The 264,029-nt window shown below is 47.0% G+C and overlaps 13 protein-coding genes across 26 annotated transcripts; 8 read left to right on the forward strand and 5 right to left on the reverse strand.

The window, feature by feature from the left end:
* Nucleotides 1–3,297: 3,297 nt before the first annotated feature.
* On the reverse strand, nucleotides 3,298–31,284 carry RRP12 (ribosomal RNA processing 12 homolog). The gene is made up of 34 exons (XM_054581301.1): nucleotides 31,093–31,284; nucleotides 30,323–30,552; nucleotides 29,081–29,164; nucleotides 27,630–27,706; nucleotides 26,964–27,069; nucleotides 26,704–26,820; nucleotides 25,451–25,589; nucleotides 25,222–25,349; nucleotides 24,024–24,122; nucleotides 23,343–23,434; nucleotides 21,544–21,655; nucleotides 21,210–21,307; nucleotides 19,834–19,948; nucleotides 18,693–18,835; nucleotides 18,338–18,459; nucleotides 17,383–17,447; nucleotides 17,129–17,291; nucleotides 16,561–16,715; nucleotides 16,229–16,296; nucleotides 15,610–15,703; nucleotides 14,183–14,341; nucleotides 13,961–14,041; nucleotides 13,636–13,741; nucleotides 13,334–13,441; nucleotides 12,752–12,909; nucleotides 11,231–11,322; nucleotides 10,895–11,059; nucleotides 10,602–10,774; nucleotides 10,227–10,361; nucleotides 7,390–7,439; nucleotides 5,329–5,401; nucleotides 4,486–4,553; nucleotides 4,105–4,187; nucleotides 3,298–3,751 (listed from the first exon to the last, which is right to left on the reverse strand). Exons 1-34 carry the CDS (start codon nucleotides 31,229–31,231, stop codon nucleotides 3,649–3,651), a joined length of 3,900 nt encoding a protein of 1,299 aa, XP_054437276.1. The 5' UTR covers nucleotides 31,232–31,284; the 3' UTR covers nucleotides 3,298–3,648.
* Nucleotides 31,285–44,998: 13,714 nt separating this feature from the next.
* Nucleotides 44,999–52,072, forward strand: PGAM1 (phosphoglycerate mutase 1). Its single transcript, XM_054581302.1, has 4 exons — nucleotides 44,999–45,208; nucleotides 48,880–49,154; nucleotides 49,709–49,889; nucleotides 50,902–52,072. Exons 1-4 carry the CDS (start codon nucleotides 45,070–45,072, stop codon nucleotides 51,069–51,071), a joined length of 765 nt encoding a protein of 254 aa, XP_054437277.1. The 5' UTR covers nucleotides 44,999–45,069; the 3' UTR covers nucleotides 51,072–52,072.
* Nucleotides 52,073–55,237: 3,165 nt separating this feature from the next.
* On the reverse strand, nucleotides 55,238–62,177 carry EXOSC1 (exosome component 1). 2 transcript variants are annotated; one of them, XM_054581708.1, is made up of 8 exons: nucleotides 62,116–62,177; nucleotides 61,892–62,007; nucleotides 60,009–60,083; nucleotides 58,932–59,020; nucleotides 58,133–58,166; nucleotides 57,673–57,723; nucleotides 57,457–57,541; nucleotides 55,238–57,116 (listed from the first exon to the last, which is right to left on the reverse strand). In XM_054581708.1, exons 1-8 carry the CDS (start codon nucleotides 62,144–62,146, stop codon nucleotides 57,010–57,012), a joined length of 588 nt encoding a protein of 195 aa, XP_054437683.1. In that variant the 5' UTR covers nucleotides 62,147–62,177; the 3' UTR covers nucleotides 55,238–57,009. The 2 variants fall into 2 exon arrangements, with proteins under 2 accessions (XP_054437683.1, XP_054437684.1); XM_054581709.1 differs by lacking the exons at nucleotides 60,009–60,083; nucleotides 61,892–62,007; nucleotides 62,116–62,177 and having other exon boundaries at nucleotides 58,126–58,166; nucleotides 58,932–58,977.
* Nucleotides 62,178–62,348: 171 nt separating this feature from the next.
* On the forward strand, nucleotides 62,349–78,938 carry ZDHHC16 (zinc finger DHHC-type palmitoyltransferase 16). Of its 8 annotated transcripts, none has more exons than XM_054581309.1 (11): nucleotides 62,349–62,530; nucleotides 65,967–66,214; nucleotides 66,376–66,570; nucleotides 66,718–66,806; nucleotides 67,195–67,223; nucleotides 67,858–67,991; nucleotides 68,129–68,176; nucleotides 69,033–69,118; nucleotides 69,773–69,896; nucleotides 70,108–70,178; nucleotides 78,683–78,938. In XM_054581309.1, exons 2-11 carry the CDS (start codon nucleotides 65,972–65,974, stop codon nucleotides 78,732–78,734), a joined length of 1,071 nt encoding a protein of 356 aa, XP_054437284.1. In that variant the 5' UTR covers nucleotides 62,349–62,530; nucleotides 65,967–65,971; the 3' UTR covers nucleotides 78,735–78,938. The 8 variants fall into 8 exon arrangements, with proteins under 8 accessions (XP_054437284.1, XP_054437281.1, XP_054437280.1 ...); XM_054581306.1 differs by lacking the exon at nucleotides 78,683–78,938 and adding an exon at nucleotides 70,992–71,547 and having other exon boundaries at nucleotides 62,349–62,811; XM_054581305.1 differs by lacking the exon at nucleotides 78,683–78,938 and adding an exon at nucleotides 70,992–71,547.
* Nucleotides 71,811–104,235, reverse strand: MMS19 (MMS19 homolog, cytosolic iron-sulfur assembly component). 2 transcript variants are annotated; one of them, XM_054581304.1, is made up of 32 exons: nucleotides 104,101–104,167; nucleotides 91,801–91,849; nucleotides 91,516–91,650; nucleotides 89,754–89,814; nucleotides 88,819–88,904; nucleotides 88,360–88,434; nucleotides 87,881–87,950; nucleotides 87,381–87,509; nucleotides 87,231–87,292; nucleotides 81,799–81,885; nucleotides 81,283–81,357; nucleotides 80,798–80,875; nucleotides 80,127–80,265; nucleotides 79,721–79,875; nucleotides 79,050–79,128; nucleotides 78,688–78,813; nucleotides 78,414–78,495; nucleotides 78,046–78,143; nucleotides 77,792–77,941; nucleotides 76,731–76,886; nucleotides 75,808–75,907; nucleotides 75,238–75,340; nucleotides 75,028–75,096; nucleotides 74,683–74,809; nucleotides 74,132–74,232; nucleotides 73,933–73,989; nucleotides 73,601–73,787; nucleotides 73,294–73,376; nucleotides 73,004–73,168; nucleotides 72,668–72,727; nucleotides 72,278–72,378; nucleotides 71,811–72,199 (listed from the first exon to the last, which is right to left on the reverse strand). In XM_054581304.1, exons 7-32 carry the CDS (start codon nucleotides 87,897–87,899, stop codon nucleotides 72,172–72,174), a joined length of 2,616 nt encoding a protein of 871 aa, XP_054437279.1. In that variant the 5' UTR covers nucleotides 87,900–87,950; nucleotides 88,360–88,434; nucleotides 88,819–88,904; nucleotides 89,754–89,814; nucleotides 91,516–91,650; nucleotides 91,801–91,849; nucleotides 104,101–104,167; the 3' UTR covers nucleotides 71,811–72,171. The 2 variants fall into 2 exon arrangements, with proteins under 2 accessions (XP_054437279.1, XP_054437278.1); XM_054581303.1 differs by lacking the exon at nucleotides 91,516–91,650 and having other exon boundaries at nucleotides 89,714–89,814; nucleotides 104,101–104,235.
* A 395-nt stretch (nucleotides 104,236–104,630) lies between these two features.
* Nucleotides 104,631–156,627, forward strand: UBTD1 (ubiquitin domain containing 1). The gene is made up of 3 exons (XM_054581314.1): nucleotides 104,631–105,150; nucleotides 152,695–152,922; nucleotides 155,563–156,627. The coding sequence occupies exons 1-3, from the start codon at nucleotides 105,081–105,083 to the stop codon at nucleotides 155,946–155,948; spliced, it is 684 nt and encodes a 227-aa protein (XP_054437289.1). The 5' UTR covers nucleotides 104,631–105,080; the 3' UTR covers nucleotides 155,949–156,627.
* Nucleotides 156,628–158,074: 1,447 nt separating this feature from the next.
* Nucleotides 158,075–166,440, forward strand: ANKRD2 (ankyrin repeat domain 2). Its single transcript, XM_054581710.1, is given in 11 exon segments — nucleotides 158,075–158,167; nucleotides 158,169–158,258; nucleotides 161,459–161,563; nucleotides 161,877–162,035; nucleotides 162,133–162,240; nucleotides 163,713–163,811; nucleotides 164,154–164,252; nucleotides 165,086–165,184; nucleotides 165,291–165,389; nucleotides 166,222–166,347; nucleotides 166,349–166,440. Coding segments are annotated over 11 exon segments (1,086 nt in total). The 5' UTR covers nucleotides 158,075–158,089; the 3' UTR covers nucleotides 166,373–166,440.
* A 437-nt stretch (nucleotides 166,441–166,877) lies between these two features.
* HOGA1 (4-hydroxy-2-oxoglutarate aldolase 1) lies at nucleotides 166,878–187,753 on the forward strand. Of its 2 annotated transcripts, XM_054581711.1 has the most exons (7): nucleotides 166,878–167,410; nucleotides 178,736–178,864; nucleotides 179,063–179,190; nucleotides 179,618–179,752; nucleotides 179,994–180,090; nucleotides 181,936–182,069; nucleotides 186,828–187,753. In XM_054581711.1, the coding sequence occupies exons 1-7, from the start codon at nucleotides 167,200–167,202 to the stop codon at nucleotides 186,975–186,977; spliced, it is 984 nt and encodes a 327-aa protein (XP_054437686.1). In that variant the 5' UTR covers nucleotides 166,878–167,199; the 3' UTR covers nucleotides 186,978–187,753. The 2 variants fall into 2 exon arrangements, with proteins under 2 accessions (XP_054437686.1, XP_054437687.1); XM_054581712.1 differs by lacking the exon at nucleotides 181,936–182,069.
* On the forward strand, nucleotides 170,928–172,140 carry CUNH10orf62 (chromosome unknown C10orf62 homolog). The gene is made up of 2 exons (XM_054581701.1): nucleotides 170,928–171,070; nucleotides 171,363–172,140. The coding sequence occupies exons 1-2, from the start codon at nucleotides 170,928–170,930 to the stop codon at nucleotides 172,138–172,140; spliced, it is 921 nt and encodes a 306-aa protein (XP_054437676.1).
* Nucleotides 187,754–188,953: 1,200 nt separating the features above from the next.
* Nucleotides 188,954–199,064, reverse strand: MORN4 (MORN repeat containing 4). 2 transcript variants are annotated; one of them, XM_054581713.1, is made up of 6 exons: nucleotides 198,931–199,056; nucleotides 192,905–193,008; nucleotides 192,675–192,767; nucleotides 191,050–191,164; nucleotides 190,516–190,625; nucleotides 188,954–190,270 (listed from the first exon to the last, which is right to left on the reverse strand). In XM_054581713.1, the coding sequence occupies exons 3-6, from the start codon at nucleotides 192,739–192,741 to the stop codon at nucleotides 190,122–190,124; spliced, it is 441 nt and encodes a 146-aa protein (XP_054437688.1). In that variant the 5' UTR covers nucleotides 192,742–192,767; nucleotides 192,905–193,008; nucleotides 198,931–199,056; the 3' UTR covers nucleotides 188,954–190,121. The 2 variants fall into 2 exon arrangements, with proteins under 2 accessions (XP_054437688.1, XP_054437689.1); XM_054581714.1 differs by lacking the exon at nucleotides 192,905–193,008 and having other exon boundaries at nucleotides 198,931–199,064.
* A 4,357-nt stretch (nucleotides 199,065–203,421) lies between these two features.
* On the forward strand, nucleotides 203,422–228,863 carry PI4K2A (phosphatidylinositol 4-kinase type 2 alpha). The gene is made up of 9 exons (XM_054581315.1): nucleotides 203,422–203,894; nucleotides 209,288–209,488; nucleotides 213,403–213,534; nucleotides 214,173–214,326; nucleotides 219,662–219,723; nucleotides 221,163–221,262; nucleotides 221,985–222,118; nucleotides 222,631–222,690; nucleotides 226,433–228,863. Exons 1-9 carry the CDS (start codon nucleotides 203,460–203,462, stop codon nucleotides 226,592–226,594), a joined length of 1,440 nt encoding a protein of 479 aa, XP_054437290.1. The 5' UTR covers nucleotides 203,422–203,459; the 3' UTR covers nucleotides 226,595–228,863.
* A 1,101-nt stretch (nucleotides 228,864–229,964) lies between these two features.
* Nucleotides 229,965–236,863, reverse strand: AVPI1 (arginine vasopressin induced 1). 2 transcript variants are annotated; one of them, XM_054581316.1, is made up of 4 exons: nucleotides 236,769–236,863; nucleotides 236,397–236,645; nucleotides 231,499–231,795; nucleotides 229,965–230,543 (listed from the first exon to the last, which is right to left on the reverse strand). In XM_054581316.1, the coding sequence occupies exons 3-4, from the start codon at nucleotides 231,783–231,785 to the stop codon at nucleotides 230,396–230,398; spliced, it is 435 nt and encodes a 144-aa protein (XP_054437291.1). In that variant the 5' UTR covers nucleotides 231,786–231,795; nucleotides 236,397–236,645; nucleotides 236,769–236,863; the 3' UTR covers nucleotides 229,965–230,395. The 2 variants fall into 2 exon arrangements, with proteins under 2 accessions (XP_054437291.1, XP_054437292.1); XM_054581317.1 differs by lacking the exon at nucleotides 236,397–236,645 and having other exon boundaries at nucleotides 236,769–236,856.
* A 16,118-nt stretch (nucleotides 236,864–252,981) lies between these two features.
* MARVELD1 (MARVEL domain containing 1) lies at nucleotides 252,982–257,424 on the forward strand. Of its 2 annotated transcripts, XM_054581319.1 has the most exons (3): nucleotides 252,982–255,003; nucleotides 256,563–256,712; nucleotides 256,872–257,424. In XM_054581319.1, the coding sequence occupies exon 1, from the start codon at nucleotides 253,011–253,013 to the stop codon at nucleotides 253,530–253,532; it is 522 nt and encodes a 173-aa protein (XP_054437294.1). In that variant the 5' UTR covers nucleotides 252,982–253,010; the 3' UTR covers nucleotides 253,533–255,003; nucleotides 256,563–256,712; nucleotides 256,872–257,424. The 2 variants fall into 2 exon arrangements, with proteins under 2 accessions (XP_054437294.1, XP_054437293.1); XM_054581318.1 differs by having other exon boundaries at nucleotides 256,563–257,424.
* Nucleotides 257,425–264,029: the final 6,605 nt, after the last annotated feature.

Genomic DNA, 264,029 nt, shown 5'->3' on the forward strand with positions numbered 1-264,029 from the left:
TGCCCTGTTTCATGGTCCCTAAAGACTCAAATTTTGACTTTCTCTGCAGGGGACAGTAGGTAAAAAGCAGTCACCACGACACCAAGTCTTGGGCCCCTTGGCAGTTTTACTTGTCATTACAAATTAATAAATTACCATTTTACTAAACCTCCCAGGAGTTACTTTTTTTCCTTTCTGAAAGCGACCAACTCTGATTTTAGACTGGCAAAGCTGGTATCCAGACCGACCCCAAAATGATTATGTAGCCTGCATAGATGGTGGCAGGTGATCCCACCCTCCGCCCACATTCTTAATACCTACTACTAATTGACCACAGCCTTAAAATCCTGTTCTAGGCCCTTTCATGAGCAATCAATGAGATTCGGAGTGGGAGAAAACCTCCTGCCGCCGCAGCCACGGCCCTGCGTAACTCGGCTAGCCTCGAACAGGTTGGTAAATGTTTTTCATGGTGATAGCTATACTAAGTATGATTTTGGGAAATGGCAAGCCAGCTTACATCACCCCAAATCCAGGTTGTTTTCTGGAGTAGTTATCTATCTATTCATAATGCTGTCTACCAAAAATAGAACAAAGAGCAGCCATCATGTCATTTTCTAAATATTGCTTTGCACATGTTCCCGCATCTAGTGATGGCATTAAACTCCTGTGTACATCAAGGAGGAACATACTTATGGACTCAAAGATCCTTTGTAAATAACTGAGCCAGGTCCACAAGACAGATGCTTAAGCTGGCCCACTGAAAACAATCTTTGTGAAGTGTATGCACTGGTAAGGTAAAAAACTTTGTGAGAGTCAAATACAAATTTAGAATATAAACTTGTATTTTAACTCTTATTTCTTTGCATTAAAAAAGAAGAGCCCTGTGTATAGAAAAATAAAATATGGATGAAATATACCAGGGTTAACAGAATTTGGTGGAAGGATCCTAACTCACTTTTACTTTTGTTTTGTCTAATGTTCTGTGAATCTTTATTACTTCTATAGTGAAATATACAATACATTCTAACTTTCTAAGTTACCCTTTGAAGAAGCGTATGTAACCAAGAAGAATGAAAATTAGGGACTACTTGCATGTCTTATATCATTTTCTTACATGTTGCAAATAATACAGAAAAAACATGATCAAGTATGTGGACTGAGGCAGGCCTGCAAATAAGACAGTAGACTAATATGACAGCTCCTGCCAGGAATGAACTGTGAGGAGTTACCTGGGGTAGTGTTGGCTTAACCTGACCCACCTGTGTCCAGACATGTTGTGAGCAAGTTGCCCTCGCAAATCCCCAGTGTAGACCAAATCCTCCACCATCACAAGAGCTGCTGTTTTGGTGCAGCCAGGTGGGGTATTCTGTCTTCCATTTCTCAGAATGAGTAGAAGATGGACGCCAGAAAAGAAAGCCTGAAGAGGTCTCGAGTCTGATATTGTCACAAGCACCAGGAAATTCACGTGGTAAATCTGGATCTTGGTGGAGGCCCTTAGCCATTGTAGCTGCCCTGCAATGAAATGAGCCTTGCGTGGAACACTCCCGATTCCCCTTCACCCACTCTGCTGAAACAAAAGCAGCACTGCCTTTCGTAAGAGATGTTTCAAACGCCTGAAGTTTATGGGACAGATTCTTTTCTCTGCATCATGATTTGCATTTGAAATCTACTTCCAAAATTGAGTTCAGAACATCACTAACAGCAACCTTTCTCTGTCACCTGCCTCTCCTACCTTTGAAAGAAAACAAAGCTTCTTAGAAAATTTGCTATGATAAGCAAGTTGGCTTCAAACTTTTTTTTTTTAAGGCATCAGTGCTGGGCAACCGAAGGACCCATGGACATGAGCAGTGTGAGGATCAACTATGCAATTAGGAGGGTGGGCTGGGTAAAGGCGTAAAAATGTGAAGGGGGGAATGGGACATCTATAATAACATAAACTATAAAAAAAAAAATACTGTGCGATTGCCTCATACCCGTACCTACTTACATGAAGCTCCTATTACCTGTGGTTTTATCTCCTGAGAAAAGTTGTAAAGGGCTGGCTCTGACTGGTGTGGCTCAGTGGGTTCAGTGTCATTCCGCAAACCAAAGGGTCTTGAGTTTGGTTCCTGGTCAGGGCACACGCCTGGGTTGTGCGCCAGATTCCTGGTTGGGAGCACAAGAGGCCACCAACTGATGTTTCTCTCCCCCTTTCTCCCTCCTTTCTCTCTAGAAGTAGATAAATCTTAAAAAAGATTGTAAAGGGCTGGATAGGCTTAATTTGACCCACTGTGTGTCCAGAAGTGTGACAATGGGGGGCAGAGTTAAACCACTTTTGCAAATCTTTAATATCACCTCTTTTGACCACCTTTCTTGCTTGCTGTCCAACTTTCAGACTGTGAACAAGGAATGTAAATAGCGCCACCTCTGGGCGAAGTGTGGTTCCTTTAAGCTTCTGGCCCAAAATCAGCAGGAAGAAATGTCCTTATTTGGGGACATGGATTAAGACAAGACTTGAGTGCCCTCAGAGGATGAGTGGGCTGGTGCACAGGGGCCTGCAGGGAGCATTATTAGAGCCAAGGGCATTAAACCAGAATGGAAGCCATTAAGGAATGTTTATGTGGTCTCATCTCAAACAGGGAGACTGACTGAGGAAAGCGATCCATCAAATGCCAGGGGACAAAGCCTAATGCCTCATATTCTGGGACAGGCATGGCCCTGGGTTCTTTGCCTCTTGATGCCTGCTGGGAAAGCACACACAAGGGGGAACCCTGGGCCAATGGACAAGTGATCCAAGGAGCAAGACAGGTCTGCACCACTCCCTTCTCTGCTCCAGGCCCACAAAGCCTGGGCAGTAGGACTCACACGGCTCTTTGTACTACAACTTGATCCATCTGTCAGGAAAAAGAGAATGCGAGGATCAGACAGGTGGGTATTCAGGCTGTGCTTGGCAGACGGAGGGACTCATAAACACTGTTGAATCAATGGACAAAGCGCCCGGGAGAAAGCCGGGCGCAGGGCCAGCCCGGGCTGCAGCTCCCTTTCTAGCCTGAGTCCTTGGTGCCCAACCACAGCTCCACGGACCAGCCCTGGAGCCCTGGCTGCCTTTCCCTATCCCCCAAATGTCATCTTCTGACTGGGACTGTAAAGTGGCGTAGGGGAGACCCCGACACAGGTATGCGGCCCTGAGCATGCTCCAAGCCTGACGTAGGGCTGTCATGCTATGCCCCAGACTGGATGCCGGGACTGAGAAGGAGGGGTCAAGACACTGATGCCAATGACCAGACATTGTTCTTGTCCCTGAAGGGGGTGGGTGATGAAACAGTGTTTCTGGGGACAATGTGTGGTGTGCATGTTTATTCTGTCTGGTCACAGCAAATCTCACACACCTGGATGGCAGCCAAGCTGAGAATGCCACGTGGCTACAAGCAGCTGGAGGAAACGGAAGACCGTCTCCTCTGCTGCTGTGGCCGCTCTGGGCAGAATGCACAGGCCCCCCAGTGCCCTTCTCAGAGGCACTAGGCCACGCCTCCACCTCCGGGTCCCGAGGACATCTCTAGAAGACGATTCCCGTTCGAAACTCCCAAAATCCTGGGTGCCACCAGGAACCAAGCCCTGGTTCCAGCAAGTCATTCTGAGCCCAGGCTCTGGCACGGACAGGACCACAGAGCAGCCCTGGCGGCCTGGGGTTCAGGGCCGACGGTCCTTCCTGCGGAGCTTGTGTCCCACCTGGGATCCCCGCTGGGCAGCTTTCACTAGGCCTTTGAACTGTCCCTGAAGCTTTACCTTCTTCCTGCAAGGACAAGGAACAGAAGGGTCACATCTCACTGACAACAGGCAGCCCTGTAATGTCAACAGATGGCTCCTCCCACCAGCAGGAACGGGGTGGGGGCGGGGGAGTCCGGGAGTGCTGCCCAGCATTGGGCAGCATGTGATCTGGGCAGACCACACATTACCCACCGTGTTTAAAAGGGCAGTTTGAGTTAACTACTTGTGTTTGTACCAACTATATGAAAGTTCATGTTAAAAAATAAAAAACAAAAACAAACCGGAAGAGACTTGAGCAATCGAGCTGAGGGTTCAATGAGAACAAGGCCCTCCGGAGCACAGGTCTCCCCACGCCCCCGGCCCTGCACAGCACTGTACCTGTGGTTGAGCTTGATTCTGTTGAGGGGGATGTAGGCATAGGGGTCAGGCCGACCCTTCCTCTTCATGTCACCCTTTGCTTTCTGCTCAGAGAAACAGAGTCAGCTAGGAGTGTGGGGTTCCCCTTCTGCTCCCTCCCCTGACTTGACAGACCCCGCGTCCTTCCTGCCCTTCATGCTCTGCTTTAGGTGGCACCAAAGGCTTTCTGTGGCTCTGGAAGGCCAACCAACAAAGGCATGGGCTTGAAACGCTAACAAGATCTCAGTGTGCACCTTAGTCTGGCTTCACAAAGGTACCTCTCCAGGACAGGGACGGGGACGGCTTCCCGCCCTTTCCCAGACGCTCTGCCAGGAGAGCCCTGCCCCCACAGACAGCTCTTACCTTGGCCTTGTATTCAGCCCCGGGTGCAGCCTTCTTGCCCACAGGGCGATGGATGCCAGAGCCTCCAGCTAGAGGGAGAACACAGAGGCCAAAAGTCAGACAAAGCCAGCACGGCCTTCTCCTGGGAGAAGACAATGGGCACCTTTTCTTCAGAGAGCTGCTGGGGACATGGGTCATGGCCAGGAATGTGGTTCTGTCTTCTATCAACCAAGGACAAAGATCTTTCTTAGAAGGACTCTCCGCTGACTTGAAAGACCACCGGGTTCCTCAGATGGACTTGAATCCAGAGGCCTACCAGTGACCTCTGGGAACATGTATTCTCCACTAACATAAACTTCCTTCCACCCTTCAATGCTAAATCTGCTCCATTTATTCTAAGAGAAAGAACACAGGCTTTGAAGTCAGACAAATCAGGGTTCAACTCCCAGCTCCAACATTGGGCAAGTCCCTTAACTTTCTGGAGCCTCGTAAGCTCACGTGTGCAATGAGGCACTATAGGCTTTCTCTCAGGTTTCACACCATGCTGTGAGAGAGAACGGCAGCTCTTATTGCACCGTACAGACGTGAAAACTGCAGCTTAAAGAGATCAAGATACTTTCAAGATCAGTGTCATTCCCTGCACATCAAGATCAGCGTCCTTCCCTGCACATCAAGATCAGCCTGCACATCAACACAGTTGTGGATGGAATCCTACAACACTGACTCAGGAGGACAAATCAATCTTTGCTTATACCAACATAGTAGCAATCAGGCCATGCAACCTCATGGTTCTGCCTGCAACAAACCCTGCCTAATACAGGTGACAGAGAACAGAGTTCCAAGAAAGAAAAGTGGAAGCCTCACCTTGGTACCGAGGGGGGATCTCCAGCTCCTCCTCATCAGCCTCTTTCTGACGCTTGAACTTCTGGTGTTTTTTCTATAAAGGGGTGGGCAAAGTTCATGAACAAGGGGATGTGATCATCTTCACTACTGTTAACAGTAAAGCAGTCACAACCTGCAGTAGCAGAAAAGGCCCCCTGCTAAGCACCTAATGGCCTACTTCAGATGAGGACACAAAGAAGGCAAGTAACTCCGATATTACACAGCGAGGCAGTGCAGAAGCAAACTTCCAGCTCTGGTCCCCACTGCTGAGCTTGTCTCGGCTGCTCCACTGCTCTGCCTCGCCACACTAAAGTCCTCCCATGGGGCCACACGTGCCCATCTGGGTACCCTGACCTCAGCTTATCCCCAGTCTTTCCAGCAGGGTCAATGAGGTCCTCAGCCTCTTTAAGGAGAACAGCTTTACCAGTTCCTTGCCTTGGATGAACTCTGCTCAGCCCTTCCCAGACGTCAAATACTCATTGATCCCCTACTAAGTGTGAGACCCTGGGGACCCAGGGCAGAGGACCAACTTCCTGTGGCCCAGTAGCTCTCAGGCAGGTAGGAGACCCCTGCTCACGCCAGTCATCACAGTCTCTCAACAATGCTACCGTCCCAAGAGCTATGAGCACGGGCAACAAGACAAGTCACCTCGCCCAATCATATCCAACAGGAAGTGACTCAGTGCCGTGATGCCAGCATCGTGTTAGCTGCTCCAAGTGGGAGAGGGGGGTCTGGCAGCAAGCAGCCCAGCCCACCGGGAGGCCTGAGCCTAGGAGCTGACAACCAGGCCAGGCAGAGGAGCACTGTGCAGCAGACCTCAGATGTGCGACAATGCCCGGGAAGCCTCTGCAATCTAGATTCCTGGGGCTCTAGCTGCCCAGGGGATCACCAGGCAGAGGGGTGTCCAACCCCTGCCCTGAGGAGCATTCACTGGCTTGCGGGCCAGGCAGAGTGGAAGGTGTGCCAGGCAAAGGGAACAGGCTGGAGCACACACAACGTGTGTCTGAGTGACAAGGCACCAGTTCCACCGGCTGAGGCCCAGCAGAGCGGACTCCTGGTGGAGGAACAGAAACTGGCTGGACACGGGACTCTGGCTGCATCGTAGAGGGTGTCAGCTCAGCCCACGGCAGCTGCAGCTGTCACTAGTACCCCAGCATTGCAACGCTGTCCCAACTGCAGGCAGAGGAGTGGGATTCGGCAACTACCATGCACAAAAACCCCAAGGGATCTCCATGGCATGTGATAATGTGCCATGATCCCACCCCGGAGTGTGGCCACCCCAGGTCCTTCTCGGTGCCCAGAGGTAAGGATCCCAGTCCTGCTGTGCTGAACCGCAGGGCCACACTCAGAGGGCTGTGGGCTGTCCTTGCCCGCCAGGAAGAAGAGCAGGCTGTAGCAGGGCTGCAAAGCCACGTGTGAGGCTGTGTTGAAGCAACCAGGGAGGCTGTACCCAGAAAAAGATTCCCAGGAAAAACGCAGTAATAAGAACTTAGGATCACTAAGTGCCACACACTTTACACACAAGCCAGGATGTGTTCAGGCCCAAAGATATAAACATTTAATCACCCCTATGACCTTGGGCAGGATACTTATCTTTTGTGAGCCCCTCTGGAAATGGGGACTTAAATCCTCCCCATCTCTTGTGAGGTAACTTGTGGGGCCCTCAGCACCCCTCAGTGGCAGATGCCCCCACTCCATGCGGGAGGCTGCCCCTTGGAGCACGCAGGCCAGCTGTTGCCCTTGCAGCCTGCACAGCGCTTGTCCTCATGGAGAGACAAGGGCTTTATCGCCTTCTTCCTTCAGGCTGGACAACCCAGCCAAAACCAAAGGGAGCCCCGAGCGCTTCTGAGAGCGCCAAGCCCCGTGCCGAGCCCCATAGCGAGGTCAGCCATGGCACTGCTGCTGCGCCCAGCACACGGCCCATGGCCCATGGACAGCCTGCTGTGCACACCCCCAAGGCTCTACGAGCAGTCAGGAGGCAGTGCAGGGGAGATAGTGACAAGCTGCTGGGCCCAAGGCCCTCCATCAGCAGGAATTACTCACATTCCCGATGCCCAAGTCTTCCACCAGGTCAGCCATCTCTTCATCCTCCCCTGGAGCCAAAAGGAAGAGCAGCCTGTGAGCACTCAGAGAGGCCTCATTTCCCCAAAGCCTCCCAAAATTTCATCCTGCCTCCTCCTGGCTCATTGGGCTGAGGGAGCTGCATCTCCAGCCCCAGAAATCCTGTGTCCTCCTGCGGGAGGTGAGACCCCGAACACTGACCCTTTCTCCTACCCATGCTCAGTCCCAGGGACAACAGTCCTGGAAGGAAGTGGTGATTCCACTTCTGAGGTAAGTACAGCTTTTTTGCAACTGTAAGAAAATCCAGGCTTCCAAGGAGCCAGGCACTCCTGCTGCCCAGAGTCCACTTTGCTGGGAGCACTGTTTTGTCCTCCTACCTGAGAACTTTTTTTTATTTTGCCCTGTACTTGCTGGGCATTCTGTGGGATATAAAGAAGTATGAAAGAACAAATTCATTCTACATTAAGAAATTGGACTGCATTAAAATTTAAAAGCTTCTGTGCGTCAAAGGACACATCAACAGACTAAAAAGCAACTACAGTATGAGAGAAAATATTTGCAAATAATATATCTGATAAAAGGTTAATAGCTGAATATATAAAGAATCTCTATAACTCAGCAACAAAAAACAAACAACCCAGTTAGAAAATGGGCAAAAGGACTTGAGCAGACATTTCTTCAAAAAGATATACAAGTGTACAGCAAACACAGAAAAGACGCTGATTATCACTAATCGTTAAGGAAATACAAATCAAAAACACCATCAGATACCACCTTACAACCATTAGCATGACTACTACCAAGAAAAAACAAACAAACCCAGAAAATGAGAAGTGCTGACAGGATGTGCAGACACTGAAAGCCTTGGGTCCTGCTGGTGGGAATGTAAAGTGGTGCAGCTGCTGGGGAAAGCAGTGTAGCAGTTCTTCAAAAAATTATAAATACAGAATTACGATATGAACCAGCAATGTCACTTCAGGGTATATACTTGAACTGAAAGTGGGATCTTGACGAGCTATCTGTACATTCATGCTCACTGCAGCATTATCCACAACAGTCCAAAAGGGGAAGCAACCGAAGTGTCCAATAAGTGAGTGGATAGACAAAATGGAGTGTATACATACAACAGAACAAGGCCAACCTTAAACAGAAGGAGATTCTGACACATGCAACAACACGGATGAACTTTTGAGGACATGACGTTAAGTGAAATAAGCCAGTCACAAAAGGGCAAATACTGAATGATTCCACTTATATGATGTACCTAGATTCATAGACAGTAAGTAGAATGGTGGTTGTCAGGGGTGAGGGGGAGAGGAAATGGGGTGTTGTTTAATGTGTACAGAGTTTCCTTCTTGCAAGATGAAAAGAGTTCTGGAGCCCTGGCTGATATGGCTCAGTGGACTGAGTGCTGGCCTGTGAACTGAAGGGTCGCCGGTTCAATTCCCAGTCAGGACACATGCCTGGGATGTGGACCAGGTCCCCAGTAGTGGGGCATGCAAGAGGCAACCACACACTGATGTTTCTCTCCCTCTTTTCTCCCTCCCTTCCCCCTCTCTAAAAATAAATAAATATATTTTTTTTAAAAAGAAGAGAGTTCTTTTAAAGGGATTACTTGTAAATCAATGTGAATATACTTAACACTAGTAAACTGTATACTTGAAATGGTTCATATTGTATATTTTGTTATATGAATTTTACTGTGATTTTTAAAAAGCTATCCATATATTTTTTAAAAAGGATAAAATTGACCAGTTAGAGGGAAGACAAACTCAAATAAAGTCAATCAACCATCAAATGACATCGCGAGAGGGCACGTGACTAAGTGCTGAAGACTGGACAGTCTCTGGACTTGCCAAGAGTTCTGAGGGAACAAGGCCTGAAGGCTGAAGGGTTGTGGAAAGGCCACAAAGAAGGGCTTGAGCTGGACCTTAAACAGTGGGGAGGGTTTAGGAAGGATGGAGAGGGGAGGGGCATTTTTAGCATCGGGATGCATGCACAAGAAGGGAGAAAGAGATGGGAATTATCAAGGGTGGGAGGGGAGCTGTAATGAAACCGTACCAGGAAATAGTGTCGTCACATCTATCCCTGCACGTAGAGGGCTGCTCAGGTTACCCATTTCATGTGCACAGCAGCCCTCTGAAGCAGGTATTGGCACTGTACTCATTTTGGTCCATAGTCACACAGCTTGTGGGGCAGGGGCAGAGGGAGAGCACTGTTTAGGAGGCTGCAGGGAGTCAAGAGTCCAGGGATGATGGCAGTGGGAACCAAAAAAAGGGGGAGACAGATGTATTTTAGAAGAGCTAAACTTTTGTGACCTAATGGATGGTATGTGCAGAGAAGGGGCAGGAAAGACAAAACAGTACTCAGAGATCTTACACCTGGGAGGCCCCTGGACAACAGAATGCGATGGAATCAGAGACTTGGGAGTGTCTGAGTCTGGCTCTTTCTACCTTTCAATGAGATTCTGGGCCTCAGCCAAGTTTACACTGTGGGGGGAAAAAAGGAGAAAGAGAAGGAAAGCAACAGAATAGAACAGAGTGTATCATACGTGGTAAGGGGAAGTACTGCATTTTGAAAGTTTTGTTTAAATTATAGAATTATATAAATGGCTGTATTACAACATAAAAAGATTTCTTAACGTGGTCAAAAAGTTCAAGGAACTCAACAAGCTTGCGAAAGCTGCCTTAGATACAAGCTGTTATTACCTTTGCTCCAACGACAAATGGTCTGAATGAATGAGTGAATGAACAAATGAGTGAATGAATGAATGAATGAACGAGTGCCACTGCATTCCCAGAGTGGGCAGGCCGCCCCACCTTTAGTGCCTTCCTCTTCCTCCATCTTGGGGGTGACAGCATCCTCTTCCTCCTCCCGGATGATCAGCCGGCCGTCGGCACTCACTTTGAAGCCATGGTCCTTCTTCTTGCCCCGGCCGGCCCCCGGCTGTGTGGCTGGCATGACAGAACCAGGCAGTGAGGCGGTGGAGGGCCAGTCCTGACCCACTCAGACCCTCATCATAACCAACAAGACCACGTCTGTGCCCTGGACAGGTGCCCACAGCACAACGATGTGCATGTGTCAGGGGGAGTGGTGTCCACTGGCCTCCGGGGAAGTCACTGTCACCCGCCCCCAAATCTGGCACCAAGGTAAGCCTGCTTTCTGCACTCACAGGCCGGCTGCTTCTTGCTTACCTAGGACTCGCTGGGCCACCTTGGGATCCAGGAAGTTGAGGGGCTCGTCCCCACCACCCTCCTTCAGCCACGCTCGGCCCCTCTGCCGTGTCAGCCTCCGCTGCTCCTTGCTCCGGCTCCTTTCCTCCTCCTCGTTTTCCTCCTCCTCAGAGTCCGCCAAAATCTCCTCGATGCTAAAGACAAAGAAGCCTCAAGTCAGGGAGCTCCCAGGACAGGCAGAGCAGCTAGGCACTGCCTGGGCAGGCTTCAGGTTGAAGGAGACCACACCACCAGGACCCCATCTCGGGTCTCACCTGTCACCTTTGCCCTGGACGGGCTCCTCCTCCTCCTCCTCCTCCTCCTCTTCCTCAGCAGCCTGGTTCAGAGCACGGTGCCTCTTGGCCCGGGCCTCGGCTTTCCGGATGTTGGCCAGGACTTTGTGATACTCCTCTGGCAGCAGCCCCTTCACCAGCTCAAACCTGAGGGGGCAGCGAAGGGCGGGTGAGGTGCACTGGCCAGAGTGTGCCACCCAGAGCTTTTCCAGCCACAGGGAAGAGACGCATCCCCCAGCCCAGCCCCTTCTCTGAAGGGTTCTTGGTGGGATGAAAACCCCTCAGCCCTTCCCTTGCTCCCCCATTCAGTGCACTGACCCAAACTTGCGGATGAACTTGGTGAAAAGGTTCCGAAGCTTCATGCGGAAGTGCCGTCGCATGTCATCTGAGAGCTTCCCGATGGCTTCCATCTGCAAGGCGGGGGCACCAGGGTCTCAGGGGGAGGGCGCCTCCCGCCCTGCCTGCCTCCTCACTGGTCCAGAACAGGGACATGGAGGGGGCCGAGTCTGGCTAAGAGGTGAGGGCAAGTGTGGCCCTGTTCCTGGGTCAGCCCTTGGTCCAAACAGGCTCCACAGTCTGGGCAGCCCCCGCCGCCTTCCCCTAAACCCTCCTTTGTGATAATCCCTGACCACAATGCCAAGATCATAGCTTTAGAGCCCTTGGAACCCTTACGTGCATTATCTCATCGAATCCTTAGAACAACCCTATAAGGCAGATATTATCATCATCCCCAATTTACAGACAAGGAAAGTAGGAGAACAGAGTTCAGGTGGCTGCTAGTGGCCACAGAGAAAGGAGTTAGCCCAGATCTATCTAATTCCATGGCCCATACTTTGTCCCTCCCACCACCAGCTTTCTCTTGGTACCATATGTCCCTTCTGTCGCCCTGAGTTACTCTCTGGCTGGTCTGTTCTCAAGCCTTCATGTGGCCTGGTTTGGGATATGTATGAGTGGCAAATGTTCTCTACAGTGTCTCTCAACGGGACTGGGGGTTAGGACCCCTTTGAAGGGCTTTTATCAATTCTTGTAACTCCAGAACAGACCCCCATTCTGGCCATTCTCCCGTCTTTGGTCTCCAGTTAGGCTGCAGGTTTTTGCAGGTTGGAGGCAGGCTATTCTGACTCTCATCTGCCTCTTCTTGCCTGAACCCAAGGCTGAATACAAAGGTGACAAGTAAGATCTCCCCGGAGGTCTGATGCAACTCAGCAGGAAGAAGGAGACTGAGGCAGTGGGCACTGCAGCCAGAGGGTCTGAAAGACCCAGCTTGCTATATGCCTTATGCCCGGCAGGAGGGGGCAAGGGGACCCAGCACACAGGGCTCTGCAGGCCTTCCTGCAGCACAGCGGGGGGATCCAGAGGGGCCACCTCAAACCCAGAAGGTCAGAATGCAAGGGGCGCAAAAAAAAAAAAGAAAAAAAAGAGAGAGAGAGAGAGAGAGAGATGAGGGCCCTGCTGGGGAAGAGCTCAGAGTCTTAACCCTGAGCTTTGGGTTCTGTCCCCAGGGCTGCTGTCACTAGCACTGTGACCTGGGGCAATCTCTGGCCTCAGTTTCCCCACCTACAAAATGAGGAATGGCCCTGTCCACTGGCCTTTACCCTATAGAGCCCTTGCTTCTGTGGAGGGGCTGAGGTTGGGGAGGGTGGGTGACAAGGGGCAGCCCGGGCACTGTGCCCCTTGCTCTGCTAGGCCAGCATTCCCCTGCTGGTCCCTTCCAGGGCTCCTGCGTGACCTTCTGATGCAGAAAGCGGCTTGTGGATAAAAAAAAGAAGTTTGAAACTTGCCGGCCTTGAGGCTCACTGGTTCCATGCTGCCACCCACAGAATAAAGAGGGGCACTTACCACCAGCTGCACACGTTTGGCCAGGTGTGCCACATCCATGACAACCACGGCCACCTTGATGAAGCCCAGCGCTGATTTGACCACGTCCCGGGTGCGGGAGGCCAGGAGCAGGCACACGTTCTCCAGCAGCTGCTCCATCGTGCTGGTCCCCATCAGACCTGTGGTGGCCAGAGGGCCACTGTCAGGGACACCCGGAACCCCGCCCAGACCCGAGACCTGCCGGGTCACAGGGTGAGAGCTAACACTGGGGACTTCGTGTGCCCGGTCACTTTCCGTGTAGTATCTCCTCTGGTCCTTCCGCCACCCCTGGAGGAGGTGCTGCTCCTCTCCCCCATTTCAGAGGTCAGAGTCAGGTTCCAAGAGGATCATAAACTTGCTGGTAAGAGGGAGCAGCACCAGGACTGAAACTGGGCACGAGCCCCACCTCCTCTGATCCCCCTGAGAATGGGACGTGAGGCAGCTGTGGGGAGGTGGAAGGGCCGCGCGGGGCAGCAGAGGATGAGGGAGCGGCCTGTCCTGATGTCCAGAGCGTTTTCCTACTCTGAGGGGGAGCTTCCCAGGCCTTCAAGAAACAGCACTTACCCTTAAACTCGAAAAGGAGGTGCGTCAGGGCCAGGATACTGCAGCTGACCATGGTGACAGCGCCCACAAGGCCCGGGTAGATCAGGACGAGGTAGCGCTGCAGGGCCTCTGGGAGGGCAGAGGGCAGGGCGGATTGCACCAGGGCAGAGCCCAGCCCGCACGCTGCCTCTCAGGCCCAGCAGGGTAGGGATGCCGGCCAGAGAGGGGCAGCCTGCCCAGGTCGAGAGTCAATGGTTCTGAGGGGTGCTCCCCAGGCCCGGGAGAAGAGCGTCCACCCCAGCCCTGTGTCACCCAGGCCTCACCTTCCTGGCTCGGGCCAAACCGAAGGAACGCGTGGCCCATCTCCACCAGTAGGGCAAAGGCGTTTTTCCGAGCGCCCACCGACACCTCCTTGGTACACAGGATCACCTGCCCAGACAGGCCCATAAGCTCATCCTCCTGAGCTGGCCACCCTGGCGTTGGTGGCCGAGGCAGGATGGGCAGGTAAGGGCACCCACTCTCCCGGGCAGGGAGTCGCGCCCAACCCCAGCCCCAGTACTGCCTTCCCCTCATCTTCACAGGCCCTTGGGAGCCACAGTCCAAGGAATCCCCAAAACACACATACGCTCCCCTCTTGCACCCCCTCACCTCTGGTACAAGGGCAGCGATGAACTCCTCGTGCTCAGCTGTGAGCGTCTTCACGATATGTATGAGGCACTTCAAACGGGGCTACAGGGCAGGGGGGACAATGGTCAGGACCCCTCAATGCCACCCCAGCCTCCGAAGCCCGCTAAGCATCTCCACGGTGCTCCTCTCCTGGCGTCACCGGTCCTCCCTCAGGCAGGGCGGGGCTGCCCCTGGAGTCCTCACCCTCTTGGCGGGAGAGGAAGTGGTTCGCAGAGAGTCCAGCAGGGTCTTCTTCAGGTCATCCAGGTGGCTCTGCACGAAGCGGGCTCCGGGGCCCTGGGGGCAGGCACACACCTCCTCCAGCACGCGGTAGGCCTTCTTCTGTATCCCGTGGGCCTTGCTCTGGGAGGACACATGGAGGACAGGGATGGGTGAAGAGGGGTGACTGGGGTCCACCACCCATCTGATGACATTCCCAGTCACCATTAACTCGGGCCAGCACTGGAGGGATTCAAAACTGGCCTTGCCCTCCGGAGCTCATGGGGTCTGACAAGAGGACCAGCAGAGTATGGATGGCAAGTGGCTAACTCTGACCCTGGCTGGTGTGGCTCAATGGGCTGAGCTCTGGCCTATGAACCAAACGATCATTAATCTCGATTCCGGTCAGGGCGCATGCCTGGGTTGTGGGCCAGGCACCCAGTGCGGGGGGAACACAAGAGGCAACCAATAGATGTTTCTCTCCATATTTCTCCCTCTCTTCCCCTCTCTCTTAAAAAAAAATAAATAAATAAAATAAAATCTTTTTAAAATATTTTTTTTTAAAAAGAGGCAAACCCTGTGCCAGGTGGAGACACTGCAGGGAGAGAAGCCAACCAACTCAGCCTTCCAAGCCATTCCACTGACCCTCCCCTAAGAAACGTTCACACCAGCAGCATGAACTCGCAGTGCCTGGACTGCACCTGGCCTGCTGTGCCTGCTCCTCTTTCTACTCTCTCTCTCCTTCTTTGCCCAACCCCTTAGTGTTCCAAAGGCGCTCTCTGTCACCGCCCTCCCCACCCGGGGATACCTCTCCTGAGGTTAAGTGGCCCTGCCCTGGACTTCTGGCTCTGCCTGCATGTTCCACCGCAGAGCACTTCCCACACTGTTGAGTAACTGCTTATTAAACTGTCGCAGTGGTGACAGCTTTCAGAAGGTCACTGCTGGCCTGAGTTTTGCCTGGTGACTAGTCACAGCCTATCAGGCAGAGGACCCAGAATGTGCAAGGGCACAGAAAGGACCCACTATAGCTGCAACTCTGGAAAACGTTTAATGAGGCCAGAGTGGCGATGGGAAGATGGTGGGGACAAGGGGGAAGGGAGTGATTGGACTGAAGATCAGGCTGGGCTGGGATGACCCAGTGAGCAACCCAGGCACAGGGGTATGGCCTCACTTCTACCAGAGATACCTCAGTAGGTGAAGCCTGAGTACGGCTGTGCATTTCAGTCACTTTGGCATCTATGTGACAGATAGGCTAGAGAGAGTACAAAGGGCAGCCACACCACGAGAAAGCAGACGAAGACCTGATTGTGGGCAGCAGCAAGGGATGGAGAAAAGAAGGCAGGCCCCACCTTGCCAAGGAGCCCACTCCTCCCCCAAGTGCAGCTGGGTGGGCTCCCAGCCCTAGGGCTCACCTCTAGGTAGGGCTGGATGGTGGAGTACAGCTTGCTGATGGCAGCTTCGTCAGCGTGGGGAGCCAAGGCCACGACCAGGTCCAGGACAGACAATCTGCTCAGGGCCAGGAGACCAAGGAGAGCTTAGCGAGGGCTGGAGTGGGGCACAGACTAACAGTGTTTTTGTGTACCGGGAAAGGGGCAGGTGGGAGAAGTCAGGATGAGGAGGACAAGGAGCCCCCAAGGAGCCCGTGAACAATAATCAGAGCTTGTACCTAACTGAGTATTCATCAGGTACCAGGCCCTGTTCCAACAGCTTTACCAGTGTTAACCCTTTCAATTCTCTGTGAACCTGTCCACTGTACAGATGAGGACACAGAGGCAAAGAGTGGGTAACTTGTTCAAGGCCATGGAGCCCGTGGGATTTGAACCCAGACAGTAACTCTCCAGGGTCCTCATTCTTTCCTAAAAGGCTTCAGGACCCTGCCGCTTTAGGAAGGAGTTGGTCATGTTTCACACTAGTGCTAGGACAGTCAGTATCTCAAACCTTTCCTAAATTATTCCAGAGAGAATCCACAGGCTTCTGCTAGACACATCCTCTAGCTTCCTGGGCTGCCCCAGCTCAAGTGGGGCATTTTACCTGGTGAAGTCAGAGCTGGCAGGGTCGAGCACCTTCTCGCTGGCTTTTTCCAGGAAACCATTCACCAACTGGCAGCCGCAAGGGGTGAGAAGGAGAGCGTTGTTGAAGAGAGAAACAGAGCAGCAGCAGGTCACAGAACTACACCTCCTCCTCTTCCCGTTCAGCCATCTCAAGCCCAAGCCCAGCCCAGCCGCCACCGCTGGCATCTGGCCTCCTGTTCTCCAGCTGGCACACGCCCATGTGAGTCCTGGTGAGTAGGGCCTTGGCCTTTCTACTGCACCCGACCCAACATTTGCCACCTGAGAGCATTCCTCCCCTGTTCACCAGCTCACCTGAGGCTCAGTAATGGTAAGGTAAGTTTTGATGGTTTCCAGCACAGCCCGGCGAGGGGCTGGGGTGTCCCCGGCGGCAACAGGCTGCCCATACAGGTTGAAGAGAATTGGCAGAAAGTTCTTGGCAAAACGGCTCACTTCAGCACGGTCAGCCTCTGTCAGGAGGACCAAAGTTTGCATAAAAGGGGCAGGAGGTGACCCTGCAGGCTGCAGCCCCAAGACATGCTTTTGGAGGACCCATGACAGCACCATGGATGTGGGGCTTCTATGGCACAGGAGGTGCTGAGGCCAAGGACAACTAGGTGCCCCATGGTCTATGGTTCCCGTCCCGGGAGCAGTGAAACCCTTCAACGCTGGCTGGGTAGCCCCCCTGCAGTCAGCACACTGGGAGGAAAAAGGGAAAGGGGCAGTTTTTGGCATCCTTGGGTCCCCAGCAGAAACGCCAGGTCCTTGCAAAGGAGGACTGTGGCTCAGACAACGAGCCCTGGTAGGCCAGGAGATGGGGGTCAAGGGACACGCCATCGCAGCCGTCCCCGCTCCAGCCCCCGACCCCAGAGCCCATACGAACCCGCCTCACAGCCCTTGGCGATGAGAGTGCGCAGGGCCTGGCACACCGTGACCCTCAGGTCTGGGCGCTCACTTATGGCTGTGCCCAGCGTCCGCGCCAGCCCTTTAAAGGAGGCAGCCACATCTGTGGGCCTTGTGCAGAACCCGGGTAGGAGGGTCCAGATCTGGGGAGGGAGGGGAGGGTAAAGGAGAATGACATCCAGCAACCCACACCCCTGCACTGCCCAGCCCACGTCCCCGCAAACGACCCCTCACCTGCCACTGCAGTGTGTCGTAGATCTTGGACTCCACCATGCTGCCCTCCTGGGCCAGGTTCATTGCTGGAGTGTGACAGAGGACACAGTGTGATCCTGGGCATCCTCCTGGCCACCAGGCCTCATTTTCACCAAAACCAAAAGCCCAGTGATGAGGACCACATCGGTGATTCCCTCCTCCCCACCGAAACTGTTCCTTCTAAAAACCAAAAAAGCCCTGCACGAACCAGAAAGCAATGTCTCCCCATAACCGCACTCCCCCAGGGAGTGCCACCATCTCTTCTGACTTCTAGTTCTCTAAACAAACATATACTTTTAAAAACATAAACAGGTCTGTACTATACGTGTATTGTTCTGAATCTTGTTTTTACTTGACGATTAAAATTAGGGTGGTAACATTTACGGAGCAATTTCTGTGTACCAGGCTGTATAAGCCCTTTGATGATTATTCCATTTAATCCTCATGTAGAAATTATCATCCTCATTTTACAGATGAGGAGCAGATCCAAAGGAATAGAATAAACCTGCCCAAAATCATCAAACTGGAGTGGCTGAGCTGTGACGAGAATCTAATCTGTTCAACTCACCATCTCTGAACACGCCCACGCAAGGTCTCTTTCCCTGTAACGGCCACACTGTGTTCCACAGTGGGCTTCCCCGTAACGAACGTCACTGAAACCCCAGTGACGGGTGTGTGTGTCATGCTAGAATTTTTGCTAGGAACGCCTCTGCATACACAGACATCGCCATGTGCTTACTTTCTTAGAGGGAGAGGAGGCCAATGTCTGCCTGCCACAGGCAGCGGGGAGGGACAGCCCCCGAGTTAGGCTCTCAAGCACTGGCTGGCCACCTGTTTGACGGGGGAGGCTGCCGAATGTCCTAGGGCTGGGGCACTGGACCAGGTGCCCTTCCCAACCCCTTCCAGCTGAGCTGCAGGAGTGTGGGAGGCCCCATACCTTTGCTCTTCAGGGTAGTAGCCAGGGGCAGGAAGTAGCTGGTGAAGAAACCAAGTCGAGTTTCCCGCACATGGTCCCGGATGACGGGCAGCAGCCAGCTCCGTGGGAAATCCAGAGTCTCTCTGGGAGGAGGCAGGAAAGGTCCAGTGAGGAAGAGGTGTAGCCGGAGGGCAGCACACTCACAGGGTGTTCCATGCTGAGCTGAGGAGCATGTCAAGCCCTGCTCTGGCCTCTCTCACTGACCCCCACTTTGGCACAGGGAGACTTCACCCAAAGGAGTGGATACCCTCCTAGGGGAGAACAAGTCGTCTGACCTTCTGGGGCTTGTATGGAAGCCAGCCAAGGTCATACTTACTCAGAGCCATCAATTTCCAGAGGCACAGCCTGTAAAACCACCTCAGGTCCCATGCTGGCCACCGCAGCCCCCACTGCCTTATCCAGAGCTGCCGTGTGGGGAAAATGAGGGGAGAGGCGCAGGTCACACAGAGACTGGAGACACTGGAGCAAAGAAATGAGAGATTATACATCACGGCATGCTCGCAGAGCCAGCACCCATGGTCGAGTCTGAGCCAAAGGCTCCAGAATGATGAGGTCAGGAGTGTGGGCCCAGATTAAGCTCCAGGTCAGAGGTCACAAATCAGCAACTAAATGTAATCTCCTGATGTGTTTCAGCCCTCCCAAATGCTCCAGGATTAAAAAAAAAAAAAAAATTCCTGTATTTGTTAGCAACATATAAGAATCAGGAGACTTTACATACAAATGTAGATTTCTCGTTTATCTTGAAAATCGAAAGTCTGGCAAAGACAGACCTGTGTATGGCAGGTAGCAACTGAACAGGCACTGAGGAATAGCTGCACCTCGAGACAGAGCTGCACCCCCTGGTTCAGCACAGCCCCAGAGCCCCCCACAAGCTTCACTCCTCATGCACCTCGTAGAAAGACAAGTCTGCTGTTTGACACCAATTAGAGCCCAGGCCCGGCCGCCCGAGGGAGCCTGCCATCCCCGGTGAAGGGAGGAGGTCAGCGAGGAAGGCGCCGCAAGGCCTACTCATGAGGCATCTGCGGTCTGTCCTCAGGGCCCACCCTCTCCCTAAGCTGATCCCTCATCCTTAGATGGTTTACTCTGGGCTGCAGTTACCTCCCTGACACCGAAGGCTGTATAAAACACAATACTCATTCATTACAGAAAACTTAGAAAATTAAAAGTTAAAAAAATGTGAGTACGGGTGAGAGAATCATACTGGTTCCCTATTCAAAACCATCAACTCCAGCCAACACTAGTGAGCAGATGGGAGGACTCCTGCCACTCTTCTTGTTCCTCCCACGATGGCCCAGTCACCTTCCTGGGGACACAGTACTGGGCACCGGCTATGACCACTGTGGCAGTGGGCAGAGTTGAAATGCAGAGGTAACAGAGACACGGGCCCCTTCTAGGAGCCCACAATCCACAAGTCCAAGTGCCACTTTCCCGCCCTGGCCCCAGCAGCCCCCACTCACCTTCTTCATCACAGGGTGGGCCTGCTTCCCACATGTTTCGAAGAAGACACACAGAAGCTGCAATACGGAGCTCCAGGCCGCGTGGAATTTGTATGTCAGGCCCTCCTCCACCGCCCTGCCAAGGAGCAGGTAGTCAGGGCCCCAGCCACGCCCCCCGGACCCCCGCCAGGAAGTCAACGCTGCCACCGTGAGCTACAGACCTCCAGCCGGCCACTGAGAGCAGGTCCTTAGGAAAGGCCAAGGGGGGAACTAGCATTTATGGAGTGCTCACACTGCTCCCTATGCTAAAAGTTTAATTTATGCAACCCTCGCACTTAAAGAAAAACACGTGAGGTCGGTTATTTGTTCAGTCTTCAGATGGTGAAACAGGCTCACAGAGATGAAATAACCTGCCAGGGTCACCTGCTTTGTCCCTGTCCCATGCTCTCTTGGCCTGACCCAACAGGGGACGGCAGGGTAAGAGCAGGTGGTGTAGGCAGAATGGGGGAGCCGCACTAGGGACGGCTGGCCCAGCTGCCAGCCCCGTCCAGCCTGTGCACACCCTGGTCAGCGCCATCTCCCAAAATCTAGCCCCCTGGAGATTCTAGGCAAGAATGGCCAATAGGGGTCAGTGTGGGGAAAGGGATGGACTAGGGGTGGAGCAGCTCTAGAATGAAGTTTCTCTTTTCCTGAAACTTCATTCCCGATGTGTCCACAGGAAATGGGCCCATTTCCTCACAAGGCGCAGTACCCAAAGCACCACACTTTGGAGCTGAGCAGAGAGACACAGAAGAGACACCAAGGACCCTAGCCCCTTTCTTGGGACCACTCAATATACTTGGTCCTCCAAGGAGCCTCACTGCCCATTGGGAGGGGGAGGGTGGTCAGGGGCCCTGTCTATGAACGGCTCCTCTTAGAGGTGTGGAGAGCAGGTCACAGCACGTGATTAAGAGAGGGCTCTGTGGTCAGGCTGCCACTTGCTAGTTGGGTGACCTCAGCTTGTCCACCTGTAAAATGGGGTCAGTACCTATCTCCTCGGACCAGGTCTACTAGTAGTTTCTATTTACTGAGCGCCTAACTATGTACCAGGTACTATTCTGAGCACTTTATGTGCTCTATTACCTCATTTAATCCTCACCTGCATTTGTCCCCTTTAACTGATGATGACCCTGAGGTACTGAGAGGTGGAGGAACATGCCCCAGACGACTGGCCTGAGAGTGCACACTCATGAGCACCACACTATGGCATCTGGAACGTGGCCAGTGCTCAAGTCAACAACAGCTGCTCTGTCACTGGGCACATGGCCCAGAGTAAGTAACAAGGAGAAACTTCTCATTATAAGAACTTCCTACAAGGTACACCTTATGCCTTCTTATCTCCAATATTATGTTCTCACCGGAACATCTTGGCAATACACTGGGCAGGGCCCAAGGCAGAGGAGGTCACGGAGCCGATGTCAGCCATGTGGGGAGCGACACATTCCTTCAGGACCTCCTGCAAAAAGAGGCCACAGTTGTCTGGGCCCAAGGCAGCCCCCCAGTGCCACTTGGTCCTCCTTGGTGCCTGCTTCCCAAAGTTTTTAGGAAGCCTCTCCCACCCCAAGAACCTCCTCCCAGGATGCAGCTGAAGGTCTGGAGCGAGCCTCTGGGAGAGAGAGGCAGCTGGCAGGACCTCTTGTGCTCTCTGCTCTCTCTATTAAAGCTGGGGCTTGGGGCAGGGGGCTGCAGTACCTGGAGGCTCTGAGTGGCAGCTGTCACCACCTGCGAGTGGGGAGAGAGAAGGCAGGTCGCTGCAGTTCCAAAAAAGCGAGGGAGGTGGCCCAGGCCCAGGTCCCGCTGCAGCCTGTCAAGACAAAACACCTCTGTGGGGCCTGCCTGGCCCTGGGCCCAGGGATCCCATGACTAACGACAGTCACTGCTCTGGGGAGTTCTATAGAGCCCTTCTTGTGGACAATTTTAAAAAGTCCATTCAAGTAACATCTACAGATGGTAAAAAGAAACAAAAACACCTCAAACAGGTCCTCAGAGTATAAAAGTCTTCCTTAGCACACCTTTCTCCCAACTGACCCTCAGATGCACTTCCCAAGGGAAAAGCAAGGTTGTTTCTCAAGTGCTCTTCCAGAAGCTTTTATACATATACAAACATACAAAATAACTAACATTTATGTAACATTTATCACATGACAAGTACTGATATAACATGCATTAAGTTAAACCTTGCAAAAAAAAAAAAAAATACAACCCTCCAAAACAAAAAAACGAAACCTTGCAAAAACTGAGATTGTGTTATTACAATTTCCATTTCGCAGATGATGAAACTGAGGCACAGAGAACTCAAGTAACTTGTCCATGGCCACCCAGCTAGTGGAGGGAGGGGTCAGGATTCACACCCTGGTAATCTGGCTCCAGAGTGCAAAAATAATCACACCACCCACACTGCTCTGCACCTGGCTTTTTCTCAGTACATCTTGGAGGTCTTTCCACATCAGCGCACACACATCTACATTATTCCTAATGGATGCCTAGTATTTCACTGTTTATATATAACCAGTCCCCTCCTGGGGCACCGTTAGGTTGTCTCTAGGATTTTTGCCATTACCTATGGTGCTACAACAGCATTCTTGGGCATACACCTGACACAACCTTGGAGTCCTTCTGTAGGCTAAATCCCGAGAAGTGGAGGACGAGGCTCTTTTCCCACTTCCCGACACTTCAGGTGACAGGTGGTTTGGCCTGGCAGACTTGGCTGTGCCCCTTAAGAGCCTCAAGACTAGTTGGCTCGCAGTGCTGGTTTCTGGTTTATGAAATGGGCTAAGGCCTTCCTCATGGGGTGGTGGTAATTGTGGCGACACTTGGAAGCAGAGAACCCAGTACAGTGCCTGGGGGAGAGCAGGGCAACGGGAACCCTTTAGTGGAGGGGAGGACAGACACTCCCAGGAGGGGCCTCAGGGGACTGAGAGGCCCTCCCTCCAGGCAAAATTCAAGTCGCCAATTGACACAGCTATTTTCTTCCCAGCCTCACTCGGGAAAGTGGAATTATCAAGAGGCTACTGCTATGAAATGGCCAAGTTCAAGTGTGAGTGTTATGACAGAGACACAAAGCAGAAGAAACTGGGTCTACAGGACGATCCCAGAGGAGGGGACCGTTAACCCAGGTCAGGAGTTGGGTAGAGCTGCAGAAAGGGGGTGATGTCCTCTGAGAAGGAAACCAACTGCACAGGATGACAGCCAGGGGTGACAAGATCAGGATGACACCTGGGCCACACCTGAGGGGGCAGTACTCTTGGCCTGTCCTCAAAGCTAGCTGTCAACACTCTGGGAGGAATGGCACGAGCCCCGGCAACACAGTGTGCTGCCCAGCTCCGTGCCTCATAAAAACAGGAGGTGGCCTGCAGTGCGCCTCCACGTGGGGCTGCTGCCATCCCCAGAAGGCGGAAGCCCCTCCAGCTTCCAGAGCACGTCCTTCCGGTCCGCACTGCAGGCAGGCGGCCTGCCCGGAGGCCCTGGGACGCACCCCCACCTCGCCTTACCTGACCAGGTTGATATGTGCCTTCTCCATGACCTTAAGCCAGGCCAGGAGGGGCTGTAAGTCATTCTCACTGGGAACGTAGTCGTACAGGGCCTAGAGACGAGACAAGGGATAAGCAGGTATCTGAGCAAGGAGCCCGACGACAAGGACCACTACTATCCCTTGGCACCAGCTCGTCCCAGTGACAGGCCTACACAAGCAGCCCCGGAACTCACAGCCCCCTCACCAGGCCTTCCCAGCTCCATGAAGCCCCTCTAGTCCTGCTTCTATGGAAGGAAAGTCTCTAGGAGCAGTCGAGTTAATGGGTCACACAACCCATTCTGAACCTGACAAAAGCCACAGAGCCATTCTCCAGAAAAAGGCACATGAGCACGTACACACATTTTGCAAACAATTTTGGGCAGTTTCTGCACCTTTCCCCAAATCCATTCACAGACCCCTAAGGCTGAGAACCCCTGCTCAAAATGCCATGAGACCATGCTGAAACCATTGTTAAGAGTCAGCTCCCCCAGCTCCTCGGGTGCTGATGTGGCTTTGGTGGCCAGTCTCCTGGTGGTCTATCTACCAGTCTCCTGCAGTGGCCCAGCCCAGCCCAGCACATTTGACCTCGTTCTGCAGACAAATAGTAAGGCCGCCCCACATCACCCTGACAGAGCCATGCCCCTCCCCCACCAGGACTCACTGTGATGATCTGGGCGTTGAGCTCCGCAGGCAGGGTACCAGGGCCAGGCTTGGCATGGAAGAGGCTGTGGAAGGCCTGCATGGCACAGGCTGTCACCAGCTGGAGAGAACACAGAAGCTTAGTGGGCCACCTGCAAAGCCTGGGCTCCTCCACCTCCCACTCCGGCCAGTGGGCTGGGGGAAGCCCCAGGCCCCCTGAAACTCAGGCATGCTCCCCACACCTGGGCACTCAGGGCTCTGCCACTTTAGTAAATTTTGGCAGCCAGTAAAACATTTTAAATGATTTAAACAAAGATAATCAAGAAACATGAACAAAATATTTTTAACATAAAGGGCTAAAAGATAAAAGAGCAGGCTATAAATGGCTTGCATACTATAATTACAGCTGTACTTCATGTTTGTATGTATGTTAGTTTATCCAAGGAGAAAATGTCTAAAAGGATACGCAGCAAGTTGTTGCACTATTTATCCTAGGAAATGAGACTTGGAGACAAGGAAGACTTGTATTTTTTTACTTTATATGTTTCTGAATGGTTCTTTCCTTTTAAACAAGGATCATGCAACTTCTACAATAAATACTTTAAAAAGTGTATATAAACAAACACTACAAACTTGGGGTGGTTAACACACAATACAATATATGTATGATGTATTACAGAATTGTACACCTGAAATCTACAGAATTTTATTAACTAATGTCACCCCAAAAAATTCAATTAAAAAAGATTAAAAACAAAACACTGTAAGAGAATACATAAAGAGTAACAAAATTGTGCTAGGATGGCAGAAAAGTAGGGGATCACTTTTCACTTTTATGTATCTTTAAAGTCACCAACCAGATGTCAGTAAGTTAGGAAAAAAATAACTGTGACTACGGCTAGAGTAGAGCCCAAGGCAGGGAGAGGACTGACGCTTTGCCAGCCCCGCCATGGTTCCACCCTCACTCTGCCCTGCTCTCTGACACGGCAGCTCCCAGCTGGACCAGGACTTGCATGACGGCCCAGCCTGGCTGACACTGGGGATGAGATGGCGTGCTTGGCTGTAGCTAACAGCAGGGTCAGGGCAAGGAGACACTCAAGGCCTACTGGGGCCTGAGCTGGGAGTTCCCCAAGAGCCAGCACCACGGGCCTGGGATCTGCAGCTATACGCCCACCACCCTCCGTGTGCCCGTGCCTGGCCAATCTACAGCCTGAGCTCACCACATGGCTCAAGGTCATGACCCTGAGGAGAGTCTCACTGCAGCTCTTCACCAGGCCTTCCGGGAAGCAGGGCAGCAGGTCCTTCAGCAATGTCAGCATGTGCAGTGTGGTGGTGGCCTCCTTGCAGCCTGGCAGACAAAGGGGAGCTGAGACTCCAGCCCACTCTCTGCAGCGGGCCCTGTCTTCCCCTGCCAGCCCCGGCCCACCCTGCCCTCAGCCTGGCTCCCACCTCCAGACTTCTCAATCTCCTGGATGCAGAACTTGGCCGTGGAAATGGCAGCAGGGTGATGGGCAGGAGCCTTCTCACCGAACATGAACTCACTGCCCTTGATGACCGAGCACACTCCATGCTGAGCAGCCTTCCGGATCTGAGGGGCAAAGAAAGGGGGTCAGGGCTGGGTCAGCATTCAACCAGCAGCTTGGGTGGTCGGCACAACTGCCCACCGACAAGCGGTGACCATACACCTCCCACATGTCCGACGCTATACGCTGGGCTTCAAGTGTATACACTTGAGCTATGGAGTGAGACAAACCCCAGCTCCAGCTCCTATTGTCCTCCTAACTCATCAAATGGTCCTAAGCTTCATCTCTGAGCTTCTGTGTCCTCACCTGTACAACAGGGCTTCGTTCACTCATTCGATCATCAGCAAGACTGCGTGTCCACCTAGCCAGCACGGTGGCAGTGAACAGAGCAAACTCATGTTCTACAAGCAACTGTCCACCAGAAGGTAAAAGTACTTTGCAAACAATAAAGCAAGGCTGTTATTTTTTATGTGATAGTCAGTAAAGTGTCACTCCAGAAAAGTGACATTTCAACAGAGACCTGAAGAAAATGAGCGGAAGACCACGTGGATACCCAAGGCAAGAGGCATGAGCCACCTGGGATAACAGTGCTCAACACAGTGAGCGATTACTATGACTGTTATTACTATTACATGCTCCCTGCCCTAAATTTCAGGAGGGAATTATGACTAACCATTGCTTGCTGAGCACCTCCCATGAGCAGGAACCGAGGCAGGCCTGTGAGGAACACGTGAGCCTCCCTGTAACCTCACAGCAAGGCCGGTATTATTATCCCTCTTTTACAGCAGGGAGACCAAGGTTCAGAGGGTGAGTAACTTGCCCAGGGTCAGAGCATGAGCTGTGAGTCCAGTATCCCACTCAAGCCTGTGTGATTCCAAAGCGCCCTCCGGCCTGCTGCGACCTCCTGCCACTGTAACTCACATGTCACTACCCAATGAGGCAGCAGAGACTCAGAGGGCCTGACAGGGAACAAGTTTCCTGTAGAAGGAGCTGCACCTCACCTTCTGGAGCTAAGCAGACGGGGCCTCAGAGGGAAGAAACAGAACCTCAGGGCAAGAGCCCAGGACCCCAGGCAAGCCCCCCATTCTACTCAAACCGGCCAGCCCAGCCTAGCCCAGCCTCGCCCTGCCTCCTGGAGTGGCCGGTCCATTCCCATATTGTGGGGCCCAGCTCCCTCACCTTGGGCTTGGCGTGCACGGTGAAGCTCAGCAGCCCATGGTACACCTGCAGGGTCACGGGGTAGCCCCAGGCCTCTGGGCCCTGCTTCCGCAGAAGGGTGGCCAGGCACGAGAGAACCTTGAGGAGGAGAATCACAGTCTCTCAGTTCCGCCCTCTTCAGCCAGGTGGAGAAGAAGCCCAGCTTCTCACCGACTCCAGAAAATCCCCAAAGGGTCCCCTCTGAGAGTCCGCAGAGAGGAAACTGAGAACAAACTACTAACCCATCGGAGGGCAGAGGTGGAGCCACTGGTAGCCTGCGCTGACATGATATCCATGAAGGCTTTGGAGGTATCGGAGAACTTCTTCATGAGCACAGGGCTGGGCACGCTGCGGGGCGAGAACAGAGAAAGTCAGAACCCCAGAGGGGCCTCCGAGAACAGCTGATGTAGCTCCAGCTCTGGTCTGAAGCTGGACAGAGGGAGGCAGCACTGGCCTGTCAACTCAGCAAGCTAGCAACAGTCAGGACAAGAACTCACCCTTCTTGACACCCAGCATGGTGAGCGCTCCCTGGTACCTGAGCTCCCTGCCTCCTTCACCTTCTCCACTACTCATTCCCTGCACTACTCACAAGATGGGCCCTTATAAACTCACACCAATCTTCTGCCCACTTTCCTCCACAGGTCCCCAGACAGCCTGGTGTCAACATTCCACCCCATCCCTCCTGCCCCACGGGCTGCACCAAGCCAGCCCCCTTCCCAGGCGCCAGCCCTCATACTCTGTCTACCACCTTCCAAGCCACCCCTCTCCCCGATCCTGATGCAGAATGCCACCGGATACTCCAGTATCTTTTTGTTCTTTTAACAATTCCCTGATCCGGTTCCTCCCGTCCACATTCCCTTCTCCTCTCCACAAAAAGCCTTAGGGTTCAGACAGAAGCCAGGACTCACCGCTTCAGGACAAGGTTCAGGAGGTAAGCCACAGCGGCCAGAGACTCCGGGGACTCCACTGCTTCCATTGTTGTCATCTGAGGGCCCAATCACAGGGTGTAAACAGGAAATGTGCGACGCTGAGCAAATAGGGTGCTCAGGGGCACCACATGCCCAACAGAATGATTATAACTGAGAAGGTGTCAAAGGTTCAAATCCCAGCATTACCGCTGTTTGTCTTTGGGCTAGTAATTTAACCTTTCTGTGACGCAGTTTCCTCATTTGTAAAATAGGGATAATAGTACTTACCTACAAGCTGTGTGAATTTAATTGAATTAATATACATGAAACAATTAGAATATTTTCTGGCACAGGATAAAAACCCTGTATTGCTGTATAATTTAGCTCATTATTTTAGAGCACAGACTAGCAAGCTCTTTCTGTAAAGGGCTAGATAATAAAATATTTTAGGCTTTACAGGTATGGTCTTTGTTGCATATTCTTCTTTGGGTGATTTAACAATCCTTTCAAAATATAAAAACCACTCTGAGCTCACAGGCTGTACAGAAACAGGCCATGGGTGAGATCATGCCTTTGGGCTGTAGTTTGCTAACCCCATTCTAGAACAGTGGTTCTTAAACTGGTACATTCTTAAAAATTATTGAGGATTCCCCAAAGAAGCTTTGTTTATGTAGGTTATACCTACTGATATTTACCATAATAATATTAAAACAGAAAAATTTAAAACACGACAATATGCAAGCACAATCCCATCAGTTGTCAAAATAATGTTATCAGACATCACATAAGTCTGGAGAGCTCCACGGTACACTCGTGAGAGAAAGAGTGAAAGAGATACATGATGTTCTAATATTATTTTGGAGATAATTTTGACCTGGCCAACTCCCCAGAAAGGTCCGGGGGACCCCAGACCACACTTTGGTCTATGAGGCCTCAGTCATCTTTATAGACCAAAGGGATTAAATCCAGAGTAGTGGATTTTTTTAAAAGATTTTATTTGTTTTTGAGAGAGAGGGGGAGGGAGGGAGAATAAAGGGAGAGAAACCTATGAGAGAAACATTGATCAGTTGCCTTTCTCAGGGCCCAGCTGGGGACCCAACCCACAATCTACGCATGTGCCTTGACCAGGAACCCAACCAGTGACCTTTTGGTTTGCAGGCCGGTGTGCAACCCACTGAGCCACACCAGCCAGGGCCAGAGGAGAGGATTTTTGGTTCATAGGCTGGCACTCAATTCACTGAGCCACATCAGCCAGGGCTGGATTTTTGTTTTACAGGAATAATGCAGCAAATACCACCTATCTTACCAAGTGACTGGAGAATGACTGAAGTATTTTCATGTGGTCAAGGTAGTCATTCACTCCGCATGCGCTAGGGGCATCCGTCTTCTCTCTACAGCATGCATAACCTGCTGCTCTGAACACCCATCCCCACCAAGCCACACCCACTCACCAGTGCTGCAAAGTACTCAGTCTCAGTCTCCTTCCCTCCCTGGGAGCGAATCACCTCTGTGACAGCAGCCAGGACAGCACAGATCTGCGCGTGAAGGAGAAGGCACCTCTGACATCTAGTTTAGATCTGACCCCACCCAACAGTAGCTTCTTTTCCTTGCTCCTTCACAAATTAACCTTCTGATAGCCCAGAGATTGACAAGATGAGCAGCATTCAGAGCCAGGGGTACACACCACACGGCTAAGGGCATAGGAAGCTCAGAACATGTTTGCTTAAATTCCACCCATAAGATGCTATCTCTCATGGAAAGACCTGCACAAATGTGCCAGCACTTATGCACAAGTATATTCATCACAGCAACAAACTGGAACAACCAAGCAGCTTCCAACAGGGGTTTTAATATTATCCTATTACTATTTAATAAATAATAATAGACCCAAATACTACGTAACTATTGAAAAAAACAAGGAACAACTATGTATATTAACACAGAAATACTGTTCAGTGGGTGGGGGGAAGTTGCAGAACACTGTATATAAAATATAATCAATCATGCTTCAGTAAACCTAAACAAAATGTAGTAAAAATACAAAAAAAAGTCCAGAACAGTAATGTTGACAAGAGGTTACAGAGCATCTGAAATGTGGCTAGTGTGACTGAGGAACTGAATCTTTAATTGATTAAAAATTTTAATCAATTAAATGTAAAAATAAATACCTGATCTAGCTCCTGGAAAACATAGATTTAGAACAACTTGGGTATATGAGTCTACTTTTGCAACTGTAAGTTTTATGAACTCTAAATACAAATCAAGTATTTCTAAAAAAGATATCGCATCCAAATGGAGATGTGAAGGGGAAAATACACACTCGATTTTGAAGAGTTAGTATGATAATAATGTAAAACATCTCATTATTTTTATATTGATTATATAATGAAATTATATTTTGGCTATATTGGGTAAACTAAAATGCATTATTAAGATTAGGTACACTTGAAGAGAAAAATGTTTGGAAACTATTTCTACTATAAAGGACTTTACACTTGGGTAGCAGAGATGCTGTTAGAAAAAGCAGAAAGTGGAACCTACCCTAGAAGAAGTAATAAGTAGGGGACACAAAGGGTAGGAGAGGTGACCCATCATCTAGAAATATCAGCTGCTGTCACCAGACAGCAAGAAAATAGAAAGCATGAGTCTGTCTCCTCTTCACTATCCCACCCCCTCTTGACCCTTCCTGATACCTCCTTGTGGGCAGCCGAGTTAGACTCCCAGAAGCGCTGCACTTTGCTGAAGGTGACATTAGTGCAGTCGGAGAGGCCGCTTAGGAAGGTGGCCGAGGACTTCTCCGTGAGAGCCGGCACCTCGTCTTCTTCCATGGCCGCCTCCTGGGCTTCACTTTTGCCCAGGCGAAGGGACCCTGACTGCAGCTCATTATGCAACTTCACCGCATCGACTGTCAGGTCGCTCTTTCCTGAAAACCGGAGGCACAAAGTAACACCCTCACTTCTACCCTTTCGGCCAAGAAAGAACCACCTCTCCCAAACGAACCGGTGGAGTCCAGACCCCCAACCCGAGACGCTGAATTCTCAACGCGGTCTTCCTCATCAGCCCACTGTGCGCCTAGAACTTAGAAAACCCAGAAAGGGAACGCTCCGAGTAAGTTTCTGTTTCCCTGTCCTGATGACTTAAACGTCGGTGGGAATCGGCTGGGGGCTGTACTGAGGGGTCATAAAAAATAACTGAAGGTAAAAGCGCTTTGAAAAGAGCCGCCAGGTTAAATATAGCCAAGAGTCCCAACTCTGATACCCCCCATACAAGTTATTTCCCTCCTATGGACTCAGTTTCCGCATGTGTTAAATACGGAGGGTGGACCTTTACAGCAGGCTCCAGATCCGACGACAGTCTAAGAGATGAAAGGTCCGATACCTGAGTCAGACAGAATCAGACCCACCCAGACCCAGGCCCGCCCAGAACCCGGCCGCCGGCCGTGCCCGAGTCTCGACCCTACTACCTGAGGGCCGGCTGAAGAAGCGGCTGCGGGCGGCCTGGCGGTGACGGCAGATGGCGGGGTTGCTGTCGCTGCTATGACCTTTCTTCCAGCGTTTCAACTTGGTGGAGACACCGGAAGGTAACTTCCCGGAGCGACCCATGCCCACTAAGCTTAAAGGACCGGCAGCCGAGAACGCAGAGAAGAGGGCAGAACCCACGTGTGTTCACAGGCCGCTTCACTTCCCCTTCCTCTGACGCCACTTCCGGATTTGTGTCCGTTACCGTGGCAAAACAGTCAACATCCGGTTTTACGTTTCCTCGAGGCTCAAGATTCCTGAGTGTGTCCTGGAGATCTGTGGTTGGGGAAGAATATGTGTTGCTAGGGAGGCTCTCGGCACCCACTCCAGGGCTGAACCGGGGTGTTGAGCTAGAAGTCTACCCCCCTAAAACACGGAGAAGTCCCCCACAAACCTGACTTGGGAGATGCGAAAGCTTATCGTGCCAGAAGCAGGAAGCCCCGCGAGAGGCAGGAGGCTCCGCCACACAGAGGAGGTTCGGGATGAGTATTTGAACTAAGCCCAGGCAGCCATTGGCTCTCTTGGCTATGCAGGTTGAAAGGGTGCATTTTGGATTAAGAGCTGGAGAACGCGGGGGGCACCGATGATAATGATGCTACTGGGAATTGCGGAACCTGCCTAGCCAGGCACGGATTACTGGGAGAAGCGGGGAGTGCTGAACTGATGCCGAAGGAATGTTAAGCCGCGAACTTAACTTTTTTTTTTTTTTTTTCCCTGAAAGAGGTACCTCTGACATATTTTGAAACTGGCCTGATTTGGCAAACGGGGAGGCAGGAGCGTGTGTGCGTTCATTGTGTGTTTTAAAGGGAGTGGCAGATTTCTGCCATTATTCTAAACCTGTATAACTTTTAAATAAATGATTCCTTTCCTTTTCACCAAACTCTGGCTTTGGGAGTCATGCTTCTTGGCAGCGGGCAATCAGGCCCACACATCTGTTTCAGAACTGCATAGGCTAGGATTCTGTAACAGGCCCACAGTTCTTGGCCACAGGAGTGAACCATGTAAAGCTGGACTTCCCGCCCTGGCTGGTGTGGCTCAGTGGACTGAGCGCTGGACTGAGAACCAAAAGGTTGCCAGTTTGATTCTCAGGGCACATTCCTGGGTGGTTGGCCAGGTCCCCAGGAAGGGCCATGTGAGAGGCAACCACATGTTGATGGTTCTCTTCCTCCTTTCTCTCTCTAAAAGAATAAATAAATAAGACCTTTTAAAAAGTAATAAATAAAATCTTTAAAAAATAAAAAACTTGAATTTCTTTGCAGGTTAAAAAACAAATCTATATTTATATTATTTTTAAAAATCTAATTTCAAAAGTTAAGCATAGAAACAAACTTATTTGAAAGAGTCAAAACCTAGCCAAACCTGAAAGGCTAAAAATCAGTGTGGCCTGAAAAGGGGAAAAAACAGTGAGCAATGCTCTAAACCTGCTTAGCCATTTTCATTTATTACTGGGTATACGCAATTACAAAGCTATCCTTGCTTGATGAACAGCACTTAATCCACTGTTGTTAATCTCCCAATTCCACTTCAGAACCAGTAACCAACCCAGAACTCATTTTCAATTCCCTGCAATCCTGGGAAGGCTAGGTTCTTTGGAAAAGACAATGATACTGGGACAAAGAGAAGACAGCAGGAGAAGAGGAAGACCAAGTATGAGATGGATCAACTCCATAAAAGAGGCTATAAGCACAAGTCCACAGAAGCTGAGCAGGGGTCTTGAGGACAGAACATTGTGGACATCACTCGTTCACAGGGTCACTAGGAGTCAGAGTCAGAGCCAACTCAATAGCATGTAACATATACATAGCTGCCCAGCCTGTGGTACTTTGTTATAACAGCTTGAACAGAACAAAATATGCTGCAACAAAGTTTCTCACAACTGGTTTCAGCTGATCTCCGGGGAACTTGTGAAGAACGTACACTCCTATCATCCTTTCTACCATATGAATTCCACGACAGGAATTTTGTCTCTCACTCTCATTCTCAGCACCTGGAAAAGTGCCTAACACATAGTAGGCACTCAACAAATTACTGTTCAGTGAGTGAATGAATGAATAAACAACTGAGAATATGTGTGTTGTGGAGAGAAGAGGGGCTAAAACAAGGGCACAAATTATATGAATTCCAGAATAAATGTGAATACCCATGATTGTAATTAGTCTTTATTTAGTGAAACTGAGATAGTTTTTCACTTCACAGTTTGGAACTGAAATCCCAAAACATACATTTCTGAGGGAGTTAAGAGGAACCAAAAATTGAGTTTTGGTCCAAGAACCAAGGAGCTGGAATGGAGAGCAACGGGAAGAATGGAGTGAAATTCACAAAATTACAATATGGAACTTCATCTAAGTAGAATCACTGGAAGCAGACACTTGAGGGGTCGTGTAGATCACAGGTCGCATGCTGGCCAATATTTTCAGTATTCTGCAGTAATATATGTCCAATATAAAGATGCTGGTATTCCAATGCCCTTTCATAAAATAATAGTGAGAATAAGTGACAGGGTTTTATCAAACACTTATTATTTGCCAGAATAAAGAGTTGGCAACCTTTTGTCAGGTGTCTCCTTTTTAAAACAAGTTCACTAATGTATGAAACCTAAACAACTGTAAATCAAATATTTATTTGAATATCTGAACCAATTGTTCATTTTGCCAAGTCCAGAAAAGGTGAAGTGATTTGCACAAATTGGTAGTTTATTCAGTGAGACACAGAAAGTGCTAACCACAAAGAAAAAGAAGGGTAAACTGGAATACATTAAATGTAAGAGATTCTGCTGATGAAAAGACACCACAAAGAACATTTTAAAAGAAGCCAAAAAGTGAGAGAAGATATTTGCAGTACGTATTACTAACGAAGTACCTCAGAATATATTTAAAAACTCCTACAAATCAGTAAGAACAAGGGAGACAATACAATAAAAAGAATGGGCAAGAGACATGAACAGGTACTTCACAAAAGTGTATATCCATACAGCCAATAAGCATATGAAATGATGTTCAATCTCGTTAACCAACAGGGAAATGCAAATGAAAACCACAATGAAATGCCACTACACACCCAACAGAACAGCTAAAATGGCTAAAATTTAAAGACCAGCAATACTTCCCTGGTGGGCAGCTTAGTTGGTTAGAGCATTGCCCCAATATGCAAAGGTTATAGGTTTGATCCCTGGTCAGAGCACATAGAAGAAATCAATCAATGAACACATAAATATGTGGAACAACAAATCTCTCTCTCTCTCTCTCTCTCTGTCTCTCTCAAATCAATAAAAAAAAAAGACTAGCAATACTAAGTGTCAATGACTGTGGAACAACTGGCCATATGTACTACTGATGGAAGTACAAGCTGATAGAACCACTTTAAAAAAACTGTTGGTAGTGTCAACTAAAACTGAAAATGCTAATTATACTCCATAATCCAGCAATTCACTCCTGGGTATATACTCAACAGAAATGTATACTTACATGCATAGGAGACATATGATGATGTTTATAACAGCCAAATACTAGAAATGACCCAAATATCCATCAATAATAGAATGGGTAAATAAACTTTGGCATATGGGTAAAATGGAATATTACAGTATTCAGCAATGAGAGTGAGCAAATGACTGCTAATGCAACAGCAGGTATGATCTAAGTTGAACGACACCAAACACAAAAAACTACATATTGCACGATTGTACTTAGATGAAGTTCAAAACCAGGCATAACTAATCTGCAGTATTAGAAGTCAGGCTAGCAGTTACAACGGTGGTAATGCTGAGAGTAGGCACAGGGGTGTGGTAATATTCTAATTTTTTATTTATCAGAAGAAAGTTTACAGGGATGTGTTCACTGTGTGATAATTCACTGAGCCCTGTACTCATAATCGGTGTACTTTTTGGCCTACTAAAAATAAAAGTGGTCCTCACACAGAGAGAGCAGAGAGAACATCAAGATGGTTAAGGTGGGAAAGTGTCGCTGCAGAGAATCAGAAAAGTGGCGCTGATGCAGAATCCTGCACCGCCAGCCACAGGAGTCAGTGCCTCCACCTTCTGGTGGGAACCCACTCCTGGGACAGAGGCTGAGACCTGGGCAGTGAGGCTGAAAAAGGGAACTGGTGGCCTGTGGAGGAAGAGGAAGCCGAGTTTTGAAACTGTTGTAAGGTAGCTGGTATTCATGACCAGAGAGGTATAGATAGGAGGAGAGTTGCTCAAAATATTGGGTTCAAATTTGTATTTTACTGCAGGACACTGAGCAAGGGTTTAACTTCGAGTCTCCATTACACATTCTCAGAAGTGTTGATAATAACACAGACCCCACTGGGCTACTCTGAGGATTCAATATGAAAGCGTGTGTGTGTGTGTGTGTGTGTGTGTGTGTGTGTGTGTGTGTTTGTGAGTGAAAATATACACGACTCCAAAAATGTTAGTGGTACCTAGTGCAGGATGCAGTGGTGCATTTTCACCACCAGAAGGAGCTCTACAGTTAAGGTAAAAACCCTACAGAGACACAGCAATGACAGGTAGGCAGGCTGGGATTTTACAATCCTATGGGGAGATGAAGAGGTCTGTGCTCATGGCAGCCTTCCCATTCTTTTTCTAGGCAGTAGACACCTGCTGGCCTCCAAATGAGTCGGCATCACAATTGGATAGAGCCCTTGGATGAACCACCAGCCTGGAATGGGCAGTGGAGAGCCACCGATCATCTGCAGGCCCTACAGCCTGAGATGACTGCCCAGAGCCTCCTCCAGGAGGCATGTGGTGAGGGAACAAGAGACATCCAGATGGCCTGAGCACAGACTCTCCCAAACCTGCACCATAGGGTTCACCTCAGCGAAGAACCAACCTCCCCAACCCTGAATTCCAGCAACATCTTCCCCCTGGAAGCGTTAGCCATCTCCATGATTAGCCACTCTACATATGGCTAATGAACACCACTCACATCTGTGGGATGGGTGCTGTGGTTATACCCTCTGGGTTGGACTCCAAGGACTACCACTTGCTGTGTGACCTGGAGCAAGTCACCTTTCTCTCTGAGCCTCAGTTTTCCTCACCTGTAAAATGGAGATGAGAAGCCGCCTATCCATAGGTTTATGAGAACTAAATAACACATGTGAAGTGCTTAGTACACTGCCTGGCACATAGCAAGCAGGCAATAAATTTGAGCTAATTATTATTTTCCATAAAACTCTTCTTGAGATCCAAAACACCTTCTCAGCTATCATCTGAGTGAGGAGGACAGAGTGAATGTCCTCATTTCATGGATGGGGAAACAATGGGGTTCAGTGACACTCCCAAGATCACACAGTCGTTCGATGGGCAGATGCCAGGAGATCGAGCTTTTAGCCCAGGATCTCCTTCAGTAGCCCTGCTCTTAAAACTGTCTGTGAGGGAACAGGAGTGCTGGACCCGAAGCACTGAGCCCAAGGGGAGCAGGAAGGCTAGTTGTAGGTCAGTGGGGTTGTAATCTGTTATGCCACTTGGCAGGAGGAAAGGGAAATTGAGGCCTAGCCTCTTGCCCCAAACAAAGAGGAAGTGCATGGTCTGGGTGCCCACACTGGGGGAGGGGAAGGCCTTTTTCACCCTGGGTGGCCCATCATGACCATGGTGGCGGGGTTGCAGCTGCCCCAGAGGCTTTCCCTAACCTCTAGAGCGGCGTGGAAGCCCGGGCTTCGGACTTAGGCAAGACTGCCTTTGGAGCCACATCCTAGGTGTGACTGGGGGCAGGTGGTTGAACTTTCTGAGCCACAGTTTCCTCATCTAAATATGGCGCTGTTGTTTTGAGGCTGAAGTGAAATAACGTGTGCAGAGTGCTTAGCACCATGCACAGAACATCACTGTTGCAGAAGACCAAGTGTCCCCCAGCTTTGGGGCGTGGACATTCCATTTGGCCAAAGAAGAGTTTTTAGCAAAAGAGCTGGCTTTCTAGAGTAAGTCCGAGGGAACGAGCACATGGCATGATGTGCTGAAGAGGAAGCGTGTTTCCTTCCCTGTGTGAAAAGGACTGAAATCTGGGAATAGCAGATGAGCTCCTGTCAAAGGCCGAGGTCATCCCCAAGGTGGAGTCCCCCCTTTTCCCCCACCTAACAGCAGGTACCCATCACTGGCTGAAAGTGTGTCTGGGTGAAGAGAAACAGCATGACCACCACTTTAACGTGGCATCCTGATGCCTGAAAATTCATCCTTACTCCAAAATTAAACCTTTCTTCGGTTATGCTGCAACCTTGCCCCCATTCTGGTGAGGGCCCCTCCGTCGGTAAGGAATCATGCTCAGCTGCTGTAACAGAGACCTGGCCACAGTGGCTTAAACACACAGGGTTCATTCTTTCATATCCAGGAAATAAGGAGGCAGGTGGGAAGTTCAGGCTGGCACGGTGGCTCCACAGAGTCTCCAGGATCCTGGGCTTCCTCTACTTTTCTGCTTTACTCTCCATGCTGGGTGACTTCCATCCTCAGTGTCACCTCATGCTCCAAAGATGGGCTGCAGGAGCGCCAGTCATCATATTCACAGAAAAAGCTGAATCTATTACTTAAGGAGGCAGAGCAATGACTATTATTAGGTGGAATCTCTTTGAGTGGAGCAAGAAAGTGATCTAGGTGCTGGGACGTGTGAAGGTCAGCGATGGGCACATTCAGAGGAGAGGAGTTTAGGGACCGGTTGACAAACCACAGTGTGGCTGTTCCTGACTGGCTGGCTTACAGAAGCATGCCCACTGAGGCAAGTTGTCATTGTTCGGTTAAAAGATGAGTTGTCATTGATTGAATGGTTTAAAACATGGGAGGCGATTACTTGTTGCCATGGCAATGTACAACAGGAAGTCTCTCCTTGGGTATGAGAACTTTTTTTCTTTCTCTCAAGTGTTGGCTAGCTCATATCTTTCACCCTCCCATTGTTGCTTTAACAGTGGACCATGTTCGCTCAGGGGGATAAATCTCCAGGAGGATTTAGTGGCTTCGTAGGGTGAGGCACCGGCCTGGTCTATGCTGTGGCAATAAGGCCCAGTTCCTGTCATCTCCCTCCAAGATCTGGCTTGGGGGGTGGTTCCCAATACAGGGATCAGGGAAATTAGTTTTATGGCAGGGGAGGGCCCTGGCTCAGGGTCACATATCAAATCAGAAATGGGACCTAGGAGCTTGGACTCGCAGTCACTTGTCTGGGAAGGCGATGTGAGGCACCAGCAGGCAGAGTGGGGGGCCAGACTTCACAGTTTTTGTCGCTGCTCCACTGAGGCCTCTTTTCCCTCGTCCGCGTCTCTCCCTGCGCTCAGCAAGAGCCGTGTGTGCTTGCCTAACCACACCCCTGGGGCTCACTCCCGGAACCGTCGGGAGGTCCAGAGCTGCATCAGGACTGGCATGAAAATGCTTTGCTGCAGCACAGCAGCCATTTTAGGTCCCCCACAGCTCTCCACCCACAACCGCTTCCCTGCCATTGAGCAATGGCTTTTGGTGGCCAGGCTCATGTGGTTTTACTGTGGTTTTTTTTTTTTTTTAAGTAATTTTTAAAGCTTTTTAAAAAAGCTTTAATTGAGCTATAGTTCACATACTATCTGCTTTACCCATTGAAGGTGTGCAACTTAATGGTTTTTAGTGTAGTCACAGATGTGTGCAACCATCACCACAATTTTATTTGTAAAAAATTTTAAAGCTTTTATTTACTTAATTTTAGAGAAAGGGAAAGGAAGGGAGAGAGAGAGAGGGAGAGAAACATCGATGTACAAGATAAACATCAATTGGTTGCCTCTCGCATGCTCCCAAATGGGGACCTGGCCCGCAACCCAGGCACATGCCCTGACTGGGAATTGAAGCAGCAACCTTTCAGTTTGTGGGACAATGCCCAGGCCCTAAGCCACACCAGTCAGGGCACCACAGCGAATTTTAGAACATTTCATCACATCACAGAGTAACACAATATTCCTTATTTATCACGCCTCAACCCCCCACCCCTGGGCAACTAGTAGTCTACTTTCCATCTCTACAGATTTACCTATTGTGGACACTTCATATAAATGGAATCATACAATATGTCACCTTTTGTATCTTTTTTCCTTTAATTTTTTATTTATTGATTTGAGAGAGAGAGAGAGAAACATCAACTTGTCATTCCCCTTAGTCATACATAGATTGGTTGACTCTCGCGTGTGCCCTGACTGGGGATGGAACCCACAACCTTGGTGTATTGAGACAATGCTCTAACGAACTGAGCTACCTGGCCAAGGCATGTCTGATTTCTTTCACTGGAGCACGTTTTCAAAGTTCATCCAGGTAATATGTATCAGTACTTTATTCTTGTTCATGGCTGAATAACAAACCATTGTGTAGAGATACCACATTTTGTTCATCCGTTCCTCAGTGGATGAACATTTGGGTTGTTTCTACCTTTGACTATTGTGAATAATGCTGCTATAAACATTTGTGTACAAGTTTTTGTGTGGACATATGCTTTCGTTTCTCTTGAGTATACACCTAGGAGTGGAGTTGTTAGGTCATATGGTAGGTCATGTTTAACCAGTTGAGGAACTCATGAGGGCTTCTGATGGTTGTTTTTTCTTGTCTATGTTTCTTAGGCTGGACAACCCTTAGCCAGCTCCTGTTGTCACTTCTGGGAGACAGGCATTTTCCTCCACTGCAGTCAGAAATATAGCAGTATCCCTGTCCTACCCCTGGAAAAATCCTTAACAGGAATATTGGAAACCTGGTCACCTTGCTGTTGGCTAACAGGTACCATTAATAGCTTTCCTCAGGAAGTAGTCACTATGTGCTGACCTACAAGTGTTCTGACAAATATATAGAATGTTCTTGTGTCAGCCATGAGAATATTCCCCTAGGATCTCATACAGCTGACTGACTGAGGGTCCCAGCTGAGTCACTCTGAAACCCTTCATGGCATTTAGACAGAGGTCACAATGCCTATGGGCTGTCTAGCCATGACTCAGTAACCCTGCATCGAGGATACAAATGTTGGCCTGGTCAAGGGAGACCAGGGACTTCTCTGAGGGGTGATTTTGGCTCAAGGATTCCCCCAACAGCCTGGCTGATAATTTCCCTCACAAATGCACTTAGGGGTGTCCAGCCTGCGGCCCAAGGGCCAGGAGGGCTATGAATGTGGCCCAACACAAAATCATAGATTTACTTAAAACATTATGAGATTTTTTTTGTGATTATGTGTCATAATGCATTTAATGCGTGGCCCAAGACAGCTCTTCTCCTTCCAGTGTGACCCAGAGACACCAAAATGTTGGACACCCCTGCTACAGCCTAAGAGGCTCCCACCCACCCAACCCTCCTTCCCTCCACCCTTCACTCGTGCCACACCTACTCTGCGAGCCTTGTCTCATTCCCTCCCTGCTTCCTGTCTCAGGCATTTCCCAAGATACACTTTTTGCAAATCCTGTCTTGGCAACTGCTTCTCAGAGACCCTGGATTAACACACTACTAATCTCCCAGCCATTCCCCAAGCATAACACAAATTATTCCCAAATAACAAAGTATCTACATGTTTTGTACTTAGAATTTAATCCAAAAAAAATGTAGACTAGGAAAACAGCTTTATGTGAAGGAAAGCAGAAGAATCAAAAGGGCTTGCTTGTTGCCCAGAGTTGGGCATTTTTATCATCACAGTTATCACACGCAGGGTCTGGAGGCAGAGGGCCTGGAGTACCCCTGATACTTGTTTTTCAGGGACTGCGTGAGTTCCTTAATCCAGAGAGAAGGGCTTGTACTATGGCTGGGCCAGACACTGTGGTCTGAAGCTAGGTTTTGAGGTCAGAGCAGGGTGCGGATGGGCGGGGAGGAAGGTTGTTGCCAGGGGAGTCCTAAGAAGCCACAAGCCTGCAGCCAGATACTCCTCTTTCTTTTCCATTAGTAGCAGTTCCATCTGCGTTTATCTTCAGATGGTGACTGGAGAGGGTTGGAGCATTTTATCCCTCCTTGAAGTACTGCTTTCTCTCCTAGAAGCTCAGAGTCCTGAGGCCTAAGCCACCATCATCTGGGCTCACTCCCTCTCCAAGGAAGAAATCCTCTTTTTTTAGACACCTGGGAGATCTGAACATCAGGCAGTGAGTTTACAAGATGTTCAACAAGTAAAGACATGTGGTGTCTCGACAGGGAGTCCTGTGTGTGGGCAGCCACCCCTCCTTCCGGCTCGGCGGAAGACTTGGTTTGCCCCACTACAGTTCTAAATCGGGTCTTTCACTCAACGTTCGGAACTTGAAAAGGGAGATGCTCTTTTGTGGTAAAAATAAATGGGAAGGGAAGGCTCAGAGGGGCCTTTATTGTTTTAAGGGACAGTGAAGGGTAATAGAGCTGTGACTACTGTTTTTGTTTTTTGTCACCAGTTAACCAATAAGCCGGCTGTTGGAAAGCTGTTAGAGTCCTGGGAATTTCCCTTAGGCCCGGGGAATGAAAGCCCTGAGCTAGAAGGGAAGCCCTAGGGTTTAGAGGCTGGCCAGAGGCCTGGCAGAGAAGAGGCTCGCCATACCTCTGGCTCAGGGATGGCAACTAAGAAGACTGAGAGCACAGATGCCCAAGCCCACACTCCATGCAGCAAGGGGACTTGCTGGCCACAGTTGCTCCCTGAAGGGCAGAGAGGAAGGACAATGACCTGGTTAGGAGTCTCAGGCTACTCTGTGATCAGAGCCCCTGGCACCTGTTTTGTTCTCAGAATATGTGAATCAGCCCTGACAACTGGATGTGTATCTTCTCAGTAGAGATAACAATTAAAATTTTTTAAAAATCTAGTGGCAGGCAAAACACACAGGTTTGTCGGTACCCTTACTGACATTTGAGAAATCACCTTGGCTTTATAGGCTCTAAGCTTCTTCCCATGTTTGAGATGCTGTGATAGATGCTGAATGGAAGCCCACAAATCCTGGCTTCCAGCTGCAAAGCCTTGGCAGTCCTCACAATGGTCCTTCTCATCCCCCTCACTCTTCCTATCTCTCTGGGCTCCTGCCTCTCTCTTCCTGACACAGCAAACCTCAACTTGGGGACCCTGTTCTGTGGATCATCTCTGACTTCTCACTGATGAGCGTGGTCCTCTGCTTATCTCCTTACCTTTTGAGTGGTTCACATCACTTTCCTCATCTGTTGCGTGAGACCTGGGGACACCAGGAGGTAGGGGCTTGCAGTTTAGGATTTCCAAGGTCTCTTCTGGTTCAGACAGTCAGGGATACTGACAGAGTCTACTAAGAGAAAGGCATCACGCTAAGTGCATGTGCCCATCCTCAAGGAGTTTCTAGTTGAGAAGATCTGATGCATACATTTTTTAAAAACCCCACAAAACTCTAATGACTGAGTTAGATATCCTGTGAGGCTCGTAAAATTATCAGAGTTTCTCCGAATTCCAAAGAGATGAGAAACTCCTTTAAGAGGCAGAGAGGGTTGGTGAAAAAAATAAAACAGGATTCCCAAACTCCTTCCAGGCTGGTTGCACAGATGCCCTTGGCCTTCTGCCCAACGCACCCTTATTATCCCAGTTGCAATCCCCTTGGGCAAGCCACCCCCTTTCAACCTGTTGGAATGGAAGTCTGTCCATGGACCTCCAGATTCACACCATTTAAAAAAAATTAATCAACTTTTTTAGACTTTATTTTTAGAGGGGAAAGGAGGGTGAATGAGAGGGAGAGAAAAATCAATGTGCAAGAGATATATTGATTTGTTGCTTCTCGCATGCCCCAACTGGGGACCCAGCCAGCAATCCAGGCACGTGCCCTGACTGGGAATCGAACCAGCAACTTTTCAGTTTGCAGGCCAGCACTCAACCCACTGAGCCACACCAACAAGGGCTCACACCCTTTGAAGTGGTGCCCTTCATTAAATCTTTTTCGCCTTCTTGATCACACTGCTAATATTTCTTATTAATATGTTAATAATATATTTATTGTTATTTATGACTATTTGCTAGGCACAGCGCTAAGTGCTTCCCACACACATCATCTCATTTATTTATCCCAACCATGCTTTAGGTGGATATAAACACGATTGTTGTCCCAGTTTACAGAGGGTGAAACTGAGGATGAGAACTTGAGTGACCCATCTTAGGTCCCACAGTTAACAAGAAACAAGATATATTTGAACTCAGATCTCTCCCTTATCACACTTTCTATTCATTGCAGAAATGTGAGACCCAGCTAGACAAAAGCACAGAAATCTTGAATAGAAGCAGAGACTACGGAGAGGAGAAAGGAACATGGCAGGAGTTAGACTGGGAGCGTGGATTAGGGGCAAGGCAGGGGACAGAAAGTGCAGCCTGAAAAGCCAATGTTAAGCTTTCCCTGAGAGGCCCTGGGCATCTGGGTTGGGATGACCAAGCAGCAAGAATGTCCAGAGGGAGAACTTCTAAGAGGAAGTCTTGCATGGACTCCCATTTGGGCCACACCTCGAGTCTGAACACGGAATCCTTCCAGCACAGTTCTTGCGTTGCAGCCCTGGAATTTTGGTGAGCTCCAGGTACAGCTATTAGTACTAGATTTATCCCGGTCACCTCTCCAGTCACAGGATACCATCTTTTGCCAGAGGCAGTGGAACACCGTGGTTAAGAGTCCTGGTTTCTCATCCGCTTCTGAGCTGTGACTTTGGACAAATTATTACTCTGGGTCTCAGTTTTCTCATCTGTGGAATGGAGCTGTAACAGGCCCTACATTATATGAATTTCTAAAGGGTTGAGATAATACATTAACTTGACACAGTAAAGAAACAGTAGCAATTATGATGATTTATCTACAAGCCAGTCTTACGTGTTTTGGTTCACGTTGTTCCCAAGGCGCTTTTTCTCTGCCTCTCAAATCCTTCCCATTCTTCAAAGTAAAAAAATGATTAAAATGTGGAGGCCATAGAGAGTAGCAAGTAAGAGCATGCATGGATTTGGGAGCCAGCCAGTCTAGGCTTGAATCCTGGTTCCTGTAACCTTGGACAAGTGACCTCATCTCTCAGTTTCCTCATCAGTAATTGGAAAACCTGACTCACAGGACCATTATGAGGATATGAGGAGTAAATGAGTTAACCTTTGCAAAAACACTTATAACCCCCTGGCATATAGTAGTTGATTCATGAGTGTGTTAAAACTTTTCTAGAATCTCTGTCAAAATATAGCACACAGCACAATTTCATTGTGGCACGGGCAGCAGGCGGCCCGCATAAGCACGTATTTAAACTGCTGATTGGGCGGAGGAATAGGAGGAGGTTCTCCTCTGTCAGGAATATTTGAAGGGTTCCAGGACTTGCTTCTCTGTTGGAGACCCAGGAGGTCTAAAGGCTAAGAGACTAGATGTGGGATAAACCTCTATGTTAAAGAGCACAGCTTTGGAACTAGCAGTCACAGCCAGTTTCCTTATTTATAAAATAGATCAGTACCCACTGAAATGACATTAATACTATTTACAAACACCTTCCAGGTAAGTTTTTATGATGTCCATTTACAGATGAGGCTGGGCGAGGTTACACGAACTGCCCAAAGACAGAGTGCAAACAGATTTAAGTCGTGAAGTTTCGTGTATGAATCAAATGCTGTGTGGCTGGGCTAGGAGCGACTGAAATGATAAAAGCTATTACAACGAAAGGCGTACAATTGATAGCTAACTAGGAGCAGGGTGGGCTTTCTAACACTCCGGCCGCCACCGCCCGAGGGTCCCGCCGCCCAGGGCGCTTACGTGCGCTCCGTGACCACGGCGGCGGACTAGGGGCCAGCCGACGACAGAGGCCGCATGCGCCCTGGCATACCACAGTTCAACCCCTCCCGGAGGCGGCCGCAGCGCCGGCACAGGGCGCATGCGCACACCAGGCGGGCGACCGTGGTTCCCAGCGAGTGGAAAGATTTAGGGCAAGCAAGTGTGCCAGAGCCAGGGGGTAGGGTGCGAGCGCGCAGGCGCGGCCGGGGGCCGGGGCCGGGCTGCCACTCCGGAATCTCGGCGAGCCCGTCTGCATCGCACTCGAGACCGCCGCCATGGCCGCCTACAAACTGGTGCTGATCCGGCACGGCGAGAGCGCGTGGAACCTGGAGAACCGCTTCAGCGGCTGGTATGACGCCGACCTGAGTCCAGCGGGGCACGAAGAGGCAAAACGTGGCGGGCAGGCGCTGCGAGGTGCGGAGCGGGCCGGGCAGTGGGTGGGGGGTGCGAAGGCCCGAGCAGGTACCCCTCGATCAGGGCCTCCTGTCTTGTTCCCGAACCCTTCTGGAGGGCCTAGACTTTGTCTTCATTTCTCCAGCAGTTTATTTTGCAATTGAGAAAATGGGCCTGGGGCGGGGGGTGGGGTCGACTTGCTCAAGGTCACCCAGTAGAGTGTGAGAGGCGGCATGCCAGGAAGTGGATGTAGGGCGAACGCCCCTTAACGGGTTGCGCTCTCCACGACACTGCCTTGCGAAATTCTCCTTTAGTACCTCGGGGGCAGGTGGTTAAACTGGATGCCCGGTGTCTTCCATCATCTGTAACCAAGCCTTCTTAAAAGGCAGCTGCGGGTCCTGTGAAGCCACAGGCCACACGTTTATCTCCTACTGTGGAGGGAGTGACGCGGAGCTGGGGGGCATCCGGCAGGCGTCAAGATACAAGAAATCCACGTTCTTGTGTAGGCCTTTGCTGCTCAGCACTATTCCACAAATCCTGTGCCCAAAATATATCCGCAAATGGAATGAATGAATGAATGAATGAATGAATGAATGAGTTGATCCTCTCCACAGCCCCGTATAGATTTTATGCCCCTCCTTTCCATTCCTTCCTGGCCCTTTTATAGTTGGGATAGTGAGGATTGGAAAGATGACTTGTCCAAGGTCATATCTTCTTATTCCCAGTCCAGTGCTTTCCCCTCAGTTCTGAGGTTGAGTAACCGGGTAGCTGTGAGGACTGGTAGGCTGTTGGCCAAGGACACTGGGCAGAGGTGGAAGTGGCAGTGAGATAAGCTTGCCTAGGCAGGGTTGCCCGTGGCAGACAGGTCTGTGATTTTGAAATGCTAATAAGGGAGCATTCCCTGCTGCCAGCAAATCGAAGAATCTTTGAACTGAGGAAGAATCTTTGAACTGAGGAGGCGCTTTGGCCCGGTCTAACCTCTGGACAAAGAAACAGTTATTTAAAAGGGTCACTGATGCCTAGTTGATGTGGAACAGGTATTTGGCCTCAGGCTGCTCTCTTTAGCTTCTTTCCTTCACTGAAGATCTTTTTGAAGTAAAGCAAACCTTTGGAAAGTCTGGGAAATGTAAGCTTGCTGCAGGTGTGTGAATGCTTTGGGATGGCTGTTGTGACTTCATACTGTTTAGGAGGGAAGGGGAAAGGGAAGTGCTGGTAAAGGAGGCCATTTTCTCTCCTGCTGCCCAGTGGGAAGAGCTGAATGGGTCTGTAGTGGTTTGCTGATGGCAAAGAAATTGTAGTTGTGCTCTAAGACTGATCAAAAGGTTAAATTTGTAATGTTAAAATAACAGACCCTCTTTCAGTTTTTAAGTAAAAACTGGTAAAAAAACAACCAAACCGGTTTTTAAGTAAATGCTGGTAGTGTTAGTTTTTTATTTTTTAGGTAGCATTAGTTTTAAAAAGTCCCATTTAAAATTTTGATACCTACTATGGGCATCACGGATGATTACATTAAAAAATGAAAGACTAAAAGCAACAACTCTGAATGATGAAGACCTTTATGAACAATCTAATAATATAAAAGACCTAAAATAAAAACATTAAATTCACTAGGGCTTTAAGTGATAGTAGGGTTTATAGACTCTCAAGCCTGATTTCAGGAGGAAGCTAGTGAGAACTGAGTTTTCCCATGCAACCTTGCTCCTGGGGGAGGGTAAGGTCCGTACCACACCACACCAGCAAATCCATCCCTGGAAGTGTCCTAGACTGTGCTTTGTGTGATGGGCAATTTAAAGGAAGAGGCTTCTCTGTTAAAGAGTCCTAAAAGGGAGTGCCTTTCTCCTTGGGGACCTATTTGTTTATCTCGTATTTGTATTCCATTGCAAGTAGAAATAATTACAGTGAAATAACCAGTCGTTTTGTTCAGCATGGGAGCTGAGGCTTGCACTATGGGTAGCTGCTTCCTAGTGACTCAGCCTTTTATCGGGGTGCCTTTCCTTCCTTTAAGGTTAGGGAGGAGACGTTAGCCAAGCATACTAGGACTTGTCCTGAGGCTCAGCGATGAGCTGTGTCCTCTTCCCTTGTGGGTGGTGGTGGTTTCCTAGTGATGAACCCTTTCTTCCCCCATCAGGGTAGTTCTTACTGACCTCATTCTCAGTTGAATGACTGGCAGGAAAATTCACTTCACGTTTCATTAATGGCTACTGGCAATTTCAGTAAGAGGCAATATCCAAGAAAGTGTGCTAAATCTCAAAGAGGGCCTTGTAGCCTCTTGGAGGAAAACAGGACTGTTTTCTTAGCCTAATACATACGGAAGGGCCATATTCTTCCTTAAAGTGGGAGGGAAAATAATTTTTCATGAAACATGAAGTAAGATTAATTGTTGCAACCTACTTGGGCCAACATAACTCTTGACTACCACTCCTTAATACCTACTGTGTGGAGGAGAGATTTGTTGATAAGCGAATCAGACAGTGCACAGCATTTGCTTTCCCTCTCCAGTGAGTGGCTTCTTTTGAACTTGGTTTATGGACCTAGGTATGTATATTCCTCTCAGGATACTCAGAAATGGGCTGACATGGTGACTATCACCGAGGAGCTGTAGATGAAGAGAGAGTGATGTGATTTCCATTCGATAGTAAAAATGTAATTTCATGCAACAAACTGAAAGTTTTGTTAGCATCCTCTAGGAGCTCTTGCTGTGTTCTAATTGCTGGGAGTTCAGGATCACATTTACCCTAGACCAGAGGTTACAGAGGACTGAAATATATTAGTAATTATCAATCAGAAGTGACAGTTGTAACTAAAATATAAACATCAGGATCCTTAGGGTTTAGAAAAATAATGGAGGTAGCTAGAAATGGTGGTTATGAGTTGGATTTTGGAGTCACACCGCCTGAGTTTTAATCTCTCTCAGGTAATAGCTGTGACGTTTCATAATTTGCTTAACTTCTCTAGTCTTTATTTTTCTTATCTGGTAAAATGGGTTTTAAGGATTGTAACCTCATAGGATTGTTTGAAGACTAAGTAAAATACAAGTACTTAGTCCAGTGCCTGACAGATGGTAAGCCCTCTATAAATATTATTTATTGAGAGACCAAGTTTTTAGGATTCTTTTCTTGAAAGAACCGAAGCCAAAATAAATAATTTTTTTAAAGATTTCTTTAAAAAAATTTAAAAAAGATGATTTTATTTTTAGAGAGGGGGAGAGGAGGGAGAGAGGGAAACATCAATGTGTGGTTGCCTCTAGCGCGCCCCCTACTGGGGACCTGGTTGGCAACCCAGGCATGTGCCCTGACTGGGAATCCCACTGGTGACCCTTTGGTTCACAGGTTGGCACTCAATCCAGTGAGCCACACCAGCCAGGACCCAAAATAAATTCTTAAAATGTGTTTAATTAAAGCACAACATTCTGGGAATTATTATAAGCAGCACAGATGGCAGGTTAGTTGGTTGATAGTACGTTTAGGCCGGGGGTTAAATGCGTTATTGGGAGGTATGTCGTCAACTGTGATGAAAGCTGACGAATTTTGTCTTCCCTGAAGGCAGTTATTGTTTTTCCTTTTGGAGTGTACAAAATTAAATACTTAGGCCAATACTTTTCATTTGGACTACCTGTTGGAGATTGTACATAAGAAAATTCTGACTCCAGAGTTGACCTGATTAGCTTACCACTTCGAACTTATAATTTCCAGACGCCGGCTATGAGTTTGACATCTGCTTCACCTCAGTGCAGAAGAGAGCAATTCGGACTCTCTGGACAGTGCTGGAGGCCATTGACCAAATGTGGCTGCCTGTAGTGAGGACCTGGCGTCTCAATGAGCGGCACTATGGGGGTCTGACTGGCCTTAATAAAGCAGAAACTGCTGCCAAGCATGGCGAGGCCCAGGTAAAGATCTGGAGGCGCTCCTATGATGTCCCACCACCACCGATGGAGCCTGACCATCCCTTCTACAGCAACATCAGTAAGGTATGTACAAGTATGTACCGAAGTGAGGTTTGGCTCAGTCAACCTAGGACCAGGGACTGAGAATCTGGGCCTCATTCTTTAGCTTTTCTTAGTGCAGCCTAGTCCCATTGATCTTATAATTTATGTTAAAATAGTTCATTGTAATCCCCATTCTCCAAGGAATGGCCATCATTTGTTAAAAGATTTAATTGATCATTTATGTTGTTTATGTAAAAACATTTATATATACATATTTTTACATCTCTACAGCCATATTTTGTAAAACCCACCCATAGTGTAGGGCTTTCCTAAGCTATAGGATAAAATGAGTTGGGGAGAGCCTTTTTCTCGTTTTCTAAGTTATGTTTCTTGTGAAGTTAGTTTTCCTAGTAGTGGGTGATGGGGGGGACGGGGGCAGGATAATAATTGTCTTTCCCAAGCTCTCAGCTTCATTCTGTGCCCAGGGAGGAGACCTTTACCTATCACTTTGACCCCTTAGGAGGTGAGGAATGGGCATTTACAGATGCAACTGCCACTAACTGATGAGCGTGGATTGGATTTTTTTGGTTGTTTAGGATCGCAGGTACGCAGACCTCACTGAAGATCAGCTGCCCTCCTGTGAGAGTCTGAAGGACACTATTGCCAGAGCTCTGCCCTTTTGGAATGAAGAAATAGTTCCCCAGATCAAAGAGGGAAAACGGGTGCTGATTGCAGCCCATGGCAACAGCCTTCGGGGCATTGTCAAGCATCTGGAGGGTATGTACATTTTTCAGAGGGGTCCTCAAGGAGGGATAAAGCAGAACTGCCACTAATCAGGCATTTAATTACTTAGTATGAAGGGAACCTGCTGGAAAGGGCTGGACATATTGTTAGCCTTGAGAAATAGTTTGGATTGATTCCTAGAGGAAACACACCCAATACCCTTGTTTCTCAAAGTGTCTTTTGGAGAAGCAGAGGTGGCTGGATCCCGTGTCCTTGTTTTACATGCAGAACCTCGGGTCCCACTTCAGACTTGCATCTATGACCCAGGTGATTCAGAAACACAGTCAAGTTTGAGATGCCCACCTCCAGACTAGGATTGCCAGTTGAAACTGCTGATAAAATTCTCTTTAATCATACCTTAATCACAGTGTGGCACAATTTCACACACAAATCTCTACTTGTATCTTTTTAAAAAAAATCCTCACCAGAGAATATGTTTACTGATATTAGAGAACGAGAAAGGGGGGCAGGGGGGAGGGACGACGGGGGGAGAGAAACACACACAAGTGTTGATGTGAGAGAAACATTGATTCGTTGCCTCCTGTACATGCCCTGACTGGGGATTGGACCTGCAGCCTTTTGGTGTGCAGAGCGACGCTCCAAACTACTAAGCCACCTGGCCAGGGTTCCAACTTGCATCTTAATTTGTTTCACCTGACGGTCTAGAGGCCAGATATGCTGATTTTTGGCAGGCTGGATGGACAACATAGTATATTCGAGATGTATTTAAGTCCTGCTCCACCGTGGGCTTTTGGATCCCACTTCGGGAGAGAGATCTGTGGTATATACCTTTCATACTTTTTCCTGCATTTCAATGGCTGAGAAATAAGTATTGGGAGCATTCCTTGGGTGACCCATCTATATAATACAGATTATTTCAAATATCAGAAAGGGCATCTTGATTTAATTCCTCCCAAGGCCCTTGGTCGCCTGGAGGATAAATAGTAAACCTAAGGGGTGGTGCAGAGTCCTGTTTTGCTTGGCTAATCATGGTGGGGCTTTTTAGGTCTCTCTGAAGAGGCTATCATGGAGCTGAATCTGCCGACCGGTATTCCCATTGTCTATGAATTGGACAAGAACTTGAAGCCCATCAAGCCCATGCAGTTCCTAGGGGATGAAGAGACCGTCCGTAAAGCCATGGAGGCTGTGGCTGCCCAGGGCAAGGCCAAGAAATGAAGGCGAGCAGGCAGGCTACTTTCCCAAGGACACCCTCCCTGCCTGTTCCATTCCTCTGCATCTCTCCTGTGCACATGTCACACTGACCACATCTGTAGGCACCTTAAGTTGTAGCTACAGATGGGGACCAGTGGCTCCTAATTTCATTCCAGCCATTTTGTCTCTTGCACACACTCCCTCCATGCAACCTAGTCAGAATGGCACCTCTGGGGCTTGGGTCTTCAGTCCAAGCCGAGAGAAGACTTTTTTCCAAGAGTCCAGAAGTAGTAACTCTGGTTTTTTGCTAGTTTTTTGGGTTTTTTTAAATATTTTTTATTACTAAGGACCTGCTTGAGTAGTGGGATAGGGAGGAACCATGCTGAAGCGTGACCAATGAGGAGGCAAGAGAGCCTGTCTGTTCCCAGGAGTAGTTCTTACTAGTCTTTAGCCCGGTGACTGACTGGGGGCTCTAGTCATTCCAGAGGAAGATGAATGGACACGTGGTGATTCAAACAAACGTTTTCTCCCTGGCCCCAGAGAAGCTGGCTCCAGATATTGGGATCAATCCTGAATGTTCATGTGTTGCATTTACTTTTACAAAAAAAAAGTGTATATATAGATATCTATCGATAGATATCGATAGATATCTATCGATATATATAGAATAATACAAAACAAAAACCCTTCCGGGGTTTCTAGTGGCGGTTGAAATAGTCCCACATGTGATCCTCACAAAATACGCCATTCCTCACATCAGGGTAGGATGAGCTCCTTGACTTATGAGGGGTAGGAGTTCGTCCTGCTGTGAGTTAGAGCCCCTCCCCTGTCTTATGGTGTCACGGCAGTGAAATGTGTCTTGAGAATGTCCAGGTGTGTCTTTCACTGTGTCTGATTTCTGAATCGTGTTCCAGTTGCTTGACCCTGCCACTTGGTCCTAGCACACATTTTGAGCATAACTACTAAATCTTTTTTCCAGACCAGTATAATAAAGGAGTCATGTGCAATATTTTCTGTGTGATGTGTAATATGTCTTGTCTGAGGAAATCAGCTTAAACATTCAACTAGAAATGTCTCATTACCCGAGTCTTTATATGACAGATTAAGTGCTCAGGCCAACCAGTCACAACTTTACACAGCCTGGTCCAAAACTGTGTATCTTAGGTTTTCCACCTCAGGCTGGAGAGCTGAGGGTGGGGGTGGGCAGGTCTTCCTGGCTGAGCTCTCCATTCCTGTGCCTCTATAGCTCTCGCTCAGTGGTGGTGGTTACCAGATACTCCTTGACTGGAAAGTCAAATTCTGAAACTATGGCACCCTCTTTAGAGTAAGGTAAAGGCTTGAACATTTTTTAAAAAGCCAATCCTTGTCTATTAGTAACTTGCAGACTTGATTTGCACTTTTCTTTTTGGCCCCAGGAAGTTTTTGTTTTAAGATTTTATTTATTTTCAGAGGAAGGGAGAGAAGCAGATGTGTGAGAGAAACATCGATTGGTTGCCTTGCATGCCCCCAACTGAGGACCTGGCCAACAACCCAGGCATGTGCCCTGACTGGAATTGACCTTTGGGCCAGTGCTCAATTCACTGAGCCATACCAGCCAGGGTGGCCCTGGAAGTTTTAACCCTGTCACTCAATTAACATCCTCAAAAATTACACATAACCTCATAAAATGACGTGATACAGGAGAACAGTTACATTATATACACAACTGGGGAGGGGCATCACTCACATTGACTTTCTCAGGCCCTTGAAAAGGTTGCTGGAATGTAAGACAGTCCATAAGGACTTTTTCTTCTACTAGGAATAAGTAACATCTGCTAAACCGGAATGAGGTTCCCCTGTACCAGCCACTGGGCGAGGCACATTACATACAAAATCTGTAATACTGACAGCCTCTGAAAGGTCTGGTATCCCCAGTGTACAGAAAACCGGCGTAAAGCTACACTGAAGAAACTTGCCAGAAGGTATGCTACTAAATACTGAAACCCAGGTGAAAGTTGTTAGTTCAACTAAATCAAGGTCCTTATTCTAAAATTTAAATACTTTTGAGCACCTTGCCTTCTTGGTTATTTATTTGATCTACACAGTAACCCTAGGAAGACCTTGGGCAATCTAAGTTCCAGTAGCTTGGTGGGATGTTAGTTTACTTAGCCTGTATTGAATCTTAGACCAAGTTGGCAATTTTGCTTGATCAAGTGCTCTTCACCCAAGTCAGACATGGTCACCTTGGGTTAATGTTACTCTATGTTCTGACATCTCTTGAGCCTATAGCAGTATCCATTCCTTGCAGCTTAAAAGAGGTTCTCACAAGAACTGCCTTGGGTGAATACAAAAAGCCAGCATCATTTACTATTACTACTAGGATGACAACAATTACAATCCTTCTAAGACAGTGCTGCTGAGCACATCAGAATCACCCGTGGAGCTGAAAAACAAAAAACCCCGAACCACCTGCTCTGGGTTCACCCTGTGAAATGTGAAAGCAGAGCTAGGGCACCTGCTGCACCCCCATCCCCCGCCTTTAAAAACGGCATAGGCAGTTTTGATGTTCACCTAAACCAGGCTAAAACCCACTTTTCCAAGGCACAGCATCCTCGTTTCTAGAACCAATTTTAGATTAGCAAATACCACCATCACTAAACATCACTGTTTAGGCACAGCTCACTCAGCTCTGAGTACATGTCAACAGTTTTTACTCAGTATTTGCTGTGTGTTAGTCACAGCACCAGGAAATGGAGATTCAGAGAGAGGCAAGAGGACGCTGCCGTAGAAGCTCAGGCTGGTAGGGGAGACAGGGACATAGCTAATATGGGATATACTATTGGATGGTTAAGGATGAGAACATATAACCTAGTCTGCACTAGATCAGAGAAGGCTATTATCCAATTATTTCAAATGCTCTTCTGTGAGACAGTTTATAAAAAAATCCTGTAACATTTCTTTATTTGTCTACTTATTGTCTGTCTTCCCCCACTGGAATGTAAGACCAAAAAGGAAGGGATTCAATCATGTTCACTGCTTTACCTCCTAGTTCCTGAACAGTGCAGTGGTGGGCAGAATAGTTGGTCAACATGTATTAAATGAATAAAATGAGTACAAGCACTCAAATAATGAAACAATGTCAATTTGGAAAGCCTCTAACTGCATGCCTGAGGTTCTGCTCAATATTTGGAAAAGGAGGCACCACTGTAAAGGAGAAAACCTGGAATTTACGGTTAAGACAGACCTGGGTTTGAATACTGTCCTACTGCTTGCTGTCTCTGCGACTTGGGGCAAGTTAATTTTTCTAAGCCTTCGTTTATATCTCTGTGAAATGGAAATGATTGCTACTTTCCAGGGTCACTGCAAAGTTCCAAGATACTGGGTTGGCCAAAAAGTTCATTTAGTTTCTTCCATACAATGGTTCTAGTAATGCTTAGTTGTCCTTAACTTCATTTGAAACAATTTTGTTAGACTGTATTGTGACAGCTGTCATATCAGCATGCATTAAAAAAAAACATCAAAATTGGTGAATTTTTGTGGAGCCATTTTAATATCGAGGATGGAAGAAAATACACAACATTCCCGGCACATTATGCTTTATTTCAAGAAAGTAAAAATGCACCTAATACTCAACAGAAAGATTTGTGCAGTGTATGGAGAAGGTGCTGTGACTGATCGAATGTGTCAGAAGTGGTTTGTGAAATTTCTTGGTACTATTAACATTTTGGCCAAATAATTCTTTGCCGTGGGGCTGTCTTATGCGTTAGATGTTTAGCAGTACCCCTGGCCTATACCCACTAGAAGCCAATAGTGGGAAATAGCCAACATACTCAAAATATCCAACCAATGAAGTTACTGGGGAAAATGAGGAATGTCTTTGATTTTATGGAAAAAACTAAATGGACTTTTAGGCAAACCCAGTAAGTAAAATGGCTAATACTGTTGTTGAGAGAATCATTGGGTAGCATCTTTCTACAAGGCAATAGGGAGAATCTAACCAAAACTGAACATGTGTGTATTCTCACCTTGACTGGTGTGGCTTTGGTTGGTTGGGTGTCTTCCTGCAAAGTGAAAGGTCACTGGTTTGATTCTCTGTCAGGGCACATGTCTGGGTTGCTGGTTCAGTCCCCAGTCAAGGGTGCTTATGAGGGGCAACTGATCTATGTTTCCCTCTTACATCGATGTTTCCCTCTCTCTCTCCCTCTTTCCCTCTCTCTAAAATTAAATAAATATTTTTGGAAAAATGTGCATATTCTCTGACCTAGCATCCCACTTTTAGAAGTGTATTTTGTAAAAGAATCAGGCATGCACAAAGATACAGATGTTTTCTCTGCAGCACTGTACAAAAAAAAATTTGTAAAATTTTAAAATACTTATCAGTGGGGTACTGATTAAATAAATTATATCTAAGTGTCCAGCATATGGCCTGAATTTGGTAGACTCTTCGTAGAAGGCAATAAAATGTATAATAACAATATATAAAAATATGATTGGCATGCACTGAGCACTTTTATGCATCTCTTCCTCAAGCCAGTTCTATGAGGTCATACTATTTCATGTGAGGAAACAGACTTAAAGAAATAAAAGTAACTTGCTCAAGTATCAATGTCAACATCCTGATTGTTAAAATTTTTCAAAACGTTACCATTGTGGGAAACTGAGGAAAGAGTACAAGGGATCTCTCTGCATTATTTCATTTTTTTCTTTTTTTATTGATTCCAAAGAGAGGGGAAGGGAGGGAGAAAGAGAGGGAGAAAAATACTGATGTGAGAAACACTGATTGGCTTCCTCTTGCACGTGCCCTGACTGGGGACCAAACCTGCCACCTGGGCATGTGCCTGGAATGGGAATTGAACCCAAGATCCTTCAGTTGCAGGACAACACCCAACCAACTGTGCCATTCTGGCCAGGGCTCTGTCCTTTCTCTTAGAACTTCATGTGGACCTACCATTATCTGAATAAAAAATTTAATTAAAAAAACAGCAAAAAACCACCTACCCTGCTCAAGGCTAGACCTAGAGGCTTGACTCCAAAGCTCACCCTTCAACCAGTCACTACACATGAAAGATGCAGGATCCTTGAATAACACCTCAAGAAGTGCCATTTCACAGTTCATTGTTCCGTCCATTCCCTCCACAACCACTCCATGCTTCACCCTCAGGCTTTCCTCACCCACAAACGTTATGTTTTCATTTCTATTTCTGCATTCTGCTAGGGCTTCTCTTGGCCTTGAATATCTTCACTCCATTTTTCTAAGTTCTTTAATTCCTTTTCCCTCTTGTCACAAATCCTTTCCTGACCTCCTCGCCTCTGTGCCACGCCCCTTTCCTGGAGTACTAACTCTACCAGGAACATTACGATTACCAAGTAACTTTCAGGACTACTCATAGGCTACCAGAATCACCACAAGTCCTGTAATTTTCACTAAAACATAATCTCTCTAAATGAGGGAATGTATATAAAGTGCCTGGAACAGTAAGTACTCAATGAGCAGAAATACTTAAAAGAGAACATAATATAAAAACAATGAGATTACGCTTTGTCCAGAGCGAGCGTGCACCTGACACATGTCAGTTAATGGAGGCCACCAGGCAAACCCCTGCTCCGAGTGTCATGACACCATTTAGATTCCTTTCCCTACTCAAGACGACAGAAGCCATAAAATCCTTTTAATACAAATGTTTTCTTTGTCACAGAAAAATACATATTTATAAGACTGTCAGAAGAAACAGGCTATTTCCAACAGTATACAGCTTGTTTATGGAGCCCCCAAAAGAGAAATTTATCACTCAAGAGAATGAAATCCACTGAAAGGTTCACAAGAAAAATGTTCCACCTACAGAGTTAGTTTCTGGCAGACTTCCTGAGCTGGTTGCTGGCTGACCCCAGGTGTATCAATACAGACAATGGCATCTTACTGTTACTTTCATACATGTACTCTTTGAAACAGCTTACCCCCATCCTTGGGGTAAAATGTGGCTTCTTAGGTTTGCAAGAATTCGGGCTGTACTCGGGCCACCTTCCGGAATTCTTTAGTGTGGGTCTTAGGGCACTGCATCTCACACCAGCTGATGGGAACCATCTGCACACCTAAAAGGGAAAGCTGGTATTAGAACTGGCACCCCAAATATCTGCCTGAGATCCTTCTCTTTTCAGCTGGGTGTGCACTGTCACCAAGGTACCTAGTAAACCTCCGCTCAAACAGAAAAAACCTCACTTCAGTTTATCCTACTGACTCATGGAGAGATAAGAAGTTATTCCCTTTTCCTTAGATTTATATGAGAACCATTCTAATCTCAGCAGTACATATCTATATTCACATTGTTTCCTAAATAATTATAGAACAATGGAAACGAAGGAAAATAATGGATTAATTCCAGACCATAGTATCCAGAAAAAGGTAAGCACAGGAAGCATGGCACCAACTCACCTGATTCACTGTGAGCCACCACCACCCCCAGCTCATTTTCGGCCGTGGTCAGGAGGTAGTTGGACTGCGCATCACCGAGGGAGATCTAGTCACGTAACATTGGTGAAGGAAAATGAAGGGTTATAAGTCTTCCCTCCCACAGTCACTTGAGTTGTTTCTCCACTTCTATTTCTTCTTTTGACAAAGGATCACAAGTTCACTGGGAATAAAGGATACCACTTTGGCCAAGACAATGTCACCTGGGCGAAAACTCTTATAAATTTCAACCTGTAAAGACAGACCAGGAGTATTAAAAGAAAGCTCTAGATTAGGATGACAAGAAATTATTAACCTCTCTGGTAGAATCAGTCTACTTTCTAATCCCAGAGGGTAGAAGTCATCATTACTCAAGTCAACCAACAACTTTTATTGCTTCTACAGCATCGTCACATAAATGAAAGATTATGAATCCAGTAACATGACCAGGACTCTGACTTGGGCAAAAGGTGGTTCCAAACAGGTCCAGAGTGAGTTGGAGGAAACAGCACTATAATTCCAGTAGGGAACATTTTCAAATTCTTTGGACTTCACATTCCCACAGATCTTTAAAACTCATTAATTTAAAAGGATTAATTAAAAGGAATAATTTAAAAGGACTGCTAAAGCTAAAAAAGAGAAAAAAGAACCAACCACCAACCTTGTCTTTTTCAGTAGCTCGAACATCTTCCTTGCTAAAAAACAAACAAACAAAAACCAGAAAGATTAGTTATCTGTGAGAAAGAATTATCGTGCAGATGCCTAGCAGGTAAAAAGCCACAAGAGCAGAGATCAAGTCATACTTAGGAACCAGCTGCCACTCGGAGGAGCAAGGTGGAGAAGCATCCCCAGGCCTCGCAGAGAGGAGAAAACCACATTTCATACTCTTGGATCACACAGAGCAGCGGTTATCAAGACCTCTGACTAGAGAAAAGCTGATCAGATTTGGCAAGGCAGGATAAGGAACTTTGCTGCCTTAGGAGAGTTTGAACAGTAGCGACATAGAACCACACAGAATCCTGAGGGTAGAAAAGGCCTCACAAGTTAAATTAACCTGGCTCACAAGAACTGTCTGTCCCTTCTCAAAGGATCTACATGGAAAAAAAACCAAACCTACCATTTATCCACTAATCTCTGTAAGGTCCTACGATCCGTGGGTTTAATCTATATTAAATTCAAGAAAGATAGGTACTTCCTAAAATGCTTTTCACTTTGATATGAATCATCCCACACTGCTAATCAATCAGTGAGCTCAGTTCTTTTTGCTTTATTCTTAAGCCTGACCTCATTAATATTTTCCTTTTGTCCTAACTGTACAGTATTTTCTTAGGACCCTACCTGGGGCAAATCAAAATACAAAGAAAAGAGAAATAGGCGGGAGGGGGAATTACAATTGTTCCTAAAAATTCCAAGCTTATTGCAGGTGCTGAGGCAAATGCGAAGACAAGAATACTTCTTACCGGATAGTTCCTCGAAAAGAGTTTTTAAGTGGTGTGGACCCCACATACAGAATGTGTACTTTGGCAAAGCGTGAGTTGATGCTAGAGACCTACAGAATAATGAAAAGATCAGCATTAGAGTATTAGCGGTTGTCAGTTCAAGGAGGCAGCAATAAACTAGGCACTGCCAGGATTTTAGTTCAAGCAACCCCACTAAGTATAGAATTTAAGACAAGTTAACTCTTACTTACTCCTGCATACATGATACATGTAGAGTGGAATTTAGAGCCAGTCTAGACAACAGAGTTACTTTAGGAATTAAATGAAATAGCACAATACAGATTTTACAAAATACAGATGTCTAACACAAATAGACACAGGGCATTCTAGTAAATCTAGCCCTTTAACAGAACTTACTAAGAAGCCTACATGGTGGAGGGAATTTAAATCTACACTTTAGCTGCTGCATAACATCTTGGATCACTGCCTCTCCAGTTATTTTCAGAGTTACATATAGATTTTTCTGCTGGAGCAACTTATAAAGAGAGAAACTAGAGCTCCACGTTAATGTAACCTGGCAGAGGATGGGATGATATGTTAAAGCTACTGATCAGTACAGTATCAATTAGTACTTCCCATGAAACACCCTAAAAGACCACATTTAACAGGAATGCTACAGTATTTTTTGCATCTCTGTAGAGAAAGGCTTCCCTTCAGATATTCAAAGACAGGCCTCCTTAGCACCCTTTGGAGCCCCTGTTTCCTAAAACAAGTAGAACTACATACTGTACTGTGAAAGAACTACGCAAACCTGAAATTTGGCTGCCTTGATCGTTATCCTAGAAATCTGTAGACCAGAAAATTCCAGTGAAACTTTCTGTGATGAACCAATATGGCAACTACTAACCACATGTGGCCGTTAAGCATTTGAAATATGGCTAGTGGAATTGATAAATAAATTTTAAATTTTAATTTACGTAAATTTAAATGGCCATATGTGACTAGAGGCTACAATACTGAACAGTGTAGTTCTACAATGACCGTGGATTTCAGCACTGGATGAGGGTAGCCTAAATAGGGAGGTTAGGACCAACTTACCTTACAGGTTACAATAGCTCCCACATCTGGCAGTAACTGGGACTCTGTTTCTCTCATCACAGACACTACAGGAAGCTGAAAAAGAAAACAATAAAATGTGAGTACACTGGCTAAGTCTTGGGTAAAGTTATTTGTGGCTTGAGTGTAATATAGGAATGCCTTGGTCCACAGCTGAGGCCACGAAGGCAAGCAGACTACAGATTTGTTTGTAGCCCAGAGCATAAAGCCTTTGAAATTTTAGGAAATGCTGCTAGAAGACGTAATCTAACCATTTCAGATTAGTTTTAACAAGTTTTTCTTGTGTGTGATTGTCTTGGAATTTCTTGCTATACAATTTCTTGTCTATAATCGTGGGTCATTTGACTCTTTCCTCCGAAATTAATACTGCTTCTTTCTATTTCTCATGCTGTTGTACAGGCTAGAATATTCAAATAAAAGTTACGTAACAGTGCCCATACTTGTTTACTTCTGGTGAAGAGGAATAAAGTTTTCTCTTTGAGCACGGTATTGGCTCTTGATATAAGATAGAATTTAAAAAAAAACCCCACAGTATTTTTGAACCTCATCTTTTATTAATCTCTCCCTTGTTCACTATGCTTTGGCTCTCCTGGTCTTCTTTCAGTTTCACCAGCTCACTAAATTTCTTCCTGTCTTAGCTCTGTACAATCTGCTCTTTTCTCCAGGACTGAGCTCTCTTTATTTATTCTTCAGATTAGTTAAATGTCACTTCTGCGGCCTACAGTGGGTTTACCTATGACATGTTCTCATGGTACCCTGTGGTATTCTTTTAAAGTACTCATTGCATTTGTAACCATACATTCAATGAGCATTTATTTATGTACAACTTGTGTCTGTGTTCCTTGAGAGCAGAGACCACATGCATTTGGCTCACTCCCATATCCCTAGAGGTCAGCACTGAGCCTGGCATAGGAACACGCTCAACAGATATCTATGAAATGAACTAACTTATGAATGTGAAGAGTGTTCCCAAACTGAATAGAAAGCCTCTCATTTCGTAGATGAGGAAGAACCTAAAGCCAGAGAGCTTGTTTCTTACTTAGAGCAGAATTAAGGTCTAGTTAACCAGTACCTAAATGTTCTAATTCTGAATTCTCTTTCTGCTATGCTACCTGTCTTTAAGCTGCTCCTTCAAAGCCTGCTTATTTGATCCTCAGTTAATGCTGTGTTAGGCTCTGGAACTAAGTATTACTTGAGCACTCAACACATGTTTATTGAGCGTTTACCTTGTGCTAGGCAATGAAGGTTTGGTGGTAAGGCCTGCTATCTGAACCTTAGAAGTCTATGAGGGGAAGAATTTAGTGGAAAACACATAACTGAACGTTTAATTATATGCTGGGGTTAAGTGTTTGGAAGGAAAGGAACACAAACAACAAACAGAAACAGAACCTCCTTTCCCCGACTAGTGTGGGTCGAGGAGGGCTTCTCTGCGAAAGTGATACTACGGTTAGCTGAAGGATAGGCAGGAATTAATGGGCTGAGGGGAAGACGTGTTCTAATAGATAGCGTGCGTATAAAGGCCCTGGGGCAGGAGAGAGCTTAGCGCACTGGCGACGCTGAAAGAAGCCTGCATGACCAGAGGTGGGGATGCGGATGAAGCCAGAGAGGTAAGCGGCATTCGGACAGGATTCAGAGCTCGCCTCTGCTCTTTCCCCACCATCCGTCCCTGAGTGTCAGCAACACAACTGGCCTGTACTGACTAAACGCCCAGCAGCAGGGACCACAGCTGAAAGACACTCAAAGACCAAGTCTTCCAGACGAGGCACTAAAGACTTGCCTAACACTGTCCTTGCCTAAAGACCGCGAAATCAAAGGTAGCCTAACAGCCAGGCAGAAACATAGGCGATGGAGGCCGCCCCCTTTACCGCGCCGTTCTCGCTGCTCTTCGTCACGCAGCCAGCAAGCGAAGAAAAGATGTAGCCGTGCCGGGTGTAGGTGCCGCTGCCTGGGCTACCCTCCTCCAAGTTACACAAACGTTCGCCTGCAGGAAAAAAAGCTGCATCAGCCATGGGTGCCCAGAGGCTGTTGGCCATCGAGCGTTCCTTCCTCTGTCCCTCTCCAGGACGCGCTGTGGACATCACTCACTCACCTGGGATGCAATACCTCACGGGTGGCGCCATGACTGCCACTCTCCCAAACCGGAGGAAAACGAAGCGGACTTCTCATTGGCCAAAGTCCAGGTGCAGTTTCTCAATAAAAAATGTGCCGATTGGTACATTTACCACGTGACCTCCGGCCGCGCCTTTCTGAGAAGGTAAACTACATGTCCCAGGTTGCCCCGGGGCGAATCCAGGGGCGGAGCTCCTGAAAGCCTGTAGATGCGCTTGCGCGTGCGGTTGAGGATGGGTTGGCGGCGGGTCCGGGTCTGCAGGCTGGCTCTGTGGGCGGCGGGCCATGGTTGGTTGGATTGAGCTGCGCCGGCCTGGGGCGCTCAGCTGGACTGGGTGGCAGTGAGCGGAGGTTGCAGGCTCCATTTGGCTGATTGGGGAGTCGGCAGGAGGCAGGTAAGAGCGAAGCCGCGGCCTTTGCTCCTCAGTTCTGTCTCTTTTTCTAGGGTCGGGCCCTGTTGCGGGGCCTTACGGTGAGCCCGGCTTCCTGCTGTCTCCTCGCCGATCCCTGCACGTCCGTCCTGTCCTCTAGCCAGGCGGAGTGCACCTTCCGGGCAGTCGTAACGCGCGAAGCTGGAAGGAGGCCAACCGACCCATCCTCGCCCATTTCACAGATTTGCAAGCTCAGATCCGGAGATAGGATTTTGAATTGCCCAGTGTCTCGAAGATAGTTTAAGGTAGAGCCCAAACCGAAACCCAAGTATTTTGACTTCCAATCCATCGCACGTTGACCATGGCACCCTAATAAAGCCTTTTCCCGGTTTTTGTAACTTTAACTTCCGATCTCGATCTCACAGGGGGACCGTCTCAAGAGTAGAGTGAGGCCATCTGTAACTTTGTCTCTTCCCATCGTATTTGTCTGGAAGGGAAGACTGCTCATGAATAAAATGCTGGTCTTAACTGATGATTGACACCTGCTGCTTGAGAGTGCGAACATTTGAAAGCAGGATCTTTGTCCGGGTGAAATTTGCCAAGACTTTCATCACCGTTTCCTCTGCCCTCTGGTGGATTTGAAATCCATCTTTCCTCACCCCCAATCCAGTTTCCCTTAGGGAATCAGATGCTGACTTAGAGCCTTAGGAAGAGGCGAGTGCCACGGCCTGCAATCCCTTCTAATCTCGGGAGCAGATGTCACTATGGCTTGTGGCCACTATTGAGGGATTGAAGTGTTCAGGGCTTGTGCTTGGGGTGATAGTGAAGTTACGCTTTGCTCTGTTTCTTCCCCTCTTCACTCTGACCCCTGCCCCCGACCTCACCCTCCTGCCCAATACAGTTTTTTGAGTTGTGCTTTACCTCAATTTCCTGAGATGAAAACTCTATATGTTCAGTTGCTCTTCCCTGGCCTCCCCATAGTTCTCAAACCCCATTAGATAAAATGAGTGGGGGCTCAGCTTCAGACTTTGTTCACTCAAATCTGATTTGTTACTCTCTATATCTACAAGCTTTCTATTTACATATTTGGGTTGATTTCTGGTTGATTTTTTTCCTAAAATGCCTTCTAACTTTTAAATGCTATGATTTTAACAATGTTTAACAACAATTTATAGCAGCAGACACTTACTTAGTGTTATAACATTGGCAGGAATGCCCTTGCTGTTATTTGTAGGACAGATAGACAGCTGACCAGCCTCTCCACTTCTGCATCCCAGGTCATTCATTCAACAAGTATTTATTGAGCACTTCCATGAGCCAGGTATTGTGCTAAGAACTTTATAAACATTTCATTTATACCTTTCCAAGTGTATCTGTGGAATCATAAAGGGTTAGAGCTAGAAGAGACCTTGGCATTTACTTCTACCTCCTCATCGAATGGGAACACAAGAAAATTGAGTTCAGGAGGATTCAGTGATTTGCCCAAGGTCACAGAACCACTTAAGGGCAGAATTGAACCCTGCGTGGTCAAATTATGAGGCAGATTAGTGTTGGTAAATCTAGTCCTTGAGCAGGCATTTCCTGTAGAGCTCAAGAATTTGGGTGGTGGTTGAGAACAAGCCAAAAAGTGGAGAATCTGATAAGGAAGTTGTTTTGTAGACAGGAGAGATGGCATATAATTCACGTTAATAAAGATGAGAAATGCATTTTATTTGTAAGCTATTGCTATTGTGTTTTAGCAAATAGGAAACTCTCCATTAGCCACAGTAAGGGAATAAACAGTAGTGTGGGCAATCTGTCTCCTGGACTCCTTGTGTAGTAAAATGCTTTGTCCCACTCTTACATATGATTGTGGTGGCTATATATACTATTTTGAAAATTGATGCTTTAAGCGAAATCATGGTTCCAAACTATGGGAGTCCAACTCAAAGGAGGTAGGAAGTTTGAGCTTTTCCTTTGCTCTCTTCTACACTGCCTCTTAATTTGCTAGCTCCCAGGGGGTGGCATGGGAATGGCCATTTCTTTATCTGGGTGCAAAGAATAGGTCCCTTCTGAATTGTCTTTCTTCTCTTTCTCTGCCGGCCTTGTCTGCTGGATTTCTTTTTCGCTTAGGTCATAGGGCTTGTGGAAGGAGGTAATTAAGTGTTTGCTTTGAAAGGCTTTTTGTAGTGATGAGCCAGGATGCAAGGAGAGTACCTTGCTCTAGTTACTGAACGGAAACCATCTCTACAGTGGAGCAGCCTCCTCCAGTTTCTGCTAGGTTTTGAGATGCCTGTTAAATAAGTCAGTGGAGTTGCTGAGAACAAAGTAGCTCTAGGGGAAAAATCAGATAATTTCTTTTCTGGTAAGGACTTTAATCTGTAGAATTGATGAGACTTTTGTCAAAGGAACCCGTGTCTTCTGGGCATTGCCTGGGCAGCTGAGCTTCCATGGCTGTTGGATGAGGTGGAAACCACGTAAAGGAGATGAACGCACTTGCAGAAGAGCCCTGAAAAGGACTAAAGAGCTGGGAAGGCTGATTGGGAAGCTTAGGGCCACGGGCAGCAGCGGCAGAAAAGGCTCTTAAGTGTTCAACTAGAACAGGCCGGGGAAATTCAGAGGAAGAGCAGTCCTTCTGGTCTTCATGAGTCACCAGTGTGGCAGTGCCCCGCCCCCTGTCTTCCTGCCTGTGGTATTATTCTCTGAATACCCGAAGTTGTCTTGGCTTCTGTGTCCTTCGACTGGGGCTGGAACTGGAATTGGAGACAAAGCATCTTATGTCATGCAAGGGGTAGCTGAGCTGTCCTGACAGGAGACAGGGACTCTTGTGCTACCAGGTTAGGTCTGGTGGCCTGTAACATCAGCCCAGAGGGAGTAAGAAGGATAAATATCTTTTGCAAAGACTCAGATGGCACCAGGGAAGATCCAGGTGCAGGGTCCACATGCTATGCACTCCCCCACCACTGGCTTTTCCTTGATTAAGAGCAACTGTTAGGACGTAGGTCAATGGTCCAGGGCAAGCAAGGACTTGGGGAACCCTCTGCCACAGTGGCCATGCGCACAGACACAGAGTGGGCAGTTTTGTGAACATTGGCCATGCTGCACCCAGTGGTCTGTCTACACAGACAACTCCAGTGACCTTGCCTTGTCTGGGAGCCCCCTGTCTCTCCTTCACCGGTTTACCGTGGCCCTGTACTCTAGGTGTGCATCATCTTGGATTTGCTCTGTAACCATGTGGTGTAATAGGATTTCTGCCCAGTTAGAACCTGCAGACCCTAGCCCCTACAGTCTGGTTGGGACACTGGCCCCCCACATTCTGTAGAGAATTGAAATGACTCTCTTACTGTCCACAGTTGTTAACTGGCCCCGTTGGCGTCGGTCTTAAGTCTTTACTTCTAAGCCGGTGCTCATCCCCTTCCCACTGGTGGGCTAGGGAGGGACAGAGCCCCGGCTGGTCCCTCACAGTGGTGTGCTCTCCTAGGAGCAATGCGGGGCCAGTGGAGCCTGCTGCTGGGCCCGGCCCGCCTCTGCCTGCGCCTGCTTCTGCTCCTGGGCTCCAGGCGCCGCTGCCCTCCCCTGCTCCGGGGGCTGGTACAGCGCTGGCGCTACGGAAAGGTCTGCCTGCGCTCCCTGCTCTACAACTCCTTCGGGGGCAGTGACACCGCTGTCGATGCTGCCTTTGAGCCTATCTACTGGTTGGTGGACAACGTGATCCGCTGGTGTGGGGTGGTGAGTGATGCCCAGGGAGCAGGAAGAGGGATGTTTTGGCGTAGCAGCGGGACATGTGTCTGACGGATCCATGCCAGCCCTACCCTGGGGATATTCCCGAGTTACTCCGGGCATTGGCAAGCTCTCTCAGTGCATCTACCTAACCTCATTGGTGTTGGCAGGTGTTCGTGGTGCTGGTGATCGTGTTGACCAGCTCTATCGTGGCCATTGCCTACCTTTGTGTCCTACCCCTCATCCTCCGAACCTACTCAGTGCCACGACTCTGCTGGCATTTCTTCTATAGTCACTGGAATCTGATCCTCATCGTCTTCCATTACTACCAGGCCATCACCACTCCACCTGGATATCCACCCCAGGTGGGTCTCCACAGCGGGTGGGGGCAGGCAGAGGGCTGCTGGCCAGGGGAGCCAGTCGCAGGAGTGGGGAGAGAGTGCCTTGGTATCTTTTGAGGTATGAAACTGGTGCTGCCACAGTTGTCATGATGCTTTTCTCTCTTTGCACAGGGCAGGAATGATATTGCAACAGTCTCCATCTGTAAGAAGTGCATCTACCCCAAGCCAGCCCGGACACACCACTGCAGCGTCTGCAATAGGTGGGTCTTGGCTTTGTTCTCTGTGAACCCTAGCTCTGGCCCGCTGGCTGTAGCCCTAGGGCAGAACCTAGACCTGGAGTTCGAAAAAGTGTTTATGAAGCACACATCACATGTCAGGCAATATGCCCTCTCTATCATGACACCTGGTCCTCAGGATGATCCTGTGAGTTAGGCATTATGACTACTTGTAGAAACTGAGGTTCAGAGAAATGAGTTGACTTATTCAGTGTCATGTAGCCAATGAAGCAGGGTTTGAAGCAAGGCCTGGCTGTCTTCAAAGTCTGTGCCTTTTCCACCTCAGCAGGATGCTGGTCCTTGTAGGAAAGGATTGGCACTGACATCTCAAGAATTTGGCCACCGTAACAGAGCCTGTGTCCCTCCCTCACAGGTGTGTGCTGAAGATGGATCATCATTGTCGTATCCTTTTACTATCTCTTCTGCCTGAGGCCTCCTTCTGTAGCTTCAGAGCACTGCACAGGGTCAAGGGCTGCAAACCTGAGGCTTCTAGCATCATCCTGCAGAGAACATTGGGCTCATGAGAAGTTAGTGGAAGAGTTGCTGCGGGGGGCTGACCCTCTCCTGGGGAAAGCGGGAAGCTTACAGATCTTTGGAACAGATCTCCTTGGAGTAAGGCATCTTCTCCAACAGCTCTTTCTTTTGTACACTGTCATGGTAACAGCTGTTGGATGGAAAGAGATGTTTGGGCTTCAGGTGGTTGCCTACTCGGTATCCAGGTAGAACCGTTGGTTCCCTTGGCCCATACAGATGTCTGGTTGACCCCAGCTAGGTTGATATATTGGCAGATTGCTTTTAGTGAAGGGTTTCAATTTTCATGATTTCCTGGAGGGACTTGTGAGGGCTCTGAAAAGCTTTAACACTTTTACTTCAACCTCTGGAAAGCCCCATATTTTCCTGCCTTTGGAAAATAGTTCTTGGTGACTGGAAGTCCTGGGCTTGGATGATATTGTCATGAAGCAAGAATGAACCAGAGAGGCCCGGACACACCCTGAAGTTGTGTGTTTGCTCTTGTCCTTAATTCTTCTCCCACCAGCCTGGCTAAACAACTGTGTGGGCCACTATAACCATCGGTACTTCTTCTCTTTCTGCTTTTTCATGACTCTGGGCTGTGTCTACTGCAGCTACGGAAGTTGGGACCTTTTCCGGGAGGCTTATGCTGCCATCGAGGTGAGCCCATAGTTAGGAGCAGGGCAGCTCAGTAGAGAGCACTTGGGGTATAGAATCTGTCCCTAAGGAGTGGGACTGGTAGCACTTTAATGCTAGAGGCCTGAGAGTATAACCAGCACTGTTTTCCATCCCCTTAGAAAATGAAACAGCTCGACAAGAACAAACTACAGGCGGTTGCCAACCAGGTGGGCCGTCCCCACCCCACTGCCTCCTGCTGCTCAGGCCAGCGGGTATAGAGTTGCTGAGGCAACAGGCCCACCTGGTAGAGTTGTAGAGACTGGTTGAGGGGCTGGCCGCTGGAGGCTGGATCAGGGGTGTTCTGGGAGGCTGTCTGCCATGGGCAGACTAAGCGGCCTGGGGCAAGTCCCTGGTATGTGACAGTTCTTGGCTCTCTATCCCATTTCCACCTTCTTTTGGCTGAGCAAGGACTCTGCCTTGGTGACGGCCTGAGCAGCAAGGAGTCTATGTTAGTCTGTGTACTGGGGCTCCAGGGGACAGAGATCAGACTGGGCTAGTCTGATTGCCCTTCGCCCCTGGTCTGTCTGCATCTGCATCTGGAGCAACCCTTCTCCCCAGGCTTTTTAGGACTACTCAGTCTGAGTAGATCTTAGACTAATGATTGTACGTACCTCTGCTGCCCTTTCGGTCCTTAGTGGAGCTCACAGTTCTTCCCCCGCAGTCATTCCATTCTAGTGTGGGTCTGGTCCCCTCTCTTGGGGATTGCAGCCACAGGGTGAAGGAGTGCTAGCTGGGGAGTGGAGTGGCTTCCCCTGGAGCCCCATTTGTGTTGTCAGATCTAAAGGTCCAGGGTCGGCTCTTCCTGTGCTTTGCCATCCTGTCTAGACCCGCTCTGCCCAGTGTTTGTCTACATGATGCTGCCGGGCTCAGTCCACCCATCTGGCTGCTACCCTGACTCCTCTGTGGCTTAACCCCCTATTTTTCCATCCTGGGCTTGGATCACTTCCCTGCCTGAGGGCGATGGGGGCTCTGCTAGGGACCGGCACAGCAAACAAGCTAGACTTCGCTGTTTTCTTTTTCTAGACTTATCACCAGACCCCACCACCCACCTTCTCCTTTCGAGAAAGGGTGACTCACAAGAGTCTTGTCTACCTCTGGTTCCTGTGCAGGTATCCGACTCTCTCACTTTTGACCGCTTAAGGGAGGGGAAGCTTCAGAAAAACCTTTTTAGGTACCCACAGAGACCCATCCCTGTGTGAACTGCTGCTCTTCTGAGTCTAACTTAGGTTGACAAAGAGTCAGCATTTAATTTTCTTCAGCATTCTGGTGCAGGGAACAGTAGGGATATTGGCATTGAGTGTGTGTTACATGCCAAGGTAAGTTAAAATCCTACCTAAATGGTAGGTGACTACATTTTATAGATGAGGAAAACTGAAAATTAGAGGGTGAAGTGATTTGTTCTACAACACAGTTAACAATGAATAGTAGAGCTGGAGTCTGAACTTGGTGCCATTCCATTCCAGTCCCTGGGGCTTGTACTACCCTCTGTAGTCTCCCAAGCATGGGTAAGAAATACAGAATATTTTTACTAGTAACAGACTTATTCCCCCTCCTTTCCACATAACTTATTCTTAGCCCATCTTGAAGCATTTTCATTGATGCTTTTCATAAGCATAGTGAAGTGAAAGTTCACCTGGCATGTGTAGGCTGGGAGATGAGGAAAGACAGAGAGGTCCCCAGCTCATCATTATTGCCCAGCTTAATTTCACACATAGCCTCTAACCCTTTCTAAGCTACTCACCAATCTCTGCCACTTTTCTTAGTTCTGTGGCACTTGCCCTGGGTGCCCTAACTGTATGGCATGCTGTTCTCATCAGTCGAGGTGAGACTAGTATCGAAAGGCACATCAACAAGAAGGAGAGACGCCGGCTGCAGGCCAAGGGCAGAGTGAGTAGGGCTGAGGGCTGGGGGTGGATCGCTGGGTGGGTGACTGAACCCGCCATCCTGTAAACAGGTCATGGTCAGGGCCAACTAGGGCAGGCATCGTAAAAGGCCTGAACTTGCCTTGTTGAGCTTTGGCTTGGCCAGTTTAGGGTAGAAAATTACAAGGGGATTAAGTAACAGGGGTTTGTAGAAACATGTTTTTCTTTGGTCCTAGGTTTTTAGGAATCATTACAACTATGGCTGCTTGGACAACTGGAAGTTATTCCTGGGTGTGGACACAGGAAGGTAAAATAACTAGAACAGTGCTGTCCAGTAGAACTCTGACAAGAAAGGTGTTTTCTACCTGTGCTAAGATGTTAGCAACCAGCCAGCCACATGTGGCTACTAAGCACCTGAAATGTGGCTAATACACTGAGGAATTGAATTTTTAATTTAATTTTTATTTTCACTAATTTAAAAAGGCACATGTGGCTAGTGACTACCATATTGGACAGCACAGATCTAGATTCTGGGAGTAGAGATCATTGTTAATTTGAGCGAACAGAGCTTTGGGCCGACACTGTGTGGTTTAAGTAGCAGATGAGGCTTACAGATGACACAGTAAAATTCCAAGAAAGCTCTTTTCAAGAAGGGACTTTTAGGTAGAGTAGGTGGCCACCAATCACCTCTCATTTGTATGGCAGTGTCTGGAGGTCAAGCCAGTGATTTCTGGGATTGAAGTAAGCTTTGTGATGGAAGTCCTAAGACAATAAATGAAGCTAGCTCCTTTCACCCAAGAGACATGGGAAAATCATTTTTCAAATTGCAACGACTGAGGCAGTAGTAAGGCGGCCATAAGTACCTGCCTGCCTCCCTTTCCCATCCCTATTATATTCCTGGCTGTCACTGTGCATGCTGAGGCCCCTTAGAAGTTTAGCTGAAAACCTCTAAAGGCCTTCACGACACCAGACACATTTATTGGATAAAATTAGGAGTTTTGTTCTTTTGAGGTTCATGCCAGGTAGCTTCAGGGTAAGCTTATGTAGCCTTACTGAGGAATGAGGATCAGGAAGCCCAAGAACTCTTGTAACTCAGACACATTTGTATCTTCTCTTATAGGCACTGGCTCACTCGGGTGCTGTTACCTTCCAGTCACCTGCCCCATGGGAATGGAATAAACTGGGACCCCCCTCCCTGGGTGACTGCTCAGTCAGCCTCTGTGATGGCAGTGTGAGCTGGATTCTGTCAGCCACAACTTGAGCATCGCCCTGCTTTCTCCATTATCTCAAGGCCTCCAAGGGTGGCTTCTTGGAACCCTTGAGCAAAAAGAGCCAGTGGGCCTGCCTTAGGGTACTATGCAGGGACAACTCAAGGGCCTATCTCCAGGCCACTGCAGCAGCAAGGCATGATGTGGAGAAATCCTAGGACTGATGTTCCTTCACTCAGGCAAAAAAGTTCCAGCCGCAGACTGGAGATTAGGCAGCTAGCAACCTTGCCAGGTGCTGACCCCAACCTCCAGATTACAGCACTGGAGTTGGCCACCACCTCTCCCACTTGCTGTCTAAGAAAATACCTGAATGGTTGAACTGAGATCCTAGCTTCTCAACAGGGCAAAGGTACCAGGCCTGCTGCTGAGGTCACTGCCACTTCTCACATGCTGAAGGGAGCAAAAATAAAGGTATTTGATTTTTAAATACCTGTAGCTTCTTATTCTTTGCCACTACTTTCGGGCAGGGAAGGGGAAAGTCAGGGTCAAGGCCACTGTGTAGGTGTTCTGCTCATACTAACTGTGCCCTACTTGAAGAGGTGGATGCCCTGAAGAATTTTTGACTAATGCCTGTCATTATTGTTGTTTTAGCTTTTACAGTGACACCTCTGGTCATGTGCTGCTGAGGCATAAGTGGGGGCAGGGGTGGGGGAGAGAATATCTGACAGCCCCATTATCAAAAGAAATCTTTATTCTCCAGCAGATATACATACAGGCACCGTCCCTGGTCCTCAGGGCCACGCTTATACACATTCATCCCTCAGCAGCATCTCTTTTTCTGACATACAAATATGGAAGAGCCTTAAGATCCTTCTTCAAACGCAAGTAGTCTCACACTCAGTTACTTCACAAGTCCATTAGAAATCAGGATTCCTGTTTCTTGTACAGCTGTGCAACAGAGGCCCAGCATTTATGCCGTGTGTGTGTGGGAAAGGCAATCAGAGGCCAGTGGTCTCCCTGCCTTGGAAGATGGCTCAATAGTTAGTAACTCCAGGTTAGATTGTCAGAAGAGTCTAGGCCAGGACTGAGGGCTCAGCTTCCAGGGCTTCCCAGCAGAAACCTGTAGGCAAAAATAATGTTGGCAGCATTAGTGGTGAGGCTCATTTCAGCCCTCTCTCCCCAAGAGGTAGCAACTCACCATTCTCCCCTGGCTGACACTGCTTCCTTGCGCACCAGTCTCTTCTTGTCATCCAGAGGTTTGGCTAAAGCCCGGATCACCTGTGGTTTGTATGGCAGCAGCTGTGGAGTAAAAAGGGGTTAATCCTAGCCTTCTTCCACCAACACAACCAAAAGAGCCCCTTCTCTGACTCTACAACTAATAGTCTTCCTATTCTTTAGTGATTCCAGAGGATGCTAGGTGGCAGATAACCATTCTATTGTAATGTATTCAGGCAGATCCTTGCCTATCTCTACCTTGCAGTTCATACCTCAATCACACAGCAGGGTGGCCAGTCATGCTTTACTCAGGCAAAAGTACTTCTCTGGCTCAGAAATTTCTGGGCCAGAGAAAGACAAGTGAGGTACTTACCACAGGGGTGGGCAGGCGAGTGAGCGCATGCATGCACTGTAGTGCAGCAATCCGGACAGCCTGAAACACAACCATAAGGAGGTGAGGGGAGACCCAAGAAGGAGAGCTGTGGATGCCAAAAGGTTGCTGGGGCTTGCCCTGGCCCGGTAGCTCAGTTACAGTGTTGTCCTGATATGCCAAGGTTCCAGATTTGATCCCAGGTCAGGGCAAATACAAGAGTCAACCAATGTATGCATAACTAAGTGGAAAAACAAACTGATGTTTCTTTTCCCCTTTCTCTCTCAAAATCAATCAATTTTTTAAAAACTGAAAAAAAGTTGCTGGGTCTCAACATACCATGGAAGGGCTAGAGCTGAGGTTCAGGAACTTGGTAACAAGGGTGTCAACATGAAGGCTCATGACTTGGGGTGCTTCTAGTAGAAGAGGCCGAAGGCAGCTGAGGGTGGAGAGCTGTACCACACAATCCGGACAGGATAGGGCCTCCAGCAGCAGGGAAAGCAGCTAAGGGGCCACAGGGAAGGCAGGATGACCATGTGCATGATGAGTCTGCCTCCCCTCCCCTCCTTAGCTCAGCTGGGGGACAATGGCTTGGTCCCTTGCTTAGAGGCTCTGACGGCAAGGCTTACCGTGGGCAGCTCTGGCAAAAGCACAGGCTTAGGCAGCCTGTTAAGTACATGAGACAGGCCTTTCAGGTAATTTGGCTTCACATCTGTAAAAAATGAAAAAGCTTAGGGGAGAAACTGGGCTTTAGACGTAAGAGCTTGAGAATTCAGCCCCAATCTGAACCAGAGGAATAGAGCGCAGCAGGAATCTGGAAGTTGATTCCTGTAGGTAGAGACTACACTACTGCTCTGAAGCAGCACTGATGAGGTCCTAAACCTGAGCAAAGGAGAAATCTATAAATCTGGGGCCTTTCTTTCAGACTCTCCTCACCTTGAGGAGCAGCATGGAAGCCCTGGACCAAAGCAGGCACATTATCTGTGAAGAACCGCTGGCGGAACATGATCCGCACTTCAGCGTGGCCAGCACGAGTCAGTACGTCAGTGCAGTCCGACATGAGGAGAGAGAAGCCATCAGCGGCTGTTGGGCCAAGTTCTGGATCACTCAGGAGGCCCATAAGCTGGAGAAAAGAGAGCCTTTGAGGTATATCGGGAGAGGAATCTTAAATACCCAAGAGTAGGATGGCAGTCATTTCTAGGAGGAATAGGATCAACAGGAAGTTCTTGTTTACGTCCTAGATTCCCTTGTCTCCAGAATGGACTTACCCGGTCTGTAAGGCAGGAGCTGAGAGGATGATATCTGAGCACTAGGGCCTTTGTTACCTGTAATCAGAGAAGAGAACGGTTAGGGAATGACACTCAAACCCCAGAACCCTGAGAAGAATGCTTATGGTTCCAGGTCGAGCGGAGAAACTAAACAGACATAATTGCCTCTGTTTAACCAGAATCCATTCCGACTTCTTACCCAGAGAAGCAGTGTGAAGGCCTGCCTACGACAGGGCCCAGGGGCCAGGCCAGCCTCCACTTTGTCCACAGCCAGCTGTAGAAATTCATCCAGCTGTTGCCCTAAACAGGAGGGAGGAAGTGCTGATGAGAAGGCTACATATTTCTTTTTTAACAAGGATATAAATCATTTCAATGCAGAGCTCCCTGAAGAGCCATTAGAAAAGAACAGCATCATTTGTCTATGGGCTTTGCCCACTCAACTCTGAGACACAAGCACAAGAGCCTGGCATCCTCAGTGCAGGGGTGCTGGCATTTGAAAAGAGTTGTCTACTTCTAAGAAAGAATGACCCCTAACAGCTTCCTGCAGGGAACAGGATGACAGAAGTAGACATGGCACTTTGCTTGTACCCCCTTATCATCTTATGTCCTGCAATGCTTTACCCAGCTCCAGTCTTGACTCTTGTCCCAAGGGCTGTCCCCTGGAAAACCCTATTTATGTATTATTAGCAAGCTCCCTTTTAAAACAATGAGGACTGAACTTGAAGATTTCATCAGGCAGACTTCCAGTACCTGCAGGGTGCTTATTGAGGAGTCCTGCAAAGCACTTGGCAGAGGCGGTGGAGGAGAAGGGGCAGCCTGGGCAGCAGCTCAGCTCTAAAAGCTCCCGCATGAGTTGGTTCAGCTGAGGGATTTCCACCTACAGAAAACATGGTCACGTAATGGACCCAGAGAACACTTGAATCCAAAGGGATACCCAGTAGAAAATGGCAGCAGGGACCAGGATGGATGAGAACCATATTCTCCAATGGGGAAAGTAGATCAACTTAGTCTGTGACAAATTTCAGCCCAGTCACCTGGGATCCACTGCCCCTTGTCAGGGTTAAACCAGGGTACTCTCCAAATGTGTTCACTTACATTTCGAGGCAGGGAGCAGACAAAGGCCATAAGCAGTGCAACCAGCCGCCTCTGTCCTGAGGAGCCATCCTATAAAGGAAGAAGAGCATTATCAAGCCTATCATACCAGCAATAGGCTTATCTGCTCCGATAACCTTCCCCAATTAGCCCTAGAAATTTGAAGGACAGGAATCCCAGGATTCTACCCAATCTGATCCATCAGACCCTCACCTGGAATGGCTGGAATCTGCAAGGGAAGCTGTTTTCAGGCAGAAAGGAGATGTTGCCATCCAAGAAGAGGGGCACAATGTGGGCGACACTCTGGGCAGCTAAGCTAGGGGTAGAGCACTAGGTATCACCAAGGAGCCAGGGTTGTAAAGCAGCCCTGGGGTTCCCATTAGATTCACTGAGTCAATGGGTCAGAGCATAATCATCCACACATTCAACACTTATTAATTTGGCACATATTGTATGCCAGGACTAGTCCCATTCTAGGCCCTGGTGATAAAGCAGCAAGCCAGACAGATCAAACCCTTGTTTTGGAACTCACAATCTAGTGAGAGAACTCAATGAATATTTTTAAAATGCTCCACAGGTGACTTATGCACATCAATCCATGGCTCATCCAACCATACAGTCCACTGTGCTAAAACCCCCTTTTACTTACTTTGCCAGCAAAACTTACAAGTAGCTGCCTCTACATTTGATTCTGGGTAAAAGGACAGCTCAGAAGGCAGCTACCTGCTGCTGCTTCCAAGATTGCTATCCTCTCCAAGATGAAACCATATCCACGATACTCACTCAGAACTTAAGTGGGTGGTGGCAGTGCTAATGACAGACACCATGGCGGCCAAGACCTCATCCTCCAACAGCACTTTTCTCAGGAATGAGTGCTCCTTCTCTGCAAAATCAAAACAATACACACATAATCACACAGCTGTGACTATGGTGGAGATGATTAGGTTCTGTCATCATGACTAGTGCTTGTGACTCTAGTCACAACAGCAGTGGTTTCTAACCTGTCCTGTAGCAGTGTGGTAGGCTGGAGAACCAGCAAGGCACCAGAACAGGAGCAGTCTAATGTGGGCCACAGAGAGCTCTCGAGAACTTTGTGCACAGTCCTTAGACTGGGCAACAATGGAAAATAAGGCCAGCTAATATGAACGTTCTTAACATCAGAAATAGTTATGTTAGCCTTTTCAAAACCTTAAAAGATAACATGGGCTTATCTTTGTAGGTTCTCATTATAGCAGCTACCACATATCAAACTACGATACCTACATACATTACTGTGTTGCCAGCTACTATGCATTATCTTATTTAATCCTTAGCAACTGCCCTGTGATATAGATATTTCTTTTTATCTCCCCCTTACAAGAGAAACTAGACTTAGAAAGGCTAAATATCTTCACCTACATTAGTGACTGGTGGCGTTGAAGATGAAACCCAGCCAGGTCTACTTAACTCCAGAGATGAAGTCTAACCAAACTAATTACATAGCAATTAAGCAGAAAAAAGGTGTGCATCCTTTTGAGCATTGCTAACATTAATGGATTTGGTCCCTGCCCTTGGTCAGGTTGGCACCCTTTGCTTGAAGTGAAATCTTAAGCCTCTGGTGGTACAAAATGCAGTACCAGTAAAACCCCAAGGGTGGCAGTGCAGTTCAACGCTAGTGGAAGGCTGCAGTCTAGAGGAGGGATAGCAGGTAAGGTGGAGAAAGTTACCTGGCATGGAAGCCTGCACAGCCAAGGCAAGCAAGCGAGGTATAGCTGTCTGATGGAAATACCAGCAGCTTTCAGGGTCCAGCTGACATTTTTCTGCCACCCGCTGGAGGCTCTGACAGACAGCAATAACTTCACTTGGTCCTGCAACCACATTCCCTGTGTGGTGAGAAAGTATTCTCTGTAAGGTTTTCCTAAAAGTACTTCTAGGTATTTCAGATAGAGCACATGGAAAGAACAAAGGTGAGTGACCAAGGGTGTCTTATTAAAGAACCACTTCATTTTATTCTTTTGGATGTTTTTCATCTATTCAGATTTTGGAGCTGAGACCTGCTCTGTGCCAGGCTCTGCAGCAGAAGCATTCATACACATTTTCTCATTTTTCATTACTCCAGAAAGATCATTTCCCCCATTTTATAGAGGAGGATGTGGAGACTCAGTGAAACTACCAGTGGTTTCTCCAGGGTTGCAGAAAGTTCAAAGTCAGGAATGTAACCCAGGCTACACTCTCAGTCACGTTCTTTCTACTGTGTAACAGTAGGTCATCCATGTTGACTGAGTCTACCACAAGGACTGGGCAATGCAAAGTAGGAGCACTGGAACTAGTGGGGGCCCATAGTGAGTATGTATAAGTTTGTAGGACCAAATGCCGCAGTCATTTATGCCTTGGAGCATATGATACTCTAAGGATCCTGTTAAAATGCATATTATGATCAGGGCGGTGCAAGATTCTGCACATCTAAGCAGCTCTCAGATGATGCCCATGCTGTTGGCTGATGCCATATTTTGAGTAGCATGGCCTTAAGAGTGATGCTTTTCAATTCTGGCTCCACATTAAAATCACCTGGGCACTCAATAATTACTGTTTCCCAAGTCCCATCCTTCCTCACAGATTGATTTAGTTGGACTGAATGAGGCCCAGGCATCAGCATTTTATGTTGAAAGTTCCCACGTGACTCTTCTGTACAGCTACCACTGGACTACTGCCTCAGAGGCATCAACTCCAAACTTGACCTCGGCTCCCCATTCAGCCCAGCAACTTGGTGACCATTCCTGGTAGTTACCTTTGTTCATCTGGCACAGATGCTGCAGCAGCAGAGGCAGGGTCTCCTTGACAATGCTGGGATGTGTTGATACAGCTGACAAGGCTTGTAGACAGCGCAGATGCCGGGAGCACTTGGTGGGCCCATCTCCTTTAGCCAAATCTGACTCCCCTGAAAGCAACCCGGGAGACAAGGTTTCACTGGGTGATGGCAAGCATGAAGGACCTCGAGCTGCCTGGGGAAGGGGTGGGTCACAGAAAATCAGAGACACATACCCACGCATAGCTCCTCAGCAAGCCTGGGCACTAGGTGGCTGCTGAAGGCCACAGGGTAAAGTGTGGCCAGGGTTCCGGATGCTTCCAGTGCTGCCACCCTGCGGGGGGCACAGGGCAGATGAGCATTCACTGAGCCTTGGCCCACCATTCTCTTGCCTAGACCCGCCATTAGGCAGATTCACGAGTATGGTCTCCTGAGACCACCTTGCTGAAAAGCAGGACTCAAAAATACATAGATGCACAGGGCTTCTTAATGACCAAGAAGAGAGTAGTCCCACATCTCCAACCACTTGGCAGCCAGTGCCGAGCACAATGCCCACCTCCCCTAGGGACAGCCACGGGTCGGAAGTCTCTCTCTAGATCCTCACCAACTCTGGGAATCCTCCTCTAGGAAGCTCAGTCTGTATAGGTGCCCCACTGCCAGCTCCAAGTCCCCAGAAGACAGGAGATCTGTGTTAGAAGGGAACACCAACCACATCTTTCTTTCCCTACAGCCACCACAACCCTCCCAAAAGTTCCACTAGAAATCCCAAGTCAACTAGAGTTTAGTGAGAACAAGGGAATTAAGACTTCTTTTCACTTAAGACAGACAATCACAAGAAAGGGACCAATACCCCTATCTTTTCTTTCTCTTTAGTGTACCTGGCTGGGCACCCAAAACAGTGAGAGTACGGATGCCAACAAGCTGAAGCTGGGCGTTGGGGTCTGTCAAGGCCGTGAACACCAGTGAGCATAGCTGCTCCTTGAAGCCACTCAGAGGCCTTTCACCTAGGGAGAGACGGTCCATGTTAGAGGGAAGTCACGACTCAGCAGTGATGTTAAAGACAATTCAGGGCAGATTTGAAGAGCTTAATCCACTGAATGTTCAAGAAATACAATGGTACAACAATAAATGGTCTCATCTGTTCAGTGTTTTTTTTTTTAATGCTAAAACCTCAGAACGACAGGACCACTGTTCTAGACTACATATCCATGATACTCTTTGTTCTGGAAGGTGACCTCACCCTTCTCTTCATGGATCCATTTCTGCTGTAGCTTCAAGAATCCCAGGATCATTTCAAGGATTGTCCGCCGCTGGTTGCTCTGTAATGTTTTAAGGGGTATTAGTGTCAAAGAATACAGGGAAGAGCAAAAGTAGATTTACAGTTGTGAGTACACACAACAGTTTATTCTTATATTATTATTTATTGTATTATTTTCTATACAAACAATTGTAAATTAAAAAAAAAAGATTTTATTTATTTTTAGAGAGCGGAAGGGAGGAGGAAAGAGAGGGAGAGAAACATAGATGTGGGAGAGAAACATCAATTGGTTGCTCTAGCATGCCGCCAACCAGGGACCTGGCCCACAACCCAGGCAAGTACCCTGACCAGGAATTGAACCGACATCCTTTCGGTTCACGGGATGATGTTCAACCCACTGAACCACACCAGTCTAGGCTGTAATCCTACTTTTGCCCCACCCTGTATGTTAAAGGATTTCAGTCCTGCTACTTTGGAATTGGGGTGAATTACTCTTTTATTACATGTCAGGAAAAGAGTAAACAAAGGAACCAGCATCAGCTAATAGGAGCAAACCCAAAATATACTGTATAGGCCTAAGCTCAAAGCTTAGCTCTGTGAGAAAGGGATCCTAGCAACGGTCGCCTCATTGTCTCAAGACTGCGCTCCCTTACCTGACTGTGCTTGTGGAATTGTTCCAGCAGCAAAGGCAGTACGTTGCTGGTGATGTGGTCACAGGCCCGGGCAGATGCACCTGCAGCTGCCTGCAAGAGTTTGGCACTAGGCCACACCAGTTTCATGTCCGGTTCACAGAGATGGTGCCTGCAGTCTAGAGAGGCAGTGCATCACATACCTGGGAGTAGGCTGAACATTGCCTGTTTTCCCTGAAGTCCATAAAGGTTGGAGACTGAGACCTGGGACATTTCGTCAGCAGTTACCATATTTTTTTTTTTTTTAATTCAAAGTAAGGTTCCAGATCCCAAATCACTGAACATGGTAGGGCTACACAGGAAAGGTCATTAGCCCTTAAGGAATTTCTATTGTGTTTACTGCCTTTTATGACTTTCATGGCCCCATTACCCTGTAGAATGTTGCTAAGGAAGAAGTCAAGGAGGTCCTCAGCATCAGCCCTCAGCACAGAGCGAGACAAACACGTAGTCAGGGAGTGGAGGGCCGCCAGGCCTTCGGCCTCCACCCGCTCACTTGCCGTCTGGAACACCTGTCAGGGAGGGATCCCATGGCTACTGAGGTGAGCCTGCACCAAGTGAGACCTCACCCACCCACTGCCTGTTTTTTGGGCTGGGGGGAGGTTAAGAACCTTTAGGGCATAGCAATAAAAATTAACACCTCAAATGAGTTACTTCTTAATTGGTGTATTCTCACTTAGCCCTTAGCCTCACCAGGATTCATACACATACTTTTTGAGAAACAGAATGCCAACTCTGAGCTAACCATTAGGATTCCTTATCTTGGGTATCTTCTTCTCTCCCTCCATTCAGCATTGTGCCATAGGTACCATGACTATGCCCCTTAACATGGACAGACAGGAAGTGGGCACTGTGCAAAGGTGGTCAAGGGCCATCACCAAGCAGATGACCCTCACACAGGGACTCTCCTTTGTCATTCAACTAGAAGTATGTACATTGCTTGCTTGTTGAATAGCTAGGCACAGTTCAAGAGAGTGTATTATTTCCCCTGACGCCTGACAACTTGGGAGTTAACAATAGTGAATTTACTAAAGTAACACTCACCTCTCTGCGGATAGAAACCCAAAGACTGGGTAGGAAGTCCTTAAGTTCCTTCTGTCCGTACACAGTACAGCAAGCATTCTGCCAAAAAAGCACAAGTATCAACTATCTACACATTCAGAGTTCCTAAGATATACAGGTACCTCAGCATAATGGCATCTGAAGAAGCCTGGCTCTCGGCAGAAAAATCAGAAAGATTTTATAATCGTAATACTCAGGGCAAAAAAAATAGGTGCTCACTGTCATTGATGAAAAACAAGCATCAACAGGGAGCCGTGGTCAGCCTTTCCTTGGCTGCAACTTAGTTACTACAGGACTGCGCAGTATGCAGCTGGGGCCTTTAGGTCAACATGTTAGGTCCAGATCCACCAGGCATCCCTCTTCTGAGGCCCACTGAACTGTTCTCTGGCTCTCCAAAAATCTATAATCCCTTAGCACCCTAATTTATCTAAAGGCAGCGGGACCCTGGAAGAAGAAAAACCACTCACCAGAGTCTGCAGGGAATCCAGCTTGGCACTCAGAATCTCAGAATCCACCTTCTCAATCAGCAGAGGAAGCAGGAACTGTGGGAGGGACAGAAGAACCGAAGTCAGGGATAGGTAGCGTTGCAGCCTCACCAAGGCCAACCATGTCCCTGCTGCCACCTGTCCCCAGGGGCAGGCACTATGCCAAAGAGCTATTCTTGTGTCAGGAGTTGTGGCTTTAGGCCAACCTTTCTGCTAAGATGAGGCCAGACTCCCAGTTACCTGAAAAATGGTTGGCAAATCTATAGGATTTTAAAAGACAGCACTAGCTAGGGATTGGATTACTAATTTAAAGAAGAGATGGTAAAGTTTTCAACATTGAGGGTCTGAAGATACTTGCCACACAAGCGTGAAGACACTTGCAGGATGTCATACCTTAAAGTGTACACTGGGTCTTTATTTTCCCACATGCTTTTACTTTTCTTAATTCAGAGCCTTCTATGAGCTGAGGCTACATACCCTAACTGTGGCTAGACCTACCTCAGCAAATCGTGGTGTGGAAGCCAGCACAGCTCGGAGACTCAGGATGAGATCTTCTCTCTGGATACCATAGGGATCATTAGGTGGCTGGAAAAAGAAGGGCCATGGGTTTGTATAGCTCTTTGGACACAGGCTTGAACCTGACAGCCCAAAGAACAGTGATATTTATATGCTGTCTGGCAGAACAGCATGACGTAAGGCTCCAGCAGGAAGACATTCTCGCTCTTATGCATTCCTTGGGAATCTTTGTCTTTGGAGCATTTATTTTCTATATGATCACTGTTTCTACTGATCTGTCATCTCAGAGATAAGCACCATTAACTTTCTGGTGCATTACTTTCTTCTCTGTACATATATTATGACTATGTGTTAGTAGACACCGTTTCCCTTTAAAATATATACTTTTAGAAAATGTGTTTGTTTTGTACATATCATTTATAATTTTTTTTCCACTTAAAACATTAGGAACATTTTTCCATAGTATTATTTTTTCATATTAGTTTTAGTGGCTGATACTATTCCACTGTGTGGTTGAGCCACAATTTATTTTTAAAATCCCCCTTTGGTGGACATTTTTATTAATTTTTTTACTCTGACAAAAAAGCTGTAATTTTGGCAATATAAAAAAGCATTGATGGTTTCTGCATCAAGATGGCAGACTGAAAACATGCACCAGGTTTTCCTTTTCTTTTTTTAGAAACCTCATGAAAAATACAGTTAAAGGGATTTTCTTTTCTTTTTAAAAGACATCAAGTTAAACGTTGAAGAGAACAGGATAAGAGATGTTAGCAACAAAATTTTAGAAGGTGAAAAGCAGATGGGTAAGAAGAAAATAACTTAGCGGAGCCAAAAAAACCAGAATCCTCAGTAGGCTTGGGGCAAGCTGAATAACTACCCATATACAGTCCTTGGAAAGCTTAACAACTGGCAGCACCTGGTACCTCTGGAATGGGGAGTAGGGCTAGGGAAGCAAACTGACCTCCTAGGTTGCTCCCCAACTCTCCCCTAACTGCAGAATCTGAAGGTTTAATTCCCTGGAGAGGGTAAGACAGAGCTCGCTAGTCTTGGAAATATAACTGAGGACCTGGGTGCTGTACCAAAAAAGGAGGTCCAAGTAATAATGGTATTGAGTGCTGAAATTTTCTAGCCTCCGATGGGGCTTATAGTCAGACCTTTCCTCTAGGTAAGTCTAAGGTCTTTTTCTAGAAGAACCTGACTAGCCCCCAAAAGGAGAACACAGTGGGAGTTCTCCAAACTGTTCATGTAAGCCACTCTACAGTGAAGCTCATACTTGACAAGCCCATTCATCCCATGTGCTCAGAGCTCCCACTTTGGTCTTTTTATAATCCTCACTTTGAAACACATGCAAACTCCCAAGGATTACCAGTTATCTGAAGAAAGCCTCTAACCTGGAAACAGGAACCAGAAAAACAAAAAACAAAACAAAAAACCCTAAAACTTGGAGGAAACAAAGATCACTTAAGTGGGGAGAATATTTAAAAACAAGATATCAATATTTTCAAAAAAGATAACATAACTCATCTATGAATTAAATAAGAACAGAATGTAATAACACCTCCCCCCCGCCCCAAAAATACATTCAGAGATCATCATCAACAACAAAAGGGTCTTGGAAATTCAAAGCATGAAGGGCAGAAATGGAAAAAAAAAATCAACAGGAGTTGCAGGGAGATGTGCTTCTTCTGTCCTCAGGTCCATTCCTTGGGCTGACCACTGTGGGCTGCATTTCCCAGGCTCCCGTATGGGTTTGGGTTCGGGTTCAGCCAATGTGAGACACTTGGATAAGAATGAAGGGCAGAAGGGAAAAGCCAGGGTATTTCTTCCCATCCCTCTGGCTGCATTGGCACCTTCAGCATTGACAGTATCTCCTTCATGGCTTCACTTCTCACTGATAGGCCCACTCTAGCTTCCAGCTTTTGTTAAATAGTCTCAGCCCCTGGGGTCCAGTAACATCAACTCTACCCTTTGTCCCTCCAGCCTAGGGCTGGTAATTTCTTCCTGCTATCGATAATCTCTGGGCTGCCTCATTTTTGGCTTCTCAGTTCTTTCCTCACTTGTATAAGCAATTTCCTGAAATGACTTCTGTTTTAAATACCAAAGTGGTTTCTGTTTATGGCTTGACTGACATTGTGACTGACAGAAAAGATAAGATTGTGGAATTCTCTCCTAAAGTAACAACAACAACAAAAAAAAGAAGTAGAAAATATGTAAGGAAAGGAAAGAGATTCAGAGACCTAACAAAAGATTAATAGGGGTTTCAAAGAGAATAGAAGAAAGAAATACAAGAAAAATTTCCCAGGACTAAAGGACACGAATTTCTAAATTGATAGGGCCTACCACGTATCAAATACAATGCACAGAAACAGACCCACAGGAAGGCATATCACTGTGAAATTTCAATATATGGGGGCAAAAATCAAACTTAAAAGCTTCCAGAAAGGAGAGGGAAGAGTAAATACAAAGGTTTATGATTCAGAAGGAATTTAGACTTCTCTATGGAACTGAAAACTGATATAAATGCAGAAATGCCTTCAAAATCTTAGAGGAAAAGAATTTCCATTCTTGAATTTTATATCCATATTATTAATAAGTGGGAGGAAAGAATGAGACATTTTAGATCCACAAAATCTAAAAACTTATCACTTTTATGTATACTCTCTCAAGAAGCTAACAAAGGATACACACCACCAAAATGAGGGAGGAAACCATAAAAGGCATACATGAACACAGAAAATAGAAAATCTGATCCAAGAGAAAGGATAAAGGAATCTCTAGGATGACGGTGAAGGGAAATTTAATATCTACTCTGCAATAGGAGTAGGAAGCAACCCGTTGAGACTGTATGGCCAAGTTAAGAATAGTTTCACATTTTTAAATGGTTGAAAAAAATAAAAAGAATAATGCCTGTGAAATATGAAATTATATGAAATTAAAATTCCTAAGTCTATAAATAAAATTTAAAAAATTTTTATTTTTTATTTACAGTTTACTTTTAATACTATTCTGATTTGGTTTGAGGTGTATAGCATAGTGATTAGACAATCATATACTTTACAAAGTGCTCTCTGATATTTCCAGTACCTGCCTGGCAATATATATAGTTACCACAATATTACTGACTCCATACATTGTTTTATTTCAATAAAGCCATTGTACCATATTCCAGTGTCTATGGTTGTTTTCATGCTAGAACAGCAGAATTAAGAAGCTGCAACAGAGACCAGATGGTTTGCAAAGCCTAAAATAAATATTATCTGTCCCTTCACAGAAAAAGTTCACCATCCCCTGCTCTAGAGTGAGCATACAGGTACAGTGAAAGTCAAAGGAACTGTTGCTTATACTAATGTGACCCACTACGATGATGGCATATGGCCAAAATGAATTAATAAAACCATAAAAATATATCTAACACAAATAGTTAAACTAAAAGCCAGGTGTCTCTCTCTCTCTCTCTTTTTTTTTAAATCCTCACCAAAGGACTTTTGTTCATCGCTTTTAGAGAGTGGAAAGGGCACAGGGAGGAGAGAGGAAGGAAGGCAGGGGAGAGAAATAACAATGTAGGAGGGAAACATCAATGGGTTGCCTCTCCTATGTGCCCCAACCAGAGATCGAACCCACAACCTGGGTATGTGCCATGACCAGGAATCGAACCAGTGACCTTTCTGTCTATGGGACAACCCTCCAATCAACTGAGCCACACCAGCCAGGGCCAGGTGTCTCTATTTCAATTGACAAGAGCTTTCTGCTTCCCACAGACTGCAGTGCAGAACACACAAAAATCTGCTCAAAGAGGGATTCTCCTATCATTTTCCATAACTTTGTTTTGCCTAGAATATCTCTGAGAAAATACATAAGCTGTTGGGAGCAGTAATTAACTCCAAAGGGAAAATGTAGGGTAGCTGTAAAGGGGTATACAGAGACTTAATTCTTTATCTTTCAAATGTTGAACCATGCTCATTTGTATTACCTTTTAAAAAAATAAATGGCATACTCTTCCTTGCCCTCAAATTATAAATGCATATATTCCAACAATTCCACTTTTATGAATTTATCCTACTGTTATACCCATATATATGTGAAATGATACACATACAGGGTATGTAAATTGAAGCATTGCTTGTAACAGCAAAAGACTGGCAACCAACCTTAATCCCACAGAGGACTAGCGAAATTAATTAGGTATTTCCATGCAAAGGAATATTACATAGCCATAAAAAATAAAGAGCTAATTTATATACTGATATAGAACATTTTGCAATATATACTGCTAAATGAAAAAGGCAAAAGTACAGGAAAAGTGTATATGTGTGCTACCATTTTGGAGGAGAGGGGGGCATAAACCATTTGCTTATATATGAATGAAAAAAGCTCTGTACAGACATAACTGATAAAAGTGGCTGACAACAGAGAAAGAAACTTGATAGGTAGATTTTTTTTAACCTTTTGGATTTTTGAATCATGTGAATGTATTATCTTCTCAAAACAAAGACAAAATAAAACAAAGCAAAACCAGAGAAGCCTGGCAACTTAACAAAGAGCTTTCAAGATTTCAAAGATATAAGTTCTGAGTTAGAAATAGCGATACTGATTACAAACGAGATGAAAAGAATTTCAGGAGAGAGGTGGTTCTAAGCAACACAATGTCAACTGGGATAAGCTGGTAAGAAATTCCCTATGGTAAAGATGGCTGTGTAACTTTAAAGGCAATGAGAGTCGACACTCAGGTATTGTTTTGCATGCTGGGATATAACTCCTTTCATTTCTTCCAAGCCACTAACACTTGCAGTGATGAAACCCTGAGTATATGGAAATAGAAGGGAAATCAAGATGTAGAATGACAGGAAGGACCAAGGGGGCCAGAGCAAACACTTCCTGCACATACTGTGCTCAAATGTGTCTTGTTTTGTCAATTTGCTTCTATTGCCCACGATGCCCCCTCGGACTCCAGGATCGTATCCTAGGCATCCCTCAGAAATCAACTGAAATCCTATCTATCTTATCTGTGAATTCGGTTTCTGCCTAGTCTGGCTCACACTGAACTCTACTTTCTCTGAAAAACTATTACATCACTTGTTTTGGTCCATAATCTTAAACTGTTACTTAAATGTTTCAATCTTCAAGGGCAAGAACCATGTTTTACCATCCTGTAGCCCTCAGCACTAAGTACACTGGTAAAGATCTTAAGGCTTCCCCTAAATACCTGCTGGATTGAATCCTTCCTCTGATGGCAAATGCTTTTCCACTTCCCAGTTACCTAAAATGTAAGTTCCTAAGGACAGGGATTGTTGCTTTTGTTCATTGCTGTACCCACAATGCCCAGAACTGGGAATGGCAGAAAGCAGGCACTCAACGAATATTTAAATAAATGAGTGAATGAATAAATGAATCAATGAATAAAAGGTGCTACTTACAGGGGTAAAATCAATAGGGAAATAACAGGATGTCACTTCAAACAGCTCCTCCACAAAGGGCCCTAAAGCAAAAGAGAAAGAATGAGGTTGACTTGTAAGCTTCACTCACTGACAAGCCTCAACCAACTAATTCAAGGTACAAGGATATACCCAGGCTATAGTCCCTGGAGATGAGGTCATGCACGATGCGGAAGGCCACCAGAAGATTCCGGGGATCCTTTTCCCCATCCATCACCTGGATGAAGCCAAAAGTGAAGTCAGCTCCTAGGCCCTTCAGCTCTGGGGAAGAGAGATCAAGGTCACTACTGTCTCATGCAGCAGAAAGTTGGGCTTTCTTCTGGCCTGTGTTCTCCCTTTATCACTGCTTCCCCTTTCCTGCCTACCAGAGAGGACCCTTTTTCTTTTCTTATTCCAAGAGAGTACTCAATGAAGAAGAAATGTGCAACAGTATATAGCTGTTACAGAGGTAAGAATTTAGAACATTAGCCCAAATTCTACCGTTCCTTTATTTTACTGGGGAGTGAGTGGATCCCAGTTGCCCTTTATCATTCTCTCAGCGTATTAGCTCTTCTATATAACCCCATGCTAAAATGAGTCCTGCTATTGGAGGAAATAAAAGGCTGTGCTTGATTTTAAGATCTGCCTCTTACCTTCTTCCCGAGTTTGCATGAAGTTGGTGATAATACTGTAGACTGTGTGTCGGTCTACCTGTGGCAAGGACTTGGAGGTAGGAGAGACAAGAAATAAGTAAAGAGAATGCTCAAAGATAACTTATCTGACAAAACTACTTCATGCTTTACAATCTCTAAGAAGACAGTGCTCTTTATACCAGTGTAAGATGAACCTGAGCAAATGCAGAGAAAGGACATGACTATTAGCCCAGCACTACAGCAGTGGGACCAATAACCAAAACCTGTCTGCTCCATGCTTTACTTTCTCTAGATATAAGAAGACCAGACATAATAGCATGCTTCCCTCTTATCCAGTACCAAGGAATAGCACGTAAACATGGTCAAAGACCTGAAACAGTTAAGAACTTCAAAGGTAATTTTTTTTTTTTTTTTTTGCTATTTGTCATTATGTGAAGGGCTGAGAGATAGAAAATACCAAAGTGACTATTATCACTCACCTGTACATGGACCTCCTGGAAGATGGCTTTAAGCACAGAGACAGCCAGTCCTGGGGGCAGGGCCACACACAGGCTCTGGGGGAGAAGAGGAGATATGTGAGCACCCGGGGAATTCTAGCACGGCCTTCAAGACACAACCTTAAAACAGGCCTAATTAGCTACAGTGGGAATCACAACATCCAGGTTCAGCAAGAAGTGAGAAATGTGGTCCCTTTTCTCACGTTGATTAGTTCTTTGCCGTACCTTCCAGGTTGGCTCTGAATTCCAGTCCCCAAAGGATACTTTTACTTTCTACAGTAAACCAGACTGCGAACAGAAATGAAGCTGGCTGACACTAGCTTAGCAGCACATTTGGGCATCTGCTCCTCAGCACTCAAAGATTCACCCCCAAAGGGCAAAAGGGAGAATTCACTGGAAAAGGGCTCCTGCAAACATGGTGTGTAATGAAAAAAAACTCACAAGTGCTCTCAAACCCCGCAGGACAGATGGAATCACAAGATGATGGTCCTTCAGCCTGTTCTCATAGAATAGGATCAGGTGTACCACTGCACAAATCAGAAATTCAGCCATTAGTGCACACAGGCCAGAGGAGGGCTCATGAGGTTTGCTCCTTCCCAGAGTTTTTGAGGGCTGTTACTGCTCGGGCTTCATTACAAATTTTCTCCTTCACAAAGAAGTATGTCCCATGCTCTCCCATTTGAGAGTGTCTTGATTAGACAAGAAAATAGGTAAATATCTTTTATTATCCATTCTTATGTAGGTCCACTGTCAAACCCATTCTCATCCCAAGAACTGCCTTCCCATAAAACTGGGGCTGGCAAACTTTCTCAAAGGGCCATGTAGTAAATCTTTCAGGCTTATAGGATATAGCATCTGTCACAACTACTCAACTCAGTTCAACTTGGCCACTGTAACAGAAACGCAGCATAAACAATAGGTAAGTAAATGGGTGCGGTTATATGCTAATAAGACTTATAAAAACAGGCTGCAGTTTGCCTACACCTGCTATAGAAGGTCATCAAGCTGTTGGTTTTTTTCCTTAGGACTTCAAAGCACTATATTTCATTACTTTTCCACTCCATCTATGAGGCATTACTTAGTCCATTTTACAGAGAGGATATTGAGGGAAAAAAAAAAAACTGTCTAAAATCCAAGACTGTCTTGTCTTCTGTCTCAATTCTTACCATTTCTGTGGCATGTACCAGTGAGGAATGAAGACCCTGAATCAGTAGTTCACAAATACCTCATGCCCTCCCTTTGTCCTTCCCTCCCTGTAAGCTTGGAGTGAACAGACAAGCAAGGCCTTGCTCGGCTCAGCAATCCAGGGAGACACTCCTACTAGTGAAGCCAGTACCTTCCTTCTCCAGGAGCAAGGAGTGACACTGAAGTAGCACCTGTGACAAAAGCTGTATTCCTCGGGCCCGAGTTCGGGGTTCTGGATTCTCCAGAGAAGACCTGGGGGAAGTAGGATACAGAGCCTGACATTACCCAGTTCAAACTTTTAAAGAAGTAAATATTTTGCAATTAGTTACACTCACCCTCTGGGCATGGAAGCCAGCAGAGGAAGGTATTCTGAAGGTGCTTGGCATGACAAATAATAGTAAGGCCAGAGCCTAAAGAGCCAATTCCCTCTAGGATCTGGCATCGTTTGAGGGACATGTGACACCCCAACCACCAGAAGTGCCCATCTCCAGGCAGTGACTGGACATTGGGCTTACTCTTTCTCCCCAGTGGCACAATTGTGACATTCCTCTGAAGTACAGCTTAGCGGCTAGGAGATGATTGGCAGCTGCAGTTACCAAAACAGGAGGAGAGTACATATAGTACTGCTAAAGCAAAAAGTGGAGAGCACCCACCAGGGTCTTAGGGGGAAACCCCCCCATCAACTTTGTAACTAGAAGTTTACAAAGTAACAGCCAAAATAAAAGTTTTAACTAATTAGGATTACTGATATGGAAGGACCTGAATTGAGGTAACAAGGTGATTTATCATTAACATAGCTCTATAGAGGTTACATTTAAATATACTGGAAGGAAGGAATCTAAGTCAGCAAATGTAGGAAGTAGAAGATTTCTGATGGAGAGCTGGCTTGGATATTTCAGTGAAACCTCAAGGATAAGGATATCTGTCCCTAGAGGTAAAAAATGGGGGAAAAAGGGGGAAAAGAATGAGATCTCTCTTGACAGATCCCTAGGATAGGAACTTGAAGAAAGGTCCCTGCTAAGTAGAAAACTATGCATTTAAAAACAGACCAAGGCAGACAAATGCTCATAGCAACATTATCCAGAATAGCCAAAATGTGGAAAAACCTAAATACCCATCAGCTGATAAATGGTTATAACAGAACATTATTCAGCATGAAATACTGACACATGCTATAACAGAGATGAACTCTTTGTGAAAGCATTATGCTATATGAAAGAAACCAGACACAAAAGACCATATATGATGTGATTCCATTTAATGTGAAATGTCCAAAACAGGCAAATCCATAAAGGCAGAAAACAGATTAGTGGTTGCCAGGGGCTGGGAAAAGGAGCGGATGAGAGTGACTGCTAATGGGCATGGAGTTTCTTTTTAGGGGTAATGAAGATGTTCTAAAATTGATTGTGATAAGGGTTGCAAAAATCTGTGAATATAGATTTTTAAATGGTGAACACTGTAAGTGAATTATATCTCAGTAAAGGTGTTATTTAAAAAAAAAAAAAGAACCAAGGCCAGAATAACAAGTAGAAAGGCCAAAACATTGCTTATGCAGGAGAAACGTGTAACGATGACTTACTCCCCTCCCCACCATTTTCTACTTTTCTGTTTTAGAAGACATGACCACGGCTGTTAACAACCTTTGCTAAGACTTGTCAATTATATGGTCTACCCAGTATAAAATACGAGGAAAGCAGTCTATAAGCACATACTTCCTCTGATGCTTGGACTATCTGGTTGTAACACTGGTCTTCCAGCTGTTTTCCCAAACCTTTTCCTATAGTGGGGATCTGATATAAGCTCAGCTTCCTGGCAACTCCCCAGGCAGGACCCAAGGCAGGTCTGAGTCAGATTCAGGATGACTAGAACCCCATGGGGGCAGGCGGGTCTAAAGAAGCACAGATGGAACCCCAGCTCTAATTAAGTAATAGTTGATGGCCTTCAACCACCCACCTCACTCCAAATCTGTGGGGCTGATCCAGGAGCTGGTGTGGCCCACAGGCTGTGTGTTCCCAGCACTTCTTTAGGAGCCTTACTTAGGTGCCATGAAACTTTTTTTCAGGAGAAACACAGGCTTAGCCTGAGGTACTGATGAGGGGATGGGGATGGGGATGGGGATGGGGTGGGGTACAGTAGGAGAAAGTCAGGACCAATTAGTTCCAGGAAAGCAGCAGTATACAAAGTAACTTTCTGAGGCTGGCCAGAGAAATGCATTCCAGAGCAGAGCCTCTTTCTTACCCAAGGGCTTCCACCACTTGTAACACTGTATAGTTTCCAGATTTCACATCTAGAGGAAACAAAAGAAAAGAAAAATATGAAAAAGCAAAAACAAAACCTCATCTGGGGGTTCAATGGCTCTCACAGCAATGTTACCTGCCTACTCTAGGTTTGTACCAGGAGGCCCACCATGCTGGCCAAAAGCAACGCCCCCCACCCCCCACATGAGCAGCACTACTCCAGCACTTCACACATGCAGCTTCAAACATAAGAATTGAAAAGGAAGTGTGTGTATATATATTATTTGTAGATTATACATGTATATGATTGTATATCTAGAAAATATAAGAGAACACTGAAAAAAATATTACAAATAATTTGGGTGGCTGGGCAGAAAATTAATATTATGAAATTAAGAACCTTCATACACACACACACACACCTGTAAAATAATATAAAGGAAGAAAGACTATTTATAATAGCTCCTCCCCCAAAAAAGTAAAGAAAAATGATATAAACTTTAATAATATGAAAACTAAATGGTGAAAACTTTAAAGCACCACTAAGGATCACAAAAGAAAACTCAAATAGAAAGTGCAAATAAATACACACAACACACACACACAGAATTAGGCAAATTCTGAAAAAGAGTAATGGGGGAGACCTTCAAGGTGTTAAAAGATTGTTATACTTTTGAATATACTTGTGAATTTCCATAATAAAAGTAAAAAAAAGAAAATCCAACCAGTGTAGTATGAGTTCATATTCAAAGAAATCAATGGTATAAAATAGAGTCCAGAAAGTACCCTGACCAGTGTGTGGCTCAGTTAGTTGGGTATTCTCCCACAAAGCAAAAGGTCACCAGTTTGATTCCAGGTCAGGGCACACACTTGGGTTGCAGGTTTGGTCTCAGATTAGGGTCAGGGGAGGGGAGTGGGGCATAGGAGAGAGGCAACTGATTGATGTTTTTCTCTCCCATTGATGTTTTTCTCTTTATTCCTCCCTTCCCCTCTCTTTAAAAAAAAAAATCTTAAAAAAAAAAGAAAGTACAGATACAAATACATATTAGAATAAATGTTTTTTTAATCATATTTTAAATCATAATTAATTAATTAATGGGGAAAACAGAAACTTTCAATAAATGGTGTTGAGATGACTGAATAAATATTTGGAAAAAATTAACATTGGCTCTAAATATTTCACCAAAGTTTTCAAATAGATAAAAGAAAAAAACATGAGAGAAAAATTTAAACTATAACAAAATTCAGAAGCCATTAAAGAAAGACTTTAAAAAGACACTACATTGAAAAAAAGTGGGTTTTTTTGCAAGGCAAAAATACCGTAAGACAAATTAGGATAAATATTTCCAATTCTTATAACAAAGGACTATTTTACCAATATATAAAGAGCTCCTACAAATCAATGAGGAAAAGACCAACAAACAATTTTAAAATGGGCAAAACCAATACAAACCCCCCCAAAAAAACAAAAAACAGATATTCCAGATGTTCAACCATATTCACAATAGAAATGCAAATTAAATTATATATAAACTTTTTGTTTTTAACTTACTGGATTGACAAAGATAAAAAAGCTTTGTAGCACTTATGTTTGGTGATGATATGCAGAAAAAGGCACTCTTATACATTGTAGGTGGAGGGTAAGTGGATAAAATTCCCTCAGGGAGAGTAATTTCAAAATTACAAGTGTACATACACTTTTATGCAGGAAATCTTCTCAAAAATTTATTGTATATACTTGTAAAAATGCAAAATAATGCATGTACAGATGATTCACTACAGAATTATAATAGCAAATGACTGCAAACAACAAATGGCCATCAATAAGAAACTAGTTATATGAATTATATAGCACATTCATACACTGGAATTCTCTGTAGCTACTTAGAAAAAAGAAAAAGTTAAAAAAAACCTGAAGAAACCACACACACATACACTGATAATGGGACAAAATTTAAAAGCATAACAGTGTACATAAATAGTATGTTTCTGCACTAATGCCATTTTTCTATCCCAGGAGCTATTGATAATTAAGGATACCACAGTGCAATCAGCCATTATGAATCCTTAGTCTCCTCTGGTCTGTGAAAGTTTCCCAGTCTTCCTTGTTTTTCATGACCTTGACATTGTAAAGAAGTATTTTATAGAATATCCCTCACTTTGGATTTGTGCGATGTTTTCCTCAGATTTATACTTAGGGTATGGATTTGGGGAAGAGCAACACAGAGGTTAAGTACCCCTCTCACCATTTCATACCACGGGTGTAAGAGATTAACATGACTCATCATTGATGATTTTAACTTTGATCAATTGGTTAAGGTAGTGCCAGCCAGGTCTTTGCACTCTACAGCTACTACTTTTCCCTCTCCTGTACTCTTTTCTTTGGGAGTCACTAAGTCCAGCCCATCCTCAAGATGAAGGGGAGAACAAGCTCCATTTTCCTAGAACGAGGAGTGTCTATATACCTAAATTATTTTGAAATTATTCTATAAGGGAGATTTATCTCTCCTTCCTCCTTTATTTCATTCAGTTGTTTATTTTATTTTCATTTTTTTTAATTACCATTTAGTCCTCTTATACCCGCCTCGCACCCCGCAATCACCACACTGTTGTCCATGTCCATGAGTCCTTCCTCCTCTCAGTTGTTTATTTTATATCAGCAGAGACTCATAATCCATTATAAGGTTACTTCGTTGCTCAAATTATCCTATCTCTAGCCACTGAGGGCTTTTTTAGGTTGGCTACCATGTCCTTTTGATATGGCCCATCCTTTTTTTTTTTTTTAAAGCACTTTCTTACTTTTTGGCATTACAAATACAGCAGGCCCTCAAACAAAGTCATTTCATTCAGCGTTGTTTCGTTATAATGTTCATGAAATACTGTAGCAATTAACCCTTGTTTATGTCAATTAGCCTAAGTAAAATGGGTTTCTTTGTAAGTCATTTTGCTTAAAGTCATAGAACCTATTGAACATTAGAGGACTTACTGTGCTCCAAGCTCATCTTGTTAATTTCCCTGCTCCAGCCCTACCGTCAGCCTTTTCTCCAAGACCTGGGTCCTTTTAACGGAGAATGGTATTAGAAACCAAGACATGGGTGTGGGCATGCTCATTGCTACTTTGGTGGTCACTGCTTCCAGGTTTTCCTTAGCAGAGAAAGTTGGGAAATATATGTATGTATTCTAACACACGTGCCTATCGTTATTTCTGTGTCTGTAATATTTTTAATTTTTATTTATTGATTTTTTTAGAGAGAAACGTCCATTGGTTGTTTCACTTATTTTTGTGTCCATATATATTATACTAAAAATAAGATCATATTAAAGTATCACAGGGCTCTGACTGGTGTGGATCAGTTGGTTGGGCATCCTCTGCAAACCGAAAAGTTGCCAGTTTGATTCCTCATCAGGGCACATGCCTGAGTTGCGGTCATGTCGCCGGCTGGGGGCATGCAAGAGGCAACTCATACCTGTTTCTCTCGCACACAGAGGTTTCTCTCCCTCTCTTCCTCCCTCCCTTCCCCTCTCCCTGAACACAAAATCTTTTAAAAGCTTAAGGTACCACAGCATTCCTTTTTCTGACAGTAAGAAACCTGATTCCCATTATCTACCATTTATTATTTTTCAACCCCAGTAAAAGTGTAAATTACTTTCAAAATTGTCAGCCTCTGTGAGAAACAAATTTATAAGCAGAGTGCAGTGTTTGTGCAGTTTTGTCTTTAGCATTGTAGTTTCTGGACAAAATACTGTTTTCCAAAGTGACTTAGATAAGCTTTTCTCCCAGCCCCCTTTAATGTATTACACTTGTAATATAGTAGATTCACTGTCACAGTCTGCATTCTCTCTTAGGATGGAAGGGAAATGTCTCACTTTTTGAATGACGTACCATATGAATATATTACTTATTTTTAAAAATGCAATTTTAATTCACCTAGATCTAACAGAAGCACCTTAGGATATATTTTCAAGGAAGAAACACAAAGTAAAAGGTTAGCAATCTTCTTAAGGGTTTGGCTAACACAGAGGAGCTCTAGCTCAATAAGGTGTGAAATCAGGGAATTACTTTCAGTGGCCAGTTCTGGGCTCCTGACCCACTTACATCTAAATGCAGGACCTAATTAGTTAGCTCTCACCAATACCAAACTTTGGGTACAATGAAACTTTCAGTTCCCCTTAAGTTTGTGATCTCAGAGCAAAAGCTGTGGCTGAGCTGCGCAGAGACCCACTGTGGTACTAGAGTATGGTTAAGTCCAATCAGACAAAGGCAAGGAATGCTCTAGTTGGGAGTCATAGCTCATGACTGGCACCGATTTAGTAGGCATCAGGCACTCTTACCCTATTTGTGCCAGGATGTGGAAGGCCCAGCTGCTGCCTCTGCTCTTGAAGAAGAGCCAAGGGGAAAATGCACAAGTAGTAGGGTAGGGGAAGGGGCGGCAGCCAAACTAACACAACAAACCAAGGAACTGATATTTGGATTCTATATCCCATTCCTTAATGGTAACACTTAAGAGAGATACCCATTTCTGGGTTACAAACCGTAAGAGTATTGCACCATTCAGGAGGTGGAAAAGGATACTCTTTTGGAAATTCCTGGCTAAATAGAGCTCAGGAAACTGCTAAAAAACCCATCTAAAAACTAGTATTAGTAGCAGCTACAGAAGGAGTTAGCAATTACACACAGAAAGTTGACAACTGTTATTAGCAAAGAATATCACTGAACTGAATTGTCCTTCAGCAACCCCACAGTCTTCTGTGGATGCTGGCTAGGATCTATCTTTGGAAATAATTCAAGTGCTGTAAGACAAAGATTTGCTCAATAGGCCCTACTCAGTTGTCTCTAACACTTTCATTAAAAAAAAAATTCAGGTATAATTTCCACATTGAAATGCACAGACATTAACTGCAGAATATGAGTTTTATCAAAACTGTACCGTGAGCTCTGGCTGGTGTGGCTCAGTGGATTGAGTGCCAGCCTGAGAACTAAAGGGTTGCTGGTTCGATTCCCAGCTAGGGCACATGCCTGGGTTGCAGGCCAGGCCCCCAGAAGGGGGCGCGTGAGAGGCAACCACACACTGATGTTTCTCTCCCTTGTTCTCCCTCCCTTGCACTTTCTCTAAAAATAAATATATAAAATCTTAAAAAAATAATAACAACAAATTACATCTTGAGTAACCAACACCCCAATGAAGATACAAAATATTTCTATCACCTAAGAAAGTTTACTCATGCCCCCTGTTAGCCAATTTCCACTCCTATAAGTTGCCTCAAATTTTATAAGTGAAAGACTTCTTCAGCATTCAGCATATATCAAGAAACTTGCTGCTGCTTTTCCTGGAGGAGCCACCAGGTTAAGAGGAGTGTTGCCTTCTCTCCCCACCATGGTGTGCGCTCATCCAATGATATCAATGCACTCCAAAACGGGGGAGTTATTTGGCAAAAATGTCACTTTGCATGTTGTGTGCAAGACTCTCATTCGACCAGATATTGTGAACCTTGTTCACACCCACTTGAGCACAAATAGACAGACCTATGCTGTCCGTGAATTGGCAGGTCATCAAACCAGTGCTGAGTCTTGGTGTACTGGCTGAGCTGGGGCTTTAATTCCCCGAGTTCGAGGTGGTGGGACTCATCTTCTGGCGAGGATGGTTTTGCAAATATGGGTCATGAGGGCCGCGTGTCTGCACCCACCAAAACCTGGCGCCCTTTGCATCGCAGAGTAAACAACACAGAAGTGATGTGCCACCTGCTCTACCCTGGCTGCTCAGCCTCACCAGTGCTGGCCATGTCTAAAGGTCACCGTACTGAGGAAGTTCTTGAAATTCTTTTGGTGGTTAAAGATACAGTTGAAGGTTACAAAAACAAAAAGGAGGCTGTTTTGCTTCTTAAGAAACCCAAAGCCTGGAATAGTATCAAGAAGGTCTATGCCTCTCAGCAAATGAGAGCTGGCAAGGACAAAGCAAGAAACCATCATTGTATATAGCACAGGGGACCTTGCATCGTCTCTAATGAGGATGGTGGTATCATCAAAGCCTTCAGAAATATCTCTGGAACTACTCTGCGCAATGGAAGCAAACTGAACATTTTGAAATTTGCTCCTGAGGGGCATGTGGGGTGTTTCTGCAGTTGCACTGGAAGTGCTTTCCCCAAGTTAGATGATCTGCATGGCACTTGGCATAAAGCTGTTTCCCTTAAGAGCATCTACAACTTCCCATGCATAAGATGCTCAGTACAGACCTGGGCCTATTGAAAAGCCGAGAGATCCAAAGAGTCCTCAAGCTCCATGGAGGAAGATTCACAACAGCTTCCTGAAGGAGAATCCACTGAAAAACCTGAGAATCTTCTTGAAGCCTGACCCATTGGCAAAGGCCATGTGCTGAAACACCTTTTTTTTTTTTTTGGCCAGGACAAGAACCACAAGCTCCAGGGTGTATAAAAAAGCAGCAGTGCTAGAAGCCAAATTAGATGAGAAGGGGGTTCCAGGCAAGGAGCCTGTGGTAAGGAAGAAAGGAAAGAAGGCTGTTGGCCTTAAGAAGCAGATGCCTTTGGTTCGTAAAAAGGCTACAGTTACCACGAAACCAGCAGCTGAGAGGAAGCCCAGAAAAGAAACCTATTACAGAAGAAGCCTGAGACATAAGCTTAACTGTGTTTATTCTATAAAGGTCAAATCAATTTGGACGCTGATTTTTGAAAATAAAACAAAACTGATCAAAGGCAGTTAAGAAGAAGGAGAAAAAAAAAAAAAAAAGCAGCAGCTGCTGCTTTTATCATTACAAAGAGCCATCCATTTGCCTGTGATTCCTTGAATCCCAGCACTTGAGTGAACTGTCCTGGCAGGGCCCTTTAGTCTTCACACCTTTCACAAGGATGCCATCTCGAATCAATGCAGAATAAACATAATAAGTGAAGTAAAAAGTAATACAAAATTAGGGGAAATACGAAGATATTATTTACATTAGCTTCACAGCTATCACACCATAGTAAATAAGAGTAAGGAAAATGATGAGTAAGGTGGCAAATAACTAGAACAGTATTTTTAGGATGTTTTCAACAAAGGTGACTAAATTTAACACCCTATTTATTCTAGCTCTGCTGAGTCTACCTCGGAAATGTCTTTCAAATATCACTCTTTTTATCCCTATGACCAAACTATATAGCAACAGATTTCAAAATAGCCCTCTACTTTTTTGTGTGATGAAAATGTTCAGGAATTTTTAGATACTGGTGATGGTGGCAGAACACTGTCAATATACTAAAAGCTAGTTAATTGTGCACCTAAAATGATTAAAGGGGTGAATTTTTCCTCAATTAAAATAAAAAATCTTCTAATCCATTCATATTCTATTTAGAATTACCTCCCTGAAATGCACAATTTCTTTGCTCCTACTGCCTAAGACTTAAATCCTTAGGACTTGAAGTCCTTCACAATTTAGCCCCCAAATCCCCTCTAGCCTTACCTTTCATCATGACTCCTATCATTTAGTTGCATGAAATCCCAGTATGTCAAGTTCTTCCATATCCTTAATCCTGTAATCATTCTCTGAGTTTGGAATACCTCTTTTCTGCCCTTGTCAATCTGAGGAACTTCAACTCTTCAATATCCAGCTCTAATGTCAACTCTTGTAACACCTTCCTTGATTCCCAAAACAGAATTACTCCCTTTGGTTTTCTCCATAATTGTTGTGTGTTTGTTTTCATTTATTTGTGAAGCACTTATTGAACACCTATTATAAGTCAGGTATGATGTTAGGGGGTGGAGATAGAAATATAGACAGCGCTTTTAATAAAGAGTCCACAGTCTGCCCTGGCTGCAGTGGTTCAGTGGATTGAGTGCCAGCCTGTGAATCAAAGGGTCACTGGTTCAATTCCCAGTCAGGGCACATGTCTGGGTTGCAGGACAGGCCCAGTAGGGGGCACGCAAGAGGCAGCCAAACACTGATGTTTCTCTCCCTCTCTTTCTGTCCCCCATTCCCCTCTCTTTAAGAATAAATAAAATCTTAAAAATAAAAAAAAGAAAAGAAAAAAGAGCCCACAGTCTGTGGGGGCAGAAAGACATCTAAAGCAATCTCAGTCTAACAAGTTCAGTATTACCATAGTGATACAAACAGAGACTGGATTAACATAAAAAGGGAGTAAAATTCCTGGGTTTATGGACCATTCCTCACTAACTTTAACTGAGTCAATTCTCTTAACACTAAATTCTCCCAAATGAAAAATATCTGGAAGTACTGTTAATTATGTACTTGGACTCCTGGGATGAAAGAAGCTAATAAACAGTTAATTTAACTAGGGTACCCTCACTGGCATTAAGGAAAATAAGTCAAAGTTCCTTTCCCTAAGTTTTTCCAATGAGTCCAAGATTGGCTCTCTAAAAATGGACCTATTAGCACCTCCTAACTACCCACACTTTCCTCAGCTGGGCACCAGTTTGTGTGGGGAGTGTTGTCAAAGGAGTATTTATATGAGACTGACAGAGAAGGCACAATCAGACCTCTGTCTGATGAAGTTGCAGCCACTTGAGAATCTGAAGTAGCAGCCAAGGGATGGGGGCAGAGGCGGGGGGACTGGTATGTGAAGGAGCAGAAGAAAGAAAAATCCCCATCGGGACTCAGTTCCAGTCAAGCTCTCCAATTGTCCTTTCTGCTGAGGATGTCACACACTTTTCAGAACTATACTTTACTGTCTTTTAATAATCTAACAATCTTTTGGATTCAGGAATAGTGGTCTCCTCAGGGATTCAAATGTGGGACAATACACTATAATAAAAGACTGAAGTGAAGGAAAATCCAAATAACTAATAGGAACAAAATTTATATACATCACCTGTAAATTCAACAGGTCCAAAAACCACTGTCTTCAAAACCAGCTTCGTTTTTTGAACAAAGTACTTCTCTTTTGCTCATCCTCAGGCTCAAAAACTTGAGGTCATCTTAAGCCTTCTCCCTCTCTTCCAAGCTCTACAACTAGTTAGGCCTCAAATTCCACAGATTCTCCCTTCTCTTATTTCCATTCACTTAGGTAGTTTTTTACAGCACATCTACTTACCAGAAAGGACCCCAAAAAACCTGGAACTATCTTCTGGAGGGCAGGCCCCTTGTAGTACAGGCCTCCCCCACTAGTGAGTGCTCTAGGAACCCATCTGTATCCATGTACCAACTGGCATTGTTGTGAGAGGCTGTGTTCAGCTTCAGTGAATTTCTTTTGTAGACTCTTTCAATGCATTTACCTATTTCATGATAATGTATCTGCCCACAGTGTTGAGTGTTCAGCAGTTTTTGACCAAAAATGGCATGACCCCTATGCCCCACCCTCCCTATCTACCTGATCTCACACCCAGCAAGCGACTACCCTGTGAAAAAAGTCCTCAAAGGGAAATGGTTGCTGACATGGAAGAGGTGAAACAAAAACCGGCAGAAGCACTAAAAGGCATCAAAATTGACAAGTTCTAAAACTGTTTTGAGCAGTGGAAAAAAAGTCTTGATAGGTGTGTTGCACCAAATGGGGAGTACTTTGAAGGTGACTGAAGTTTAAACATGTAAGTATACACAATTTTTTATAAATAAGCTGTTTGGTTTTTGGGGGGGGGGGGGGGGGGGGGGGGGGGGTTCTCCCTCATATGCTAGTTTCCAGATGACTCTAGTGGTAGCAATACCACCAGAAGTGAAGATGACTACAGAAATAGCTACTAAGCAAGTCTGCTAATAAACAGATGAGTGGTTGAGAAATAAGTACCACAGAGATTATGAAGTGTGAGATGATGTTTGGCTGGAGTAATCAGGAAACACTTGAGGGGTAGTCAGTGAACACTCTAAGTGGGCCTCTACTCCTAAGTCTAACTTTGATTGGACAGAGCCAGTGGAGGGCACTGAAAAGGAAAGCAGGGAATAGCAAATCAAGGTGGCTGCAAGGAACTAAAGGTCCAGGAGAGGACTGGTGAGAGAGTAAAGGCTGGGGCTAGGTAGTGGCAGCCTTAGAATGCCTGGCGGAGAGGCCTTTAACCCTTAGACTGCCAGAACATTTCTCTTCCATTACTTACACCTTTGCATCTGACACCTACTTTCATCAGGAGCTCAGGTGAAAAACAAAGTTGGTGGTAGCTGCCTTTGTGATCATAGGGTGCTTCTTCTGCATTTACAACTTGGAGGAGAGGCTGCTGCTGTAGTAGTGGCTAAACAGATGCTGGTTTCTTCAGCACTGACAAAGCTTGATTTGGGATAGAGGACTAGAAAGCACACCTGATTCTTGGGACACTTCGAAACCGTTAGCCTTCAACAACTCTAACTAAGGCTGTGATCTAAGACTGAGAATATCAATTTAAATTGCTTCTCGAAATCACTTTTATTATGTGGCTCCCTTGCTCAAGGATCTACAATGACTCCTATTACCTACAATAGGTCATTTATGTCACTCTGCTTGGAATCCAAGGTTATGCATAATCCAACCCCACCAAACCTTTTCAACCTTATGTTACTACCTGTTACTCATCTGTTACTACCAACCTCCTTCCTTATTCAGAAGGGTTAAATTACAACAGGGCTGGTGTTTCAGTCTTAGCTGAGCTGAGTTAAATTTAAACTGGACAATAATTTAGGCCATTAATTTCAGGAATACAAATGTACATTTTACAAAGATATTTATAAGAATTGGCATTCCTTATTTGTGTCTCAAGTGTGTTCTGAATTTGAAAAATTCAAAATCATTGTGTTCATAATATATAAATGTGAAAGAATAGTTACAAATAACACTGATATAGCAATGTTCTTTATTGTGGTAGGGGGTAGGTGTATGCATTTTTCAAAATCAGTAAACATACACTTAAAATTTGTACACTTCATTGGATATAAATTTTACACCAAAGTAAACTGTAAACAAACTCTAGTTAATAATATGCCTACCAAAATATTTAGGGGGAAGTATACTAATATCCTCAATTTAAATGGATGGATAAATATGTGATACAGCAAGTTATATTAAAATGTTAATGGCAGAATCTTGACATGGTGAGTATATGTGGGTTTCTTATGAAATTCTTTAGACTTTGCTGTAAGTTTGAAAATTCTCATAAAACACTGGGGGAAATGACATTGATAATGCACTATATTTGATAAAAATTCTAAGCACTAATAACACACTATACTCCATAAGCAGTTAAACTTAGTGGAATGGCAGCATCAGGCATTTGCTCCTTGTGCTTCCATGTCACTTTGCACAGACCTCTTATAGTCCTTTCATGGTGTAGTGATGGGCACATATCGAATCTAATTTGTATTTATATTCCTATTGCTTTGCATCTGTTTGGAGAGTAGTATGTGTTCAATATTTATAAAATGATTGAATAAAAGTGGAATTGCTAAGGACCAAAGTATTATACTTCCTGCAGATTCACTGTATTTACTACATATCCTAAACGTTAATATGTTCAATTTGCAAGAAAAATGAGTCCTTTACTTTTCCCCAAGCATAAGAAATTTCCAAAAATAGACAAGACTCCTCTGTTTTCATGGGATTATTTTGTATTCTATTACTTAACACGAGATCTGAGAACCTCCTAACATTATAAAACTTTTAAGATTTTTTTTTCTGAAAGGGTGAAGTCTCAGAATTCCAAGGAAATCTGGAATTTCTTTTATTTAAATCTTAGCCAAGCTGTCAGAACTAAGAGATCCTTGAACTGATCAAAAGCAGGAAACTGGAGATCTGGGAAAAAGATAAAAACAAACACCATACAAAAAAGTCATGAAGCAAATTAATCAAGAACTTTACCAAGAAACGGAGGGAAAGTCTTAAGGAAGATACGCAGAACATCGCGAACTCCCTGAGGATGGCTTCTCTTCCTCTCTCCAATTACAGCCAGAGATCTGGCCACCAGGCCACTCCCAACATGCCACGCGACTGGAGCTGATGCTCCTGAATATGCTTCTGTCAACCTCACAGAAAAGACGTGCTTTCGCGGCGTCACCACCAGATTCTAAACTGGAGCACCTGGGTCGGAGTCCCCATTCCCCCACCTGCCCGATCTGTGAGTCTCTGGGCCTGTTTCCTTCTGTGGGAAATAGTAATAACTCTCCTAACCCGGACCGGCGCACAGGGTGGCTCTAAAAGATGAAGGGAGTAAAGGCACTTTAAGGAAAATTCAAGAGACTATCAGTTTGTTACGGCTCTTAAATACGCGATGCTCACAACCCGCCTCAGACCAGTCTCCCAAATCCACCGCTGTCCCTCACTCCCTTCCCGCCCGGCCGCAGTGCTGAGGCCGCTCCCTTCTATCGGCCCCCATGAGGAAGCCGCGCGGCGACGTCTGCCGTACCTGCAGCCACTTGGTCAGCGGGGCCCTCCTGCTGACCCATGACGAAGTCTTGCACGAGGCCCCACAGGGCGCCCGTGGGCGCTACCGCCTCCAGATCGGCGGCGGCCGCCATGATGTGAACGAGAGGCCGTGGGAGGGGAAGCGGGCTGTGGCGCGGGACGGGCTTCTTCGCGCAAGCGCCTCCTGAACCAATCTTCTGGCGAAGACTGAGGGGGCGGGGCGCTCCCTGGATCACGTGCTTGCCGGCTCCTGGCCAGGCAGTTCCAGGGAGGGGTGGGACAGTCCATCCCCCCGAGGGGCGGGGCCTGGAGTCGGGGTTGCGGCGCAGCGGGGGGAAAGGCCGCTCCTGGGCAAGCAGCCTGGGGCCATTGAGGGCAAGTAATTCCTGGCCCAGCTACCCCGGAGACCGGCGGCGGGGCGGGCACCTGGCTAGGTGGGGCTAAGGGGCGGTACGCACCCTGGGGGAAACCAATGAAAAAATCAGGCCCTGCCCGAGGGGGCGGTGCCGCCGGTCACATGCGCACCTGCGGCGGGCGGTGGCGGCGCGGGCACCGCGAGCCGGCGGCTCAGAGCGGGGCAGGGCTGGGGCGGGGTTAGGCAGGTGAGTGACAGGCTCTGGGGGGCCGGCCCCAGCTGGGAGTCCAGAGCTAGCCGGGTGTAGCTGCGGCGGTGCCCGCCCCCTCTCTCCGTCCCTCCGGCGGAGCTGCTCTCTGGCCGGGCACCGTCGCGGGCCCCCCTGGCCCGGCCACCTGGGACTGTGCTGGGGAGTCGGCCACCTCCCTCTCTCCCCTCGCCCGCAACCGCAAAGTTTGTGGAGAAGCCGGCGCTGGGTCAGAGCGAGCCCCCGGGGGGAGATAGGGGAGCAATCGATGAGGGGCGGCTGGAGCCGTTGACCCCGGACGCCGCGGTCCGGGGCAGGAGCGCGGAGCAGTTTACCAGCCCGTCGCCTCCGGTGCATGGGGCCCGGCTGAGAAGCCAGCATGGGCAACTGCGTGGGGAGACAGCGCCGGGAGAGGCCGGCCGCCCCGGGACACCCCCGCAAGCGAGCAGGTAACAACGGGGAAGGGAGCAGGGCTACGGGCGCCCTGCCAGTTGTCCCCCTCCTTGCCCGAGCCCTGGGCTTCCCGAACCACCTCCCAAGGCTCCAGGCGCCTGGCTTTCCCCGAAGGCTGCTCCCGAGCCAGACCAGGGGCCCCCTCCCTAGCCCTGGTGGCCGGGGAAGCCGAGTTGGGGCAACTGGGAGCGCTGACCCGGCTTCGAGCTCAACTCGCTCCAACTGGGAAGCTCTGGGTGGGAGTGGGGGCGGGGGCAGGAAATGTTTGCAGACCGCAGCGGGGCCGGCGGAGGGGAGGAGGGCCCGGGGCGAGGGCGCCGCTGGCCTGGCAGCCGGTCCGGGGTCGGACGCCGGCCCGTTGGGGCACAACGCGGGCGTCCAGGCGTCTCCAGAACTCGGAGCGAGCGAGGCGAGAACAGTCGCTCCTTCCAAAAGACTGTCTGTGTCATTATCCGGCTGCAGATCGTGTCTGCCGGAATCCGACTAGCTGAAGCACCGCAGGACTCTGGGAAAGAAATCTTTATTTTTCCCGCAGGGCTTTTTAGAGCCTCCGTGCCTTCTGGGAGTCTCGGAAAAGTGGGGTGCGGGGTGGGAATCGCCCTCGGGTTTTTTGGGATTTTACCTAGCCGTGGGAATGGGATCTGCTCACTGGTGATCCGCGAGGGCCGGGCAGCGCCTTCTCACTTTCTTGGTACACTCCTATCCTGGCACTTCGCCCTGGGAAGAGGGCTGACAGTCGTTTCTCCAGGTCTCGTACTTCCTTCTCTGAGGATGTTGCAAGGCCCTTCTGAGAATGATAAAATCGTGGCCTTTAGAGCTGAAAGTCACCTTTAAACTTGTCTGCAGTCCAAATAGACCCTCCCTCCTCCCATCTATGAAAAAACCCAGATCCAGAGAGGTTGAGCAACTTGCCCAAACCCACACAGCTAGTTAGTAGTACAACTGGGGCTAGAACACAGTCTCCTCTCCCACCCAATTGCCACATATCCCTTTGTGTAAGAGGAGCCACAGGGAGAGTAGTTAATGAAGTGGAAACTCTAGTTGGAGTTTCCTGTCTCCTTTAACACCAAAGGTGTGTTGGGAGGTTGCGGAAACCGGGAAGGAGGGTGAGGGAAACATGGGGGAAGCAGAGGAGGATGTCTGTGCGGTGGACAGGATGACTTGTGGAAGAAGAAATGTGTTTTTATAGGGGGGATGGGCAAAATTTAACATTGAAATCCTCTTGGTAACCCTGGCCATTCTGACTGAGGAAAGTTGATTTTCAGACCAAAGGGCTTCTTTCCATTCATTCATACATTCATTCCAAAAATATTTATTATTTATGTACTCAGTTCATATAATTGATTTTGTTACATTTATCACTGTTGACAACCATCTCCTACTTGGAAGTCTCTCCCCTTCCCTTCTTGGCATTAGACTATCTTGGTTTTTTTCTCAGATCACTCCTAGGTGTGGACACACTCATAGGTCAGTTTGACATTGTTTTCTCTCTCATTACACTCCAGAGAAATTTTTTTCTGTTCCACAACTCTTCGTCCACTGGGAAAACTCCTGTGCTGTATCTTCAACTATCTTCTCCCGAACATTAGACTCATACCTCTAAATACCCACTGGACACTCTGATGTAGTTATCCTCAGATTCAACACTTCTAAAACCAAGCTTTGCATCTCTCCCCCTCACCCAGTTTCCCTCTGCTATTCCATTCTTGCAGATGCCTAACTTTATACTTTGAACACTTCCCTCGGCTGACTTTCTCTACTTCCTGGCCTCTGCCTCCCAGCCAGTCAGTCACTGGGACCTGCTGTTTCTTTAGCAGGTCTTACAAACCTGCCCTTCCACTGTATTTCGCACACTTGTCACCTCAAGAGCAACCATCTCCAGGGCTGAAGTTAGTTCCCCCACCAAAGGCAAGCTCATCTTCAGCTCATTGAGTGGCTGTACATGGTAGGTCCTCTAGAAGATGTTTGTTAAATTAAACTGCTTCAAACCATATAGTTCTATGTTCAGAAAAAAATTTTTGCAAAAAGTCCTTCCCTATGTCTGCAAGAACTTTAACTCCAGGCCATTCAAGTTGGATCTAGTCCTTCCTTTTAAGGCAGGATTTCTTTCTCTTCCCTGATAATAGGCCACCAGTGTTTGCTCAGGTTATTTCCCCCTGCTTATCAAGAGCCTTTCTTCCCTTCAAGGTCCACCTCAAATCCAATATTTTTTTAAAAGTACCTTGCCTGACAGTTTCACTCCCACCCCAGTAGACCTGATTGCTGCTTCTGAGAACTTCTTCAGACACAATTTACCACTTAATTAACAATTATCTACTCTATATTGTTAGTCATTTCTTTGATGCTTACAGTTTTAATATCAGCAACTACATTGCAAGCCTTGAAGACCTGGGTTCTGCCTTATCTGTGTGTGTGTGTGTGTGTGTGTGTGTGTGTCTGACTTTCTTATTCATGTAGCCATATACACATGCACATACATATACTCAGCACTTAGCACAGTGATTTGTACGGAGGAAGCACTCAATGTTTGTTGATTTTAGAAAGCTGACCCGACTTCATCTTACCATCTGAATTTTTCATGTAAACATTTTACTGAAGTATACCTCTGCATTTTTACCTTGTAGCATATCATTTTTTTTGCAATTCTGTGGGTCTCACTATGAATAGTTTTTTAAAAAAAGATTTTATTTAATTTTAGAGGAGAAGGGAGGGAGAGAGAGAGGGAGAGAAACGTCAATGTCTGAGAGATACATGGACTGATTGCCTTTCACATGCCCCCAACTGGGGACCCAGCCTGCAACCCAGGTATGTATCCTGACCAGGAATCAAACCTATGACCTTTTGGTTTGTAGGCCGGTGCTCAGTCCACTGATCTACACCAGACAGGGCTGAATAGATTTATTAATAATATCCCAAGCCAAGGAGAACTTTGTAAGATGACAAGTTTGGTATAAGGGAAGGACTCCTACTTAACTCAGTGTGTACCTGGCATTCCTGTATCATCTGCAGCTTACCCTTTGACAAGGACATAATTTTATGTTGTAACACTAATGCCAAAAACTCCCCTCGCTCCCACTGTAACTCTTACCTTTCCTTGGTTACTAGTGTTTCCCTAGGTCCCACTGTAACTCTTACCTCTCCTTGGACACTGGTCCCCTAGCTCCCACTGTAACTCTTACCTTTCCTTGGTCACTGGTGTAACGGAAGAAAGCCTCAGAGAGAGAGCTAGCGTATATGCTCTAGCACTGGCCCGGTAGTTGGGTGACCCTGGGCAAATCATCAAACCTCGCTGGGTTATGCTTTCAACATTTTAGAAAGGGAGGGGGTTATACTAAATGATTAGAGCCATTTTAATCATCTTCACAAAGGCAAGTATTCAAAATTAGAAAGTTATTAAGTTGAAATCTTATGCCTTGTCACCCTTTGGCCTTAATTCTGTCTTCCTAGTCACTTGATGGGTAAAGCAGAGACATGACACCCACTAGTCAGGCATTGTTGGATAAGCTAGAAGAATTATGTGGTCGTCTCATCTGATCAGGTTTTGTGATTGTCACTTTTTTTTAAACTGTTACTCTTAATGCAAACAGAGTGGTCTATGTTCTCCCCTTCAGGTGCTGAGTGGCCTTTGCATGCTTCAGAGAATAGTTGGGGATTTACTCATTGTTGGGGAGGGGGGAGGCTCTTGCCACCCCATACATATACCCTGGGTAGATCAGTATCTCTTACCAAGAAGTGAGTGGATGAGGCAGCCCCTCCTCTGGCTACCCCAGGATGAAATAGAGTGGTAGAACAGGCCAATTTCTTGCCCAGCTCCACCCTTTGAGAATGTGGCAGGGCTGAAACCCAAATATCTGACTCTGAGGTGCCAGGCGTATCCACTTACATTCTGGAATCTCAAGCTCGGGGTGGACAGACCCAGGGTCCTGTTTTGGGTTAGTTGGGTTTGGCAACGAGTCAGCCTCTCATTGTGTGGGCTGCTGTGGCTGTTCTTGAGAGAGTAATTGGGCAACCTCTCCATTTGCTCAGTAAATATTTACTGAGTGCCAGGCATCTTGCTGGCTGTGAACAGACCTGGTCCTTGGCCACATGGAGCTTACAGTTTAGGGGGGCAGATTATAAACATATATTCATAAAAATTAGGTGTGCTCATACATGAAAATCTTGTATGATTATATATACAAGTAGATGATATTATATATGCTGGAGATGCTCACATTTATTTCAGCCCATTCTCTCCAGCCTTATATATTCTGCTGCCTACTCAACATACCCAATATCTAAAAAACTGCTCAGTTTAACATGCCTAAAACAGAATGAGCTCTCTTCCCCACCCTACCTGCCCCTTCTAGACTGTCCCATCTTAGTTAATGGTGATTTCATCTTTCCAGTTGTTTAAGCCCCTAAAATTCTAGAGTCATCCCTGACTTCTCCCTTTCTCTCACATCCCACATCTACTTAATCAATAGATTTCGTTGTCTTTGCCTTAAATATATCCAGAACCTGCCTTTCACCATCTTCATCACTTTCACCCTGGTCTAAGCTACCATTGGCCTCTTAACTGACCTTGCTACTTCCTCCCTTGTCTCCCGACAGACTATTTTCAGCACAGCAGCGAGAGTGATGCTGTAAACTGTAAGTCAGATTTTGTTACTCTTTTGCTCCCCATCTTATTCAAAGCCCTCGTGTTGGCCTACAAGACATGATATGCTTTCCACTAGCTTAACTGTCTTAAGCCATCTCTTGCTCTTCATTCCGTGTTCCAGCCCCTGATATCTGATGGATCCCTCCCTCCTTCTCCTCCTCCAGGTCTACTCAAACATTTCTTTTCAGTAAAGCTCTTGCAGGCCATCCTTTTTGAAATAGACCTCCTTTCCTCCACCACCTGTTGTCAGCATTATCTACCACCCCTCCCTACCTTATTTTTCTTTATGGCACTTATCATCATCTGACATTGGCTGTCTCCCTTACCGGGTGTGGCCAGAGATTTTTATTGCTCAGTCCCTGGTGCCTAGAGCAGTGCCTGGCATATAATAGGTGCCTAATATTGTTGGGTGAAATTAGTGTGTCTCACAGAGTTGGTGAGGTTTACGGAAAAGCAGGAATGAGAAGACCTGATTGTGTTCCCATCTTAGATGGGTGTTAGGGAAGGTATCTGATGAAGGGACTAAGCTGCAACCTCAGAATGGTGTTTTGTTCCTGGGATTGGCTTCTCTCTTGCCCAAGGCCTGGGGACGGTCTCAGACGCCTGGGATATAATTCCCTGTGATTTGAGAGCCTCTTGCTAGAAGATACAGGGCTGAAGCAGGAGAGCAGAGTGAAGTCCTCTAGTAGGGAGTAGCCATTCCCTAGCCAGGGAGTAGCACATTCTAGTCACTTTATGTGTGTCTAAGTAAAAGTGACACCTCTTCCAGGTACATATGTTATTTGTAGTCATAAACTCAAGGGTGAGGGATGGAGTGGTCTAACAGACTAAGGCAGGGACGAGGGCGATGTGGATTGCAGTCCTTTCTACCCCATTGACTTGTTGGGGAATTTTTAGAATCATAGAATTTTAGAGCTGAAAAGGAACTTAAAGATTTCTTTAACCTCTTTTTTCTTTTCCAGCTATTTAAAAAAAGAGAATAAAGGTATCTCTACTTCCTGCGGAGTTCACAAAAATGTGGTACAACCTACATAAAAACTGCCTGGGCTCCTTTAAGTTTCAAGTGTGCTGAGGCCAAGACATTGTAGGGAAGTGGTCAAGGTCAAAAGTATTGAAAAGGGAGAAGATCTAGTCTCTTTGCTACTTTCTTGAATGGTGATCTTGGGCCAGTCATTTGTTTGTGCTCAGTTGATCCTCTGTTTAATAAATAAAAAGATGATAGTATCTTCCGTTGACTTCAGAGAGATGTTATGGGGATAAAAATAAGCTGACACTGTTTTTAAAATTACTTTCATGGCTGCATGGTCTGCTCATACATGAGATCCCAACCCAGAATCTCATCTGGCACTGATGGGAAATAGGCCTTGGTTCTCTCTCCTTCCTAATTGTGTGTCATTTTGGACAAGCCTCTTGATCTCTCCGAACTCAGTTTCCCCATTTGTACAGTGGGATGACTGTTACCCTGCTCTGACCTCCCAGAAAGGTTGTAAGAATCAAGTGAGATCCTGAATGAAAAGAGACTTTGTGAACTTACAAAGTTTCTATTACTCAAAGCTATAGGATTTTTATATACAAAACCATAGGCCGTGATCCCCCACCCCGCCACACCATATCACTGAAGCTTACTCTTTTTAAAGAGCAAAACTATAAATGTTTAAAAACTATTTTAGATGGGAATCTGTCTGAAATGGATGATATGTTTCCAAGCAAAGCATGCTGAGCACAAATAACTTCTCTTTGCAACTTGACAGTGCTGGGTTCACACCTATATGTACAAAGCACTTGCTTGGTGTAAGTGGGGACCACCAGAGCTTCTTTCTCTCAAAAGTCTTTATCTCTGAAAGAAGAGGGGAGGTGGCTGAACTGGTGGCAGGCAGAAGGAAATGTCTGGGTAGAGCCTGTTCAGAAGGCCTACCTGCAGGTCCCCAGCAGCAGCATTGGTGTGAGGAGGCTTTGAATCCTGCTCTGGGCTCTGAGTGAGAAGAGCGGGTCCTGCCTGATCAGTTACTGTGTTTGTGACAGCGCGAGGCCTTTGGGCTTCTGAGAGTCTAGGGCAGCGGGCCCCAAACTAAATGGTTCCCTGGTGCTGCGCTTTCGGGGTTCGTGTTTCCACCTACACTTGTTGCTCTGTTTTCTCCCTGGTCACTTCCTCCCCCCATTAAAAGTTGTGTTTAAACATACATAACTTAAAATTTACCATTTTAATCACTTTTAGGTGTACAGTTCTGTAACATTAAGTACATTGTCCTGCTGTGCAGCCATTACCACCGTCCATCTCCAGAACTTGTTTCATTTTCCCAAACCGAACCTTTGTACCCACTAAGCAGTAACTCCCCATTCTCCTCTTCTCTCAGCCCTTGGCAACCACCACTCAACTTTCTGTCTCTATGGGTTTGACTGCTTTAGGTACCTTATATAACTGGAATCATACAGTATTCTGTGTCTGGCTTATTTCACTCAGCATAATGTCTTCCAGTTTCATGCATGTTGTAGTATGTGTTAGAATTACCCTTTTTTAGGACTGAATAATACTCCATTGTGTGTATATACTACATTTTGCTTATCCATTATCTGTCATAGGACACTTGGGTTGCTTCCTCCTTTTGGCTATTATGAATGATGCTGCTATGAACATGAATATACAGATCTCTTTTTGAGACCCTGCTTTCAGTTCTTTTGTGTATATACCTTGAAGTGGAATGCTGGATCATATCTTCTGAGGAAAACCACTTACTGTTTTCTTCAGCAGCTGCACCATTTTACATTCTCACCAGCAATGCACTAGGGTACCGATTTCTTCATATCCAATACTTATTATTTTCTGTGGGGTTTTTTGGTTTGCTTTTGTTTTTTCTTTACAGTAGCCATCCTAGTGGGTGTGAAATGGTATCTCATCAAAGTAGTCACTTCTTGAGATCCCTTCTGCTGGGCTCATATAGCAGCCCCTCTCATTTCTTGAGCTTGTTAGAATTATGCCTAGAGGAGTTGATGGGCTCAGAGTGAAGCCTGAGGGTGCCACAGAGAGGCAAATACAGGACTTTGGGTGGCGAGAATCTGTTTTTCTGGTCACTCAGAATTTGGTTTCTAATTATGTGGTCAATGGTTGGGATGGACGGATAAATGGATGAATGGATGGATGGATGGATGGATGGATGAATGTCTCCAGTTAAGCAAAGCATTTTTGTGTTATCATTAATCTGGCTCCCAAAGAATGTTAATGCTCTCTTACTCTGAGCACCACTTTCTTTAGCTCCCTTTTGCACATGAGAGTTGCAGGACTGTGGTTCAAATGGAGAATTAGGGATGAAAGAAAGGTGCAGAGTGGTACAGTGATACAGTAACATGGCACTTGTCTTCTGCAGGAGGCCATGTGCTTCTCTCTGAGCTGCTAGGGCAAGATCTCTCCACTTTCTGAACCACAGGGAAGGGGGATCAAGCTTAATGTATACCCACACCTCTGACCAGCCCCTGCTCCTCAACTCCAGCATCTACTGCCGTTGGAAAGAGGAACCTGTCAGGAAAAGGACTGGAGTACCTTCTTTCTGCAGGGTAACAGGTGGGAGGAATAGGGGACAGCGATGGCCTGACCTCATTTGTACCTGTCTTCTCTGGGAGGCTGGCACCAGAACCCAGACCTAGGCAGGCATCCAGCCAGTTCCCAAGCAGCCTAGATCCTAGAGTCAGCCTGTGGACTTGGAGTTTTGTTGTGTTTAGGGCTTGAAGAGTTGCAATAGCAGCAGCTCTGCTTTGCTGGGTGTTTACCATGTGCCGGGAACATCACTGTCCAGTATCTTGGTCAATCCTCCAAACCACTCTATGGGTGGCTACTGTTGATTTTTTTGCAGATGAAGAAATTAAACCTTAGTTAACATCTCCTGCCTAAGGTCACACAGCTGTAAACAGCAGAGCCAGGACTGGAAACCAAGTGGTCTGATTTCAAAGCCTGAGCTATTGGCCACCGTAGCTTATTTTTGCTGGGATTTAATTTGTTTTGTTTTTTTTTAAATAAGAGTTTACTATTGAATACCTTCATGCAACATGCTGGGTCCATTCAGTCTTACTTGATTCTCCCCATTTTGCCTATGGGAACATTTTTGCCTTTTTTACACTTGGGAAAGCTAGTAGTTATGATGCTGAGGCAGAGCTAGAACTCAGCTTAAGCACTTTGACTCAGTTCCGGTGATCATCCCATTGTGCTGCGAGCTCCCTCCTCCAACTCCCATGAAAAGAATCTGGGAGGTCAACTGTGAAGTCTGTAGAGCTTCAAGGACAGTAAGCACTCTGCTCCCTTCCAGTTGCTGTCACCTCCCCCTTTAATTTCCCAGCCCCTAGAACCCAGTCCACACATCTAGAAGCCACATATACCTGGCACATAGTAGGTGCTCAATTAATATGCATTGAATGTTTTTTGAAGCCTGAGTATGCTAGAAGCAGTGGAATCTCAGCCAAGATCGTGTTCCTAAAGAGAAACACAAGTAGAATGCAAACATCATTGTTTCCTCCTCCTTCTCCCAGAATGAACCTTTACTTTCCAACTCCCAGATGCCAGGAACTTGAAAAGAGTGCCCTGGACTGCAGACTTGGAATTACTCCCAAATTCCTAGGGGAAAAGAGGCAACAGAGTCACATTAGTAAAGTGCTTGCAGGATCAGGTGTCACTCTTTGTAATTAATAAGACTAATGATCCTTTGCTCTGCTCAGCATTTTACAGTTTTCAAAGTGCTTTCTCAAGTATAATATATCATTTGATTGCCACAGCCATCCTGTTAGGTAGGCAGAGCAGAAATCATTTTTCCTGGTTTATGGATGAGGATTCTGAGACTTAGTGAGGATGTTAAGCTGCCCAAAATTACTGACAGATAAGTGACAGGGGCAGAACATGGAAGGTAGAACATGGCTCCACTGCTTTCTTACTACGGTAAGAAAGCCTCAGGTCAGAGCCTCAGTTTCCTCCTCTGTAAAATGGGGGCAAGGGCAGCACAGTCAAGGATTATATGGGATGCTGTGTATGAAGTGATCAGCAAGAATGCCCACACACAGCAGATGCTTAACGAACAATGGCAGTGGGTTGTTAATGACAACCAAGGGCAAATCCAGCGTTCCTTCTGGGACTTGTATTCTACTGACTCTTGTTCAGCCTAGAGTGTGGGGAGGAGCAGAGTGTAGCCTCTCCTGCCCTACCAGGGAAATCTGATTTTGGCCACCCTCTGGCCCTCCCCATGAAGTCAGTATAAAGAAAGCATTTCTTTTGATTCACAAAATCTGAGATTGTTCCAAGAGGATGTTTGTAAGCTGCAGTTTTCTTTTTGTAGCTGGTAATTTGACAGTTATGACAAGTATTTGATTCTTGTAATGTCCGTTCGCATTTTATTATCCCAGCTCTTCCAGCTCATTAGCCTTGGGCAAGTTGTTTTGGATTTGGGAGCCTTTACTTCCTTATCTGTAAAATGGAGATAACAGTACCTACTCCATAGGGTTGTCGTGAGAATTAAATGAGTTAACACACATAAAGTCCTTAGTATGGTACGTGGGACATATTAAAATACCCACTAAAGGGTAGTTATTATTTTTTACTATTATCACCATACTTGTCACTGAATTTAGGCTAGCTGTCTCCAACCTTCATCTTCCCCTCAAGCTGGGAACCATGGCTGGTGAAGTTTATATACAAAACCTAATTTCCACTGAGTATACTGACTGGTTATCCATCTTTCTTGTCATTACAATCATTCATTGAGGAAAGCAAATTGGAAGCAAGTTGCTCAAGAGTGATGTTATTATAGAAATAGCCTTGAATCCAGCTTAATTTTTAAAAATGTGAATCATTCACAAATACTTGAGAACTTCAATTTTGTCAGTAACAAATTTCTTACAACACCCCCTCATTCTTGCTGATTCCAGCAACAACAACAACCAGTGGCTCCTTTTCTACTATCTCCTTGCAGAGGCAAACATGTGCCTGGTTGATCAAGGCTCTCGAGTGCCCTCAATCTGCTGTGGCCCATCTTCAGCTTGGCAGACATCTCTGAGTCCCCTGGGGATTCCTTCCTGGAGCCTCCCACATTTCTCTTTGTTAACTGAAAATACCTCCTCCATGACCTTCCAGGAAACTGGTGATAAACCACAGCAGAGCCACTTTTCCATACTTGATATACAGCCCTCTGCAACTAGAATTTTTTAAAAAACCACACATTTATTTTATAATTATTATATACTGCTATTTATTGAGCCATGACTGTGTGGCAGGTGGTGCAGTAGGCACTTTGTACACATCTCATCGAATCCTCTTCATAATTCACTGAGGGTGCAATTGTCCTCATTTAAGTGGGGAGGTTCAGTGATACTAATATCAGGTGTAGGGTACCACTGTGAGAAATGGAAGGTTTTGAATTCCAGACCACTGTTTTGGATTCTCAGGCTTGGGTTCCTTCTATGCAATATCTACTTCACTGTCAATTTCAGCTTAAAGGTTCACTGGACTCTAAACAGGTATAGCCAGTTTACTGATGTCATTGTTACCCATGACTAGCAAATAGTTCACTTCTGCCAGCTTTCACACTACACATCCTGAATATGCCAGCAAGTGCACTTTGTGACAACCTTCATGGATTTGTCCCTTCTTCTGCCTCCCCTGCCCCATGCTGTGTCTGGGAAACGGACCACTCTGTCCTCTGTAATATTGCACATGATATTGGTTATTTACTTAGAGAATGCACTCTGCTCCCCCAAAATAGACGGTCATGTGATCTGAGCATTTCATTTCCTGAGACTTCACAGCAGTTCCAGGAATCATCATCACTGAAATCTGTACGGCTTATTAATTTTCTGCCACCTATGTGTTAGTCACCTTACTAGGTGTTTGACTTCATTGTTTTCATTTTTCACATCAACCCTGTAAGGTAGGCACAATTACCTCCACTTCACAGATAAGGAAACCAGGGCTCCGGGAAACCGCTTGCCCATGAAAGCTGAGGAACCGCTGTTGGAATCCTAGTAGTTGTATCCTGAGGCCTGTGCCTTAATCACTATGGGAAACTGCCTCTAAGTATTTACTGCATCTGCTTCATGCCGGGCACTGTGCAATGAGCGGGGCACATCATGGAGAGTTCATTCTTTTCCTCAAGGAGCTTACAGTGTGATGGACTGGATAATACTGGAGCTTCTGTGATTTGTTTTTATTTTTTCCAAACCCTCTTCTGCCTGGACACCCCTGGTGGGCAGACCCATGACACAGTGCCAAGGGTCCAGGGTGAGCCAAGGAGGCAGTCCTGGGGAGCTGGTGATGCTCCCAATGCCATGTTTACGTCCCAGGCCGACTCCTGTGGTTGCTGTTTGCCCTTCTTTCGTATGTGCTTTCACATCAGGTTCACAGAACCCAGAGCTCATTCCAGTGTGGGCTCATCTCGGTCTGGCCCAGTATAATATTCTTGTTTATGGACCAGTCCAGGCCCGGCTGCTGAGAAGAAGGTGGCCTTATTTTGCTCGAATCTTACTGTTACTATGGCTTTTTATAAGGCCCCAAATGAAATTCTAAAACCACCACATGCTGTATGTGCTGTTATTTGGACCCTCTCTCTAGGTAGCAGGATGGGCTAGTTTTTGGAGTCAACAGGCAGAACAAAAGCTTCCTCAGGCCCTTTAATCTGCAGCTGACCCCACCTACTTGAAGCTGAGCTTAGCTCTGTCTTTCCGTGACACGTGTCCCATGGAAGATCCAGGGTGGCCCATTGTTAATCGTCAGACACTTTCCCCGCAGCTCTGGACAGGGATGCTCAGCCTCCTACTTCCGACAGCTCCATTCCGTGGGCATTTGTCTATGCCAGGGGCCCTGGGCCAGAGGAAGTGTCCAAGGAAAGACTTCAGCCTACAGATCCCACCCTACCTGAGTGCAGCCCACCACCAGCTGCTAGTTTGGCTATGGATGACTGGAGGCCTGACTCCTTTTTTTTCACCCAAGGACATGCTTATTGACATTAGAAAGAGGAGAAGGGAGGGAGAGGGAGAGAAACATCAACATGAGAAACATCGATCGGTTGCCTCTTGAACGTGCCCTGACTGGGGACCAAACCTGCGGCCCAGGCGTGTGCCCTGTCTGGGAATTGAACTCGTGACCTTTAGGGTTTTGGGATGTCATTCCAACAACCTGAGCCACACTGGCCAGGGCTGGAGGCCCATTTTGCAGGCTGGACCTGGAGCCTTAGTTTTAGAGGTAAAATGATCCCTCTTCAAAAGCTGTGAGGTTGGCAAGCTTTCTCAGAACCCATTCTTATCTTTTAGGGGAAGGGAATTGACAATTATAAGGGATTCAGCTGAAGGAACTGGTTTAGGGAGGTCAAGCCTCTGGTCAAGCTATTGGTCTGCCCTGTGAAGTCAGAGGTAGAGCTGGTATTTGACCCAGGAAATCTGACTCCGTTTTCTGTGTCCTTTCTACTACATCCTACCTCATTCCTGCAAACATGTGCACATATTATACATATGTATGTCTCATCATCTATCCATCTATCATGTATTCCATCTATCTAGGGGAGGAAACAAAGACAAAGGTGTGATACCATTTCAAACAAGACAGTGTGCAGACAAGTAGAGATGAGGGCAATGTGTAGATACTTTAGAAAGAGTTGAGGTGGGATAGGGCAGGTATTAGGGGTAAGTGAGGGGAGTTTGGAGGATAAGGTTGAAGAGAAGCAAATGATACTATTTTCTTTATTGTAAAAGTAATATGTTCATGTAAAAAATGTGAACAATACCGGAAAACCCAAAGAAGAAAATCCCGTATTCCCACCACCTGGAGAGAGCCCCTCATTCCCCGTTTGGTGTTTACCTTTGTAGCCACTTTCTTTTCTTTTTTTTTTTTTTTTTTCCCTTTAGGCAATAGAATCATATAGGCTTGTACACCAAAGTAGGGATGGTCTTGATAGTAAATGGGGATGTTTAGGACAAAGGGAGCTTCTGCTGGTTCCTACAAATGGGGTGCAGATGAATGATATGGTTTGGGAAGAGACACCCAACATCTGTGAGGCGTGGGGACTAGAGCCTGTGAGGAAGCAGAGGCTCCAGCACACCAGACTTGGAACTCATATTTTATCATCCACTGCTGAGGTATCTCAAGGTTTGCTCCCCTCTGCTGCTGCCCAGGGGGCCAAGGGAAAGAATGTCTCCGTTGTCGTCTCAGGAGCTGGCTCCCCACCCCCGTCTTACAGACTCCTTTCTTTCCCATTTACCACCTGGATTCTTCAGCGGAGTTCTCCTTCTCTGGAGTTGGGGACACATAGCCAGTTATGCCACATCACAAGCTTTGCTGCTACGTGAGGTCATTTCAGGGGAGAAACTATATATAGCGGAGGACTAGCATCAGGACAGCTCCATATTGTTCAGGCTGTTTAGCATCGCCCTTCCGCTGATGCAGCCAGGGTCACCGCGGACTTCCTGCCTGATGGCGGGCACCGCACCATGTCTTCAGTGTCCTCTCTGTGTTCCCCAGCCAGTGCTCACCCACATAGGACCAGGGTTCTGGCCCCACTCAGGCCCAAACAAACTTTAAAGGAGCTGCCTCAGGAGAGAGGCATTGGGGAGAGTCAGGTGGTCACAGTTCTCTTCCAGTTCTACCATTTGACCCCCCTGTATGTATGGCTGTATACCTATGGTTCCCTGGTTCTTCATATGAATGATGGAGGAGATGGTCTGGAACAGGAATTCTATGCTAATTGTTTAAGCCACTAGAACACCTTCAGATGCAAGCTCACAAGGTAGCTTAATGTATACAGCCAAGTGGGTGCTACACTGGTTGATGCCAAGGAGACTGGGGGTGCAAGAGGTTCCATTGAAGTCTTGGGGTCCTGCAGAGCACACAGATTGAAAACCACTAATCAAGATAACCCTCTGAGGTTTCTTCCAGCTTTGGGATTTATGGCTCTGGCCTTGTGATGGCCTCCTGCGTAAATGACCCATCAGCAGCAGGGTTACAAGATTTGTGACCTCTTGAAGACTTTGATGGTCATCTTGGGTAGACTGGGGCTGTGGCGCTGGACAGAGTTTTTTGTAGTGGGGCATTCAGTGGGTAGTACAGAGTTTGCAGATCCAATTTGACTTACCAGCCTGCATCGCCATCGGCTGTTTCATCTGGCCTGCTCCCACCTGCTTTTCCTTTTAGTGCTGTTTTTTTTTCCCCCAAAGAAGAGATGAAAATGAAGATATAATGCATTTTAGGCAAGGAAAGTACATTTAATTTCAGTTGCCTGGGGCCGAGTTAACACATTTTATATGTGGAGTATTTGTACAGCACAGTGGTGCCTTTGGCAGAAATCAGAAAGCCAAAATCTGGGGCCAGTTTTCGTTCATTCAGCAAGTTTGTTTGTCGAGCCCCTCCTTTGTATTCCTGGAGGAGCATAAAGGAGATCCCAACTGTGTTAAGACCTCTTGATTGCAAGTAACGGAAACCAACCAAACCTACTTAAGCAAAAAAGGTGATTTGTTAGAGGGTTTCAGGACCCCACGGCAGGATTGCTGCCCTGCTTTAAGCAGGGATAGGGAAAACCTTGTTAGAGTCTCCCTTTGTCTCTCATCTCTGCAGCCTGGCTTCCTGCTTCCTCAGCCCACACAGTCCCAAGTGTTCCTGCTTCAGTTCCAGCCATATTCACAGGGACTCAGATCTCCTAGCCCAAAGTCTAGACTCCTGGGCGAGTGAGTTCCACGGGCCCAGCCTAGGTCACGTCTCTACCCTTGGTCCACTCTGCCCTGGATGGGATGGGTCACATGCAACAAGACACGCCTGGCAGGGACCACTCTTGACCCTGTGTGGATTCGGAGCAGCTTTGGAAGAGAACTTGTGAGCCACACAAACAGCCCTAAATCTGTCTGCTCCTCCAGCCCTAAATGAGGAGCTCTAGTCCGGGGAGGAAACCAGGTGTATGTGGAACACTTACTAGACATACAGGGGAGACAGGAAAAGGAGGGACCTTTGGCAGAGCCTGCCTGTTGCCGAGCACACAGCTCTTCCATTTGGGACTGTCAGGCGGAGGGCACCAGGCTCCCCAGGATAGCGTCAGCAGTATTACACAGAGAACAGAGGCCCCTCCAGGTTAGCTGAGGGAAAGAAGGTTTGTTGGCAGGATTACCGCAAGTGAGCCCAGCTTCTTAGGAGCTGGGGCTGGAGAGCAGTCAGGAATGGAGGCGGCTCTGTTTTTAGGGGCTGGTGGCCTCTCTGCTTTAATCTGAGCATCTGCCTTGGCTTCCTTCTCGGTAGACTCAGCCTTCTCCTCTTATTCATTGGTTTGTTCCATGGCTGAGCACACTAGTGCCAAGTCCTGGCAGCCAGTGGATTGGCTTCTCCAGGTCACGGGACCACCCGGGTGCAGGTAGCTCAGGTAACTAGTGGTGTGGGATGTGGGGGGGCTGATCATGTGGGATGTGAGGCTGTCCTTTTCAGGTCTTGGGGCGTGACAGGCATTAAGAAACAATCTCCTCCTATCTTTTACAGTCGGGATGCTTGTGGACATAGGAGAGCGGAGCCTTGAAGGATTGAATAGAGGAGGGAGCCCAGGAAGTGGACGAGCCTGAGCTAAAGCAAGGGAGCAGGGAGGGGTTGGGATCAGGTTTGTGCTTCAGGGAGGGGGCAATAAGGCCTAAAAGGCACCTCGAAAGCTGACTTGCAGAGCAAGGGTACAGAGGTGATGGGGAGCCACTGGGAACATGTGACCAGGGGAATGCCAGGGACTTGAGGGGGTACTTCTGCACTCAAAGGGTGAAAAGGGTGGCTAGGGAAGTGACAGGGCAGGACAGAAGACAGGGAGGCCAACTAGGAGGCCGGCAGTGTACACAGGCAGGAGAGAAAGGGTCTATGTTGACATGTTCATAGTGGAAGTGCAAAGGTATGGAAGCCCCTTTGATAGAGTCCACAGAATTGGGTGACAGGTTGGCTGAAGCAGAGCGTGGGCCAGAGATGTGGCAGGCAGGGATAGGAGATTGGGGCAGCCCCGACAACACTGGGGCCTCGGGGAAGGGAAGCTCTTCAAAGGAGAGAGAGTGCTAGCCTCCGGAGCAGTGAGGCTGCCGTAGCACCTGTCATTGTTCTCAATTGGGGGAACTGTGTACATTCAGAGCAGAAAGGGAAGTTCTGGGGTAAAGGAGAAGACTGCTGGAGAATGGGTCGTGGCCTACCAGCTCTGCTTCTCAGAAACTATGACTCTGGCCGAGTTACCTCAGCTTCTTCATTTTCAAAATCTGCCCAGTCCCCTCCTAGGGATGTGGGGAAGGTCAAAGGTTATGTACGTGACAGTGCTTTGTGCACAGGGAAGGCTGGTGCAGATGCAGGCAGCCTTGTTGTTGCTGCCTGCATGGCAGCCTGCACAGTGCAGGGTCAGGGAGCTGGTCTTCCTAGACCTGCCACGATGTGACCTCACGCTGGCTCTGTGTAGCCAGCCCCGCCTCCCAGGTGGGTGACGCTGCTGACTCCATGTCACCTGAGGTTCTGTCAATAACCATGCCTGTCTGGAACTTGAGTCTGGGGGCACCTGAATGACTGATTAGGTAGTGGGTTCACCCCACTACCGACCTCCAGCATTCCTCTGATGGGTGCTGTGTGTAGGTAGAGCCCTGTGGACAGGACTGGGGCTGAGCTCTCCTCTGAGAGAGAGAAAAGAGCAGCTGGGGGAGGGGCAGCTGTGGGCAGCTCAGCCCATGTACATTTCGGACTGGAACAGGAAGGTGATTTGTGCTCCATGTGGGCCTCCTTGGCCTGTTCCCCGTGGAGAAGGCCATTGGAGCACTTGTTCAAAAGTTCCCAGGAAAAGGGGAAATGAAGAAACCTGCATCCTGTTTTGCTGCCAGCCTAGAAGAGGACTCACATGGGGGTAGGAGATGGTGGCAGTGATAGGAATACTGGTGAAATCTTGGGGATCGTGGAGTCCGGGTAACAGAGCGCTTGGGGAGGGGACCCAAGGTCAACCAACAGGAGAGCTGGTGGCCCTCCTTCTCGTTATCTCGTGACCTTTTTCCATCCAGCAGTGCCCAGCAACCCGGTCCTTTCTACCCAACTGACCCTTCCTCAGGATGTGGCCTACATTTCTCCTGCTGTCCACATCTTGCTCTTCCTGGCTTCCCTGTCAGTCACCTGCAAGCTACCTCTCTCCTGGAAGGCCAGCTTCCTGTGCCCACCAAGTCTTTGGTTTGGGTCTTTTCCCTTGTGCAGCTTCTTCTTTCCCCTACAGCCCCTTTGGCCTCCTTTGGAGTCGCCTACTCCCCTTGCCCCCCCCAAACAAGACTTTATATTCTTTTGGCAACTCATTTCCAGACTCGGGCCCCCTGGAGTATTATTTTTCCTAAAACATAGCAGCTGTGCATTTTACTGGCCTGCCCAGCTGTTCTTGTTCTCAGCCATAGAGGTCATGTCATTTGTGACAATAAATAGGAAATGAGAATGAGAGGGTTGCCAGGTGCCTCTGCACTGCCCATCCAGCTGCCTGCATTCCTACTAGAAAACAGTAATAATAATAATAATAATAATAATAATAAAGCTAACACTTATAAATACTTTCTGTAGTCACATCATTTTCCTAGATGCTGTGCTAAACATTTTACATTGATCTTCATAATAACGCCATGAGGCAAGCTTTGTTCTCACAGTTGAGGGAAACTGAGGCTCAGAGAGATTATGTAATTCATCTGACATCACCAGGATGTCAAGTGGCAAAATAAAACTAGAACTAGTGTGGGCCTGACTCCCATGCCCATCTCCTAACTGTGGCAATGTATCTGCCTCCCACTGGAGGAGGAGAGTTGTGGCCTGACATCTCACTGAACTTCAGCTTCTCCTTCCCCACCAGTTACTGTTGCAACTAGTATCTAGTCCAGATAAGGAAGCTTGGCAATGTCATTCTCAGAGCTGTGCTTTGCCTCTCTTTTCTCCATGCCCCAAACAGTGAGAAGACCTTTGGATGCCAGGAGCCATGGCATTTCTCTTTTCTGTTGACTCCCCAACAACAGTGTCCCATTTTATGGCTGGGGAAAAATGTCCTCCTACTTCTAAGAACTTATTGGACATTAGCCTGACAAAGGAGCTTCAGAACTAGAAATAATAGCCTAATATCTTGACTCTCCATCTGGTGGTCTTCCCAGCCTTGATCATGTCACCATTCTATTCTCAGTGCTAGAAGTATTCCCCCATGTGCTTCTTTTACACATTCTGTATTGACTTAGAACATTGCTGCTCTTTGCAGTAGGCCCTTTGTGTTCTATTCTTGTCTGTGAGTGGTGATTGTCAATGGGGAAGAGAGAAAGAGAATGAGGGAATAGGAAAGTCTCTGCGTATATGGAGTTTGAAAAAGTATATTCAGTATCGTAATCACATTTTGGGTTTGGAAAAATACATATATCATTTTTTAAATGTATACCATTGAAAGTGGAGTTTACATTAATTCTCAGGTGGGGCCTGGCACAGTTTTGGGTGAGGGTGTTGTGTCTGTGAAGTCTGTGTTTATCAGAACGGGGGATGGGTGCTTTAAAAGGCTAAGAAACACGGTCTTTTCAACATGAGAACATAGTATCCTGTCATTCTGTGTCCTGTGGCCCCTTGGTTATTGACTGGAGGTTCCGAGGATGGTGCTCACTATGTGAAGGCATCCTGCCTGCCTTGTCTCAGTTGTACCAAACCTTCCCGGGGCTCTGGGTTGCCTACCCAGTGGCTTTGCCATTTACTTACTGTGTATGCTGGATGAGGGCAATACCTAGTGTAGAGGCCCAGTCTTGGAGAGTTCAAGGCTAACGTGAAGCATACCTTTCCATAGAAACTCAGATATACATTGAGTTTCTACATGCCAGGCTCTATGCTTCACCCTGGGTATACAGCTGAACATCACAGATATGCCCTGCCCTCATGTTACCCACAGAGTAGTGGGAACCAGATTATGCTCAAATAATCAACATGTAATGCATGCTACAAAGAACAGAAGAGGATGTTGGGAGAGAATTATGGGGTAGGTGGAATGAATTATTTTGGGGTGGAAGGTCAAGAAGACTTTCTGGAAAAAAGATACTTAAGCTGACACCTGAAGGCTGAGCCTGAGGTAGCCATGTTTGTCTCATGTGGCCTCACCTCTGGCCAGGGCTACATGCTGGCCCATGAGATGCTTTTAGGTGAATTAGAAAAAGATGTCTGCTCTGGGCAGAGGCAGCCCTCCCAGGGCCCACTGCTGATGAACGAACATGAGCTAGATTTCAACCCCTGCTGGCCCCTGGTCCTGGCGGTCACGTGCCGGGCACAGCCCTAGATCATGGGGCCCCCGTCCAATCTGGGCAGCAGGAACTAGATGAGTGAAGGCCCTTGGTCAGCAAAGAACGTGATACCTTCCAAGAAGGAAAAGAAGCCATTGGAAGAAGCAAGTGGCCACCTCATCTTTCCTCTCTTTAGTGAGGAGATGTTTTCCCTTTCAAAGAGGAAGAAGAGGGAGGCCAAGTTTGGAGCACTGTCTAGAGCTACCAGGATGACCAGCAAGCATTCAGAGCCTGCCTTCGATGGGGCTGCAGTTGGTGACCCTCTGCTCTGACCTTCTTGCCGTAGCAGATATCCCTTCTGCAGTGTCCTAGGAAGAGAGAAGGACCATTAGGAGGGAGTTCTGGGGAAGCTGGGCCAGAGACCAAGGCCCAGGGCCTGCCAGCTTTCGTTCAGCCTCCCAAAATAAGTGCTTACTTTGTGCTGAGTTCTGTGCTAATCTCGTTAATTTGGAATATCATGGATCTTTAACCTTCTTCTTTGTCTTCTTACCTGGAACACACTTTCATCCCACAGGTAGGGATAATGGCCTCCCATGCAAATGATGGCTGGTAGGGAAGAGGACGCTGCTGGGTGGAGGGCTCTGCTCACCTTGGGGAAGGTAGCAGGGCCTGCTTAAGGACGTAGCATTCCCAGTTAGTTCTAGGTGCTTGCACATACATGGACCGTTTATGTACAGAGTAGACTAAACTCTGAGTTCTTGGAGGGAGAGGTCATATCTTGTTGATCGGTGAGTCTGCATTGCTTTGCATGATGCCGGACTCATCAGAGGTGCTCAGCGCAATTTGGAGATTGAGTAGTCCCCTCCAGCCTCTCTTCAGGAAGGCTCCCAATGCCTGCCTTTGTGCCACAGCTGCCTAGTGACAAAGGATGTTTGAGGAACTTGAAATCATGACTTGAGGAACTGGGACTGCTTAGCAAGAAAAAATAAAGGCGCAAGGAGATCAGGAAGGTGGTCTTGAAATCCTGAATGAACTGTTGTGTTGTTATTAGTGTTTATTGAGCCCTTCCATGTGCCAGGCACTGCTAGGGGCTTCACATACACGATTTCATTTAATCCTCACAATAACCCAAAGAGGAGCATATTATCATCTCTACTTAATAAGGGGGAAACTGGGACTTAGATTAGATGATCCATCCAGGATCATCGACCTGGGATTTGGAACTGATCTCTGACTCCCAAGTTCATAATTGCCAAGAGATTTTAACCTCCACACAGAGCTGCCTGGAGATTTTGTCATGTTGTTTTGGAAGACAGAACTGGAACTCATGGGGAGAAGTCCCAGGAAGGTAGTTTTCTGTTCCCCATGAGGGCAGCTTCTCTTCTTGAAGGAGAGTAGCCTGAAGTTAGAAGGAGCTGCCCTCCAAAAGCCCGGCTTCCACTGCAGTACCTTCTGGCTCCAGTGGGATCTGGTTCAGCAAAAGTTGAAGCTCTCCTGCCCTGGCCTGATAGGGGCTTTTTCTAAATCAAGCTGTGCAGGCCACCCTGAGCTAGGCACAAGCACCCAGGCTTTCTGTATGATCCCAGGCCACATCTCTGCCTTCCATTCTCTTGTTCTTTCTGAAGCCCCAATTGCAGGGCTGGGGCCGCTTTTCCTCCAACAGGAGCTGGGCAGCAGTGTGTGCCTGGCCCACTTTGGAATGGACCATACAACCACCTAACCAAGTCTCTGGACCTTGGCATGGAGGCTGGCACTCAGATGGGATTCAGGGGAGGGCAGTCTGGATGGGCAGGCCTCTTCTGGGCTCCGTGGGGCTACAGATATTTGCACGATTGCATTGATTGTCCTCTGACTTTTGCTTTGCCTCACTGACTTCCTATGGCCATGTGTCTGGCTCCAGAATGCACAGGGGTGTGGTGTAGTTCTAGAGCCACTGCCACAGCGTCAAGTGAGTTGATATAAGTGAGAGCCCTTTTGTAAACCCCAAGAGGCTGCAGGAGCAGGTGATAACTGATTGAAATTGAGTCCTGCAAGACACAGATGAGATTGCCTCTTCAACTCCAGAGCATTATGACAGGACAAGAGAGTTGGAAAAGCCTGACACTGATAATGTCTAGCTGCCCACCCAGTGTGGAGTCATTTTACTTGGTGCCCTTGCTGAGTCAGGTCAGCCAGGCTTTCCTTGAGCAAGACTAGCTTTCAATGGCTCCAATGAGGAGAAAGTCCTCTCCTGTGTTGGCTTGGCCCTCTGCAGAATGTGTTCCTGTATGCTGCCTCGTTGCCCCTCGCTGTGGCCATGTGGGGAGGGAATCTGCACTCAGCAAGCTTGGATGCGCCTGGCCAAGCCTTCCTTGTGTTTCCCATTCGCTGGTTCTGCATGGGCAGATCTGCTTACCTTTGATGAACTTTCCCTTTTCCCACAACTGGGAGTTGAGTCGGGGTGAGCAATGGTGACCTTATAGTGTGGTGAGGGTAAAAAGAGGGCATGGGCCATGGCCAGGTGATCCCAAATGTGTGGCAAGGCAGGAAAGACCGCCCCAGAGATGCTCAATCTTGTCTTTTGCTCAGGTGTACTCTGCCTCCTTTTGACCTATGGAATGTTTTACGGGTAAGATTCTGAAAGTCCTTTCCAAACAACAAGGTCAGAGCTTTTGGCTTTCTTCCTTTTTAGAATGTACCTGGCTAGTGGAGTGAGGGTGGAGATGGACACGTAGGAGCCATATGGTGCCAGGAACAGGACGTAGCAGCTGGGAGGAGGGATCTGGAGAGGGGCCAGGGTGTGATGGCTGAGTGCCCTGGAGAAGGGGCCAGCATTTCTGGGGGCTGGGGCCATCCTGGTGACTCCCGCCTGTTTCTCCTTTAGAGGCCTTTCACCTTCCTGTCTTATCTCTTTTTCTGCTTTTTTCTTTTTTCTCTTTTGTGAGGCACCCCTGAGCTATTCTGCCTTCCAGCTCTTTAGCATCCTCTCTGCCCTCCTGGAGATTCCCAGATCTTAAGATTTGGCATCCTTGACACACCATATTTTTTCTAATACCTTCTCCTCAGTGTTCTGCAGCCATGCCTGCTACTTCAGAGCAACTCCTGTCTGCACCTGGGAGCTTTAACAAATCAGCACCTCAACCAGATATTCTGGATGCCTTCATGCTAGCCTGCCCAGAACATTTAATTGGCTTTTGCAGGAGGTGACATTTTACTTCACAGGGGCATTTCATGACAGTGCCTTAATCCTTAAGGGCAGGTCCTGTAGTAGGGATTTTATGTCTCAGGGCAAGCCAACAAGGAGGACACTTGGCAGTGGACAGAAATGAGCATTTGTGGAGTACCTTCTAGGTGCCAGCTCTCCTTATAACAATCCTGTGAGGTGGCACCATTATCTCTGTTTTACAGATTGGAGAACTCAAGCTTGCCTGGGGTCACAAGGCCAGTTAATGGGTGGCATCATAATGTGAATCCTCTGCCTGGCACCAGAGCACAAGCTCCTCGCCCTGGTCTGTGCAGCCTCCCTACAGGTCTCTGTCTCCTTCGCTGCCTCCTCACTAGCGCCAAGCCTAGCACCTGGCATGAGCATGTGGCCACGATGGTTATGGAAGGTGCGGTAGAGCTGTCAGGCAGGTACCAGGGTAGAGCTGGGTGGTTGGGGACATGACTCAGGCACCTGGGAGCTAGGAAAGGCAGTGACCCCCCTCTGTCCTTGTATCTTCTGGTTGGGTGTGACTTGGTGGACACCCAAGCTCAGAGTCAAGAGATCCAGAAGTGGAATGGAGGAGAGGTGGGGCCAGGGGTAGATAACAACTCGACTGTTATCTCTGTGGGCTTCTGAGGCTGCTGAAGGCAGTCATCTCCCAGGCCAGCCCCTTCTGTTTCTCTTGTTCTCCCCTCCCACCCCCTGACAGTGAGCAGGCTGAGTGTGCGGAGAACCATAGAGGGGCTAGAATAAATATTTGTGTGCATTTGGTTTTGTATCCCTTAACCCCCCCCCCCTTTTTTTTTAAACCAACAGGATTCAGGCTTTTAAAATTTTGGAGGCCAGGTTTGTCTTTCTGGTCCCTTCCATCGGCCCTGATTCTTTTCCCACTGTTACCACAGTGGTCTCCCACCCCACTTGTGCCTCCTTATGAGTTCCTCATAGAGCGTGTGCCCTGAATTGTGCACCTGCTTCATCCTGCCTCCTTTCCTAGGAGTCAGGGCACTCCTAGGTCTTAATGAGTTAGTGGGGGTCATGACCCACCCTTCCCCGGTTGGCGCTGAGAAAGATATTTGAGGACCGTTGGTCCCATTGGTGCTTGGCTCACCCTGTGATGGCAAGTGCATTCATTCATGTAAAGCTGCACTTCCTCATAGAGGGACATAATGATCCAGTGGCTTAAAGAATGGAAAATTTATTTTTCTATCTCATGTAACAGTTCTGATATCCTTGATGTGAACAGACTAGACAAGAGGGGCATCTTTGCTGTTTGCAGTCATTTGGGGGTCCAGTTCCTTTGGAGACATTAGGCCATTACAGGACATTGTTGTCCACATGGTTGAAGCTGAATTGCCACCATGCTTGGGTTCTGACATGTGGAAGGGACAAGGGAAGGTAGAGGAGGCATTCCTGCTGTCCTTAGGCTCAGGTCTTATATGGCTCATGTCCCTAAAGCTTATGCTCCTTTGGCAAGAACATAATCACATGGCCACCCTGAATGCAAGGAAGGCTGGGAAAAGTAGTCCAGCTGGGCTGCTGCTTACCAAGGAGTGGAGAATAGATTTGGGTAGACAACCAACAGTCTCACCATAAAAGATAGAGAGTATTTTTATTTGTGCATAATAAGAGACAGAGAATGTTTTCCTGCCAATAGTATACCACCTCTCCTTGATAACTTGCATACATGCTTCCCTCTTTGGCAAACATCTGGTGCCAGATTCAGTGCTGCACAAACTGGGTGAACCAGAAGCCAAGTAAGGCAATTCCTGCCTTGTAGCAACTCAGCGTAGTCTGGAAAGGGCCTGTATGGAGACCACACAGTCTTTTAGAGTCCAACATAGAGATTATTTGTTCTTGTGTGTGAGACTCTGCAGGAATAGAGCTAAAAGACCACCATGCCCTCGATATGCTTCCAGTCGTGTGGACTAGGAGATGAAAATGAAGTACTGGGAACAGGGCTGGCTTAGGGAATTAGGAGGATGTCACAGGAAAGATGATATTCAATCTGGGTACAGAAGGGTTTGGTTGCAACAGGTGGAGTAGGGGGACCAACAGCAAAGGCATGGAGACTTGGAGGCCCTTGGTGGGTTGGTGGCTCTGGTGAGCTGCAAGCATAGTGGGAGAGAGGGAGAGGTCTGCCTGGCTCACTTCTTGCTCTGTTCTGGCCTCTGCACCTGTCTTTTTGCACCTGCCTTCCCTGGCCACACTTTCTAAAATCGTGCCCCCTCTTACTCACTTTATTTTTCTGCTTTATTTTTAGCAAAATACATAATCTGGCACATCTATATTGACTATGCATCATCTATCTCTTCCACTAGAGTGTAAGCTCCATGAGAGCAAGGACTTTGCTTTCTAAGTACCTTGCAAAAATGTGTATTGAAGGTTATAATTTTGGAAAACCTCGATCTCTGTGCTAAGGAGTTTGTTTGGCTTTCATTTTATAAGCAGTGGGAAGCCATGGACAGCTTTCGAGCAGGGGAGTGACATGATTAGTTAAGGTTACTGGCAACATAGGAAGATGAGAGAGAGTATGCCTTTTCCCTGGCCCCAGCTTAGCTCCAAAGCAACGACACCTTCAGCCTGACGCTCTCTTGTGCAGTCTTGAAATGTTTTCCTGGGCACAGTCATTTTGTTTGGGGCCAAGCAGAGGATTCAGTCTCTGGCGAATCTATCCCTGGCAGTGGGGTAGATGTGAGCTGACCTCTGCCTTCCCTTTGGGGCCTGAAGAGGCACTGACAGGCACTCCTGGGCACTGCTGGTGGAAGTAAAAATTGATACAGTCTTTCTGGAAAGCAATTTGGGTAAGGTACCAAGAACCTTAAAAATATCCCCACCTTTGACCTAGAAATTTTACAACCAGGACTTTATCATAGGGAAATAAGCCAAAGTGTGCAAAGCTTTATGTACAAAGACTTTCATCCCTGTGTGAAAAATTAGAAATAATCAAAATGTGTAACTCAAGTACCTCTCAAATCCACCTCCACTAAAACTCTGCCTGCCGTGTGATAGACACTCAATAAAACTGGAGTCCAGGCCCTTATTTGCTCTCCTTTCTAACACAGCAGTCTAACTGGTCTTCCTGCCTCCAGTCTAGGCCCGTTAAACCCACCCTATATACGGATTCCAGAGTGAGCTATCAAAAAATGCATGCTCTTCTCTTGTTTCACCTTTTCAGGGGTCTCCTGTCTCTTAGGGGGCAGTGTCTACACCGTTTCACTGGTCTAACGGGCCTCCATGACCTGTTCCCACCTCCTCTTTGGCTTTATTTCTGGCCACTTCCTGCCTTGCAAGCTACACTCTGGCAGCACTGCTGTCGTTCCCCAAAGTCTGCTTACCTTGTTCGCATTGTTTCCTCTTCCTGGCTAACCCCTGCTCATCTCTTAGACTCTGAGCAGACTTCAGGACCTTCCACAGGCTGGGTGAGACTCCATCTCCTGTGCTCCCATGATTCTGTATACATTGCAGTTCTCACATTTGTACATTGGTTCCTATTACCTCCTTACGTGTCTGTCGCCCTTACTAGCCCTGACCTTGGGGGGGGCTTGTCTTCCTGACTTTGTGTCCCTGTTCCTCAGCACAGGGCCAGGGTGCAAAGGAGAAGCTCAATGCATGTTTTTGGTTTTCTTTTAAAGATTTTATTTATTTATCTCTAGAAAGGGGAAGGGAGGGAGAGAAAAATCAATGTGTGGTTGCCTCTTGAGCACCCACCAGTAACCTGGCCTGCAACCCAGGTATGTGCCTTGACCGGGAATCAAACCGGCAATCCTTTGGTTCACAGTCTGGCACTTAATCCACTGAGCCACACCAATCAGGGCATCACTATGTGTTTCTTGAATAAATGAATTCATGGATGAGGAGTGAAGCCAGTTTTTTGTCATAGAGAAATGCATCCTGTACAGTGCCCAGCACTGACTCATTCCGTATTTGATTCCTGATTCAAGACTGATCCCTGAGTCGATCTCTAGGGGTGAAACCTGAGCCTCAGCATTTTTGTGGCGCTTCCACAGGTGACTCTGATGATCAACAGAGGTTGCAAATCACTGGTCTATCATTTGGCATTAGATTAAAATAAAATCAGGATCACAGGCATACTAATGATGACAGCTTGGATTGTACATACCATGTTTCCCAGCAGTACATGTGTGCATTGAAAAGAACAGAAAGAAAAACCTCCCAACAGATCAAATTGTTGGCCATTTTGGGTCATAGGATTTGGGAGACTTAACATTTTTTCTTTTTATGTTTGTATTATGTATTTTTTATCCATTTAGCATGTGTCAAGTTTTAAACAGCTTAAAAGATGGAAAAAAAGGGCAGCAGGACAAGGGAGACCTGATTGTGCTCAGCACAGCAGATTCTAGAGCCAGTCCCTAGGCTGCAGCTTTCAATTGGTCCCTGGGGCTGATTCCAGCATTGGGTCTAGAACGTGATCCTTTACCCTTTTCTGACCACCAGCATCTTGGTGATCTGAGAGAATGCCCAGTGACCGGGAGACCTTGCAAACTGCTGTAGACAATTCTAGGCTCTGAGTAGGCTGCTTTGTGGTTTCCAAGTCCCCAGGTGAGGAGTGTGATGGGATTTTAGTAAGAATTTGCCACTACAAGGTAGTCTCCCAGTGGGTCCAGAATAGAAAAGCTGGGCTGAGGTGGGATGGGGGGTGGGGCCACAGACCTGGGGGCCAAGGCCAGAGGGGCATTATGATACCAGGGGCTGGGTAGCCAGCCAGCCTGCAGGCATGAGGTGAGGAGGGGCAGCCAAGAGGGGCATGGAGGGTTAGAAAGTTAGGTGGCAAGCAGGTGACAGAGGACCGATGAGGTTGAAAGCACCGGCCAGAGGGAGCATCTGAACCAAGGTGTTCTTGGTTTGTGATCTCTTGGCTCAGGAGCTAACCAAATAGCTAGAGTTGTCAGGACGGGAGTCAAGGGGTGTATGTGCGTGCCTGCTTGTTTGTTGTGTAATGCCATCTTCCCCCACACACAAAGTCTTTATGAGTCTTTTCCCCATCATATTTCCTATCAAGGCGGTAAACTGTTTCTCTCCTTAAATCCCCATTGGTCTTTGTTCATGCCTCTCATGGCCTTCATCATTTCTGATTTTTGCGTTCTTGTTTCCAGGCATGTTTGGGCCCTCCCAAGGCAGGATGGGGACTCTTGCGTCTTTCCAGTCTTTGTAGGCCATGGTCAGGTCCAGGGAAGGCAGCAGGGTGCTTCACATACGCTTTCCTAGCTGAAAAGGTCAAGGCCAGTGCTAGAGCAGGGAAGGCTCTGCTCCTGGCCTTGTGGCTGGCTGCTGCCTGGTGCTTCCCTGGGTCCCTACGGCGACAAGATGCTCACTTGCAAGCAGATCGCATCCTGGCACAGGGCTTTCAACCTCAGCAATTCTTGACCTCCAGCTGAGTTGAAACTGAGAGGATGCCTTTTCCAGCTGGGAGCTGAGCCCACAGGGCTGCCTCCCTGTCCCTTTGGTGGATGTGCTGAAAACAGATACTTTCTGCTGCCCGGGTTTACCACCTCCTCCTTCGCACCGCCCTACTGCCATAGCCCGTCTACGTGGACTCTTGGTGGGGAGGAGGCGTGGAGCACAACAGGTGGTCTCCTAGCACAAGCTACCAGCTGCATCCTGTCTACAAGGAAGCCTTCCAGGGCCTTGCTTTCTCCTGGGTCTCAGCATTGTCCCCTACCTTTCTCTTGTGCTCTAGGGGTGGGGAAGGCGTGGGAGGATGAGGAGGCTGCTCCTACTTGGCCTCAGGCTGGGGGAGTACACGGGAGAGAATGAGACCTGACCTGTCTGCCCTGCCCCCTTGCAGTCCCCTCCTCCCAAGTCTGACTCAGCTCTTGCTTGACACAGATCTTAAGCCCCTGTCAGACTGGTCTCAGGGAAGGCAGGTGATGTAGGCCATGGCCCAGCTGCCCCAGATGGCAGCCCCTGCAGCTTTCTACACTGGAGAACCCTGCAGACAGGGCCAGCCGCAACCTTTCCTAGCCATACAGCTGTCTGCCTTCCCCTAAGGCAAAGACTTAAGGATGGCTCCACCAGGAGCTCAGCTGGCATCTGCTTTTGGGCAGGTCCTCCCCATTGCTCCCTTTCCCATTCCTACCCTCACCTCCAGCCAGGAGACCTGAGTTCTCCCCTGTTGTGTGCCAGGCACTGACTGGCCTGAGCCCTCGGGTTCCCGAGATGGGTAAGGTCCATGCCCTTCCCTTGTAACTTGTTTGTAGTACAATTCTTAGGGAGTGGCTCAAATGGGATCTTTATTGAGTCCAGGATGATTAGAAAGGGTCTTTCCTTAGAGATGCCTTATGGGTAGAAGACACCTGAAGTGCCAGCTGAGCTGTTTTAGCCTTATCATGACAAGGATCTTTTATTGCCTTCCCCTGTGAGGCTCATAAAGTTTTTGTGAAACCACATTTAAATAAAAGCTTAAGGGACACACACAATGAGTCCTTTTTTTTTTTTAAGTCAATGCATATACAGATATATATCCCAGAAAGTAAAAGGCCCATCACCACACCCTTCCAGTGCAAAGTCTGGTGTATATTCCCCCAGATTTTTTACTTGCAGATGCTATAAACTTGGGTTCATATGGAGCTGCCTATTTTCTTGGGAAGCACGTAGCCTCCAAGGGCTACCATCTGACCTCTGACAGTTACTCCAGCCATAGTCCTCTGCCCAGAACAGAAATGGTGACAAGCTGACGGTCCTCCTTGCTCTCCTTACCCCCTAAGTTGTACCAAGTGAGCAGCTAAAGCCCTGTGTTGAAAGCCTTTGATTGGCAAGGATTTCAGCTGCCTCCTACTACCCTCTGCCCTCGTGCCCCAGGCTCCTTTTCCCTTGTAGAGGAGGACTGTGTGGGCAGTGGGGAAATCTTACCTGGATATAGAGATTGGGGACCTCTGGGGTTTGCCACCTATTCTCCCTTCTAGCCATATCTCTCAGCTCCTTTGTTCCTGGCCTCCAGAAACTGAGTCACAGAGACATCCAGACCTTCCAGGTTGTCTGAAACATGTTTTCTGGGCTGGCATTCTATCAGCTCAGTGTGAACCACTAGTTTCCATATGCTGATCAGAAGCTTTAATAGACAGATACATCTTAGCATGTCCATTTGAAACAATTATAATCTAAATATAGTTGGGGAGAAATTTCCTTGAAGCATGGGAGAAGAGAGAAGGTAGTAAAAGGCCATGACAAGGCTGGAAGTTGCCCTGCAGTCCCCCAGTGGTGGCACAGGTGTTTAGATTCAGAGCCAGTCAGCCAGGGTGAAGGAACCAACAGAAGGAGAGCGCGAGGTAATTGTGTGGGGACCACGGTTTGATTTAGAAATGGCTTCTTCTCGCCACATTTCGGGCTTGTGTTCAGATAGATATGTAGTCCTGACTTTGTCAATGAGGAGCGAAGCTCAGTGTTTAGTAGGAAGCCCGTGGGCCGGGGCAATGGGCACCCATTAGGCCCCTCGTGGTTCACTCATCGAGTCTCAGCGGTCTTGCTGGCTGCACTCACTATCCCAGCCTGATTCCAGGCCTTTGCTGCTTCTGCACCTTCCTCCTGGAGTGCCTCTGTCCCCCACCCTCTTTCAAGGCCCAGCTCACAATGGGCCTTGCCTCCTCCATGAGGCCTCACAGATGTGCTTTTCCCTCCTTTGCTTCCCCACAGCCTTCTGCATCTCTTTATGCCACTTCCTGGTTTCTCTGATGGTGTAGTCATTCATTCATTCATTCATTCATTCATTCAGTTAATATTGAGGACCTTCTCTGTGTAAGGTGCCGGTGCCACTGAGAAGGAGAGACCAGGGCCCTCCCTGTCTTTTAGTGACTAACATTCTAAGGGGGAGACAGACTGCAAAATGAGCCAAAAAACCACAACAGATAGGAATAGAAACTACATAGGAGAAAAGGGGCTAGGGTGGGGAATGGGGGAGCCCACTTTAGACATGTTGTCAGGGAAGGCGTCTGAGGAGGTACTCTTTAAACCTTGAGACACACTTAAGGTAATTAAAATGTCATCCTCATTTTCTCAGGCCCTTGGAGTGCTTGGCAGGAGCTTGAACACAGTGGGTGCTCAGGAATTGTGTTGACATGAATCTGGGCCATGACCTCTTTGTCTGGGCCTCAGCACCCTGGGAGCCAGTAATCGTTGCCCTCTCCCGCCTGAGAGCTCCCTAGCCCCACCTCCAGCTGTCATTTGACCGTGAAGAATTGGGTTACCTTGGGGATGGGGTGGCAGGGTCCTGTGAATGTAGGTGTGGACCAGGAGGACTGCTCCTGGACAAGCCCGAGAGCATCAGGGGCATGATAGAGCGCAAGACCAGGGGCTGACTTCTTGCATCTGGATCCTCCACCAGGGAAGTTTTACCTCCCCTGTCCCCACCATTATTCCAGAGCTAATCTGAGGCCCAGAGCCTGGAAGCTGCCTCTTCGTCTAGCGTTGGGGCAGGCCTCTGTATGTGGGGATGAGTGCAGGGCTTGCCCCGGCTTGCCCTCCCAGCCTGCTGGAGTCTGCTTATTTCCAGAGTCCTTGTCACACAGGGGCAGAGCTGCAAGTGGCAGCTGTAGAGATAATCTAGTCCAGCTCCTGCCCACCCCTTCAGCAGATGCATAAACAAGGCCTAGTCAGTCAGGATGTGAGCTCCTAAAACAGGCCTACCTCGTTTTATTGCGCTTCTCAGATACTGCCTTTTCTACAAATTGGAAGCAAGTCTGTCGGCACCATTTTCCCAACAAGCTCAAATGATGGTTAACATTTCACAGCAATAAAATATTTTTTGACATGATGCTATTGCACACTTAATATTCAATTAGATTACAGTATAGTGTAAACATAACTTTTAGATGCACTGGGAAACCAGAAAAGTTTGTGTGACTTGCTTTGTTGCAATATTTGTCTTATTGCGGTGGTCTGGAACTTAACCTGCAATATTTAGAAGGCCTTTCTCTCCACATAGCTCTGCTCTGGTGTGCAGCAGTTTGCCTGCTTGTGTGGGCGGGGGTGGGGGGGCGGGATATGTGTGTATGAATCATTTGTATGTATTGTTTATTATGCATTTATTTATTTTTAAAAATACGCCTGAGAGTAACACATTACAAGGGTTTCCTAAATTATGCGTTCAATTATTATCAAAATAGTGTGTATGACCATAATATATCACAAAACCAAAAAGGATCCCTGTGCGTCATTTGTGTGATTCAGCCCTAGCTCAGACAATGATAGGTGCTTGTCTGGTTAGGGACTTGTGCTCGTGTGGATGTCCCCACTGCCTGCACTGCCTGACGCTGGTACATGACTGTGTGAACTCGAGTAGTTTCCACTTTAACAGGGCACCCGTGGGTGTTTGAGGTCTCTGTCCATGAGGTCTAACAGCAGCATTATTATTATTATTATTTTTTTTTTTTTTTGCATAGGATCTCGTGTGTGTGTGTGTTGTGTTTGTGTTATTGCATGTGTTAGCTGTGCAGATTTGGGCGGGAGTGGAAAGTTTTGGGGAGGGGGCCAAGGATCTTGCCTTAGCTGTCTTTGGACCCCTCATGAGCTCCGTACAGGTCTTTCCATGCATGGATTTGAATGTAGTCTTAGAGCTAGAAGGGGCTCTGAATCCAGTAGTTTAACCTCCTCATTTTACAGATGGGAACCCAAATGAGGGACCTCAGGGTGATGACCTACTCCAGGTCATAGGGGCTAAACCAGCCAGCCCGGGGCTGAGATGTCCAACCTTCATACCTGAGTTGGGGACTGCCCTGGAGGTGAAGGGCGCCTGTCCCTGAAAAGCCCTAGCTGGGCAGTGTGCATGGGAGCTGACGCTCACTTACACCTTTGGAGCCTGGGGCCTCTGGGGGCTGTCAGGAAGGCATCCAGAGGGCTGGGCATGTGGGTGTTGCCTCTCTCCTGCCCCCAGCAGAATCACTTTACCTGCTTCACATGATAAGTGGGCTTCTTTGAAAGCCATTCACTATTTTCTTTGAAGCAGGGTTTTGCTGCTTAGAAAAGAGCTCCCCTAGCTATGGAGACCCTCTCCTTGTTTAGTTTTGGGGCCAGCCCTTGTGGCCTGGCTGGAGGGTGGGAATGTGCTGTATGGGAAGACTAGGGAGCCCTGCCTTTCCTGCACTCCATACAGATGCCAGGTTCAACTCCTAGGGGCTGCTCAGGCCCTGTGAACTCCCTGTCCTTCCTGTCTGCCAGCACCTTCACCTCAGGCATAGCCAAAATAAACTGCTCAGGAAGAGGTACCTGCCTGGGCAGCCAAGGCCCTTTCACGCTGCCACCCCCATCCCGGCCCCCGCCGCTGGCCCCTGACGTGGCTCACTGGAAGGCCACACAGAGCCAGCACCCTGGACCAGTTCACCTCCTTTTCTGAGGAGCTGGCACCCTATATCTGGAGCCTTCTCTGTGGAAGGGGGAAGGGCGTGGAACTTACAAGGTTGGTATCACAGCCTCTTGCCTCCAGCAAGCTGGATTCTGTTAACCTCCTGTGGAAGGGTGAGGAGGACTCACTGTTTAAAAATTTGTTTTTCTTTTTACTTTATATTTCATAGGAACTTCAAATAACTCAGCTAGGCTATACACAAAATAGGACTCAGTAATAAATGCTTGTGGACTGGAAATGAAATTAGACCAAAAGAGGCTCATCCATTGGTTCATCTTAGAAGTGCTTCCTGAGCATCCACTAGACTAGCTCCCGTGTACTGAGCCCATATTACCAAACAGGCACTTAACACTCAGGAGAGATGTGTCTTATGGGGGTTTCAGAGCCAGCCCATCACCTCGCCATGAGGCCTTCATATTGGGTGATTTAATACATATAAAGGGCTTAGAACAGTGTCTGGCATATGATAAGAACTTAATAAATGTTAGCCATGATTGCTATCGTCATGGTTATCCCCGTTTTCCAGATGAAGAAACTAAGGTTCTCAGAAGTTAAATAACATGCCCAAGTCATGCAAGCTGTAAGAGCCAGGGTTCCATCTCAGGTGTGGAATCTGAGGCTCTTGGCAGCCTAACTGTACTGCTTATCTGGCTCCAGGCGAGGGGCTGGGCATTCAGGTGCCAACACTAAAAAGACCAGGCGCTACCTTGGGAAGCTTACAGCCTGGTGTGGAGGCCCACACATAAGGACATCAGTGAGTGAATCTCCGGTGCTACGACATGGATAGAGTCAAGCTAGGCTGGGTAGGAAGCAGGGTAGAACTGGCAGTAATGCTGTGCTACACACAGGGCTGGTCAGTAGTGTTGCCAGCCAGGCCTTCCCTCCTGGGCTGGAAGCAGAACTGGTTCTGTGCCTGTCAGTTGCATGTGCAAGGGGAGGGGGAGGTGTCACCACCTCCTTCTTTCCCCACCTCCCCAGCCCCAGCTAGGAGGTTCTTCTCACTGCCTTGGGGAGGTGGCATGCAGGACAGCAGCTGGGCCAAGCACTGGGCTGAGAGTGAGAAGATCTAAAACCACTCACTGGACTCCTGCGACTGCTCCCAGATCCTTGAACCCTGGGGTCCTCATCTGCAAAATGAGAGTAATAGTACTTGCCCTGCAGGGTTTTTCTAAGGATTAACAGAGATTATGTAAAAGAAAAACTCTTTATAATACTAATTCTCATACTTCACAAAATGGTAATACCATTTTTGAGCTCCTACTTTGTACCTCACACATTACTAGGTGATTATACACAGCAATGTATCTTGTATAGTCATCACAATAGTCCTTCCAGATGTTATGATTGCTCCCATTTTATGGATGTGTAAACTGAAGTCCAGGAGCTCAGCAGCCTGGGGTCACACCTGTGAGGGGTGGAGTTGAACGTCACACCCAGATCCTCTCTGACTGCAAAGCCACCTCTCCAGGTTCCAAACCTTCTAAGATATGTCTTCCTCCCAGCTTCACTCCTTGTTACTGAGTTACTGGATCAGCCCCAGCTGTCGAGGGGCCAAGCTGAGTGAGGCACTCCTGCCGGGCCGGCCACCCAGGCCTGGCAGCTGGTGGGAGGCAGGGATGGTGGGGTGGGTCTTACCTGCCCACTGCCCCCAGTTGTGGTGGGAGCAGCAGGCTTTCCTCCCTGCCAGTCTGGCAAGTAAATTTTGTCTGCCTATGAGTCACACAGCACTGTGATGAGTCAGGTTTTTCCCTCCTTCTTGCCCAGAACAGCTGGGAAGGGGGTGGGAGGGTTTACTTAAGAAATAGGACCTCCCTCGCTCTTCTCTCCCACCAGCCCCTTTGCCTTGAAGCTGCTCATCTTCTATCCATAAATCTGTGGCTTGGCCCTGGAGAAAAAGTCCCTTTGTGTCATTATAGAAAAGGGTGTCTAGGGGCTGGCCACACAGGCCCAAGAGATCAGGCCTTAGGCTGAACCACCAGGAAGGGAAGGGCCCTCCTTGTTAGTAAGAAGAGTAAGGTGGCTAGTCCAGGGCTGTTGGACTCCAAAGTCCCTGCTCTTGGCCTCCTGTCTTGGCTCCTTTCTGCAAAGAGGGGCTTAACCCTGTATCCGCTGGACAGTGCAGCCAGATTTCCCCAGGCACAGGTCCACTGAGCTATCTGCTTATTGCCTTATGACCAGCCTGGCTGAGAGCCTTGAAAGAACTGTCCAGATGGCCAACCTCAGTTGGGCCTGGGATTCTCCCTGAGTGACACCCTGCTATGCAGTCTCAGAGGCCTAATTAAACACAGTTGAAGCAGCCAGCTAGGCTGGGCAGCCTAGTTCCAGATCAGCGCATCTTAGCCCTGGCCACACATTAGAATCATCCAGAGAGCTTTTATACCCCTCTGATGTTCAGGCCATACTCCAGAGCAATTAAGTCGAATCCCTGGGGTAGGTGCCAGGCAACTGTGTTTTCTGATACAGCACACTGTATGACCTCTTGAGAGCCTGCCCTCCATGAGTTGACAGCCAAGTCGCAAGGACAGCGCAATCCGAAGGGAACATGCACTTGTAACTCAGGCTGGTGTGGGATGCTCCTGGTCCCCAGGGGAGAGGTGTGTGTGGGCCCTGCATCCTGCATCCTGCATCCTGACGGATGGAGGTGGGGACCAGGCAACGCTTGGGAAGGAAACCAGCGAGGCCACTGGCCTGACAGGGCTGTGATTCACGGGCTGTAAGAAGGAAGGGGAAGGAATGAGTCAGGCACAGCTGCCTGTGAGGCCAGAGCCTGGCTTGGGAGCATAATGAACGTGCTCTAACGAGGGTTTCTCTGTTGATGCATAGACCAGATGTGTGGGTCCTGAGCTGTGCCACATGAAGAAGCGGGTGAGCCTTGAGAAGATGGGGTTCCAGATCTCAGGGGTGTCGGGCATCTGTGTGCACTTTACACTTGACCAAGGCACTTCTCACAGAAAGTCCTGGAGCATTTCAGTGTCTCTGTATGATACAAAGAAGAGTGGCATTTGCGTTTGGCAGAGGTGTTTGGAGAAGTTAAGTGCCATGCCCTGGGTCACACAGCAGGAGTCACAAGGCACCAGACCCAGGTCTTCTGACTCCCAAGTTCATCCCACTCAAGACACAGACCTAATGACAGTAACTGAGGGCCAGCTGCTGGGGTGGGGACTATAAATGAACACTAGGACTGAGAGAATGGGGAGCCACAGCCAGAGGAAGAGTTTTAGGCCTTTTGTAACTCCAGTCCCAAAGGTTCTGGGCAAACTTGCTGTCATATTTTCTATGGCAGCAGAGGGGCCACCCAGTTCTCAGATTGAGAAAGCGAGATTCCAGTAGGACTTGTGCTAGGCAGACCTCACCTGGGCTTGTGAGGTGAGTTAGGTTAATTGGGAGGAGGGTAGGTAAAATAAAAATAGGAGGGAATAGGGATCTTCAGTCTGGAGAAGAGCAAAATGTCAACCCTGTGGTAGCAGCTGTGTTATTCTAGACAACAGAGCCAATGGATTAGAGGTCAAAATAGTAATGTTAATAATAACAATGGCAAAAACAATTTCAATGACAGTAATAAGTGCCTGCTCTGTAGAAGTATGGTTCTGGTGTGCACATGTGTGTGTGTCTGTGTGTTCAGACTGAGGAAGCAAGAGCCAGCTAAGGCATGGTGCCAGGGAGATCGCACTTGGGGTGTTAGGTTACTTGATTATATATAATCTTCTTGATTCTATTAGTTAGGTTAGTATATGTGTAGATCTCTTCAGTCCTCCCAACCTCCCTAAGATGTGGGCTGTTAATACTCACAGCTTCCCAGGAGAGGAGACTAGAAAGCTTAAGGCATTTACCCAAGGTCACTTAGCTGATTTATGATGAAGCTGATGTTCACACCCAGATCTGCCTGCCTCCAGAATCTGTTTCTCTGTTCTACTGCCTGCTACATAGTTAGCGCTCAGTAAAGGGTGACTGTAAGTCTATTAAACTTCTATCCATCTGATCCATCTAACAAGAAAATAGGCTTCCTCATGGCATAGCAAGTGCCTTATCCCCAGAAGTGCCCATAGAGGCTGAATTGGGGTGGGAGGTTGGTCTCCATCACTGAACCCTAAACCAGCCATGTGGAACTAGAGTTTCAGGCTAGTGCTCCATGTCTGTATTTCTGTCAAGCCTACAGGAGATCTGGGCCCACAGTTGGGCCCAAGTTCCTGGGAGGGCCGAGCTCTTATGTCCTCTTCTTCCCTAGTGGGAACTGGAAGGTGAGGCAAACTCGTAACTCCTCCACTCTTGGTCTCAGTGTGTGTTCTGCTTGCTGCTTTTCCCATTGGCATATTTGTTATCTCTGTGTCAAACTCCTAACATTTTAACGTTCTAGTTAAATCCCCTAACCAGTGTGGCTCTGTTGGTTGGGCGTCATCCTGCAAAGCAAAAGGTCGCCTATTTGATTCCCAGTCAGTGCATGTGCCTGGGTTGTGGGTTCAGTCCCCAGTCAGGGTGTGTATGAGAGGCAACCAATCAATGTTTCTCAAACCTTTCTCCCTCCTTTCCCCTCTAAATCAATCAATTGATCAATCGAATCTGTAAATCTGTAAATGACGTACTTCACCTCACTAACTCATCACGTCCTTTTGAGGGAGGTGCTATTTAAAAAATAATATTCCAGTTATAATTCAGCTTTCACTGGCAATGGAGTGGACTGACAGATTTACCTCCCACTCCCAGTACACACACAGGCATACACACAATGGGCAAGAGCTGTGGGGTTCAGGGCAGGGCACGTCCTCTCTCAGAACCTGTTTTCTCATCTGTAAAACAAAGGGGCTAGGGTAAATGACTTTAATGTCACTCCTGGCTTTCGGATTATGCCATACTCTGGAGCACCTGCCATGATGTGGTTGCTATGTCCCAGTGAGTCGCTGTGTCAGTTAAGTAAGTGTCTGATACCAGTGGTTGTCAGAAGTGAGGCTCTGCCATTCGACCACCAGGCGCCTGGCTGCCATGCTGGGACTAGCCTGGATCTTCCCCATGGGGAGCCTCCTTGACAGCAGGCCCGTGGAAAACAGTGGCAACGATGACCTGTCTCTCCTCCCTCGACTCCTGAGGTAGCAAGGGGAGCGGGCCAGATACTATAGACCTTTCTAGCAACCTCTGGAGAGTTCCTGTTTTATTTATGAGCTGCCATCCTCCCTCCTCTGCCCCAGGAAAAGTGCTGACCCTGTGCCGTGCAGCCGCACAGGAAAGTGGACATCCATCAAGCTTGCTCTTGTCCCTGTCAAACTTAACCTCATTTAACCCCTACATCCTCCTGCTCTGTGAGGTAGAGAGGAAAAGTTCTCTACAGCAGGAGTTTTCAAAGTTTCCAAAATCACGGCAGCTTTAAAGAAAGGGAAAAAAGATAACTTTTCATCTTTTAGTTGCACAATTACTAACTGATTGCTAATTACAGTAGCTACTGTTTTTTTAAGCATTGAGCAGAGTGGTCTCTGTAATCCTTACAGCAATCCATGAGGTGGGAGTTATGTCCTCTTCACAGATGGGAACACTGAGGCTTAAAGTGGTTAGGTCATCTGCCTACGTCCACCCACAGTCAACACAGGTGGTCGAAGTAAACCACATTCCCCGCCAGCCCCAGCCCCTCCAATCCGTCTCTGAATCCTGTGTGTAAGTGAGTAGCCAGATTGGAGAGAGAGGCTATGCTAATGTGTCTCTTAACTCATAATTATCTGTGAAACTACATATAATCAAGGTTCCCTCTAGAGCCAGTAACCCTGGAACTGTTCACATTCAGGCCAGGTCTCTGTTGCACCTGGGAACAAACACATCATCAGTACATGATGAAGATGGGAATATATTCATTACAGGAAAGGAATGGGCTGTGGTGTTTTGTTTTGTTTTTTTTATTTCATATGAACTGAAACAAGGATAAGTGCAGGAATTTGCCAAACAGCTGAAGTTTGAACTCTACCTGTGAAGTACAGTGTTCTCTCCCAGCGAGCCTCAAAAGAGCTATTGGTTGTCCAGCAGGTTAGATCCTCGAGTCTACCTTGAGGATTTGGGGTTCTGTTGGTAGTCAAGATCAGGTAGGCCAGTTTTCAAGCAGGAAATTGGATGGGACAGCTTGGCAAAGTCAGCTCGGGTCAGGGGCAGAGTAGGTGGGACCCCAGCCTGGCATGCCACCTTTCACCCTGCCTAGCCGCACACAGCCCGGGCATTGGACGAGAGGCACAGGGCAGAGCAGATGAAGTCCTGGCTCCCCCCAGTAAATGTGTGCGTTGTGGGCAAGCACAGAGAAAGCACACACTGTCTCCAAGGTCTGTGTGCCCCTTGTCCACACCCACAACTGCCCAAGCAGGGGGCCTCTGGCTAGGTTTATTTTTCTTGGCTGCACTTCCGTCTCTCTGGTTGCCATGAAGGTTCCAGGCTTCCACTGGGTGTGGCTGCTGACATCCAGCCCCTCACCCTCCACATATTGCTTTACTGTACACCTCAGGGACTGCTTTTGTCCCTCCTGTACTCCCACCTCTGCCACCCCCTTTCTTCCTCCCTTTCTTGCTTACAGGGATTTCTTCCAGGCAGCCCGTGTGGTCTCCCCTAATCTCTGATCTCACTCTCCCGTCTCCAGCTCTTCCCACTTTTCCTAAACTACCTGCTCACTTCACTCACTCACTCATTCATTCGGCAAACAGTCCTTGAGTTCTCCTGCGTGCCAGACCCTGAGCCGGGCACCAGGATCCCAGAGATGAACTGGGGGTGGTCCCAGCCTCAGGCGGGAAACACAGTCATTGCACAGAACTGCAGTTGCCCTGAGCTGAGTGTCATCGCAGAGCCACGTACAGAGCTCCCAGAGGAGCCTGGAGTCGAGTCCTTCAACCTGCTCTAGACCACCTGGGACCCAGTGTGCCCCATGAGGGGATGCAGTTTAGGAAGCCTGGCTTGTCACTTAGCAACTGGCTCTACCCTTTTCCCTCCCGGAACTCTGGAGCTGGGCCGGAGGGAATGAATGGGAAAGAAGGGCCCATGCTTCGAAAAGAGGCCGTGTGGGGAGGCCCCAGCTGAGCAGAGCTGGGCCAGCACGTCTCCATTTGAAGGTTACCCAGGCTCTGAGGGTCATCCTGGGCTAAGTCCGACTATAAATACCACACTTCCTGAAGGGATTACCTGGGCTTCACTTCCCCAGGCTAATTCTCCCCAGCTGAGCTGATCCTCCTTCGAGGGCCTGCTCTTCTTCCTGACCTCTTATCCCCCTACCAGGTGCCATCCTTAACTCATACCTCTCCAGCCTTCTGCATGCCAGCTGAGACTACCACGCTGAGAGGGGAAGAGGAACGAGCCGAGTCTGCGTCTTGGCCGACAGGCCCATGCAGCCCAGGCTGCTGGGATGGGCAGGCCCTTGTCCCTGCCTTCTCTTTCCTGGAATCTCATCTCTCTCACCAACCAGAGCAAGCCCAGACTTGTCACGTAACCAGTGCTTCTGGGAAGGACACTGTTGGCCCTATCCCTGGAGTAAGGGCCTGGGGATGGAGCTTGTTAGCTGTGGAAATAGAGCTTAGGGATTGTTGCAAGTATAAATAGGGCTGTCACCTGGCTTGGGTGGACTGATTGTCCTGGGAAATCTCTGGTTCCCTTGGCTGGTCTCAGAATTAGTGTCACATCCCAGTGGCTCAGTTGTGCCAGTCCCTGAAGCCACAATAAGCATCCCTTGGGTCTGAGATCAAGAAGTGAAGGGACAGCCTGGCTTCTCCCTCATGCAGACTTTTCTGTTTCCCCCGCCTGCCACTCCTGCTTTAAGTTGTAATTCCTCCACCCTGCCCACGGTGCCTTTGTCGGTTCCATTTTCAACTCAGCAGACAACTTGCTGAAACCCTGCCCTGGGCCAGGTGTGCTGTGAGGCCCTGGGACATTCCGAGGGAAGCAGCCAGGGCCTGTCATTCTCTGTGGGTTCTTGAGGAGCCTGTGTTTTGTGTTGTCATTCTGAATTCAGCAGGGTGAATCAGGTATTGGGAGTGCATGTACACACACACAGACACGTGCGTGCACCTACGCTGAGAGACACAAACCAGCCCTAGGCAAGTTGGAAAGCATGGTTAGCGTTCTCTCTCCCACTCTTCTTTCAGCGCCCTCCCTTGGGGGCGGTATGGCCAGACACCATTCATTATCAAGGCCAACCCACGGCGTCCACCGTCATTACCCTCCCCCGGCCCAGACAGCGTGCCCTCTTGCCATCCAAATCTGCTCTCAGCAGCAACTTTGGAGATGATCTGTTGAACAAACCTATGATAACATGTAGATGAGCCTGCCATTTCCACTTCTGCTTTGCTGTGTTTACAAGGGGTTTTTTTCACTCAGATTCTCTACATACCCCAGCCCAGCCCCTACTAGTCCAGTTTAATAAGTCTGAGGCAGGCCCTGGGAGTCTGCCTTCTTAACCAGCACTCCCGGAGATCCTAATGCAGGTGGTGTTTTGTATAATCCTCCAGTACCACAGCTCTTGCCTCTACTCAAAAGCATACATTCTCTTCTCAGTCACAAGTATCTTTGCTGTTCCCTGCCCATCGCAAGCATAGAAACACACAATTTCTGCGGCTGTTTTTTACCTCCCCATACAGGTATGTACCTTGACTACAGAATGGTCTTTTGTTTTTTTTAATCTCTCTTGTCAGCTTCATTAGGGATAAGGACCATTTCTGTTATTCTGTCTTTGACCTGGAACTTATCTAGGACAGGTGGAGACATAAGTGGAAGCCACTAGATGCTCCTGCTGCTGAAACCAGCAGAGCCTGTCCTGGCCCTGGACAGAGTCACCCAGAGCTAGCCGCCAGCAACTGAAATCTTAGAGGCTGCTGACCTTGAGCTTTCCAGATCATCATCACCCTCAAACCCCTCACTTGACTCTGAAACTCTTCCTACTTTTTTGAAGTTGCTCCCCTGGACTTTATGTAACTTTTTTTCCTTGCTAGCAACTTTCATGGTATTATTATTATTAGTAGCAAATGCTTGCTGTAGAAAATTTGGAAAACATAAGCCAAAAAAACAAACAAATAAAAACTTATAACTGCCAATCAGATAAAACTAGTTAACATTTTGGTGTAAGTCCTTCAGTCTTTTTAATATATGATTTACATTCTCTTTTCGAAACAAAAGCTGGAGCACAAAGCAACTGCTGTTCTGTAACCTTTTTTCTCTGTATTCTGGACATCTCCCCGTGTTACTCAGCACCCTTCTGCCCCATCACTGAATGTCTGCCATGGGTGCACGAGCTTTATTTCGTTTTTCTCTAGGTGTGTGTAATTCCTCTGTTTTAAGCTTTCCCCTCTCTAAAACCATGCTGAGTTAAACAGCTTTGTAGGTAAACCTTGGCCACATACTTGTGATTATTTTCTTAGAATACATTCTTAGAAACCAAATAGCTGAGCCAGATAGACATTGTTTTGAATACATACCACATGCCCTCCAGAAAGTTTGTACCAGTTTGTTCAGCACATCAGAGTATTCACACCCTTTCCAATGCCCATGTTTTTTGACTCAACTAATTATAAAACATTGGGTTTTGGGTTTTGTTTTTTAAGTAAATGAAATTAGAAATATTTATCATCAATTTGTTTTTATGTTAAAAAAGCTTCCTTTCTTTTCTTTGTATCTGTGCCTAAGATTGTCAGCATCATTGTGTAGGGACCCAGACATTTTAGCATGCCTCTTATACATGTTTGCCTTGGGCCTGGAAAACTTTTCTGGATATTTTTGTGCTGTATTTGACTTACTGATGAAGGAAGCCAGCACCTGGCCTAGAGATGCTGCAGCTGCCCCCTTCTGGCTGTGATGTGCAGTGCCCGCTTAGAAGGCATAGCTGGGCTCCTGCTGCCCCCGCCCTTTTCTTTTTATAAAGAATTTTAAAAAAAAATTTAAATCTATTGATTTTAGAGAGAGAAGAAGGAAGAGAAAAACATCAGGTGGTTGTTCTACGTATTTATGCATTCATTGGTTCATTCTTGCATGTTCCCTGACCAGGGATCAAACTGGCAATCGTGGTGTACTGGGATGAAGATCTAACCGAGCTAGCCAGCTGGGGCAGCTTGCCCTTTTCTAATAGCATCAACTCCTCCCCCTTCCCACCATCACCAACCCATTCTAATATTTTCTAGTATTTTCAGCCTGAAAAGACCGGAGTACAGGGTGAAGAATTTTTTAATCGTTATATCCTGGGTAGCGGCAGACACTGTTCATACTTGGAGAGGCTCACTGGCATGTGTCCTTCCATGGGTGAGAAATGTGTCTATACAGGAAAGTGTGCTGCTGTCTGTGTGGAGGGGAGAGGACTCTGAAGGTGAGGTATTCAAGCAGAGCATCCTCGGTACCCATGGCGTCCTGAGATGATGACTTTGAAAGGTGACACCTAAGGAATGTGTTCATTTTAAAGAGAGCGAGATGCATGCATACAGCTACACTTCAGGTGTCCTGCCGTCATCAGTCCAGCCACCTAAATTGTTAGGAACAGAACCAACACGTGACCATTAAAGGGCGCACAATCTGAGCGGGAACAACCGACGTCCCAAGACCTAGTCTCTCTTCCTCATTAGGGAGGCTCTGCCTTACAGCTGGATGCTCCTCATTTCACAGTGCTGCCAAGCTTTCTAAACCCTCCTTGGATACGGAGTGGCCCATTAGCTGGCCTAACTTCTCTCCCTTGGAGCAGCAGATAGACATAGATGGAGACCAGTAAGAAGCGATCTCTGGCACAGAGGAAGGAAAGCTACACAAATCAGCTCAAGAAGTTAAAAGCCCCCAAGGCTGGGGTCATTGAGTAGAGGGGCAGACATACCGCACCCTAGAGGTCCCTGAAGGTGTCACTGCACAAAGACTGAATCCTGCTGGATCAAAGTTCTTGTTAGGGAGTCATCACTACTAGAGGACGAAAGTGAGGAACCAGGCAGAAATACCTCTGGGCCAAACTTCCACAAAAAATACATGGACAAATCTAATCTGTTTCTCCAGTGCCTCCTTTCTGTCTTTCATACTTAAGCCTTTCACTTGATCTGGTTTTGATTTCTGTGGCTGGTGTGAGGTAAGGATCTTGTTTAATGCGTTCATTCCTGTATGGAGACCCTTCGATTCAACACCGTTCGTCAATAGTCCATTTTAAGAAAAATCTTTCATGTTTCTCCTCTGCTGCTCCACAGAATACTTCTGATGCTAGCTGTGTGGGTTTTTCTGACACCAAGCAATTCTCCAATTCTGATACTATCCAGAATTAGCACAGACCCCACAGTTTAGGGGCTCAGTCCCACAGGACTCGCCCCCAGTTCAAGTTACTCACAACTTCTATTCAACTTGGCTACAAATTGGAGGTTCCCATGACCCCCTACTTGGGTTGAATAATTTGCTGAAGTGCCTCTCAGAACCCTGAAAAACAGTTTACTTACTGTTGCCAATCTATTACAAAGAATATTTTAAAGGATATGAATGAACAGCCAGGTGAAGAAATAGAGGGTGAGGTCTAGAAGGGTCTTGAGCACATGAGCTTCTGGTCCCTGAACTTGGGTAGCACCACCCTCCCGGCACATAGATGTGTTCACCAGCTTGGAAGCTTTCCAGACCCCATACTTTAGGAATTTTTGTGGCAGCTTCATCACATAGGCATGATTGATTATTAATTCAATTTACAGCCCCTCTTCCCGCTCCAGAGAATGGGAGGCACAGCTGAAAATTCCAAGTGTACCATGGCTTAATCTTCCTGGTGACCAGCTCTCGTCCCGAATCCCACCAAGGGTCTCCTCATTGAAACAAAAGACACTTGTGTCACTCAGGAAATTCCTAGCAATTTAGGAACTCTGTATCAGACATCGCTATCAGTCAGGAAATTACAAGGGTTTTGGGAGCTCTTTGTCAGGAACTGGGTCAAAGATAAAATAGTAGCAAGAACTGGGGGCAGAGCCAATACATATATTTCCAGTATTATTTCACATCCATGTTACACATACATCCCCCGGCTTGCAGTGTTCCTTCTTATTGAAGCACATTTCTGGGTATCCCTGGGTCTGTTTCTGGGCTATTTGATTCCACTGGCCCACTTCTCTGACCATTGCTTTATAATTAGTGTTGATAACTGTAGCATAAGTTTTCCCACCTCATCCTTCTCTGGGATTATCATTATGCTTCTGTATAAACTTTAGAATCAGCTTGCCAAGTTCCTTGGGTGAAAAAAAAAAACACCCTCCTAGTTAGGAATTTTATTGGAATTTCATTACATTTATAGATCACTTGTTGAATATTGCTTCATCCCTATTCTTCCTATTGTATCCTCCTGGAAACTGATTTAAAAATGTCAGACTGTCTGAATTTCAGTTATTATATTTTTCATTTCTAGAAGTCTATATGGTTCTTTTAATTTCTGCTTGGTCATTCTTTATAATCTCTTTTTCATATTTTTAAGGTTCTCTTATTTCTTAAACTTGGTATTTCATAATCTGTACCTGATAAATCCCATATCTGAAATTTTTGTGAGTCTGATTCTTCCATTTGCTGTTTTTGCTGGCTCTGGCTCATATTGCCTTGTTTCCTTGTATGTTATGATTTAAAAAAACAAAACAACAACAACAAACCCCAAACTGTGACCTTATTTTTTGTTTTCCTTGGAACTTTATCTCGGAAATTCTTTGAAGCCTGGTTTAAAGATATTTTCCTCCTAAAAAGATTTGGACCTGTGTTTCCTTCTGCTAACCCAGGGACACTTTAAATTAAATGTCTGGCCCAAGAGTTTTCTGCCTGCACAGGTATCAGCAAACCCACAGGAGAGCCGTTTGTGAATTCAGTCTGACCTGAGGTGAAACCCTCACTCTGTCAATTACTGTGTGACCTCAGGCAAGTCATTTATTCTCTCTGCCTGTCCCATCATCTGTGAAATAGCGATAATAACACCTGCCACCTAAGGCTATTGCCTAGGATGAAATGGGGTAATGTATATAAATAAAGTGCTTGCATGGGGTTCTTTCACACGGTTGGTAAGCAGTGAATGTCATTCTATTCCCCAAAGAAGCCCCTGTTTCCTGCCCCAGCCAGAGGCAGTGGCCTTATGGGAGCCCCCAGCCTTAGTCCAGTCTCTCTCCGGGAGGATCTAAGTGAGAGTGGGAACCAAGTGCTTTAGACTTCGCTCCTGTGGCTCATTCTGCTTGTAGTTTTGAGATGACTGAGTCTCCTAAACCTTTGCGAGATGCTCGGGCTTCGGCCTTGACTGTGGTCCAGAGTTGTCTAGGAGGCCACTTGCGCTAGGTGACAAGAAAAACAACACGTAATAGAATCGCTTTCTGCTTCAGATGCTGCAGGATTTTTTTTGTTCATTGGTTATGGTTTCCTAAAAAAAAAAAAATTCTTTGTAATTATATGGTGAAATATGAATAATAAGACATTAAAAATTGTTTATAATTTTAATCATGGGGATATACATTGACAGTAATATAAATGTGAAATAAACAGAAAGTTGTATATTGGCATGAAAACATTTAAAATTCTTTGTATAATAAGGAATATAAAATATTTAATAATATGAATCAACTATATTGAGAAAAGTAGGGAAAGGAAGCTGGGTAGAAATATGTCTAGGTGTCAACTGTGGTTATCTCTGAATGGTGGAATTCTTGAGTAATTTTTTTCCCATAATGGCAGAATGGTCCAGACAGTGGTCAAAGGCTGACTCCCTTTGGAGTGAGAAAGTCTTGTGTTAAATTGGTACCTGTGTGGCCTCCCACTATTGGGTTATTTTGAGGATCAAATGAATAATGGGTCCAAAGTGCCTAGCCTGCAATCTGGCACAAACCGGCTCTGTAAATAGCGGCGGTTATTATTTTTACACATCTGTGTTCTTTTTAGATTTTTAAAATACTGAACGTGTACTACCTTATAGTCAGTTAAAACTTACACAACAGCAACAACCACAAAGACAGTATATGCTTTGCTGACCAAGTATTTTACGTCCCAGGTTGGGTGTGTGTAGTTTTCAGACTGTTCCCTAATTCCAAGGATGGGTCCAGAGATATAAATACTTGGGAGCCACTGAACTGGGGTGTAGGGTGGGCGGGGCAGCAGGTCCTGGTCCTGGCCTGGGGATGGGCGGGGCTGGGAAGAAGGTGAACTGCAAGCCCTGGTTTTAGAGAAGCTGAGCCTCTCCTTTCTGTTCTGCCCAGGACGCAATGAGCCCCTGAAGAAGGAGCGGCTGAAGTGGAAGAGCGACTACCCCATGACGGATGGGCAGCTGCGGAGCAAGCGGGATGAGTTCTGGGACACGGCACCTGCCTTCGAGGGCCGCAAGGAGATCTGGGATGCCCTCAAGGCTGCCGCCTATGCGGCTGAGGCCAACGACCATGAGTTGGCGCAGGCCATCCTGGATGGAGCCAGCATCACCCTGCCACACGGTGAGCGGGCACAGTGGGGGGCCTTCAGTGCCCTTTAGGGTGGAAGAGAGCCAATGGCAGGCACACCAGGAGTTGCCATCCAGGCTGATGGGTGATGGGTGTGGCTAGTCATTGGTTCATTCACCAGCCCTTCGGAGCATGGACCAGGAGTAAGGACACAAAGGAAAATGAGACACGGTCCCTGTTTGCCCAGTGAGGGAATGGACAGGCACCAGCAGACCTCCAAGCGGTGTGATGAGAGCAGGCTAAGGATTACTCGGGGCACTTCGGAATCCCAGACATCTGAGGTACCAACCTTCTGTTGGGTGCTGATGTGCTGGGCACTGAACTAGAAGCTTCTGTATTATCTAATTTACATTCATAACAGCCTGTGGGACTGTGTAAAGAGCGGGTAACAGGAGAACTCTATAGAGTCTTAGATCTAGGTTTAAGATTTGACATGAGTGTCTCTGTTTCCCTGCGTTGTGACCCTGAGCTGGGAGCTTCTCGAATTTAAAGCCTCAGTGACTTACTTTAAATGGGGATACCTATCTCATAGGCTGGTTGTTAGGATTCCGTGAGATACTGTAACATCATTTAGTCTAGTCCTAGCACTTAGTAGCTGCTCGAGGCCCAGTAAATATATTTCTACATGCAGTACATTGTGTAAGTAAGGAAATTGAAGCCCACTAGGTACACCCCCTAGGTAAGACATGAACAGCAGGTCCTGCGCTATTTCATTCATCCTTATAACCCCAGCACCCAGCACATATGCTGAGGAAAGAGTTGTTGAATGAACAAATGGAAAGTTAAATAATTTGCCAGGGTTGAACAAGCCACTACATGGTAGAGCCAGAGTGCCAGTCCACTCCTAACTCTACCTGGAGCTCCTACCAGCTCATCCAGGGACCCCTGACCATAGAGTTTGTTTGGGACTATGGGGTCTCCATGGTAGGTTTATTAGACTGCTTAGGCCACTATAACAAAATACTACAGGCTGGGTGGCTCATTAAACAACAGAAATTCATTTCTCACAGTTCTGGAGGCTGGAAAGCTCAATACCAAGGTGCCAGCTGAATCAATTTTTGGCAAGAGCTCTCTACCTGGCTTGTAGACAGTCACCTGCTTGCTATGTCCTTACATGGTGGAGAGAGCAAGCACTCTGGTGTCTTTTTTTTCTTAATTTTTATGTATTCATTTTTATTTTTTTACCTTACCTTTTAGTCTCCTTATACACCCCTTCCCTCAGCAGTCACCACACTGTTGTCCATGTCCTTGAGTCCTTTTCCCTTTTTGCTCAATCCTTTCACCCCCGAACCTCCTCCTCGACTAGCTGTCATCCTGCTCTCCATCTATGAGTCTCTGCTCATTTTCCTTGTTCAGTTCATTAGATTCTACATATGAGTGAAATCATGTGGTATTTGTCTTTCTCTGACTGGCTTGTTTCATTTAGCATGATGTTCTCCAGGGCCATACATACTGTCTCAAAGGGTAAAATTTTCTTCTTTCTTATGGCCGAGCAGTATTCCATTGTGTCATTGTCCCATAGTTGTTTTATCCACTCATCTGTTGATGGGCACTTGGGCTGCTTCCATGTCGCAGCAATTGCAAATTATGCTGCAGTGAATATAGAGGTACTTATGTTCTTTCGAATTAGTGTTTGGGGTTCTTTCAGATATATTCCAGAAGTGGGATGGCTGAGTCGAAAGATCCAGTTTTTATTTTTTTGAGGTATCTCTCCATACTGCTTTCCACAGTGGCTGCAGTAATCTGCATTCCCACCAAAAGCATTACTAAAAGTGTTTTCCTTTCTCCACGTCCTCACCAGCATTTGTTGTTTGTCGATTTACTGATAATAGCCATTCTAACAGGTGTGTGATGATATCTCATTGTGGTTTTAATTTGGGTTGTCTTTTCATTTTGTTGATGATTTCCTTTGATGTGCAAAAACTTTAGTTTGATGCAGTCCCATTTGTTTATTTTTTCTTTTGTTTCCCTTCCCTGGGGAGATAGATAAGATAAAAAAACTGCTACAAGCAATGTCTGAGATTTTGCTGCCTATGTTTTCTTCTAGGGTTTTTATGGTTTTGAGTCTAACATTTAAGTCTTTGATCCATTTTGAGTTTATTCTTGTGTGTGGTGTGAGAAGGTGATCTAGTTTCATTTTTCTGCACGTATCTATCCAGTTTTCCCAACACCATTTATTGAATAATCTATCTTTACCCCATTGTATGTGCTTGCTTCCTCTCTCAAATATTAATTGACTGTAAAGGTGTGCGTTTACAGTTGACATACAATATTATATTAAGTGTGGATGTACAACCCTATGATTAGACATTTATATTAACTTAGGAAGTGATCACCTCAATAAATCTAGTAACCCTCTGACACCATACAAAGTTACTACAATATTATTGACTATCCCTATGCTGTACTTTACATCCTTATGACTATTCTGTAATTACCTGGTGTCCCTCATAAGGACACTAATTCTGTTGGATCAGGGTCCCACCTGAAATGATCTCATTTAACTTTAATTACTCTCATATAGGCTCTGTCTCCAAATACAGTGACATTGGGGGGTTACAGCTTTAACTTAGGGATTTCGTGGGGACAGAATTCAGCCCCAAGCAGACCCGAACGGCCTTGTCTTTCCCATAGGCACCCTCTGTGAATGCTATGACGAGCTGGGCAATCGCTACCAGCTGCCCATCTACTGCCTGTCACCGCCCGTGAACCTGCTGCTGGAGCACACTGAGGAGGAGAGCGTGGAGCCCCCAGAGCCCACGCCCAGCGTGCGCCGCGAGTTCCCACTGAAGGTGCGCCTCTCCACAGGCAAGGACGTGAGGCTCAACGCCAGCCTGCCCGACACAGTGGGGCAGCTCAAGAGGCAGCTGCACGCCCAGGAGGGCATCGAGCCGTCCTGGCAGCGATGGTTCTTCTCTGGGAAGCTGCTCACAGACCGCACACGGCTCCAGGAAACCAAGATCCAGAAAGATTTTGTCATCCAGGTTATCATCAACCAGCCCCCACTGCCCCAGGACTGAGGAGCCCACAAACCCCTGGGAAGAAAGGCCAGGGAGGGCCTCTGCGGGGCTGAGAGGCCCCCAGGCTGGAGCGCCAGGCCCCCCACCCTTCTGCTGCCTTTGAGTGCTGATATTTTCTTCAGGGGCGCCTCCCTGCTGTATGGCTGCTGGGCGAGCCGCAAAGGGACACTGTGGGCCGCAGTGCCCAGCACCCAGGAAGCAGTGCTGCCACACAGGCCTTGCCAACCTTGTCAGAGAAAAGGAAAACTGGGGCCCTTCACCCTGCCTCTCTCCCATGGCAGGTTCGAGCCATGAGGGCCCGCCAGGAGGTCCCTGAAGCCCAGATCCGTCATCTGGTGCTGCCAGCTGTGCTCACTCCGGTTTTCTGCTCAGGGTCTGAAGCAGCTGCTGTCTCCCTCCCCTGCCCTCACCTCCTGACTCTGCCCTGGGCATAGTGCCAGTCCCTAGAGGGGAGGGGACTGCGTGTGAGCCCCAGGGGGAGGGTGCCCAAGGCCAGCTTCTGTCTCTCCTGCCCACAGCACAATTGGCAGAGATGAGGCGGGGGACTGGACAGCTGGGCTGCTGTGGCAGGGGCCTGCACAGGGCCACCCCCTGGCTGTAATCCAAGCGGCGGGGGGTCTGCAGCCAGTCATGGCCCCCCAGCAGGTCCCTGTGTACAGACATATCTGCATATTTATCAATAAAGCCTTTTGCTCCTTCTCTCTTGTCTGGCTTTGACTTCAGGCTCCTCTCAGCTCTGTGGAGCCGCGGGAGCCGGTTCTGATGTGGGAGCAGGTGGGTGCATGGCTTCCCCAGCTGCTCTGGTTGCAGCGGAGAGTACAGTGGAGCAAGCCTCGAACTGCTAGTGCTGGGCTCTGTGTTCTCATGGGTCCTCAGGGAAAACCACTTAACCTCCGAACCCACTCTGCGTATTTATAAAGTGGATGTGATGCCCCCTGCCCTGCCTCCTCCCTCTCAGTTGCTGGGAGGATGTGAAGGCAGCATCTCAGAAAGGTGGCGTTAGTTACCTGCTGGTCTGATCCTGCAACAGCAGAGTGCTGGCTTCCGGCTCCAGTCCCTGAGCCAGGCCCTCAGGACTGAGATGTGTGTGCAAATCCTGAGGCGCCCTTGGTAATGTTAAAGCAAAACCTCTGACAAATTTAGAGCATGTGTTCGCTTGCTCAGAGAAAAAAAAAAAAAGCTGTTCCTGTGTTTCCTTAGGGAAAACTGTGCACATAGCAGAGAGAGGAGTCTTAGATACGGTGGTTCAGCTAAAGGCAGGCCACGTGAGCGCTGCAGAACCACAGACCTGTGGTGGCGGTGGTTCACTGGCAGGTTACGCAAGGGTCATGGTGACCCAGGGCTGGCTCCCACACCAGGTGTGGGGCTGAACAAGTTCAGGTCTGCTTCTCCAGTTGGGATTGTTTTTCTTTCTCAGCATGGCTGGTCCCTGGTCAGGATGGCTTGACAGGGAAACAGGAAAAAAGGACCATCCTTGGGAGCCGGAGTCATCATGTGGGCTTGGCACTGCACTCTGGCCCTTCCACTGGTTTCCTGAGACCCTTCTTGAAGCAAGACCCTGTACCTCCCGCAGAGGCCCCCGGAAGCAGACAGGTGGATGGGTTTGTCAGGGTCTGAAGGACATAGAGCCAAATGCAGGAGAGCTTTGCTAGGGGGCACTGTGGGATCCCAGAGAGGGAAATGCCTGCCTGAGCTGTGGGCAAAGGGAGGCAGCTGACCTTACCCCCGCCAACCACCCTGGCACTCTGGCCCAGATGAAACAGCCTGTCCCTTCCCAGAGCCAGCAGGGCTTGTTCACAGGACAGCCTGGGGACAGAGGGACTGTCTTGGGTCCCCTTATTAGCACTGGCTGGGTGGAGTCCAGGCATCCAGCAGATGGCGCTGCCATCAGGGCTAGGGGCAGCCAGCAGGTCCTTCGTGCAGCCCAGCTGCCCTGGCTAAGCACCAGCTGGGCCCAAACACTCAAGACAGAGGCTGGGCAGGTTTCTCCATGTAGCCCCTGCTCTCGGGGTGCTGTGCACTCTGGCTCCAATAGGCCAGGGGTTGGGGGCAACTGTCCTTGCCTCCCCCTGCTCCCTGGGGCTGCCCGGGGTGAAGGTGACAGGTGGGGGAGGCAGGTGGAGAATCGAGCCAGTGAGCTCATGGCAAAGGCGCCCAGCAGGGCGGGGGTGGGTGCCCTGGTCTATAAAGCCCCCGTGGCTCTTGGGCCTGCCGAAGCGGGTTATGGACGGCACCATGGAGGGCTCCGAGGCGGTGCAGAGGGCCACGGCGCTAATTGAGCAGCGACTGGCGCAGGAGGAGGAGAATGAGGTATGGGCAGGGGTGTGGGTGCCCAAGGCGGGTCTGAGGAGATCCAGCTCTGCTGTCAAGGGAAGGAAGAGGCTGGCTGTCACACCTGTGGTGGGAAGGACAGGTGGCCTCAGGGCTCCATTCCAGCCACAGGGTGCTCCTGGTGGAGAGGATGGTTGCTGGCAGTGGGAAGCTGAGGCATCAGCCCCAAGAATGGAGGGACAGTGGGGGGGCGGGCGGTGAGCCAAGCTGGGCTCCCCGAGACCCTGCCCATGCACCTGGGCCTTGAGACACACCCAGCTGCACAGAGTAAAACAGCTAGGGAGCTGCCTGGGAATGTGGGTCCCTGAGATCCCCCAGTTTTTGGGTGGGAAACCGGGACAGGGGAAACTCGTGTTTGGTCACTGAAGAAGAATAAAGACTGGGAGCAGAGGGAGAAAGGAAGGGGTGCTGGGAAAGGAAGCCTGGGTTTCCCCGGGACTGCCAGCCACACTGGGAGAGGCCTTTGGAGCGTGGGGCTCTGGGCAGGGGCGTTTTCTCTGGAATAAAGAAATGGAGGAGAAGCACGCAAGTTTGTCCTGCTCTTCATTTAATGCATACTTGACCTAGAGTCTGCTCTGCCAAGGGCCCAGTGCTGTGAGGAATGAGAGGACCAGGAAGGCCAGCCCCTGCCTCCTTTTTACCAACCTGCATTCACTCTAGCCAACATCTGCCGGGTGCATAGGCATCTAAGAAACAAAGCAGAGTGAGGAAACAGCGCAACAGCGGTGTTTAATCGGAAGTGAGGGAGCACAAAGGGTGGGTGAATCCTGCTGACAGGGAGCCCTCAAGGACTTCTCTGTGGATAGGGTGGCATTTGAGCTGGGCCTTCGAGAATGGTGAGTGGAGATTAGGAGTGAGGAGGGTATTCCAGGCTGTGGAAAAGACAAGTGTTAAAGTTTGGGTGAGTGAAGCACGACTGTTAGGAGAAAGTCTGGTTGGAAGGGCTAAGGCTGGGAAGGGAGGCAGGACAAAAGCCGGAGAGGGCCATGTTAAAGATATGCATCCTGTGGGCAATGGGGGCCACTAAACGTGGCCGAGGGAGGGAGGATGGAGCCCTCTGACCAATTTTAGGAAGGCAGCTCTGATAGTCCTGAGGAGGACTTATTGGAGGGAGAAAGACTGGCCCTAACAGGAATGGGAAGGAGAAGATGAATCAGCTTAGAGGTAGACTCCATTCAAAAAACAGAAGAGGGTCTGAACGGGGTGGGAAGAGGGAAGGAGCAGACCTGCAGCAGAAGAAGAGATGAGGCGGGGCGGGGGGTGGCAGGGGGAGGCAGGCCTGCAGGGAAAGAGGCTGGACCGAGCCTGCGGAATCTTGGCCTGGGCGTCCCTGGATGTCCAGGAATGCCACTTTTCACTCCCCCAAGGGCATGTCCATCAGTGCTGGGCAGGTGAATCATGCCGCTGTGACATTTTTGGAGTGCTGGACACAGAGACCTTTAGCAAGGGGATATAGAGCAGTCCTCATCCATTCATTCACACAACAAATATAGCAGCAGGGCTCCCAGGGCTCCCAGGGCTCCGGGGCCACCGAGCCAGCCTTCCCCTGGAGGACAGACCAGCACCGGGCACTGTGCTACGCATTGTACAGGCATTCTCCTGCTCGATCTGTACATCCATCTGTAAAGTCAGGTGGAAGGTGTGTTGTGTTTTACCAACTAGCAGCTGATGCAATAAGCATTTACTGAGCACCGCCTGTATGCCAGCCCACAAAGACAAACCTGGAGGCCATAGAGTCTGGGTAAGACGTGGATGGGCATTAGAGTCCCCAGTTGTTCCCACCAGCCCCAAGCCCAGCAGGGTCCTCAGAAGAAAGCCTCTGTCCAGCCTGTGCCTTCTTCTTGGGGTAGCAGGGGAAAGATGATGCTAGACACCAGCCTAGGGAATGAGGTTCTGTTGTGAAGCACTTACCGGGTCAGGTCATCACTGAGGACTAAGGGTTGGGCAGAGATGGTGAGCCCACCTGCAACCATCCATTCACTCATTCATTTATTCTCCAGACAGTCACTGAGCGCCTCCCGTGTGTGCGGCCCTGTCACAGGTGCGGGGGATACCAAGATGATTAAAATCCAAGCCCACCCTCTGGCTGCTCCACAAGGAGCCCAGCCAGGGTCCCACACGCAGTAGTAGCTGCAGCCCTAGGTTATTACTTGTCCCTGAGAGAAGACGCAGTGTTTCAGGCGGGGCCAGCACTGGGAGTCTTCAAACCGTTTCAGCCCAGCGTGGAAGGGAGAAGCCAGTGGACAACAGGGCCTCCAAAATAAAGACCTGGGAAATCAGTTCCCAAAACAAACCCTTGAAAAGTATGACCCTGGAGCTCAGCAGGAAATGCTGAAGAGTCAGCGGAGGGCTCTGTGAGGGCAGCCAGGCCTCCCCAGCTGCCATCTCAGTCAGCGCCCTCCAACCTGGCGAATGTTCCGGTCGCACTGGAACTTCTGAGGTGGGCACGCTAGCGCTTCACAAAGGGTGGTTTCCTTTAGAAGACAGAAGGAGGAGGTAGTCCGGCCAAGTCAGAGCTACACAGGGAGAGGAGAATTGAAGGAGTTCCACCTGTAGGTTTACAATGAGAATAAGATTCATAGAGTCCACTTCAGGCTGAAAGCTGGTGACTTCTCACTCCCACCTCTTAGGTTCCCTGAGAACAAGAGCTTCTATGTGTTAGGATTTCACGGATTAGTGAAACCTGAGGGGGGAAAAAAATTGGTATCTGACATCGATTTGCAAATGTTTCCATTCCCAAGTAAGCCATTTAAAAAAAAACAACTATTCTCTTAGCACAGTTATTTCATCAAAGTAAATTTTTAAGGTCAAAAAATACTTTTTAATTATCTTGGTGCTTCAGAAAGTGAATATATGTAATTTCATGAAAACTCATTCCAGTAGCGTTTAACTTTGTTTTGCTGTGGACTCCGGGACATCAGTGGGCTGCTGTTTGAGCTGGAGTTGGGGTTGCAGTTGAGGCAGGGATCTGAAACTTGCCCCGCTTTGGCGGGTCTCTCCAGAAGCCCTGCTCTGGCCAGGGTGCCCCCACTCCAGGACCAGAAGTGGGGCAGAGGGAGGGCACTGAGACCACACAGAAGGTCCCTGGAGCTGTCCTTGCAGCGGCTGGAGGAGAGGCTACCTGCCTCCACAGGCTCTGCAGACAGACCCTGGAGCGCATCCTCTCCTTGGCTTATCAGAAACTCCGGCGAACCGCCCAGCAGATGCTGCCCATGGACATGCTGGTGCTGGAGGATGAGAAGCACCATGGGGCAGCTCCGAGCCTGGCCTTACAGAAGGTTAAGGTAAGCGGCAGGAGAATCCCATGGCGGTGCTCAGGGGCAGGCCAGGCAGCTGTGGCCTTGCTCCGCCCATTGTGGTCCTTGCCCCAGCAGCTCAGCACCCCCGGAACCATATTAGCAATGCAGCATGTTTGTTAATTCCCACCCTGACCTGAGCCACCTGGGTCCTGGTCTCATCTGCTTTTCCTAGGCCCCGGGGAAAGGAGAGCTGGATTTAGATTCTTCCCCTCTCGAACGTTCTCCCATCAGCCCCTCCAGCTTAGCTCAGTGGTCCCCCAGTCCCCACTGTAGGGGTTGATGGGCCATGCCCACGCAGGGCCAAGAGCGTGTGCGCAAGACATCCTTAGACCTGCGGCGGGAGATCATTGACGTGGGTGGGATCCAGAACCTCATCGAGCTGCGGAAGAAACGGAAGCAGAAGAAGCGGGCCGCCGCCCTCGCTGCCCAGGAGCCGCCTCCAGAGCCCGAGGAGATAGTAAGCGTCCTGGGAGAACACCTGGGTGGGCAGAGGAGCCCTGGAGGGCCTGGATCACTGCGTGGCGCCCCTCCCTGATGGCACTTACGCCCTCCAGACTGGCCCTGTGGAGGAGGAGACATTCCTGAAAGCTGCGGTGGAAGGGAAAATGAAGGTCATTGAGAAGTTTCTGGCTGACGGGGGTTCCCCGGACACCTGCGATCAGGTGATGTTCTCACTGACCCTTTCACACCTGCCCACCTCCCTTTCAGAGTTGCCTGCCCATCCCCCACCCCCACCCCCGTGAGTGGGCCTGTGTGACAACAGGCGCTGAGTGTCCTTTGGGAGGGGTGCCTTCGGAAGATTTGAGGTGCCTCCTTCCCTGCACAAGAATTTGTCTAAATCCTTAAACCCTTTCAATGTGAACCCCATCCAGAGTACCAGGTGTCACGTGGTTTTTTAGGGAAGAAAGAGAATGGAATCAAATAAAAAGAGCCCAAGACCAGGAGTTTGGGGCGCGAGTTCCATCTCTGTCACTCCCTAGCTACATGACCGCTAGTTAGGCCCATCACCTCTCTGTGCCTCAGTTTCCTCCTCTGTAAAACAGCCTGCTTCCCTCAGAGGATATTATGGAGATCAAATGGAATAATAGTGCTTTGATAAGTATTTATTGCATGAATGAAAAAAACTATAAAGCACATGCCAAGATAGGATATTTTTGTGTCGTATATCATAGTCCTTTAACTTTTTTATTTTGTTGTGATAAAATATATATATCACAGACTATGCCACTGTAGCCATTTTAAATGTACAATTCAGCAGCATTGATTACATTTGTAATGCCGTGCAACCATCAGCACTATTTTCAAAATGTTTCCATCACCCATTCATTCTGGTTTTTTTTTTGGTTTCCTGGAAACATCTTTTCTCACTTTGTAGGGTGCTCTCCCGCACTCATAAACTGAGGTTAAGCAAATTAACTGGCACCCCTTTCAGCCTGTATTAATGTAGGGTTAGACTGCATGTCCTTCCCATTCTTTATACTCCAGAGTCTCAATATTCTCATTCTATCTAAGTACCTCCTCCTCCTGAGCACTGTGCCAGGTACTGGGAGTGCAAGAGAGAAAAAGACAAGGGTTAAAAGTAGCTGGGAGACTGATATTTCCAGAGACTAAAGCAGAAAGCCATTGGGAAGGGAGGAAGTCCCTCTTTTCTGCTGGGTGTACCTGACCATCCTGGCCCTGGGCCAGGCACCCAAGGGAAATAGAGTCAAGTAAGACTCAGCCGGCCCTCACACACTCTCTCACGCTGAAGCATTGTCTGGGCACCTGGGATGGCTCTGGCCTAGGGGTTTCTAGAAGATGATAGCACTTGTGCTGCATCTTGAAGGAATAGCAAGACTTCATCAAACACTCAAGGGAGGGAGGGCCAAGTGAGCATTCTGGGATAGGGAACAGCCGGTGCAAAGACCTGGCTCGATGTGCTTGGGGGCCATGAGAAGGTCGGCGTCTCGAGGGTGTAGAAGGGATCCAAGGCTGGCCTGGATAGAGTGTGAGGAGCTGGCAGAGCATGGACGATATGGAGACCCAGTGCAGGGTCCAGAACCAAGCCAGGGTAAGGCCCTGGCCTCAGCTGGTGTGAGAGATGGGCTCAGGCCTGGGGACAGAGGGCAGGCCTTGACAGTCTCTATGGGAACAGTTCCGAAGGACGGCACTGCACCGAGCCTCCCTGGAGGGTCACATGGAAATCCTGGAGAAGCTTCTGGAGAGCGGGGCCACTGTGGACTTTCAGGATCGGGTGAGCACGAGGGCAAGTCTTGTGTGGGAGGCGGGAGGTGGTCTAGACTCCATCTCTGTGACAACCTGGGACACAGAGAGGCTGCCTCAGGAGCCAGGCCCTACCTCTAGTGCATTGGATGACCTTGGGCAGGTCCCATCTCCTCCTCTGAAAATCTGGCTTGGGCTACATGGGCCCCAAGTGTTCCTATGTTCTGCTGGACCCGGTGTGCAGGCACTGAAGTGCCCCACCCTTCCCTGAGCCCCTCTCTGAGGTATCTCCCTGCCCTTTGGCTGGGGTCCTTTCCCCCAGGACACTTTCTTCCCTGAAGCTCTGCAATTAGGCTCCGTCCTTCCCTTCCAGCTGGACTGCACGGCCTTGCATTGGGCCTGCCGCGGGGGCCACTTGGAGGTGGTGAAACTCCTGCAGAGCCGAGGAGCAGACACCAATATCAGGGACAAGGTGGGGCAATATGCTTACAGACATTGGGGTAGCCGTGGGTCGGCCGGGAGAGTGGGAGGCAGAGGGCAGAAAAGCTGGGGAAGGCAGGAAGGCAGCGAATGAGTCTGGTTTCTGGAGTGGCTGCAGAGCCCAGCGATGGATTGTTTCCATCAACTGTAGGCCCTTGGAAGCCACCATCTGGGGATGGGAGCAGGAAGATCAGACAATGAGGGGAGAAGAAGAGATTCACTATCTTGGGGGCTTTGTGACCACCCAAAAGATGCAGGATTTGTTCATCCATGCAATCCTTTATCATCCTTCTAGCTTTCTATCCACCTAGCCATCCATTCACTTATTTATTCATTCACTCATCTTTTATTTATTTATTCCTTTGTATGTGACCTTGAGCAAGTGACAGCCTCTGAGCCTCTCTTGCTCACCTGTAAAATGTCTTGCAGAGTTCTTGTTTAGATTAGGCGAAAAAAAAAATGTATTCAAATTAATTATTTATTCAACATAAGGCTAATGTTTCATAAGCTTTGCCCATCACATAGTCATCTCTCAACAAATAATATCTATTATAATTATTAAAGGCAGAGCAGAGGAGTGAGCAGGTGCTCATAGCCAGGTGAGAGGGGAATCATGGAAGGCCTCCCAGAGGAGGCAGCATGTAATGCTTCAGAGTTAGGCCATTGGATAGGATGGTGAGAATCATAGCATTCCCTGCCTTTTCAGGGCTCAGGACTTGGCACTAGGATGGGGGAGGGATAATGCTAGAGCTAAGACAGGCCCCCTGCCAAAAGCACACAGTCCAGGCCCCCTCAGCCAGCATTTTCTGCTTCCTCCCTACCCAGCTGCTGAGCACCCCCCTGCATGTGGCCGTTCGAACGGGGCACGTGGAGATTGTGGAGCACTTTCTGTCCCTGGGCCTGGACATCAATGCCAAAGACAGAGTGAGTGTCTGGGTTCTCTCCTGCCCAGCCCCACCATAGGGGTGCAGGCAGCCTGAGGGCTCCCACGTGCCCGTGTGGGCCATGCTGAGTGTCACACTGGCTCTAGGAAGGGGACAGTGCCCTGCATGACGCTGTGAGGCTCAACCGCTACAAAATCATCAAACTGCTCCTCCTGCACGGGGCCGACATGATGGCCAAGAACCTGGTAAGTTCATTCCTTTCCTGGTTCAGTTACCGGCTGCACTGCCCTCCCAGGCCCTGTGCCGGGCACTCAAAGGCAACAGGGAACTAAGCAAGACGCAGCCTGCCTGCCCTTGGAGCGCTTTCACAGTGGAGAGGCAGTCTCTCTGGGGCCCTGGGGTTTTCAGGCCCATCCAGCTTTTCAATTCTCTCTATGCTTGTCTATGTCCAGAGAGCAAGTGTAGAGAAGTGGCCTGGAGGGGCAGTTACGGGGCTTCCCAAAGGCCCCCAAATAGACCAAAGTGGGTCCTAATGTCCAACCCCATGGAGGCCAAAATCACGGAGGGACAGAGCTGGAAGGAACCTAAGCACTTGGTTGACATGACCATTCCTGGCATACCGTGTTGGTTCCTGGTGGCCCTTGAGTTCTCTTAGGATCCCGAGTCCCCTAGTCCAAGGTCTTCTTTGGGATCCAGAGCAATCATAAAAGAGAGCAGAGTCAGAGGTCCCCCTAAATCAAGAAAGACTAAGGGAATATGGGCAAATCAAGAAGATGTGGGGAGGGGGTAAATGAGGACTTCTCAACCTTGACATTATTGACATGTGGGGCTGGATAATTCTTTGTTATGGGGGCTGTCCTGTGCATTGTGGGACGTCTAAGCAGTATACCTGGCCTCTACCCAAGGTGCCAGTAGCACCCACCCACCACCTACCCCTGCTTCCACCCTACAGTTGTGACAACCAAAAGGTCTCCAGACTTTGCCAGTTGCTCCCCATTGGGGACCACTGGCATAGGTGAGGGCACCTTCTGGTACAGTCTTCTGAACAGTGACCAGATCTGCTCTTGGTTCCCCCAGGCAGGAAAGACCCCCACGGACCTGGTGCAGCTGTGGCAAGCTGACACCCGGAATGCTCTGGTGAGCCCTGAGCTGGGGTCTGAGCAGAACGGGCTGGAGGGGGCTGCTGAGAGTGGCCCGGAGACCCCCCCAGCCTGTGCCAGCCCAGTAAACGCCTGAATGGCCCCCAGACCTGGGCAATTCCTCTGTGGAAGACCCAGGAGCACCCACAATCTACTGCAATAAAAAAGTCATTTTGCTATGTGTGATATTTGTGTCTTTTTGTGTCTGAAATATTTAGGAATGCAAGAACGAGCTGAGGAGGAGGGGACTTGGAGCTATTCCCCTTGAGCCAGCCCTGCTGCATTTCCTCCTCTCCTCCTTCCTTTTACCTGTTGCCCCTCTTCCCAAGTCCCAGCGTGGATCAGCCTCACTGTGCACTCATCCTGGACTGCCCCCCCCAACCTTGTGACTGCTGTCCTGTGAGGCTGTGTATAGCCAGCACAGGCCTGTCACGTGGCAGCCTTGAAAGGAGGAGCCTGGTTGGGAAGTGGGGCAGCCAAGGGACTGTGGATCACCCAGACCTGCCACGCCTCCCACAGGCTCAGCCAATCGGCTCCTCCAACCAACCACGGAACTGCCAAGCGGAAGCTGGCAGGGCTCCTGGCTTTGGGGCTAGGAATTATGGAACGAGGGCCTAGGCCCCACTAGAGACACCTTTTAGTGTCAGGACCCCTGGAAACAGCCCTCCATCTGGCAGAGGAACATGGGGTGCTGGCATTTCTCTAGCTGCTCTCCAGAGACAGGAGGACCTCCCTGGGACCTATAGGCCCAGGCTTTGACCCTGGGGACACCCAACCCAATCTGCCCCAGGGCTGACAAGTCAGGGGACAGCAAATTTTTAACTAGACACATTGATCATTAACAAGGGTAGCAAGGAGTCCAAACTCAGCCTCCCCTAAGGACAGAGGCTAGCTGGACCTCAGGCCCCCTGTGGAGATGCTGGGTCCCCGAGTCTTGTCCTCTGTGAGGCAGGGGCTGAGCAGGGGCTTGTCCAGGAATGTGGGGGGCCGAACATCAGGGGAGGGGAGGAAGGTGGATATTGCGGGCATCTACCCCCCTGTGACCACCCCCTTCACTGCCACGGCAGAGGTGGACTATGGGAAACTGGAGGAGAATCTGCACAAACTGAGCGCCTTCCCCTTCAGAGGTAAGTGGGCCTGTCCTCTGTGGGGCTCGGGGGAGATGCGAGTGATGCTGCTCTCTTCGGCAGGAGACCTGGGGCAGGCACTCAGGCTCTGTCAAGCCTCTCAGGAACCGTGGACTACCCTGGGGTCATTTTATTATAGGCAGGGACAGAGGGCACTGGTCTGAAGTCAGGAGATAGGTGGGAAGCTGGCCTGTGACCTTGACCGAATCTCTCCTGCCTCAGTTCCCCCAGCTGTAAACTGCTAAAGCACCATCTTAGCTCTCAGCATTCGTGCGGGGATCAAACTGGATAATGGATGTGAAAGTCCTTGTCAAGCAGGCGCTCTGCGCAGGTGTGGGGGCAGCCAGGGTGTCAGGGGGCAGCCCAGCCAAAAGGCCTGTTTCCCTCAAAGCCTTGTTTACACTCTCCCAGGAAAAGCCTCCCTCAGCTGAATGAATTCCTGCTCTGGGCCTTCCAACTCATATCCCCCGTGCACACTGGTCTTCCCTCTCTAAGGCCAGGGACCAGATCACATTTGTGACACTCACCATGTAACACAGCCACAAGCACAATAAGTGACAGCAGAAGAAATGGAAAAGTCCTCCTGTCCTGCCCTGCCCACCCTCATCCATTATCACGACAACCCCCTGAGGCAGTACCCGCAACGGCCCCATTTCACAGATGGGAAGATGAGACTCAGAGTGACACAGTCACTTGCCCGAAGTCACTTACTAGTACGTGGCTGGGCTGGGCTTTGAACTCAGGTCTCACTGCACAGCCATGCTGAGTTTCACTCCCCTGCACTGGCTGCTGAGTTCAGAAGATTTCCACAGCGCCTGGTCAGCACCAGCTTTGGGAATAGAGTGGCTCCAACTGAGGGGGTGAGTGGAGCAGTTAAGTACATGGACTCTAGCCCTGAGCCAACCGGATGGCCCAGTTGGTTGAGATGTCATCCCGAACACCCAAAGGTTACAGGTTCGATTCCCGATCAGGGCATATGCCTACTTTGCGGGTTTGATTCCCCATCGGGGCATGTGTGGGTGGCAACCAATCAATGTTTCTCACATCGATGTTTCTTTCTTTCTCTCTTTCTCACCCTTCTTTCCTTTCTCTCTAAAATCAATAAACATCCTCAGGTGAGGATTTTTTAAAAAAAGAACATGGGCTCTAGATTCAAATCACAGCTCTGCCACTGACTTAGCTGTGAGCTGGTCCCTCTAAACCTCAGTTCCCCATCTGACACACGGGAGTAATAATGTCCATCTTGTACAATGGTAGGGAGAAAAATCTGGGAGAATGCAAGTGAAAGCATGCTGTAAGTTGTGGAGTGATACATTGGAAAGTATTGACTCCAAGAATAACAATTATTAGAATGGCATTACCATGGGTACTGTGGGCACAGCTGTTTTGGGATGGTGACTGCTGGCCTGACTGAGACCCCATTCGTATCAGTGCTGAAGTCATGTGATCCTTCCTTAGAGGATAATGAATGTCCTGTGGCCACCCCCGTGTTGAACTGTGACACAAACCAAGTAAATTTCTACTGGGGCTTGGGGCATCGGGACCTGAAGATCTGTACTCAGATAGATGAGAATCTAGTACTCATCTATCACCATATGTAGTTATTATAATATTATTGACTTTTTGAGCTGAGGCTTTGTTCTCTTAAAGCAAAGTGAGAGGTTCCTTGAATCTCTGAGAGAAAGTTCTGCTTTACCTTCCATGTTCAAGGACACCTTAGTTCAGGGGGTGGGGAAGGTAGACTTTGCATCTGATATATGCCTGCTATCCAGAGAATCCACAGAGCCTCCAGGTTCTTTGGACTCTCCCGTCCCTGCCCCCCAACTCCTGCAGAGGGTGTAGTGTGCCTGGGAGCACGGGCAGCAGTAGCCTTGGCAGGCTGCTCGTCCGCCTCCCGCGCAACCCACGCAGGTGCCTGCTCCCACCTCATCTCTCTCGTACCCCAACACAAGTGGGGGGTGGGGTAGAGGCAGTGGGCTGTGTAGAAAGAGCCCAGGATCTGGAGTCAGAAGGCTAGGTAAGAATTCTGGTCCACCAGCTACAGCAACCTTGGAGAAATGACTGAACCTCTCTAATCAAGTTTCCTCATTTTAGAATGGGAACTGAGCCATAGGGTTCATCACATTTCTCCTGAGAAGCTCAAACACAAGGCCCTGGCACAAAAACCGTAGGGTCCTATCACTGCTCCAGGCCACAGCCCAGTGCCCAGGAAGGGAGCAGTGAGCGACTTCAGCTGTAAAATGCATGTTTTCTCTTGCCTGATCCTAGCCCTATTGTGCAGCTCAGCTCTCAGGGGCCAAGGAGAAAACCACCCCATTTCACATTGCCAGGGCCTCCCACACAAGCTGAAGGGCATCCGAAGAGGGGAACCTGCCCCTGATGAATCAGTGAGCAGCTAGAGACTGTTATGGAAGGCATTACCTAAAACTCTGTAGCACTTTTTTTTAAGTATTTTTATTTTTCAATTACAGTTGATGTACCATATTATACAGTGATTAGACATTTATATAACTTATAAAGTGATCACCCCAGTAAATCTAGTACTCATCTATCACCATATGTAGTTATAATATTATTGACTTTTGTAGCTTTTTATTTTTTCATTGTTAATTTGTGCTGATTATTTGAATAAGGAGTATTCTTTTAAATAGCAGCTACAACTAGAGACTAGCAGTGGAGTTGTTGTTGAGCGGACATTTGGTCCTGAACTCACTCCCGCAAACAACCTCAGAGATGAACTTTGAATTGTTGTTTCCTAGTGAGGTCATTGGACAGCCACAGAGCTGCTCCAGCCAGACTGGGGAGTTGATGTTTCCACAGAACTTTAAATTTGTGCTTTATTCCCTTAGTATGTGGACTAGACCATGGTTTCTTGTGATAAGATAGAATATTTTTGTGCATATTAAAGCTATTACTGTGTTTTGCTTAATATATTACAACTTTTTACAAACTTATCTTTGGCATTTTTTTTCATTTGAAAAAATGTGTCAGATGTCTCTGGGTGGAAAAATTGGGTGGCTCAGGCCCGTTTCCACCCCTCAGAGGCCCTGGGTATAACTTGGGATTGTGGGCCAGTCTGTCAGTTGTCTACGTGTAGGCAGAGTCGGGCCAGCCGGCCAACCCACTCACAGCAGACGCTGTGCCCACTGACAGGACCAGGGAGGGTGGTGGCAGCGGCAAATTCTGGGTTGCAGATGCATCACTAAGGCAAGGGGTAGCAGCCCCATCCTGGAATGGCCCTAGGGAAATGGGACACAGTGACATCTTTTGTCCTATCTGCTCTCCCTTCTCAGCCCTGCTGACCCCCGCCCGCCCCTTTGTGACCTCATGTTATTCCAGAAGGAGCTCCTTGCTGGGCCTCTTTTCCTTCTGAGGGGGCTGCTCTGTAATGGGGCTGGGGGCTGCAAGTGGGGATAGGATGCTGAGCTGGCAGCAGATGTGGGTCCTGGATGGAGGGAGACACTGGCCTCAGGTGGCCAAGAACGGAGACCAGCCCAGTCGAGGGTGGCCTTCAACCATGGCCAGCTTGACCCAGCAGCCTCTTCCTGCTGAGGGCCACTGGATGATGAGGGGGAGAATGAAAAGACTGGAAGATAAGAAGGCCGAGTTGCAGAATGTGTCACAAGCAGAAGACAGAAGGGACTCAGAGTTGAGAGAGCTGTACTTCCACTGACCTTGGGGATGGCTGTCAGGGTAGGAGACAGAACCTGGGCCCTCAGGCCCTGCCTGCCAAGCTTGATATGAGGGAGCTGTGGCTTCTCCCCACCCTGCCCCCCAACCAATGAACCTCATAATGGGCTTCATTGCTGAGGCGGGAGGGGCACCCTAGGAAGGGTGCAGCGGGGGGCCTGCCTGCCAGACACCCACAGGGAGCCTGCCCTTTCCAGCATGAAACATACCATCTGGGCTCCCCCACTCCCAGTGTGCTCTTAGCTCTGCCTGCCTGGCGTAGGGCCCTGGAGACCTTCGTGGAGCTCATCCAGCAACCATCATGCAAGGTGGTGCTGGGGACGGCCCTCTTACTTGGAGGGGGAGGCCTCTTGCTGTGGCTTCAGAGGAAGAGAAGGAAGACCGCTTCCGAGTCGCCACAAGATGAGCACGAGCCACAAAGCACACAATGCCTCAAAGCCCAGAATGAGAGCTGGATCAAATCTCACTTTAGCCGCCTTTCTGAAGAGAAGCTGGCCACCTGCAGCAGCACTGCCACTCCCCAGCCTGAGGGTGGCAACAGAAGGGCCGGCGCTGTGAAGCGCATGGAGTCCTCCACCTGGAGGCAAAAGGAAGCAGGCGCTGCCCACGACCAGGGGCCCTTCCCCAGCAAGCAGAAGATATCTGGGTCCTCCGTGGTCAAAGAGACCCATAAGGAGTCCTCACCCACAGATGAGGCTACGTGGGCCGCCGTGACTACCAGTACTAAAGAGATCGATGCCAAGGGACGGCAGCTGGCTAACTCCATGTTGCAGCGTGCCATGGTTTACCAGAATTCGGGCCACATGGAGTCCAAGGACATCAACCAAGAGGAGCTGAAAGCCCTTGAGGAGGTAGAGATAAAGCTGAAAAGCAATTTCCTCACCCAGCGGGAAACCACCGTAGCTGGTATGAACCACACACATGCCTTCCATGGCCATAGTCACCATGGCCACCAGGATCATCCAAGCCACCCAAACCACCAGAGCCACAGCCTGCCCAGCCGCAGCCATCAGGCCTATCACCTCTTCGAAACCACCTAACCACGGATGGAGATTCCCCTTCCCCCAACAGGGCTGGTACACAATCACAGGCCTGTTTTCTCTCCTATGGGACAATCTGCGGGACCCAGAGTGAGATGCTCCACCTGGATCCCTTCTTTCTTAGGCCCCTGCAACGGTCCTGGGCCCCTCTGACTTCATGAGTGGGGTCTGCCACAAAGGACAGCCTCTAATGGCAGGAGAGCTGGGAAGAAGCAGAGCAGCTGAAACAGACTCACGGGCCCCTGTAGACCCACCAGGAGAAGACAGATGAGGCAGATCCCTGGAGCAGCTGAGAGCCCCACGCTGATGCCACATGCCTGGAACTGAACCAATAAAGCCTGTACACCCTCACTCTGAGTCTGGGGGTTCTGTGGCCAGCCTCAGTGCCAGGCAGGAATACGGGGAGAGGGTTCCTTTTCCCACAGTCCTCTTGGTGTGGGCCTTGACCTGGGGCCTTATCACTGGGTTGATTTGAGACACTATAAAATGACTCCCTAGGTCTCAGTTTCTGGGGATGGGATATTTCCAGGGGGCTTTGTATCCACCAACCTGCTGGTGTCATGGAAAGAGGAAGCAGCCAGGAATTGGGGGGAGGAGGTGAGACAGACTTCTAGGAGCAATTAAGTAAGCGGGGTGAGCTCTGGGCCCTTGTCCTGTGGGTGCCACGCTCACTGGGTCTACGTCCTGCCATGTGGCATCCCACACTGCAAGTGTCCCCTCTGCCTGCCTGCTCCCTGGGGCCCTGGGGGTCCCCACAGTGCTCCCCCCTCACCTCTAGAGCTATTGTGCTGGCTATTTCCTTTCCTTGTTTATATTAGCATTGCAGGTGCTGGGATTGCCACTGCTGCTAGTACTACCAGCAGCTCCTCCTTTTTGAGGGTTGGTTTGTGTTTTTTAGTCTTTAGTGTATGCCGCGTTCCGTGTTCAGTGTTGCAGTCCGGGCCCATGAGGGAGGTATTACATTCTCTTTGTTCGGCAGGTGAGGCTCCTGAGGCTCAGTGATGTAATTCCCCTCAGGTGGCTCAGACTGTAAGCCGTGTCACTGCGGTTAGAGCCCTATTCAGCTGACCCGGAAGCCCAAACCCAGGCCACTACCCTGTTCTGACCCCAGTCGCTTGCCCTCCGTGAGAAATGGGTCCACCTCTCTCATGCTTATCCCTGTCCTCTCCCCACATGTCCTGACAGTTTCTGTGCACTCCGGCAAGCCTGGATCTCTCCTGCTTCCTCTTCCAGGGTCCCAAGAAGCCATTTCTGAGGCAACAAGTGACCCCCAGTTAGACAGTTAAAGGGAGGCAGTTGTCTCCCCCAGGGAACTTGAGAAAAGTCAGCCACACAGCACTGTCTAACCCCCAGAAACCCCTTCAATGTAGACATTTCTTGCCATTTCCTTACCAGTGGTTTCCAACCTGTGGGCCTCAAACTCCAGGGAGAAGGTACCAGAATCATTGCAAAGAAAAGATAAATCTATAAACATCATAAATATTGTCTATGAGGTTTGATATGGAGTTGGGAGTATTTAAATATTTTTGAAATTACTAATAAGTGACTTTATATAAATGTTGATGTATATTTGTATACTTAAAATACTTTATAATACAAATTTTAATTGGAAAAAAGGGTCAATCACACTGGAAAATGTTGGATGCTGCTTAATTAGACAAAAAGCAAGAGTGGTGAGGTTTGGCTTCTAAAAGTGATTGTTAAAATGCATAAAATGTATGCATTTATCTGGAAGACCTACATCCCTTAGTAAAAGCCTCCTACATAACCTTGGCTTGTGTGGCTCAGGCAGTTGGAGCATTATCCTGTAACTAAAAGTTTGCAGGTTTGATTCCTGGTCAGGGCACATATCTGGGTTGCAGGTTTTATCCCTGGCCCAGGCATGGGCATGTGCAACGCCCCCGCACAGGTCCCAGTCTGGGCGCATACAGGAGGCAACCAATCAATGCTTCTCTCTCCCATCAATGTTTCTCTCTCTCTCTCTCTCTCTCTCTCTCCCCTTCCCTCTCTGTAGAAGCAATGAAAAAAATGTCCTCAGGTAAGGATTAAAAAAAAAAAGAAGCAGCTTATTACATAAAATTTAAGATTAGCCAATTCTGACTTCAGAATCTTCACTTTAAAAAAATTTCAAACTGGCAAAATTCAGATAAAATCTCTAGTTAGTATGGTACCAAGGTTAATTCTCTGGTTCTGATATTGTACTACAATTAGGTAAGATGCTATCATTGGTGGGGACTAGGTGAGGGATCTATGGAAATCTCCTTTACTATTTTTGTAACTTTCCTATAAATTTAGAAGTAATTCAAAATTAAAAGTCAAAAAGCTTTCAGACAACTTAGCTATGAGTGCATATTAAAGTTTCATTACAGTTGTACTGTAAGGAAAATGGCTTCTAAGCAGGCAACTCAAGTATATACTCTGGTAAGGATATTTTTGTAAGAAAAGAGAATGGTTAAATCCTTGTTAGACTAGCTACAAGAAGGACAGCTATCAGCCACTAGACTCTTGCCTGAAAGTCAGCTGGGGAAGGGGGTGGCTGTTTTCCCAGATGGAGGCTCAATTCCATTAAAGCTCATCAAGAAATTACTTACGCATTCTGTCAGGAATGTTCATTTCTTCCTTTTGGGAGGTTATTGTGAATTACATCACAGAAGAGTTCTGTCCTAGACCAGGTTTGGGACAGTTTTTCTTTCACACAACATACTGTCGACACACACTTCAATTGGCAGCGTACAAAGATGTCACAGAGGAAGCCAAAATGAGGGGCACACCATCCCTGACCTTGATGATTCTAGGCAAAGTAGGACAAGTGCTACATGAGGAGAATAAAATGCTGTGGAGAACACAAAAGAGGGGAATTGAGGAAAGGCTCTGTGGCCCTCACAGCAACTGAGGAGCTGCGAGCAGGAAGGTGTTCCCAGCAGAAGGGAACAAACAGCATGAGCAAAGATGTAGAGAGTGTAGAGGCAGGAAGGTGGTAGTGTGTCTGGGTGACCTTGACAGTCAGTTTGGCTGAACGGCAACCTTTAGAGAGAAACAAAAGGTAGAAGAAACGGCCAGAAAAGGGACTGCAAAGCCTAGAGCCCAGGAGGACTTAGGAGATCATCCATTACAATTTGCTCTTTTGAGCAATTTTGCCTAATCCCACACATGGAGTGGAGGAGATCAAAGGGTTCTGAGGACTTTTGTGAATTTTGAGTAGGCAACAGGGAAGGGCAAGGGACAAGTAATAGAAGAACTTCGGAGGAGAGATGTCCAGTGAAGAGATGCCAAGGAGACTTCTCAGAGGAGGTGGCAATGATGATGGGCCAAGGGCCTTTGATTTCTTTTGGCCACAGTAAGTCACTAGGTGGCTTGTGCATCTTCAGCCCCAAACATCTACTCGCCTTCCGCAGCCACTCTGGCTCCCCAGAGCAATCAGCATCAATCACCAAGGGAGAGTAGCTTTCCAAACAGGTGTTTTTGTCTTACAGCTGGAGGCGCCAGCCTGAGAGGTCCAAGGGCAGCCTCCCCTCTTACACGAGCCATCTCCTCAAATCGAAAGCTGCCACCCTCCTGATTTAAGGCTTGAGCACTTTCTCCTGACTCCATAATAATTACAGCTAATATCGAGTGCCGGGTTCTGTTCTAAGCACTTTACAAATACTATCTCATTTAAGCTTCACAACAACTCTTTGAACAGTGTACTCATATTATCCCCATTTTTCATTTGATGAAGCTGAGCTTTGGTTAAGCTATTGGCCTGAGATCTCATAGCTGGTAGGGGGTCACTGTACTGCCCTGTTTCACCTCTCACTTCCCTCACTCCCATCTGGGACTCTGGCCTTTTCCTCTCCTCTAGTCCACTCTCTACAACAGCAGACACATCGGACCCGAAACTGCACTGCCAACCAGGAGAAGGCTCTTGAGGCAGCAGTTCATAGATTTCAAAGGGCTTTCCTGTACTTTCCCTTCTTTGTGCCGTTAGGGACAGCCCTCTAAGGTAGGATTGAAATGATTTTATTGTCATCCCATAGAAAAGGAAGTGGATGTCCTGGCTGGTGTGGCTCAGTGGCAACCAATCAATGCTTCTCTCTCCCATCTCCCAGGATGGTGCACTGGCCTATGAACCAAAAGTTTGCCTGTTTGATTGCAGCCAGGGCACAGGCCTGGGTTGAGGGCTAGGTCCCCATCTAGGGATGTGTAAGAGACAACCGATTGCACGTTGATGTTTCTTTCCCTTTCTTTCTCCCTCCCTTACCCTCTCTCTGAAAATAGATAAATAAAATCTTAAAAAAAAAAAAAGAAAGAAAAGAAAAAGAAATAGAGACTCAGAGGCATGATGTGACTGGCTCAATAGCCAGAGGAGACCTACGTCCAGGGCTTCCCTGCTTCTACCACATTCCCTCTGTCCAGCCTGGCATTTTTTCCCTCTTAGGAGTCAGAACTGGGTCAGAGGCTCCCTTAAATGACACAAGGAAGAGGTCACTGGGAGCCTTGAGCATAGGGGCCTCCTTTACCCCTTCGAGGAGGTCAGGCAAGTACAGTTGGGGAGGGAGGTGTTCTCCCATTGGAAGAAAGGGAGTAGCAAAAGCTTGATCTCTAAATCAGAGGGTACAGGTCTAGCCATGGCTGCACTGGGGCCCTCTCCAGGGCTGGCAACTCTGCAAACGGGATGACCCACTGGGAAAGCCTTGGGGCTTTATGTAGCAAGACAGGAGGAGGCTCCCGCCATCGGCTGCCAGCCTGACGCAGAGGAATTGCTCTTAAGGAGGCAATCCAACAGAAGCCAAAAGCTATTTGCCTCAAGATGTTCCTTGCAATGTTAGCAAGAAAAAACAAAACAAAAACCTGGAAAAAAAACTGGGAAGTATCCAGAGCTATTCTGGCAATCTACTCAGGGGAATCTAATGGTGCGGGGAACAGCGCAGAAAAGGCTGTGGTGTAACACTGACTCTACATGACACTGTGTCCCCTGAAGATGACTCATGGGAATAGTCTCCCTTGGTCCCGGTGCCAGGAAACTCTGTGTTTCTCCAGGGCAGCTGCTTGCTTTTGTCTTGAAGCCTGCATATCTGTCAGCTGACTTCGCTTCCCTTTTAGCTTTGACTGTCGGGAAGCTCCGAGTCAAATTCATGGCCCATCGCTCACAACCGTATGGCAGGGCGTTTGAAATCAGTATCATTCCCAGATTTATTTTCTTTTCTTCTTCCCAAACTCTTCTATTTATTAATAATCTTAGTTGTATTTTATGCTGTATTTGCCAACTATTGAAGAAAAAATATATTTTGGAATAAAATGGGGCTGGAAGGAGAAAGAAGAGGAAAGAGAAGGTTTTTTAAAAAAAAGGGGGAAGTAAATGGTTGTACTAACATTCCTTTCAGATTTAGCTGACTAGTGGCAATTCTGCTGGTCTCTCATGGATATAAAAGGGTTGACACCTTTAACTGGTAATGTTATAAAACATCCTAGCGATTGATAAATCAGGAAAATAAAAAAAGACAAAAGAACGAGGTGTCACTTTTCACCCAGAAAATTGGCAAGAATTAGTGCTGACCATCTGGGGGTTGGCATGCTGGGCACTGCAGACTCTCCTTTGTGTTGATGGGGTATGAACGGGCTGATTAGAGACACGTATGGCGTGTGCACATGCATGTACATGTTTGACTTGGCAAGCACACACCTAAATAAACTGTAGGGAAACTCAGATGTGGGCACTGAAGACTTTACAGAAAATGTTTGTTTCAGAATAGCTAGCAAAAATAAGGAAACTTTCTGCCCTGGCTGTTGTGGCTCAGTTGGTTGGGCTTCGTCCTGCAAACCAAAGGGTCACATGTTTGATTCCCAGCTGGGGCACATGCCTGGGTTGTAGGCTTGGTCCCCAATCAGTCCGCATGTTGGAGGCAGCTGATTGATGTTTCTCACATCAATGTTTCTCTTTCTCTTTTTTACTCCCTTCCTCTGTCTCTAAAAAAAAAAAAATGTTTAAAAGTATTTTAAATAAACAAACAAGAACACATTCAAAATGTCATCAAGGAGAGATTAAAAAGTAAACTGTGGGCCAAGCTCACAATAGAATATTATATAACAATGAAAAATGAATGAATCAGAGTTACATGTCCTGCTGTGGACAAAACTCGAAACACAAAGTTGGGCAAAAATGGCAAACTGTGGGACATATATATGTTTGATTTCATTTGTTTAAAGTGTCAAAACTCGCTATGTCTTGTTTATGGGCCCAAATGTATGTCCTAAAGGTATAAAGACATGAATGGGAACAATAACAGGTGAGTCAGGACAGCAAGAGGAGGGAGAGGAAGGTCACTGGGGGAGGGTCGCCATGGGTGCTGTATACTCACATGTGGATTATGTTATTATCTCTTCTTTGGGGTATGGCTAAAGCAGACCCTTAAAACAAAGGAAAAAAGGTGCGAACACTGTTATTGCAACTGGGTAAAACATTCCGGCTGCATCAGGACAAAGACAGGAAGGAAATGTGTGAAAAACTCTGGTTTGCAGGAGGTAGGAACCCCGGGTGGGTGTAACGTGCGAATGTCCTTGTTGTTCATGAGAGGACAGGAAGGAGACTATTAATGTGATGTGATCTCTCCTGCAGGCTTTGTGGTCCAGGGCTCCAACGGCGAATTCCCTTTCCTGACCAGCAGTGAGCGCCTGGAGGTGGTGAGCCGCGTGCGCCAGGCCATGCCCAAGGACAAGCTCCTGTTAGCTGGCTCTGGCTGCGAGTGTGAGGCCATAGTACCCTGGGCTCTGGGGGTGGCTAGGGGTGGGTGGCCAGGCTCCTTGGCCCGGGGGCTTGGGTCCAGCCTACTTGTTCTGTCCCTTCTGCACAGCTTGTTGCCCCAGGGTCCTAGCCCAGCCTTCCTTCCTCCTCCTGTTCTCACCCTCATGGCCTGTAAAGGAGACTCTCTCTTTCCTTCTGCAGCTACTCAAGCCACGGTAGAGATGACCGTGAGCATGGCCCAGGTTGGGGCTGACGCCGCCATGGTGGTGACCCCTTGCTACTATCGCGGCCGCATGAACAGCGCTGCCCTCATTCACCACTATACCAAGGTGGGTGTGAGGGGTGGGCACAGTTTGAGGTCTGGGACCAAGAGGGGGATGAATGAGGGGGAGACTCTGCCTGAGAAGAGGAGACTGAGAAACTGGGGATGGAGTGGTGAGCCTGGGAAGGGGAGAAATGCCACCACACACCAGCTGTGTGACATTGGCTCACTGCCCTACCCTAACCTTGCTGTTGCTGCTTCCTCCCTTCTCAAATGGGAGGAATGAAGGTATCTTCTTCATAAGGTTTTGTGAGGACTAAAATTCTCTCAAAACATAAAGAACTTGGGACTGTGCTTGGCACATAGAAGCACTCGCTAATTATTATCCACTGTTACTGCTTACCAGCAGGGCATGTAGCACTGCGACTTCCGGTCCAGGAGGTGGGCCTAGCCAGCAGCGCTCTGCCCTCTCCCCTCTTCTTTTTGTCCCTCAGGTCGCTGACCTCTCTCCAATTCCTGTGGTGCTATACAGTGTTCCAGCCAACACGGGGCTGGACCTGCCTGTGGACACGGTTGTCACGCTTTCCCAGCACCCAAATATCATCGGCATCAAGGACAGCGGTGGTGATGTGAGTGGCAGCAGCTCCTGGCTGGGGGATCATCCATTTCTCTTTTGCTATCAACCTCAGGGCCGCTCTGGGACCTGCTTCAGTTTGGGTTCTCTCTGTCATGGGGGCTCTGCCGGGGAGCCTCGTCTGAGATTGGGAGTACCTCACCGGGGCCTGGGCTCTCATCCGCCCGCACTGGCCCAGCCCCCACCCAGGCTTGCCTGAGGCTCCGGGCCCCACTACACCAGGTTTGCTGTTGCAGGTGACCAGAATCGGGCTGATGATTCACAAGACCAGGAGGCAGGACTTCCAGGTGTTGGCTGGATCGGCTGGCTTCCTGCTGGCCAGCTATGCCATGGGTAGGCCTCCCGCCACTCTCCCACTGTGAAGGGTGACCCAGATACACCCCAGTAGCTGGAAAAGACCGCGAGTGCCGGGACTAGGTCTGCACAGGGCCTTTGTCCGCTTGCCTGCTCTGAAACCTCAGAAGTCCAAACTGCTTGCTTGTCTGGACACTGGGTGCTTGTGAGTGACCTTGTTCTGGGCGGAGGAAGGTGGTTGTGTACAAACCCTGGCCTGTCATAGAGATGCCTGAGATTTGCTCTAAGTCCCATGCTCCCTGCTTAGGTGACAAATTTAGTTCCTCTAATCTCACAGAGGCCTTGAAGCCCTCCCCTGTATTGCAGAGTTGATTTTCCTCTCTCTTTGGTTCCAGGCTAGAATGATAGGTCAGACCTACAGGGTTGGGCCAGGGATCTTCAGCTGCCTGATCAGACTCTGTCCCAGTCCCGGATACTAGGAGTGTCACCATTAGATCAACTGTTCTTGTCCATTTGGGGTCAAGGTCCTTGGGTTCAGGTTGGATTTGAGCAAGAGGGACCTGTGGGGTGGGGAGTGGGTGGAGGGCCAGAGCATCTGCTCCTTCAGCTGACACCAATTTAAGTTATTTTTCCAAAGCTGCAGGGTCCTATTCCCTCTGGTCTGTGTAGACTCTGGCTCGTTGTCTAGGTCCTTGCACGTCCCCCTCTGCACATCACCATTGCTAAAGTACAGGGGAAGCAGGGGGACTCCTTCCTGAGAGTGGGGCAGGTGGAAAAAGCACAGGCTCTCAGGGCCAGGGGAATCTGAGCTGGAATCTCAGCTCAGGTGCTTATTTGCTGAGTATCAGTGGGCAAGGTACGTTACCCCTCTGGGCCTGAGTTTCTACTCTGTAAAGCAGGGAGGTGTTGTGAGAGAGAGCCCTGGCCCTTTGTCTGCCATCGTGCTTGGCACATAATAGAGACTTGATAAATGACGGCTCTGTTAGCCCATTCCTAGTTGCCTACTCTCTCTCTAGTTTTGAAGCCCCTCTGCTTAGGGTCGCTCCTCATTAGCCTTAGCATCACAGTAACAGGCTGGCAGAAGTGGCAGGGACCTCTGCGGTCACAGCCAGCCCATTTTCATCGCCCAGATGAGAACAAAGAGAACCAGAGAGTCTCTGACTTGTCCAAGTCCATGCAGCCAGTGGGAGGAAATTCCCGGTGTCCTGACTGTGTCCAGAGTGCTGTCCACTTCCCCACCCCTGTTCCAGGCTGAATTCACTTGGGGGGACGGGGGATAAGGTTTCAGAAGAACAAGGGCTTCCCATCCATTTCACCCCCTTCCAGGACTGGTGAGTCAGGGGGCTAGTAGAGGAGTGTGGAGGTGTCAACTGTCAGGTGGGACTTGACTTTTTTTGCGGGGGGAGGCGAGTGCAGGGAAGGAAGTGCCCTTGAGTTAGCCGTCAAGCTCTGCTCCCTGACTGCCAGCCTGCGGGTTCTACTCCAAACATGCTGGCAGCTTTTCTCTCTGGGCTCTGCGAGTCCGAGTCGGAGTTTTTATACCGCAGAAACTGACAAACGCTGTGCGTTAGGGCTCCTCATCCCCCCCCCCCCCCCAGGCCAGCGCACCACTGGCAGGTAAGGGAGATGCAGTAATTAGATCTGGAGGAGGGAGAGAAGGTAGGGAGGTCAATTCTTGTTTAGGGAGGTCAAATGAATCACTTATGAAAATGAGTGTTTGGTCAAATAATGGAGGCGCCATCAGAAGTAAATTCACATGGCCACCCAGTGGCATAGAAATCCACATCCCAGCTCCCCAGAACAAAGAGGGCCTGGGGACCAGAGTTTGGAATCCTCTGTTAGAAGGAGGCTCTGGCTGATGTTCTGCATCTTACTCTGGGGCAGGAGGTGTGGGGGGCGTGTGTGCCCTGGCCAATGTCCTGGGGGCTCAGGTGTGCCAGCTGGAGCGACTCTGCCTCACAGGACAATGGGAAGATGCCCAGAAGCTACAGCACCGCCTCATTGAGCCAAACACTGCGGTGAGCTCCCAGCCAATGGCAGCAGAGGGTTGGGAGTGGGGGTGTCCTCACTGGAGCGGGAGCCAGGGTGGGCCCAGGGGTCCCCACTCAGCCTCTTTCCTTTCAGAAAGTTGTTTTAGAGAACAGCCTAGTGTGCGAACTCCTTTTGCCTCCCCGGGAAATCTTGCCTTCAAAGTTGAGCCCCAACTTAAGTGTGCATTAGAATTCATTTAGGGATCTAGTTAAAACTGTAATCCTTTAGGCCCAGGAATGGGCACAGAGACAGGGGTGACTTATGTCACAGTCACTCAGGACCTTATGTATCCTGGGACCTTATGTAGGGATGCACTACCTAGAGAAAGGGCCCATGGCCTTTATGCCAGGTTTATAAGGGGCCAGATCCTAACACACACACACACACACACACACACAATGATTGAGAGTAGTAAAGGAGAAGCTGGAACAATGGAGCATTCCCAGATTTTCAACCCAGATTTCCCAGGAGACTTCTCTCTTCAAATAATCTATACTGCAGTCAGACCATATACCCCAAGTCTGTGTTGGGCAAGTCAAGATAGAAAGCCGGTCAAGTGCCAGGCAGTGCTGTGCAGAGCCCAAATGGGGTCTGAGGCCGAAAAATAATGTGTGCTCCTAAAGAGATGTTCTTATGCATATTTTAAATTAAACTTACAATACAGGGAGATCCCATGTACCCACCACTACAGATTTTCCCTCAGTGGTAACAATATCACAACCAGGATTCCACAATCATGATTTTGACATTGATATAGTCAAGGTACAGAATACTTCCATCACCGCAAAGACCCTTCATGTTACTCTTTCATAGCCACACATACTTGCCTCCTGCTCCTACACCCTCTTTAACCTATGGCAACCACAAATATGTTCAGTTTTTTAATTTTGTCAGTTCAGTACTGTTATAGAAATGAAGTAATATAGTCTATAGCCCTTTGAAATTGGCTTTTTTTACTCAGTATAATTTTCTGGAGATTCATCCATGTGTTGCATATATCAATAGGTGGTTCCTTTTTATTGATGAGTAGTATTTCATGATATGGCCATACCACAACTTGTTTAACCATTCACCTGTTGAAGGGCAGCTAGATGTTTCCAGATTTGGCTATTCAAAGCTGCTATGAACATGCACTTTGTTAAGAAATTTTCTTTCTACATTCATGAGGGATATTGGTATGCAGTTCTCTCTCTCTCTCTCTCTCTCTCTCTCTCTCTCTCTCTCTCATACTACCTCTGTCTGATTTTGGCATCAGGATAAAAATAGCTTCATAAATCAATTGGAAAGTATTCCTTCCTCTTCTATTTTCTGAAAGAGACTTTGTAGAATGGATATCAAATCTTTTTGTACACAGTTTTTGGAATTCTCCAGTGAAATCATCTAGACTGGGAGATCGTTTTGAGGGGACTTCTGGAGATTGTTCAGCTCTGCGCTGGGCTCTGCACTAGGCCTCCACTGGCGCGACCTGGGCTGGGGAGAGTGGGAGTGCTTCCTCACTGCTCCTGCGCGGCCTCTGCAGACATCACAAGTGGGTCTGTGGGGACTGGCCTCCTTAAGGGTAGACAGTGGTGGAAGCTGGGACTCTGAGCCTGCCCCCCTGCCTCCGGATGGGGAGGAGCACTCTTCTGCTGAGTTGTGGGATAGAAGACCTGGTTCCCCATTCAGCCTTGCTGGCTGGGAAGATGATGGGGGGCCACCGCGTTTCTGAGGGGTGGAGTATGGCTGGAGTAGAGTGGTTGTTGTCTAAAATTTTCCATCTTGCCAGGCTGCTCCTTGGCTAGAGACAATGGCCTCTTGTCGGGGCTTTTATTGTCTGTGCCTAATGGCATTTCAGAACTGCTGGCTCCTTCAGCTTCAAGTCTGGGCCACTTCACCACCACTGTGTTGTTCCTTGGTCCTGAGGTCCCCAGTCTGTCCTCCTTCTCTCTACCCTCTGATTCTTTTTAATGTTTGTTTTTATATATATCTAAGGATTTTTAGTTGTATGTATTGGGAAGAATGGGGAAAAGTACATCTATTCCATCTTCTTGGAAGTAAAAGCTCTAACTAGTTTCTAAATGGCAATTGTTTTTCACCCTCCAGAACATTAAAAATATTGAAAAATTTAAAAGTAGGTATATTAAAGCTCACACACAGCATTTTTCTAGTTTTAAATATTTTACATCCAAACTATAATTTGTTATAATTTTACCTCCCTTGCTTGAATGGAAGCAAACTTATGGAAACAATTTTTCCTGAAATCTACTTCTAGAAAAAAATTAACCATTAAAAAACATACATGTTGCGGGTTTGATCTCTGGTCAGGGCACTAAAAAGAAGCAACCAATGAGTGCATAAATAAGTGGAACAACAAACTGATGTTTCCCCCTCTCTCTCGCTGCTTCCTCCCATTCTCTCAAATCAATTAAAAAAATACACAAGCCCTGGCTGGTGTGGCTCAGTGGCATGAGCACTGGCCTGTGGACTGAAAGGTCACTGGTTCCATTCCTGGTCAGGGCACATACCTGGGTTGCATGCCAGGTCCCCGGTTGGAGATGTACGAGAGGCAACTGATCTATGTTTCTCTCACACATCAGTTTCTCCCCCTCTCTTTCTACCTCCTTTTCTCCTCTCTAAAAACAAATAAATAAGTGAAATCTTTTTTAAAAATACATACAACACGTATATAGGAACCTTATTGTCTGACTTGTTTACTTTGCTTCAGGCTACAATATGGCAGGACATGGTTCTGTTGGATCCTGTCTTTACTTAAAACGTTGTTCATTATGGATATTTTTGCATTGATTTTGATTTTTTTAATTGCATCAACTATTTACCTTGATGACTGAGTTTTCTGCCCACCCCCCCCCACCCCACCCCCGCGCCCCCGCTTAGGTTTTGCATCTGAAACGATAGTCCCAGACTGAGCAAGGCCACATATTTTGTTTGGGTAAAGTGATGGGTAGGCTCCGGATGTCCCTCACAGTTTATATTTTCACCTCGACAGGGCAGATTAACTCAGATTTAGAGACAGGGCAGCTGGGGAGGCAAGCGTGAGCCTCCCTGGATGTGAAGGCGCTCCTGGGAGAGGCCGCTCTGTCCACAGGAAGTGAGGCGTGCAGAAGTGAGGACCTTCCGGTGGCATCCCATGTGCGCACAGGCCTTACCGTACCGGCCAGTGCACGGGGCTCGGGCCTCTGCTTTCCCACTCCCATCCACCTGCCGGAGAGACGGTCCCAGAACCTGTACACCACTTTGACAGGAAGAGGAGAAGCTTCCAGGACTTTGGGGATCTGGTCTAATAGTGGCATCCTTCTTATTCAATTCTGGTGACATGGAATAGGTGTTGCCATCGTGTCATTTTCTAGATGAAGCAGCTTGGGCTGCCCCTTGGGAAGAGAGGATGCTTGCTGCCCTCCGACGCCCTGCATGCCATCCTGCCTCACCCTGCCCTCGGCCCCTCTTCTGCCAGCTCTGGGCACGCACTCAGGAATTCCTGGAACACCTTTCTGCTGCCTGGGCTGTAGGCTCAGCCGCCCCAAGAGCAGCTTGATGTCACCTTATTTCCCTGCCCTGCTCGAACACAATGTCCTTCCTTGCCTTCCCACCCAGCCAGACTCCTGCCCTGGCTATATTTAGGACTTTGCATAGTCTTCCCCACCAAAGCATTCAACCCTTTCTCAGCATGTGAAGAGGGGCAAATTAGGGATCTTCAGGCACCTTTGGTGGGAGAAAGCTTTTCTCTAGGCCTTTCTTGTGTCCATGCTCTCCTCTAGGTCTTCCCCACCCTATTCAGGTTTTGGGTGAAATGCCTGGGTTATGAGAACATCAAGGCTGGGTGGGGTCAGGCATGGGAAGAGAAGAGGCTTGCTAAGGCCTACTGGCCTCTAGTGGTGAACAGTTATTAGTCAGTCTTTCATTAGGCGGCCAACATTTTTATCCCAAACAACGTTTTGTTTTTTTTTCTTGTTTACTCTGCATGAAGCTCATACTTCTAAGGCTTTACCTTCCCTCCAAATAAAACTTTATTAAGTAGTGATTCCTTTCCTAGTTTTTAGGGAAGCAAAGATTCATTTAACGCTTCCAATCAGCATGAAATAACCAGTTGCTATGCTAAAATCACAGACACTTGATCCATCATTTTCTGTAAAACTCCAAGCACGATTTTAAATTGACAGCAGCCTTAGGTCTGCCATGACAATGGAATAGACTTTAGAGATCATGCCCAGCCGTCATTGTTTTAGGCAAGAGAACTTGCTCACAGCTCATAAGGTAATGATACAAGGTTATATGATGAAACTTCTTTGGACAAAGATGCATTATTTTCCCCAGGAGAGCATTCAGAGCCAGGTCAGGGAGGATCCTGTGCAGGGCCAGCAGAGGTCTGGGCTGTGCCCGACTTCCCGGGCCCACTATGCCCGGGAGTCAGGTCCCAGGGAACCGGGCTGCAGGCCAATCATATTCTAGCGCCCAGACCTGTGACGTTGCTTTCTCTCCTCCACATGGGAAAGATTTTCCTCCTAAAACCGAAGGAGGCAATTTCCTCTCTTAATCTGAGGTTTTGGCATTGTGTTCTCTACTGCCAGCTTGCCTCCTGGTCTCTAATCTGGATTCCCAACCTACCTGGGGTGTCGTAGACTTGGTGGAGTTACTTTAATCGGGGAGGGGGGCAGAAACCCCAACTCCCTAAGAGTGACACATGTCTGAGTCCTGGGTATATCTGTGCAGGGATTCCCCAGTCTCTTCTAACAGCCCCTGCTTCGCAGGTGACCCGGCGCTTCGGGATCCCAGGGCTGAAGAAAAGCATGGACTGGTTTGGCTACTACGGAGGCCCTTGCCGGGCCCCCTTGCAGGAGCTGAGCCCTGATGAAGAGGAGGCGTTGCACATGGATTTCATCAACAATGGCTGGCTCTGAGGGCAAGGATGGGACAGGCAGGCGCCCATCCTTGATTTGTACCTGCAGCCCGAAGAGGAGCATGGGGACCCAAGGGTTCGAGGCTCCTTTCCCTCCTGCAGTCCTCTAGGCACCTCTTACCAGCTTCCAGGCAGGCTCATTCCATATTCTCACAGCCCCAAGACTTCTTGAGTTTGTTCCCTAAATTCTGAGTCTCTAGAGACCTCAGTCCAGGCAGGAGCAACTGTTTACTTGCTTCTTTACTGTGGATTCCCATGGCCCAAGACACATGAGCTGGGAGCAAGAGTGGAAGGGCAGGGGCAGCTGGGCACAGGAGGGCTACCTGTTTGAAGAGAGGACCACTTAGACTTGGGGGTACAAACCTGACTCTAGCACAATGCAGGGGGAAGCCAGGCCTATTCTAAGAACCCAAGCTCTGACTCTTTCCAGGGGATGTGATCAGAAAAATGTCACTTGTCTTTGAAAGGCAGGCCACCCCCCCGCACCCCCTGCCAAGATGCATTCCAGCCACAGTGCCCTTTTCTAAATCCATTTCGATTCATTTCATATTCTTGTCTCTGGCTTTGATCTCAACCGTCAAGTGCACAGAGACAACCCAGAATTGGTAAATCACGACACCTAGTGGATAAATGTTACATTCTAGAAGACTGTTGTCAACCCAGGTCTGAAGCATTAGGGAAGGGGCTTGGCCTGAGACAGGACCATCCTTTTGCCTATGAGCACCCTGCTTTTATTGGTAAAAATACTTTGTTATTGCAATAAAGTTTAATAAGCTAAACTAGTGTATCTGTGTAGAGATCGTTATTTCACTGCTATGCAGTTCTTAGGTTTCCTGCCCAGATGTTAAGAAAGTACCTAGAAGCAAATTAGCACTCAAGGTCTGCTTTTTCCCAGCTCTGGAGAGGCCCTCACAACACCGAGCAAACATAGGCATTAAATTGGTGACAGCCTAGAGTAAGCATTATTGAAGTTTTAAATGGGAGAGGTAAAAAATGTTCAACTGACAATTTAGAAACACTTAGCACATTATTCAAAAAGGTTGCTTTCTCCAAAATGTTCAACCTTACTCAGCGATATCTGACAAGTAGCAGAAAACCTGAGATGAAATTTTTAGGAATTACTCTGGTTAAAAGAAAGGGAAACAGGTTTCTTGCTTAGGGAAAAGGCCAGGAGAGAATGTAAAAAGTATCAATCTTCAAAGGAAACTGGCATATCTGGCTGGCACTGAAGCTTTGCACTTAGCACCTAAGCTCTCCTTACAAGCGACTTCTAAAGGATCTGAGCTCAGAGAATCAGGTTCAGGGATGGGCCAAATGCTAGGGCTCGGGAGGCAGGCCAGTGTCCCGGTGAAGTGCTTGGGCCCTGGGCTCACACAGGCTGCGTTCGATTCTTGGATCTGCCCCTCAGTGTCTACAGGACACTACTTGGGAAACTACTTAACTGCCATGAGCCTCATCTCTAACAGGGGGATAGTAATAGCACCCCTCTCCCAGGACTAGAGAAGACCAGGCATGGAAAAGCGTTACTGGGGCAGGGGAATGTGCTGAGAAAGGGAAACCCAAGCAGGAGGGACGTGTCTGAGGTAAGCCAGCAGGTGCGGCAGTAACTGGTCTCAGGGCTCGGGTACTCTGATGCCCAGGGTGAGGGGCGTACAGGGGAAAGTGCTCTGGAGTCAGAAGACCTGGAAACAAATCCCACCCAGCTCTGCCACCAGTGTGGGCAACCTGAGCCTGTCTGATGTTTTAAAAATTAAATATATTGGAGTGACATTGACTGGTTAAACCTGTCTTCTTTTTTTTTTTTTTTTAATGCTCCTACCATGCAGAGGATTTGAGACTCGGGTGATATAATGTAGTAAAATGTACAGTGTCAGTTCCAAGCCCCCTCTATCACTAATTTTTAGAAACAGCAAATGGGTTTAACATTATGAGGACGCAGAGCAAGAAAGTCAAGAAAACTAAGAATAGGCAGTTCTGGTGATTTGTTTATTCCTCATAAACACTTGTTTCTACAGTACAATTCAGAGAATAAACAGAGGCACACGGCTATAATTTCCACCACAATCTGCTGCTGAGGAGACATTCAGTGTGAGGATAAGGGATTGGGGTGGGGCAGGGTGGGGCAGGTTTGGATCACAGGGTAACTGGAGGCCTCTGTGACGAACTGTGCAGGGATCCTATCAGCTAAGATCTGATCCCCAGGCCTGATGGCCAAGGCGCATGGTGGAGGAGTTACAGTGACCCAGATCAAAGAGCCAAATGCTTGTTTCACCATAGTTTTAGGATGGGTCCAATTCTACCTAAACTACTGGTCCACTGGGAAGGAGCTGAGTCAGCCCTAAAGATTCAGTTCAGTCCATGATAGAGCCTGAAATGGCCCCAAGGGGTCTGCCCTTTGCCCTGGAGTAAGTAAGAAATACAACTTTTAAGATAACTGTTTATATCGGTTTCTTTCTTGACTATCCCATAAAGGGATCCTGTCCCATATCTAATGAGAGGCACAAATGGGGAGTATCTGCTAGAACTCAGGTAAGGAAGAGGACTCATAAAGTCAGGGAAAGGGAAATAGCACTTTACCTAGTCCTTCACAGGGGGAATAAGCAGACACAAACACCCATCCGGTCAAAGTGCAGCCTGGAGCGGTGATGCCCATCAGCAGTGAACGAGGGGGTAACATACAGAAAAGCTCTAGCCTTGACTTTCACAGGATGGCTGTACTATCTAAACCATCCCTATCTTTTTATTTCCCCAGAGTAGCACAAAGCACTGGCCCTAATTTGGGGCTAGAATCATCTGCCCCAGATATAAACAGAATGAAGAGATTCTGCATCACTTGGCAGAAAAGGAAGTAGAAGGCATTGGCAGGTTTGCACTGGGTAACCCAGGGTATTATAACAGGACAGAGAACACCAATAAGTGAGACAAGGGAAGGAGAGAACTGGTAACCACCGCTGCAGGGCCTGGGGCCAGAGTCCTCAGAACTTCTCTGTGGTCACATCCCTGACTGGCAGGTGACAGAGCACAACACGAGGCTTCTGCTCCAAGGTCCTCTCACCTCCTCTCACATCGGGTTCATTTGTTCACCTCGAGTGAGTAACGGGCATCCGCTTTACCCAACACTTCTCAGCTGGTGCACGACGCCCCGTCAGGCGGTAAGATTCCTGGCCGACTTGGAGGCACTCTGGGCCCGCTGAACGATCGCAGAACACTTCTCACGCCGCAGCAGCTTGTTGTTCTCAAACAGGCCTTCGTTGCGGGGTATTCCGTGGGACCCATCGGGGAAAGTCAGCAGGCCTTTGAGGGGTACAGAGGAGATATGGGAGAGACAAGGGCATTAATGACTCAGAAAGACCTGCTCGACAGGAAGAGAAAACCTCGCAGCCCTTCTCAGGAGGACTCGTGAGTTCGGTGACTAGGCAGGCACTGGGGCACCATCCCTGCAGATTGCTGGACATCCACTGAAGGGTTAAGCTAACAAGGTGTACTTCCACCCACACTACGCTCACCTAAGTCTCTCATCCTCTTGGGCTGCGACTTACCAAAACCATCTACTCTGCCATTTTTAAATTCCCCCTCAAAGGTCATGTTGTCATGTCGAATGAACACTCCGACGCCATTAAACTTGCCCTGGGCAAACTCCCCCTCATACCTGGAGAAACACAAGATATTAGCCTTTAGGGGGGTAGTGCGCTGTCGAGGTTGACTGAGTCAAGCAGCTACCGACACATGTTATCTATTAATGCCAAGGAGCAAAGCTGATCCCACTTACCTTATCTCAGAGTTCCACCCACCCCACTCCCAATCAGCACAGAAAGGTCGGAGGGCATGTACGATGTGAGGTCCTAATCTCAAGGAAATAACAGAACAGCAGTGGAGTAGAAGGTCACTCATTTCTTGCTACTTCAAATTTTAGATCTATTTATAAAATAACCAATAAAAAAACTAATGCTTAATCCTTGCCTGTTTTCAGAGGGCCTGGGAAAATCACTGGTTTGACCAGATATTTATCACGATCATTTTTAGATCAGAGTCTCCCTAGTTTCAGGCTGAGAAAAGAATGACCCAGTACTTACCTTGAGCCATCTGAGAAGGTCAGTACCCCGAAGCCATTGAAAAGCCCATTCTCAAAATGACCCAGGTAGGTGCCACCATCTGCAAACATCAGTTGACCGAAACCATGTCTGCGGCCTGAGCCAAGAGAAGGACAAGTTTCAGGCTGGGACGGGGCAGCTTCAGGGTCCTCTCTCGCTGTCTAACAACCCTTGCCTTCCATCACCCCACCACAGACGAAAGAAGAGAAGCAGCGACATTGTCAGGGCGGAGAACTGATACCCAGAGTAACAGCCTGGCTCCTGCCACCTTCCCACCTTAAGTCACAACCATCACATTTGAAGCAGGTCTCTCTAAGTATGAAAGACAAGACAGCACTTTAAAATAGCACACAGTGCCTTTATCATGTGCCAGGCACTCTCCTAAGCACTTTATATTTATCATCTTATTTAATCCTCACAGGAGCCTTATGAGGAAGGCACAGTACTATTATCATTCCCGTTTAACAGATGTGGAAACCAAGGCAAAAAGAAGCTAAGTAACTTACTCAAGATCCCAGAGCAATTAAGTGGTAGAGCAAGAAGGCAAACAGCAGGCAGCCTGACCTTAGAGCCCTCCACACTTAAATACATTGCCACTCTGAGAAGAATAAAAGCATACCTCTTAGCACCATGAAGCTACCATGCAAACCTACCGGCCCGACTGGGCCATTGGCTTGAGCTCTGTCACATCAGTAGGACTGAGCTAACCCAGTGAACGGACCAGAAAACAGAGCAAGATACAGGAGGAGCAGTAATGCTCTTCAAACAGAGGAGAGGCAGTTCTTTCGGGGGACGGATTCCCCAGCAGAGCCTCAGGAAGTCTCTCCTCTAAAGGTCATATTAAAGGGGACAGCAGGTGTTTGGGAGGCAGAAGGCAAGGCTGGAAACGTACAGAGGCAAGGTCCCCTCCCATCCGTACAGTTTCCCCTCTCAAGGCTCAAGAATTCTTCAGCTGCACACGCCTGGAAACAGCGCGAGGCGTTCTTCGCTGGCACAACTGCAGAGTGGAGTCTCCCTGGGGCAGTTCCTGGTTTGCTAGGACTGGACCCACGGGACTTTTAAGGAGCCAGACTGTTTCCAAATTGAACATCATTAAACTAATTCCTGTGTTGTCGCAGGCTCTGAGAAAACGTTACCGTTCCAAAGAATAGATACTTCCAAATGTAATGAACTGTCACAGGAAATTCAAGGCAATGGACGTCACTTGCTCTTGAGCGTCTGGCCTAGTTTCCTTAAGTTCTCAAGACTCATCAGAATCAAGTCATTGCCATAATTTCTGTACTTATGGACAATAAAATAATTCATTTTATTCTGTTGAGTACATTAGCATTTAGAAAAACAATTCCAAATAAAATCTCTAAAGGATAAAAGGGTTAAAACACAACTTAGAGGTAGAAAGATTTAACTTACTTCTGGAGGTTGGATTAACAATTGTATTTTTTAATTCCTTTATTTATAATCCTAGAATTAAATAAAGGAAAGGGACTATCAGATTAAATCTTGGAGTTAGACCTGAAGACAAATCAAGTTGGCTTATTTATCCTGAGGTATCTGTCCTTCAGCCAAATGAAGTGTTCATCACTGGATACCCCCCGGGGTCCTCTCACCCTCCTTCCACTCGCCACGATATTCCTCCCCACTGGAGTAGGTGAAGGAACCTTTTGTCAGGGTCATGGTGACAGCTTACAGAAGGATGGAAACTGCAGGACACAAGCAGAGGAGAACCAGTGTCATGGGATGGCTGGAGGAAAGGCCTGCAAAGCAACTTTGAAGATATATCCCAAAGGCTACCAGCTAAGTGAATGCTACCTGGAGTACATTTAACAAAACTACCCACCTCTCCAACCATCACCATCACCATCACCATCACCACCTCTGCCCAAGCAGTCTTATCCTCCTACTTGTCTTTAACGTTTTCGGCCAGTTCCAATTTTCTATGACCTGAGATGGAAATTTAGGATTAATCTACAAATACTCGCTTGACACCTACTATATACTTAGTCAAAGTGTAAAATACAGTCTTTTTTCTCAATGAGTTTATAATCTAGTTGCTAAGACTAACAGTCAAGTGCTAAACGGGACGGGCTTAAAACAAGCAGTGAAGAACGCAAAAGGCCATTCCAGCCTGAGAGGACAGGGGGAGCGAAAGCACAAAGAGCAACGTAAACATGAGACGTGCAGGAGGAAAAGCAGCAGCTGGGTCTTACTGGAGTTGAAGGTATATTTAGTGAGTAATAGAAAACACATGTGTGTAGGTACACTCAGTCTAAATCTTAAGCTTGAAAAGGACCTCTCAGATTTACTCCAAACTCCCTCTTACTACAGATGGAGAAACAGAAGCCCGCAGAGTTGAAAGTCAGTCAGTGGCCAAGCTGGAACTAGTGCCCAGGCCTCCCCGGACTCTGCTTGTTCTTTTCCCCCATGTACTATGCGCTCTACTTTTAGGGTCAGGCAAGCATAAGAAGACCTTTGACAGCTAAACAGAAGAGTTTACAGCTGATAAGGTGAGTAAAGAGAAAGCTTCATGGGGGCCAAGGGGGTTGAACAGGGATGTAATATGATGAAAGCAAAGTTTAAGGAAAAGGAAATTGCAGCAGGAAGCAGAATGGGTTGGAGCAGCAAACACCTAGAGCCAGAGAAGCTTGCAAGGCAGGAGATGTGATAATTCAGTGGATTGTGAAAACGAGCATAAATTATTCTCCCTCCATTCATGCCCTTGCACTTTGTCATGGCAGATCCTCCCATGAAGAGGCAGTTTATTTACTCCTCCACCCACTGGATCTGGATAGGTTATATAACTAATGGAATGTCAGCAAAGGTGATGCAGCAGAGGTTTGAAAAGCACTTGCATGTTGGGCTTGCCCTCTTTGGGGTGCACGTGGGGCTGCACGTGGAACTGTTCTGTGCCCATGGGAACAGGCCCGGGCTAGTCAGGTGGCCAGTGGCGGGCCACACGGAGCAGCTGTCCCAGCTCACTGTAGATGCCTTGGTGAGCTCAGGCACGGCCAGGAGAGCTGCCTTCTGAGCCCAGCCCCAAATTACTAGCTCACAGAAGCACAGACTAAAGAGATGGTTGTTGTTTCAGGCCACTGTGTTTTGGAGTGATGTATTATTACCCAGCAAAAGCTAACTGATACTCCCAGATATGAGATCATAACCCCTGCGCCAGAGGGATAACAGGGTAAAGGGAGCGGAAGGGATGACTATGAGACATATCACAGGAGAAAACAGTCACCACTATCGCTCAGTAATATTTGAAGATTGACTAGGTATGACTTCATATGAGTGGTGAAAGAATGTTTGTATTCAGGAATATACGACAAAAAGGGATTTAAGATACCCCAAACATCAAAATATAAATAGAGATAAACAGCATCATTTGATATATTTAAAAAATATGATTCCTATTTCCTTTTTTAAATCCCCTAGGTCTTTTTTACTCACTCTTGCATCTTTTCCTCATCAAAAATAATACAATGTTTTCTCAAGTGATTGTGACAATGCATAGTCCTAGGCCCACACTCAGATCTACTAAATCAGATTCTGTACAGTTAGCGCCTGGGAATCTGCAATGTTAACAAGCACATCATTAGATTCTTACACACTGGAAACTTGTGGATTCCTTCTCCAATAAATGGAAATGCTGTGTGTGAAGAGATCTCTGACCTATAAATCACCATTGAAAGGTCCCCTGTTATTAATAATTAACCTAGAATCTGACCCTCAGGCACCTGACTGAGTTCCAACAGCACAAGCGCACCTCTTACTCAAGAGCTCTGAGGCCAAACCTGGAGGACAATTTTTTTAAAATCCTCACAGGCCTGCTGCCAACAGCTAGCTTCCTTTTTAAATCCCTGCGGGCCTGGTGCCAACTGCCAGCTTCCTTTTCCTTCTAGTCCCAGAGAAGCCTAAATCTCACACAACGTTAAGTGTTGTATTGATGTTGATATCTCCATTATAGAAATCAAGATGGGATTCTAAAGAGTGGGTTAGACTGTATAAGAGAGATTTGGCATATTTTATACAAAAATGATGCTTTAAATGTTCAATTAAAACAAGACGTACGTTGTTTTCTCTGAATGGTGGTGGTGGACAGCGCCGAGTTGCGCATGCTCCAGGTCAGCCAACACGACTCTCTGTTAAGCAACTGAGCTAGCCCCACAGAGGCTGTTTGAAATGCCTTCATAACAGCAACTAACGTTTACTGACTACTTAGTGTGTGCCATAATTGTTTTTAAAATACATTATCTAATTTTATCTCACAACTTGATGAGGTGGGCATTATTATTATTTCCACTTTACAGATGAGAAAACTGAGGTGCAGAAAGGGTAGGTTAACTAAGGTTATCCAGCTAACATGTGCGGGTTAGAGTCAGAACCCTGGCAGATGGCTCTAGGGTACACATTCTTAAACACTCTCCTACCCGGTCCTGCCTCCTAGCATAATACGGTAGTGTTGTGGACCTTGGCAGCACCAAGACCTGGGTTCAGAGCCTGGCTCACTGTGTAGCCTTGGGCAACTTATTGAAGTGTCTCTAAACCTCAGTCTCCTTTTCCATAAAGTGGAGATAAAATACCTACTACACAGAGTTGGCATGTGGATTAAATGAAATAATGTACATGAAACTACCTAGAATACTGTCTAGCCCTGACCTTTAAATGTTGTTCTTTTCCTCTTCAAAGAAACACCTCAACTCACACACTTACTATAATGGACATTTCCCTAAAGTCTCAGTATAAAGATGCTACCCACATAATTTGAATAGCATTTTTTTTTTAAAAAGTAGTCATTTTGACTAATGAGGTAAATACGAAGCAGAAGAAATGCAAATTATAGTTGCCACCCATTTGTTCTTTATCAATACCCTATAGGATATTTTAATTTTGGCCTCCATCATAGTAATTTTTGATACAGATGCCGCATGCCCAGAAATGGTCGAATGCGAAATCAGCCTGGCCTGAGCAGAGCCCGGCCCGGTCACATCTAGGCCCTGGCTGTGTCTCAAAGCTCTAGTTTCATCCCAGCTGTGAGGAGAGATGAGCTCTGCAGCCATGAGGATATAACAAGTTCTGAGGCCCCTGTGTTTTCACCCAAACATGGAGGAACATTCAGTTCTAGCCCCGTAAGGCAGGCCAGCTTCGTGAAAGCGCTTCTAGAGATGTTTGGGAGGCAATCCCATAGGTCCATCAGGGACTTTCACGTGTCTAGTTACTCAGAAACTTCACGTCCAGGGTCCTTCACATAATAGAATGCAGTGTGAGGAAAGGATCATCTTCTTTTGTCTTAAAGCCCCTCAAAAACCTTTGAGGCTATTTTCTCAGAGAGGTGATGCCATCTCTGTTCCACCAATGTTCCACAAGGTCAGCATCCAATTTCAGGCGCATAGTCCGCTTATCGTCAGCCTACCATCAGACTGTGCAAATACAACATTAATGAGAGGAAGGGAAACCGTTTTCCATCAAAACTGCTGGGGAAAACTCTTTCCAATCTGGATAGGCATTGTGATAGCTAGAGGTCATCTTCAGCTCTTTCCAGAACAAATTAAGTCAGAGTACTAAAAGTCAGTTTATGGAACAAATCAGAACTATCTCATTCCTTCAAAACCAGTTAGAATCTGAAAGGCTGTATCTTCTACCAAATCTTATGACTAAACAAACATTCCAAAATATAAATACAAAATCCTTATTTATACAGAAGATAATGGCATGTCCTTTACATGTTAGGCAACTTGTCTTCACTAGGAACTTTGGAAGGAGTTACTGCAGTGCAATTTGCAGTCAGACTGACTACATGGGGGCTCAGGAGGAACAACCCCTTGTTCTACTTTTTCTCAAGGCCACATGAAACTCCCAACAGTGGCATCCCACTTTGTTTCAGAGGGACCAGTAGGTCATTGAAAGAAAGAGAACATCAACTCTCAATCTAACCCTGTCACCATCCTCTCCCACTTGTTTTCAAAAGTACATACTGTACTACAAATTTCCATTCCTTTTTTTATCTAGGGAGATATAGCAAGTTCCCTTCAATAGTTGCTTGTCGAAATAAAGACCATTCCCAAGAACACAGTCAAAAGTGCTTATTAAAGGGAATACATGTCGACTCCATGGGACTAAGGCCATGGTTAAACCCATTTGACTAGAAGCTTCTTCCTATATCCAAATTATTGATATTGTCACTGCTTGGGACACTGTCAGGATTTTCATTTTTGACCTCTGTAAATAGCCATGCTAAGTAATACTCAGCTGCACAGCCAATGACCCAGAAAAAAATTTCTCCAGTTACCATAGTCCCTGAGACAAATCTAGTTTTATATAGTCAGTGCTAATGAAGACTGAACACTCAATACTTTAATAAGAATGTAAATCAGTATTTCTATCAGTTATTAAAAAAATTTTTTTAAAGAGAATAGATGGCTTATGAGTTTAGACTTTAGCTATATACATGGAATCTAGTCACAAAGTCAAGATAATTGATGCTTCTTCTAAAAGGATACCTATCCTTTCTGCTCTCTTGTTGGATGGGGTGCAAAGAATCAATCCAAACATTTATCTAAAAGGAAATGACTATTTTGTCTGTGTAAACTAATACACTACCGGTCTGCACAACAGACCTTGCTATGTTTCTTTTCATCTGACCCAGACATTTCCAAATAGAAGTCAAAGACAGGAATAATTTTTGTTTACATTCTGTTTGTCTTTTTCAATTTTAGAAATCAAACTTGTTAAGAAAAAATGTTTATGCACTCATAGTAACCTGTGTCCAAATTCAGAGGATTAAAAAACAAAACAAAACCCAAACTAACATAAAGAGGAGTAAATTTTCAGTTTAGGAACATTGTTTGGAGGCAGCAACCCCAATTACCCACGTGTGCCTTCACCACTGTCCCCCTCCTACGCCACCCTCCCCAGAGTATGAGAGTCGTGTCAAAATTCCTTCAGTTATAAAGCAGTTAAGTCTTAGGTTTTTAGATTCTGAAAGAAAAGAAAATGAAGGCTTTGATGAACACAGATAAAAACTAGAACAAAAATTCAAACGTGCTTTTTAAAGTGTTTTAAGTGAGCTTGAAATAACTTTTTATTATAAGTGAAGTCTTTTTTTCTGGTAAGTCTCCCTTCCACTAGAAAAGTGAACAAATGTATGGCTACCAGTTAAAAGTCTTTTTTAGGAAGCCTATGGGATGGTTAGATTGAAGAACCTAAGAAGAAAATCCTGACACCAGTAAAGAAGGTAAAAAAAATAAAAATAAAAAGAGGACTTGGGGGTGATGGGGAATGCCAGAATACTATTCTATTTCATGATTAAGGAAAATGCCTGCTCCAGGTTCTAATAGAGCCCAATTACTCTTTTTGATACCAAAGCGGTTTGGACATTCTAGACTACAGGGATGCTACTGCCATCAACTAACTGAGGCACCCCATTCCCCCAAACCTGGATATGTGGGACGTCTCTCCATCGCAGTGACAGAGAGGCAGGCCCAGAGCAAACAAAGGTCTAGATGGCAAAAGGCAACACTTCCTCGTCGACCTCCCCTTTCCTTCAATCGCCCGTCCTTGCCTTCCACAACTCTTCCTGCCCTCTACTCCGGGTCCACTCGCCCGCCCGGGCCGGACTTTCTGCTCGCACAGGTCTGCCATCCCCACCCACCCTGCTCGCTAACCCGGGTGCCGCGGGCTCTCCCGGGTCTCAGCCTCGAGCAGTGGAGATGAGAGAGGCCCGAGTTTGGGACCCGAGGCCACCCTCCGGTCAGCGAGTCGGGCTTGGAGCTACGGTCCCCGGCCCCTGTTATCTGCGGCTGGGCTCCTCAGCCTATTCCTCACCGGCCACACCCTTCTGGCCCCCTCCCACCCGTACTGCCAAAGAACCTGGGCTCCGCCTTTCGGGATGACCGTCACGCCCTGGCGAGGAGTTCCAGGGGCCGAGACCTCAGATGCGCCGGGCTCGTCCAGGCCACCTGCCTCTCCACCACCTCCACCAGCCCCTGCCCCACTTAACGCCGCCATCCCCGGCAGCGGCACTGGGCACAATTCCCGCTGTCCATTGGCTGTTACCTAGGCAACCGGGAGCAACGCCACTTCCCATTGGCTCAGCCCGGGCTCGGCGCCATCTTTGTGCGGGGCTAAGTGTCTCAGAGAGCTCCTGGCCAAATGTCCTTTAGAGATGGGGCTGAGGCCCCGATCCCATCTTGGCAACCCTGATGGAGCACTCAGGCCTTGCCCAGCCCGCGGCTGCGTAGCCGAAACGTCAACCCCAAACAAAACAAAACCAAACCTGTGTCAGACGCAACAGTGAGGCAGTGACCACCAAGTGCAGATGCTCAGATCCTGCTCCGATCTCCATAGTTGTTAATGGCCCCCCTGCGGAGTTTAAGGACAGAACCTAAACACTTTGAGGGGTAGCTTTGTAAATTGTAAGGCGCTGGAGCGGGCACTTTAGTGTCAACTCGGAGCCAGCACTGTGATAGCAAAACAATTTAACATTCATTGTAGGGATGTATTGTCATGACACAGATCCCTGGATTTTAAAATGTGGCAAGATTGAGGCAAATCCTCTCAAATAACACGCACATCAGTCAGTTTATCCATATGTTTATTTACTGAACAGTGGGAATGCAGCATAACGCCAGGGTTCTGCCAGGCTAAAAAAGACATGATCACTGCCCTCATGGGACTTACGGCCTAAGTGTGGAGAAGCAAAAATTTAACGTACGTGGAAATATCCAAGACCATGTTTAATTATTAAGAGAAAGTAAACGCATGAAGAAACAAATTGCCTCTTTGAATTGGGATTTTTCCTCATCTGTAGGATAGAAAATTATAATGACGATAATGATACAGGCTGCCCAGGACTTGAGAATACAATGTCAAAATGCTCAGTACTGTGTCTGAGACATTGTAAGTGCTCAAAAACAAAACAAAACAAAACAAAACAAAACAAAAGGTAGTTTTAAATAGTTTTTAAAAGACTGGATTCTGTGTTCAAATCCCATCTCTGCCACCAACTGTGTGTGGCTTAAAGCAAGCTATTAAGCTTTCTAGCCTGTAAAATGAGATTGGGCCAGCAGACCTACAAGGTTCAACCTCGCTCAACACTCAATGTTAAACATGCTAAACTGGGTGGTAATGACTGTAGATATAATTACAGTAGTTGAGAGAATAGAGCATCAAGAAAATACATGTTATTAGGTTAGAGAATGTGTGTTAGAAAACATGAAGAAATAAGATTCATATATTATCAAATTATGGGGAGACCTGGAAAATTAGAAGGAAGATACGGTTTGCAAAACATAATTTCTTGAATAGGCAAATTCAGAGTCACAGAAATTAGAATAGAGGTCACCAGGATCTAGAGGAAGAGGGAGTTATTTGTTAACGGATACAGAGTTTTTGTTGGGATGATGAGAAAGTTTTGGGTAGATAGTGGTGATACATTCATAACATTGTGAATGTATTTAATGTTACTGAATTGTACACTTATGAATGTTTAAAATGATAAATACTATGTATATTTTACCACAATAAAAAAATGCAGTTTCCTGGTCAAAACAGTGACACAATGAAACTGGTGTTTTAATAAAATGAATATGACAGTAATACCCAGAGATGATCAGAGAGAAATTGGAAGCAGAAAAACACTGTAATAATGTAGCTAAGCCACTGTAATAAGGTAGCTAAGACATCCTACAATGTGGCATTAGTGCAGATGAAAAGAGGGTAAATACAAGAAACACTTTATAGAGGTATTTCATAAGAAGCAATACAGTGTTAAAAGCATGGAGCTAGTCTGCCTGAATTTGGATCCAGCTGTGCCACTTACCTGTTTCATGATTATAGGCAAGTTACTTTACTCAGTTTCTGACATTATAGGGACTGTAATGCTGGTTACATGACTCAGTCCACATAATGCACTTAAACTAATGCATTGACACTCTTTGCAATAAAGGGAAAGGCAAGTTCTAAGAGGTGGATACAGAAACAAATTCTGAGGGTCTTCCATAGAGAAAACTCAGAATTCAAGGGAGAACTTTAAATCCTGGAGCTTTCCTTGACAACAACTTGAAGCTCAGGAGCTAAATAAGATGAGTAATACAGGAGATCGTCTCCGTGGCTATGGCCCCCAGGACACAGAGGCAAGTATTACTTGATTATTTGACGTTTGCGTAGTAAAGGGAAACATGCCTTATAACTGAAAGGGGTAATTGAACCATCTGTATGCATCTTTGCTGAATGGTTTATTTGGTAAAATAAATGCTTAAGACATCCTCATACATATAATTAAACAATTCAGTTTTTCTAGTTACCTATGGCAATAATTTTATTTAAGAAAGATATGTCAAACAGACTTAAAGAGACTCTGGAGGCTTTGACTAGAAATAAATGATAAAGATTTATTCAAGGGTCTTAGAGTTTGCAAACCAGAAACACAACTAGGCAACTAGAAGTGTTTTCCAAACAATTAAGAGTTCTTATAGTGAAAAGTACATTCTTCAGAATAATCAGTTCTGCATTCTTAGCCCTAGGATTGGCTCAGGGTAATCAGTCAGATGTCAGGAGATAAGGATGAGGATGCCAGGTGGTCTAGAAGATGGGTGCCAGGAGGCCTGGTCACATTCGTGGTCTGGAAAATAGATGTCAGGTCTATGTCACATAGTCTGGATATGTGAGTCCTTCAGGCATTATAAGGAGGTCTGGTGTATGTCCAGTATTGACACACAATGAGTTGTAGTATGTCCAGGCATTGATGCAGGACTGGAAAGTTCAAAAGTTTAAGTTTCCAGGCTAGTTGAAACAAGAACAGAATCATTTCTTCATGCCTGAACTGACTTGATTTTTAGTAATTAAGCAGTTTGACTATAGTGATTCCATTTTATTTCCCTACCCTATTCTTCAGAATGATTATGAAATATTGGTTACTATGTAGCTGGTTACCTCTTGTGAAAACCCATATTCTCTCTGCTGGTTACTTTAAGCACAAAAACCAAAAACAACATCAATAATAACCTCAGCAGTGATAAAAATCTACCATTTGTTGACTGCTTTTTACATACTAAGTGCTATGCTAAAATTTTTTTTTTTAAGATTTTATTTATTTTTAGACAGAGGGGGAGGAGGGAGGGAGCGAAACATCAATGTGTGGTTGCCTCTCACACGCCCCCTACTGGAGACCTGGTCTGCAACCCAGGCATATGCCCTAACTGGGAATTGAACCTGATACCCTCTGGTTTGCAGGCCAGCGCTCTATTCACTGAGGTACACCAGCCAGGGCTAAATTCTTTACATCCTTATCATGACTCTTATTTAATCAATTAAGGAAGAGATGATTATTCCCAATTTATAGATGAGAAAACTGAGACTTAGAGTTAAATAACCCATCCAAAATAACTAATAAGTGTGAGGCCAGGGTTCAGACTCCAAGTTCAAATGACTTTGATTCCTTCTTCTCTCCACTCCCCTCTAAACTAGTGATTTAGTTATTGAGTACATTCTTCCTTTAAGAATTAGCTCATAGCACATGCTCCACTTAAGGCCTTTACTGACTCTCCAGCCTCCCTCCAAGTCACTGAACTTCTATTAAGGAGTTTTCAGCTCTGATTGATGGCTCTTTTCCTCCCACTGCCTCAGAGAGTTGTCTGTCTTCAGCTTGAGGGCAGGGACTCATTCTTCTCTTTACTACTAATAAAAATGTATTGAGAACCTACTGTGTCTAGACACTGAGGTGGTACAGTAATACATGAAACAGTCACGGACTCTTACCTCAAAGTTTTTAGTCTAATGGGACCAACTCTTTCCTCAATTAACATATAAACATTGAGCTCTGTGCTAGGCACTGTGTAAGCTGCATGAGAGCTGGGGTTCTGGAAAAAGACTTTTTATTTAGGTAGAGCACGGATTTTTCTTTGCTTCACGGCTGTCTCTCTAATACCTAGAATGCAGTAGGTGCTCAACAAATATTTAATGACCGAGTGCATGATTGAATGAATTCAGATATAAAGATCAGATTTCCCCAGTCTTACAGGTGGTTCACAGTAGACACTCAGTGACTGACTAGGTAGGCTTCATTGAAAACTCCGAAACATGGCTCAGCAATTGAAAGCTAAGAGCTGAGAGCTTGTGAGACTCGAGTTTGGCTCCTGGAGCATGCGCAGTCCACATAAAAGGTGACGAGCAAAAAATACAGAGGGCGTGATTGCGTAGGCGCTGATTCTGATTGGCTACCGTAGGCGCGCGAGGGGTCGTGCCTACTCGTCGCCAAGTAAACAGGGGAGGTAGGGGCGGAGCCAAAGAGGCACAGCGACCTGGTTGGCCAAGAGGGGGTTGGGGGTGTTGCGGATTGGTCCCCTCCCGGACCTCAGCTGTGTGGAACGCGCCGGGTCCCGGAGCCGGCGGCCTAAGGAATGGACGAGACGAGCCCATTAGTGTCCCCGGAGCGGGGCCAACCCCCGGACTACACCTTTCCGTCCGGCTCGGGCGCTCACTTTCCGCAGGTACCGGGGGGCGCGGTGAGAGTGGCGGCGGCGGCCGGCCCGGTCCCCTCTCCGCCGGGCTCGCCAGGCCACGACCGGGAGCGGCAGCCACTGTTGGATCGGGCCCGGGGTGCGGCGGCCCAGGGCCAGAACCAAACCGTGGCCGCTCAGGTCCAAGCCTTGGCTGCCCAGGCCGCGGCAGCTGCGCACGCCGTTCAGGCTCCCCGCGAACGGAATGAGTTTCCCGAGGACCCGGAGTTTGAGGCGGTGGTGCGACAGGCCGAGGTGGCCATCGAGCGCTGCATCTTCCCTGAGCGCATCTACCAAGGCTCCAGCGGCAGCTACTTCGTCAAGGACCCTCAGGGGGTGAGAGCGGGGTAGGGATCGCGGCCGCCGACTCTGGGGAGGGTGGGCCTGTCCGTCGGAGTTTGGGGCTTCGCTCAGCTAGAGGGAGAAGGGGGGCTGAAAGAAAAGCTGCAAAAGGCATAAACTTTACAGTGTGGAGCCTCCTTTCCAGGATTTTGGAGTGCCACGGAGGACTGGAGATGGGGAGGCTCTGCGGAATAAAGGAATAAATCAGAACCCGTTTGGGGGGGGCGGGGAATGAGCGAAAAATTGAAAGAGGAAATTGACCAGATAGAGATGAGAGGCCCAGCGGTTTGGTGAGGCAACCTGCTTCTGAACAGAGACTATGGGGAGATGCTTTCTAGTAGATTCCGTAGCTTTAAACTACAGACTTGAGCTTGAGAAAGAACTACAGTCTTTCTTTTTGGAACCAGTGTTGTCGCTGTTAATTGAGGAGGACGTGTAACACATCAGGGACTCTTGAGGGTACAGTTCCAGCCTTCTGTGCTGTGGGGATTTCTCCTGCCACTTTCCCAGGTCTCTTATTGGCAGACGATGGTGATTGAGTGGGTGGAATCACCAGTTTTCATCTAGGGTTTCTTTTGGGAAATTATTCAAATCTCTTCTTATGGTTCCTCAAGCTTAGAACGGAGTTTAGAATCATGGGACTGTCAGCTGCCTTTTCACTTTCCTTTCTCTCCCAAGACTATCATATTGATAGTTTGTTTTTCAGCTAAGGCAGAGTGCTTGCTGACCTTTATCTTGTCCCTTGCGTTTGATTAAAGGGGGATGGGGATGGGATGGGGCATGGAGTGATCAGGGCATCTGAGAGGTGACCTTTATCCTTTTTCCTTTTTTATCGTAGGAAAAACAAATTTGATTTCCCTAGGTTATGGGAGCCCCATGAATTTATGAGGTCCAAAGGCAGTCAGGCAGTTGAGGTTTATATGCCATTCTCAGCTAAGGGATAGTGGCCCGGGGCTTCAAAGGGGAGGAGGGCAATTCCGGGGGAAGTTAAGAAGAGCAGATGTTTGATAATCAGTTTTTTACTTGCCATTCACTAAGTCTTTCAGATAAAAAAAGTAATCTCTGGTAATAGCTCTTTTTCTGGGCCAGGCCCCCAGGCCCCCTATCTAAGTTCTTTCAGGCGGTAAGGGAGAAGTAAAAGTTTTTCCTGAATCTGCTAGGTCTTGATTGCCTTCAGCTCCAAACAATCCACATAATCTGCTCCCCTTTAGTCCCACCTTTGAAACTTCCTCAAGAAGTACAGCTCAACAAGTTGAGTTGGTAGATTGCATCATCTTGTTGAACCAGCCTCTTAATCTTGAGAATAGGTCAGTGTAGTTAAAGTTGTTTCATTTCAGGAGGCAGTGCACAGGTGGGCTCTCAAAGTTAGACTTATTATTACACAGTCAGTTACTTAATAAGAGACAGTTCTATGGAAACAAAAGAAAAACAAAGGCTAATGATTGGAACAGACTACAATCCCAGTTTCTGAGTTCTGCAGGCAGCCAGCTGAGATTTAGAAATGTCCAACTTGAAGCAGCAGGAGTGAGGGCAGGCAGTGGCAATCTGATAGATTTTCCTGGTTTGCAGTTTGAATGTCTGGTGATCTTTGAGTGGCCTGCCCTTTTTCTTTTTTTTTTTTAAGGTTTTATTTATTTCTTTTTAGAGAAAGCAGAAGGAAGGGAGAAAGAGAGGGAGAGAAACATCCATTGGTTGCCTCTTGTATGAACCCTCAACCGAGGCATGTACCAAGTGGGAATCAAACCCCTGACCCTTCGCTTTGCGAATGACACCCACCAACTGAGCCACACGGGTCAGGGCAGAGTGGCCTACGTTTATTCTTTTGAGAACTGCAGAGATGTCACTGGAGTAAGAGTGGGTCAAAAAATATCAAGTCTTCTCTGCCGGATGGGCCACAATGGTTTAGTGCAGGGGTGTGCAACCAGGATAGCTGTGAATGCGGCCCAACACAAAACATAAATTTCCTTAAAACATTATGAGATTTTTTTGTGTGTGTGATTCTGTGTCCCAGTGTATTTAATGTGTGGCCCAAGACAACTCTTCTTCTTCCAGTGTGGCACAGAGACATCAAATGGTTGGACACCTCTGGTAGTGGAAAAATATATTATTATTTTACTTACTAGAATGATGATGTCAAAGCTCTGTCAAGTTTTCTCTGCATCTCTTTTGTGTGAACTCTTTAAATGGGTGATGTGCTATTTTGATAGGAGTGCTAAGTGGCAAGGATGGTCTGTGACTTGTAGCTCTTAATTAGGTTTATTGAATGATCTAGTTATTCTCCCAGATGTTGTTGTCCCTGAATTATCATCAAGAACCAGAGCACAATTCTGCTATCAACCCAGTTAACATAGACTGAGTTGGGGAAAGCTTTGAGAGTAACAGGTCTTTACAAATACCTGAAATAAGGAAACAGTTAGTTAAATGGAAAGCTCAAAGGGGAACCATCACTTCTAAAAGAAAACTAGGTGTCCTGAGGTTTAAGTGTGAGCAAGATCCTTTTATTTATTTTTTTTAATTGGGGAACCAGAAAGACACCTATAATGGGAGCGGTTTTTATTTCAGCTTGTTGACTGACTTTGCTAGGTACAGGAGCCGGAGTAAGGCTTTTGTTTTTCTCTCATGACACTGTTACAGCTCTGTTGGAAGTGTGTCAGATCAGCCGAGAAGTGATCAGGTGCTCTGACAGATCAGAGTAATATGATCTCTGAATTCTACCTAGCAGGTAAAGTACTACTACCTCAGTATATAGGCCACAGAGAATGACAGACTAGGGGGATGTTCCATGGTGGTTCGCAGGATCCCAGTCTCTGTAATTCCCTGGCCACTGTGCCTTCTCAGAGAGGATGTTGAAACACATAGGCCCTGACAAAACTTATTAATGTAAACATCCTGCTCCCACTGAGGAAAATGCGGTTTAGAGCAGAGGACCACCTTCTAAATACTACAGTGGCCCACAGACTTACTATAGTTGGTCTTGTCATCTTTGGCCCTGCTCCAAATGGGTTTATATTACTTAACGAATACTCGGATAGCACTTATTATATGCCAGGTACTGGTTTAAATGCTTTACAAGTAATAACTTGCTTAATTCTCATAATACCCTCAGAAGTAGGTGCTACTATTATCCCCATAGATGGGGCTACCAAGGCACGCAGTGTAAGTAATTGGCCCAGGGTTCCAGAGCTGGTAAGTGGGAGGCAGGAGACAGGCCCAGGCGAACTGGCTCCAGAGTTCATGCTCCTAAACACTGATCTGCTAGTTAGGCAGTGGTCATGTTCTTTCTCAACCAAATACTGGCGGGTGTCTTTGTAATTTGAGTGGTTTTAGAGTTTGTTTTCTATGAATAAGGAGAGTATTCTTGAGTATTCAGTAACATGGATGATTATGTGAAGTGACCATTAGCTTTGGAAATTAGGCCAAAGTGGTTTTATATATCTGTCTAGGAAACCTGCAGAGTGCTCACACAAACTACCATATTTTGCTGTGTATAATGGACACTTTTTTGCTGGAAGTTTTGAGGGAACGATAAGGATGTGCATTATACATAGATATAATGATTACATGCCATAGGTATACTAATCCTGTGTATAATACACACAAAGACGTGGGTGTGTATTATACATGGGAGCGCATTATACATGGCAAAACATGGTAGGTACTGAGCAAATGTTAACAGAATTGAAATGGACTGAGGCCTGTATATAGTCCTGAAAGACACTTGTCCCCTCTTCTGTGTCATGTCCTTCCATCCTTCCTACCCTACCATTCCCTCATTTGTTTAGTCTAGACATTATTATTTAATAAAACCCTTGTTGTTCTGAGATAACAGTTATTACAAATGCTTTTAGAGTTGAGGAATTGCTTTCTGATTCTCTTTATGGTGGAAGGAAACTGAGAAGTTTGAAGTGTTACTCTGTAAATGATGCTTGCCTGTGCTCTTGGCCTTCAAATTCTGCTTTCTTTCAGTGGAAGTATTTAAGCCTTAGTCCTGGCATTGTTCAGCCTCACTATAGTAGGAATGTCTTGTTTTCCCTTTTGGGGACCAGCTTGCTGAACTCCACATGGTACTTCCATTGAACTGACTGTTGGGTTTTGGGACATGCCTTACACTGTCCTATGGCTCATTGTCCAGTTTCAGCAGTCAGTGGACTTCTTAGTCTTTGTCTGAGGGGAGAGCCCAGGATTCCAGGGGAGCAGACAGAGAGAAGGACTGCTAACTTAAGCCTCTTGCTAGCCACTTTGAATAGGAATGCAATTCTGATTTATGACATAAATATATGTATTTGACTCTTTCCAAGTGGATAAGTAAGTTTGTTTACCTTTAAGACTAAATTGATTCTTTTGGAGGGAAGAAGAGAGCTCTTTTTCTAGACCTCTCAAATCCTGAAAGGGCTTCTGGAAGGAACTGGTCTCATGATTGACTGAATGTTGTTGGAGACATGTGCTTGCCTCGCCAGTTCCTAATATGAATACTTACTTAATGCAGACAGGTGGGTATATGTTTTCTGCTGTGATCGGCCATTCAGGAAGTGAAACTCACAGGAAAATGTCTTATGACCCAGAGTAGCTTGAGTGGGCTGTGGGGAGAGGGAGAGTCATATGATATGAAGATGAATCACTTGAATAGCATATTTACTTCTCTTATTTTGAAATGACCAGTTTGGGAACTGCAGGGAATGAGAAAAATGAAAAACAACCTCAGAGAGCTGACTGGTCTGGGGAAGAAATCTTCAGGAGGGGGGACCATAATTTCTAGGTTGCAGCTGCATCCCGTATTTCTGTGGACCTTTGAGGATTAAGTTACTGTCTTCCAGAGAAGATGGATTTAATCTTTGTGGCCCCTCATGTCCTGGTCCCTTGCCTATGAGAATGACTTAAGAGAACCCCATTCTAACCAGGTAACAGATTCTTTTTTCTGCTGTGATTTTCTTTTCTGTTGCTTTCTTATTTTGTCATTCCTAAACTTTTTATTGTAAGGCTTCATTAACATTCAGGGGATGGGATAGTAAGGCTGATAGAGGAAATCAACCATCGATGAAGGAATTTTCTTATCCTCATTCCATAATACTTTTTGAGTCTTTATGTAATTGATGCAGAGCAATAATGTGTATGTATGTGCCTTGGAAGTTGGGGTTTCATGGTGTAAAATTTGATGTACTACACGTACCAGACTTGGCACCTTCTTTGGCTGCAGCCCTTTCTATCAGTCGATCTCTTAGCTGCATACATGAACTGGTGTGTTCTCTTTATATACTGAGGACAGGCCAGTGTCTTGACTGTAAGTAGAGGTTGTCTGCCCATGCCCTCTTTCTATACCTGCTGATCTGGTCCGGGAGCTACTGTAATCATCTTGCCTTTCACATCCTCTTTTTCTTTTGTCTATGTAGAAGATCATCGCTGTCTTCAAACCCAAGAATGAAGAGCCATATGGGCACCTTAATCCTAAGTGGACCAAGTGGCTGCAGAAGCTGTGCTGTCCCTGCTGCTTTGGCCGTGATTGCCTTGTCCTCAACCAGGGCTATCTCTCAGAGGCAGGGGCCAGCCTGGTGGACCAAAAACTGGAACTCAACATTGTACCCCGTACAAAGGTCAGTGACCTGTCCAGGGGGTCTTACTGACCAGAGTTTTCCTGGGCCTGAGCCCTGCTACATGTTAATGAGGCCATTAGGTCCAGTGAGGGCCTCTTTATGCCCTGAGCTTAGGGCTCTCAGACCTTTTTTACAGGGGCGTGGTGTGGAGAGGTAGGTTTAGGCTTATGATGTGATCGTCTGATGAAAGCTCTCCTGAGAAGGATAAACATAAAGCTTTTGCATACAATTTTAGGAAGTTACCAACCCTCTGTTGCATGTATATGGGCTCCCTTTGCATCTCTGGATCCCAGATAATCCCAAGATGATTAAAACCTAGCTACTTCTGCAGCTCACTCCCTTAGATTTCCTGGCCATTCCAGGATTTAGATACAGTCTAGAATGGACTTATTGATTTCTGCTAAGTATTTACATAAGCACTTATGCAAGGAGGACTAGAATGGGCTGAGGATTAGAGTAAAAATCTGGCCTGAACCCCTACATGGAACTAACATGGAACTGTCACTCATCTTTATGCTATGAAATTCTGGTACTTGTCTAAACATAACAAAATTGTGTCCCAGGAGGCAAATCTACACTTAGAATGGATTTGCGCACACATTATATGTAGTATAGACTTAGTTAAGGTTCTAATGAAGGGTCTGGATCATACTCCTTTACCCCCCAAAAATGCTTAAATACAGAATTAATTGCACATCATATCAGGAAATTTTATTGAGTCCAGGTTAAGAACCACTGTAACTACAAGGTGTTCCGTGAAGCTTTTCAGGGGTTATGAGGGGAAGGAATCTGCTAGGCAGCATATGACCATTTAAGGACGTGTCATCACCAACTGAGTGTGTGGCTGGCTGAGGTCTAGTTAGCAACTCGAGGTAGAACTCCGATATGAGGCCCTAAAGCTCTAGAGGTGTGTTTGTAACTCGGGGTCTTAATTCTCTTGGAGAATCTGAGGAAAGCTATTGATCTTGTTTATCACCAGAACACACATATTTGCAATTATTGTTTTACATATAATTTCATGAGATGGTTCATAGACCAGTTGAAGTCTATCCATTAACCTTGTAGGAACGGTGCTTCTAGATTTAAAACTTCTGCTTGAAGTTTTCTTCACAGGTTTAGTTAGCTGACCCTGTATGCAAAGAGACTGATCAGTAGACAGGAGCTTCCCTTCAAATCTGTTTTTATGTTTTCCCAAGATATTTTAGAAGAAAATGTGCTTGTTGTGGACTGTGTCAGCTCCTTTGCCACCAAACTCCAAAAAATAAGCCAGCTAGTTTATAAGTCTGTAGAAGTCAGGGACCATTTCTTGAAATATCCTTCTCCCATTCTCAGCACCTAGGAGAGTAGTATACTCATAGTAAGCATCCTGTAAGGACTAACTGAATTAGTGAATGAATATCAAACTATGAGAAGCAATACCAGAGATATCCCCCAACTTCAGGTCTAGGAGAGACTGTTTGATTGCAATTCTGGGTTTATAGGTCCCATTTAACATCTAATTTGCTGCCTGGCCTTGCGCAGCTCACTCTGTCCCTTCATGCTTTAGTCCTCTCTGTGTGCATATAGTTAAATAGCACACACTGACCATCTTATATGATAATTAATGCTCCTATGATCTCCTGTCTAACTGGAAATTCTATGCCCCTCCTAAACTCTAGAAACTCTTTTAAATACTTCTTCCTCTGTACTCTTTCATTTCCTTTTTTCACTAGGTAAATGGCAGAGCATCCGCGGCCCCCGTGCCTGCCTGCTTTGCCCGTACTTCTGGAGAGCAGTGCCTAAAAATCAGAGGGCTTAAGTTTGAATTCTGGCTCTGAAGTTTTTTACCGGGTAACCCTTGGACAAGTCACTTAAGAGCCCCCTCTCCGCCCCAATCCCCGCTCAGTTTCCTCACTATAAAAACAGGGGTATAAATAGTTCCTACTTTATAAGGTAGGTGTTAAAACTACACAAGATAATCCATGTAAAACACATAGGCCCGTGCCTGGCCCAGTGTGAACACGCCATACATCTTAGCCTGTGATACTTTTATGACTATTCTAATCATCAGTGTCACCACCCCACACACAGTCCCTTTCTTCCCCATCTCTGGCCTTCTTCTTTCCCTATTAGAGAACCTTAGTGAGGCCTTTTGCATCAAAAAGTCAGCAACAACAAATACTTGTCTTTTCCGAGATGAAGTTGAAACAGAACTTTGCTAACATACTACAGCTGGAGGTAGTCAGAGGAAACCTCTTCCCTCCCTGCCTCCCGACCCTGCGATCGGATTCAATCCAGTTGATTAGAGCATCTGTCACTAAGGAAATGGGGCTAACGCTGCAATGGAGCCTCTAATAGTAAGGCTGTAATTCTCATTCAGGAGCTGTCTCTGCTCTCTGTTCCTGCAAGGTTTCAGGTTATTATCGTTTCATTAGTCACAGGGACAAAGGGGGCTGTTACAAAGAGTGATCACAAGTAAGTCTGATGTGGGAAGGGTGGTTTATGGCCTACAAGAGCCAGAGTTTCCCCATAGAAACTGGTAGGATAGTCTTAAGGAAAGCCTTTTTTCCCTTTTATTCCTGTGCTTAAGTTTCCTGATTTATAAGACCAAGAGTGCCATCCTACAATACCTTGCACATACATTTTAGGTGCTCCTTTAACACTGGATGGACATGTTGAAGGAGGGAGGAGAGGAGGGAATGATTTTGCCCCTTTCTATCTCTGTTGTTCATGGGCAAAATAGTTATTTATAATGAATTTTGCAAGGCTTAGGAAAAGAAGAATTTTTCTCATGAATTTGATTTCACGTATTTACATGTAAAAATCCACTTGTTGCTGTCTGAGAAAGAAACTTGTAACTCATTCATTCTTTCACGTAATATTTTTGAGCTTGTGACAGCTTCTGTGTTAGGTACTAGGAATGCTAATGTGAATCAAGTGTTCTTTTCCTCCCTTAATTTCATTAGTCTTAAGAGGTAAGTTAGATATACATGTGGATGACCACAAGGCAGTATAATAAGTGTGATAATATGTATACATATGGATTATGGATCATAGTGATGTCATCACAATTTGACAATCAGGTATAATGTTGATAGTTAATTAAAAATTTTTCTGAATAGGCAATGCATACATCTAGTGCTAAAATCAGAAGCCACAGGAGAATAAGCAAAGAAGGGTAATTCAGCCTCCCTCCCACCCCTGTCTTCCAGCCACTCAGTTGCCTTCCTCAGAGACAGCTGCTATTACTAGTTTCTTGTGTAATATTCCACATATAGTCTGCATAAATACTCATACAAATGACAGTTCTCTAAAAATTAAAACCAACTTTAATGTTTATTTTTTGGACATGAATAATTGTACATCATACAAAATTCAGAAGGAAATAAAAGTAAATTGCAATTTGTTTTTATTTGGAGAGAAAATAGGCATTAGGACATCTTTTCCTAACCCAGGAGGTAGCTGTACTAATCGGTGTAATTCATGTCAGCTCCTGTAACAACCCCTGAGTCACAGTGGTTTCATATAATAGGACTTTATTTCTTGCTCACATCATAGATGCATGTCAGTTAGGCAGGTTTCTTAGATCCTGTCATTCCACATAGTGACAAGGGCTCTAGTATCCTTCTGTGATGTGGGTCTGCCATCTCAGCCTTTCATTTCCAGCTGCAGAGATTGGGGAATATGATACAGATCATGGGAGATTTTAAGGCCACGCCTGAAAGCGATGTACATCTATCACTTTGTCAACATTCTGTTGACCCAAACTCGTCATATACTCTATTTTAGCTACTAGGAACACTGAGAAATGTATTCTTTCTGTGTGTGCTGGAAGAGGAACAGTATTGGTGAGCATCAGGCTATTCTCTGCCAGAGTGGGCTGGTTCCTTAAACTTGACTCTAACCTGGGTGTCTCCTCTTTCCACTGTATGCAGGTAGTACACATGGCCAGTGAGACCTTCAACTATAGTGCCATTGACCGAGTGAAGTCCAGGGGCAAGCGGCTTGCACTAGAGAAAGTGCCAAAAGTTGGGCAGCGGTTTAACCGCATTGGGCTACCGCCAAAGGTATGGGCTACACTTACATGACTTATTTATTTATTTTTTAAAAGTTACCTTTTTTAAAAAAAAGATTTTATTTATTTATTTTTAGAGAAAGGGGAAGGGAGGGACAAAGAGAGGGAGAGAGACATCAATGTGTGAGAGATACATTGATTGGTTGCCTCCTGCACACGCCCCAACCAGGAACCAGGCCTGCAACCCAGGCATGTGCCCTGACTGGGAATCGAACTGGCTGCCTTTTGCTTTGTGGAACGATGCCCAACCAACTGAACCATGCAGGTCAGGGCTTATGTGTCTTATTAAAGGTGATGATTTGTAGTGGCCTAGTCATCCAAGTGGCGGAGCAAGGTGTCTGTGGACTGGCAGATGGGCATGTGAATAGCCTGCCGTGAGGCACTATTCTTCCTCATTTCTGTCAAGGGCCTAAGACCCTAACTTTCTCATTTTACTTTTCTTGACCATTTGGATGGGCAATCACCGTCACAACCTTTTTCTCCTTGCAAGGGAGATGAAGTAACTGTCTTGAAAATGTTTTCCTACTCTGGTATAAAATCCACAAGGCCTTAGTGGGTCCCTGTCTTACTCTTGGGATCTTTGAACTTGGGCTGTAGGAAAATAATTTTCTTCCTTTATCTTGGTTGCAGGTTGGTTCATTCCAGCTCTTTGTTGAAGGCTACAAAGATGCAGATTACTGGCTACGGCGATTTGAGGCAGAACCTCTCCCTGAGAACACTAACCGGCAGCTACTGCTGCAGTTTGAACGGTTGGTGGTGCTGGATTACATCATCCGCAACACTGGTGAGTAGCTGTGGGTAGTTCTCTACCTGTGCCATGCAGACCATAGAGGCACAGTGGGAGGCCTGGAGCCTTGCAGGGCTTGGCGTCAGAGGGTCTTGATAAAAACTTGATGAATTTTATCAAGTCAAAAAGGTTATGCATGTTTGGGGAGGGTCTCAGATCATACTTTTCCAAGACAAGCTTTGCCCAGGTGCATTATGTGCATTTATCAGAGGTGGTGAGGCCTGGAGCCATATTTGCCTTTTATCTTAACCTCTTTCCTGATCCCAGACAGAGGACATTTGGCCTTTCAAAGCAATGTAAGAGTACTAAGAGTACTCTTATCCTTGGTCCCTAGTCATTCTTACAGCAGCAAGACCTGTCATAGGACAGTTTTGTCTTTAAGTACCTCATGTAAGAGGAGTCTTGCAGTATTTGTCATTTTGTGACTGGCTTATTTCATTTAGTACAGTGTCCTTATGGTTCATATGTTGTAGCAGATGTCAAAATTTCTTTCCTTTTTAAGGCTGAATAATAGTCCATTGTATGTATGTCCCACATTTTGCTTCTCTGTTCATCTCTGGTGGACACTTGGATTGCTTCCACATTTTAGCTATTATGACTAATGCTGCTGTTAACATGGTTGTACAAATAACTCTTTGAGACTTCGCTTTCAATTCTTTTGAGTGTATACCAGGAAGTAGAATTACTGGATCATGTGGTAATTATCTCTTTAATTTTTGAGGAACTGCCACACTGTTTTCCCCTGGACCATTTTACATTCCCATCAGCACTGTGGAAGAGTTCCCGTTTCTCCATATCCTCGTCACCACTTGTTATTTTCTTGTTTTTTTGATAGTAGCCATCCTAATGGGTGTGAAGTGGTATCTCATTGTAATTTTGGTTTGCATTTCCCTAATGTTTAGTTATGTTGAACATCTCTTCAGGTGCTTTTTGGCCATTTATTATCTTCTTTGGAGAAGTGTCTTTTCATGTTCTTTGTTCATCTTCAAATCAGGTTGTTTTATTGTTGTTGAGTTGTAGGAGTTCTTTGTAGATACATGCATCAATTTGCAAATACTTCTGTTCTCTGGGTTGCTTTTTTGCTCTTTTGATAGTGTCCTTTGATGTGATTATATTATTTTATTTTCATGAAGTCCAGTTTATGAGAGATGGGGAGGAAGGGACAAAGAGAGGGAGAGAAACATTGATGTGTGAGAGATACATAGATTGGTTGCCTCCTGCACGTGCCCCAACCTGGAACCAGGCCTGCAACCCAGGCATGTGCCCTGACTGGGAATCTAACTGGCAACTTTTCACTTTGTGGAACAATTTTCCTCTCCCCCCTCCCCCTCTCCTCTCTCTCTCCTCTCTCTTCTCTTTCTCTTCTTTTTCTTTTGTTGCCTGTGCCTTTGGTATTATATCTAAGAAATCATTGCCCATTCCAATGTCATAAAGCTTTTGCCCTATGTTTTCTTTTAAGAATCTTATAATTTTAGTTCTAAGATTTAAAAGGCCATGGATCCATTTTGAGTTACTTTTGTATGCAGTGTTAGGAAGGGTCCAACCTCATTCTTTTGCATATGGATATCCAGTTTTCCCAACACCTTTGTTGGAATGACTTTTTTCCCCCATTGAATGGCCTTGCAACCCTTGTCAAAGATATTTGATCATGTATATGTAAAGGTTTATTTCTGGACTCTATTCTATTCATTGGTCTGTATGTCTTTACAGTGTGTTCATTACTATACTGTTTGGAAATCAGGAAGTATGAGTCCTCTACCTTTGTTCTTTTTCTGGACTGTTTTTGTTATTCAGAGTCTCTCGAGATTCCATAATCATTTTAGGGGTGGGTTTTTCTGTTTCTGCAAACAAAATTGTTACGGTTTTGATAGAATTGCACTCAGTCTATAGATTGCTTCAGGTATTATTAACATCTTAACAATATTGTCTTCCAGTCTGTTAACATGCGATATCTTTCCACTTATTTATGTCTTTAATTTTTTTCAGCAGTGTTTTGTAGTTTTCATTGTATAGGGCTTTAACCTCCTTGGCTAATTCCTAAGTATTTCATTCTTCTTGATCCCATTATAAATGGAATAGTTTTCTTAATTTTTTTTTTAGCTTGTTCAGTGTTAGTATATTTCTGGTTGCTGTGTGTTGACTTTGTATTCTGATGCTTTGATGAATTTATCGATTAATTCTAACAGTTTTTGTGTGAATCTTTAGGGTTTTCAACATGCACGATTATATCATCTGTAAACAGAGTTCATTTTACCTGTTCCTTTCTTACTAGATGACTTTTATTTCTCTTTCTTGCATAATTGCTCTGGTCTTCCAGTAGTATGTTGAATGGAAATTGTGTAAATGAGCATGCATGTCTTGTTCTAAATCTTAGATGGAAAGCTTTTGGTCTTTTAACCATTGAGTATAATGTTTGCTATGGGTTTTTTGTATATAACTTTTGTTATGTGGTAGGAGTTTCCTTCTGTTTCTGGTTTGTTGAGCGTTTTTATCATCAATGGATGTTGAATTTTGTCAAATGCTTTTTGAGATCATCAGTCTGCCAATGGGATGTTTTACACTGATGTATTTTCCTAAGTTGAAACATTCTTACATTCCAGTAATAAATATTGGTCATGGTGTATAGTCCTTGCAATATGCTGCTCCATTTAGTTTGCTGGTATTTTGTTGAGGATTTTTGCATCAATATTCATAAGAGGTAGTGGTCTGTAGTTTTCCCTTTGTGTCTTTGTCTGACTTTTGTATCAAAATAATGCTGCCTCAGAATGAATTATAAAGCGTTCTCTCTTCAGTTTTTTGGAGAAGTTTGAGGAGGATTGGTGTTAGTTCTTTAAATGTTTGGTAGAATTCACCAATGAAGCCATAAGGTCCAGGGTTATTATTTGTTGAGAGATTTTTGATTACTGATTCAATTTCCTTAGTAGTTATAGGCCCACTCAGATTTTCTGTTTTTTCATGGTTTGTGCTCGGTAGTTTTTGTGTTTCTAGGTATTTGTTCATTTTATCTGGGTTTTCCCATTTGTCGGTATAAAGTGCTCACAGTACTCTCGTCATTTGTTTATTTGTTTTTTGTAGTAATGTCCCCACTTTAATTTCTGATTTTAGTAATTTGAGTCTTCTTTTTTCCCCTTAGTCTTTATAGCTTGTCAATTTTATTTATCCAGTGAAACAGCTGTTATATTTTGATTTTAGAGCACTTAGTTCATTTATCTATAATGTCTGTATAGATATGATTAGATTTTCATCTGCCATCTTGTTTTCTCTGTTTTCTGCCCATTTTCTTTTTCTGCCCTTTTTTTCTATCATTTTTCCCTTCTCCTTTCTTTATTTTAAATTATTATATTTTTATATCTAACAATATAATATATGATTAAATTGATATTTCAAATCAATGGATAAAATTATATTTTTATATCTGTCTAACAATATAATATATGATTAAATTGATATTTCAAATCAATGGAGGCTTATTCAACAAATAAGGTGCATGGACCATAATTATTTGAAATAAAACAAATATAGAGCCCTCTTTCACACATTATATAAGAAATATTCAGGTGAGTTAAAAATCAGCTTGTAGAATCTAAGGAATTTCAGAAGAAAATAGAACTAATATTTTTCATGACCTGAAGTATAAAATATTCAACCCCAGAAGCTATAAATATTGACAATATGACTATATTAAACATTTAACTATATAGTAATATACATATAAAAAAGTTAAAGGACAAGGAATAGAATAGAAAAGTATTTGCAACACATCTAAAACATGGTTAATAGCTTTTTTTTCCTTAGGGAAAATGGATAAAGAATACCAAAAAGTCACTTAAAGCTTTTTAAAAAAAATAATAGAAACAGGCAAGAAATATACTAAAACAGGTTTAGTTTCAACAAATAGTAAAGGAACAATTAAAATAACATCATTGTCACAGATTAATGAGTATTAAAAATATTGGTAATATCAAGTATTGGCAACTGAAAGGAACTGGATATTCATAGAAACTTTTTCTTCATCTTAAAGCAGTCCCTTTAGCATATTTTGCAGTGCTGGTTTGGTGGAGGTGTATTCTTTTAGCCTTCTTTTGTCTGGGGAACTTATTTCTCCTCCCATTTTAATTGAGAGCCTTGCTGGGTAGAGCAGTCTTGGTTGCAGGCCTTTGCTTTTCATGACTTGGAATATTTCATGCCATTCCCTTTTGGTTTGCAGTGTTTCTGTGGAGAAGTCAGATGCTAGCTGTATCGGGGCTCCCTTATATGTTACTACCTCTTTCTCCCTTGCTTGCTTTAGGATTCTCTGTTTGTCTTTGCTAGTTGCCATTTTAATGATGATGTATCTTGGAGTGGGACTCACTGGGTTCCCCTTGAATGGGACCCTCTGTGCTTCCTGGACTTGAGTGATGTTTTTTCTCTCCTCCCATTAGGGAAGTTTTCCATCATTGCTTTTTCAAATAGGTTCTCTATCCCTTGCACCTCTTCTTCTCCTTCTGGTATCCCTATTATATGGATATTATTACGTTTCAGGTTGTCCTGCATTTCCCTAAATGCCTCTTCATTCTTTTTGAGTCTTTTTTCATTTTCTTGCTCTTTCTGGGAGTTTTTTTCTACCTTACCCTCCAGCTTGCTGATTCGGTCCTCAGCTTCATCTAGTCTGCTTTTGATTCCTTCTGCTGTGTTCTTCAATTCAGATTGTATTCTTCATTTCCTGTTGTCTCTTTGTCTTTTCTTTTGGTGGTTACCCTAAAGATTACCATGTGAATACTTGATTTTCCAAATCTAATATTAAATGGTACCTTTACTATTTTCTTAGATAATGCAAAGATCTTAGAACCCCTTAGTTCCAATTATCCTTCTCCAGACTTTTATATTATTAATGTTATGCACTTTAATTATATATGTATATGTGCATACATATATACATATATAAGCATATTTATGTATAAAACTGTAAGACAATACTGTTGTCAATAATAATTATGGAGACTTTTGAGCATATACAAATAAGCAGAATAATGAACCAGTCATCCCACCTCTTAGCCTTTTCTGAAATCAGCAGGTGTTCTATGGGAAAAGAAGCCACAGTTGCTGGGCTCCCTCTCTGGATTTCCTTTCTCCCAGATCTTGACACTTTAACTCTTAATGATCTTGTTAAAATCTCTAAAACCTTCAAGAGATTTAAAAATATTTTATCCATATTTTGTAGTTGTCCTCAGTAGAATGACTGGTCCAAGTGTCCCAAAATACGTAGTCCACCATGCAAACAAAGTTCACTTCAGGGTTTGTTTTTTTTCTTTTTTCCCCCCTAACTTTGTATTTTTTGTATTTCTGCTCACAGATCGGGGCAATGACAACTGGCTGATTAAATATGAATATCCAATGGATAGTTCTGGCTCTCGGGTAAGGGATTCATCTATACCTTGAAGAAGGGGGTAAGGTGGGGTATATGCATTCAGAAGAACTACGATAGCACATGTGTTTAAAATTGATAGGTGAATATTTGGTAGAGTTTTCCTCTCTTTTAATATGCTACTATATGATGTTAATAGGAATAGAATAAAGAGAAGTTCAAATAAGTTTGGGACATACTTTATGCCTTTCTTAGAGATTCACATTGCACAGTAGCATACTAAAGGTCTGAAAAGTTGTACAGTAAGCGAACCTGTTTAATTTTGATTGGCCCAGTGATTTCTAAACTTTTTTGACCATGGAACACTTTTTTCACAACAGCCCACAATTCCATAGAACATCAGTTTAGAGAAAGCTGCTTTCTGCAGCTTTTTTTACTCACTCGTTCTTTCTGTACTTCACCACACTTCTCTATCCCTGCTCAGTCTGCCCATTGAAAAAAATTATTTGAAAGGCTACCTGGAGAAGGACAGGCATTGATTTTCATTCCTCATGTTTTGTTTTTTTTTTTCCATCAAGCTTTACTGAGATATAAAAGAGCATTGTGTAAGTTTATGGTGTATGATGATTTGATACCTGTATATATTGTGAAATGTGTACCACAACAAGATTAGTTAACACATCTTCACTTTTTTCTTTAATAATCATTCTCAAATTTTGTGCATTAGAATTACCTGAAGAACATATTAAAAATAGTATAAATTCTTCAAGCCTTTTCCCCCATTATGTTGGGTACAAGTCAGGATTCCGTACTTTGACAGACTACAGGGGATTCTCATGCAGGTGTCTCAGACCCACGTTCCCTGTTACTGTCATGGCCCCGGTAAACCTAAAGCATGGAGCCAAGTACGTAGTCACGAGAGTGTCTGGCAGGGACAGTCACAACACGTAGCCTGCCCCACTTTTTTTCAGCTCTTGTCCTTTTCCTTTTTATGTATCAGTGATACAAGGGGGAAACATCCCTTGTGCAAGAGCAGCCAACTGTTACCTTCCATGATTCTGTTATTCACTGGAAAAATGTGGTCATCAACCAGTGAAGTGGCATCTGAGTCAAGGTCCACAAAGAAGGATGTTGATCAACTGGTACAGATTTTTTTTTTTTTTTTCATAACCTCAGGAGTCTCATTGCCCTTCCCTAGCAGGAATGGATTATAGTTATCTTTTGTTATTGTCATTTCCCTTCTTATCAACTACTGTGGCAACTCCTGAGAAGTACACCTTTTCTAAGATGAGAAAGGGACTCTGAGAACCTTGAACAAGCCAAGTCAGGTACCATAAATGTGTTAAAGCTCAGGTAACAATGTGGAAACCAGTTCAGAGGTTGAGTAAGGATTGACCCCCGAGGAGGATGAGAGGGGATGATTTGCTACTACTTTAAAGGGCCTGAGGCACATGGGACCCTAAGTATTTAGTGTTTCCTTGCTCTTTAGGACTCAGACTGGGTGGTGGTGAAGGAACCTGTTATCAAGGTGGCTGCCATTGACAATGGGCTGGCTTTCCCCCTGAAGCATCCTGACTCCTGGAGGGCATGTACGTCTTAAGACCACTTTGGTCTAGCTCTTCTCTTGCTAGGTCTCTTTTCTCAGCTGTGCAAAGTAGATGAAAATACCTGTATCATAGAACTGTTTTAAGAATTAATGAAATGAAATAATGCAGCTTGTACACTTTAGTGCAGTGGCTGCCACATGGCAGCGACTCCATAATGTAAGCTAGTATTATGCTTACCTTATATCATTCCCATTAGAAGCATAAAGTTAAGTTTTCTCATCTCCGCTTTGCATTTTTCTTATCCTTTCTGAGGACTATCTTTAAAAAAAAATCGTGTTTAAAAATAAACTGTTGACAGTGTACTGTCTTCCTTGTTGGCATCCTGGAAGCCAGCTCCTCCCATTATTACTGAGAACCTTTTAGAAAGGGGGAGAGATACAGGTAGGGGATCATTAGCGCCTTGGCAGCACTAGTTTGTCTTTTCAGAAAGAGTGTCTCAATGTCTCAGGGGCAAATCCTTCTAGGGTGGTTGACCCTTGTAGGTAGGCTGGTGTCTCGAAAAGTCATGTAATACCTGGGAAAGAGCTTGAGTTCTGGGATTAGGCAGACCTGGGTTTGAATGCTAGTTTGTCCACTTGTTGTGTAACCTTTAGGTTCACAGCTCTTGTAACTTTTCTGTTGTCTATCAAGGAAGAGGTGAAGGACACAGATGGGCAGGGATTTTTTTCAGTACCAGCTTTGCTTTTGACCTTCCCTCTTTTCAGATCCTTTTTACTGGGCCTGGTTGCCCCAGGCCAAAGTTCCATTCTCTCAGGAGATCAAAGATCTGATTCTTCCAAAGATATCGGACCCTAACTTCGTCAAGGACTTGGAGGAGGACCTGTATGAACTCTTCAAGGTTAGCCCTGGAAATGTTAGCCTTGTAACTGTGTAGAAGAATGAATTCTTAAAGGTTTTTCTAATTGGTCCTAAAATAAGCCAAGGGAGCATGGCTAACACTCTTCCGGCACCTTTCTTGACTTCTGTTCTGAATCAGCGAAGAACAAGATTCCCACATGGGGACCGCAGGATCTAGTTTGGGTTGGTTTGAAGAAAGTTGGCAGCTCTGATGAATCACACTGGTGTGTAACCTGTGTGACATGTGGCTGCAGTGAATCCGCAGAGCTTTTATTTTCTAATGGCACACTAGAGCCTGGAGTTCTTTAGAGTTAATAATGAGACTCAGGACAATACACTTGTTCTCTGTTTCCCCAACTGTGAAATGGAATTCTTGGGGCGATAGTTAGCTTTGCTGAGCCTCATAAGCCTTGTGTAGGTTCCTTTATTAGGAAGTTTCTAATTAGGGCAGGAAAATGGGTTCTTCTGAGGGATTCATGCAGGTTCCATCTCCTGTCTGCCCTTCCTTTGCAGAAAGATCCTGGTTTTGACAGGGGACAGTTCCATAAGCAGATTGCTGTCATGCGGGGACAGGTAAGCCTGGGACCTCTCCTCGTGTCATCCCTGGGATCTCCCTGGGAGGGTTGTAGGCTCCTTTCGAGTTAATGGGTAAAGATTGTACTTTATACTCTCAGTCTATGTCATACGTATTTGTGACTCTACATTAACACATGAGAGGAAAGGTAGCCTTCCCCTGTCTCCCACCTCTTCCATGGTATCTGCTGGTTGGTGATGCACTGAACTGTGTGCTTACTTCTATGCCACTTGCTGGATAGTTCATTGGTAAATTTACCTAGTGGTCCCTTGTCCTCAAGTTGCTTGAGGTGGACCATATACCTTGCTGGTTATGAGCTAGTCTCTGGAGTCAAACTGCTTTACCACTTACATGCTTTATGGCCTTGGACAAGAGCCTCTGTTTCCTCGTTTAGAAAATGGGACAGTAGTAATGCTTTGCAGAGTTGGCCAGAGGATTACATGAGATAATGCATATCAAACATTTAGTAAAAACATTGCCTGGCACATGCTAAGCACTCAGATACAGGCTTGGTTATTATGTCATATTATTTCTACACTTTCCATTTCACCTAAAAAGAGAGCTAAGGAAACACCCAGGGCATTATTGACCTTCCAAAGTACAGTAAAGAATATGCTTGAAAAATTGTTTAAAAACTCTGTAGGACACTGACATTCGACTTACCGTGTTGAAGCCTTCTTAAAGAGAGTTGGAATGGCCAAGTGAAGTGGTTAAGGATACAAACTGCGCTCAGAGTGCCTGGGTTTAAGTCCTGGCTCTGCCATTTACTAGCTGTGAGATCTTGAACAAGTTAATTAATTTCTTCTTTTACTGTCTTCATTTGTAATATGGGATTAATAATAGCATCTACCTCACAGGGTTAGTATGAGATGAGGGATTTAAAACATGGTACCCGGCATATTGAAATACTTGAAGTGTGTTAGCTATGTTGAACCCCATAAAGTTCCGTGAGCATCTGGCTCCTCCCAGCATGTAGGGGGCCAATGTATTAGTCATATCTTTATTTGCCTACGAATCACACATTGAAGCAAAATGAGCCTCTGTCCTAAAGAAATCTGACATACCGCACGGAAAGGAGGATACAACCTTCTACCTACGTGAGTCGTAATCATAGTGAACCGAAAGGGAAGAGTGAAAAAGCCCCAGAGAAGTGACTTGAGTGGTAGTTGGTTACTCACTCTAAAAGCTTCTAACCAAGAGTTAGATAAAGAATTCAGAATGTGAGGGAAATCCTATTTATTTATTTAGTAAAGATTTTATTTATTTAGAGAGGAGAAGGGAGGGAGGAAGAGAGGGAGAAAAACATCAATATGTGGTTGGTTGCCTCTGGTGTGCCCCCTACTGGGGACCTGGCCTGCAACCCAGGCATGTGCCCTGGAGTGGGAATGGAACCAGCAACCCTTTGGTTCTCAGGTTGGCACTCAAGCCACTGAGCCACACCAGCCAGGGCTGGAAATCCTCTTTAAATGACATGTTCTCTAGAATTATATGTCTGCTATAAATTTCAAGCCTCAATAATGTGATCCTCTTCTAGATTCACCATTCTTAGTTAGCCACAGCTACACTTGCTTTATCTCATATCTGTATGTTACCTATCTGAATAATATCTATCTATCTGTATATATATATAATTTATCTATATAGAGAGAGGAGAGAGAGATTTCCCCCCCCCCCAAATCTTTTGAAAGCTATGTACATAATTGACATTTAACCCTAAATATGTTAGCATACATGAAGGGTACTCCTAACTCAAGGAACCAAGGGAAACACAGGAAGACCCAGCTAGGGCAGGTTTAAAATCCTATGTCTCTTAAGTTGGGTGATCTTTTGCACAATCCACTCCAGTTCCATTTGAAGCTCCTTTGAGTTCTCTACCTGATCTTGTGCTCAAGGCTCTTTGAAGCAGTTTAGGATGCTATCAAGTACCAAAACAAAAGTGAAAAAGGAATGAATTATTGGTAGGATCTACTTGTGACTTCTGACCTCTGTTCCAGGTGAATCTCTCTGCCTCTTTATGGGCAGCAACTTGTAAGCCAAGGGTAAATACCCTTGAGGGCTGTGTGTCTGTGATTGGAGGGGGCAGCCTAGCTTACCCTCCCATGTGTCCGTGGCCTGGATGTGAAAATCTTCAACATCTAGTGGTGTAAAGAGGGCTGTCATAGGACAACTTTAGCTTTCATACTGTCCTACCAGAGAGCATAAATGGTGGTGATTCTAATTTTGGCAAGGGAGAGGAAATGTGTCCTCATGGGTGCATATCTGAAATAGTTCTAAAATAAAGACAAAAATTGAAGGTAACTAACTGCAATGTGGTATCCTGTATGTGATCCTGGAACAGAAAAAGCATAGTACTAGAAAAGCTAATGAAATCTGAATTAAGTCTGGACTTAGTTAATAGTAATTAATTGGTTAATAGTAACGTTCCAACTTTAATTTCCTAGTTTTGCTAAATATACCATGGTTATGTAAGATGTTAGTGTAAGGAGAAAATGTAAAATCATATACAGGAACTTTTTGCACCATCTTTGCAAGTTTTCTGTTGATCTAAAATTATTCCAAAGTATAAATTCTATTTAAATAAAAAGATAATGGACATCATTAGAAGGAGAATCCAGCCAAAATACTGGCTTTTTAAGATACATGATCTTTAGATGAAAATCAAAATAAGAATAAACAGTCATAAACAAAAATCACCTGTAATTCCTTGACCCACATATAATCACTGCCAACTTCTAGACTTTTTATCTCTGTAGATAGGTAGGTATAAGTTTAGAAAATAAAAGTGGAGTCACATTATAATACTGATTCCTTATCTCTTTTTTTGACTCTAATAACATTGTGATCAGCTTTCCATGCCAATAAAATATCTTTAAAAAAAAGATTTATTCATTTTTAGAGAGGGGAAAGGAGAGAAGGAACTATCAGTGTATGGTTGCCTCTTGAGCGCCCCGTGCTAGTGACCTGGCCTGCCACCCAGGCATGTGCCCTGCCTGGGAATCCAAACAGCGACCCATTGGTTCACAGGCCGGCTGGTGCTCAAGCCACCGAGCCACTCCAGCCAGGGCAAATATTTTTTTTTGTTTGTTTCTTATCCCTTAAATTAACCGATCCCATACTCTTGGGCATTTATATCATTTTCACTTTATAAACAATACCACATTGTATTGGTTAAAACTGTTATTAACAATTAATTATATCTTAGTTCTAAAAATGGAATTGCTGAGTCAGAGGGCCTGTTCATGGTTAAGTCTTTATTGTTCACTGGCCTTTCTGAAAGACTGTCCTGCCATCCAGTTTATAGCCATGTCTCTGAACTTTCCCAAACTCTGAGTTACCAGCTTCTGTATCTTTATGAACTGGAAGGACAAAATATCGGAGATATTTTTTATAATTTTTATTTTTATTTTCTTTTTCATTTCTTAAAACAATTTTTATTTATTTATTTTTAGAGAGAGGAGAAAGGAGGGAGGGAAACATCAATGCGTGGTTGCCTCTTGTGCGCCCTCTACTGGGCACCTGGCTCACAACCCAGACATGTGCCCTGACTGGGAATCGAACCGGAGACCATTGGGTTCACAGGCCGGCTCTCAATCCACTGAGCCACACCAGCTAGGGCTGTGTTTTTGTTTTTGTTTTTGTTTTATAATTGATTTCTAGGAGCACTCCATCTACCATTCTTGCTTTAGAGGCAGACCTGGATCACTAGGCCTTTCCTTAATTTATCTCATTTTCCCACTGCAGATCCTAAATCTGACTCAGGCCTTGAAAGACAACAAGAGTCCCCTGCACCTGGTCCAGATGCCACCTGTGATTGTTGAGACGGCCCGTTCCCACCAACGGTCTGCTAGCGAGTCCTACACACAGAGCTTTCAGAGTCGGAAGCCCTTCTTTTCGTGGTGGTAGCCCATGAGAAGACAGGGGCGTGTTGTGCGAGGCTTGGGCTGGGAGGAAGCCTGGGGAGCAGGTTGCAAGAAAAGCCAGAGAAGCCGATAGAGAGAAGCGCCCTTAAGAGCCCTCCCCTGCTGCTCACCACCCCCTCAGGGCTTTCCCATGCACAGGGAGAAGCGCAGAGAGAGGGGCAGTGAGTGCTGGTGGGCCCTCCTGGGTGCCGGGAAGGACTGAAGCTAATGCAAGGAGTCCAGGTGCCCGGGAGGGAGCATCTGTCTTCCAGCAACTCCTGCGGGCAGGCTGGGAAATTCCCTTTCCTCCCTGACATCTTGATCTGTTGCAATTCCTCATTATATTCTGCATCAGAAACAAACAACAAAAACATATTTAAATTATTAGCAAAACCCAGGCAGAATCCCACATCCTTTCATTGTCAGAAACCTCAAATCCAGACCTAGATTAGCATGAACCCAGATATTCAGGTGCCTCGCAGTTCCTTACTCCCGGGGACCAAGGCAGCTGGGTAACCCGCAGTGTTGGGGCAGGCAGAAGCCACAGTTATCTTTTGAGATTTCGCCAAGTCTTCTCCTCCCACCAGCGCAGTAGGCTGACTAAAAACCTTCAAATGTGATTCCCATGGCAGAAGTACTTTTGCTCTAGATCTCCTAGTAGCTCTGTGTATGATCCTATTGATCAGCTCTGCTCTGTGCTCTGCTAGGGAGCCAACTGCTCTAGTGCAGGCCTACAGTTTGCCTGTCTCTCAAGCAGAGGCAGGAGGGAGGATGTGGACTCCCCAGCATGTACAAGTGATTCATGTAGGCTGAATGTGTGCTGGGAGCTGTAATAGGTCTATGGGCAAACTTACCCCAGCCCTGCTCCCTGAGTCCCTGGCCCTACCCACAAATGATAGACTCCTCCCAGTCCTTTAATTTGTTTGTTATTTTAGATGTTTCTTTTCTCAACTCTTTGACTTAGGGGTTCAGTTGAGTTCTGGAGTGGGCCTCAGCTCATAAGAGGACAGGATATTAGGTCCTTGGACTTCTTTTTACGCTACCACTGCTGCTTGGTGGGGGTAACAGGACTTGTGTTCTGCCTCCTGATTGGTAGCTGCCTTTTGCTCCCTGACTTTTTTTGTTCCAGGCCAATTTTTCTATGGTTTCTTGAGAATGGTGGGGCCCAAAGGAGAGAGGCCTTCAAACTGTTCCCCAATGCCTGTCCAGCTCAGTGTGCTTCCTGCTTCCATGTATCTTGTCCTCAGCTATCCCCTCGCCAGCTGTCCAGACCCTTTCTACACCAAAGCAAAGGGGGGCCTCGAGAGGGAGCAAAGAGGATGCCATCTGTGGCTCCGGGACAGCCCGATGCTGCTGCACACTTTGTTGCTGGACCCCTGCGGATTGGTAAATCAGGCTTGGAAAGAAACTAGCTTGAAGGTTTGAAAAACAACCAAAGAATGGGAGCGCGGACGGTGGCTGTGTGCCCTCTGCTTGCCCAGCTCCCACCATCCAGGCGGCAAAGCAGTGATGTGCAGCCTCCTTGTCAGCTGGCCAGGCTGCCCCTTCTATTCCAGCTCCTAGGAGCCAGCTCCCCCCGGGCTTCCATCCAGCTGACAGGAAGAGTCTCTAAAAGCTGGATGTGCGTGCCCTGTGGATGAAGGCGCAACTCCCCTGCTGGCCCCAGCCCTGACAATCCGTCAGCCGACCTGGACACTAGCCTTGGGGACCATGTTTGTGAGAATGTGCTCTCAGACCGCAGGAGCAGCGCAGGCCTCCCAGGGGCCAGTAGGGGGCCCAGGTGTGTTTAGCTCTCCACAGACATCTTGGTATAAACGTGGTAAAGCTCCCTGCCTCGATGTCAGGGGAGCCTGAGGAGTCTAAAGAGCCTGGCGGCTGCCCCCAGCCAATCAGAGCTGCACATTGCCCTCGTCCAGACCAGCTCTGTGAGAAGGAAACTGGGTCCAGTGTAAGGGGACTGGTCCCAGTCCTGGCAGGCAAGAGAGTGGCGGTGGTGGGGGGATCCTTTCCTGGCCTCTGTCTGTTCTCCTTGGAGCCTGTACTCAGGTTGCCTTGAATGTGGACTTGGGTAGAGCCAGGAACCCTGAGTGCTTCTGGGTGGCACTCAAGGAATGGCCCAGCTCTCTGCCAGCCATAGGCCCTGTCCTCCAGTGTCAGGGAGTAGAGGCTGGGCTGTGAGAGTCCTGCTGCCTCTGTATTGTTCTAATGCACTGTAGAAATTGTATGTAATGTATTTAAATCAATGCAAATGTAAGAATAACAAGTCCAATTCTGACCTCTATTGTCTTGTCTTTTTTTTTTTTTTTTTTTTGGTGGAAGGAAGACAAGGTAGAATGTAATTTCAAGGACAGAAACTTGCATTTCCGTGCCTTGCAGAGACATGGCTCTTGGGTCTCTTTTCCTCTAGAAGGGGAAATACAGATCTTCATTTTCAAAGTCCCAGTGCTCTGAAAACCAAAAATATTTGCATAAGTTATTTGACACTAAAACTGAGCTGAACCTACACTGAAGCTATTTATAACCATCACCGTATCCCTTAGTGTCAATATTTGTTGCAGAAATAATTAATGTTTTGTTATGAGATAGTCCCCTACTATGGATCATACAGTGTGGATTATACAGTATACTATGGATTATACACTTACTACTTCCAAATGGCTGAAAAAATTGTGAATTCTGAAATGATCTAGCCCCGAGGATTTGGAATAAGGAATATGGACAGGCTTCCCTTGGCCTCGAGAGGGCAGCCCTGCTCTGCGTGTGCTTGGAGCACTTTGAACCCTGGCTCCTTTAAAGTGATGGATAATCAAAATAGTGATGATGATAATAATAAAGTGATGGATAATCAAGCAGATAGGATCGGTGAGAGGGGAGCTGAAGGCAAATGAGTGCATGGTGTGCTGCTTCTGAGGCTCCTCTCAAGGGTTTTTGGGCTATGGAAACCTCGGATAATGCAGAAGGCGCAAGGAGGGCTGGTCCAGCTGCTGACCCACTTCTGGATGGTTGGCCCATGGGGATGAAGGAGCCCAGCTGAGGAGCTGGCGCCCATTCCTATGACTTGGCTTACCGCCCACTCTGCAAGGCTGACTGTAACAGCCTTCCTTCTTCTAGAGCTGGCCAGGGGCCAAGAACCCTCTCCTGTGGATCAGGACTGATCGCAGAGATGCGTCCATCTCCCCATCTGACTGCCTCTGAAAAAGGAGGCTTCAGCACGGGGCCTCTACAGGATGGTGGGGGGGCAGGGAGTGAAGGAGGCCAGCCCTGTGTTCCTCTTCCTGGGAACAGGCACATACCTGCAATGAGCCCAACCCCTCTCCCACCCGCTCCAGAGTACCCATTTTGGGATCCTTTTCACACACTTTTCACTCACACACTTCTTGATGCAAATGTTTTTATTTTGCCACTTAAACCAGTTTTCTTGTGTGACCTGACAAGGGCAGGGGTATAGGACAGGCTGCCAGACCATCAGTCATTGTAGCAGGAAGGTTAGTAGCAGGAGTGGCGAGATGCTTAGTGTGAGAGCCCGTCACTTGACTCCTGGGGGAACGTCATGCAGTCCAAGTATAGTGTTAGATGGGGAAGGGTCAAGGCAAGAACAGTCGACGTTTTTCCTGGTGAGAAAGGGTCACACCCAATGTAGAGCTCAGTGGACACCTCCAGTCCTGTTCTGAATTGGGCAGGCCAGCAGCAGCGTGTGGGGCTGTCCCCCTCAAGTCTCTCTTCCTCCTTCACCTTCCCGGGCCCTTTGGCAAAAGTCCCTATGATTCCAGGGGAAGATACTGCTGTTCCCAGCCCCTTCCCTGGATCAGTGTCTGATCTGATGGAGGTAGCTTGTGGGGCCTGGCTTCCTCCAATTCCGACGAATCCTGGCACTTGTCCTTCTAGTGTTCAGATACTGATCGCTGGAAGCACTGCTCTGTGGGTCGGCCAGTGGATCACGGGGCTCTGGGATTCTGCAGGAAACAAGTGTATGATAGGTCAGCATCAACAAGGAGGACAGAATAGGGACTAAGGGTTTTGATCATGCGAACTATTAAAGGACTAGGACAAAATGGGACCAGGGCTCTGGTCTTGGCTCTGCCCCCAGAGAGCTACATGGCAAGGCAAAAGCTTTCAGATTTCTACGAAGAGAGTTGGACTAGATTAGGGTGTGTGACACTCAACATTTCTCCAACTTCTGCAGCCTGCACTCATGGCAGATATTAATAAGTCATATAAGTATCCCTACCAAGGTATCTTAAGTAGGGATTACTAGCCAGTTGGAATTAATATGGACCTGATGATCTCAGAAGGCTTGCTAAGGTCTAATGTTCTGATTGTGGGCCCCAGAGAAGGAATGAAGCCAGTATGTACCCACAGCAGTCAGACCATGTGGTTCAGCTTGATCTTGGGGTGGGGAGGAGTCCCTGTTCCTGGGCTGGCAGTAACCTAAGCAAAGAGGTGGATGATCCAGGCAAGTTAAGGGTGAAGTTCCTCAGTTTTAACCTTTGATGTCTACAGTACTTTCCTATGCCCCTTGAGGAGTGCTAATTCTCTAATCACACAGCCAAGATTCTTACCAGGCTAACTTTTGAATGTTACTTTCTCTTTCATAGGTAAACAGGATATTTTTATCTTCCAAACACTAGTCCCTCCTACCTGTTAAGAATCACTGTGAAATGGCGTGGCACTGATAGGACCCTGGCACCCCGTCCCATGGGAGTTCACAGGGTCATCTATGAGTCCAATACAACAGCAACTTTTAAAGTGCCACCATGTGGCAGGCACTGTGTAGACCTTATGACAACCTCAATGGTAGGCACTTTACAGCGAGGCCAGGTCAGCAGCTCCAGGTCCCGCAGCCAGGAAACGGGGGGACGGTGTCACGAGCACTCTCCCTCCCTCAGCCCTCCAGCCCCAGGGCCCTACCTGAGCCGGCTGCAGTGGTGTAGCGAGTGGCCCAGGGGTTTCAGCCTCGGGGGCCTCTTCCTGCGCAGCCTCCTCAAGGCCTCTGCCATACGAGGGTCCCCCGCACACTCCCAGATGATCTGTGCCCGTTCCTCGGCCAGCTGGTCCCCGCTGCGCTGAAACAGGCTCTGGATCTGCAGCAGCTCGGCGTCCTGGAAGATGTTGGCTGACGCCTGCTTGCGGCCCCGGGCCTCAGTCGGGGCCTGCCAGGGGAGCGGCTCGCTCACCACAGAGGCTGGGGTGCCCATCCTGCGTGCTCTGGGGAAGGAAAGATGGACAGACGTCAGCAGCTCTGGAGGCCCTTCCCAAACCTGGGCGTCCTGACTAATGCAAGGACTTCTGGTGCTGCTCTTCTTCAGGGCCAAGGAGGAGTAAGTCTTGACTTAAAATCACTCTAATTTCCCAGGGCACCTTGAGGAAATAATAATGATAGCCACACTTTATGATAGAGTGCGTGTGTGTCTGACACATGTGTTAACTTACGAGTCACAGAAACCTGAGGTACAACTTGTGCATCCCCACTTTACAGGCGAAGGAGTGCGACCCAGAGGTTCGATGGCTTTCCCACAGTCCAAAGTCCTGTGTGAGTGCAGAGCCAGGAGAATCGGGTCTGTGTGGCCCTAGAGTCCAGGCAGACCCTGGGATACCCAAGTCCAATGTGGTGAGCACCTACAGTGTGTCAGGCGCCACCGGGAGCTGTATTCTCCCCACACTGTTGAAACGTGAGCACAGCAGCCCTGTGAGGTGCTTTCATCCTCCTCACCTCACAGATGAGAAAACCGAGTAACAGAAGCCAGATTTCTGACTCTTGAGGCCCGGGTTCCCACGGCACAAAAGTAAAAGAGGGGTTGTGGAGTTGGCCACTTGGGTTGGAATCCTGGGCTGCCTCCACCACTCAGTGGTTGGTGACCACACCGCATCCACTGCCTGTGTAAGCATGTTAGCTTTGCAGGGCTGCTGTGAGGACTGAGTGCAGACTCGGTGCTCAATGTCCTATTCTGCTTTTTCATCCATAAGATGGCGTATGAGTCACCCCACCTTCTAGCTGCAAGACCCTGGGGATGACCAAGTCCATACAAGGTGGAGCAAAGGTAGGCTTATAGTTGCTTGTATGGGAAATACTACTACAAGAATAAACTCTGTTTAATGTACTCACAACTATAAAGCTACTTTTGCCCTACCCTGTATAAGTTAGCAAACAGTTATGAAATACACCAATCAGATCTAACTACAGTCCAAAGGACCACAGAAAGGGGCAGAAGAGGCTACATACAGGGTTAAAGTACTCTTATCAGGGCAGAGGCTGAAATTTACATGAAAATTCAATAAAGGTTAGGCTCATCTCGATGCCCCACTCCCATATCCAGGAAATGAAAATTAAACCATCTCTGTCAGTTCTAGACAGTTCATGTCGAATAATAAACTCTCCAGAGTGTTTGAGCCATCTCTTCATCCCGTTCTGACTTCGCACAGAATGACTACCCCTCCCTAACTCTGGCCTCTCCTCCTCCTCACCTCAATAGCCACCCTCCTCATTTCAGTAATTTCTACACGCTTCTGTCCCAGTTTCTAGGCCTTCTATCATAACAACTCACTCTTTTTTCAAAAGATTTAATAACTAAAGCCTGCAGAAAAGTTTCAGATAAATTACCTTCATAAAAATTGTACTTTTTATGAGGAAAATGGGAATTTTAAAACCTCCCGCACTATTTTAGGACACAGGTAAAACCTAACATGTGTGGTAATTAAACCCTCAAAGCTGAATGATATAAATATACTATGACCAGAAAACAATAGTCACCAAGTAACACTTTCAGGCTGATAAAGAGAAATCAAAGCTAACTACGGGGCATGTATTCTGTATCAGGCAATATGCATGATATCATTTCATCCTCAAAAGAATTCTAGGAACCAGGCACTGTTATCGTGACCCCAGTTCACCAGGGAGCAAAGGGAAGCTAAGATACAGACGTAAGTACCTGGGGCTCAGCCAAGGCCAAAACCTAGTCTGACTACGGCCCAGGCTTCTAAACAACCAAACTGTCTCCACAGCCAAGAAGCTCAAAGCCCATTTCTTCCCCTGATTTCTGTGAGGAGTGCTGATTCACAAAGGGGAAAACCCACCAGTATTAGGGAAGGAACACTGAATATCCCGCAGTGGAGGCAGGGGTGGGGTGTGGAATTTATTTTAATCTTTTCACTAATGTCAGGGCTGTTCCCTGGGTGACGGGCTCCCCCAGTTCTGAACTCGAGGCAGGCCGAAGAGGAAGAGCCCCAGCTTCCTCAGAAGAAATCTGGAACTACGACCCAACCCAGGGCACAGGGCACTGACTTATGAATCGGAGACCTTGGGTTTGAGCCCCAGTTCTGCCACTCAGTGGGCTTGTTTTCCTCTTACATCTGTAAGAAGAACAGGTTGATGCTGATGGTTTCTGAGGGCCTGTCCCAGTGTTGAGAGTCAACGATTCCATGATAAGGCTAGGTCTGAACGAATAAGAGATGGTTTGCTTGTCTGCAAGAGCCTAGGAGCAACGTGTGTGGACAGGTCTGGCTAATTAGGTGTCAGAAGACACCTCATCCAGTAGCTCGTCTTCTCAATTTCCCCTGGAGACAAGACACTGCTTTGCTGCTGTGGGCTGTGGGGTTAGGGTCTTGTAGGAGACAGAGTTTACTGCTCTAAAGCACTCCAGTGACCTAGGCTGCCTATGGCCAAGCCTGGGGCAGACTCCTAGGGGGGTCTGGCTGGTGGGAGAAGGGGTGACATCCCCCTTCTCAAACTCAATCTCACTCTCCCTTTGAGAGAATGGCAAGAGGATCCAATAGCAACAGCTGCCCCAGGGAGGAAATGGCTTGGAGCCTGACTTCCCAGATAGTCCCAGCTGACTCTCCCAGGGCCGCAAAGGCCCTGCAAGGCCAGACCTGCAGCTGCGCAGTTAGAGAGTTAGTTATAAATGCACCAATGAGAAACCACCTGGGAGAGTCTGAGCCTTCAGCTATACCCTTTATGAGCCTCAGGGTGGGTGGGGGGTAGCACGTCCAGATTTTGAAGCACCTCCTCTTGTTTCTGCCTCCCACCCTGAGGTTCAGACAGCAGATTGAAGATAATAAAAATCAGCCATATCAGGTAGGATTAGACTTTAAACTTGGGGAAAACTGAATCAGAACACTTTTATTATCAGAACAAATCTCCTGTCTCTTCAATGTGTTCAATAGTTACTTTCCCCCTCATTTCCTGGACAAGACTTGAATCTAGGGAAGTTGGTATTACTTGAACAATGGTACTTTTTAAACTGGAAGATGAAACCACAGGGCTATTAAAAGATTACAAGTGAATCTTCCATTTCAGAACTGACAAAAAATATAAGCATGTGTCTGTGAGCAAAGTAAAGACTAATTGCAAAATCAATTCGACATGAACTCGGTTAAAAATGAACTCCCCCAAGTAAATACCAAATGTCCAAAGTGACAAAGTTCAGTTTTGAAACAGGCAATAAAGGAACTATAGCATTCTAACAAAGAAATATATTTAAAAAGTAACTCACCATGCAGTGAATTTGCAATTTATAAATATGGTGCACAACTGAGCAAGCTTTGTAATGTATGGAGCTCCATTAAGACACCTATTTATGCTCACTGTGCTCTCAGGGAGGTGTAAGTAACCATGAGAGGCAGAACATACTTGTGTGAGCTACACAGCAACTGGCTCCTTACTTGGCTCACCACTTTTAGATAACCCTGTTGGTGGTAATAATCTGTAATCGGAGGCCAAGGGCCTCTTAGAAAAAGAACTGGAGGCTCTGGCCCAAGGCCCAAATCAACACTTGTGGCCCTGGCCTGGTTCCCTGCACAGACATGCCACTGGACAGCAGCCAAAATCTGTGAATCCTCAAATGGGAGGCCCAGTGCAAAGGGACGCATGTCCCACCCCCACCCGGAAGGGCCCAGCCTCAGCCAGGCATGCCTGCGAGACCTGGACATACGTTGGTTTCCAAATCTGTGTCCCAGGAAGTGGAGAAAGGAACTGGGCCCTTTCCTCAGACCAATTCTCAGACATGACTGGGAAAAAAGGTCCTACTGGATCCAGGCATAACTCTTTTCAAAGGTTCAAGAACTCTGAATTCTGGCTGTGCCGCTGATAGCTGGGTGATCTTGGCAAGCCCCAGTTTTCCCCTGCCTCAATTTTGCTCATTGTCAGAATGGTGAGAATAAATAGCCCTTAAGGAGATAAGGGAAATAAAGTATACTGGAAGCATCCATCCCAAATGCATTTCTTTATGATTTCATGGTATAAGGGAAAGGCTGTTTAACCACCCATTTTTTTTTTTTTTTTGTCATCACCACTATCATGACACTCCCTCAAAAGAAGCGTTCACTCTTCAGAGAAGAGGGTGAAGGGAGATGGAGTCCTCTTGGGACTTATAAATCATCGCTGCCATTGAGGCACCTTTCTCCGAGTCAAGAACAGTACAGCACTTTCAGAGGGATAATCTCTTTAATCCTTATGACATCTCTATGAGGAGGTACTATGATACACCCATTCTACCGATCAGAAAGCTAAGCTCCGGAAGGTCAAGGAACTTGCCCAAAGTTACACAGGTAGCAGGTGATAAGGCTAGGATATGAAAACCCAGGTAGTTTAACCCCAGCGTCCGCGCTCTCTACCACTGTTATTTTTGTTCCCGCCAGATGGCTGCCGAGGTCTTCAGAAGAAGGACCCAGGAGGCTCTGAAACCTCTGGGAGCCTGCTATCTGTTTCTGCAGGTTTTAGAAGGTACAGGGGTCGAAAGTCAGGTCTGCCCAGCCAGCCTCTCTGCCATCTGCACTCCATGGCCCCACCGGTAATTAGAACGATTACTCACCACGAGGAAGGGCTCCGCCGACAGACCTCAAATCGGGATGGGGCAGGCTAAGATGCACCTACCAGCCCCTACCCCTACCCGGCCTTTCGAAAGGGCGGGCGCAGCTCTGGGCTTGCTTCTGCCGCGAAGGCGTTCGCAAGGACTAGGCGGCGTTCACCGACAGGATGAGAGCTTGGGAAGGGGTATCCTGGCCGAGATCACAAGGCGACATCCCCAGCACAAGTCGGACCCAGGGGCTCAGACGTGACGCTGTGCACAACAACGGGCCCTAGATGAATTTGGGGGTTCGGGTCCCGGTGGCACCCCACCTCTGATAGCTCGCCCTCCCGTCCGCTCCCAGCGCAGCAGGAGCTGGGTCGCGGACCTACGTACCTGGCTACCCGGGGCCGGCCACCTTGGTCACAGCCGCTGCTCCCCGGAGAAAGCGCTCCCCAGCACAGGAACAGCCAATCCTCAGCCGAGCTCTGATGTGAGCTCCAAAACGAGCCTTCCAAAATCGAACGCGGAGACTCCGTGGGCCAATCAGCGACCACAGAGAGCGAGGGGCGTGTTATGGCTCCTCCCTCTTCCCTCCGCCGGCCTCGAAACCCGAGTGCGAAGGTTCCCCGGTCCAATCAGCGGTGGAGCAGTGATGAGAGGCGTGTCCGTCCGGGTTCCTTCCCTGAGCCCCCGGCTGCCCTCCCGCTAGGAGGTGCCTCGCCTTCATTGACGTCAGTCCCCAGGGTGTACGCGGTTTTGCTGGCGTGGGGCTGGGGCGAGGCTGCATTCCTGCCCTGGGGTGCGGCAGCGGCTGGCCTTGCAGCATACACGTGATGGGTGCCCGGTTCCCTGGGCCCGAGGCCTGTGCACCCCGTGCCGGTTCCTTGCAGCTTGCGGCCCTCCGCAAGCCGACCTGCATCTCCTTAAAGTCACTTCCCGGAGGATTTATGTTCTGGCTCTAGATTTGGGGGAAAGAAAGGGACAGTCAGTGCGGTGCTCAAACCTTGGGCTTCAAAGCCAGAATGTCTTGATTCGAATCTTGGATCAGCTGTGCAACTTTGGGCCAGTTACCTAAATCAGACTATTAAAAAGGTTCTGTTTTTTTGTTTTTTGTTTTTTTCATTCACTTGGCAGTGGTCCACTAGAGACCCACCCTGTGCGAGCTTCTTGATAGGCAGTGAACAGGAAACACCTACAAGGTTTTCCCTGGGGAAGTTTACGGCTTAGTGGAAGGCAAATATTAAGAAGCCTAGGAACTTCCGGACTGGTGAACACGCGGAGGTGCTGGGAGAGTGGAGTGCTTGAGAGGGAATGGAAGCTGGGCCCTGTTTTCCCTTGCCTTGCCCTATATAGCTCTGCCATCTGGCTGCTCCTGGATTATATTCTTTTATAATAAACTGGTGATCTAGTAAAAACAACAAAAACAAAAACAAAAACAGCAAAAAAACAAAACCCTAAAACATTTCGTTGTGATTACAATTGTGATAAACACTATAGCTATAAGAGGGTAAAAACAGAGGAAACTAAGCATTCTCTGGGAGCTCCTTGAAGGCAGAAGTAACATTTAAGCTGAAATATGAAGTTGGTCACATGAAGAATGGGTGTGGGAAGAGTGTTTAGAGAACAGGCCATAGCCAACATGACCTGGTTGGTTGGAGACGTCATCCAGTAAGCCAAAAGGTCATATGTTCCCCACTGGGGCAGATGCTTAGGTTCTGGTTCTGGTTGGGGTGTTTAGGAGAGGCAACCAATCCATGTTTCTCTTCCTCCCTCTCTCCCTCCCTTCCCCTCTCCCTAAAATCAATAAGCATGTCCTTGAATGACAATAAAAAAAGAAAGAGAAGGAAGGAAGGGAGGAAGGAAGGAAGGAAGGAAGGAAGGAAGGAAGGAAGGAAGGAAGGAAGGAAGGAAGGGCGGGCGAGCTAAGGCCAGCAGGTGACTTGATTAAAGAAGACTTGAAATGAGGCCTGGAGTTAAGGCTGGCAAAGGAGAAAGAGTGGCAAGGAACCAACCAGAAGGCCGAGGCAGGTGGTGAAGAATTTTCCATTTCTTCTGGTGATCCTCTGAGGGGAATAGAATTATATGTATTTATTTCACAGACATTTAATAGCACTTACTATGTGCAAATAATGCCAGTCAGCACCTTGCAAACATTACCATTTCATCACATTTGTGTTTTTAGAATGCCACTTTGGTGAGAGGTTGGATTTGAGGTAGCAAGAGAGGATGCAGGTTATCCAGTGTGGCTCTTGATAAATACTTGTTTACTTCTTGGAAGATGAGGGGCTGTTTGTGCACTGGTTCTAAAATGGTCAGGGAGGGTGTCTCGGAATAGGCAGCTAGGTCTCCCTGACTTCGTTTTCACTACAGAGCTGACCTTCACATTCATTTGATTTTTCTTCTGTAAAAGATCCAAGAGGAAAAGAGTAGGAGCCGACACACCAGGATTTGTGGATCCCTTTTTGCAAGGTGGAAGGGATGTTTGGGAGCTGTTCTTCCTTATCCCTGTTTCCGGTTCCTTTTTGTCCTGCACAGAAACCACATCAGCAAGTGCATTGCTATAGTTCAAAGAGTTTAAACAGTGGTCTCTCTTTGCTTTTCCTGAAGCCCTGGGGAAATATTGAAAAGAGCAAAGAAATCAGCAATATTCTTCTCCAATAGAATGTAGTGCAGCAAACTCTATCAGCCAACTGCTTGGCTAAGAAGGGAACTGTGCAGACTCATAAACTGGGAGGCTGGGCTTCTGAATCAGGGACTCCGCCTACCCCATTCTAAGCAATAGGAAGGCCAAACTCTTGGCAAATCAGTGCTTGGAGAGCCTAGGAATTCTGACTCAATGAGCTCAGAAGAGCATACCAGCATAGGAATTGGGAACTTACGGTTTCTGGGTCATACGTGACTAAGGCTGGGTGGAGAATATCTGATGTCTCCAAACATTTTTGCAGGCACGGGACCATGTACTTACCATACAATGGAACCATTTCTGTTGTTACAGCTTTATGGTTCAGTATTTCTGATGAGAAGATGGGGCACTTCCACAGTTGTGTGGGCCTTGCAGGAGATGGGGATCTGGGATCCACCCTCTAACAGGCCCTTTTTAGAGAAGATCAACTCTAGGGATAGAGCCCTGGAGTAATTCAAGCCAAGACTTGGTTTTACTAGCAATCGAGTTAAGGTGAGGTGAATGAGAAACACTCCTTGGGCACAAAGGAGACCCCTCCCCGCAAAAAAACCCCTCAATAATCAAATCAATATTTTAAAGTAATATTTTTGAAAATAAAAATGAATGCAAAACATCCACAGTGAACTAAATATCAACATTTAAAATAAAGACAGGCTGTTGTTAGTTTTATGAGTCTGCGTCATTTTGCAACGGAAGCAGTCATTTCTAATGAGCTCATGGTTCCCACGCAGGTCACCGTGGAGTTTCTCGTCAGGTCGCTTCATGAGTGTTGACAATAGTGTGGGAACATATTGGGCAACACAAAGCTTTATATATGGTCATGTTTTTAATTTTAGAGCTTTCATCCTCTTTTCCTATTTGGTTCAAAATATGAAGGATACTTTGATAAGTACATACAGAAGCTCACATTTCTCATTTTGCCACAAGCTATTGGTAGCTAAGCAAGGTGCTGGTTTTTAGGGGGGTAGAGCCTAGGATAGGGGTCTAGCTGTTCACCCTTAAGCAAATTACTTAAACTCTGCCTCTCTATTGTCTCATCTATAAAATGGGATAATCACACCCACTTCTCAGTGTTGCTGTGAGGATGAATGAGGTGCTGGGAGCACGGTACCTACTTAATCTACACCTTGCTACAGACGCTAGGCCAGCATTCCACGCCCTTCCTCTCGACCCTGCCTAAGTTGTCCAGGTAGCTGGACAGTTACAAATGGTCCCCCAGTGGGGCTGAGATTTGTTCCCTTGGGTTTGTTGTTGCCATCTGTCCATTTCTAGGGAGAGGAGAGGGAACTTTCACACTCAGCTGAAAAACAACAGTGTGACTTTTGAGTCAGCTCTGCTTTTCTTGATAAATGATCCTGGCTATTCTAAACTTTTTTTTTTTAAGTTCTCTTCTGCTTAGGACATTACACGTAGCAATTTACTACAGCCCTCTTCTCTGCACTTGCAGCCTGAACAGGCCCAAAATAGCAAAGTCCTACAGGCAAAGGGTACATGATAGAAACCCTAAAAGCAAACAAACAAAAATACCAATCATGTATATTAAAGGTCAGTTTTGTATTAGTCAGCTTGGGCTGCCATTACAAAATACCACAGACTGGGTGGCTTAGCAAGAGAAACGTATTTCCTCACAGTTCAGGAGGCTGGAAAGGCCAAGATCAAGGTGCCAACCCATTTGGTTTCTGGTGAGAGTTCTCTTTCTGACTTACAGGCAGCCGCACGCTCACTGCATCCTCACGCAATAGAGAACTCTCTGGTGTCTCTTCTTATAAGTACACAAATCCTGTCAGATCAGGGCTCCACCCTGTGGACTCTCTCATTTAATCTTACTTACTTTCTTAACCCAAATACAGTCACATTGGAAGTTAGAGCTTCAACATATGAATTTTGAGGGAACACAATTCAGTTCTTAAAAAGTATGAACTCATGGTATTTAATATATAGATAAGTAAATATAGAAATAAATCTAGCTATAAATGTATATATGTTTGTGTATGTAAATGTATATATGTGTATACACACGAACACACACAAGCACACACATTCTCCAGCTGTGTCTGCTGAGAGAGCCTAGAAGCAGTGACGCTCCAAAAGGAATAAGCACATTTAGCGCCCAGGTACTGATTTTTCACTACCATTCTCCACAAAAGGAACCACAGCTTCTTGGAGAAATAATTGACTCTACTACTCGGCTGAGAAAGTTCAAGATGGTCCCAGAACATCTTGTGCCACAGTGTAGGGAAGTGCTCAAAGAGTGATGGGAACTCATCAAAAAGACTAGGAGTTGGTTTATAAGGGCTCCCATTAGTTAACTGCAATCGGAGTCAACTGCGACTCCAAAAAATAAAATATGACAGTAACATATTATAACCCAATGAGTAAAATAAGAATATATCAGTCCATAGTAATATAAACAAACAAACAAACAAAAGAGACAAGAAAGGCTTTCCTTAGAGTAGAATCCCAACTAATAAACGGAGGAGTGAGACAGTTAGAAAACCACTAGTGACTGCTAAAACAGCTTTGGGACCATTATAAAAACAGGAGTTGTGGTAGTTTTGCATATTTTTTTCTCTGTTTGTTATGTATACATGGTATTTTTGTATACACTAAACTTTTTCTCTTTCTTTCCTCTTTAGTTTTGTATGTAAATTTTGGAAAGTTAATGTTACATCTTAGTCTTCAGGTCAGAGAACAGTCCATGGGACTATGTCAAAATCTGAGAAGTGTTTGTTTGTTTGTTTGTTTGTTTTAGGATTTTATCCGGAGAGAGGGAAAAGGAGGGAGAAAAAGAGGGAGAGAAACATCGATGTGCAGGAGAAACATTGATTGGTAGCCTCTCGCACGCCCTCAACTGGGGATCTAGCCCACAACCCAGGCATGTGCCCTGACTGGAAATCAAACTGGCGACCTTTCGGTCCACAGGCCAGTGCTCAATCCACTGAGCCACACCAGCCAGGGCCTGAGAAGTATTTAATATAGACGGCTGGGACTGTGCACCTCCTCACTTTGGAGATGGGATGAAAGCTAAGAAAGACAGCTGTATCTGATTAGGTGGAAATATGGAGTTGTTTCATCATTGGATGGAAATCTAAATGTATACAGAAAGTTGTATATGGAAACTGAGTCTCCGAAAGGGTAGACTGTGCCATTATCTCTTTGATACCAATTAGTCCTTTAAATATTTCCCCTTTTCCAGCGGGCGCTATGCTCAGCTTTGTCAGCAGAGGGAGCCAGTAAGACACTATAGGAGGAAAGATTTCTCCCTTTGGTTGTGCTGTTCTCTCACCAGGCTCCTTCAGTTTGCTTCTCCAGCGCCCACTCCTGGAGCACATGTGGCTTCCCAGGTGCCAGGCTCCTGCAGTGAGGGCAGCTTCTTCAGCACCTGGATCCTATTGATAGGGGAACTCAAGAGCTAAAGACTTTTTGTTCAGCTGATAGGCTTAAGTGATGAATGCATGTGGAAAGATGTTATTCCAGGAACTGGATTGCATGACCTACCCGTGGCTCCAGGAGGTCCGCAAACAATTCAACCTTTGTGCCCCTATCTAAACCATTGTGTTTCAGGGAGGACAGAAGCAGATAGAAAATTGTTGATTAGCAGAGAAAGAAATACTAGGAAAATCGCCACTAGACTGTTACACTTACCTGGTCACCATTTTTCCAAACCTTTCCCTACCCTTTCCTTCACCCTATATAAAGGTTGGCTTGAGATGAGAAGACGGTTTTGAGAGTACACAATCCATTGTCTTCTCAGATTGCCAGCATCTGAATAAAATGCTCATAAAAACTCAATCCTGATCTCTACTTATTGGTTCTGGTAGTGACAGGCAAAACAAATGCTGACTTTTCTGGTTTCACTATAGCACATGGCAACCAGCAACACACGGGCTAGCAGCCTCGCTCGGCACCCCGTTGGGTGGTTTTGCAATAACATTTGAGGTGCATGCAGTAGCACTCTGATTGATTTTCCCCAATACCCAGGATGGCTGATTTCCAGTAAGTTTTACCAGCATAGCACCTCAGTGAGTTCTTTGCTACCCAGTAAGCCACAGCTACGTCCTCTCTAATGAGATCTGAATCCCAGCCCTATTGGGGGAGAAGGGAAGAGAGCCCTTTTTAGGGGTCTATCTCAGAGCTAAGGGTAGTGCATTCTTTTGAATTCTCTTCTTTACCTTATTACCCAATCCCTGAGCACTCTAACTCTCTGTTATAGTAAATAATTCCTTATATTGAAGTTTCCCTGTTCAAAATCTTGTGTGGTTTCTGTCCCCTGATTGTACGCTGACTGATACAGTGGAGGATGGTAAGACTGGCAGGATGGTGAAGAGGGATGGGGAACCTCAAGTGAGAGCAGGTTTTTGACTCATAATCAGAGATTCTTTGAGAACCGGTGAGCCAGGTGTTCAACTCTTTTAGAAAACACTATTGATAATAAAGCTAACATATATTGAGCTCTAAGCACTCTACATCTCATTTAATCCTACAAAAGCCCTCTGAGGCCGCGCCGTTGCTCTTAATCTCTTTATACCAGTGAAGAAGCTGAGGTTAAGAAACTGGAAGAATATCATATGTGTTCCAGTTACAAGTGCTGCATAACAAACCAGCCCAAAATTTAGCAGCATAAAACAGCCATTTTATTAAGCTCACAGATTCTGTGGGTTGAGATATTTTAAAATGGACTCAGAATTTTGGCTTTATTGGGGAATAGTGAGGCCAAGATATCAGGAGATAACTGCCATTGGAAAGATAACTTGTTAGAGTTCCCAAGAGTAGGAGACCATGCCTGCCACGCAGGGCCACTTGGGGGAAGCACCAGAGTCAGTCCAGAGCAGAAGGAGCAAGAGAAAACATGTGTTTGAGCTTTTTAACTGTAGTTTTTGGGAGAAGAAACAGCCTAGGCAGAGTAAGCAGGCTAGACAGGCTTAAGATTGGCTAGTTTGACTAACTCCTGTAGGCGCTGGGGCAGAGGGATTGTCTCTAGCTGTCCGATGCCTGGCCCTGGAATGATTAGGGAAGAAGAATATTGGCATTTGGAGTACAAGAGTCACCGGAGTGTAGAGGAGGTGGTTTCTGAGTTTGTGCTCAGGATTTGTTGGTTTGCACGTCAAGTGTGTTTGCAGGCAAGATATTTGCTCTCTCCAGGAAGTAGCCAACCCTAGGAGGGACCGTCCCTCCCTGGATCTGCAAGGTCCCAAGACATCAAAACATCATAAAATAAAACATGCGATTGATAACACAGAAATTCAGAGCCCAGGAAGAGTGGCTTGTCTCTGCTCCACAGTGTCAGGGCTTCAGCTGGAAGTCTTGAGCACTGAGGCTGACAGGGGCTGGGGGCTGGAATCATTTGAAAGCTGATTTCCGATATGCCTGGTGCCTCGCCTGGGAAAATTTGAAGGCTGCAACTGCTGACTGGTGTGCTTCAGTGGCTTCTCGATGTGGCCTCAGAGTAGCCAGACTTCTTCCATGGTGGCTCAGGGCTGCAAGAGTGCACGCTGGTGAACAAGGCAGGAGCTGTAATGCCCTTTTTGACAGAACTTAGATGTTATACAGTGTCATTTCTGCCATCCTGCCAGTTACAATCAACTCATACCTTGCCAGATTCAAGGAAAGGGTACATAGACTCTACCTCTTGATGGAAGAGGAGTCCAAGAATTTGGCAAGAATTTGTAGCCATTACACACACACACACACACACACACACACACACACACACACACACACACACAGAGTGAAACTAGGATTCAGACCCCAGGACTTAGGCTCCAAACCCTATCGATTCATTACAGTGCCATTATAACAAACAGAAATCTGTTTAAGTTAGCTCAAGCAAAGAAGTGGGGAGGGGGTTACCCCAAGGCAACAGTGAGTTCACAGAGATGAAGGCCAAGGCCAGCTGAATGACATGGAACAAGTTAGAGGCAGTTCTCATCCTCTTTTGTCTCTGCGTAATTGGCTCTGGTGGTTAATTTTTTTTTTTTAATCCTCACCTGAGGATTTTTTTTTTCATTGCTTTTTTACTGAGAGAGGGAAAGAGAGAAACATCGATTTGAGAGAGAGTATACATCCAGATGGGTGACCAAACTAGCAACACAGGCATGTGTCCTGATCTGGAATCGAACTTGCAACCTTTCTGTTACAGGGCAATGCTCCAACCAACTGAGCCACACCAGCCCGGGCTATGATGATTAATTTTATGTGTCAACTTGGCTGGGCCATGGAACTCCCAAATGTATGGTTTAACATTATTCTGGGTGTGTCTGTTGAGGGTGTTTCTGGATGACATTAATATCTGAATTGGTAGACCATGTAAAGCAGATTGTCCTCCCTAATGTGGGTGGGCCTCATCCAATTAGCAAAGACCTGAATTGAACAAAATGCTGATCCTCCCACTAGTAAGAGGAAACCCTCCTGCCTGACTGAGCTGGGACACCGTTTTTGGTTTGTTTTTTTTCTGCCTTCAGACTCAAATGAAAACATCAAATTTTCTTAGGTCTTGAGCCTGTGTCTTGCAGACTAAACTCCTCATTGGCTATCCTGGGTCTCCAGCTTGCTGACTGCAGATCTTGGGGCTTGCAGCCTCCATAAATTCATGAGCCAATTTCTTGTAATAAATCTATTTATTTATCTACCTACCTATCTGCTTATTCTGTTTCTCTGGAGAATCTAGACTCTTTTTTTAATTTATTTTTTTTTAAATAAATGAAACAACTATAGGTCCAATTAGAAAAGAAAAGGAAAAAGGGGTAGGATGGTTTAAAACAAAATCCTCTAAGAGGGTTACTAACAATCTTTATAATGTGTTTTTTAATTTTTTTTTTTTTACTAATTATTCAACAATTAATGCAGATTCTTTCTGCATACCACCCACAGCAGTTAATCTCACATTTATTTTGGGTGCTTGACCAGCTACTTCCACTACTTTCTCTTTCAGAAATTATATCAGGGATGTAAAATAATTTAAATTTTCATGATTTCTTTCTATTGTTCCTTACAATGAATAAACAAGTTGAGCACACTAAAAAAAAAATAATAATAATTTATTTTTTAAAAGGATATTATTTATTTATTTTTAGAGAGAGGGGAAAGGAGTGAGGAAGAGAGGGAAAGAAACATCAATTGACTGCCTCTTGCACATGCTCCGACCAGGGACCGAACCAGCAACCCAGACATGAGCCTTGATGGGGAATGGAACTGGTGACTTTTCATTTTGCAGAACGATGCCCAACCAACTGAGCCACACTCTGGCTGAGTGTGTAATGTCTTATAAAGAGTATCTTGTGAGGTTGGTCAGGGTGGAGGACTCAGACTCTTTTGTGCAAACCAGCTTTCTCTGCCTAATTTTCTTCTGCTTCTACGCTGCCCCTTTCTTTTTTCCTCCGACCAGCTTTCTCTGCTTACCCAGAATTTTTACTCCCCACAAATCTGCCTGGTGCACTCGCTCCATCCAGGAATGACAACTCAGCCAAATTCCAGAAGCAGGAATCTGGCAGGCCCAGTGTGGGTCAGCAGTGAGCAGGGGTAGGCACAGGGCCTTAGACTGTAAATAAACCATCTCTAGGTACAACCGCCACTCCCACAGAAGGCCGCTATGGGAGAGGCAGGCCTCCCAAAGCATTTCACCTCCACGGAAGACTCTCGTTGCTTCTCTTGATCCCTGAGTGCCGTGATGCTCGCTATTTTGGCATCTTCCTGATGGGTCAGGGCAAGGTCCTCTGAAGTCATTAGCGGCTCCTGTGACCTTTGATCTCTTTGAACTGTGGCAGCAGTGTTCTATTCTCCCTGTCTAGGTTAGGGACTGGGTGTTTCTTGGCTGTAGAGAGAAAACCAGAGTTGGGGAAAATCTCCATGATTCACCACATCTTCAAGAGGTCCCACTGGTAATGGCAGCTTGGAAACCCAAGTGGTAGTGGAGGGGAGCCCACATTTGCTTTTGCTGGGTGGTTTGAGTGCATAATGTCTTATAAAGAGTATCTTGTGAGACTGGACTTTTAAAGAAAGTTCCCTGTTAAAGCAGACTCAGGGATTCTAAGACAGGACTCTAAGACAGTACTCTAGTGGTTGGGAAATCTAAATTTAGTTTCTACCTTAATCCATCTGAATCTCATTTTCCTCAACTGTCAAATGGAGATAATGAATTACCTACCTCACAAGGCTGTAGTGAGGGTGAAGAAGGCGATGCAGGTTAAACACCCAGCACAGAGCACCATTAGATGGGGACCCTGGGCCCCAGCCCAGCCCCTGGGGTCCACGCCTCCTGCTTTAAATTCCCAGCCGTGGGAAGGGTAGGGGGTTATGGGGAACAAATCTCTCTCCTGGGGGGATGAGAAAAAGAAACAGCATGTGGTCAGGATCTCCCGGTGCAGACCCCAAGGCCTGTAACAACCACACCCACTATGGTGGCCTCTTGCCTGGCCCCCTCCCCGCAGACTGTCTCCACAAAATTGGGACCATTTTCTTTGTCACCATTAAGACACAGTTCTTTGATGTCTTGCCTCCTAGACCAAAGCCGAAGTGCCAGATATGTACAGTGATTAATAGCCTGGATTCGGAAATCAAATATTTGCATTTCATTCTCCACTAGCTATGTGACATTAGATAAGTCACATAACCTCCCTGTGTCTCATGTTCCTCATTTTAAAGCGGAGGTGGTTTTAATAGCCCCTATTTCACAAGGCTGTTGTGAAAAGCAAATGAAACAGGTGTGGAAAGTACTTGGCATGGCAGCAGGCACATGGTGAGTGCTCTGCAAATGTTAGTTATTACTATTGAGCCACTGCCACTTGTGTCCGAGGCTGACTGGCAGAGTGGTGTGACTGACTCAACCCATCCGGCCCAGGTTGTCCATCCTCACAGGGGAGGCCCCTCCTTCCCCCTAGGAATGCGGTCTGCTGGGGTCTGCACATCCCCACCATGGGTCCCCGCAGGAGGTAACCTCGAGCACCTCAAGGGCAGCTGCTTAATGACATGATCTCAGGGGCACCTACCTTGGTCAGCGACGGTTAGTAACCTAGTCTTAGGGACCCCGCCGTGCCAGCCAGCGTGCTGGGTGGCTTCACAGGAAGATAAGCCTCAGGACGTACCTGTGGCTCCTGGGCCGGCCCTGGCCAGCCTCCCCTGGGGAGTGAGGGCTGACCTTTGCCAGAGTCAGATGCCTTCACCACTTGCCCAGGTCCAGCGCGTGACCCCTTGCCTTTGCCCAAAGGTGCTTATGGCCCCAGCAAAGGCCAGATATCCCTTGGGGACTGGATTAACAAACTCAAGAGCCATCCAAAGTCCCACTCCACTCCACCCAGAGGGGCCCTCACCCACCACCCTAAGGCCCCCTATTTCTACAGCCTGGTGGGAGCCACCTTGGGAACGGGCCTGGAGGCATGGGCCACTTGGCCCGCAGATGACAGTGCGTGTGCTGGCCTGGCCCACAGAGCGCCTGCGCAGAGCCCTTTGCCCTGTAGCTGCAGGGAACACTCTGTCTGGGCACTGTCCCCATGGTGTCACAAGAGTGAACACTGGACTGAGTCAGGAGACCTTTAGTTATAAACTTGACACTCACATCACCAACCAGCTGTGTGACCTGGAACAAGTCATCTTCTCTGGGCCTCAGTTACCCGCTTCATAAGAAGAGAAGCCTGGAACAAATGATCTTCAAGGCCTCTTCTGGCTCAGGCACAGAATTGTAGGCACATGGGAGGTGTCAGGCACATAGTAGGTAATGCTTAGGAAATACTTAGTAATTTAATGATAAGATTCAAGGCAACATTCTGCAGGTTAAGGCACGCATCTTTCTCATGGTGCATTTTGCCTGTGCTATTGATTTGTGTCAAGTGCCAGCTCTAAGCCTGGCACGTAACAGGTGTTAAACCAATGTGAGTTGAGCCCATAGAGGCACTACGTTTATACTAGCCCAGAGACAGAAGAGAGAACAGAATGGACTGAGCAGTAATAGCTGATCGTGGGATCTCAGGACTGGTGAATGTTCCTCCTTGTTACAAGTTGCCTTCCCCTCTGGACATTGGAGCTTAGAGTATCCATCAAGCATCACTACTCCTTGTTCCCTCAAAAACCTAGGCCTTGCTTTTGCTCACCCTGTTCCCTCTCCTTAGAACACCTGGGAGGGCCTGGAATTTACGCTGCTTCCAAACTAATAAGCTAGCCAGCTATTGTTTTATAAATGCTGGCAGAAGACACGATTGCTAAGCCAGAGACAAAAGACTTACCACTCTTGGCACAGCAAGTAGGACGAGCATCATTGTTACATCTCTTTCCCTCGTTTCCAAGTTTCATGGGACAAACACAGAAGGGTCCAGGTAGATGTTATACACACAAGGGGGTTGTATCGTAGCGGAGGAATACCGAGCTTGGGAAACTCACCATTGTCCCTTCTTACCAAAATGACTTTTATTTTTACTCATTTATTTTTAAAATATTGTATTTTTAAAAATATTTTATTTATTAATTTTTTGAAAGGGGGAAAGGAGGGAGAAAGAGAGGGGGAGAAACATTGATGCATGCGAGAAACAGTGGTCAGTTGCCTCTCACACGCACCCCAACCAAGGGCTGGTCTCGCGACCCGGGCATACTCCCTGACTGGGAATTGAATCAGGGACCTTTAGTTTTGTGGGATGATGCTCAACCAACTGAGCCATGCAGGTCAGGGCAAAAATTTCATTTATTTATTTTTAGAGAGAGGGGAAGGGAGTGAGAAAATAAGGGGGAGAAACATCAATATGAGAAAAAACATCTATTGGTTGCTTCTCTTATTCACCCTGACCAGGGACCAACCTGTAACCCAGGCATTTTCCCTGACTGGGAATCAAACAGGTGATTTTTCACTTTGTGGAACAGTACCCAACCTACTGAGCCACACCTGCCAGTGTCAAAACCACTTTTATAGTACCCAGCAAGCAAGCCTGCTCTTTGTCTGGGACAAGATGTTCCCTAATCACTCAATGTTATTGGCTGCTAACACAACACTGAGAAATGGCTGGGGAAAGAGCAGTCATGGCTTTGCATTCTTCGCATTCTCAGTGATAACATTCAGGGATGATTAGAATCCACAGTGGACTGCCTCATCCAGTAACACCCATCCCCGATCTCTGCTTGTCAAAATCCTATCCATCCTCAAATGACACTTCATCCTTGCAGCTTTCTGCAGCCTTTCCTATCACACATACTTTCTTGCTCCCTTTTGTATTTTTTCTTATAGTTCTCATCTATAGCTCTCTTTTGTGTCCACAACTGTCCCTCCCCTATCAGCAAAATGTGAACAGTCTGAGGGCAGTTGATTCTCTCCCTGCATTCCACTGCCAGATTGTTTGCATCCAGCAGGTGCTTAGACCATATTTGTTGAGTTGGAGGAATCAAGATCTTTGGGCATGGTTACGCTTTTTCAGTCTACCGGACTGCCCCTTGGAATGTCTTCAGAATTCCAGAGGCTAAAAATATCTCTCAAAGCCACTGCATTAACTTCCTTGTAAGGAGGACTTGGCTGGTGAGACTGAAGGCCTATGGCCACCAGGTGGAGCCCCACCCTCAACTTTTCAGATGCCTTTTTTAGGAGAGGATTCTCTCTAAATGTTTATTTGGTTTGGTTTCCCACTCACAGAGATAGTTTGTCGTCAGTCCAGCACCCAGAGTAAGCCCCCATTTGCCTATCCTAGATCCAGCCTTTCTCAAGATTGGCACCCAGCCCTGGCTGGTGTTGCTCAGTGGGTTGAGTGCTCGCCTGTGAACCAAAAAGTCCCTGGTTCGATTTCCGGGCAGGCCACATGTCTCACATGTCTGGGTTGTGAGCCAAGTCCCCAGTTGGGGGTGTGAGAGAGACAACCAATTGATATTTCTGATGTTTCTCTCCCTCTTTCTTCCTCTCCCCCAAAAAACTAACTAAATAAAACATTTTAAAAAAATAAAATAAAATATGCATTCAGAGCTTGTTCAGTACCTGTAGGTGAGGCTGTATTGGCAGTGAGAGACATTAGTCCCCATACTTTTTCTCTCCCAAGGGGAGCCAGGCTGCTGGAAGCGGGACCTGCACAGCCAGGCCAGAGGTCATGGACTCATCCCACGACTAGGAGATGAGGGACTAGTTCTGTAGGACAGGGTTAGCTGGGGCTCTGATGCATGCCCAGTCCCCAGGGTAAGAGGGCCCGCTCAGGTCCATTGCTGTCACTCAGCCCTCCATCCACTCCACTGACATGTACTGAGTCTCCTATGTGCCAGGCACAGGCAAAGATGGAAAAGCATCTTTGGTTACAATGGTTACAAAAGCACCAGTGCCTAAAATGCAGGCAACTCAGAACTACTGCAGAGGGATACTCTGAAGTGTGGTTCAGAGAAGCCAGCAATCAACAGTCTGGGAGGCTGAACCAAAGGGAGGAGCATTTAAACAGGGCAATGAAGGGTGAGTGGGAGCCAAGAGGGGCCTGGGGGTGAAAGGCATTCCAAGCTTATTTGGGAAACTTAAGACGTTTGATAGGGTTGACATACTGGGTAGAATCACAGGTACAGACAGGAAGTGAAAAATCAGGAAACTCTAGATCAGCAGGGGCCAGATTGTGAAATATGCCTAGAGAAGAGATAGAGCCCTATCCTGTGGTCTGTGGGGAGGCGGTGCAATAACCAACCGGGTCTGTGTTGTAGAAAGATGCCACAGCATGGCACAGAAAGGTTGGATCAAAGGAGAGAGAAGGAAGACCAGCCGGAATGACCAGTTTTGTGGTCTTAACTCCTCTAGGCTTCGTTTTTTTCCTTGGTAAATGAGGAAACTAATTGCATATATCATCTGGGTTGTTTTGAGGCTCAAATGAGAATATATGTAAAGCATAGTAATAACAATGATGTAAACAGTGGCTGCCAAATTTTTGGCACCAGGGGTCGGTTTCATGGAAGACAATTTTTCCACCGTCAGGGATAGGGTGGGGGAATGGTTTTCCCGGGAAGATTCAAGTGCGTTACATTCAAGCTCACCTTCTGCTGTGCAGCCCGGTTCCTAACTGGCCCGGAGGCACCGATCCACAGTCTGTTTTGCCTAGTCATTAAGGACATGGGCTTTGCTGTCTCTTGGACCTGGGTTTGTGTCCTGGCTTTGTTGGGTAGCATATTTTTAATCTGGGCAAGATTCCGGGGCAAGGAGGGTTGGAAAAAAGAGATTGGATTTTGCTTTGTAGCATGTGGGAGGGTCAGTGGGGTCTCTGGTGGATGGTGGTCTCATTCTCCAACATGGAGGACTCGAAGGGCTGAGACAAAGTCTGAGCCCAGGTTGGAACAGGATAAATTTGCGGTGGACACTGGCAAGATACGCCGGATGACCCCTCAGGTAAGAACGGATGTCAGCTCAAGACCAGCACGGCCCTCCTCCAGCGCCAAGGAAGGGACGGGAGGCCTGGGCGGGCGATCATATAGGAGGAAGGTGAAAAAACAGGGCCAAGCCAGATACTGGATGAATGCTCCAGAAGACAGTTTTCCCCTCCAAGGCTGGACCGGAGCTGGGGAAGCAGCGTGGGCAGGCCCGCCCCAGATGTGGCAAACTTCACCCAAACTGGATGTAGCGGAAGGCCCGCGGTTGGCTGGGGGGTGCGGGTGCCTTCCGCTTTGCCCTGAGGAGTAAAGAATCCGAGCTGGGAGTCTGGCGTTGACGGGAAAGGGTGGCCCCAGGGTGGTGAGCGAGACAGAAACAGAGATGGCAGGAAGCCGGGAAGAGCGAGTGGGGGTGGAGACCGACGAGGGGAAGGGAAAGGGCGGGTAGGAGGGGTGGAGAGAGGGAGAGAGAAAAGAGGAGGCCTGGGGGGAGGAGAGAGGGGAGGAAGGGTGGGAGCAGGAGAAAGAGCGGAGGACTAGGAGGGAGCAGGAGGCCGCGGCAGGAGCAGGGGGCACTTTGGCCGGGCCGCCCCCGCAAGCAAGGCGCAGCCATTCCGCTTCTCGGGGCGCCGCCGCCGCCGCCACCGCGCCCGGGGGCCATGCTCCCGCCACCCCCGCGCCAGCCGCCGCCCCAGGCGCGTGCGGCCCGCGGTGCGGTGCGCCTGCAGCGGGCCTTCCTGCGCGGCCCGCTGGGCGTGCTGCGACTGCTGCAGCTGGTGACCGGCGCCTCCTTCTGGATCACCATCGCCACCAGCAGGTACCAGGGTCCTGTGCACTTCGCGTTGTTCGTGTCCGTGCTCTTCTGGCTGTTGACCCTGGGCCTCTACTTTCTCACGCTGCTGGGCAAGCACGAGCTGGTGCCAGTGCTGGGCTCGCGCTGGCTCGTGGTCAACGTGGCGCACGACCTGCTGGCAGCTGCGCTCTATGGCGCCGCGACAGCCATCATGATCGACCAGACGCAGAAGCACAGCTACTGCAACCTCAAGGATTACCAGATGCCCTGCGCCTACCATGCCTTCCTGGCTGCTGCGGTCTGTGGCGGCCTCTGCCTGGGCCTCTACCTGCTCTCGGCGCTTTACGGCTGCTGCCGCCGCTGCCAGGGCGAACAGGAGGTGGCGTGAGGACGCCCCGCCGCGGGGCGGGGGACCCTGAAGAGACCAGCGCCCCAGCCCTTTCTGCCGCCCCGCGCCTTACGCTCTGGCGCCCTCCCTTGCTCTGCGTTCCCGCCGCCGCCCGCGCCCAGGCACCCTGACACGCAGTTCCCGCCAGAGGGCAGCGCCACCGCCCAGGGTCCGGACCACAGTGCGGGATGCGCCGTCTCCAGGAACCCGGGCAGGGCTACATCCGCAGGACGGACGCACACTCAGACTGGCCCAACGGAGGCGAGACCTCGCGATTCCTCTTCCCCTTTCCTGCTGAGATCGAGACGTGGACAGGCGCCGCGTAGATCCGGGGGAGGCTCCCAAATTGTTAGCAGTCTTCTGGCTGCGCCCCTAGCCCCCTCCCGGCCGTCCCGCAGTGGGAAGAACACTCTGGCCCCTTTCTCTGGCCCCTCTTCCAGCCCTGAGTGCTGTAAAAGACAAGCAGGCAGCAGCGAGTGGAGCTGGGGACAGGCCTCCACTGGTCCCGGAATGAGTTTGGTTTTAGTTTGGGATTTTGCGGGCAGCCTGTGCAGCCTTTCCCGGCCCATCCCTCGGTGCTTTGATGTCCTGAGGTGGGGCCTATCTCCAAAGGTGAGGATGGATGGTGAGGGCCTGTGGGCTCTATTCTGGCGTCTGCCTGCTCCGCCTTTGTCTTCGAGGTTCGCGGAGGCCAGGCCCAAACGCACACTAGTTTCCCAGCCTTCCTGTCACAGGCTTCTGCTCCATTCCCACCTCCCAATAACTTCTTTGTATTAGGGATCCCACCCGACCTCCAGGGAATGTTAGTTAGGGTGAGCCCCATTCAATTTTACAGATGGAGCCCTAAAGCTTGCTCGGAAGAAAAGCCAGAATAACAGGAGAGCCCCATCTCCCAACTCCCAGTCCAGCGCTGTTTACGTGAAGGCAGTGGTGTCTCCTGGGACCGTGCCTCGGGAGTTACCCTCTAAAAGGGGCTTTCCAGGCCACAGGGGTTTGTCAAAGGTGCTGCTTCTCCTTCTTGGAGAGTCATTAGCATAGCAAAGGCTCTGAGAAGTCCTGCTGTAAAACAAGACAGTAGTTAAGTGTTTACTGCCTCTGGGCCTGGACCAGATTTTGCCACCTTAGGGGACCTTGCTGCCCTGGCTCTCATTTCTTCCAAGGGGTCCAGCCCATAGGCTATGGTTTGTCCGAAGGTTTGGGGTGCTCTCTTTCCCAGCAACTTTCTCTAGCAGAGGGAGTGCCCATCCCATGAGGGAAAATAGCTGCTCCCCACAGACCGTCGAGAGGCCTGGGAACTGGTGGATGTGAACGTTCCTTTACATTGTTTGGGAAATGAAGTCAAAGTTATCCAGATGGTTTCCCAGTCTAAAGGAATGTCACCTGTGAGAGATCCTGGCATTGACCTCCGGTCACACCGATGACAGAAGGAAGCTCTCTGGAGCTGGGTGAACAGCTGGCCCACCGCTGTAAGGTATGACACCCCTTGGTTTTCTGGAGGGGTCACAGACCTCTGGATAAGAATGTAGAGCTCCACCTTTTCTAAAATTTAGAGAGTTTTTATTCAGAGAGCAAGTTGGTGGGGTGACATTGATAACCACAATGTCTGAAGAGTTGTGCCAGTTCAACCTTTTTGCTAAATCCTTCTAAGTTCTGCTCTTTGAAAAAAAATGCCGCCCCTGCCCATTGGAAACTAGAATAGGGGAGGCCAGAATGTGTCTTTGTGAGCATGTTTTTAAGGCTGAGGTGGGGAGGTGTCAGATTTCTCTGCTGTAAGTTTGAAGAACTGGGTGGGGTGGGGGCACTTATGTAATTCCCATGCTCACCGCAGCGTTGAGCTAGGGCTCTGGGTGCCTGGCACCGCTCAAAGCACTTAGACGGATTTATTCGTCCTCTCAACAACCCTACTGAGGTGGGTTCTATTATTATGTCCTTATTCCATATAAGGAAAATGAGTCAATGAGTCACTGAGAGGCTGAGTGACTTGAGCAGAGTCTCCCAGCTGGTGAAGGGTGGAGCTAGGATTTGAACTCTGGCAGTTTGACCTCCTTAGGACCAGGCTATACTATACAAGGGGTACCCCTCCAAAACCCCAGAATTTATTATTAAAAAATTGTGAAGTTTACATTTCAGTCGCCTTCAAAACACTCTTCATTTGATGCAATAAGCCTATTGAATGGTTTTCTTTTCCACTGCTCAAAACAGTTTTTGAACTCCTTGATACTGATGCCTTTTAGTGCTTCTGCTGATTTTTGGTTTCACCTCTTCCACAGTGGCAATATGTTTTCCTTTGAGGACTCTTTTCATCTGGGGAAATGGGAAACAAAAAAGTCACTTGAGGGTGAGACCTGGTGAATAGGGAGGGTGAGACTTGGAGGTTTTATCTTTTTGAGTCAAAAACTGCTGAACACTTAGCGTGGTGTGGGCAGGTGCGCTCGTAAACCACCTATCATGAAATGGGTAAATACGTTGAAAGAGTCTTCAAAAAAAAATTTTCACTGAAGCCGAATGCAGCCTCTAACAAAAACGCCAGCTGGTACACCGATGTAGATGAGTTCCTAGAAGACTCCCCTAGGGGCGGGAAGTCTGTACCATGAGGGGCCTGCCCTCCAGTATATAATTCTTGTTTTATTTGGGTCCCCCCGGTATATAGGAGGGAGCCAATACATGTTAGATACTGTTAACATGGTTATTTAAAAAAAATAAATTAACCATTTTTGAGTATACTGTTCAGTGGCACTAAGTACATCCACATTGTTGTACAACCATCACAATCATCCGTATCCAGAACTTGCAAAACTAAACTTTGTACCTATTAAAACTGTGGCTATCTTTGTTTCCCTGCTCTGGGAAATCCCAGGACACTGAGCCCTTCAGTGTCTCCGCGAGGCTGGCATGCTGCCGCCATACTCCAGGCAGGGTGACCGGCCCCTCAGCTCCCACTGCTGGTGCCAGCCGGAGCCTGGGGACGGGTTTTGCTGGGATGCTTGGGGGTGCCTCAGAAACCTAGTGACTTTGGTTCTTCTCTTGCAGGTTTCCATGTCGTAGGCACCGTGGAGATTCCCAGGGCCTGCTTCCTTGGATGGGCAGTACCATTCCAGCCTGTATCAGCACAGGTTTTGTAGTGGGAAGAGGGAAGGATCGGTTTCTCATCAACACCATCCAGTTGACGAGCCAAGACGGGTGAAGATTTGTTTTGCCTCAGCATAAGAAAAATCCTGATTCTCTTTGTGCTGTGACTTGGACACGAGATTCCAAATACCTGGAACTGAGCTGCGTGCCTCTGTACCTTAAACAATGGGTTTTGGCTCCAACTTTTGTTCCTTTTCTCTTTTTTTTCAGACCACCATCTAAGCTGCATCCGCAGCTCAGATCCAGGCCCCTGAGGATATCTTCTTAGTGCCCCCAGCCCATGGTGCTTTGTCTGTGGTCAGGTGACCTTACTCAGGAGCAGATTCCTCCTTGGTCTTCTTGGTACCTTATTCATCCAGATGTGCCTGAAACATTCCAGTGCTTACTGGCTCTTCTAGATGTGCCTTCTGCTTGGCCTCCAGCTGCTTCTCCAGACGTGAGAAGGATATGTAAGATGGCCCTGCACCCATCTCCTCCTCTCCCTCGCAGCCCTGTGCCAAAGGGACGGCCACCTGACCTGGTCCAGAAGTTTTGAATACTGGAGGCAGTTCCATTGGCCTTTCTCTCTGGACTCCAGGACTCAGTCTGGCCCAAGACCACTGTGGGCTGCTCCCAGTGCAAGGTCTAGGATCCCTTGCAGACCCAGGAGAGGATTTTTCCAGCATTCTGCAAAGACCAAAAGAAAGGGTGGGAGTAGGAGGGGTGATGGCTGGTAGGGAGAGGGGACCAAAGTGCCTCATTTAAGAGTTGAGTGGTGATTACTAATATGCTTTTCTGAATAAAGTTTGTTTTGTGTGATCTTTGTGAGCCTGTGTCTTCTCTCCTGGCCGCTGCAGTAACCCTCTGTGCCAGGTCTCCCGGTCCCCCTCCATCTTCTCATGAGGCCACACCTTATGAGAAGAGGCCCTGTTGTCTGCCTCCCCACTTCCCCTTTCCTTCTGGGAGGAAAAGCAAAACAAGTTCACAGCCCTGACTGGTGTGGCTCAGCAGGTTGGCTATGGTCCTGCAAAGCAAAGGTTGCTGGTTCCGTTCCTGGTAAGGGCACATGGCTGGGTTGTAGGCCAGGTCCCCAGTGGAGGGTGTGCAAGAGGCAACCGGTCAATGTCTCTCTCTTATCCATGTTTCTCTCCCTCTCTTTCTCCCTCCTTTCCCCTCTCTCTAAAAATAAATAAATAGCATCTTAAAAATAAGTTTACAGATTTCCAGTGCATTTAGGGCAGGACACAGGAACGGCACGGGGGGAGGGGGGGAGCCTGCCTGTGTCTGCCCTTAACTGAAGCCAGAGGGAAATCCAGGCACTCCCTTCCCAGCTCTCAATGGGCCCTCTGGGAAGCTCCATTGCCTGATGGTCCCACACAGAATGGCCGTGGTCACGGAGCCAGAAGGGTCCTGTCGTTCAATCCCATCATTTTACAGAAGGGGAGGTGAACCCCAGGGTGGAGTGGCAACGGAGCTGAGTAGGGGCAGAATGAGGTCTCTTGGAGCCCAGGCTCTACTCGTCCGCAGAGCACCATGCCTGCTCTGGCGCCGGCTCCTGGGCACACCGCACCCGGTTTCCCCCCTTGCTCTAGCCACAGCTTGCTGACTCAGGTGACCTGGAAAGGGTGGGAGGGCAGTTAACAGGCTTCCTTGCCGTCTCTTCCCTCCTGTGCCCTGGGCCTCAAGGCTGCAGCTGGGCCACAGGATTCTACTGACAGACCTCAAAACCCACTTTGAATGGCTGCAGGCAGGGATTTGATGCTGTGTGTGCTCCACACCCACGCTCTTTCAAAGCACCCTTCTGGACACACAGCGCACATGCGCGTGCGCGCACACACCCTCCTCTTCCTGGTTTGGATATCCAGGGTGGAGGGACATGCCACCAGCTGCCAAGGATCCTCCCTTACTCCCTTTTTTCTCTGTGTGTCTATTTATGAATTTCACTCAAAATGAAAAGTGGCCTCCCGTTTTACAAAGGCTACTAAGTCTCCTGTTCTACTTTAGCTCGGTGAAATATTTGGCAATTGAAAATGTGTTTCTACTTGCACTACCTTGGATGACCTTGTCAACAGTCTTAGAGGTTGGCATTGACACTCCCATTAATAGGGAAAGTGGAGCCCCAGAGAGGAGACGGGCCTCGTCCGTGGTCACACAGGCAGTAGCAGGACTGGGAGCGGAAGGAGGATGTTCTCTCACTGCCCTCAGCTGCCAGGGGCTACCCTAACCCCTGAGGTCCCCTGGCAGCCTCTGAAGTTTAGGTGGAGTTCGGTTTTCCCACCTGGAGAGCAGGTGTTCAGGAATGGTCTAACCTGACATTTCCTGTTTAATGCTGGAGGCACACTGAAATAAGCTACTACTCCTCAGGGACATCCCAGAGCCCATTTGAGTTTGGGGAATCCCACTGATTTGCTCATTTATGTCTATTATGTTTCCTGCTTCTTTAGGGATGGGCATGGGGTGGTCGGAGGTGAGAAAGGTGAGCTAAAACACTAATATTTTCAGGGATAAAAGGAGAGAGCAGGGATATGATCGAGAAAGGTCCAGTTAACACCATGTTTTTATCATTTTGTTTGTTGTACTAGTTGTATGTAAAATAAATACCAGTGTGTATCCATTAAAATGTAAATGCAATATATACTCATTAAAAAATTAAACTGTTCAGAAGAGTACAAAGTCAAAAGAGAAGGCACCTGATCATCCTAATCTCATGCTCTAGAGATAAACCATTGTTAACTATTAATTCTCCTTCCTTAATTCTTATAACTAATCAAATGTACATGGATGGGCATACACACTTATGTATGTACATTCAAACTCTTCTACAACTTGCTCCTTATTATCAACAATAATACAGTTCTAACCCTGTCTATTTGTTAGATAAATATAATTATATGATTTACCCTTCCTAAATGTCCACATGAATCGTCAGGGACTGCAGGAATTTTGTGGCTTTTCTGGAACCATTCTAATTTTCTCATATTGGTTAACTTTGTTACTTCCTTGGCTCTTTCTGCTCCCACACAGCCAAGAGCAATGAGAAAGGGAGAGATCACTGGGCAGTTGTATCCACTTCACCGACAGTCTTGAAGAGTAGAGCTGGTGGGGGCAGCTGGGAAGAGGGGAGCAGAGCCGAGACTCTCGGGGCCCTATGGGGCAAAGGAAAAGTATGTTGGGAAGGTGGCCAGAATCCAAGGAGAGCACCTGGGCTCAGCCAGCAGAAGGATGTGAACCACAACACCGATCTCAGCCTGTGGAAAGTACAACCTGGCTCCTAATCTGAAAACCCTGCTGTTGCCCTGTTCCATGATGCTTCCTTTGAACTGGGTGGCTTTCTGGGCTCTTGCAGGCATCAAGGCTGTGAGTTTCCTTCTCTAGCCATGAGGCCAGGGAGGAAAAGCTCCCAGAGGCAGCCCCTGTAGCTTCATACCTGTCTCCCCTGCCAGTGGGAGGCCGGTTTTCCTTATTGCTATCCTCAGAAGTCCTGAAGGGGGCGTCTGACATCCCCGTCCAAAGCTCTTCTGAATCAAGGTTGGGAAGAGGGGAGAAAAGAAACTAACTCCATGAGTGTCTGCAGTGAGCCAAGAACATGATGAATACCTTATGTAACATCTCTGATCATCCACACAAGCTTCTGAAGTATTAAATACCCCCATTTAACAGACGTGGAGACAGCTCAGGCCACTTGATCTGCCCAGGGCACTTGACTGACGGAAACAAGATTTCAGCTCAGGTCCGTGTTATCCACACCAGGCTGTTTCTGAGGATTTCCCAGCAGACAAACTGTTTCTCCCAACTATCCAAAGACTCCACCCAGACCTACAATGGGCTTTGTAATAGTTATAGCTTGAGCTAAGGCAACAAGGGAAGACTGTAGAGAAAGCTATTACAAAGTCAAATTATGTCAGCTTCTCTCTTCCCAGTTGATAGTGAAATTGGATAGTTACCTTTATGTTTAATCAGCTCCCTGTGCTGAGGTCACTCTCCCTGGCCCTGGAGACAGTCCCACTCCATCTGCCAGGTGTAAGACTACCCCTCCCCCCAACACTTCCCTCTCAAGGCCCAGTGTTGTAGGTATGGTCACCTGACCTGACCTTAACTTTTGGATACCGACCCCCTCAGCCTGTTGCAATCTTGTCCTGTACTCTGCTCTCTCCTGTGCCCCAGAGGCAGTTAGCCGGACTGGCTCTAATTGCTAGGTGATCTCAGCCCCCGGATGTCAGTGATGAGCTTGATCTTTTACTTGTTGTCTGGCCTTAGGCAATTTACTGAAGCTCTTTGCATCTTAGCTTCTTCACGAGCTAAATGGAGGCAATACTGTACCTGCCTCACTGGGCTGCTGAAAGGGCTTAATGAGGTCCTGCACAGGGAGCAGAGTGCATGGCAATTAGTTTGTGCAGCTCAGCTCTCAGCAGCACAGTGCTGTTGGGAGCACTTCATAAGATAATGTTTGTAAAATGCCGGCCTGAGCCATGGTAAGTGTTCATAATTGTTTGTTCCTTTCTCTCCCGCTCAACCCTGGCTCTCTCCCCACCTGAGGAATAACAATCTCACCGTGGATTGACCCCTCTACTCTTCGTCCATGCATCCAGATTTGAGCTTTCTTGAAAAGATGACCTAGAAGTGTTAAAAATTATGTTTACCTATCTGAAGATTGAACCCTCTTCCCTACAGAATCCAAGGCCCTTCTTTACCCTCCTTTTTCTTTCCATCTGCAGTCCCTCTTTGCTCCAGGCAGCTCTGCCTCCTTTCAGCCTGGGAGGACTCCCTGTTCTCGGTGTCCTGGGGTGCCAGTCCCTCTGGAGGGGTGAGCTGACCACAAGTTCTCAGGTATCAGTAGTGGAATGTTCACAGACTCCCCTCATTCTATGCTTGTAGGATCTTCTATGATTGCATTCAAATAAAGGTTTGTTCAGGCACAAGGGGGATTTGCAGGAACAGCTGCGTGCTTGGCTTCTCTAACTGTTGCATATCTAGGCGTTTCACAACATGTCTTTCCCCACTTCCCTGGAAGACCATATTGTATTTATCAGCTGGCGCCTTCTCCTCCCTGCTGTCCCTAGGAATTAGTGAACCTGCTGGGTTTGTTTTTCCTTTTAAGTTAAATTGATGGACTACCTCAGTGACTGTAAAGTGAGGTGCCAGCAGACCAACGCGATGGGGTCCTTTTGTAGTGACTGTGATAGTGGTGATAATAATGACTAAATTATATTGTTGATAATAGCATTAATAGTAATGAAGATTACACAATGTCCCTACCTCTTGTATTCACAGTTTGCAAAATATTTTTACATTCATTATTTATGCCATCCTCACAGGAACAGATGAACACTGTAGATAATAGCTGCACTTTGTAGATGAGTTTTGGAAAGGTGAAGTGGTTCCCTAGATAGTCCACGATCGTCCTTTTTCTTAAAAAAAAAATCCACCCAGTTATTAGGGTACACTTGATATATGTTAAACTGCATGTAGTTTAAATGCACACTTTGATGAGTTTTGACATATGTATTCACTTGTAAAACTATCACCACAGTTAGGACACTGAACATGTTATAATGCCCCAAACCTTCCTTGTACCCTTTGTAATTTCTCTCTTGTCCCCTTCTTGTCCTCCCACCCTAGGCAACCACTAATCTTCTTCTGGTGACTATAGATTAGTTTATGTAAGTGGAGTGTACTGTGCTTCCCACCACCCCTTCCACGGGGAGAAAGGGGTATTGTCTGGCTTCCTTTTACTTAATATTTTGAGATCCATTCATGATATTGTGGTAACAATAGTTCATTTTTAACGCTGAGTATTATTCCATTGTATGCATATACTATAATTATTAAAAAGACTTTATTTACTTTTAGAGAGAGAAATAGAAATATTAATGTGCAAAAGAAAAACACCAATTGGTTGCCTCTTGCTTGCCCCCAACTGGGAACTTGGCCTGCAACCCAGCCATGTGCCCTGACTGGGAACTGAACCGGCAACCCTTGGGTTTGCAGGCCGGTGCTCAATCTACTGAGCCACACCAGCCAGGGCATACTATAATTTGTTTATCCATTCACCCTTGATGGACATTTGTGTTGTTTCAATTTTTTGTTTTTTTGCAAATAAACCTGCTATGAACATTCATGTACAAGTCTTGGTGTGGACATATGCTCTCATTTCTCTTGGGTAAATGTCTAGAAGTGGAATGGCTCAGTCGTGTGGTAGGTGTATTCTTTTTATTGTTTTTAAATTGGCTATATTCCAGATGAAATTTATTTGTGTGTGTGTGTGTGTGTGTGTGTGTGCTCTTGCCCAGCATTTGTATCAAGGATAGTAATTCTGGACTCATAGAATTAATTGGAAGATTTTTCTATTTTGTTCATTTCTTTGTAATAGATTAATTATATAATTTTATTGATGGATTTGATAAAAATTTGTTTCTGAAATAATCTGGGTCGGATGCTGTTTAGGAAGTTTGTTGTTGATTCTTTCCATTTCTTTAATAGTAATTGGTCTATTCATCTTTTCTTTTTTTTTTTTTTTTTGGTGTGTTACCTACTGTCCTTCCATTGGTGGCACATTTATTCAAGTTTTCTCTCCCATTAATTCTCCTACCTAGTTCTCCAAATTAGAATTAGAACCTTCCTTGGGAAGAATTCCAGAATTCAGCTCTATATTTCTATGAAAGGCATATAATAAATAGACATTTAATGGACGGAATGAATATTGATGTTTAGCTGCTGTAACGGATACATCCCAACATTTCAGCAGCTTAGTATGTAAGACAAATCCGTTTGTTGTTCTTACACAAATCTACTTCTTCCTTGCATAACTGGGCATTGTGGGTATCCCAGGTTAGTGGGAGGCTTTCCACTGCATGGTGTCTCAGGGACTCAGGCTCTTTCCACATTGTAGCCCAGCCACCCTCTCTGCACTGAGCTGCCATTTGGGAGAAGGGAGAGAGGAGTGGATTTCTAACTTTTAATGCCTTGTTCTAGAAGTGACATCATTTCCACTCATTTCTTTTGGGGAGTCATGTGACCTGATCCATAAGCAGTTAGGGGGTCGCTGGGCAGTGTAGTCCTTGGCTGGGCATCTGCTACCCAGCTACAACTTTATGCTGTAGAAGGGAAAACAGGACTTTTTGGTAGTTAACTCTCTTTTATGGGAGGCCACAAGGTTTTCATTGCCTTGCTCTGCAAGACTTTTTTCTGTGCCCAATGTTTGATGAATGGTTGTTTTCATGGCTGCCAAGAGCTGTTGAGTAAGAATGTAACTGCAGGCATTCATTTCCTTGCTGTGTTTGTCGGACAACTCAGTGTCTCCCAGCTGGAAAACTCATTACTCATGAGTACTTCTTTTCCAGGTACAAGAACATAGAGATGTATTTACTGAACACTTTTCAAAGCAAAGGC

The sequence above is a fragment of the Pteronotus mesoamericanus genome, unplaced genomic scaffold, assembly GCF_021234165.1.
Source record: "Pteronotus mesoamericanus isolate MK-2021 breed Mesoamerican mustached bat unplaced genomic scaffold, CSHL_Meso_final contig_657, whole genome shotgun sequence".
Classification (NCBI taxonomy): Eukaryota; Metazoa; Chordata; class Mammalia; order Chiroptera; family Mormoopidae; genus Pteronotus; species Pteronotus mesoamericanus.

Excerpts from the sequence above, each read along its gene's own strand:
- MMS19 (XM_054581303.1), bottom strand. The coding sequence starts at position 104,212 with ATGGCGGCCGCCGCCGATCTGGAGGCGGTAGCGCCCACGGGCGCCCTG. Across the intron at positions 78,144-78,413 it reads GAGGAGGATTCCCAGAGTTG|GGTGGCAGCACTGGAAGCAT; the intron begins GTGAGGATCTAG and ends TGCCCCCCGCAG. Across the intron at positions 72,728-73,003 it reads TCAGCTCTAGCCCTTCCATG|GCTGTCCGGATTGCTGCACT; the intron begins GTATGTTGAGAC and ends GTTGTGTTTCAG.
- AVPI1 (XM_054581316.1), bottom strand. The coding sequence starts at position 231,785 with ATGGGCACCCCAGCCTCTGTGGTGAGCGAGCCGCTCCCCTGGCAGGCC. Across the intron at positions 230,544-231,498 it reads CACCACTGCAGCCGGCTCAG|AATCCCAGAGCCCCGTGATC; the intron begins GTAGGGCCCTGG and ends TGTTTCCTGCAG.
- UBTD1 (XM_054581314.1), top strand. The coding sequence starts at position 105,081 with ATGGGCAACTGCGTGGGGAGACAGCGCCGGGAGAGGCCGGCCGCCCCG. Across the intron at positions 105,151-152,694 it reads ACACCCCCGCAAGCGAGCAG|GACGCAATGAGCCCCTGAAG; the intron begins GTAACAACGGGG and ends TGTTCTGCCCAG. Across the intron at positions 152,923-155,562 it reads CAGCATCACCCTGCCACACG|GCACCCTCTGTGAATGCTAT; the intron begins GTGAGCGGGCAC and ends TCTTTCCCATAG.
- ZDHHC16 (XM_054581306.1), top strand. The coding sequence starts at position 65,972 with ATGCGGGGCCAGTGGAGCCTGCTGCTGGGCCCGGCCCGCCTCTGCCTG. Across the intron at positions 68,177-69,032 it reads TACAGGCGGTTGCCAACCAG|ACTTATCACCAGACCCCACC; the intron begins GTGGGCCGTCCC and ends TTCTTTTTCTAG. Across the intron at positions 69,119-69,772 it reads TACCTCTGGTTCCTGTGCAG|TTCTGTGGCACTTGCCCTGG; the intron begins GTATCCGACTCT and ends CACTTTTCTTAG.
- CUNH10orf62 (XM_054581701.1), top strand. The coding sequence starts at position 170,928 with ATGGCCAGCTTGACCCAGCAGCCTCTTCCTGCTGAGGGCCACTGGATG. Across the intron at positions 171,071-171,362 it reads GACTCAGAGTTGAGAGAGCT|GGCCCTGGAGACCTTCGTGG; the intron begins GTACTTCCACTG and ends TGCCTGGCGTAG.
- PGAM1 (XM_054581302.1), top strand. The coding sequence starts at position 45,070 with ATGGCCGCCTACAAACTGGTGCTGATCCGGCACGGCGAGAGCGCGTGG. Across the intron at positions 45,209-48,879 it reads TGGCGGGCAGGCGCTGCGAG|ACGCCGGCTATGAGTTTGAC; the intron begins GTGCGGAGCGGG and ends TATAATTTCCAG. Across the intron at positions 49,155-49,708 it reads TCTACAGCAACATCAGTAAG|GATCGCAGGTACGCAGACCT; the intron begins GTATGTACAAGT and ends TTGGTTGTTTAG.
- PI4K2A (XM_054581315.1), top strand. The coding sequence starts at position 203,460 with ATGGACGAGACGAGCCCATTAGTGTCCCCGGAGCGGGGCCAACCCCCG. Across the intron at positions 209,489-213,402 it reads ACATTGTACCCCGTACAAAG|GTAGTACACATGGCCAGTGA; the intron begins GTCAGTGACCTG and ends CACTGTATGCAG. Across the intron at positions 219,724-221,162 it reads TGGATAGTTCTGGCTCTCGG|GACTCAGACTGGGTGGTGGT; the intron begins GTAAGGGATTCA and ends CTTGCTCTTTAG.
- EXOSC1 (XM_054581708.1), bottom strand. The coding sequence starts at position 62,146 with ATGGCGCCACCCGTGAGGTATTGCATCCCAG. Across the intron at positions 62,008-62,115 it reads CGTGAGGTATTGCATCCCAG|GCGAACGTTTGTGTAACTTG; the intron begins GTGAGTGAGTGA and ends TTTTTCCTGCAG. Across the intron at positions 57,542-57,672 it reads ACATTGTCTTGGCCAAAGTG|ATCTCCCTCGGTGATGCGCA; the intron begins GTATCCTTTATT and ends TTACGTGACTAG.
- MORN4 (XM_054581714.1), bottom strand. The coding sequence starts at position 192,741 with ATGACCCTGACAAAAGGTTCCTTCACCTACTCCAGTGGGGAGGAATAT. Across the intron at positions 191,165-192,674 it reads TCGTGGCGAGTGGAAGGAGG|GCCGCAGACATGGTTTCGGT; the intron begins GTGAGAGGACCC and ends CTCTTGGCTCAG. Across the intron at positions 190,271-190,515 it reads TGGCAGAGTAGATGGTTTTG|GCCTGCTGACTTTCCCCGAT; the intron begins GTAAGTCGCAGC and ends TACCCCTCAAAG.
- RRP12 (XM_054581301.1), bottom strand. The coding sequence starts at position 31,231 with ATGGGTCGCTCCGGGAAGTTACCTTCCGGTGTCTCCACCAAGTTGAAA. Across the intron at positions 5,402-7,389 it reads AAGACTTGGGCATCGGGAAT|AAAAAACACCAGAAGTTCAA; the intron begins GTGAGTAATTCC and ends ACCCCTTTATAG. Across the intron at positions 4,188-4,485 it reads GGGCTGAATACAAGGCCAAG|AAAGCAAAGGGTGACATGAA; the intron begins GTAAGAGCTGTC and ends TTCTCTGAGCAG.
- MARVELD1 (XM_054581318.1), top strand. The coding sequence starts at position 253,011 with ATGCTCCCGCCACCCCCGCGCCAGCCGCCGCCCCAGGCGCGTGCGGCC.
- HOGA1 (XM_054581711.1), top strand. The coding sequence starts at position 167,200 with ATGCTGGGTCCCCGAGTCTTGTCCTCTGTGAGGCAGGGGCTGAGCAGG. Across the intron at positions 179,191-179,617 it reads TCATTCACCACTATACCAAG|GTCGCTGACCTCTCTCCAAT; the intron begins GTGGGTGTGAGG and ends TTTGTCCCTCAG. Across the intron at positions 180,091-181,935 it reads GCTGGCCAGCTATGCCATGG|GAGGTGTGGGGGGCGTGTGT; the intron begins GTAGGCCTCCCG and ends ACTCTGGGGCAG.